At 39.2% G+C, this 288358-nt stretch overlaps 2 protein-coding genes across 5 annotated transcripts; one reads left to right on the top strand and one right to left on the bottom strand.

Moving 5' to 3' along the window:
* Positions 1 to 58931: 58931 nt before the first annotated feature.
* OPRM1 (opioid receptor mu 1) lies at positions 58932 to 146538 on the top strand. Of its 2 annotated transcripts, XR_009553621.1 has the most exons (5): positions 58932 to 59723; positions 113971 to 114323; positions 115083 to 115603; positions 119500 to 119595; positions 145237 to 146538. XR_009553621.1 is itself a non-coding variant. In XM_007516131.3 (4 exons), the coding sequence occupies exons 1-4, from the start codon at positions 59434 to 59436 to the stop codon at positions 145273 to 145275; spliced, it is 1203 nt and encodes a 400-aa protein (XP_007516193.1). In that variant the 5' UTR covers positions 58934 to 59433; the 3' UTR covers positions 145276 to 146538. The 2 variants fall into 2 exon arrangements, 1 of the variants encoding a protein (XP_007516193.1); XM_007516131.3 differs by lacking the exon at positions 119500 to 119595 and having other exon boundaries at positions 58934 to 59723.
* A 31909-nt stretch (positions 146539 to 178447) lies between these two features.
* On the bottom strand, positions 178448 to 283155 carry IPCEF1 (interaction protein for cytohesin exchange factors 1). 3 transcript variants are annotated; one of them, XM_007516153.3, is made up of 10 exons: positions 283096 to 283155; positions 261845 to 261884; positions 260963 to 261132; positions 235507 to 235580; positions 233142 to 233213; positions 225620 to 225678; positions 223860 to 223948; positions 206946 to 207321; positions 186145 to 186338; positions 178448 to 182223 (listed from the first exon to the last, which is right to left on the bottom strand). In XM_007516153.3, exons 1-10 carry the CDS (start codon positions 283117 to 283119, stop codon positions 182017 to 182019), a joined length of 1305 nt encoding a protein of 434 aa, XP_007516215.2. In that variant the 5' UTR covers positions 283120 to 283155; the 3' UTR covers positions 178448 to 182016. The 3 variants fall into 3 exon arrangements, with proteins under 3 accessions (XP_007516215.2, XP_060061287.1, XP_016040880.1); XM_060205304.1 differs by having other exon boundaries at positions 261845 to 261881; positions 283096 to 283142; XM_016185394.2 differs by lacking the exons at positions 261845 to 261884; positions 283096 to 283155 and adding an exon at positions 261528 to 261732.
* Positions 283156 to 288358: the final 5203 nt, after the last annotated feature.

Here is a 288358-nt window from a genome sequence, read left to right as displayed (position 1 = left end):
ATCTAAAGCATTTTATTAAAACTATATCTTTATCTTCAATGTTATGGTCTTTGGGTTAGTGTTTGGCACAGTTTAGGCACTCAATACCCACTTATTGATTAAAGTTAAAATGGATTTGGAGTTCCTTCCCATGATCTCTTATCAAAACACATGTATGATTTTCAAAATATTAGTATTTATGGAATTTATCCTGACAAGTTAGCGCCCTTATTTTCCCCTGATTTTTTTTTAAGGATATTGTGCCTGTGGGACTAGAAATGATACACTTGAAATCCATCAGTAATCAAAGCACAGGTTTCCATAGAAACCAAAAACCAGAATGCTTTCGTTTTTTTTTCTTCTCAAGCAATGATATAACAGCAGATTCAAATTTTCTTAAGACGATAAATACTGTTCAAGTGATTACACGTTCATATTATGTGCCAAAGATGTGATTATTTGAATTCTTTTTGGCTTTTCCTTTTGAAAGTATTTTTGAGTTTGGAATTTCTATTATGAGCTTTTCAATACTCCAATTGTAGGAAAGTATGTTATTGTTGCTACTGTATTTGATGCATGATTTCTTAGTATTCAACTTCCCTTAAATTCCTAATAGATAGGTAGCAAATTCATCTATTAAGCCACAGTCAGGAATAAATAAATAGCATTATAAAATAAGATTCCATTTTTCCACCATAAATCTATACTAAGTAATAAAACATGTGCATGGAAATCAATCAATTCTCTATTTTGTATTTGTCTGTTTTGTTTTGTTGCCCCAGGATTTTCACTACTCTGGCTTGATTCTTTTTCAGATAGAAGAAGACAGAGGGAGAAAGCAAAAGACACCTTAGAACTAAGCCCCCTTTCCTCCCGTGGAATTGGGTAAGGACTGGGTCCTATTCAGTGCAAAGCAGGTACACTATCCAAGCAAGTTGTCTTCTTCCTTCCTTCCTTCTTTATTTTGTCATGAAGGTTGTTACCTGTACTATGAACCCAGTACTCCTGATGACCATTTTCCATCCTTTTTTTCCCCCCCTTGTAATTGAGAGTGAGAGAGGGAGGGAGGGGAGAGAGAAAGAACTGCTTCACTGCTCATGACACTTTCCCTGCAGGTGGGGACAGGAGTTTTTGTGTCTTTGTAACAGGTAACATGTGCGCTATAATACTGTGCCACTCACTGCCTCCTGTCAGATGAGATATCTTACTGGCCCTATTTATCTCTAATTCTGACCAGCACTTCCAGAATTTGTTCTCATTCCTGGTTGGTTCGTGATTGATTTAGGTTTACAACTGACATGCCTCTTTTATAGTCTCAGATATATTTGTGCTTAGAAATCCATACTTCAATTCTCTTACTGCAACTCTTTTAAGGAAAGAAGAAGAAGAAGACTTTCTTTTCTTAGCTACAGTTAGTCATCAAGTTCCACAGTCATTGTTGGATAGTGGGAGCTGAAGAGGGTCTGTGGCTGAGATGAGAAATGGGGTCACTAAAAATCCAGCCAAACTATGTGGTTCTGTTGAGAGACTGCAATGACTCAGAGAACAAACGACCAATTACTAATGGTGATGGGGGCCACACTAGGTTGAGTTGCACACATTACAGTGCACAAGGATCTATGTTCGAGTCCTTGGTCCCTACATGCAGGAGGGAAGCTTTATGAGCGGTGAAACAGGCCTACAGGTGTCTCTCTGTCTCTCTCCCTCTCTGTCTCCCTCTTCACTTTCAATTTCTCTCTGTCTCTAGTAAATCAATAGAAATGTTTTTTTTTTTTTTTTAAAGAGCCTAGCCTACATGTTACTAATGGTAACAATATATATAAATGGACAGTCATCTTCCCTTTTTTTCCATATAATTTTGTGATAGGAATTATGGAATAACTTAAGAAGTCAAGGAAACACTTAACAAAAGACAAGTCTATTTTTATGTCACTGTTATATACCTAACCCTGAAAAATAAATTTTTCATATTTAGCCTAAAAATTACTGGATTAAACAAATACTGAGTATTTTTTCTAGAATGATTTCATGGTGATTATACTGAGTATTTTTTCTAGAATGATTTCATGGTGATTATATACGTTTTCTTAACCTACCCAGTATATTCCTTTACACAAAGCTATGTTGTCTTTCTTTAGTGTAGTTGTTATTCTACATTGAGGGCAAGGTCTTATAGAGGCCCACAGAGAGTTTATGATGTTCCTGATGGAGATGACCAGTGATGGTGGAGAGAGGAATCTGTTAGAGGTCTAGGCCCATCATATCTATGTGGGAATCCCAGGATTCCCTGATTGGGGTTCCAGATAATGGGGTGCCCTGTTAGTGACCAAAAAGGTCATCATTAAATTGTGCCAGTCTCTTGCCTTTATCCAGCTTTTGTGGTCTTTACTTTATCTAACAGGGCTAGGTTTAAAGTAATTGAGGAAAGTGAAATAGGAAGTAGGTGAGGAGGGTATCAAGGTCTATGAGGAAATATTTGATTAAGCACCTTATGATATCTTTTTTAGGTCTTTCTATTTGCTTGCTGCACTTGTTGAGTCACTGTAGACTATTGTGCACTTTTGCTCTAAGGTGTACATTTCCCTCTAGCTTATGCATACATGTACATGTGTGCTCTGTCTCATGAGCCCTGGTCTATATCTAGGTTCTATAACTCTGTCAGGAGGTATATCATGTGAAATGGAACTTAGGAATCCTATGAGCTATAAGTGTTTTTCTAAAGGCACCATTAACTCAGGCGTCTCTACACTGTTGGCCCTTTCAGAATCAATAGCTATACCTCCTGTGAGCTGTGACACTGGTTAAAGTCCACAATTCTTATATTGCAGGAAAATAAAGAGGAACTGCAGCCTTTCGTTCAGCCAAGGATTCAACTTCCACTTGGAGCTTGTGGGAGAGAAACACAGGTTTATTCTCACTAGTAGACCTAGACAGAGTTCATGCTACAGAGTTCTAGGCACAGAACAAAGGCAAGGTATGGCTTTTATAAAGGCTGCAGGCTGAGAGCAAAAATCCTTGTTATAGAAGTCAAACATTATTTAAGTTATTATGAAGTCAAACATACTTTATTAAGTCAAGGGGCTGGAGAGTCCTATATTCCACCTAGAGCTCAAGGACAAAGAACTGTTTACTTGGTTACTGTTATCTCTCCCTGCACATTTATGTCTAGGTGAGGGGTGGTGATGAGGGGCTAGGTTAGCCTCAGGATTTAAAGGCAGGACTTAGAGAAGGCTGAGGTCCTAGAAATACTCAATGGCTTTCTCTTATTGATTTTTCTACCCACTTTTCAGTTACTCTGAAAGAGACCAAACCATGCTGGTCTTATCAATTACTTGGATTCATACGTCCTCACTGAATCTTGAGATCTCATCTCACAGAGATATAGGAGTCGTATGCATCCTGTTTTGTATTCCACCCAGATCATACAGAACTATAATCATTTGAAGAGTGAGTTCCATCCATCTTATTTGCATAGTACACAGTACGCCACGGGCCATTCTCACATTATTGTCTCAGGCTACTCAGAGAACACTCTGACATTCAAATAAGCCCCCAAGTTAAATGACCACTGTTCCTCTGTCTATATATGCCCCTAAACTCTCACATTACCCTTTGCACTCCAAGGGAAGCACCAGTGTGGCTTTATGGATTCTGCTATACACATAATCCTGAAAATAAATGTGTCATATTTAGCCTAAAAATTACTTAATCAAATAAATATCGAATATTTTTCTAGAATGATTCACAGAAGAAGATTTCATAGTGATTACACGTATTTTTTTACCCTACCCCCAATAGATGCCTTTGCACAAAGCTATTGTGTCTTTCTTGCCTTGACCTGAGAGGCATGTGTTCCTTCCTTGTCATTACTACCAAAGACCATTGAAGGCTCATTTGGAACACCTCTTTTTTTTTCTTTATTATCTTTATTTATTATTGGATAGAGACTGTCAGAAATTGAGAGGGAAGGGGAAGACAGAGAGGGAGAGAGACAGAGACACACCTGCAGCCCTGCTTCACTACTCATGAAGCTTCCCCCTACAGGGGGGGGGACAGGTGGGGTTCGAACCTGGGTCCTTATACACTGTAAAACATGTTCTCAACCAGGTGTGCCACCACCCGGTCCCTGAAGCTCCTCTTATTTCCCTGGAATGTCACCTATGATGAATACAACATATTAATGTCCCTGAGGATGATTAATATAGATTCCTCTTACCTGGTTTCTCTATATGTCGTCTGAGAATAGGGGTGTCAGATAGGATTGAATCAATTCTGCAGGACCTTGGCTAAGTTGAAAGAGTACAACTTATCCCAGTGAGCCACTCTCTAGAGGGCGGTTTCTTAAGCTATGATATGCATGGGCATCACTAGATGCTACTACTAAATACAGATCCTGATTCATAAATCAAAACTGGGTTGAAAATTCTGAATGCCTATCCATCTCCTACATGATCCTATTGTGCCCAATACTAGACCACACTTTTTTTTATTATTTATAAAAAGGAAACATTGACAAAACCATACCATACTTTTTAAAGTAGTAATGACAGAGAACTCTGAACCTCTTTCAACACAGATATTTATGCGCCAGTTACCCATATCTGCAGGGAGAGATGAGATAAGAAGGAAAGTTGTTAAAGAAAATTTTTATTGGGGCCAGGGGTTGGTGCACCTGGTTGAGCACACACACTACAGTGTGCAAGCGCCGAGGTTCAATCCTCTGGCCCCCACCTGCAGGGAGACAGCTTCACAAGTGGTGACGCAGTGCTGCAGGTACCTCTCTGTCTCTCTCCCTCTCTATTACCCCTTTCCTTCCTTAATTTCTGGCTGTTTTTAGCCAATAAATAAATATAATAAAAAATTTAAAGAGATTTCACATGTATCCATAAATTAGGGCAAAATATATACCTGAAAGCAAAAGTACACAATAGTCTGTAGTGAGTCAGTATGACGTTCATGATGAAATAGTGTCTACTTAGACTTAGATACCCTCCTCACCCACTTCCTATTATACCTCCCTCACTCACTCCCAAGCTCTCCTTATCAAAGTAAGGACTGCAAAAGCTGAATAAGGACAAGAGACTGGCATACTTTAACGATGACTTTTTAGTCACTATCAGGCCACCCCATCAGCTGGGGCCCTATTAGGGGAGTCCTGAGATTCCCAAACAGACATGATGGGCCTAGACCTCAACTAAATCCCTCTCTCCATTGTTACCGGTCATCTCTATCAGGAACAACACAATAGACCCCTTTGTGGGCCTCCATAGGACCTTGCCCTCAACTTGGATCAACAATGGTAGAGAATGTTCCATCTTTCAAAGGGAGGATGGACAACATACTCTATGCTACACCTGAGGAAGATGGGTCAATATTGGGGCAGCTTGGAATGTTCCTACTCATGACCACAGAATGTGAGCTCAGATCTACAGGGATGCAGAGGTCACAGAGGCTCCTAAGCTAATTATGGGCCCCAGACCAAATCAAATAAGTGGGGTTTATAGTCAACAATATTTATACATCTTCCCATAATTGGGAGCTGTTCTTTTCCCTGATCCAGCTTTCTGGTCCTTTTCCAGCCATGACATCATCTCCCCAGACAGTAACTGCATATCAGATTTCAGGCTCATGGGAAAAACAACAACAACAACAAAAAAACACCAAAAACTAGTAGACCACCCCACCCCACCCCCCGCAACTGTTCATCTGCACTACTCCAGCCTTCAGGTTCATGATTAATCAACAACTTTTTTGGCTTTATATGTTAACTCTCTTTTCAGCCATCAGGTTCTAGATGCTAGCATGATACCAACAAGACTTCCCTGGACAGACAATCTCACCAATCTGTCCTGGAGCTCTGATTCCCCAGAATCCCGCCTCACTAGGGAAAGAGAGAGACAGGCTGGGAGTATGGATCGATCTGTCAACACCCATGTTCAGCAGGGAAGCAATTACAGAAGCCAGACCTCCCACCTTCTGCATCCCACAATGACCTTGGGTCCATACTTCCAGAGGGTTAAAGAATAGGAAAGCTATCAGAGGAGGGGATGGGATACAGAGTTCTGGGAACTGTGGAGTTGTACCTCTCTTATCCTATGGTTTTGTCAATGTTTCCTTTTTATAAATAAATAAAAAAATCAAATAAGGTAAAATAAAATTTAAAAAAGAGATGTGGAATCTCCATTTAAAAAAGTTTATTTATTTATTTTATCTTACTTATTTAAATATTAATTTAGTGATAAGAGAATGTGGGGAGAGAATGCAAAGTGACCAGAATACTGCTCTGCTTTATAATAAGTCGGTGACAGGGAATGAGCCTGTCACCTCTGGCTCTTCAAGCATGTCAGCCCTGTCCTCTAACAGACAGGTTTCTCCCCAGCCTCTTTTGCTTTTATTTTTCCTTAAAAATGTAACTTTAAAAAAAAACTGAAGGCACAGTGACACAGAAGTATAAAATATTTTTACTACTGATATGATTCATTTTTTCCATTGTTGGAGTATCACTTCTCTGGAATTACATTTTCAGATAGAAAAACTGATAAAGAAGGAAAATACCACAGTTTTGAAGCTTCCCCCAATTTGATGAGGTCCTGAGAACTCCCAAGCTCTTCCTGCCAACTAAAGATTTCACTGAATATGAGAAAACTTTCCTGACAGCTTATCTAGCCCAATAAAACGCAAGGATGTCTCAGAAGTCTGAGTGTTTGGTTCTGGATTCCTGGAACCTCAGAGGATGCCTTCTTCTCCCTGTAGGGATTTTCATCTCTGTCTCTTGTCTAATTTCAGTTTCCCTAATGCAAATCATTTTTGTGCTTTCTTTCCTGTCCTCTAGATTCATTATCCTAGATGTGTTGCTGAGGTGAAATGAGGACTTAAGCTCAGACTTGAGTCTGATCTCTTTTCAAGTTTCTGATTCAGGTCGGCCCTGAGTTCCCTGTACACTCAGCGCCATCTCTGGTCATGAGTGGGAATTGCAAACTAAAACTGGAGTCTGAAAATTCATGTTAAGGTAATGCTTGTCAGAATTTGCTGACCAGTCCAGCAGTAACTTGTTACTTTGCCCTCTGGTTTTAGAGTAGATAGCACAAAACTAATGAATTAACAAACTTTACACCTCAAAAGAAAGTGAAAATTCTGAGTACCAGTTAATGTGTTTGAGCTGCAAATCGAAGATTTCTTTTGACTTCTAAATAGCCACAACTGTTTTTATATTTCAGATATATTCATTTTTCAGAGCTTTTTTTTGAATCCTCAGTATTCAAGTAACGACCTCAATTGCTATAATATTCAGAAACATTTTGTCTATTTGCGCAACTTAATTTTGTCTGACACAATATTTTCCCTGCTTTTGGCCCTATCATTCCATTAATTCCTCTCTCTTACCTCTCATATAAAAATTTGTGTGTAAAAGATATGTATTTAATGTGTAAAACATATGTATTTAATTTGCTACATTATATTAAATGACTGTTTTTGTCAATAATAGTCAATGTATGAACAAAACATTATAATAATATTTCCCGGTGTAAGAATACTTTTACAAATGACAACATGTTAGCATAGTAGTAATGAGTATAACTTTTTTCTCCTATAATCATTGCTCTGGTTTTGAATATTCTAGAAGGCGAGAATAAAATCAATAATCATAAGGAAACAAAGTATTTACCTTTTAGTCTTCTTGTGAAGAAAAAGGAGGAAGAGGAAGAGGAAGAAAATGGGAAGGAGAAAGAGGATAAAAAGATGGACAAGAAGGAGAAGCAGCAGCTGCGATTGCCAAGTTCTTGATAAAATAAAGACACATCAGATTCTGAACACCGGAAAATGATTGTGTATATAGAGGACAAGAGAGCAGGAAACATCTGAAAATGTAAATGGTGACAACAATGAACTATAGTCAGTGACTGAGGGACATCTGCTGGGGAGCTGCATAAAAAGAATGACCTCAAGGTCACTTGAGAGGGGAAATAAGCAGAAATTAAACATTTCATTCATCTCTTCCATGCTCCTGGTCTGACTTTTTCAGTCTGATCCAAACCACTGGAGAACAACACTATCTTGCATTTTGTCATTCAAGCAGAGAGCTCCTTGCCTTGTTAATCAAGATTCCCTCTTGATGACTTGCAAAGTAGTTCTAATAATCTTCATTCTCTTTCACTCACACCTTAAGTTTTTACTCTGACATCCACTAACGGTGGTTTTGCTTACAGAGTAAATCTCGCCACACAAAATCCAATTTACCATTTCAGGAATACAAAAGACAAAGTTGCAATAATATCTTTTTTTTTTCCCTCCATACTGAATTACAGTGGTCAGGAGACATTTTACCATATGGGGGAATTTTTTATTCTAAGATGGAAGAGTAGTTTTTCAGTCTGTCTTCAAGTATGAGTGACTCTTGTATAAGAAGAGGTCTGGGAACAAACAGATTTAAAGGAGTGGAATCTATTTATTGATTTATTTACTCATCAATTTCAGAAGACTTCTAAATTTTATTTTGTTCCAGGAACAGTGTGACACTCATGCCACAGGAATAAGAATTGGTATGCATAAATCCTACCTACTTGCAAACATATAGCATAAAAATAAGATGAAAAGTACTGAAAACCATTATGTATACCTCGCAATCATACTTTTCAAAGAATAGACCTGCTATGCTTTGCCTTACCATACACTGACATTTTCTAGTTGTCTCTTGTAAGTACCTGCCCTAGCAGCACATGCTGACTCATAACTGAAAGTACAATGAGATTTCTGTCAGAAAGTGAGTGACAAAGGCCTCAAACCCCATTTTTATTACCGCCTGATATAATTTGCTTATCTTGTTATCTGTATTTTCAGTGCTCTAGTGTATGGGAGAGATAGGTTTTCAATAGAGTGAACTCCATCTTTGCCATTTAAAAAAAAAAAGAATTTTAGCTAGTTCCTTTAGAACTTTGTGCAAAATTTTAAAATATATCTTCTCAGAAATTTTACCTTCATTTCAAGTGGCAAAGGGATTTTTATCTTAGGATGAAGAGAAATAGAAAATAGAATCCAAACTACAAAACAGTTCACTCATTTTGTTATTTTGACTACTAAAAGTCAATTATCTATAGACATGGGAATTAATTTTCTATAGCTGTAAAATGTAGACATATTTACTCGCATAAAATAAATTTCTATATAGATATTTTAATATACATCCAAGAATTCAGTGACTTTAAATTAAAAGAATATAGCTTTCAATGCTTATATCACCTCTTGAAATTTTTAGAAATTTCTGAAGTGCTCTTCCAGAAATATTATTTTTTTAGAGAAAATCCGTTTATCTGTATTATCTGTCTGTAATGTGAGTTGCTTTGTGGAGAGCTAGTGACTAAATATAGCCTTGACATTATTGTACCAAGATTATGATACCTGTATGTGAATTTATAGCATGATCAGTTAAAACATAACTTTTTTTGATAGAAGCAGAGATGTAGGGAGGCAGAAAGAGAGTAAAAGAGATCACAATACTGAAACTTCCTCCATGTGGTGGGGACCAGACTCTATCATACACATGACAAAGCAGCACATGCTCCAGGTAATTCACTTTGTCAGTCCTAAAATAATGCATTCTTTTATAAACTAAAATATAAATTTAAATAATAATATTCAACAACAACATTAAATGTATTAAAAACAGTAATGACGATAATTGGCAAAACAGCTCACTTAGGGCCATACATCCATTCCAGAGTTAAGTCTAACCTCCACTACACTGAAGAAAGTTTTGGTGTTGAGTGATCTGTCTCCCTCTCTCTCTGCCTCTCTCTCTCTTTCTCTCTCCATCTCTCTCCCCCTCCCTCTCTTTCTCTCTCTTTATATCTAAAAAAGTCGACATAGAGCAATGAGGCCTTGGTAATGCCAACAAATTTTACAAAAACAAACCCCAAAACAAAATAAACAACAGCACATTTCAATATTAAAATAGATTTTCAAGTCCATTTCTTTACTCTTAGAATTTGGTTGGAGGTAGATAACTGACAGCCATGTTGGATCAGGTTGAGAATTCATAGCAGTGATCAAAGCAACCCAGTATAGTTGAGTAAGAAGATCAACAGAGAGCTGGAATGCTAGTTCGAGTAAAACAATTCATCTACAAAGTCCTAGTTTTAAATAATCTGGGTGTTGCATACATAGATGATAAATGACAACACAATTTCTAATATGTAGGTATTATATAATTGTAATTAGTGATGTTGGCATAACTAGGTTGTCATTTAGACAAAAGGTACAGCTGGAAGCATTACTCTTACCAACCGATCAGATAAGTTTCATATTTAAATAAAAGGTAAAAAAAAGTTCCAAAGGACCCAAGTTGGGGCTGAGTGTGGCACACTTGGTTGAGCACACAGATTATCATACCCAAGGATCCAGACTCAAGCTCCAGGTCCTCACCTGCAAGGGGAAACTTCACAAGTTGTGAAGGAGGCTTGCAAACATCTCTCTTTTTCTTCCTTTCTGTATCCCTCTCCCTGTAAATTTTTCTCTGTCCTCTTAGGAGGAAGAAAGCAAAGAAAGAAATGAGAAGGAGAGAAACAGAGAGAGAGAGAGAGAGAGAGAGAGAGATAGGGAAAACAAGGAAAGGAAGAATTGATGAAATCAATGAGTGCTATATTCACAGAGCCCAGCAATAATACCAGTGGCAAATGACAACAACAACAAAAATTACACCAAGAATTTTTTCACACACTTTCGTGCAAAATCAGAAAACATAGTCTGTTAGCAAAACTGTAGAAAAAGTAGCAATAGCATATAACCCTAGAGAGAATTCACATTATAGCGATTGTTGTAGAAATTAATTTGGAAAAGCCTAGCAAAACAGCATGATAATTATGTGTTGACTCTGAAATTTCACTTGTTTGAATCTGTGTCACAGAGATAATGGCCAAAATAAGCACACAAACTGAAATAGATGATGGATCACTGGAGTATTTTTAGGACAACTCAGATAAATATCAGAAAGGAGCTTTGAATTACATGACACATCTAAATATATAATTATCAAGTAGCTATAAATACAAATGGAAAATATATGTAATTATCAAAATATAAGAACTCCTAAGTAATGAAGCAAATGGCCTTCATTGTGTATGATAATGAAATTTAGACACAGAAAAACACTGTATCATCTTAAACATATTAGAAATTTACCATCAATGTATCTACTGTAAAGACAGAAAGACAAAAATATTTGGAAAAACACATTGAGCTATCTTTGGAAATCAAACTGTTGGTGATGATGTTGATAATTCAGCTACCACTGTACTTAAATTATGAAGTAAATTTAATATATAGCATCATTATTCAATCACAGTCGATATCATTTAGAATCATCTACATCATTATGAAGTAAGAGGAGAGTGTAGAAATAAGACAAGACAGATATAAGCTGGAAAAGACTATAAGTAATGGTGTTTTCTTATCATCTATTCAAAGAAATCAAATAGCTCATTGAGAAAAGATAAAATAAAGGCCAATTGCAGGTCTGGGCAGAATATAAGCAAAGCTGAAATTGAAGCATTATATTATATCAGATGTAAAATTAGTAAAAAGAAAAAGAAAGTAAAAACAACTATGTGGACTCATAAAAAGAACTCAGGGGTCAACTAATGCAACTAATGGAAGGAGGTTTCACTGACCCAGGGTGGGGCGATGTGAGCACTAGCAAGTGAAAGAAAACCCATCTGGATTGGAAACTACTAACCAGGTGTCAGTCACCATTAGTTACTAAAGTTCCAATAATAATTTAAAAAATAACTGATCACTTTGCATAACCATTATGCTATCTACCCCCGCCCATAAAAGTGACTTCTGAATAGTCATTTAAAAAAAATCAAACAGAGGGGGTCGGAAGGTGGCGCAGTGGGTTAAGCGCACGTGGCAAAGCGCAAGGACCGGTGAAAGGATCCCGGTTCGAGCCCCGGGCATCCCACCTGCAGGGGAGTCGCTTCACAGGCAGTGAAGCAGGTCTGCAGGTGTCTGTCTTTCTCTCCCCCTCTCTGTCTTCCCCTCCTCTCTCCATTTCTCTCTGTCCTATCCAACAAGGAATAGCATCAACAATGGCAATAATATTAACCACAACGAGGCTACAACAACAAGGGCAACAAAAGGGGGAAAAAATGGCCTCCAGGAACAGTGGATTCATGGTGCAGGCACCGAACCCAGCAATAACCCTGGAGGGAAAAAAAAAATCAAACAGAGTAGGTTTAAGGTTTAGATCCAACCATCAAAAGAGACAAAAGAGAAAACAGAAAGATATTAGAAAACACCACAAGGAGGCGGCCGGCAAAATCCTGATAGTGGAAGATGCCCCTGGATAAACAGTATTGATTCATCTACAATCATGTCATGAGTTGCAGCTTAAAGATAGTGGACATAGAACTACTTGCACTGTTAGGAGGATAGAGCAATCCAAATTCAGATACGGAGCCATAAATCATTTTAGTATTAGGACATTTCTAAAAAAAGAGAGAATATGTGAGAAAATTGGAAATCTCTTTCTCCCTCTGGAACTTTCCCTTTCCTCTCAATTACTCTTATCTCTATCAAATTAAAAATAAAGGGGAAAATGGCCACCTAGACAACTTAGGGTATCAAAGGGTTCTTGGTGATTATTTCAGATAAAGTTATTGTAACTTGGTTAAAAAGCATTATCTTTAAAAGGTGCATATTGAAATATTGACAGAAGAAATTATTTTTCTTAGGAAGTGGTAACACCCACCTGAAATCTGACATGGTGGCACAGTGTTTGGAGAGCAAAGATTTATCTAGAATCAGTCAAAGTGAGAACAGGAGAATAAAGCCGCTCAAATTCACTCCACTGCTGAGAACGAAGTTGAGGTGTTTTTATAGGGTGAGGAAATGAGAAGGCAGCCCTTCAGGGAGGAAGAAAGGGAAATAACATCATTTGACTTAATCAAATTCCTTGACTTCAGCTGCAGCCGGGCCCAGCTTGCAGGCAGGCGGTGTGAGTGAAAGATGATGTGAAAATCACAGGGACGAGGCTCTCTACAATGTAAGGAATTGAATTCATCACAGGAGTGGTATGTCTGAAAAGGCCTGACTGTGGTTTAGCAATGAATGTGTGACAACTAGTAGGAGCTTGGCTCCTCTCTCCACCCTGACTCTTACTCTTCCTTACTCTGCTCCTCTCTCTTCTCCTCCCCCAACTCCAGCTCTCCCGCCCCACCCCTTCCATTCTCTCATTCTGTTTGTAATGTGGGCTTGGGGCATTGTGAGTGGTAAGATGTACTCCACCCAGTGAATCTTCTGGGTCCTCTGTATGCTTTTATAAATGTTTTTAATTCTCCTTTTAAAAACCAGTCGAATATTCCTATTGGTCTTGAACCACAAATGGGACTTACAACCCAGGTTAATGGAGTCTTTTTAGAGAGAAGTAAAGGCATAGAATTGTAACTGAACCAAGTTCAGGAAACAGAATGTATTCGACTTAAAGGACAAAGGGAATACAAGGCTGGAATGGTAAGCAGAATTTACCCATTAAAGGATGTTTAGTTATATGAAGAAATGTATACTTTATTATGAGGGGTGCTGGGCAACCATAAAGATTTCTAATGAAGGCCTGACATCATTGGCTCTGGGCTTAGAAAATTCACTTAGCAACTCTGAGGAACATTGATTAAAACAAGGACAGCAAACCGCAAAGTAGGCTGTTAGAGTAATTCAAGAAAAACGCAATGGAGACCAAACTGACAGGACCTGATGACCGTGTCTAAGAGATAAAAGGTAAATAAAGAGCCTAGAACAACTCCAGGTTTGGGATTTTGCTTTAAATGAGGGATGTGATTAAATCAAAATAAAATATAATTAGGATTTCAGTGTTTTTAACACTCTTAGTTTATCTTGAGCAAATGAGATACCTGGATATTACAGCACAAGAACAATGAGTCACACTAACAGCGGCCTTGACGCCAGTGCTCACTTAGAGAGTCAGAAGTCACAGAACAGGGTTCATTGCATCATGTAAACTATTTTCTTTATGATGGTAGACATTGAAATATTGACTCATAGTCTTGCCTTCTTGACAGCTCAGATAAGAATATATGCTTCCAGGAATCGGGTGATAGTGCAGTGGGTTAAGCGCATGTGGCGACAAGCGCAAGGACTGCATAAGGATCCCGGTTCGAGCCCCCAGCTCCCCACCTGCAGGGGAGTCCCTTCACAGGCGGTGAAGCAGGTCTGCAGGTGTCTATCTCTCTCCCTCTCTGGCTTCCCCTCCTCTCTCCATTTCTCTCTGTCCTATCCAACAACGACAACATCAATCACAACAATAATAACTACAACAACAATAAAAAACAAGGGCAACAAAAAGGGAAAATAAATAAATAATTTTTGTTTTAAAAGGATATATGCTTCCTGGGAGTCGGGCAGTAGCGCAGTGGGTTACGCACACTTGGTGGCAAAGCACAAGGACCAGCATAACGATCCCGGTTCGAGCCACTGGCTCCCCACCTGTAACGGAGTCGCTTCACAGGCAGTGAAGCAGGTCTGCAGGTGTCTATCTTTCTCTCCCCCTCTGTTTTTCCCCCTTCTCTCTCCATTTCTCTCTGTCCTGTACAATAATGACAACATCAATAACACCAACAATAATAGTTACTACAACAATGGGAAACAAAAGGGAAAATAAATAAATATTAAAAATATAGGCTTTCTAATCCTTTAGTAAAGACATATAAAATGTAAGTTTCTATAGCTGTTTAAAGGGACATTTCCAATTGATGCATAATCAAGAATAAGAAAGCTATCAGGGGAGGGGATGGAATATGGAATTCTGGTTGTGGGAATTCTGGTGTGGAGTTGTACCCCTCTTATTCAATGGTTTTATCAGTGCTTCCTTTCCATAAATCAATAACTAAAAATAATATACTGAGAAATATAGAAAGTGAATTTCAGCAATCTACTTCAATTCTTGGAGTCACACTCTGTTAAAAAAGTGATTTTTAAAATAGCTGTCTTCTGACATCATTCTGTTGATTCAGAACTAATGATTTAAGTATTAAAAGTATGATCCCAGAAGTTAAAAAAAAAAAAAAAAGCTAAGAGTTAAATGGAATGAATTACTCAAAGGTACTGACAGGCTCCAGAAAAAAAGATGAGAAAAATCAGAGGTTATAGAGGATTTATAAAGGCTGCCATGTAACGTTTATTTTAGAGCAGATGTCTACAGAACTGGGTGGGGACACCCCTGGTAGAGCACACACATTACCATGACAGACCTGACTTTGTGCTCCAGTCCCCCCTGCAGAGATGAGTTTCATGAGCAGTGGAGCACTGTTGCAAGTGTATTTCTTTCTCCCTCTGACTCCCTCTTTATTTCCTTGTCTCTATCACATAGAAGAAAGGAAGAAAGAAAGAAAGAAAGAAAGAAAGAAAGAAAGAAAGAAAGAAAGAAAGAAAGAAAGAGGAAGGAAGGAAGGGAGGAAGGAAGGAAGGAAGGAAGGGAGGAAGGAAGGGAGGGAGGGAGGAAGGAAGGAAGGAAGGGAAAAAGGTGGCTTCTAGGAGTGGTGCAACTGTGTTGGGATGACAACCCAGGAAGCAATTTTTTTTTCTTGAATAGAGACATCCAGATATTCAGAGGAAGGGAGTGATAGACACCTGCAGCTCTGCTTCACCACTCTCGAAGCTTTCCCCCTGCAGGTGGGGACCAGGGGCTTGAACCTGGGTGCTTGCACATTGAAACGTGCGCTCAACCAGGTGCACCGCCAGATGGCCCCTTTTTATACTTTTTTATTGCATAGGACAAAGAAAAATTGAGATATAGGGGAGACCAGGAGGTAGAGAGACACCTGCAGACCTGCTTCACCACTCCTGAAGCTTCTCCTCTACAGGTAGGAAAGCAACTTTTTTAAATAAAGTAATAATAGTAATAAAAAGAGGGTTAGTGAAATAGTTCACTTGGGTAGTGTGCTACTTTGCCATTTGTGTAACCCAGGTTTGAGCCTGACCCCACCTCACTGAAGAAAGCTTTGGTGCTATTCATATCCTCCCTTTTTTCTCTTTCTCTCTCTCTCTCTCTCTCTTTCTCTCGCCCTCTCCCTCTTAGTTGCTGGTGGAAACTCTAAAGGAAGTTCTAAATCTCAAGTCAGTATTTCCTTCTGCTGTAAGAAAATCCTTAAACTCAAAACAGCTATTTTGTCAACTTAATTGAATCTGAGCAAGTAAGGAACTGATCTTTTCAGTAAGTAGTTAACAACCAGTGTGTCAGGGCTCAGGCACAAGACCACAAATAACAAAGTTCCGGAATGTGACACCTACTTCACCAGGGAGTAATTTTTTTTTCCCCCTCCCACTTCTTGGAGGTCATTGCTACTCAGAGTTGTAAGCTCAGTTGAATTTATAAAGATAATTAAACTATTTTTTAAAATCTAGGGGCATATGCTATATATAAATATACAAAACTACACTTTCTCCCCACTGTTATCTATTATATGGAAGGGAATTTTGCAAAAAGCGAAAATCTGAAAATCCCTTCTAGTTTCCTGCTATGGTAAGCAGAAGATAAGTTTTGATAAAACAACCCAATACAGATCTGAGACATTAACCTCCTGGATTTATGACCTGATATCTACAACGGCTCTTGCTTCTAGATAGTTCATCCTTAATGAAAGCATTTGTAAAAGTTATAAACCTGTTGTAATGGTTAAATCTTCTAGAACTTACTTTTTTTCTAACAGCTTATGAATGTTGTCCTCCCACTTTATTTGACGTGTTGACTCTAACAAGTGATTAATGCTAGTAGGACTCTTCACTTTATAATTATATCTGATGCGATGTTGGCATAAGTAATCTCACACATACAATTCTACTTATAGGCAGGAGGAAAAACATTTTCTCTTAATAAGAAAACAAGAAAAACTCTACACTAAACATTTACCACTTCCCCTCATTCCACACCCAGGTTTTCTTTCCTTCAGAATAATGGTATGATCCACTGCTTGGCATTACGCCCACCCCCCTGCTCCATCACTGATGCTGTGGTCTATTTACATAATCACTGTTTTGCCTGTGACCCACCCTGCCTGCAGGGTATTGGTTAATCTCACTGGTTAGAACCTTTGCAACAGCTGCTATGGAAGCTTTGTACCTTTGAGCTCTTTTCTCCACCCCCTCTCCTAGCCATTTCCTTTTCCCACTTGCCACTTCCGGTTAAAGATATATATAAAGGTGTTGTCTCTGATCAATGAAGGCATTGCACTGCATTCCTGCTCCACCACAAGTTCCTGGTAAGCAGCAGCCCAGGTTGGCTCCGGTGAAGTTCTCTCCAACCCAGAGAGCACGTGCCCGGGAAGAAATACCCACGAAGCTAGTCTGACAATCCACTCCAGATGTAATTTTCTTTAATCTAGCTAATTTGGGAGTAAGACTTTAAAAGATCCTTAATTAATGTTAATTTTATTAGCTTTTATATCCTCAGAGAAGGTTACATAAAAAATATTCTCTGCTTCATGGAAGATCTTTGCTGTGATACACAGACACACACATACACATCACTCATAAATGTGATGTAAAATTTTTACAAATACTTGGTTATTTCCCTTTTGCATAAACAAATGCTTGTTGAAGTATGCATATATAAAATATAAAGCATAAGAAAATAATTCTACTAGTGTAATACAATGCCTACTTGTAACATTTTAAGCTTTAATGTACATCTTAAAATCACTGTATGAATTTTCTCCCTTTTTACAGAAGGGACTTTGGAACACTTTTTACTGATAAGATTCTCAGAATGACAAAAAAAAAGAATGCATATTAAAGTCAGCTTGAATACTATCTTCTAGACTCAGAAAAAATTATTCACTAGTATTTTCCATCTGATCAGTGGGATTTTATCCTTCAGTCAGTATAGTAGCCCTTATCATGATACATCAAACAATATATTGGGTTCTATAGTGGTGGGAATATAAAAGTTTAATTTCTGTAACTTTCTATCTGTTTGACATATTTATGTTTGAATTTTCACAATGGATTTCAAGCCTCTAACACACACACACACACACACACACACACACACATACATATATTGAATATTTCTTCATGGCTCATTTTCCTCTTATTTAAGGGCTTAAGCTCTGCATGTCAACTATGTACCAAGCAGCAGTTGCTAGGATATGTCTGTTTCCATAGCAATAAATGAGCCCTTCAGATTCATCTAGACTTCCTCATCCTCCTTGCTACCTCTGTATCCCTTTTCCATATGTAAATCAGGGTCCAGATTTCTAACTGCAACAGACTCATGTAAAGTAACAGTACCCTACATGTTAACAATCTTGTACCTGCGTACAATACAAAACAGCACCATATTGACTTTGTCCTCCCATTAAACTTTGCATTGTTTACCCATGCTGTTTGGACTGTAAAAATTCCTAAAACCTGGGGTTTCACATTAGGTCAAGTTAATGAATATCTGAATTATTTTTCTTAGGAACACCTGAAAGGACTCACCAACTAAGTATAAGCTAAAAATGTGTGGCAAAAAAAAAAAAAGAAAAAAGGAAAAAACACACCTCTTCTGTACATGGATTTGAGCCAGTCTAGTTGGGTTCATGCCTAAATTTCACATACTCTTTTAAGTTGACCCTTTAAAAGTGCTTTTGGGTTTTTTTTTTTTTTAATTTTCCCAGTTCTTGCATGAAGTGTCTTGCGAGTTTCTCTTGAGTATGTAGAGTCCTGTGATTGATACCTCTGCATCTGAAGTTGTCACTAGAGAAGAAATCAGTTCACTTTTATTGCAGTTGTTCAAAAGTCTCAGAAATTGGCTGGTTTAATAATTTTACTCAATTTAGTAACAGGAAGTTAGTAAACAAACAGAGAACTAACAGTATTAACATTGTACTTAGCAATCCAAGACAAGTGCTAAGCACACTAGGAACTTTTCAGTTCCTGGGAGAAGTAGAAAAAGGTTGATGTCTCTACATATAATTATTTGAGTAGACCCTTGAGCACTGATTCTTGTTTGGGGGAACATAAGGATATCACTGATTTCTTTTAATGTAATTTCATATTTTGTGAGAGCATCACATTCAGTTGATATTCTAATGTAGACTCTCTTGTACAAATGCATTCCTGCTTCCATATGCACCCTTCTTTGTAAAGGTGGGAAGGAATAAAAAAATGACATTCTTAATGGAGCAATACATTTGTGAACCCCAAAATAATATATGTCACTTATAGTAGTCTTTTTTTTTTATCAGTGAAGGCAGGGATTTATTTTTATTTATTTTTATTTTTTATTTAAGAAAGTATTAATTAACAAAACCATAGGGTAGGAGGGTACAATTCCACACAATTCCCACCACCAGATCTCCATATCCCACCCCCTCCCCTGATAGCTTTCCCATTCTCTATCCCTCTGGGAGCATGGACCCAGGGTCATTGTGGGTTGCAGAAGGTAGAAAGTCTGGCTTCTGTAATTGCTTCCCCGCTGAACATGGGCGTTGATTGGTCGGTCCATACACCCAGTCTGCCTCTCACTTTCCCTAGTAGGGTGGGTCTCTGGGGAAGCTGAGCTCCAGGACACATTGGTGGGGTCTTTAGTCTAGGGAAGCCTGGCTGGCATCCTGATGACATCTGGAACCTGGTGACTGAAAAGAGAGTTAACATACAAAGCCAAACAAATTGTTGAGCAATCATGGACCCAAAGGTTGGAATAGTGGAGAGGAAGTGTTAGGGGGGTACTCACTGCAAACTCTAGTGTACTTCTGCTTTCAGGTATATATTTTGCAGTAGTTTATGGATACGTGTGAACATATGCTCTCTCTCACAGAAACTGGTGTATATCTAGGTTTTGGGACTTTGTTAGAAAGTGAACCACCTGAGATGAAATTAGAGTATACTATGAAAGGAAAGGTCTCACCCGAGTAATGAAGCTGAAGGGTTGTCATTCCACATGTGAAGTCTCTGGACACAGTCTGCAGTGAAGCATGTTAAGATGGCAATCGTTGTGTTGGTTAGGTTGTGATCGACAGATGCAATATTATTTGATATGGATTGGGAGAGGCATATGGGAAAGTGGGCCCTATCCAATGGTTCCAGGACTGTGGGAAGTAGAGGCTCTATAGTGGAGATGTGAGGTTCCTGCTGTATTAGGGTTCAAAAAGACAATCGATAGTTAATGTTATCATCATATTATTTGGTAATTGGGTTAACTTTGAAAAGTCCTTCTGTTAGGGTTTGCTGTACAGTACCCAGTATCTTGTATATAGCTGTGCTATTGGTTGCTTCTGATCTACTTGGTCTAGGCTTTTGAGAGAGTCTGCATATCAGTTACACAGCCTATTTATTGAAAAGATTCAGTTTGTGTTTTGAAAAACTTTGAGACATACAATTAATTTCCCCCCCTCTCATATTAATTAACTAGTGATTTATATGACTACATTTTACTAGGAGTGTACATAAACACCATTCCCACCACCAAAAGACTGTGACCCATCCCTCCCACCCACTCCCACCCCCCACTGGCCCAGGAAGCTGCATGTCTACCCCTCACCACTGGGTTTTTACTTTGGTGCCCTACTTACAATTTGATCAGGTCCTGCTTTTAGTTTCCCTTTCAGATCTTCTTACTCAACTTCTGTTGATGAGTGGGATCATCCCATACTCATCTTTATCTTTCTGACTTAGCTCACTTAACATAATTCCTTCTAGCTCTGTCCAAGATGGGTCAGAGAAGGTGGGTTCATTGTTCTTGATAGCTGCATAGTATTCCATTGTGTATATATGCCACTGCTTTCTCAGCCACTCATCTGTTGTTGGGCACCTGGGTTGCTTCCAGGTTTTAGCTATTATGAATTGTGCTGCTATGAACATTGGAGTACACACCTCTTTTTTGGTTGGGTGTTATGGAGTCCTTGGGGTATAACCCCAGGAGAGGAATTACAGGATGATATGGAAGGTCCATGTCTAGCCTTCTGAGAGTTTTCCAGGCTGCTCTCCACAGAGGCTGTACCAATTTACATTCCCACCAGCAATGTAAAAGGGTTCCTCTGTCCCCACAACCTCTCCCGCATTTGTTGCTGCTGTCCTTTTTGATGTATGCCATTCTTACAGGAGTGAGGTGGCATCTCAATGTAGTTTTTAAATGTATTAAAAAATTTTACAATGTTTTCCAATGAAAAAATATACTGTTTTTTGTATTTTATTTCCGGCATCATTATTACCTAAAAAGAAAAGAAACTGCACCATTTGAAAAATCTCTCTTTCCCTTTAAAATATCCATTTAGAAATACTAAAGGATATTTTTTCTTTTTTAATATTTATTTATTTATTTATTCCCTTTTGTTGCCCTTGTTTTATTGTTGTAGTGATTATTGTTGTTTTTATTGATGTCATTATTATTGGATAGGACAGAGAGAAATGGAGAGAGGAGGGAAGACAGAGAGGGGGAGAGAAAGAGACACCTGCAGACCTGCTTCACCGCCTGTGAAGTGACTCCCCTGCAGGTGGGGAGCCGGGGGCTCGAACGGGGATACTTGTGCCAGTCCTTGCACTTCGAGCCATGTGTGCTTAACCCGCCACACTAGCGCTACCGCCCGACTCCCATTAAAGGATATTTTTATCCCTTTCATATAATGTTGCTAAGAAAGAATTTGAGACTATGGGTGACATGCTAGCAGTGTTTTTGTAAATTTTATTTTCTTGTCTGTGATTTTTGTCAATGCTAATTTTGTGAAGGGAACTAAAGACAGTTACACTTTAAAAATTCTTATTCCTATTACCTAAGTTATTATTATTTTTCCTGATAAACTACCCAGGGTTACATTAGACAATTTAAAAATAGAATCCTCTCCCAATGAATGGTGAGTTAGACTTTTTTCTAGCTTGTTAACAGAGAAGAGCTTAGGAAGTGGTTTCTTTGCATCTCTCCTCAGAGAAGTGATGAGCTACCACTGTTTACAAACAGCTGGTGACTGCTTTTGCCAGCACTTGGCATCCTGATGCTGCCTCTTGTCATGTCCATTTCTGCTTTGTCCTCATTATTAAAAAACAGCAGAAGATAATTTTCAGTGCTGATTATGTCCCTCACTATGAATTCAATTAAGAAATGAAACCATCTCAAACAAACCTCCATTTTAATAAATCTTTTTTTATCATGTCTCAGAGTTATTTATTTATTTATTTATTTATTTTGTATTTTGAAAATAGAAAAAGGTACAATGATGTGGGAATCTTGAGCTTCAATGATTTTTTCCCAGTGGCTGAGAGATAGCTCACCTGTAAGCTAACCTGTTTATCACGTACAGGACCCAGGCTGAAGCCCTGAACTCCAAAATAATGGGGACAGGGGGAGTTTTGGTGTTATTTTGTCTGTATGTCTTTCTGCCTCTCTCCATTTGGAAAACTCAACTTGATGAGAGTCACACCTCAGAGATGATATTTCCCTAAAGTCAAGGTTAATTCATTCGTTTTGCATGTTTATTAATTGAACAGAAATGTAAACCAAATATACCCCATATTCTGACAAAATATCCATACATTTTACATGGCTATCATTTGTCATCCATGTAAAAATACATAAACATATTTAGCAACGTATACATTCAAGACATGTCAACTGCATAATAGATAAGGCTATCAAAATGTGAGGGAGATCTGGCTGTGACACATCACCTCACTGACCACCAGGGCTAATTGGACTGACCTGGCTGGCTAGGCTAGTGTGCCCTTCCTCCCTCCCTCACTGCTCCCTGTGTGTCCCTCCCAGAGGGACACCTTCCTGGAATAGAGAAGACTGTCCTCAATTGAAGGTTTACGAGTTGCCGTGCTGCCCTGTTAGAACCTCCAAACAAGCTCTCAGTTGAGTCTATCACCATCAACTTTTAAAAGTGAACTAAAAATAACATCAATTATTCCTAAAAGTTGGATTGGAGATAATTTTCCCTTTGCTCTGATTATTTCCTTTTTTTTTTTTTCCTATTTTATAAAGAACATGCAAAAAGTAAAGTTACAGGTGAAGGAGAAGCTGCTTATCAGTAGAGAATGTGTATTGAAGGCATAAGGCTCTAGGTTCAATCCCCAGTAATACGTCAAATGATAGTTGTACTCTATTCTTTCTCTCATTCTCTCTACCTGTCTCTATATTTCCCTCTATCTCTGCCTCACTATATCGCTGTCTCTCTGAAACCATCAGACAGGAGAGGTGAAGACACAGTGATGATCAAAAATAATAAATAAAGTCAGTTGCTATACCTCCATAATATGTCTTAAAATCTGTTAGAACACATAATTTTTAGCTTTCATTACATTTTAATTATTGTCTACCTTCATTATTTAACATATACTTAGAATCATTTCATCAATTTCTCCTCAGTGCTACTGACATTGCTGTTAATATATTATTTTGTTGCTGATGATTGCTGCAGGGGCTTCACTCTGATAACTTTTTCAGATAGAGACACAGACAGAGAGTGTGGGGTTGGGGGATGGCAGACCAGGTTGAGCACACATGTTAATAATATACAAGGACCTAGGTTGGAACTCATCCCCACCTGCAGGGGGAACTCTTCACACGTGGTAAAGCAGGGCTGCAGGTGTCTCTCTCTCTCTCTCTCTCTCTCTCTCTCTCTCTCTCTCTCCCTATCTCCCTCTTCCCTCTCAATTTCTGGCTGTCTCTATTCAATAAGTAAGTACTGAAACTGCCACCAGTGCTATGGGTTGTGGGGTTAAAACCTGGGTCACGAGGACTGTGTGGGTGTTGGTGCACCTGGTGAGTCACACATATGCTCATATGTGACATATACTACTTTGTGTCAGGATCCTGGTTGGAGGAGCGCCATTGGTGCAATCGGTTAGCGTGTGCTACTTATACAGGATCCTGGTTCTAGCCTGTGGTCCTCCCATGCAGAGAAGAAAATTCCCTAGTGGTGAAGCTCTGTTGTGGGTATCTTTCTTTCTTCCTCCTCTGTCCTCCCCTCTAAGTAACTCTGTCCGATCAGATAAAGACGGAAATAAATGGTCATTGGGATCGTGAGCTGGTTGTACTGGCACTGAGCTCCACTGATAACCCTGGCAAAAACAAATAAACAAGCAAACCTGGGTTCAGCACGTGGTAAAGCAGGAACCTTCCTAAGGAAACTATCTTGCTGACCTAATGTTTATTCATTTCATAGTATTTTGAGTACTAGTTATACATAAAAAAGAGAGGCAACATCTTCGACCCTATAGGTTATAAGAGCAAGTCACAGAGAAAACTGGATAAATCTTAACAATTACAATGAAAGGAGATTTTAAAACGACCCAGAACTGATTTACAAATGTGAAGATCTTGTATAGCCAATAAATATCATATGAATTCATCTTTAGAATGTTTAAAAAAATCTCAAGAAGATTAATCAAGCGTTAGTTCTGCAAGGGAACCTTAATACATATGGTTTCATGAATTCAAATGATACATGAAAGATTTCTGTACCAATGCATTAAATTTCCCATTCTATCACTTATCATATGCAGTTCCAACTACCAAACTAGACTGATAATACAAGTAGCACTTGAGACTAGCATGCCAGAATTCCCAGAAGACACAAATTCAATCTCAAATATCACGGTATGTCAGTTTCCAGTGGTTCTCTGGTGCCAAGCTCTCTGACTCTTCCTCTGTCTTATGAAAATAAATAGACCTTTGAAATATCCATAAATAAATTTAAAGAGTAGCCCCAACTCTCTATAGCATAATGAAATTAATTTTAAACAATTTTATTTCTGGGGTTATTGCATTATATGAAATAGTTCTTCTTTTTATTGCCATTATGGGTTATTTTAAAAATAACTTTCTTTCATTCTAAAATTGTTTTTTTTGCTAGTTAAGATGCATCATCTTTAGCTCTCAATGAAATTATGATAATGTTCATTTTGTTAGGATGGTTTCAAAATGCTTCTCCATTAGCTGTGGAATATAAACAGCAATTCACTGCCTATCCTTTCAATCCAGCTGGGAGAAAAAAGAGCATTCTGAGGAATGTCTGTGATAAGGCACATCTATGAATGCATAATTCTAGAGTGCACATATGCTTGCATAGTTAAATATAAAAGACTTCACATCATATAATAGATTCAGGTCCTAGATATTAGATCTGAAACTATATGGTAAATAGGGGAGAAGGGACAGGCAGTTTGTGCACCTTATATAGAGTGCATGTTACAATGAAAGACTGCTTTTGAAGTTTTCCCTATGCAAGTGGGGACTGGGGGACTTGAACCCAGGTCCTTGTTCGTTGTACCATGTGAATTCAACCCATCTCTTTGATCCCATTCTAATTTTTTTTTTTTTATGATAGAAGGATATTGGATCTTATCAAAGGCTTTCTCTGATGTGACAACTTTTATATACCAATTCCCACTGATAAATGTAGAAATGTTTCTGGAATTTCTGTTTTTTCTCATCATCCTATTTACTTATTTCTATTATTATATTATTATTTTCCATTGCTATAGTTTCTGCTATTGTTAACTCTCACAAAGAAAACATTCATTTTTTTTTTTTGTAGACAGATAGTATGTTTTTATACAGATAATTGAAGAGTCACACTAAGTATCGAAGCTATGTCTTGTTGTTATTGTTAGAGGCTGAGACATGCACTGAGAGAGGAGTAGCACAGCACTGAAGCGTCCTTCCATATGGTGAAAGTTAGGTTTGAAACTGGGTCATATATCTGACGAAGCAGCACAGTATTAAAGTGAGCTGTTTCAGAGGCAGAGCCAAGATGGTGATTTGGAGGCAGATGCTGGCTTGAGCTCTGACAACTGCTGGATAGGTGGCTGGAGCTCTATTTGAGTGGCAAAATATCTGACCAATCAGAGCCACCTGCCTGGAAAAGACTACCTGGAGCCACCAGGTTCCAGATGTCAGCATGATGCCCGACCAGACTTCCCTGGACAGACGACCCCACCAGTGTGTCCTGGAGCTCTGATTTCCCAGAGACCCACCCCACTAGGGAAAGAGAGAGGCAGGCTGGGAGTATGGATCGACCTGCCGACGTCCATGTTCAGCAGGGAAGCAATGACAGAAGCCAGACCTTCCACCTTCTGCATCCCACAATGACCTTGGGTCCATACTCCCAGAGGGATAAAGAATAGGAAAGCTATCAGGGGAGGGGATGGGATACAGAGATCTGGTGGTGGGAATTGTGTGGAGCTGTACCCCTCCTATCCTATGGTTTTGTTAATGTCTCCTTTTTTAAGTAATAATTAAAAAGTGAGCTATTTCACCAGCCCAGAAGATACACCATTTTAAATGAAGCCATTATCAGAAAAACATCTCACTCAGATAGTGTCCTGCTTTGTTATGTTTGAAATCCAGATTAAACCTGCCCACCTCCTAGCCCCCACATTGGAGGAAGCTATGATGTCTTTCCCTTTCTCTCCCTCCATCTCTCTGATTCTGTCTTTTTCTTCCTGTCTGAAAAATGTTAGCCCTAAGTGATGAAATCCCAGAGACTGAAAAGGACCCCCCAAAAGTAAGAAATTGGTTCATAATATCAGTGAAATTTCTCTGAAATTCACTTCTGTGCGTGCCACATTTAATCATAGCCACTCTTCAAGCTCTAGTGTATCTCAACACTATAAAAAGAATAGAAATCTTTCTTTTTTATTTTAAATTTTTTGTGTTTATTTATTTCCTTTTTTGTTGCCCTTTTTTTATTATTGTAGTTACTATTATTGTTGTTATTGATGTCATTGTTGTTGGATAGGACAGAGAGAAATGGAGAGAGGAGGGGAAGACAGAGAGGGGGAGAGAAAGACACCTGCAGACCTGCTTCTCCGCCTTTGAAGTGACTCCCTTGCAGGTGGGGAGCTGGGGGCTCGAACTGGGATGCTTGAGCCGGCCCTTGCGCTTTGCACCACCTGTGCTTAACCCGCTGCGCTACTGCCCGACTCCCAGAAATCTTTCTTTTTTAAAAAGTTTTTATTTCTTTATTTATTCCCTTTTGTTGCCCTTGTTGTTTTATTGTTGTAGTTATTATTATTGTTGTTACTGATGTCATCTTTGTTGGATAGGACAGAGAGAAATGGAGAGAGGAGGGGAGATAGAGATGGGGAGAGAAAGACACTTGCAGACCTGCTTCACCACCTGTGAAGCGACTCCTCTGCAGGTGGGGAGCCAGGGGCTTGGACAGAATCCTTACGCCAGTCCTTGAGCTTTGCACCTTGTACACCTCACCCACTGCACTATTCCAAGAATAGAAATCTTTCTATTCAAATTTTTGTATTATATAATTTTGCACAAATAGTTGATGAATACTTTACAGCTAAGGTTACTGCTGTAAAGTATTAGAAGTGTCATTAGAAACTGGATAAATAATCTTACTGTTTGTTTGAAATAGCAAAAGACTGTGAATACCCAACATTATTCTGAGAGAAACAGAAAAAAAATGGCATTGCACTCCCTGGGCCTTACAGATATGCTATAGAACAATGATAATTAAAACACTGTGGCATTAAAACAAAAATGGGAATTCAGATAAATGTAATCAAAGAGTCCAGAAATAAACCCATACACATGTTGAAATCTAATATACAACAAAGCAGCTAGAAGCATTCAATAGGGATAAGAAAGCTTTTATAAATGGTGTTGGGAAAATGGAATTTAAAAAATGGGCTAAAGATGTGAATAGACAGTTCTATAAAGAAGGCATGGTAATCACCCAGACATATAAAAAAATGTTCCACATCACTTATCATTAGTAATGCAGAAATTAAGATCACAGTGAGCCACAGTCTCATACTTGTGGGAATGGACCATATCAGTGATACAAGATATGTCAAGTTTTGATGAGAATGTAGAACAAAAAGAAAGCTGATAAATTTTTGGTGAGAATGCAAACTGGTACAGGCCCTATGAGAAATTATATGGAGAGTTCTTAAACAAATAAAAATGGACTTACCCTAGCTGATAGCTGTCTTCAAATAGAAAGTGGGTCCTGATTTCCAACTATTATTCTAGGGAGAGCAAGTAAACATGGATTATGGCTACCAGAATTGGGTACTGTTTTCGAAGCCAATTGCTTTGAGAACTCATGATCCAGGTAGTGAACTCACATAAGACTAGAGATGATCACACTTATATGATATGATATGTGTCTTCTTTTTTTTTATAAATATTTATTTTATTTGTTTATTCCCTTTTTGTTGCCCTTGTTGTTTTATTGTTGTAGTTATTATTGTTGTTTTCGTTGTTGGATAGGACAGAGAGAAATGGAGAGAGGAGGGGAAGACAGAGAGGAGGAGAGAAAGATAGACACCTGCAGACCTGCTTCACTGCCTGTGAAGCGACTCCCCTGCAGGTGGGGAGCCGGGGTTCGAACCGGGATCCTTATGCCGGTCCTTGTGCTTTGCGCCACCTGCGCTACAGCCCGACTCCCGATATGTGTCTTCTAAAGAAATATTCACCATGTTATTTCCTGATGAAATTCACTTGATTATAATTGACAGTAGTGGGGAACATTTGGCACAGGTGGCGCATAAAACCATTCTATATGGCTTTGCCAAAGCAACTGAAGGTGGCACTCAAAGTTTAATAAATCTAGAAGCATTTTTAATAACTACATTAAGTGCTAATTTTAAGTTGATATTTTTTTTATTTCATTTACTTAATTATCATAAGGCAGAGAGAGAACAAGCGGTAAGAGTGATAGAGCAGGAGAGAGAGAGAGAAAGGGTGAGAGAGATATCTGTAGCATTGCTTCACTGCTTATGAAGATTTACTCCTGCAGTTGGGGAATGGGAGTTTGAACCCTGGTCCTTGCACATGGTAACATAGGCACTTAACCAAGTGTGCTACTGCCCATCCCTCAAGTTGACAATTTTGTATGTTCTGTAAATAACATTATAAATATCCAAAAGGCCCTCAACAGAAAAAAATGTTCCCCATCCCTGCTCTACCAACTTTAGCATTCTATAGTTAGTTCCTTTTTTTTTATCAGAAAAAGCTAAAACTTGAAGAAAGAGGCATTAGAGTATGCTATCTCTCACTGTGTGAAATTGGGAAAATGATTTTCTCCTAATGATTCTACCTAGAAAATGGAAGTTATAATGGAGCAGAAGAAAGATAGAAAGTCGCCTTTTAGGTAATTGATTCCTAGGAGAATGGCTGTGAGGACTGGAAGAGCGGGGTACAGACCAGGTATGGCAAGAAAGTTATCAAAGGGAATGGTGTCAAAACTGGGACATAGAAGCAAGGGAAGTCACACAATTGTGTTTAATAACTTGACCCTGAGATGTACCACTAGATAAAGATAAAATAATGACATTTGAAGAAGGATGGGAGGATTCGTTTCAATTTTTTTCAGACTTCAGACAAAAATTTACCCAGATACTTAGATGTGACTCATATCACTCCTATTCATATGACACAATTTAATATAAGGCTCTCACAAAGAAATGAGAGGTAGCATGTCTCAAATGCCCAGGAAAAAAAAGGTGAATGTGATATTAGTTTTACCCAGCTGTCTAGATATGTTCTCCCCTACGCACCTCCCTTCCTGTGTCTAATATGTATTGTGTATTTCAGTTTGGCTTTATACTACATTCTACCAAAGTACTTCCCAAAAGTACTTTTTTTAAAAAAAATTTATTTATTCCCTTTTGTTGCCCTTGTTTTATTATTGTAGTTATTGATGTCATCATTATTAGATAGCATAGAGAGAAATGGAGAGAAGAGGGGAAGACAAAGAGGGGAAGAGAAAGATTGACACCTCAGACCTGTTTCACCACTTGTGAAGAAACCCCCCTGCAGGTGAGGAGCAGTGGGCTCTAACTGAGATTCTTATACCAGTCCTTGTGCTTTGTGCCACATGCAATTAACCTGCTGCACTACTGCCCGACTCCTCCCAAAGTACTTTTTGTGGTACAAAAAAAATAGTATTCCTATGAAAAGATAGAATAAAAAGTGTGGGATTAGGTCATGCTGGTGACATCTGTAAAATGCTGAATAAAATTAAAAAGTAATTGCATGACATTTTATTTGTAATATTTTAATTATTTGAAAAATAATGTGTGTCCAGGAGGTGGCACAGTGGAAAAAAAGCACTGAACTATCAAGCACAAGGTCCTGAGTTTGATCCCTGGCATCACATATGGCAGAGTGATACTCAGGTTCTCTCTCTTTCTATCTCCAATAAGTAAATAAATAAATCTATTTTAAAATTTAGAAGAGGGGGCTGGCTAATAGAGCACTTGTAAAACACTTACATTATCACCTACAAAAAGCCCTTGGCCCCATGAGCACAGAGGAAGTCATGAGTATTGGAGTAGTTCTGCGTCTTTCCTCTCTATATCTCCTTCTCTATCAATTTTTTACTCTCTCTATTTGTTTGTTTGTTTGTTTTTGCCTCCAGGGTTATTGCTAGGGTTTGGTGCCCGCACTACAAATCCACTGCTCCTGGTGGCCATTTTTTCCCCTATTGTATTGGACGGGACAGAGAAACACTGAGAGGAGATGGGGAAGATAGAGAGGGAGAGAGAAAGATAGACACCTGCAGACCCTGCTTCACTGTTTGTAAAGCAAACCCCCTGCAGGTGGGGAACTGGGGGCTTGAACCGGGATCCTTGCACTTTGTTCTACATCTGTTTGACCCAGTGCGCCACTACCTGACTCGGTCTTTCACTCTATCAAAGAGAAAAGAAATTGGATTGGTACAGTTACATACATCTAAAGTCTTGTCTCCCTCCACACATTTCACACACCACTGAGTTAATTAACTGTAAGGGATCTGAAATTTATATTCCTAACAGAGTGCAAAAACCTGGGTCCTTGATCCAGATGGGCACTAACATGCTCTGCAGCTAGCAACAGTCATGTGATTAGTGTCAGGTACCACTTAGATTGTGTACTCCCTGGAGAGAACTTGAGTTATTACAGCCTGCTTCGGTGAAGTGCTGGGGAAACTTCAGATTAAGGCAAGAACAAATGCAGGTCAGAACTGTTTGGTTAAGCTCCATATTGCCAAGCTCTGATTCTTTTCACAATAATCTGGAGACTGGTAGATAGACTCAAGTAAGAGATCATAATGACACTAACCCAATTCTGGTCATTGTAAGATCAAATGTCTTGTTCATATTAATATAGAAGACTAAGTAGGAAATAAAGGATTTGATCCCAGGGAAGTTGATTCATAGATGATCCTTTTAACTCCATGCTGGAGAGCAATCAATGATTTTTCTTAAGGTGGACATTTTTTAAAGTGGCACATTTGAGAAGAATGGATATGATACATTAGAATTTTAATATATTCAGGGTGTGACCTGCTGATTTCCTGATCAAAAATCTACAGATGTGTGCTAAAAGTTGCCTTTTGAAATTAGTCATCTTTACTCATCAAAATGAATTGAGAAGAGCTCGTTTACCTCCAAATTTAACACATTAGGATGATATGAAAGAAAATGTGGTGACTTTAGTTGTAGCTTGTGTAATACATTGACTTTTTCAGTGCTTTAGCATTCTGTTATTTAAATCAATAAAATTATGTAAAGTAGCAGGATTTTAACTGGCAGAATTGATTTTTGTTAAGTTAGAACTTTAGTTGGTATAATATTTTAATAACAGTAATTCCTTACTGCCATTATAATTTAAAAAAATTACATAGGGGGATATCACAGCTCACTTAGAGTAATGCTGTTCTGAAGATAATTTTACAAGTTTTCAGCTAAATTCAGAATAAACACTCAGTGTGATGCCTTATACCAAAATTTGACCAGCTAATAGGATTATAAATAATTCATAGATGAAGGATAATTGCTTTGATTTTCATAGAAGATATAATTACATTATAAGAGTTGCACTAGAAGATTTGATTCAGTAAAAATAAATATGGTCAAATTTTCAAATATTTAGATCTTCATAATTCAGAAAATCTACATTTTTAAAGTTGAAGCAAAGTTAATAATATTTTCATTTCAAAATCAATTACCCTAAAGCTAAGAAGATATTACAGAAGACAAGAAGACATTATAATTGAGCATTATAATGTGTTACAAATAATGTTACAGTAATATGATTTGGGTCCATTCACTTTACTCATTTATTACATGATTTTCCTTTGCTTTAATAGAACAGAGAGAAATTGAGAGGGAAGGGGAATTAGAGAGGACAAGATAGAGGCACCTGCACCACCGCTTCATAACTCATGAAGTTTCTCCTGCAAGTGAGGATAGGTGCTTGAACCTGGGTCCTTGCACATGGTAATGTGTGTTCTTAACCTGCAGTTGTTTCTCTGCTGGACATGGATGTTGACAGATAGATCCATACTCTCAGCCTGTTTCTATCTTTCCCTATAGCGGGGTAGGGCTCTGGGGAAGTGGGATTCCAGGACTCATTGGTGAGGTCCTCTGCCCAGGGAAGTCAGGTTGGTGTTATGGTAGCATCTGAAACTTAGTGGCAGAAAAAAACATTAAAATATAAATTAGAGAATTAAAAAAAAATCAGAAACCTGAAAGTAAGAATATAGCAGATGAGATCTGAGGTCTTCATTTAGAAGAAGCTAGGAAGTCTATTTTAGGTATACACCAAGGGTCCCATTACTTTATTAATTTTTGCCTGAGCCTGAAATTCTGCAGGTGGGTTAGAAATATTGTCTGAGAGGATTGTGTCAGAGTTGGGAATAGTACTAGAAAGCTGGATCAGGGCAGAGAGTAGCTCCCAAATATGGGACAAGTGTATAAATACCATCAACTGTAAACCCCATAGATCTGACCTAGGGCCATGTCTACTCATATTTAGCACAGGAACCTGTGTAACCTCTTAATCCCTGTAAGTCAGAGCTCATATTCCATGGTCATAGCTAGGAACATTCTAGACTGCACTCATTTCAGGACTAGCCTTACTCGAGTGGCAGAGTATGTTGACACAGTCTCTCCTTACAGAGTGGGGCAATTTGTACTCCTCTTATTCTATATTGAGGGAAATATCCTGTAGAGCCAGAAGAAGACTTATGATGTTGTTCCTGATGGAGATGACCAGTGATGATGGAGAGAGGGATCCATTAGAGGTCTAGGCCCATCACATCTCTGTGGGAATGCCAGGATCATCTATTTGCAACTCTAATACATCTATTACTGCAATATTTTTGAAGTTTTTCAACAAGAGTCAGAAAAATAGCTTGTCTACATTGTAGTATTCCTGGTTTTCTGTGTGTACTACTCAAGCTTGAGCCTAAACTATTCTTGCCTTGCTTTGCTATGAGTTTAAACTCATCCTTGGAATACCCATCAATTCATTTCCAAGAGTTCAATTATTTGTAGTATAAAGTTTCTCTAAAGAAAGGGCTGGGGAAAATTCTGGCTCCTATCACTGTTACTTCAAAAGCTAATTCTCATTTCACAGAATGAAATATTTATTCCCTAGGGGAGTTAAGGAAGCCAAAGACCATACTTAAATCGCCTACCCATTATCACTTTTAAATGCTTTCACTTCTTATTATATTAGGCGATTCAGTGACTCGAAGCCAGGTGTTTTTATCCCCAAGTGAAAAGTCCTACATTTGGTCTAAAATTGCAAATATACTGCAGTGTAGAAAATGACATTCTGAAATTGGCCAAAGGGTTTTATTTAACATCAGAACATTTAAAGTACTTCTGAACTGATACCGCTAGTTTATTATCATAAATACATTCTTTTTTAAAAAATGTATTTATTTTATTTTTGAGAGAGATGCAGAGAGAGAAAGACACAGAGAGAAACATGAGAACACTTCACAGCTTTGGCTTATTGTGGTGCGGGGGATTGAACCTGGGACTTTGGAGCCTCAGGCATTAGAGTCTCTTTGCATAACCATTATGCTATTTACCCCCACACATAAATATATTCTGTGTCAGTATATGTTTTGTTAAATATATAGACTTACTGTTCTAACAAAAAAATTCTTTTTTCATAGTTTTGCTCAGATAGAGATTAACTTATGGGAAAGACATAGACATTGCTTGCCTACATCTTCAGTCCCATTAAAAGATCTATGTGACTTGTTTTCTCTATAATTCTGATATATATGTCAGAATTATAGATAATATATATATTCACTATTATATATATGATATACATATATATATATATATATATTAATGAGTATGCTTTTACTGCTTCTTTCTGAGACTTATAAAAGTCAAAGAAGTACTTCCAACTGTCTACCTTCTGCACCCCAAAAAGAATTTTAGTCCACACTCCCAGAGGGATACAAAATAGGGACGCTCCTAATGGAGGGGATAGGACATAGAACGCTGGTGGTGGGAACTGTATGGAATTGTATCCGTTATCTTACAATTTTATTAATCATTATTAACTCACTAATAAAACTTTAAAAAAATAAAATACAATTTCTATATCCACAAAAAGAGAAGGAACAAAGGATTCCATATCTGCTACATGGAATGACTGTGATGATAGTGCTGTCAATTAGAGTTGAGAGCAACTTAGAAGAAAGTGGATTAATAAGGTCAAATAGGAGTTTAGCTACTAGGGGCCATTGTTAATATGACAATAGACATCAAGTAGAGATGGCATATAAGTGGTCTGATAGGCATCGGGGGACATATTGAACTGAGCTAAATTAACGGAGGCACAAACAAGTAGGTGATTCTATATCCTTGAATCAATGCTGCCATATATGTTACTGAAACTTTCATGATATAAGCGAAGGCAAGAAGTCTGCCTACGTTAAATCTACTAAAATAGTTCTTGCACTGGTATACCCATCATAACCCATCCCCAGAACACATGAGAGTTGGGGAACTGTACTCAACTTGCATACACACAAGTTCAGGGACATTGACTAGGAGCAATTTCAATCATGAAATTTGGGGAAATATCAGGATGTGTAGTGACAGAATGGAGGATCAGACTGAGATCACTGGTCTGTGAAGAAGGCCTCAGAGCTTCAACATGACCCTAGATTTCTAATCCATTTACCATACTCAGATGATTGCTTCACAACTTTAATTTTCCCCTAGCTCCAATACCTACTCCCTGAAACATTTCTTTTTTTAGCAGCAAAAACAGAAACACTCGAACAATAATTCCCTCATCATATTCTACTAAATCCAAGATCAAGCATCTGTTCTAAGTCCATTGTTTTCTTCCTTAATGATGAGTGAACACATTTTTCTTTTTAAATCAGCTTCCACTTACTTGTGGTCTGGATTCTAGACCTTCAAATTACCTGTCCATCTCCTGCATTCACATTTTCTCGATATACTGGATTATTCTGATGGAAAATAGAGTGTATTCTTTCCTGAGAGAGTCTCTTACAACCCCACATTTTTCAGTTTTTGAACATATTTCTCTCCCTTTAGAAGCAAAAAGACACAAAACAATTCATATCCTCAACACATTTATTTTCTGTCTTTTAAAAACATCATTTTGGGCTTCTATCTTCACTACTCCCTGAAACCAATCCCATTCTTTTTTTTTTTTTTTTTCCCTCCAGGGTTATTGCTGGGCTCGGTGCCTGCACCAGGAATCCACCGCTCCTGGAGGCCATTTTTTCCTCCTTTTTGTTGCCCTAGTTGTTGCAGCCTCGTTGTGGTTATTATTGCCATTGTTGACGTTGCTTTGTTGTTGGATAGAACAGAGAGAAATGAAGAGGGGAGGGGAAGACAGAGATAGACACCTGCAGACCTGCTTCCCCGCCGGTGAAGCGACTCCCCTGCAGGTGGGGAGCCGGGGGCTCGAACCGGGATCCTTACGCCGGTCCCTGCGCCGGTCCCTGCGCCGGTCCCTGCGCTTTGCGCCACGTGCGCTTAACCCACTGCGCCACCGACCGACCGACCGCCCCCCCCCCCCCCCAATCCCGTCCTTGATGCTCATATCTGTATCGCACATTCAGCAATCATGGTTAGCCGTCTTTGTGCTCAACTACTCTGAGAAGTTTGGCCTAAATCTTCATATTTTCTTCTTTCAAGCCCCTCTTCTGTCGGATTAAGACATACCACTTTTTTAAAGATTTCTTGCTGACTATTTTTTTTGGTTTCTTTTTTTAGGGGGAAATTCTACACAATTTTTAATTCCTAAGTATAGGAATCTACCATACCTATATCTTGCAAAATCTTCTCTTTGACTACATTTTGTTTTGAAATGCTCACCAAATTACCACCATGTCACCTATACGTTTGTGCCTCCACTAATTTAGCTCAGTTCAATATGTCCCCCGATGCCTATCAGACCACTTATATGCCATCTCTACTTGATGTCTATTGTCATATTAACAATGGCCCCTGGTAGCTAAACTCCTATTTGACCTTATTAATCCACTTTCTTCTAAGTTGTTCTCAACTCTAATTTGTAGCACTATCATCACAGTCATTCCATGTAGCAGATATGGGATCCTCTGTTCTCCTTTTGTGTACATCTCAATGTCAGACAAAGACTGTCATCCCTGTCTTCAACTTATGAAATTTTTATTCAAGGCAATATCATCTCTCACCTGGATAATGAAAAAGCCTCTAGAAGTTGTCACTTCTTTTCTATATCCACAGGATTCAATGTTTGTATGGTCAACTTTGAAAACACAATGACTCGAAAATAGCAATAATCATATTTATTGGTTCTCATTATTCTGTCTGTTGACTGAATTTAACTGAACAATTATTTATTCATTTTACCTCTCTTTCTCCATATAGTCATAGGCTTTATCCTCCACAGTACAGAAACCAGATTGCTTATATGATAATTATTTGTCCTTCAATGAATATGGGACTATCTCACTCATGGGCAGTTGAAAAACAAGAACAGAAGGGAAAACACTAAGCATAACTTGGACTGGAGTTGGTGTATTGCACCAAAGTAAAAGACTGAAGTAGGGGGTGGGGATGGTTTAGGTCCTGGAACATGGTGTCAGAGGAGGACCTAGTGGGGGTTGAATTGTTATGTAGAAAACTGGGAAATTTTATACATGTAGAAATTTAGAAAAGTAAACTATCAGTCTTTTATACTCTAAAGAATTTCTATCACTCAAAATAGACCCAAAGGAAAAAAGCAAAAGGGATCCTTCAATAAGGACTTCATGATATCTTACTCTGGTTACCAATCTAATAATAATCATTGCTACCCTCTAAAAATCCTAAGCATAATATACTAATATGTTCTAAATTATCTGCAATTGTTCCTATGCTTTAATTCATCTTAAGTCCATAGTCTTGAATAGAGTTTAGGAAATAGACACATAGGCAAAGTTACAGTAGCAGGATGTATAGGTAAGAAATTATCATTGTTCTTGGGCATGAGTAGATAGCCTGATGGTTATGCAAAGACATTCTCATGCCTGAAGCTCCAAGGTCCCAGGTTCAATCCCCTGCACCACCATAAACCAGAGCTGAGCAGTGCTCTGGTGGTAATAATAATAATAATAATACATTATGATTGCTTCTTCAGACTTAAATATAATCCTTATGAACACACAAGTTTTTGTTGTTTATGTTATATTTGTTAAGATAGCTCGCCAGGGGGCTAGGCAGTGGTGCACCTGGTTAAATGCACACATTACAGTGCACAAGGACCTAGGTTCAAGCCCCTGGTCCCCACCTGCAAGGGAAAAGCTTCACAAGTGGTGAAGCAGTTCTGAAGGTGTCTCTCTGTCTCTCTCCCTCTCTATCTCTCCTCTCTCAATTTCTCTCTGTCTCTATCCAATAATAAATAAATTAAGTAAAATAAAATAAAGATAGCTCACTAGGATAGTATGTCTGCTTTGTCATGAGTACAGCCTAGGCTTAAGCCTGTTAGTTCTCTTCAAATTTCTGGAGGAAAAAGCATCATGTTTTCAATAATGAACGTTCCTAACAATAGTGCACATGGGATCCTTCTTTATTTTGTAAAAAAAGAATTGAGAGCGGAGGGGAGATAGAGAAAGAGAAAGATAGATACCTGCAGATCTGCTTCACTACCTGTGAAGTTGCCCCCGTGAAGGTAGGGAGCAGGAGTCCAAACCCAGGTCCTTGTTCATGGTGATATGTGAGCTTAACCTGGTGCAGACTGAGACTCTGCTTAAAGTAAATCACTCAGGCAGAAGTTGAAAAACAAGATCAGAAGAGAAAGCACAAGTAGAACCTGAACTGGAATTGGTGTATTGCACCAAAGTAAAAGACTCTGGGGTGGGTGGGGGATTGGGGAGAATACAGGTACAAGAAAAATGACAGAGGACCTAGTGGGGGTTTGTTATGTGGAAAACTGAGAAATGTTATGTATGTACTGTCGAATGTAAAACATTAATTCCCCAATAAAGAAAATTTTTTAAAAAGTAAATCAGATGACATAATACTAAGTCATGTCTCCAGAAATCCTCCTTTCCCCCACAACTCTCATAACAAAGCATAACCCAGCTGCTGACCAACTATAGAAGCCAAAAATATGGTAAAATTAGAAAAATTGGTTCTGGAAACCAATACAATGCGCACATACTTTATACAAAAGATCTATCATAGAAACATATTAGTGAATAGATTGTCAGAAATTTGAAGATATACAAAACTCTCAACTTAATATAGAATGAACTAAGAAAGAAATTCATGACCATAAGGATCACTAAGTAGGAAACTGGAAAATATGACACAGCTACAATGCATGAAGGACACTTTGCATTTCAATCTCAGATAGAGTTCAAGAAGTAGGTATAACCATGTAGAAGAGAGAACATCAGAAATAGAAGATACAATGACAATTTTTTTAACTTTAAAGTAAAAGGGGAATTAAGGCTTAGGAAAAGTGAAGCAACTCTTTGAGTGGTAAAAGACTCCAGTAGAAATCCAAATATCACCATTACTGGCACATCTAAGAGAGAAGAGAGAAAGACAGCAGCAGAAACCATATTCAAACAAATAACAGCAGAATATTTTCCAAATCTGCCATATAGCCAGAATGTCGATTTCAAGAAGCAGAGTGAACTACCGAATTCCTGAATCAAAATAGGCCTACACCAAAACATTTCATCATGAAACAATAAAAAGTTCAGGACTAAGAAACAAATTAGCAAGCTTCCAGAGTAAAGGACGTGACTTATAAAGACATAGTTAGACAGGCATCTGAATCTTCAACAGGAACCTCAGAGGCCAGAAGAGCATGGGATGACATGTTCAAGTGTTAAAAAAAGACTTTTAGTGGTGGTGCACCTGGTTGAGTGCACATGTTACAATGCGCAGGACCCAGGTTTGAGCCCCCGGTCCCCACCTGCAGGGGAAAAGCTTTGAGAGTGGTGAAGCAGGGCTGCAGGTATCTCTCTGTCTCCCTCTCTGCCACCCCCTTCCTTCTCAATTTATGGCTGTCTCTATTCAATAAATAAATAAATAATAAAATTATTTTAAAAAACAACTTCCAGCCACATTTTCTTTACAAGACTATTGTTCAGAGTGAAAGCTGTGTACTATAAAAACAGTACCAGATACACCAAAACTATAGAAGCCTTCAGATTCTTGATCAGTCAACAACTTGTTTGGCTTTATATGTTAGCTCTCTTTTCAGTCACCAGGTTCCAGATACTAGCATGATGCCGACCAGACTTCCCTGGACAGACAACCCCACCAATGCGTCCTGGAGCTCCACTTCCCCAGGACCCCGCCCCACTAGGGAAAGAGAGAGGCAGGCTAGGAGTACAGATTGACTTGTCAACGCCCATGTTCAGCAGGGAAGCAATTACAGAAGCCAGACCTTCCACCTTCTGCATCCCACAATGACCTTGGGTCCATACTCCCAGAGGGTTAAAGAATAGGAAAGCTATCAAGGGAGGGGATGGCATATGGAATTCTGGTGATGGGAATTGTGTGGAGTTGTACCCTTCTTGTCCTATGGTTTTGTCAGTGTTTCCTTTTTATAAAGAAAAAAATTTTAAAAAATGAGTTCAAGAACTCATTGCTACAGTTTTTCTGTCAGCAAATCATCTGCATTTCTCTGAAAGACAACTACCAGTTGGTTTTGCTCACATATGCAATATAAATAATTGAGCATACGTGAAAAAGGAAGAGAAAGAAAGAAAGAAAGAAAGAAAGAAAGAAAGAAAGAAAGGCCAAACTGTCACTAAGACTGTGAAAACTATGGTAATTGTCTTTGTGGGCAGAGGAAGTAGGGAGGGTACAGAACTACGGTAGTGGGTGCATAGACTTATGATATTATAAAACATTTATAACTCACTTTTAATAAAAATTAAAATTTAATACTTTAAAAAGGATAGCATAGAGTAGAACAGTATAGAGTAGAGCAAGATAGGCAATACTAGAATAGAGCAAGGTGCGATTGATTAGACTAGGCTAGCCTAAGTAGAGTAGTTATTACTAATCAGAAAAAGAAAGACAAGGTAAAAAAAATTTTTAAGGTCATTCATTTCTACATGATCCCTGTAATTGAATCAAACCTTTGCAACCAGCCTAATGTTGCTATTTATCTGGTACTTTGCCACCAAGGTGAACTGTGCTTACAAGAAAATTTCCTACTTTCTTTTTTGATGAGGAGAACAGCTTTAATCACCCCCTTTGACTCACATTTAACTGAGTCCACGGCATCTCAAAAGACTCAGGACCTAAAAATTGAGAACTCTTCCCCATCTCTGACATCAGTACTATGTTTCCAGTTCTCTCAGCTAAACAGCAATTTTGAACATGTTTCAAGGATGATAAAATAAAAATCTAATCAAGTTTTTCCCTCTAGCAGTGCCAAAGTAGGGAAGTCATCACCAGCTCCCAAATATTCAAGTCAGAATTCTCACTGATCTTCTCTTTTGATTTCATGAAAACAAATAAGGATGTGCTCTCAAGTTGACACCTGATTTTTTTAACGCAAAAATATATATATATATATATATATAATTTTATGACACTTGGACATACCATGAATATGGAAGCTTCTTAGTAATACAGTGTGATTTTTGATATTGGATTATAAAATGCATGAACACTTGGTCAATTCAAGATATTCCATATTTCCAAATGATCGATACACTACATTACAAAATCATTCAAAGCGCAGGGCAGATCAGTTGTGATATAACATGAGGTGCAAAGTTTACTGATAAAGTTTCAGATTCCTCATGGATTCTAACCTTTAAAAGAATCACAGGTAGTCTAATTTGAATGTACTATCAAAAAAATTACAGCTATCAGAAAGACTGTCAAATGAAGTCAATTACTAAAAAGGTGGTCAAAAATATATTTTAAAATATACAGGGGATCTAGAGTACCTCAGTGAATAGAGTACTTGCCTTTCTTTTCTTTTCTTTTCAAAGAGTGTATATTAACACCACCCCTGCCACTAAAGTTCTATGTCTCTACTCCCACACCCCTACTGTAAAGTTGAAGACCTACCCTCACCCTCCACCCAGAGTTGTTTGTTTGTTTACTTTGGTGCAATACTCCAAACTCAAATTCTGCTTTGCATTTCCTTTTCTGTTCTTCTTTCTGAACTTCTGTTTATGAGTGAGATCATCCCATACTTGTCTTTCTTTCTTATCTCACTTAACATAATTCCTTCTATCTCCTACGAGATGAGTCAAAGAAGGTGGGTTCCTTATTTTTAATAGCTGAGTAGTATTCCATTATGTATATATACTTGCTTTTCTATGTGTGGGATATGTTTGATATCTAGAACAATATGGGAGTCTCACGGATGACACCAAGGGAATTCTTTGGATGGTGGAGTAGTGTTTTGATTTCCCTTTCTCTCTCTCTCTCTCTCTGGGCCTCTCCCTCTACTCTCCTTCCAATTTCATATAATTAAAATCTATACACAATCAGTGTCCCCTGATTGTTCGGAACTGAGTTGTTATTGGTGGGGGGTGATGAATAATTGTAAGAATTCACATTTCTTCTTTCCACCTCAATTGTCACTGGGGCTTCATGCCTGCACAACTCCACTACTTCCAGGTTTATATAGAGGATAAGACAAACAGAGAGAGAGAGAGACTGTAGCACATCATCACCTCATGACAGGAGTAGGGGACTTGGACTCAGGTCCTTAAGCCTATTAATGTGTTCACTCTACTGGGTGAGTTGTTTCCCACTTCCCTTCCTCAATATCTTTAACTTTACACACAACTAAGGGAGGAAGGAGGATTTCTGCAATTCAAGATAAACCAATCTGAACCCACATTTTTTTAACTTAACTGTCATGGTTTATTAATTGTCCTACCAGCTCATAAAAAGCAGAACATGACACTAAGTGGACTTGTTGGATAGGTATTAATTATTTTGGACATCTTTTCCTGTATTGAGAACAATACAAAGAACCACTTTGGGAGTCATTCTGGGAAAAAGAAACTGAATAGTGCTTGGGTTGTGTTTCCCTTTCAGTACTTATTCACTGCTTCATGAACTTAATATTATCCTTGGGCTGGAGATCATTACAGTTTTAATATTGTAAACTCTGGAAACTCATAAACCATGTACCAAACACTAACACTGTAATACTCTTTTATTCTGCTCCATGGAATGTTGGCACATACCTATTTCTCAAAGCAATTTTCCGCTTTGTCAAAGGTAGATGCTCGAAATATTTGTCCTGATCAGTTACTGTATATTAAAGAGAAAAATGAGACAAAACTACTCTCTGCACTAATGAAGTGTCTAATGAGTAATGCAAGTAGCCATTTTTTTAATACAATTGTCAGTAGGTCGGTCATATGAAATAACTTAGCAAGGGATATGCCAGGGGATAATGTGAAAATTTTAATAATGTAGATTTTTTTTTTTTACAGAACTAAGGACCTCATGTATGAGAAGTGACACTGTCGCTGCTGGGGTGATGTTATTTAATTCATATAAGGGGAGATAGAGTGAGAGATACACCATAGCACTGGAGCTTCCCCTGGTGCCATGGTATCTCTATGTGGTTCATGTTATGTTATGTTATGTTGTGTTGTGTTGTGTTGTGTTATGTTGTGTTACATGTTATGTTGTGTTGTGTTGTGTTATGTTATATTGTGTTGTGTTACATGTTATGTTATGTTGTGTTGTGTTGTGTTATGTTATGTTGTGTTGTGTTGTGTTATGTTGTGTTGTGTTATGTTATGTTGTATTGTGTTACATGTTATGTTATGTTGTGTTGTGTTGTGTTGTGTTACGTTATGTTATGTTGTGTTGTGTTATGTTGTGTTGTGTTATGTTATATTGTGTCACATATTATGTTATGTTGTATTGTGTTGTGTTATGTTATGTTATGTTATGTTATGTTATGTTATGTTATGTTATGTTATGTTATGTTATGTTATGTTATGTTATGTTATGTTAGTCTGGGCCCCACACAGCAAAACATACATCCATCCCAACTGATGTGGTATATCTCTGACCTTAAGATACTATTTTCTAAGACAGTGGCATAGCATAGCATAGCATCACTCAATGGATAAAAACAACCAGACATAGAAGTAGAACAAAAGAGAGTGAGTTGAAATTTGTAAAGATTTGTAAAGAGAAACTGTGAGAATAATGAACTTGATATGTTTAAGTGTTGCAAATAAAGTCTATGACTTTATGACTATGACTGCAGCATAGCACAGGACAGAGTAAAGCCAGATGAAATTGGAATACAAGCAGAAACCATAATAAATAAGATCCCAGGTACAACAATCATTGGTGTTTCAGATATGGGAATAGGAGAACTGTATTGGGGGGTGGGGGTGGGGCTATGGACCACTGCTTGTTTCCCCAACATTTAAAACGTCTGTCATGCAGGAGTATGGATCAACTTGCCAAAGCCCAAATTCAGCAGAGAAGCAATTACAGAAGCCAGACCTTCCACCTTCTGCACCCCATAAATATCCTGGGCCCATATTCCCAGAGGGATAAAGAATAGGAAAGCTTTCAGGGAAGGGGATGAGATACAGAGTTCTGGTGTTGGAAATTGTATAGAAATATACTCCTCTTATCCTATGGTCTTATCAATGTTTTCACTTTACAAATAAATATAAAAAAGTTTTTTTTTAAGTCTGTCATGGGGGTCGGTCCGTAGTGTAGTGGGTTAAGCACATGTGGTGCGAAGTGCAAGAACCAGCATAAGGATCCTGGTTCAAGCCCCCAGGTCCATACCTGCAGAGAAGTTGCTTCACAAGCAGTGAAGCAAGTCTACAGGTGTCTCTCTTTCTCTCCCCGTCTCTGTCTTCCCTTCCTCTCTCCATTTCTCTGTCCTATCCAATAACGACGACATCAACAACAACAACAATAAGAACTACAACAGCAATAAAACAACAAGGGCAACCAAAGGGAAAATTTAAAAAAATCTGTCATGTATTATCTCAACAAAGAATCGAGGACAGAGCATGATTTTCAGCAATTTTAAACTTTATTCAGGAAAACTAAAACAGTCACATGTTAGGCTGAGAGAGAGAGAGAGAGAGAGAAAGAAGACCCTCAGAGTTCCTAATCACATGTTGACCTGCACAGAAAGTAGCCATGACTATAGCTCTAGCTTATAACACCCAAGCTCCACCTCCACCTTTCCAAACCACATCTGTCACCTCTCACATTTCCTGGGAAGTACAATTCAGGCACCTATGGTCCTTCAACAGAACCATCTTTATGTTCTTAGCATTTCCTGTAGCATCTATAGGTACAATAGTGTAGAGGGGGGTAAGGCTGGAAACAGACACGAACTAGGAGACTGATGGTGGAATTCAGATGAGATGCTAATGAAACATAGTGGCAGTAGCGGTGGAGATGCAGAATGTGAAGACATAATTGTGTGGTCTTCTGAGGATCTAGGAGAGAATAGGGCAGTGTGAAGCAAAGGTTGCAGAAAGTTTGTTGGAATCAACAAGTTAAAAAATAGTCAACAAGAGAAAAGAAAGGTGAACAGTAAAAAGAAGCCATCTGCCTCAAAGGTGAGACAGAAAGCAGCATGTGAGCAAAGACACAGTCAACTGCTTCTTGCTGGACATGAGAGTACTGGTTATGTAGCTACAATCAAAACTGAGTTTTGTCAATTTCTCTGCTTTATATTTTACTGCCTTCCAGAAACTACTATGATTCCATCCTGACTTCAGTGTGTTTGGGAACTTCACCTATCCAGAGCCCTACCTCACTAGAAAAAGATAGAAACAGACTGGGAGTATGGGTCAACCTGCCAATATCCATGTCCATCAGAGAAGCAGTTACAGAAGCCTGGCCTTATTCCTTCTGCAGCCCATAAAGAATTTTGGTCCATACCCCCAGAAGGATAAAGAATAGGAAAGCTTCCAGTGGAGGGAATGGGACCTGGAACTCTGGTGGTGGGGAATGTATGGAATTATATCCTTGTTAGCTTACAATCATGTTAATCATTATTATCATAATAAATATTAAAATAAAATTATATTTTGTAGGAAACATAGTGAAGGAATGAGTTGGTAGCCAGTCTGGTATCAGGGGCATATTTCTGTCTTATTCAATTGCCTCATTCAACTGCCAGATATAAAAGCTTTATTTTTCGATATTCTGAATGACTAGAAGCTGACGGCTAGTTTTTGTACTTGTAAATGTTTTAAGCCTGGAGGTTTGCACTGGCCCAGCTCTGAACTGTCACTATTCTGTCAGTCTAGAAAAACCCTTATTTAAAATTTTATGCCACAGTAAAGTGGATGACTATTTCTTTAAAAAGAGAGTTTATTTCCAAATGGCTACAAAAGAATAAGGAAGGAGTGGAGGTTAGATTAGACTTCAGTTTCAGACCTTTCGTTTGAACAACTAAACTCACATAATGTTGTTTTCTGAGTGAAAGAAAGGTTTGGAGGTGCCATGAGGAGTTCTGTTTTCTACCATTAAGTTTAGAATTCCCGGGAGCTGTAGAAATTGAGACATAAAGTAGCTAATTGAATAAATAATTCAGGGGAGAATTTTGAAAGGGAAATACAATACTGACAGTCATTAGAATTTTGGTTGTATTTAAAGGCATGGAAGTTGCTGGGATAGCATAGGGGTGCCTCTTCCCAGGCGCATACTCTCTGGGTGGGAGAGAACGTGACCTGAGCTAGCGTAGGCTGCTACTCACTCAGCAATGCGAGAGAGATGACTCAGGAACAGACTCATGGTGGCGAGGCAATTCGATTCTTTATTGATCAGAGAGCCAAGGCTTTTAAAGGGCAGACCCAGAAGTGGCAACTCAGAAACGGAAATGGCTAGGAAAGTGGCAGAGAAAGGCAAAATGGGGCTGGAAAGGTAGGAACTTCCTTAGCAACTGTTGCGAGGGTTTTAACTGGTAGGATTAATAATACCATGCAGGCAGGGAGGGTCTTCAGGGTAGAAAGAAGATAGATCAAAGGAATGGAGTGGGTGGGGATCTTTCAGGAAAAACAATGATTTTGTAGATAATAAGGGAGCAGGCCATAGTATCAGGAATGAGAGGATGGATGTCCCCTCAAGTCAAGCCCTGCCAAGCTCAACCACATCCTCACAATTTCCTGACAGGAAGTGAGTAAGTTCACCTGAGGAAAAGATCTAATCAAGGAACTCAAAAACATAATGGATGTGTAATAGTTAATAATGTCTCAATGTATCCAGACCTCAGGATGCACAGACATCTAGCTAAGCATTATTTCTAGATATTTCTAGGGTTTATTTCCAGAACAACTTCACATCTAATTTGGTAGACTGAGTAAATATATTCCCTCCCAAATATGGACAGGCATCATGTGATCCTTTGAGGGGTAGATAAGACAAAAAAAGGCAGTTGGGAGGAGAAAGGAAGTAGCATTTTATCTATCTATTTATCTATCTATCTATCTATCATTTATATATCTATCATCTTCTATTTGAGCTGAAGTGCTGACATTGCACCTCCAGCTCACAGGTTCTCAGATCTTCAGATCTAAACTGGTATCAACAATTTTAATTCTCTAGCTGTTAATTCTTCAAAATATACCAGTAGTCTTCCTGTATCTGAAGTCTTGTATGAAGTAGACAGTGAAATTTCTCAGCTTCCATGATGTCTTGAGATAATATTAGATAGATAATAAGCAGGTAGAAGATAGATGATGATAGGTAGGTGGTAGATGATTGATAGCTAGCTAGCTAGATGATGTAGATACATTGAGGTGTAAATAGGTTCTACTTTTCTGAATAATTCTAGTTAGTATATTAAATAGCTCCAGCACCTGTATTTCAGGCAGCGATATAGAAGGAGGGTCAGAGATGAAGAAAAAGAAAAGAAAAAAATTTATGTCCTAAAAGGCAAAGTAGGAAAGTGTTTTAAGAAATCTAAGGGGAGGCGGGCGGTAGCACAGCAGGTTAAGCGCAGGTGGCGCCAAATGCAAGGACCGGCGAAAGGATCCCAGTTTGAGCCCAGCTCCCCACCTGCAGGGGAGTCGCTTCACAGGTGGTGAAGCAGGTCTGCAGGTGTCTATCTTTCTCTCCTCTTCTCTGTCCTTCCCCTCCTCTCTCCATTTCTCTCTGTCCTATCCAACAACAATGACATCGATAATAACTACAACAATAAAACAACAAGGGCAACGAAAGGGAATAAATAAATAAATAAATATTTAAAAAAATTTTAAAAGATGTACAATCACAATTTAAAAAAAAAGGAAATCTAAGATAAGTTTATAAAATGGATGGATCAGTTTTGAAAATGAATAATGATCTTGAGAAGATTTTGTGAAGCATTAAAATGAAGGCCAGATTTATGAGAATGAAAAAAGATACAAGCTAAAAAAATAAAAGACAGCCTGAGTGACAAGTTGAAGGAAATCAATTAGAAGGAAATAAGTAAATTGCAATGACAAATCTGAAGATTTAGGACCAAGAAATGGATCTGTAAATGTGTGTGATTTTTGTCTATCATCTATATCAACTATATAATATCATAAACCAGTTACCTATTATCTACTATTATCTATACAATATTTCCAAATATCAAGAAGGGAAGAGTAGATAGAGAGGAGGAGAAACAGAGAGATACCTGCAGACCTGCTTTACCATTTATGAAGCTTTCCCTATGTGCTAAAGTAGGGAGGGGGACCTGAAACCTAGGTCTTTGTTCATTGCATCATGTTGCTCAAACAGGTGGGCAATCACCTGGCCTCTTACTTGTTTTTGTATAGATTTAGTATGCAAGAGGAAAATGGGGCAGAAAGGAGAGAGAAATAGAAAAAGGGTCAAAAAGCTGGGAGTCAGGCGGTAGCACAGCAGGTTAAGCGCACATGGTACTAAGTGCAAGGACCGGCATAAGGATCTCGGTTTGAGCCCTGGCTCCCCGCCTGCAGGGGAGTCACTTCACAGGTGGTGAAGCAGGTCTGCAGGTTTGTCCTTCTCTCCCCCTCTCTTCTGTCTTCCCCTCCTCTCTTCATTTCTCTCTGTCCTATCAACAACGATGACATCAACAACAACAATAACTACAACTACAAAAAAAAAAACAAGGGCAACAAAAGGGAAAATAAATAATTTTTTTTTAAGTTTAAAAAAAAAGGATCAAAAAGCTGGCTCTCCTCTCTTTGTAAGAACCATCTCATACCATAGCATGCATCCATGACGTGAATGAGAAAATATATATATTCATAATCAAACCACCCTAAATCACTTTTGGACTCAGACAGAAGGACATAGTTAATTCAAATTTTAATTTCAAAAATCTAACAAGCCTGCATTTTGTCCATACTTATCTATGAATATATATACATATATACGCATTTATGTTTTTGCTTGTTCCTCCACCATTCATTAATTTTTTAAACGTTTGTTTTAATGAAATAGAAACAAAGAGAGAGATGCAGAGGAAGAGATGCAGAGAGAAAGACCCAAGGGTCTGGCTTATGGTGCTGCCTTGGGTTGAACCTGGGGCCTTGGAGCCTCAGGCACAGAAATCTTTTGCAAAACCACTGTGCTGTCTACCCAGCCCAATTTTCTGTCTTCTAATAAAGAGGAGAATGACAAATTCTTCAGGACTGAAGCTGGGAAGCCTTCCAGGTTCATCTGGAGAATATTCCACAGAGCTTAGGGGAAGAAGGGTCTGTCACAATATTGTAAGCTTGCACTAAGTCTGCATTCCCAACTGTCAACTGGGAAGAGAAGGCAAACAAGAGGGAGAGGGAGCAGCTGGGACAAGCCTTCTTCATTCAGTTTGCAGTAATGACTTTGTGCTAATTGCCCCTTTCTGCAGCAAAAAAGAGCGTTCAGTCAAGTGTATGGGCAGAACCGGGTTGTACTGAGATCGTAGAAAAGCACTCCTGCCTTTTATATAATTGCAGTTCCTTGTTCTTGTATTGTTGTATGCAATAAATGTCATTCTGGACAAGGACCAGCCATTGCATCCCATCAGAATCTTTCCCAGAAACCCAGAGCACACAACTCTGGCATGCTCTCTTACTGCCTCAAAAAAGTAACATTGTGAGATCCCAAAGGAGGTAGAGCTGATTTATGTCTTTGCTTATCCAGCCCCCCCGAACACACACACACACACACACACACACACACACACACACACACACACACTAAATTTGTTTGCTGGGAGAGTGGAAGGTCTGCTTAGTGTTCATGTTTGGAATGTTGCACATTCTGTTTTGCCATGAAAGAACAGACATATGAACAACAGCAAACAAAACAAAACAAAAGAGTCACTAACAGTTTTGAGACTTTGATATCTGAGAATTGAACAATAAGCTATATTTGTGTTTATGTGTGTGTGTGAATTATGGCTTAATATAAATCATTCCTATAGTTGATTCTAGATTTTTATTATGAATTCAGAATTGTGGGCAATATGGGAATATTAGGGCTCTTTACTGTGGGCATTAAATATTTAGTTACATTAGCTAATAACAAATGATATATTTGATTATTCAAAAAGTAAAAATTTTTCAGAAAGTGTTGTTTTTCTCTTTTTCTTTGTCCTACACTATAAATAAACTCAGGGTTAATAGATGTGTGATACCATCATCTAAGTGATCTCTTCAGTCCATTTTATTATTATTGTTATTATTATTTTAACATTTTACTTACTTTACTTTAATAAGAGAGAGATACAGAGAAAGATACAAAGCGAAACACTAGAGCACTGTTCAGCTCTGGCTTATGGTGGTGCTGGGGATTGAATCTGGAATTTCAGAGCCTTAAGGATGAAAGACTTTTGTAGAATCATTATACCATCTCCCCAGCCCAAACCCATTTTTTTTCATTCTTTATTGAAGGATTAGAGGAGAGACAAAGAGAGAAGAGAGATACCATAACACCACTTCACCATCCCTGAAATTCTTCCCAGTATTGTCCATGGTGATCCCATGTGATGCTGGAGTTTGAATGAAGAGCTCAGTGCATAGCAAGCTGTATAATCTTACAGATGACCTGTGTCCTCCTCCCTCTCTTTGATTTTTTTTCCAATATTAGTAAAAACTACCTAATGACACCCTACATGTATGCATGTATACATTTCAACATAGTCAAGTGTACAAAGAATTGACAGTCTAGAAGTAGGCAACCTTACATAATTGTATGTTGCTGTTGTTACTGAGACTCTAGGCTGATTGTTTCAGGAAACTCAGAGACAGAGAGAGATACTGAACCTGTAATGCACAGGGTCCTGTGCATAACAAAGCAGGAGCACTATCTGTGTGAGTTATCTTGCCATCAAAGCTTTTACAATTGTTTCATTTTTTAAATAATTTAGTGAAGGGCTGCTAAGATTCAACTTCCAAGATTTTCCTAATATAAAGTGTGCTGCTATGAACATAGGTGTGCACAGGTGTGTTCTGCGTTAGTGTGTTTATTCCCATAGGACAAAACTCCAGGACAGGAATTTCCAATTCATAAACGAGCTCCATTTCTAGCTTTTGAGAGTTCTTCGGACTACTTTCCATAATAAGAAAATTGTGGTTCGTATTAACAATGGAATACTACTCAGCTATTAAAAATGATGAAGTCATCTTCTTCCCTTCATCTTGGATGGAGCTTGAAGGAATTATATTAAGATATGGAAGTTAAGGCAGAAAGAAAATGATGGACATGGGAACTTTAGAAATTAGAACAGAAAGGAAAAACACAAAGAATAGCTTGGACTGGTTAAAAATACTGCACCAAAGCAAAAGATGATGGAGTAGGAAGAAAGGGAGAAGGTTGAGGTGAGGAGGAATTTTAGTTTCTAGTAAATTATGATGGCTAGGACCTAAAGTGGGAGGTCAGAGTGTTTTGCAGACACCAGTGTGATGGTATATTGTACCAATTTGCCAACGACTGTACTGTAAACCATTTTAATGTCCCAGAAAAAAAGAGAGAAAATAGGGAGTCAGACGATAGCACAGCCAGTTAAGCGTAGGTGTCACAAAGCACAAGGACCAGCGTAAGGATCCCGGTTCAAGTCCCTGCCTCCCCACCTGCAGGGGAGTCGCTTCACAGGTGATGAAGCAGATCTGCAGGTGTCTGTCTTTCTCTCCCCCTCTCTGTCTTCTCCTCCTCTCTCCATTTCTCTCTGTCCTACCCAATAACGATGACATCAATAACAACGACAATAATAACTACAACAATAAGGCAACAAGGGCAACAAAAGGGAATAAATAAATGTTTTTAAAAAAACTTTAAAAAAGAGAGAAATTCAACTTAATTTCTTTTTTTAATATTTATTTATTTTCACTTTTGTTGCCATTGTTGTTGTAGTTATTATTGCTGTTGTTGTTGATGTCATCATTGTTGGGTAGGACAGAGAGAAATGGAGAGAGGAGGGGAAGACAGAGAGAGGAAGATAAAGAGAGACACTGGCAGACCTGCTTCACTACTTGTGAAGCGACTCCCCTGTAGGTGGGGAAGCCAGGGGCTTGAACCGGGATCTTTATGCCAGTCTTGGTCCTTGTGCTTCACACCATGTACGCTTAACCCGCTGCACTACCGCCTGACTCCCTCAACATCATTTCTTATATTATTAGAGTCAAGAAAATATAATCCGGGATGATATATATATATATATATAACCAATTGTGGTACCTTCAATGCTTTGTATGTGTACAGATTCAAGCCCTGGGACCACAGTGGAAGTCTCAGGAGGAAACTATGATGTCTGTTTCTCTCTGTGTCTTTCTCTGTGTCTATCTGAATGAAAAAGTAGTCCATAGTTATGCAAGTGCAAAACCACTGCTCTCCAAAATGAATTTTTAGTATTTAGTTAGTTTTGGCATGGGTGCAGAGAGGAACACATATCAGTGAGGAGCTGGCAATACACAGAAATACAAGGAAACAGATGGTTGAATCAGCAGTCTTAGTGATGGTGATGAAATGTTAAAATAAAAGAATGCATGTTGTCATTATATATCTATACCTTCTCCTGTGTTAGGATATAGTCATGAGGACATCACACAATAGTTTTTTCCTTGTGATCCCAGTGGTGGTGCAATTGATAAAATATTAGAATCACCAAGAAATGAGGTCTTAAGTTGTACTCCCAAGATGGCTTCCTCTCTCAATAATAAATCTTTAATAATGCTTCTCCCTATCACACTTACAAATGCTGCATGTTAGTTTGACAACTTGCTATTTTACCAGATTTTACTGGAGACGGTACCTAGAGATAGTACCTGGAATAGGGACATTCTGTGATTTTAGTTGATAAATTACATCATGTTATATGTGCTAGGAATTCCATGTACATGTTCAATGCCCACAAAAATTCTATAAAAGAGGTACTCTTGAGAATTCAGTGTTGTAGATAAGTAATAGATTAATACCAGGTTAAGTAAGTTATCCATAGTCACACTAATTATTTGTGGTAAAAACTGAATTGTATTAAAATTTAAAAAAAATTGTACCAAAGGATGGATCACCAAAATTTATTATTCTTACCTGAGAAGATGGCTTCTCATGTGAACATGGGTTTTTCATTGATGCAGATAAGAGTGGTATTCTGGTCTCCCTATTGCAAGAAGAAAAGAATCTTAAGAGAAGTGTGTTTGTGTGGAAAGGTGAGAATAATATGGCATCCATTGTATTTTCAGTACACAGGAGTTCTTCAAGTGGAGATATTCATCAAATTAATGCATGAATGACTTCATCATTTTTTGAAAATTTTATTTATAAAAAGGAAATACTGAAAAAAACATAGGATAAGAGGGGTACATGTACTCCACACAATTCCCATCACCAGAACTCCCAGCCATAACCCTAGAGGCAAAAAGAAGAAGGAGGAGGAGGAGGAGGAGCAACAGGAAAGACATTTACGGAATAATCTCACTCCTTTATGGGACGAAAGTAGCACAACAAAGGAAAAGACAGGATGAACTATAAATAAACTCTTGGCATATATCAGCAGATCTGCAGACACCAGTGGGGCAGGTAAAAAGGGGTTGAGGGTACTTTATATCATGATGGAAGGAGACAGCAGTTTTTTATTGAGTGAGGTCAGTGTACCCTTCTAGCTGGGCTAGATAAGAAACTATATACAAGTGACAACACCTGTCTTAAAATGCTTTACATCCCTCCAACAAAACAGAAGAAACAATTAAATTAAAACAATTAAACCCTTCTTTGTTCAAGAGGATATATATTGTGTCTATCAATATCTAGGTCAAAAATCTAGAGCAGTGTGAAATTACTTTGGAAGAGTAGGTTGAGAAGGTTAGTATTGGTAGAATGCTAAACAAACAAAAAAGTAAAAATCAACACTGCAGGGGAATCATAAGGGAAGAAAGAACTATTAAGATAGTTCTAAAAGTTTCCAGAGTGGTGTAATAACCAACAAATAAGTACTGCAGAGATCAGGAAGAAAAATCCTTTGAGAGAAGGCTAAAAACACCATTAAGCTAGCATTATGAAAGTTCCTAATGCTTTAAGAAAGGAAGGCCAAACTTTGAAATGTGAAGGAATAAATGGAGCTGTATGAAAAAAAAGACTGAAGGCAGAGCTTGGGTTAGAGACAAAAATCTGACTAAAGTGCCTTTTTTTTTCTTTCCTTCTCCTCCTCCTTCTCCTCCTCCTTCTCCTCCTCCTTCTCCTCCTCCTTCTCCTCCTCCTTCTCCTCCTCCTTCTCCTCCTCCTCCTTCTCCTCCTCCTCCTTCTCCCCCTCCTTCTCCTCCTTCTCCTCCTCCTCCTCCTTCTCCTCCTCCTCCTCCTTCTTCTCCTCCTCCTCCTCCTTCTCCTCCTCCTCCTTCTCCTCCTCCTCCTTCTCCTCCTCCTCCTTCTCCTCCTCCTTCTCCTCCTTCTTCTCCTCCTCCTCCTCCTTCTCCTCCTCCTTCTCCTCCTCCTCCTCCTTCTCCTCCTCCTCCTCCTTCTCCTCCTTCTTCTCCTCCTCCTCCTTCTCCTCCTCCTTCTCCTCCTCCTCCTCCTCCTCCTTCTCCTCCTCCTTTCCCTCCTCCCCTCCCCCTCCCCTCCTCCTTCCCCTCCCCTCCCCCTCCCCTCCTCTTCCTCCTCCTCCTCCTTCTTCTTTTCCTTCTCCTCCTCCTCCTCCTCTTCCTCCTCCTCCTCCTTTTCCTAATAGTCTGTTGTTATTAACACCAAAGTGAGAGGGCATTTTGTAGTGGTTTAAAAGCAGAATTGAAGTGCCAGAAAAATGCTGTCACCAACATTTTTTTTCTGTGATCTCTGGAGTTTGGAAGTTTGGGGCAGGAATAAATAAGTAAGTGAAACAATAGAAAGAAAACAAAACAACGTGTATGTTAACAAGGTGAGTGGGTGTGTGTATTTGTGTGTGAGACTGAGAGCTATCCTACATAAGATTTTCCCCTTGAAAGGCTTTGGGATGGCATGACCTTTCTACAAATGTCCACTGGATTTTAAGGAAGATGAAGCTGAAAAAAAAGAAAGAAAGAAAAAAATGTTTCTAGTAGTCTGAAATCAATGGTTCTGAAAATGTGGTCTTTGTATCCTGAGGGACCTCTAAGATTCTTTGAAGGGAATCCAGGAAGTTAAAGCAAGTTATTAGCACCTTAGAAGGAACAGGAGGAGATAGAAAAATAATTTTCCCTAAAGGAGAGATATCACAGCACTAGAAGTCACTGAATTCTTCAAAAGCATTCAAGAAATAGGGGAAACATGTTTTTGTGGTTTTTGTTAGTTTTGTTTGTTTCTTGTACTGATAGTGATGGTTCAGTAAAATGATTTTGTAATTTTACTAAATCTTGACCCTCAAGTATGCTCTTTTTTTTTTTTACTTATTTTTCTAATTTATTTAATAATAATAGATAAGACCATAGGATATGAGGGGTACAATTCCACACAACTCCCACCACCAGAGTTCACTGTTCATCACTCCATTGAGAATCTTTCCTATCCCTTGTCCCTCTGGACCCAGGATCATTACGGGATGCAGAAGGCAGAAGGTCTGACTTCTGTAATTGTTTTTTCTTTGGATATGGGCATTGGCAGGTCAATCCATACTCACAGCCTGTCTCTTCCTTTAGCTCGTGGGGCAGGGCTCTAGAGAGGTGGGGTTCCAGGACACATTGTTGAGGTCATCTGTCCAGGGAAGTCAGATTGGCGTCATGGTAGCATCTGCAACTTGGTGGATGAAAAACATTAAGATAGAAAGCAGAACAAATTGCTTAACAATCCGGAACCTATAGGTAATAATATAACAGATGAGAATTAGGGTCTTCATGTTGAAAGGATCTAGGAAATGTATTTTAGGTATATTCCAAGGGGGCCATGACTTTAATAATTTTTGCCTGAGCCCGACAGCCAACATGAAACTGGGCAAAAAGTACTGTTTGGGGAGATTATGTTCGAGTTGGAAATAGAACTAGAAAGCTGGATCAGGGAAGACAGTAATTCCCAAATATATACCTTAAAGTAAAAGTACACAATAGTTAGTGGTGATTCAGTAAGTGCAGTAAGCATGAAGCCCCCAAAAAGGCACCACAAAATACTTAATGAAATAGTTCCTACTTAGACCTAGACACCCTCCTAACCTACTTCTTATTTCATTTCCCTCTATCACTCTAAGGCTAACCTTGTCAGATAAAGGACTACAAAAGCTGGATAAGGGCAATAGACCTGCATACTTTAATAATGACTCCCTTGGTCACTACCAGGTTATCCCATCATCCAGAGTCCTACCAAATGGTATGTAGTGGTAAGATTGCCTCCAGAAAAAAATCACTTATGTGATCACTTTAGTTGTAAATAAAAATGAACCACTTTTCTATGCAATGCTATTTCTTTAATTAAAAAAAATTAATGGGGGGCAGGTGGTGGCTCACCTGGTTGAGTTCATATGTTGCAATACTCAGGGACCAGAGTTCGAGCCCCTGGTCACCACCTGCAGGGGGAAAGCTTCGCAAGTGGTGAAGCAGTGCTGCAGGTATTTCTCTGTCTCTTTCCTTCTCTGCTTCCCCGTTCCTCTCAACTTCTGACTATAAATAAAGAAAATTAAAACATTTTTTTAAAAAATTAATGGGAAGGGAGGGATAAAAGATTATTCATCTTTAGATTACTGACCTTATCGTGTGTGAGGCCCTGCATTTTATCCCTCATCCCTGGTGCTACATAGAAAACCATGGAATTCCATGGTTGGTGGAATCCTACTTTGCTGCGTCTTTCTTCCTTCCTCTCTTTCTTTCTTTCTTTCTTTCTCTCTCTCTTTCTGTCTCTCTTTGTCTTTTATTTATTTTTTTATATTTATTTATCCCTTTTGTTGCCCTTGTTTTATTTTTGTGTTATTATTGTTTTTATTGATGTCGCCATTGTTGGATAGGACAGAGAAAAATGGAGAGAGGAGGAGACAGAGAGGGGGAGAGAAAGATAGTCACCTGCAGATCTGCTTCACCACTTGTGAAGCGACTCCCCTGCAGGTGGGGACCCGGGGGGCTCTAACTCAGATCCTCATGCCTATCCTTGTGCTTTGCGCCATGTGTGCTTAACCCGCTGCAATACCTCCCGACTCCCTGTCTTTTATTTTATTTTTTAAATTCTCTTTATTTATTTTTTGAATCTAGACAGGCAGAATTCCAATTCACTGTCCATGGGTATGTAGGCTGTATCCATACTGTTGTGAATAATGTAGCTACAAAGGCAGGGGTGCATGTTTATACATGTTTGGTCTAGTTCCTTTATCAGATGTGATACACAAATATCTTCTTCCAATTCCTAGGTTGCTTTTTTATGCTTGTAAAATTTTCTTTCAAAAAATGAAGCCTTTTTGTTGAGTATAGTACCATTTACCTTTTTCTTGCTTTAGTTTTCCTTGCTTTTGAGGTTTGAGTTTCCAAATATGCCTTTGGTGTTAAGGTCCTGAAGTATTTCACTAGTAATTTTTCCATGTATTTTATTAATTTTTTTTATTTATTTTCCCTTTTGTTGCCCTTGCTGTTTTTTTAAAATTGTTGTAGAAGTTATTGTTGTTGTTGATGTCATTGTTGTTGGATAGGACAGAGAGAAATGGAGAGAGGATGGGAAGACAGAGAGAGGGACAGACACCTGCAGACTGGCATCACAGCCTGTGAAGCGACTCCCCTGCAGGTGGGGAGCTGGGGGCTCAAACCAGGATCTTTATGCTGGTCCTTGTGCTTCACACCACGTGCACTTAGCCTGTTGCGCTACTGCCTGACTCCCTCTTCCATGTATTTTTATTGAAGATGAAAAAATTGTCTGATGTCTTTAAAGTTTAAATCTAAAATACTTTGAAATTCATGGTAAAGGTGAGACCTTACCAACTGATTAGATTTCATCCTAGTGACGGTAAATGAAGAACTCAAAAGCAATTGTTTTTATGAAAAATATTGTATGATTTAATATCTCTGTTAAATCTTTGTTGATGTTTTGCTTCGTGGGGGCTTCACTGATCCAGGTCAGCTTTTTCCAAGTATAGAGAGACATAGGGAAAAATTGAAAGACACCACAACAACATAGCTTCCTTCTGTGAAGTGGAGCCTGACTGGAACCTGGGTTACACACATGGCAAAGCAAGTACCCTCCCAGGTAAATTATCTCAATTGTCAAATATTGACTAATATAGTTTTTTCATGTAGAAAATTGAGACCAAAACCTAAATACCAAGCCAAAGATATTTCAATTGGACAGATAAAATGTCAGGGATCATAGATATGCAACAAGGTTAGATGGTTAAATTTCATGTGTGTATGTATATATATGTGTGTGTGTGTGTGTATACGTACACATGTGTGTATATAACATAACTAAGCTTGAAATAAACTTATTTATTTACATCTACCTTTTTTCACAAGTGACAGTTGTACCATAGAGTTGAGCACACTCTGATACTATAAATTAAGTGGGGTTAATTTTTTTCTATAATATGTTTTCTGGGAATCCTCAAGGTTGTCAAGAACATTAAACTCATTCTGCATTTTTCCCAATGTGTATCCATCATGTCATTTATTCAGATACCTTGATATTGATGTAAATATAATTTAAAAGGTGGCTTACAGTGATATAAGGAAAATCCTAACTGAAAATTGAGAAGAAGATTGTCCTTAATGAAATTTGAGAGAGAAATAAAAGGAAAGCATTGATTCAATTTGATCATGTTCTGGTAGCAAGCCAGAACTTAAATGCACGTGCATAATATTGGTCCTGTGAACTTCCTATTAGAATTATTATCAAAGAATAACCAAGTACCAGTGTCCCCATGTGGAAATATTGGGTTTTCATTATATTTTTTAAAGATAAAATTATTTCATAAAATAAGAATTTGGATTTTGTTTCAAGTATATATGTTCAAATTGAATCAATGCTTTCCTTTTATTTCTCTGACAGCATTTTGTATTCATAAAAGTGTTTTGTTTTCAAACTTGAAAATTAGCTAGATTATGAGAGATGGATGACTCTGGTGCCTTTCATAGTTCTGCTTGCTATAACAGACTGAGTGGCTTATAAACAACAGAAATGTTTTTCTCATGGTTATTGGAGAATGGAATTTCAAGATCAGACTATCCCTATTGTCCTGTTGTTTTTTTCTGGGATGTTCAGGATTGGAAGAGAATGCAGCATCCCATGTCCTCTCCCCCCCCCCCAAAAAGAACTGTCATAAATGGTGCGGGTGGAAGAGCGGTGGGTTTTAAGTGTTTTCAGAGCGGCTTCAGACTGATGTCTTCGCTATCACAATATGTAGAGGAAATAACACTGGAAGAGTAGAGGGGACTCAATCCCCATCCTTAAGCTTTCCTTGCAGCCAAAAACTAACTATCTACCTTACTTTCCATCTCTTTCCAAACAAACCATTTCCCAGCTCTGTTTGCACAGAGGGATGCTGAGTTGGGAGAAGCGCTGGTTGGATCCTTTTGCGCAAAATCCAAGCCTTCTCTCCCCTCCCTCCCCTGCAGCTGCTGATCCCTCACAGCGCCCCCTCCCCTCCCCTTCAGAGCTTTGGGGCTAGGGACCTGTCTCTGTACTACTTAGGTGGGAGGGGAGGGTCTGCAAACAGAGGATAATGTCAGATGCCGGGCTCTCTCCTTCACCTGAAGCTCCTCCCTGGCTCCTGAATCAGGGCTGGTTTCTGTAAGGAATAGCAGGAACTCTGACAGCAGAAGCTAGAGGAGCCACGGCAGAGGCAGAGGTTGCTTGGAGCCAGAAAAGTCCGGGCACTGGCTTTTCTAGTTACTTCCCAACCTCGTCCCAGCCATGGACAGCAGCAGCGTCCTGGGGAATGCCGGCAACTGCACTGATCCATTGAGCTCTCCCAGTTGCTCCCAGGCACCTAATCCTGGTTCCTGGCTCAACTTCTCCCACTTGGATGGCAATCGGTCGGACCCATGCGGTCCGAACAGCACCGAGCTGGGAGGGAGAGACAGCTCTTGCCCTCCGGCTGGCAATCCTTCCTTGATCACCGCTGTCACCATCATGGCCCTCTACTCCATCGTGTGTGTGGTAGGACTCTTCGGAAACTTCCTGGTCATGTATGTGATTGTCAGGTAAGAGAGGCTCCTGAGCTCTCAAGAGACCACTCAGGGGCTATTTGGGACATAAAGGGATACCTGACAGCCCCCCCCCCCCCATCACTCCACCCCATGCCCAGAATGTTCAGTGGCTGGATGGGGGAAGTAAAAAGGGAAAACTGAGGGGATGCAGGCTGGGGAGGGGGAGTGAGGGTGAGGACACCATGGATAGATCCATTGCTTCTTGGGTGCAAAGCCGACTTTTCTGTTTTCCCTTCAACTGATAAAGAAAGATATCCCAAATTTCAGGAACAGAGAAGTGGCTTTGGTAAAAGACACAAAAGCTCTCCCTCTGAAAACACAAACACAAATAATAAAATAAAATTTTAAAAACCCTGCTCTCTATGAAAACTTGTTTGTACTGCACCATGCTAAGTGCTGTGAGACACAGTCCCTTCAGAAATGTTATGGAAGGAGAATTTTGTGGACATTGGGAGAGGAATTCTAGTCCTTATTGGAAAGCTTCATCTACTTCTCAGCTCTTTCAATTGAGATACACACCTTGGCAACTCTCCTACTCCTGCCCTTTCCTTCTCAATAGTACCCTTACCCAGCTCTCCCTTTCCATCTATGAGGATGCACACAGGAAAGAAGTTTTTCTGATGTTTTCCCTTCAACAAACAGTATTGCCTTTTGGGGTAACAAACATGAAGGTTTGCCTAGACCAATTTGGAATAGCCAGGTATACTTCTGGCAGGGGAATCACATTACCTATTCCTGAATATGTACAGTGTTTCAGGAGAATTGCAGAAGAGGACTGTTTTTCAATACCTCCAAAAGTTAAGACCACTTAGAGAAGAGCAAATGTAGCCTGGTTCTTGATTTGGTGCCTGTTTTATAGGAAGCTACAGTGTTTACTCCAAAAAAAAGTATAATGTCTCTATCTCATTAAGTTATTTTCAAAAGACTCCATGGCCCCCGTTCACCTGGATCTTCTAGATTTATTTGGCAGAGTATTCAAGCCCTCAGTGTCAATAAAGATTGAAGTGCACTGTGTTACTGTAGTATATTCAGCCCCTACATGCTCACTGTTGATAAATATTTTAACACTTAAAAATGGCTTCTGGTTTTCAGTCTTCTTCTTGCTGGGGGTTATGTATACATGGTGAATGAAGCATTTTCATATTTATTTATACTATTTGGTTCACCTATACCTCAAATACTGCAAGGTTCTGTAGCCCTTTAATCTCTCGTCAGTCATTTTTCTCTGTCATGTTTGCATAATCAAGATACAGAAACTTGTTTGTAATTGATTCTTTCTACTCCGGTGTTTGTTTTCTGCAAGTAATAATTGTCAAAGATGAGAACTAATTCCCTGTTCTTTGATGAAAAAGAAGATAGAGTCTCTGAGAAAAGAGCACCATCTATTGATAAGAATGTTAACCACAGATGGAAAATGCAGGAAGGGGATAAATGTTAAAATTTATTTTAAAACACATTTCAGACATGTTAAGCCAATACAAAGATTCATTTCAGAGACAAAGTCCAAGTTTCATTGTGCTGTCATGATGATAAGAAACATAATCAAAAGTCTTCTCATTAAAGTGAAAATGTTTTTCATTTTTCCTAAATTCGTAGAACCATAAGCTAACAGAGCTAAATAAGAATATGGAGATTCTCTGTACTAAGCCAGTAAGAGGAGGGACAGAATAAGCAAATTATTTCTCCAAAAAAATAGGCAGTTTGTTAGTTTAAGAGCACTGAATACAGAATAGCCAACATAATTTCTTATTTGTTAGGGCAACCAACAAATGACGCTTCTGAGAGACTTCAGCTACAGGATTCATGGCTTAGATAACAGTAGTAACATGGAAATAACAAATGATCATTAATTTCATGTCTGGGAGCCTAGAAAATTAATAATAAAAAGAAAATTACTAAAGTATCTGGAAGTGTTTCTATCTGAAATATAATATTTTATTCTCTTTTATTGCTTCTCCACAGCACTTCCCTCCCTTTTTCATTTTTTCTCCAATTTATGCTTTTCTATAAAGACAGAACCAATAGAGCAGCAACTGACTGTGAAACGAGCACACTGGTCTCATTCTAATGTTTATGAAATTGCTGCCTGGCTGAATTTGCTTTAATAGTGTTACCTCTAGTTTCTTGACTTGGTAAGGAACAGAGGCCTTGCATCTGACTGAGAACATGATGGCATGCTTCCCTTCCCTGCACTAGAAGTTCCAACTGAATGCAGGACAACTTGAAAGGTCACCCTAGACGCCCACCTGTGGCATACCAGTCATTTAATCCTGATACTCAATCATAGATCTTTGGGGGAAAAAAGAAAGAAAGAAAGAAAGAAAGAAAGAAAGGAAGGAAGGAAGGAAGGAAGGAAGGAAGGAAGGAAGGAAGGAAGGAAGAAAAAAGGGAAGAAAGAAAGAGGATACTGCTATATCCACTACAGCATTGAGGCAAAATGATCACTTCCTGTCATTATTTCAAATTCGACAAGCAATTCTGATTGGTCAAATGATTATTGGTTTATAACAACATTAAGCTAATATTTGTAAGACTGTCTTATTACATTGAGTGAATCATGAGGTTCAACTGAGCATGGTAACAACAATAATAACAAAACAATGGGCCAACCAGATGCCATAATTAATATTTTTGTGTTCATCATCATCATCCCTTTGCCAATATTATTAAACAGTGTACTGTAAGTAAGATTCTTACACAGTGCTGTTCTAAGCAATATACACAAGGAAAGGAGATATTATCATGTAACCCGTAGATGTTTATTTACAGAGATATAATAAGTATTGATTGCCCCAAGGCTGTTTTTATATTTTAGTGCAAAAAATTGCTTAAATAAGAACAGCACAAAAATCATCACAAAGACTCTAGAAATGATACCTTGCAAAATAAATTTATCATTTGAAATGGAGTAACATTGTATATGTCAAGAATATTTGAGGGGAAAATATAATGAAATAAAGCACATTTTAATGAAAAATAACATAAGTTTATAGTCACTAGGAATGTTTCAATTAATGAATATTTGACCAAAGTATAGAATGGCTCATTACTATAAAATCCAATAGCAAGCCAGATGTGTTTATTTTATGTTTTTTTTCCTCCAAGACACATTTTTCCATGTATCTATTTGTATGACCTATGAAATCAATCCTGTAAAAAAGAAAACTAGAAATTGCTATCTGTGCACTGTGTAAGCAATACTCCCAATTAAAACTCAATAAGTAGTGGTCAACAGTCTTGCCTTCATTATTTAGATTATACCTTAATATGATTAGAAGAATATTCAGTGTGAATTATTTACATAAAAGGGTCACTTAAATATAGGTGTAATGCTGTAGTCATTTCATTCACTAAAAGGGATTTAAATTTTTTTTGAACAAATTTCTTGAACTTACACTTTTACATATTAAATATTTGTTTCACATTTAAACTATAAAATTTTTAGCCACCCATGACTGGAATGTAAACATAGGTATATATTTTTTATTTAATTATGTTTAAAAGAAAACATAAGATAGTAATATTTTATTTATTTTAAAGAATAAATAAATAAAGTGGTGTGGTTTTAAACATTTAAAGCATATACACAACAGAATTTTAGTTTAATATAAATGTTACAAAAGATCTCTAGTAAATTCCCTAAAATAAATGAGATAAGAGATAATTTTTTTTCCTTTTTTTATTTAAGAAAGGATTAATTAACAAAACCATAAGGTAGGAGGGGTACAACTTCACACAATTCCCACCACCCAATCTCCATATCCCAACCCCTCCCTTGATAGCTTTCCCATTCTCTATCCCTCTGGGAGCATGGACCAAGGGTCATTGTGGGTTGCAGAAGGTAGAAGGTCTGGCTTCTGTAATTGCTTCCCCGCTGAACATGGACGTTGACTGGTCGGTCCATACTCCCAGTCTGCCTATCTCTTTCCCTAGTAGGGTGGGTCTCTGGGGAAGCTGAGCTCCAGGACACATTGGTGGGGTCTTCAGTCCAGGGAAGCCTGGCCAGCATCCTGATGACATCTGGAACCTGGTGACTGAGTAATGAAGCTGAAGGGTTGTCATTCCACACATGAAGTCTCTGGACACAGTCTGAAGCGAAGCAAGTTGAGGTGGCAATCATTGCGTTGGTTAGGTTGTGATCGGCAGATGCAATATTATTTGATATGGATTGGGAGAGGCATAAGAGAAAGCGGGCCCTATCCAAGGGTTCCAGGACTGGGGGAAGTAGGGGCTCTATAGTGGAGATGTGAGGTTCCTGCTGTATTAGGGTTCAAAAAGACAATCGATAGTTAATGTTAATATCACATTAATTGGTAATTGGGTTAACTTTGAAAAGTCCTTTTGTTAGGGTTTGCTATACAGTACCCGGTATCTTGTATATAGCTGTGCTATTGGTTGCTTCTGTTCTACTTGGTCTAGGCTTTTGAGAGAGTCTGCATATCAATTACACAGCCTATATATTAAAAAGATTTTTTAAAACAGTTTGTGTTTTAAAAAACTTCGAGACATACAATTAATTTTCCCCCTCTCATATTAATTAACTAGTGATTTATATGACTACATTTTACTAGGAGTGTACATAAACACCATTCCCACCACCAAAAGACTATGACCCATCCCTCCCACCCACTCCCACCCTCCACTGGCCCAGGAAGCTGCATGTCTACCCCTCATCAGAGAGTTTTTACTTTGGTGCCCTACTTACAATTTGGCCAGGTCCTGCTTTTAGTTTCCCTTTCAGATCTTCTTAGTCAACTTCTGTTGATGAGTGGGATCATCCCATACTCATCTTTATCTTTCTGACTTAGCTCAATTAACATAATTCCTTCTAGCTCTGTCCAAGATGGGTCAGAGAAGGTGGGTTCATTGTTCTTGATAGCTGCATAGTATTCCATTGTGTATATATGCCACAGCTTTCTCAGCCACTCATCTGTTGTTGGGCACCTGGGTTGCTTCCAGGTTTTAGCTATTATGAATTGTGCTGCTATGAACATAGGAGTACACACCTCTTTTTGGTTGGGTGTTATGGAGTCCTGGGGTATAACCCCAGGAGAGGAATTACTGGATCATATGGAAGGTCCATGTCTAGCCTCGTGAGAGTTTTCCAGACTGCTCTCCACAGAGGCTGTACCAATTTACATTCCCACCAGCAATGTAAAAGGGTTCCTCTGTCCCCACAACCTTTCCAGTATTTGTTGCTGCTGTCCTTTTTGATGTATGCCATTCTTACAGGAGTGAGGTGGTATCTTAGTGTTGTCTTAATTTGCATTTCTCTGACAATCAGTGACCTAGAGCAGTTTTTCATATGTTTTTTAGCCTTTTGGATCTCCTCTGAGGTGAATGTTTTGTTCATATCCTCTGCCCATTTTTTGGATGGGGTCATTTGCTTTTTTGGTGCTAAGTTTGCTGAGCTCTTTATATATTTTGGTGATTAGTTTCTTGTCTGATATCTGGCATGTGAAGATCTTCTCCCATTCTGTGAGGGGTCTCTCTGTTTGTTTAGTAGTTTCTTTGGCTGTGCAGAAGCTTTTCAATTTGATGTAGTCCCATTGGTTTTTTTCTGCTTTAGTCTTCCTTGCAATTGGGTTTGATTCATCAAAGATGTCCTTGAGGTGTATGTGGGAAACTGCTTTACCAATGTTTTCCTCTAAGTATTTGATTGTTTCTGGTCTGACATCTAGGTCTTTGATCCATTTGGAGTTGATTTTTGTTTCTGGTGAGATAAAGTGGTTCAATTTCATTCTTCTGCATGTTACAACCCAGTTTTCCCAGCACCACTTATTGAAGAGAGCCTCCTTTTTCCATTTAATCCTTTGGGCCTCCTTATCAAAGATTAGATGTCCATAGGTGTGAAGAGATAATTTTTTATTTTGTTTTTTCCCCCTTTTGTTGCCCTTGTTTTATTGTTGTTTTCGTTATTGTTATTGTTGTTATTGATGTCGTCGTCTTCATTGGGTAGGACAAAGAGAAATGGGGAGAGGAGGGGAAGACAGAGAGGGCGACCTGCTTCACCGCCTGTGAAGGGACTCCACTGTAGGTGGGGAGCCGGGGACTCGAACCAGAATCCTTACACTGGTCCTTGCGCTTTGTGCCACATGCGCTTAGCCCACTGCGCTAACACCTGAATCCTGATAGTAGATAATTTTAAAAACTGACTCTCAGTGGGCGGCCGGGCGGTAGCGGTAGCGGTAGCGCATCGGGTTAAGCACACATGACAAAGTTCAAGGATGGGCTTAAGGATCTCAGCTTGGACCCCAGGATCCCCACCTATAGGGGGGTTCACTTCACAAGCAGTGAAGCATGTCTGCAGGTGTCTTTCTTTCCTGTCTTCCCCTCCTCTCTCAATTTCTCTCTGTCCTATCCAACAACAGCAATAACAATAACAACAAAGGCAACAAAATGGAAAAACATGACCTCCAGGAGCAGTGGATTCATAGTGCAGGCACCCAGCCCCAGAAATAACCCTAGAGGCAAAAAAAAAAAAAAAAACAATCCTGCCTCTTGGGGCTGGATGGTAGCACACCTGGTTGAAAGCACATGTTCCCCAAGCACAAGGACCCAGGCTAACACCCCTGGTATCTACCTTTATGGAGGAAGCTTCCCGAGTAATGGAGCAAGTGTTGCAGGTGTCTCTGCTCCTTCCCTCTCTATGTCTTTCTCTCTGAAATAAATATAAATAAAATGTATTTTTAAATTAAATAAGCTGGCTCTGTCATTGATAAATAAATATAAAAAAAATGAAAACGAACTGTGTACTTTGCACTTCACAATGAAGAGTTTTGATTATAGCCTATTGCAATTTGAACTGTAACTACTATTTCACATACAGATGTCAAGAATTCTTGGAAACACCTTCCTCAGAGTGTCCTGAGGGTAGTGAATGACTTAAAAAATCATTTTATTGGGGGAAATGGTGATTGACAATACAGTTGTTAACATATCAGTGCAGTCTCTTACCTTCCTGTGACAGATGTCTTCCCACCACTGGCCCAAGTGCTTCTCTCCCATGATGCACTGGGTCCCTCTTTGTCCCCCTAATCCAGGGCCCTTTATTTTGCTGCAATACACCAGCTGAACATAATTTTTACATCTTCTGTTGTGGTGTCTCTGTCATTTGCATGGAATTATCTTTGAGTTTCATCTTTTATTTTAATAATTATATTAAACTCCTAATGAGAAATGCTGTATACTATGCACTGAATGTATTTATACACAGAATATGCAATATAATGTATATGTTCATTATATAATGTATAATGCATATTATATGCATATAATATTTGCATACAGATATGTATTGTGTGTATAAGTTCCCTTCTTCCCCCATTTTACTCCATCCTCAAGGACAATCAACATTGCAAATACAGTGACTGCCATTCACATACATATTTTTAAAAAATATGTATTTATTATTCCCTTTTGTTGCCCTTGTTGTTTTTTTATTGTTGTTGTTATTGATATCATCGTTGTTGGATAGGACAGAGAGAAATGGAGAGAAGAGGGGAAGACAGAGAGGGGGAGAGAAAGATAGACACCTGCAGACCTGTTTCACCACTTGTGAAGCGACTCCCCTGCAGGTGGAGAGCCGGGGGCTCCAACTGGGATCCACCAGTCCTTGTACTTCATACCACATGCGATTAACCCGCTGCACTAACACCCAACTTTCATGTACTTATATTTTGCCTTAAAAAATTCTGACGCGGGAGTCGGGCTGTAGCGCAGCGGGTTAAGGGCAGGTGGCGCAAAGCACAAGGACCGGCATAAGGATCCCGGTTCGAACCCCGGCTCCCCACCTGCAGGGGAGTCGCTTCACAGGCGGTGAAGCAGGTCTGCAGGTGTCTATCTTTCTCTCCCCCTCTGTCTTCCCCTCCTCTCTCCGTTTCTCTCTGTCCTATCCAACGACGACTACAACAATAAAACAACAAGGGCAACAAAAGGGAATAAATAAAATATTTTTTAAAAAAAATTAAAAAAAATTCTGATGTAAACTGTAATCTTTAATCTCTTCCCTATCAGAACAAGGGGCCAGGAGATTGCTTTTTTGCTAGAGCCTTACGGTAGTGAGACTTTGGATTTGAGCCTTGGCACCACTGGGGACTACATGGATAGCACATGGTGAACTTTGTGGACGGTGGAGAAGTACACTGGTGTCTCTCCTCTCTCTCTGTCTCTTCTTCTCACTCACTCCCTTTCTGTCCAACATAAACAATGAAAAACAAAAACTCAGTGAGAAGCTAATAAATTACTCAGTGTTACTTCTGCAGTCCTTGTACTTTGCGCCACCTGTGCTTAACCCACTTCACATACATATTTAAAACCCTGCCTGTTACCTCACTCGTTAGTGTCTTCACAAACAAAATGCAATCTTTGAAACATGTTCTGCTTTGCTGTTTATATTAGATATGAGTGCTATATTCATAATCTCACTATTGCCCAGATTTGTTTTAGTTTCTGCAGATCACAAACAGAAACTGCATGTCAAACAAAATAGCTTAAATAACTAGGCTCTCTTACCATTACTTCTCTTGAAAACTTTTAACATCTGTTGTTAAGAAAAGCATGTGCCAAAAATGTAAAATGGAATGTACTGTAAGCATTCCATTAAAAATGTTTCCAAACTAAGTATATTTTACTAATAACTACATGGGTGTTCAAATTATTTCTTTCATCAAATAATGCAACAAATAAGTTTGTTCATGAATACAAAATTGGACATCGTTTCTCTACTTCTAAGAGAGATAAAAAATAATTGGTTTTCGACTACTTTAAAAAGTCATTCGAATAATAAATATAGATAATATTTTCTTTGGAATTTTTCATAGCCCATAGAAGTATCTCTGACAAGATGTTGACAGTATTATTTCTGGGCACTTTAGAACAGAGAACATGAATACACTAGTCCTCAGAATCCACAGGTTCAATCCTCAGTATCACCTTAAGACAGATTGATCAATACTTTTGTCCCTCCTCCTCCTCCTCCTTCTCCTCCTTCTTTATCTGCTTTCTTCCTTTTTTCTCTCTTCCTTCATCCCTCTGCCCTTTCCCTCTTTCTCTTCCATTGTAAGAAAATAAATAAAACTTAAAGAAAAATGTCATTTCCCTAGTATTGCATTGTAGGTATTATTTTAAACTGTCCGGATCACAGAAAAAGTCTTATTTAAATAAATAGTGTAGGACAGTGTGACTTTTAAAACTCTATTTAAACTATTAGTCTTATAGTTTCAGACCCATATTACATCCCACCTCTCACCTTTTATTTTAGTGACTTTACTTTAGCATGGCTGCGATATTCCCCCTCAACTATACCTTGGTAACACCTCTCCTTAGTGCACCTGTTTCCATCGCTTGCTTCATGGGAGCTTCTCTGACTCCATGGATGTCCAGAGGAGTCAGCAAGGCACTCACATAAGACGAAGCTGCAACTCTTTGTAACCACTCTTGTTTGAGGCAATGGGAACCTGTGACCAATTAGTCACTTCTACTCCCATCTTTCATCAGATACAAAGTTCTAAGGGCAGGGGTCAGGCGGTAACACAGTGGGTTAAGTGCTTAGGGCGCAAAGCACAAAGATGGGCTCATGTAAGGATCCCAGTTCAAGGCCCCAGCTCCCCACCTGCAGGGAGTCACTTCACAAGCGGTGAAGCAGGTCTGCAGGTGTCTTTCTCTCCCCCTTTTTGTCTTCCCGTCCTCTCTTGATTTCTCTCTGTCCTACCCAACAACAATGACATCAATAACAACAATAATAAGCACAACAACAAGGGTAACAAAAAGGAAAAAAAAAACAACAACAACCTCCAGGAGCAGTGGATTCGTGGTGCAGGCACTGAGCCCCAGCAATAACCGTGGAGGAAAAAAAAAATTCTAAGGAGTTGAGCACAAGGCACAGTCATTCCAAGAATATACTGTCCTCCTTTTTTGTTTCATTATTCTGCATTCTCATTACTCCTGTTATTGTATAGTTAGCTACTATGTATTGGTACAGTAAAATCTGGTTAATAAAACCATTACACAATCATCAAACACAACATAATAATTCAAAAAGTAGCTCTAATTTTTTATAGAATAGCCAAGAATTTATATCTCTTTGTTTGTTCTGAGAAGGTTGAGTTTTTCTGTGTTATCTTCAGGTCTAAGTGCTTTGTACTCAACTATGGTTAGGTCTCATAGCTAAAATTGTGGTCTGGATCCAGAATTTTCAGGTCGTTTGAACCCTAACTCTTCTTTCTCTCTCTTCCTTCTTTTAAGTCTGTCTTCCTTTACATCCTCTTCTTCTCTTATTTATGTGGAGATCACACACTAATGTTTGCATTCATAAATTAATCACAACCTGAATGTTGTTTCCAAAAATGTCAAAAAGATAATGGTCCTAGGGGGTCCGGCTGTAGTTCAGCGGGTTAAGCGCACATGGCATGAAGCAGGTCTGCAGGTGTCTATCTTTGTCTCCCTCTCTCTGTCTTCCCTTCCTCTTTCGATATCTCTCTGTCCTATCCAACAACAATAGCAATAATAATAACAGCAATAACAATAAACAACAAGGACAACAAAAGGGGAAAAAATGGCTTCTGGGAGCAGTGGATTCATAGTGCAGGCACTGAGCCCCAGCAAGGACCCTGGAGGTTAATAATAATAATAATACTATCAAACAGAAACAAATAAAACTTTATAAATTAATAGGGTAAGTAGGATTCTCACACATGTGAAGTGTGTCATGAGATATTCTGATAACAGTAACCATTGTGGTTTTGGTATCTGTTCTAATTGGGCAGGAATATCATCAAATACAGACTTTTAATTAAATCATGTTAGTTTACAAGTTGGCTATATAAGTAGGTGTCCTAAAGTGACTCAAATAATAACCATTCAGATTTACCACATGTTATTACTGTAATTTAATATTTAACTAAGTAAACCATACCATTCCACAGTCTTCAAATATGCTTAATATTCATTACATCTATATATTTTTTATAATTAAAATTTTTGTTATCTTTATTTATGGGATAGAGACAGCCAGAAATTGAGAGGAGAAAGGGAGATAGATAGATAGATAGATAGAGACCTGCTGCACTGTTTCATCATTCGCAAAGCTTTCCCCCTGCAAGTGGGGACCAGAAGCTTGAACCTGGGTCCTTTTGCACTGTAATATGTGCGCTCAACCTGGTGTGCCAACCTCTGTATTTTCTATACTGAACTTGTATTTTATTTTATTTTATTTCGCCTCAAAAGTTATCACTGAGGGCTCGGGCCTGCACTACGAATCCACTGCTATGGCCAGCTTTTTCGATCATTTTGGATAAGACAGAAAGAATTTGAGAGGGGAGGAGAAGAAGGGAGGAAGAGAGACAGAGAGACACCTTCAGACCTACTTTACCACTTGTTAAGTCAACCCCCTGAAGGTGGGGATCCAGGGGCTTAAACTTGGATCCTTGCATTTCATACTCTGTGTGTTTAAAGCGGTGTATCACCACCCAGGCATCCCCCCCTTTCAATTTCTCCATTCTATCATTCCACTATTTTTCCTATCAAGATCTCTCATATTATTCAAGTCCCAACTTAAATACATCCTTCTCACCAAATTCCCCCGAAGTGTTCCTACAACCACCTTCCCTACAACGTGCACCTTATCTAAGATACAGCTGCGGCATCATCTCATGGTCACCCACAAGGCCATTTGATAATCCCCAGGTTTGATCTGCAGCTATCCTACTGTCTTAGCTAAGAAAGTTGGCATTTCAAAGTAAAGCAATAGAACTGTACATCATAAAATGACGAGACATTGAACTTTTTCAACATTTAATATCACCTTAAATTATCCAGACTTAAGTTCTATTTAGACAGTTATCTCAGTCCACTAGATTATATTTGTATATATGGACTTTCTAACTAGGTTCATGAAAATTGGACACAGTGGACTGATAACAGCAAACCATAAGTTCACACACACACACACACACACACACACACACACACAGCCATCAGCTATCTACCATGTACCTATTATATATCATGCATTTATCTACCTATATTTAAGTATACAAGCCTCATAGAAAACAGATGGCTACAAGCTCCCTCCTTCTCCCCCTCCCTACCTGCAGAAGAAGCTTCACAAGCAGTGAAGCAAGTACTGCAAGTTTCTCTCTGTCTCTCTCCCTCTCTATCTCCTCCTCCCCTCTCAATTTCTCTCTGTCCTATCAAATAATATATAAATAAAAAGCGGAAAAATGTCTGCCAGGAGTGGTGGATTTTTTTTTGCAGGCACCAAACTCCAGTGATAACACTGGTGGTAATAGAAAGAAAGAAAGAAAGAAAGAAAGAAAGAAAGAAAGAAAGAAAGAAAGAAAGAAAGAAGGAAGAAAGAGGTGCTTAAAATTAAATACATAAAATAAATTTTAAGAGTGAACAAATGAGCAGTTTAAACAAGTCTCATTTTTCATAGCACTTATATTCTATAAAGTCATGATATTAGAGAACATTTAAACTTCGTTTCTAGAGGGAATTCAAAGTTTGTTTCCTATGAGCCATATTGTAACATTTCCATCATCTAATCAGTGCCTGACTTCCTGTTACATGTGTTTCTAATGAAAGGCACCTGACTTAATATATTATTGATTCACTAACATTGAGCTCACTGCCAACAGCACCATAAATAATATCTTGAAAGAACCTTTTTAACACTTGTTCTTTCTCCATTTGTCAAGACACAGCTATATTACGCTTAGGATCACTAAAGAGCATGCCAGTTCTCCTTGCAAAAAGTGAAGTGACCAAAAAAAAAAAAATGTGGGAAATGAAGTACTAAACAGACCTCAGAAAATGAAACAGCACTATCTAAGAGCAAGACAGGAAGGGCAAAGCCTAATCTACTCTCTTTTTGTAAACTTTATTATTTTACTTGATAGAACAGAGGTAAATTGAGAGAGAAAGGGGATGGAGATGGAAAGACAGAGAGACAGAGATAGACACCTGCAGACCTTTGTGAAACTTTCCTCCTGTATGTGGGGACCAGACTTTAATCTGTGTCCTTGCAGGTATGCCACCACTAGCTCCTATCTTACTTACTCTCAAAAGTTAGGAACTCAGCTTATCATAAAAACTCATTTTCTTTTTTTAATATTTATTTATTTTGTATAGATACAGAGAGAAGTTGAAAGGGAAGGAGACTATAAAGGGAGGGGGGGGGGAGATAGAGAAGTGGGAGGAGGGAGAGAATGAGGCCTGAAACACTGCTTTACCATTAATGAAACTTCCCCCTTGCAGGTGGGAACCAGAGGGGGCTTGAATCTGGGTCCTTACTCACCATAATGTGTGTGCTCAACCAAGTGCACCACCACATGGACCCAGACCAAGTCATTTTCTTTTCTCTTTGAACATATTCACCAATAGCTGAAAAATCCAGAAAAGTCAGTTAGAGTAGCAATTAAGCTATATTGCATAAGCTTGTTTCTAAATACAAAATCTACTAATATAAAGACCAAGTGTATGTCCACATTCTCTTCAAAGAATATATGTAAAACACAATGGAAGAAAAAAAGTCAGCTCACAAGGCTACATATTAAAGATGATGGTGAATTTATAACACAAACACAGAATTTTTGTTTTTAATATCATTTATCATAACCAGAGAAAATAGCTTAAATTACAATGGGTTTTCATATGATGAAATCTATTTATCAATAGCCACCTGGCTACTACACACACACAGTAAATATAAGAGATACACTTTACCATGCATATGGAAATACATTTCTCAAAATTAACTGGGTTCCTTTGTATTTGTTTTAATTAAATTAATTTATTCATGTATTTATAATACAGAGAGAAAGAGGTGTGTGTGTGTGTGTGTGTGTGTGTGTGTGTGTGTGTGTGTGTGTGTGTGTAAGAAAGAGAGAGAGATCAGATCATTCCATGACTCTAGCTTATTTTGTTACTGGAGATTGAATATTGCACCTCTGAGGTTTGAGGCATACAGATCCTTTACCATAACACACTGAGTCGTCACCCTGGGCCTGAGTCCTTTATGTTCCTAAAAATATTAGTTTTTTGAAAGAGTTAAGATTTTATAATATAAACATTTAAATGTCTGAATTATACTTAAAATTTAGGATGATGTCCAGCTGTTGGAAGGCTTATGCTTTAATTTTCAGTAAAAGTCTAAATTGCAGAAAGAAAAGTTTCTGTCTAGTATGGATGATAAAATAGTTCCATTGCATAATGTGCTGTTAAGTTATGTGTACAATCCAGTTTAAAGCCCTACTATAATGGAGGAAGTATTGGTACAGTAGTCTTGGTTTCTCCCTCTCTCTCTCTCTCTCTCTGTGTGTGTGTGTGTGTGTGTGTGTGTGTGTGTGTGTGTGAGTGTGAGTTCCTCCCTGCCTGTCTCTATCTAAAAAAAAATATAAATGAAATATCTATCTAGTAACACAATTGCACTATATTGATGCAATCACAAGTATGCTATTATACACATATTAAGCAAAATCTGGATCAATTTTTTTATTATTATATATTGTTTTCAATTTTTATTTATAAAAAGGAAACACTGACAATTGAAGTTATTTAATGTTTACTAAAGAGGGATCGCAGTCTATGAATCCGCCTCGCCCATCCACAGCACTAATGCACAAATAAAGTATGGATGCCATATGGAACATAAGATACTACTTTATAGCAAAACACTTTCATGAATCTAAGTAAAGCTGGATTTAAGTAATTAAATTTTACAACACTTAAATACATATGAAACTCCTACCATCAAGTGACAGATGATCACTTCTCTCAGACCAGAAGTTTCCTGAGAAGGGAAACACTTCAGACTTAGGAAACACCATAGGCTTTACCACCACATGGTTGTGTCATTGAAATAACAATAATTAATAAATAATAAAAGAAGTCGTGGGCAACATATAGACAAATAGGCAGGAGTTAGGTGACACCTCATATGAAACTAGAGCTGTGAATCCTATAGAAACGTTCACTGCTCAAAGTACTATTTTTTTCTTCATTTGACCGTCCCCTTTACTGTTATATCATTGCTTATTAATGATTTAGTAACGGCTTCCAAATTACAAGGTTACCAGGTTTTAGTTTCACACTGTACCCACCACCAAATTTTCTCCCTACCCCCACCCCATACCCACCATAGTTCTCACCAAGTCTAATAGAGTGGTTACTTTTGTTTTTTCAAGTCTTTGTCTACAATTATCTCTATTCTACAAATGAGTGAAAACCATCAGGTAGTTATTTTTACCTATTTTCTTATTTCATGGATCATAATCAACACTTATTTTTTATATTTTGTGCTGAAAGATGTAATATCCATTATTTTTAACTGCAAAGATGTAATATCCATCATTTTAAACTACAAAGTGATCTGATATCTCTCTCTCTTACACACACACACACACAAACGCACACGCCTCTTCTTTTGCTCTATATTATTTCAGAGTTTTATTGGGAATCAATACATCTGATTCATATAATCTAGATACATAATCATACATATTGCATTCAAATGAAATGGAAAACCATTCTGAGTTTGTGAGTTGTACAAAGAAGCAGTGAGGGCCAACAAAGTAGCTCACCTCAACAGTGACTTGTTTTAGCATCTTTTACTCATTATGTGCCATATGCAAAACACTGGTACTGGACAGATGTGAATCTTTTACTCATTATGTGCCATACATATGCAAAACACTGGTACTGGACAGATGTGAAGTTTAACACAAAACAGAAGAACAGTAGTGGATTATTATGACACAATATTTCCTTTTCTGAAGCTTATGATAGATGTGGGTTAAAGTAGTAATAGTGATCTGCAATGATTATCTCTCACTCCATCACCCATTCTCAAACCCCAGGTCTTCATTTGATGCATATTATCTAAAATATCCATTTGCACCCTCAGTCAGTGACTAGGGATTAAGTGCATAGGAGGGAGAATTTCTGAAAAATATCCTTTTGCTGAATGTGATCATAATTATCTTAAATCAGAGCAATTTTCTAGACTTTAACTGAATTTTCAACTTCAATCATGTGAAGATTTCAGTAAAAAAATGAAAGAATATACTGTGAATTTATAATTTCTCAAAATATATAAAATTTGTTCTCAGAGACACCTCTTCCCAAATAGCATGCACTGCAGCCAACAATTACTGGTAATAAATTTCATTTTTCTCTTTTGTGTGTGTGCATGTGCGTGTGTGTGTGATTAATAGTGGGTTACAAGTTTGTAAACTTACAGTATATGGTTCCACACCACATCCACCACCGAATATCTGTGTTCCTACCCTCCCATCTCCCAAAGTTAACCACAATGGTTCTCATAAGTCTTAAAAACAACTTTATTGCTTCTGCTTTTGTTGTTTTTACAAGTTCATGTGTATCAGTTCTCGAGATTCCACATGAGTGAACCCATCCAGTAGTTGTCTTTCATCTATTTACTTATTTCACTAAGTATATTCTCCTACAGTTCCATCTTTTTTTTCCCAAATGACACAAAATCATCTTTTTTTTGATTGCAGAATAGTATTCCGTGGAATGTATAGTTCATAACTTCTTTATCCAGTCAATTGTTGATGGACATTTAGGCTGCATCCAATCTTTGACTCTTGTGAATAATGAAGCTATGCCCGTAGGGGTGCATATGTCCTTTTACATCACTTGGATAAGTGCCCTAGAGTGATATTGTTGAATCATACCTTAATTTCTTTTTTATTTGTTTAAGGACTCTCCACAGTTTCCAAAGGGGCTGTGCACCAGTTTGCATCCTGACAAGCAGTGTAGTAGAAGTTATTTTTCTCCATGTCCTTGTCAGTACTTGTAAGCCATCCTCACAGATATGGGATGGAATTTCAGTATCGTTTTAATATGCATTTCTCTAATGGTAAGTGAAGTCGAGCATTTATTGATGTGTCTGTGGCTCAGGTGTATCTCCCCTTTAGACAATTGTCTATTTAGTTCACTGACCTGATTTTTTATTGGGTTAGTTTTTACTTATTTGTAGATCTGTACCTATTTTGTATAGATATCTGATATCAGTCACTTATTTGGTGTATGATGTGCAAATATATTCTCCTATTTACTAGGTTGCCTGGTTAACGTTGTGTTGTTTGCTTTCAATATACAGACACTTTTCAGTTTCATGTAGTCTCATTTATTGGGTGGCTTTCTATGTATGGATTCATTTCTGGCCTCTAGATTCCACTCCATTGATCCAAGTGTCCATTTTTATTCCATTACCACACTTCTTTAATTACTATTGCCTCGTCATATAAACTGACGTAAGGAAGCATTATACCTCTGTATTTGTCTTTTTTCCACAGATGTGCTTTGGCTATTCATGGTATTTTGTGGTTCCACAGAAATGTTGGGCAAGTTGCTTAATTTCTTTGAAAAATGCCACTGGGATTTTGGTAGGGATTGCATCAAAACTAGATGTTTTTGGTAGAATGACAGTTTTAACAATGTTTATTCTTCCAGTCCAAGGATGACAATTGTTCTTATATTCCTGTGTGTCCTTCCCTATTTCTTTTAACATTGTCCTATAATTTTCCTTGTAAAGGTCCTTTATGTCCTTCACAAGATTCACCCCTAGGTATCTGATCATTTTAGGTTCTATTGTAAATGGAACCCCTTCACCTGACTCCTTGTTTCTATATAGAAATCCTATAGTAATTTCATCTTGCAATGATTTTCTTAGTGCTCTTGCAAAAACAAGAACATCTTCCTGGATTTTTCCTCTTTGTTCAGTTTACTGGAACTAGATTATTTTTAATAAATTGTTTTCTGTAAGATTTCTCTGACAAAAAAACACACACACATCATTCTTTGTATTTTTATTACAGAAAGCCAGATGCATAAAAGGGGGAATTACAGGGGCCTGGGCAGTGGTGCACCTAGTTGAACACACACATTAACATACCCAAGCTAGTAGGGGTGGAGGGAAGCTTCATAAGCACTGAAGCAGATCTGCAGTTCTCTTCTCCCCCGCCTCTCTCCCACCCTCCCTCTCTTTATCTGTCTCTATCTCTCATTCCCCTCTCAATTTTTCTCTGTCTTATCTAATAAAATGGAAATTAACTGAAGAAAATAAAAGGAAAATATGACCACCATATGTGGTAGATTCCTAGTAACAAAGCCCTTGCAATAACCCTGATGGCATAAAAAATATCTATGAGGAGGGCACTACAGTTAGTCAGGTTATCCTCTGGTGTTAGTAATCTCTTAACGTGTATGTATGCGGATGTGTGTGTTCATGTGTGTGTTTAGGAATTCTCCATTATTTCCTAAAGAATCTTGAAATGTCCTCCATGTTTGATTTCCTAATTTTACTCCAGTGCCCATCTGTCTTTAAATAAAAGCTCCTTTGATCAGTTGCTCTCAGAGTAAACTTTCTGGCATGTACAGGAATTCTTTACACCAGCCAGCTGGTCACCAGGTACAAATGTTCAGAGAAATGTAAGTACTAAAGAGTTTAACTGGATAATACATAATCTAACTGAAAGATTCTACAGTTTCCAGAGTCTGAGTTGAAACTGAATTCAAATTCTAACATTGAACCCAGACAGAATAAAATGAGCAATAAAGGGAGTCGGGCTATAGTGCAGTGGGTTAAGAGCAGGTGGTGCAAAGCACACACCCTGTGTAAGGATCCCCATTCGAACCCCTGGCTCCCCACCTGCAGGGGAGTCGCTTCACAGGTGGTGAAGCAGGTCTGCAGGTGTCTTTCTCTCCCCTTCTCTGTATTCCCCTCCCCTCTCCATTTCTCTCTGTCCTAGCCAACAACAACTACAACAATACTAATAACTACAACAATAAAGCAACAAGGTCAACAAAAGGGAATAAATAAATATAAAAAATGAGCAATAAATTTTGAGTTTATTTCCCATTAACTCATGGTACATCAGCAAATTTACATAAAGTCTTGCAGCACACTTAGTCTCATAGAGAAAGATTTTTCATTCAAATAGTTCTAAATAATTATTGCTTATTAGAATAATTAGGAAAGAATTTTTTTAAATAAAGGGGTCAGGCAGTACACCCAAGAAAGCACACTCATCACCATGTGTAAGGTTCTATAATCAAAGCACTGGCCCCCACCTACAGGAGTATTACAAATCTCTCTCTCTCTCTCTCTCCTGCCCTCTTTAATTATTTTTAATTTTTTTTACTTATTTATTAATTATAGGATAGAGAAAGAGAAATTGGGGGGGTAAAGAGAGGGAGAGAGACAGAGAGAAACACCTGCAACCCTGCTTCACAACTTGTGAAGCTTTCCCCATGCTTGTGGGGACCAGGGGCATGAACCTGGGTCCTTGCGCACTATAATGTGACTGCTTAAGTAGGTGTGCCACCACCTGCCTCACTCTCTAATTCTCTGTATCTCTATCAAATAAAGGAAAGAAAAAGTGGAAAGATTCAAAGTTAGGGATAGAAATAAAGTTGTATTTATTTGTCAGTTTATCCAAGCCATCATTTGTGATGAACAGATGCTTGCAAGATCATAAGAGTGCAGGGTATAATTCTACACAGCACCCATCACCATAAAAAGTTCTGTGCAATGATAATCAAAGCACAATATCTGGAGCATAGTCCTTGATATAGGTGGCTCTAAGTCTGCCCAAGTAATTATTAAATATAGTTCAGAGAGGGGAACTCAAAGCTAGGCCAACCTACTTAATTTACAGAGGAAAAAAAAACAACAACTTACATGCTGTTGACCAAGGAGGCACTTAGGTCCCATGTATTTAAAGATATCTTTGAACATTAATAAGTTCTTTATAGTGCGTTAAATTGCCCCCCAAAAAGTTAGCATTAAGGATGTATTACAAATTATCTTAAAATGACCCATGTGCTCTCTTTATGGTAGGCAGAGCAGAGTAGCTAGAATGGTAAACTCGGAACAAGAAGACTCCTGTTTTCATTCTCTGTGTGCCGTGTCAATTATCATCATCATAGGAGGTCCACGAATCACACTGATTAACCTTTGCTAGTGGCATAATAAGCATACTCAGTCTCGTATAAAAATACACTATCAAAACGATTTCCCATTTGCAGATTTATACTGAAAAACGAATAAAGATAAATTATAAAATCTATACATATTATATTAACATATGCATTGCAGGGGCCAGGTGGTGATAAACCTGGTTAAAGGCATTTTTCTTGCCATGTAAAAAGAACCCAGGTTCAAGTCCCCGGTCCCCATCTGCAGGGGAGAAGCGTCACAAGTGATGAAGCAGTTACAGATGTGTCTTTGTCTCTCTCCCTCTTTATCTCCTCTGACCTTTCAATTTCTCTTTATCCTATCAGGTAAAAGTAAAGAGTGTTTTCTTAAAGGTGCATTGCATACAACTAAAACAAAAATTTGGAAGTCATAAAAAGAAATAATGAGTGCTAGCAAAATAGCTCACCTTGATAAGGTGTTTGATTTGTACGGGTGGAACCAAAAGGTCCCATCCTAAGGGCAATAAGTCCTAAGGAGAAAGATTAGTACTAGTGCTGGATGCTTTCACTAGAATGTATAGTTTAGGAATCAAAACAAAGAAACATACAGAAGGAAACATAAATAAGCCTTTGGTTTACACCTTCAGGTCTAAGATGATGAAGAGCGATGGGAGGAAAAGTGCAAAGGGAAGAAGGAGGGGACCCAGAGCCCAAAGGTGTGAGGAGATTACATTTTAGTGGTGAACAGGGTGTGATAGCATCTATGTGGGGGAGATGTAAACATTATACCTGTGACACGCCAACAGTTATAAACATCTCCTCACAAATACATATTTTTCTGCAATTATATAAAATAAAATATGTTGTTAGGTGACTATTTGAGAAGTTTAGTGCTGCAAAGACAGTAGTAATCTGCAGATGTTATTTTGTCTGCAAAAATAATGATGTGAAAAAAAAAGATAAATCTAGGTAACTGAAACATGGTTCCTTACTGATAATTTATGCCATAATTTCCAATTAACCCAGTGGAGGGAAATATATAAACCATCATTTTCCAGGAGGCAGACAATTACTTTTGTTATAAATGATTTCCGTTTAACTTAAAGCAGCTAAAGCAAAATCCCAAGCCTATATTGTGCCCGTGTGTGATAAGACCTTTATTAACTAACATGTCTATTTGAATCTGGAGAAATTATCAAGAATGGTGGTATTATTAGAACAGTCAATTTGGAAATTTAAAATTTCATCCCTGAGAAATGTCCTGACTTCTGTAATGAGTCTTAATTTTGCTAGTCACAATAAAATTTAACCACACCCCTCCCCCCAAAAATGAAGCTCTCAGAAAGCTGCATTAATGAGAGTTACAGGGAATCTGTTTGCTTGTATGTCCGTCTCATCCTCCTCACACCTTGATAATAGATTTTGCAGAAGTTATAATGCAATGTCTGTCAACTTCTTAAGTCAGTAGAAGGGAACTCTATAAATAAATCAAGATCAGCTAGAGAACAAAGTCCTTGGGACCTAGATTGTCCCTGAGAACTATTCCAAGTACAGAAACTGTGCAGAACATAAAGATCAATGAAAATTTTCTGTTTCTGAGCATTTCCCCCCAAAACACTAGGTTCAATGTCAGCAAGAGAGTGAACATTTTGTGGAGGTGTATTAAATGTTAATTGGAAAACACTACCAGCAATATAATCTCCACATCAGGCTCTGCTTCTGACTGCCAAGAAGAACAGGGGAAATTATTATTGGCATTATAATTTTATACTCACTCAGCCCCCATAGACTCTGAAAGGGAAACCACAAGGGTTGAATGAAATTAAATATGAACATTTTTTATGATGCTAGTGATTCAAGAGGTCCCACCAAAAGCATGCAATACTGATAGAAAAACCTCCAAGTAAATTTTTTTTCTATTAAAAAAAGAAAGTTTGGGGGCCAGGCAGTGGCGTACCTGGTTGAGCGCACATGTCAGAGTTTGCAAGGACCTAGATTCCAGCACCCAGTCCCCATCTGTAGGGGCAAAGGTTTGAGAGTGGTGAAGCAGGGCTGCAGGTGTCTCTCTGTCTCTCACCTTCTCTATCACCCCCTCCCCTCTCGATTTCTGGCTTTCTCTATCCAATAAATTAAAAAAAAATTAAAAAAGAATGTTTTGGGGTCAGACAGCTGCACACCTGTTTATGCACTCACATTACAGTGCTCAAGGACCTGGGTTCAAGCCCCTGCTCCCCACCTGCGGGGAGAAGGCTTCATGAATGGTCAAGTAGGCCTGCCAGTGTCTCTGTCTTTTTCCCTCTCTATCTCCCCTTCTCTCTCAATTTCTCTCCATCTCTATCCAGTAATAAATTAAAAAAATATTTTTAGAAAGTTTATTCAACTACTTGTGAAATAAACAAAACTTGTCTCCATAGAATAAGTTGATATAGGACTCTAGTTTTTTTTTTATGAAGTTGAGCAATTTGATGGTCCTAAAAAGTTTTGAATCTAAACAGAGAAAAATATTAATCAAACTATCATTAAAGATTATATGGGTTCATTTACTGATATACTATGTTTGCTGAACACTAACTACAAACAAAACATTCTCCTAGCAACTGAAGAGCCACAGAGAAAAATTACAATCCAAGTTCTCCTCAAAAGTATAATCTAATGGTGAAGAAAATTAAGTATTTTATATGTTGATAAACTTATCAGCAAGTGGATAAAATTGATAACATGTTATGGAACTATAACAACTGTGTATTCCTTCAACCACACTAAGAGACAAACACAATTTCTATTATGCTAATACAGTCGATCATTGTAGTCAATCATCTTCTATCACCCCAACCCAACGGATGGTCAGGTCTTCATTCCATTTTCCAAATTGTGCTGAAGGCAGCATTCATGTCTCAGAAACAAGAGAAAGGTGACCATGAAGAGCCTGAGTTAATTTTAATGATTCGGTGAAAGAGAATGTTAGTTAATTAACCATAATTCACTAATTTTTTTTCAGAGTGAATATTGTAAGTGTTTTTTAAGTGTAAGGCTACTGTAGTGGAATAGTGAGCTGTCTGATGAAATGAATTCACAAGAAGAAAATGCTCAAGAACCATTACTCAGTCTCATTCATGGGTATCTCACGGTCCTAATACAATGCCCAGAATAGACCTGAATATACTTTCCCATAAGCACAGAAATCAGAAATTTCAAACTGGAAGTCAGAAAAGAATTTTTTGTCTTGCTTTTTTTTTCAAAAAAAAAAATGTTTATTTATAAAAAGGAAACACTGACAAAAACCAATTCCCACCACCAGAATTCCATATCCCATCCCCTCCCTTGATAGTTTTCCTATTCTTTAACCATCTGGGACTCAGGGTCATTATGGGATGCAGAAGGTGGAAGGTCTGGCTTCTGTAATTGCTTCCCCACTGAACGTGGGCATTGACAGGCCGATCCATACTCACAGCCTGTCTCTCTCTTTCCCTGGTGTGGCAGGGCTCTGGGGAAGCAGGGCTCCAGGACACATTAGTGGGGTTGTCTGCCCAGGTAAGTCCAGTTGGTATTATGGTAGCATCTGGAACCTGGTGACTGAAAAGAGAGTTAACATATAAAGCCAAACAAATTGTTGACTAATCATGAACCTAAAAGCTGGAATGGTGCAGATGAACATTTGGGGGTCTCCGTTTTGTAGATAGTAGTTCTATTTTAGCTATATTCCAAAGGGTCCATTACTATATTAGTGAGGTTTTTCGTCGTTGTTTGTTTTTCTGAGCCTGACATCTGATATGCAGGTAGACCAAGTTATTGTCAGGGGAGATGATGTCATGGCTGGAAAAAGGACCAGAAAGCTGGATCAGGGAAGAGAGTAGCTCCCAAATATGAGAAAGGTGTATAAATGTTGTCTATAAACCCCACCAGTTTTCCAGAACTCAATAGTGCTCTGGACTCTTTCTTTCACCTTCTTCTCGCATTTTCTCACATATCAAAAAGAAATAAATATTTCAAAAATTACTGTTCTTTCTGTATAATCTAGGTTATAAGTACTAAAGGAGAAATACATTTTCTGATATGTCACTGTGCCAAACAAATCAAAAGCTGCCAACATGTAAACAAAGGTTTCACATATTCGTAAAAGATATTGGTGCATGAGTCAAAAAGGCAAAACCTATATAAAACACGTAATCCAGGGATGTGGTGGTGCACTCCTTAGTGAGGCAAACACCAGATGTATGGGTTGGCTGGAGCAAGTCAGCAGAAGTGACTTCCAAGTAGAAGTAGCTATTCAAGGAAGTTTTGCCCCAGAGAGCCTAAATCAAGTAAACAGATACCAATAATACAAAAAATTCTCCCTTCTCATTCACTCACAACCTTTTCTTTTTTCTTCAATATGCTTTCATTCACTGAAAATATAGAAACCTAGCCTATTCAGCTCATATGCCAAATTCTTCCCATAGACTCTTCTCCAGTTCAACCCCCATTAGAAGCAGATTGGAGGACATGTATGATATGCTGACAGTATCTGTGAATTAGATTCTGCTTCCTGCAACATGATAAAATGAAAGTTCGCACACAATGGATGAAGAGTCCTTCATGATGAGATTTCTTTTTAAAGATTTTATTTATTTATTTATGAGAAAGATAGGGGAGAGAGAGAAAGAACCAGATATCACTCTGGTACATGTGCTGCCAGGGATTGAACCTCATGCTTGAGATTCTAGTGCCTTAGCCACTGCGCCACCTCCTGGACCATGATGAGATTTTGTTTCCTCAATAAAAATAAGACTTATACCTCCCACAGAAAATAGATGATAGCTAATAATAGCCACTATAGCCCACGGTATAGGACATGTAAGAGTGTAGTTCTTCCCCCAAGGAAATAGAAATAGAGAAATCATAGGACAAGATGGGACTAGAAAAATAGAGGTTTGCTTTAGTAGTGTAGCACACAAGAGGTCACAAGAGGTCACAAGAGGTCACGCGAGGTAACTAAAGATGTTTTCTTACCTGTACTACACATCTGTCCATGTAAATTGTAAGAGCAAAATTTACATTTAAAAGAGCAATGATTAAGACAAAGAAAAATTAATAAATCTGTGTTCACAGAAGTATTATTCACAATAGTCAAAATATGGAATTAATCTAGATGTCTATGGACACATGACTGGATAAAGGAAGTATGGAGGGAGTCAGGCGGTAGCACAGTGAGTTAAGAGCAGTGGCGCAAAGCGCAAGGACCGGAGGAAAAGATCCCAGTTGGAGCCCCTGGCTCCCCACTTGCAGGGGAGTCACTTCACAGGTGATGAAGCCGAACTGAAGGTGTCTATCTTTCTCTCCCCCTCTCTGTCTTCCCCTCCTCTCTCCATTTCTCTCTGTCCTATCCAACATCAATAACAACAATAATAACTACAACAATAAAAAAACAACAAGGGCAACAAAAGGGAATAAATAAATAAATAAATAAATATTTTGTAAAAAAAAAAAAAAGAAAGTATGGAATATATACTAAGTGAAATACTACCCCGTAGTTTAAAAGATGACATTGGGAGCCAGTTGGTGGCTCCCACAGTAGAGTGTATACATTACCATACCCAAGGACCAAGAGTCAATACCCCGCTGCCCCACCTGTAGGGGAAGCTTCAGGAGCAGTAGAGCTGTGCCCCAAGTGTTCTTCCTCTCCCTCTCTCTCCTCCCTGTATTTATCTGTCTCTCACTTTCTATAAAAATACACCATAAATGGTGGAGTTGTGCATAGACTAATTCAACAGATAAACCCAACGGCAAAGCAAAGAATGACTTTGTGTCTTCTATAGGACAAAGTAGATGGAAGTAGATATGAGCATGCTTTGTAAAATAAGTAAAGTAAAAGACAACTACCAGATTGTTTCACTCATATGTGTAATTTTTAAAAAGTGTTATAATAAAAGCCCAGCTGTGTGAAAACACCAATAGTTAAGCAGGCTCACTGAGTACAAAGGCTCCTTCCGAGTACTGACTCTAGAATTTCGACAGTGGGTCTGGTGGCTTGTATACACATGGATGTAACTGTGAAACCATACTCCTAAAAGCGTGAATATTTTAAACCAATGCTGACTTTAAAATAAGGGCCAGATGGTGACACAGATGGAGTTCACATGTCACAATGCATAGGGACCCTGAGTCAAGCCCTCAGTCCTTACCTGTGCGGTGGGGAGAAGCTTCATTATCAGAGAATCAGAGCTAGAGGAGTTCCTTTTCTCTTTCTCCCATCCCCTCAATTTCTCTGTCTCTATCCAAAATAACTAAAACAAAAGCAATTTTAAAACTTTTATTAATTCTTCTATTAAAATATTGTATTATTTTTATTTATGGATAAAGACAGCCAGAAATTGATAAGGAACGGGGTGACCTGCAACACAGCATCACCACTCACAAAGCTTTCCCCCTGCAGGTGGGGAAAAGCTGGGAGCTCGAACCCGGGTCCTAGTGCATTGTCATATGTGTGATCAACCAGTGTCATATGTGTGATGCACCACCATCAGGCTCTAAAATATAAACTTTAAAAATAAATTTTAAAACACAGAAGTTTTACTCCACAGAGCAGGTAAGAAAACTGACAATGAAATTTTGTATGTATTGTCAGCAAAAGGGGGTAGTGAGATTTCTCCAATCAAAGTGCACTTAATAGAAGTTTTTTTTCTTAAAGAGATGTACATGAAACATAAAGCAGGATATAAAGGGGGAAACAAATGTTCATTTATTAGCAGTATGAAGGTAGGGGGAGATAGCTTAGTGTTACGGTTGAGCTACCTAATGCTTCACCTTTGAGCCCCTGTATCAGAATTGGCTTCTCTCTCTCTCTCTCTCTCTCTCTCTCTCTCTCTTCACTCTCATACTTTTAATGAATTTATCAAATGAGCTTTTCAAAATGTATGGATAATGGTAATGAGATATTTCATTAAAGTATTTTAATGTAGGGCCAGGCAGTAGTGAACCGGGTTAAGCGCACAGAGTAGGAAGCACAAGGACCCATGCAAGGATCCTGGTTTGAGTCCCAGTTCCCCACCTGCAGGGTTGTCACTTCACAAATAGTGGAACAGATCTACATGTGTTTCTCTTTCTCTATCCCTCTCTATCATCCCCTATTCTCTCCATTTCTCTCTGTCCTATAAAAAAATATATGGGAAAACTAGCCTCCAGGAGCAATGGATTCAGACTGCAGGCACTGAACCCCAGTGATAACCCAACCCAGGAGACAGAAAAGAAAGAAAGAAAAATGGAAAGAAAGAAAGAAAGAAAGGAAGAAAGAAAGAAAGAAAGAAAGAAAAGGAAAATAAAAGAAAAAATATTTTAATTTAATTACAAGAAAGTCATATTTGAACTTTTCCTGTTAAATTCTAGTTGTAAACAGTAGTGTCTAATGAAACTCCCTCATTGCCAGATGGGTTTAATCAAAGTTGGAAGACAACTCTTTATTCACCTAGTAATTCGTATTCCATTCTATCAATAAAATTTCTGTTTAAAAGCACTAGTGTGAGGGAGTTGGGCGGTAGCGCAGCGGTAAAGTGCACGTGGCGAAGCCAAGGACTGTCATCAGGATCCCGGTTCGAGCCCCTGGCTCCCCCAACGGCAAGGGGGTTGCTTCAGCTTCACAGGCAGTAAAGCAGGTCTGTAGGTGTCTATCTTTCTCTCCCCCTCTCTGTCTTCCCCTCCTCTCTCCATTTCTCTCTGTCCTATCTAACAATGACGGCATCAGTAACAACAATAATAATATCTACAACAATAAAACAAGGGCTTCAAAAGGGAAAATAAACAAAATATAAAAAAATAATAAAGCACTAATGATAATATTTTTCTTTGTCAAATTCCTAGTTTCTGTATGAATTATATCTTTTTTAATATTTATTTATTTTCTTTTTGTTGCCTTGGTTTTTATTGTTGTTGTAGTTATTATTGTTGTTGCTACTGATGTCATCATTGTTGGATAGGGCAGAGATAAATGGAGAGAGGAGGGGAAGACAGGGAGGGGGAGAGAAAGATAGACACCTGCAGACCTGCTTCACCGCCTGTGAAGCGACTCCCCTGCAGGTGGGGAGCCGGGGGCTCCAACCGGGATCTTTACGCCGGTCCTTGTGCTTTGTGCCACCTGCGCTTAACCCACTGCGCTACTGCCTGACTCCCAATATATGATTTTTATTCGCCAATATCTACAGATGCTGATTTCACTACTTTTAGTTTTACTTCTATTGCTCCTAAAGGCTTTTGGACAGCTACTACAGCAGAAATTAATTAAATGCCAAAATATTTATATACCAGCAGGTGCTATGACACATTAGATGGGGTAAACAGGGAATGCTCACCAACAGTGTGAACAAATGGCATTTGAAATTAATTCTTCGTGGATCTTAATTAAATTTCTCTGTTGCAAAGTTGTAAAGTAGTGAGAGAGTGAGCATTCTTAGTTTAACTCCTTATACAGTATCTGGTATGTAATTCTCTCCAGCATAATGTGCTATTATTAAGCACTATTAAGAGTCACATATGCAGAAAGACATGCAGAATAAGCCCAGATTATCCAGCTATTTTCCTACGTAGCAACAAACACCATGGTACTCCAAATGTGCAATCTCACACATTCGTGTCCTTGACGACTAACCTAAACCTCACTTCCCTTTAAAATGGGACAGCGATCATAGGTCAGTATTGCATCAGGGGTTAAGAAGACTCTGGCGAGCCTCTGCTTATATGGATGCTTATGAACCCACTGCCTTGATAAAAGCTGTTCTTTCTCAGCTACAATGATCTCCTATGCTTGGTGTACACTTAGAAAGAGCCTAAACAGTCACAAACAGATTTAGACTAACTTCTCCCTCTGGTACTGATACTCCTGAAAAATTACTCTTAAGGATCCCGGTTTGAGCCCCCTGCTCCCCACCTGCAGGGAAATCGCAGGTCTGCAGGTGTCTCTCTTTCTCGCCCCCTCTCTGTCTTTCCCTCCTCTCTCCATTGCTCTCTGTCCTATCCAACAATGACAACGATAACAACAAGAATAACTACAACAACAAAACAAGAGCAACAAAAGGGAATAAATAAATAAATATAAAAAAAGAAAAATTACTCAACCTCCAAGAACCAGGCTTTTAAAAATATATTTTGTTTATTTATTAATGAGAAAGATAGGAGGAGAGAAAGAACCAGACCTCTTTCTGGTACATGTGCTGCCAGGGATTGAATTCAGGACCTTAGACTTGAGAGTTCAATGTTTTATCACTGTGCCACCTCCCGGACCATCCAGGCTTTTTTTTTTAATCTACAAAAGCAAATTTAAAATTAGCAACTCATTTGTCTATCAGGAAGATCAAGTCAGAGAATCCAAGTACACTACTTACAGCAATTCCTGGCACCAACCAGGAATTCAATGCAAGTTGCCACCTACTGCCACCATCATTTGATAAACTTTAGTGTTAGTTTTAGTGGCAAAATAGTTATCTTTTTACAATTATAGTTACTCAAATTTAACCTTTGACCGAGGTTGGAAAACAGTGTTCAGGTCTATGTCCTATTTCCATGCCAATGTTCTTCTAAACTACAGTGTTGGTTTTTTTTTAAATATTTATTTTATTTATTTATTCCCTTTTGTTGCCTTTGTTGTTTTATTGTTGTAGTTATTATTGTTGTTGTCGTTGTTGGATAGGACAGAGAGAAATGGAGAGAGGAGGGGAAGACAGAGAGGGGGAGAGAAAGATAAGACACCTGCAGACCTGCTTCACCGCCTGTGAAGCGACTCCCCTGCAGGTGGGGAGCCGGGGTTCGAACCGGTATCCTTAGGCCGGTCCTTGTGCTTTGCGCCACCTGCGCTTAACCCGCTGCGCTACAGCCCAAATCCCATAAACTACAGTGTTTTTAAGAATTCAAAGTTGGATTTTGTTAGAAAGTGAACCACTTGGAATGAAATTAGAGAATACTATGAAAGGAAAGGTCTCACCTGAATAATGAGGGTGAAGGGTTGACATTCCCTGCCTGACGTCTCTGGACACAGTCTGAAGTGAAGCATGCTGAGGTGACACTCCTTGCGTTGATTAGGTTGGGATCGGCAGATGCAATATCATTTGGTATGAATTGAGAGAAGCATGCAGTAAAGTGAGCTCTACCCTAGAGGTTCCAGGACTGGGGGAAATATAGGCTCTAAAGAGGAAGCAGGAGGCTCCTGCTATCTTAGGGTTTAAGAAGATGATAGAGAGTTATTATTATAATCACATTATTTAACAGTTGGGTTAACTTTGAAATATCCCTTTGTTAGAATTTTCTGTATCATACACAACATCATCATAATTTATGTCCTTTGACATTATTTGCATAGAGCTGCGATGGAGGAGGGGATTAGCAAATTCCAAGTAATTGTAAACTCAGATTAACTGAATAGTTGTTATGACTCAAGAATCATCAGAAATGTTCCTATCTTGAATGGTAACACTTTGTTCCTTAAACTCTTAACCTTTAGGATATGTAAATATAGAACTTCTTGGGGCAGGGTAGATAGCATAATGGTTATGCAAAGAATATCTCATGCCTGAGGCCACAAAGTCCAGGTCCACTCCCCCACACCATAAACCAGACCTTAGCAGTGTTCTGGTAAAATTAATTAATTAATTAACAAATAAATAAAAGAAAGGGGTTGGGTGGTAGTGCATCTGGTTGAGCACACATGTCACAATGTACAAGGACCTGGGTTCAAGCCCTTAGTCCCCACAGGTGTGTCTCTCTTTCTCTCTATGTCCCCCTACCCTCTTGAGCTCTGTCTGTCTCTATCCAATAAATAAAGACCATAATTTTTAAAAATAATACTAATAAAATAAACCTTCTTGGGGCTGGGTGTTCATGTGCAAGGACCTGGGTTCAAGGCACAGGTCCCCAGCTGCATGGTGGAAGCCTCACAGCTGGTAAAGCAGGCCTGTAGGTGGCCCTCTTTCTTTCTTCCTCTCTATTTCCTTTTTCTTTCTCAATTTCTCTCTGTCTTTATCCAAAAAAAAAAATGGATAAATAAATATTAAAAATAAAAACTATTACTAGGGGATATTAAAAATAAATGCTGTAAATATACACCAGTTGAAGAATCCGGAAGATAACTCAACCTTATAAGCCAGAATTCGCATGTCTAAGAACCCAGAGATTCCAGTTTTCATCCCCACTGCCGTCTTAAGCCAGAGCTGAGAAACGGTCTGTTGTTTCTTACTCTCTCAGCTAAATAAGTATATTCCAGCTGACCAAAGTTGCACAAGTAGGTCGTAGTTTTGATGATTCCTAAAGCAAAAGACTGCATTCTGCTCTCACTTGAAAGATGGGAGTACATAGTAAGTGGGGAAAAGAAACAACTGAAACATGGTGAAGGTCCAGCTAAAGGATCAGTGCATGATGGTGGCCACTGGAGAGAAATGCCTCCCGGAAATAAGGCCATCTGGTATCAACACGAGCCACCACAATCTCCTACTTCTATCTGGAATGGATTCTGCCTGTTCCTGATAGTTGTTGGGTGATCTGATGCCTTTGAAAAATTTCCAGTAGTGAGGACAGCTATTCTAATCACAATACCCTTTAAGTGGTCTGTACCTATCTGTGGATATTACTGGAAAATTCTACATCCTTCCAATTGCTTATTACCGTTAGACTGCTGGTACTGGAACGACTTTCTGAACCAAGCATGTTCCATCGTTAGGGGTTGTCATCTAATACCAGGAATAAACTTCAAACCAAACAAAACTAGACTTCCTCAGCATACTAGAGCCATGCTCCCAGAGGGATGAAAAATAGGAAATCTTCCCATGGAGGGGATGGGATACGGAACTCTGGTGGTGGGAATTGTGTGGAATTGTACCTCTTTTATTCTCCCCTCTATTTCCCCCTTCCCTCTCAATTTCTGACTGTCTCTATCCAATAAATAGATAAATATAATAAAAGATTTAGATAAATAAAATAGGTCCCTCACCTCTCTCATACCTCTGCATGAAATTTCCTTTCTTAACATTTAGATTGCATAATTTTGGAATGCCTCAGACCTTGATAACAAATTGTGATTGTTATATCCTATGGTAAAATAAATAACCTTTCCTCTAGTAAGTTTAGTTTAACCTTGTTTTTATTGTCACTCTAGAAAAAAAATTTCTTTCAGTTTTTCCACTTGATAATGGAACTGTGTAAAGTTTTTGAGATTGCCAAATTTGGGAGACTTTTTTTAATATTAATTCATTTATTCCCTTTTGTTGCCCTTGTTGTTTTATTGTTGTAGTTATTGATGTCACTGTTAGATAGGACAGAGAGAAATGGAGAGAGGAGGGGAGGACAGAGAGGGGGAGAGAAAGATAGACACCTGCAGACCAGCTTCACTGCCTGTGAAGCGATTCCCCCCTGCAGGTGGGGAGCCGAGGGCTCGAACCGGGATCCTCGCACATTGTGTCACCTGCGCTTAACCCACTGCGCTACCGCCTGACTCCCAGGAGACTTAAAAAAAATTTTTTTCTTTCTATAATGGCTATAGTATTTATGAGTAAAATATGTATCCTATGAGTGAGACATGATGCAAAATGTTAGAACACATGAAAGATATGATTTCGCATACAGGCTCTCATGGCTTCCGTACAACTGCAGACTTGTGCTTTAGTATGCAAGAGGTGTAATCAATTCTGCTTCAAGCAAATGAGTTACAGTCCATGAATAATTGCATTTTACTCCGTATAACTGAATGTCTTTGTAGTCAAACGGAGTTATTTTAATAAGATATTGATGAAAATATCAAATACTCCCTTAAAAATAGCTCATGATTTGAAGACAGTTCAGCCTCATTTCTCTTCCACCTACATTCTGATGCATCCTATGTAATACACCCTTCTCTCCTTCTCTGCCATTTTCTTCACTGATTTTTTTTTCCTCCTCAGTCATCAGTCTATTCCACAAGGCAATCTCATCCCCTTGGATGATTAGAATCACTGTACAGGGACGAATGACTTATAAATCAACTCCTCCTACTGAGCAGTCAACATATTCAACTATTTAGTATTTTGTCTTTGTCCCACAACATGATAAACTCAAAATTGAGTTCTTTATCAAAACTGAATCTGATTTTCTGCTCTTACATCTCTTCTAGATAATGATATTACCGTCTCTTTTGTATTCTCAGATTTGGAAATCACATTGCCTCTTTCCTCCTTATTTTTCTATAAATGAATTAAGGATCCTTCCTCTTAATTACATTAATTCTCCATTTATTAAATCTTCCCAAATGGCATTACTATTGTTTTTTTTATTTTATTATTACAGATCTTAGTATTTAAAGTAGTGGTGATAGTGATGGTGGTGGTAATTGTTAAAAGGGGGAGGGGAGCCCACTTTGAGGAATATGACATTTGGGAACTCAATAGCAAGTGAACATTTCCAAAAGATATTTGAGAAGGTAAACACAAAACTTGAAAAAGAGATGATGAAAAAGCACTAGGTTAGGAGTTGGGCGGTAGGGGTTAAACGTACGTGGCGCAAAGCGCAGGGATCTGCGTAAGGATCCCGGTTCAAGCCCCCGGCTCCCCACCTGCAGCGGAGTCCCTTCACAGGCGGTGAAAAGCAGGTCTGTAGGTGTCTGTCTTTCTCTCCCCCTCCCTGTCTTCCCCTCCTCGCTTCATTTCTCTCTGTCCTATCTAAAAGCGATGACATAAATAACAACAGCAATAATAACTACAACAATAAAACAAGGACAACAAAAGGAAAAATAAAAAAATAAACAAAGTCTTATAAAAAAATTTTTTTAAAGAAAAAGAAAAAGCACTAGGTTAAGCCACAGGTTTTCAAAATATGTGATTTTCCCTCAACATTCAACATAATGAAAAATGCTCAGCATGGTTATCTTTCAAAAGAAATTTAGAAAAATCTTTGTGAAACTGAGTGATGGGTAGCCAAATAAAGCACAAGTTACCCAGTTACTCAAGGACCCAGGTTCAGTCCCCTTGATTTCAGCTGAGGGGGTAAACTTCACCAGCAGTAAAGCAGTGCTGAATCTCTCTCCCTCTCCCTCTCTCCCTCTCTTCCTCTCCCTCTCTCTGTCTCTGTCTCCCTCTCTCTGTCTCTGTCTCCCTCTCTCTTTCTCCCTCTCTCCCTCTCTCTTTCTCCCTCTCTCCCTCTCCCTCTCTCTTTCTCCCTCTCCCTCTCTCTCTTTCTCTCTCCCTCCTTCTCCCTCTCTCCCTCTCTTTCCCTCTCTCCCTCTCTCTCCTTCTCCCTCTCTCTTTCTCCCTCTCTCTCTCCCTCTCTCCCTCTTTCTCCTTCTCCCTCTCCCTCTCTCTTTCTCCCTCTCCCTCTTTCTCCCTCTCCCTCTCTCCCTCTTTCTCCTTCTCCCTCTCCCTCTCTCTTTCTCCCTCTCCCTCTTTCTCCCTCTCCCTCTCTCCCTCTCCCTTCTCTCCCTTCTCTCCCTCTCTCTCCTTCTCCCTCTTCCTCTCTCCCTCTCTCTTCCTCTCCCTCTCTCTTCCTCTCTCTTCCTCTCCCTCTCTCCCTTTCTGTTCCTCTCCCTCTCTCCTTCTCTCTCTCCCTCTCCCTCTCTCTCTCCCTCTCCCTCTCTCTGTCTCTATCTCTCTCTGTCTCTGTCTCTTTCTCTCATCTGTCTTACCCTCTATCAAAATAGCCATCAGAAAAGGTATAGTCATGCAGTCACCAAATTCCAGTGATAATCCTACTGACAGAAACAAAGAAAGGAGATAGGGAGGGAGGGAAGGAAGGAAGGAAGGAAGGAAGGAAGGAAGGAAGGAAGGAAGGAAGTTAGGAGAGGAGAGTTTACATGTCTACCTTGTTAGAACCTGATGAGTGAACTAGTATGGCTGAGATGAATACTTTGCATTGCTAGCAGCAGATTCATAAAAATGGAGATGGCCTTGCACGTAACAGAGAAGATACATTTTCATCTCAGATGGAACCTAGATAAGTAGAACAGAGAGAATTTTTATACATCTCTCTACCTCTGATCCTTGCAGCATTAAAACAAAGTGATCAAACAATTTGGTCTTAAAAGCTCCCTTCAGATTTTACTCTCATCATTTCCTGACCTCCTATGAGCATAGTTCTTTTCAATTTGACAACAAATTGATAAGGCAGAAAGAAATATTAGCTCTTCACTTTTATTTCAAAAGCTGCTGCCTTCCTAAAAATTTGTTTCATCTTGTCACACAAAAATGAAAGAAACCAAATCCTCCTTCCTGTATTGACAACAGGCATTTACTAGTGCCTGTTATGCTCGAACTGGGATTAATAATTAATTTAATTCAATTTCTGTCTCATTTGTCTTTTCCATTAATTTCTTCTTTTACATTTTATTATATTGGAAGAGTATATGGGTAAAACCACCACCAGAACTATGTATGAGCACTTATATGTGTGATTACAATATGCAGTACTTTTATTTTCTGTGCTTTTTCAAAACGTACAAGCTCCAATATATGTTTAGGTCTCATCAGCAAAAACAATTGTCTAATCTGCTAGTGATATAAGTGTTTTATTTTATATAAACTGTTTTTTATGCCTTTAAAATTAAAGAAGTATCTATGTACATAAATAGTTCTTGAATTTGGTGATGTACAACTGGTTCCTTTTACATATAAAACTCTCAGATGCTGGGGCCGAGTTGTGGTGCACCTGGTTGAGAGCACACCTTACAATGCACTAGGCCTAGAGTTCAATACCCTGGTCCCCACCTGCAGGGGGAAAGCTTTGCAAGTGGTGAAGCAGTGCTGCAGATATCTGTCTTTTTCTCTCCCTCTCTGTAACCCCTCTTCCCTCTAGATTTCTTGCTGTCTCTGTCCAGTAAATAAATAAACGTGAGCATGAGTGCACATGTTACAATGCACAGGATCGGGTTCTAGACTCCGTCACCACCTGCTGGGTGAAAGCTTTGCAAGTGTTGAAGCGGGTATCTGCCTCTGTCCCTTCCCTCTTGATTTCTGACTCTCTGTATCCAATAAAAACATAATATATATTTTTTAAAGTTCTAATTCTGAAACTCTCAGATTCTTCAATAGAATAAATTCTCTTTTATCTTGCACTCCCAATTCTGAAAACTAAGGTATTTCTAAGTTCTAAACACTAGCCTTTACAAAAATATTAAATATTATTTACTATAAACCTAAACACACTTGTTCTGAAGTAGGTTTTCTAATGCCAGTTTTGAAGCCATTCCATTCAGCGATGAAGACTCTGTGTATTTGCAAACACAATCTGAAGTCACACATAAGGACATTTAATAAAATTATGGGTATTTATATATTGAGATATATAATGTTTCCCATACTTGTGTTAAAGATTATATAAAAAAGGAGGAAAACACGATTTTATGTCGATATCTGATAGGATAAATGTTATTTATGTCCTGAAGTCAATTTTTCATAAATCAGGAAATATGAACATCTAAAATAATTAGAAATAGTTAAGAGAATTTTCTCGGCCACCAGAAAATGTCTTTCTTTTCCATCAGCATGTCTAGAGAAGTGGTACATTGGGGCCAAGTGGCAGCTCACCTAGTTGAATGCACACACTACCATGTATCCGGACACCTGAGTCTCTACAGACAAGGGGGAAGTTTCCTGAGAAGTAGAGTTATACTGCAGGTCTATCTACTATCTCTCGCCCTCTATCTGATAGAGGAAGGGGAGAAAGAAAAGAAGAAGAAAAGAAAGAAAGAAAGGAAGAAAGAGAAAGAAAGGAAGAAAGAGAAAGAAAGGAAGAAAGAGAAAGAAAGAAAGAAAGAAAGAAAGAAAGAAAGAAAGAAAAAAAGAAAGAAAGAGAGGAAAAAACAGCTACTGGAACTGTGGAGTTGTGGCAGTACTGTGTGCTAGCATTAGCCATAGTGGCAGCAACAACAACAACAAAATGGCACATTGAAATGTGATTGTTCTCTCCCCACCCCCTATGCAAGCTTTTAATTCCAAGAAGAGGTTTAAAAACATCTGGGAAAACATGTAAAATAAGATAAATAAATGAGGAAATAGACATTAGGAAACTAAGGGAATGAAATGAGTTTAGCAGGACAGTTAGTACAAATATAAAATTATATTTGATACTAGTGCAGCTAGAAATCTGCACAACTAAAATCAGACTCAACTTTTAGTCTCATTTTCCAAAGACTAAATGAAAAAAAAAAATCCTATTGGCTACTTACCACACTTTTCTATTTACAAAGTCCATCTGCCGCATCGGGAAAGCAGATAGGTGGTAGAGCCAGTGTTTCACAGACAGTGTGGCATGTATCCGGATAAACTATCTCCTGGCTCTGACGTCTGCTTTCCTGATGGTACCTACCACATGGGTGTAATATGGTCAGAACTGGGGGAGCTCCATGAACGATGGAGACTGGCTTTGGTGTCTACTCTCTATTTCTGTCTTTCTCGCCATCTCCCTAAACCCCATAAAATAAATAGTGAAAAAGAATAGGTCAAAGAGGCCACACAGTGGTCATACTGCATGTGTGCTAGGTCCTGGGTTCATTCTATGGCGCACTCAAAAGTGAAAGAAGGAAGGAAGGAAGGATGGAAGGAAGGACAGGAGGGAGGAATAAATAGAACAGATTTCTCCTTTGCTTTGACAAAATAGTTTTTATTATTTTTATACAAAATTATATGTCAGCAGGGGTATAAATCCACATCACTCCTACCACCAGGGTCCTGAATCTTCAGTCTCCCCACTGCAAGCCACTGCAGTTCCCTTAAGGTTGTAGACATGGGCCAACCATCATATCTACAACTATCTGTCCACATTTATATTAAATTGCTCCCCCTTTTCTTCCTGACCCATTCTTCCCTTCCCTTCCAAGCCACTCATGACTACTTTGCTACCTCTGTATGTACCTCTCCTTTTCCTCCTCTTTCTCCAGGTGCTGATGGAGCTGAAATTCACAGCCCTCTTATCTTCTTCCTCCTGTCACTTTTCCCCCACTGGGAAAGGCTGTTTTGAGGATGCAGAAGTTGGGCGCTGGCTGGTCGATCCATACCCCCAGCCTGTCTCTATCATTCCCTAGTGGACCAAAGTCCTGGGGAGGCAAGAAAAGATTTTTTTTTTCATGAGTTGTCCTTACTACAATTAGAGAAGAAAGAAAATACTTTTCTTCTCCGCCTTTTCCTCCTCATCATCATTATAGTGTGGATAGTCAGTAGCACTCAAGTAAAAGGATTCTGAGAATCATCGAATGCTTGTGACAGATAGATAGAACAAACTAGGAGATACCTTTCTGTTCTATTTCTTGTAGACCCCTTCTGCCTTCTTTTTTAGAGGCAAACAAGGAAGCGATAGCTTCCTGTTTGCTTATTATTTCAACTGATTCTTTTGGCTCTGGTATAAATATGAATTTCATCAGAAAACTGGTCTTTGACTACCTTTAACCACTTAGGAATAAATGTATATGAAGCATTTCAGAGTGCTTCAGAGCAAAGTTGGAATTCGAGTTTGAAAAATTAACACATTAATAGAAAGTCTTGTTCTATATTAACACTAAGAGAGTGTTTGCTGTTTCAGAATTCTTTATCTCATGGACATACACACACACACAATATTTGCATGGTTTGCCTGAGATATAATAATGCAATAGATAATAAAAGAACAATTCAAAGAGGTACTCATGTGACCACTTTCTTCATCTAATGTTGTTGAGGTGGTCTGGTGTCGGGCTGCACCGCGGAGAAGAGAGCGGACGTCCAGAGCAAAGGGGTACACAGATCTTTATTATAGGATGGGGGGGAGGTTTGGTTCAGACCACGTGGAGTCAGCCAGCAATGGCCGACCACGGGGGGAGAGCAGGGAGCGAGACCTCAGAGAGGGAGAGCCGAGAGCCCAGAGAGAGCGAGGGGAGGGGTGAGGGGGCTTTTTATTGGGCGACAACCAGGGGTGACGTGTAGGGCCAGGATTGGTTGAAAGGGGGCACTCTAGGATTTAGCGAGGCATAGGAAAACCTGGGGGCGGAGCCAGGATTGGTTGAAAGGGGGCACTCTAGGATTTAGCGGGGCATAGAAAAACCTGGGGGCGGAGACTGCATCAGAATAAGTCCTCAGCAACATCTCCTCCTATCCCTTTATATCTAAATGGACACAGTAAAGAAAAATGGAGCATGCTTAAATGTTTTAGAGGAATGCCATGCTCAGGTGGGAAGATGTAGGACTTTCTGTGGAGGAGGGAAGGCTTAAATGGCTGCCAACCTTGTGAGATTTAAATGTCCTCCTGTGCTCAACCCCTCTTCAGAGAGAGAGACTTACCTGGAGAGACTCATCTCATAGGTTTAAGCGCAGCCTGCTCAACCATCTCTTCACAGTATCTCTACATCTTTTCTATCTTTCTATCTAGTAATTGCATAAGATGTACAAAGTCTATAAAAGACTATCATGGGGCAGAAACCTTTTGGACATAAGCCTAAATGACATAACAAAATAGGAAGGGACACGAAGGGGAGAAGTAAAAGTCAGTGGGGTGTGAAGGGAAGGATTGGTGTGTAAAGGAACATTCCCTGCTTGAGTGGGGAAAAGGGCAAGGGTACATAATGAGGGGGCGGCAGGAGGCATGACCCACCAAACAGAGGGGCTATTTGGCATTGTATAGTCCTCAAGGCAACAGTCTGTAAAGTCTATGAATTACTTAGGATTAGTCTATGAAAAATCAGCAGCGTGAAGGGAAATAAGCTGCTTCAAAATTGTGTAAAATGTATATAGGGTATGTCAGAAAGTCCGATACAAGTCTCAGTCCGAAGTAGATGGCTAGGGGAGGAATTGGCAGGGGATGCAACGCTGCATGAGGGAGGTCAGCCGCTGGAATGTTGCTCTTTTGTAGATAGCTAGCTGGAACTGCCAACACGTAACAAGCAGGTCAGAAGCAGGAACGGTAACCAGGCATGAAGAAAGTTCTGTCCTTGGAATTCGTGTATCAGGTTCTTCAGATCACGTTGAGTGACATCTAGGGTTTCGGGGGGTGTGCCACGGTAGTCGTGCCATCTAGTGAGTGACGTCAGGGTGTGCAGGGGTTCAGATGGTTTTTCTGGGATTCCTGTGAAAGAAACACAAACAATCTGCTTCTCGTGGTTAATTTGAACTGGTAACAAGTTATAGGTTTGTTATAGTTGATACCTCGATGATTATAATTGGTTTAGAATCTCTTTATGATTTATTAAAAGGTCATCTAATGTGACCTCCTGTAGCAGCCTCTACCGCAGGATCTTGAGACCAATTTTAGCTAAAATATGTATTTTAAACAGACTCAAATTGCTTAGAGAGTTAACGCATATTCGTGACAATGATTTTAACGTTTACAGTGCCAGATTGATGCCAGATCTGTTGTGGATTAATTTCCACAAGATAGTTTACAGGGCACCTTTGGGGGCCCTTCAAAGGTGTCCTGTATATAAAATTTATATAGTTTAGTTTTGGGAATGAATAGTCACGTTCAACATTTAGACCTTTACCTAAATAGTAAGTTACCTTAACTATTAATATTTACCTTGTCTGGTAAAAGTGTAGCTGTAGGGTTACACTTCTGACCGTTAAGTTAGTGTTACCAAACTTGAGACATACCCATAAACATTTAGTTATAACAAACTGGAGGAAAAAGAACTTTTGTTATAAAAACACATTATTTAAAAACAATTTTAAATCTGTCATTAGTCACACAGTTTAAGACTAAACACTTACATATATACCAATACTATATATAAAATTCAAAAGAGGGAGAAAGAAAAAAAATTTTTTGGAATGTTTCTGGACGTCTCCAGAAACTTTGGCTGCGTCCAGCATTTTTATATAAGGCCAATAACCTTTTAGAGTACTCCAAGTAGATGGGTCATGCAAAAAAAAAGAAAAAACAATTGTGTCATTTAACACACTCATTCACAAAAACAACTGGCCAGTTATAACATAAGACATACAGGGAAAGGGTAGGAGAGAGGTCTCTGTGAGCCAGATTTGCAGGTTCTGCCATGTCGTATTACGGGTCCTGGGATGTATCCTGCATCTGGTCCTCTTGTAGTATTTCTTGTTCTTCAGGAATAACAGCGCCATCCTGCGGGTATTGTCGGACATGGCGGGCAGGAACCCAGACAGGTTTAGAGAAATTTTGAGGGAAAATGCATGCGAAACCCCTTCCCATGGTCAATAATGGGTCAGGCCCTTTCCAAACTTTATCGAGTGGGTCTATCCATTTCACCTTAATAGATGGGAGGGTAGATGGTGTTTGCCAGTGAAGAATAATAGGGGGTAAGGCTGAGTTATTGTAAATATTAAAGAGACTTAACGTAGTTAAGGCTTTTGCTAGCTGGATATTGGGGGGATATGTTCCTCCTTTATCTTTATTTAGTTGAGCCTTCAGTGTTTGATGGGCCCTTTCGACAATGCCTTGTCCCTGTGGATTGTAGGGAATGCCCGTGGTATGAGTAATATTCCAGAGGGAACAAAAATCTTTAAATTGTTTGCTTGAAAACATAGGTGCATTGTCTGTTTTCAAAAGTAATGGGACCCCCATAACGGCAAAACAAGAGAGCATATGGCTTACAAGCTTTTTAGCACTTTCTCCTGTCTGAGCTGTAGCCCACATAAATTTAGAAAAGGTATCAATTGAGACAAACACATATTTTTGTTTGCCAAAGTTTGGTATGTGGGTGACATCAATTTGCCAAATAGCATTAGCTTTTAAACCTCGGGGGTTAACCCCAAGGGTCTGGATAGCAGGTGTCTTTATGAGATTTGCACAAGAAGAGCATGTAGCAAGGATATGTTTTAACTGTGGTGCAGGAACATCAGGGAATCGAGCTTGAAGGCCTTTAAGATTAACATGGGTTAGAGAGTGAAAATTAGCAGGATCAGAGACAGAGACTGGGAAAGTTCCTGTGGAGGCAAGGCGGTCAACTGCGGCATTCCCTTCGGACAGGGAACCAGGAAGAGGGCTGTGGGAACGAAGGTGTTGAATATACAGTGGTTGGGTTCGAGAACAGAGCATAGAGGCGATTTGAATCAAGAGAGGGGAAAGTGGGTTGTCATCAATTTTCACATACGAACGAGCAAGCCATGGAAGTAAGTTAACAGTATACACACTGTCAGAAAAAAGGTTGAAGGATTCTGGTACAGCTTTTAGTGCAAGAAAAACAGCATAAAGTTCTTTGTACTGAGGGGAATTATCAGGAAGCTCAGTAAAGAGAGGTTTAGGAGATTGTTTGTCTGGGTAATATATAAGGGCAGCAGCTCCCCTTTTTCTGCCATCAGTAAAGATTGTAGGAGCAGAGGGAATGGGATCCCGAGAGAAAAGTTTAGGTGCTAGTAGAGGCAGAAGAGGTAAAGAAGCTATCAATTTATTAGAAGGAAAATGGTTATCTATTTGTCCTGGAAACCCCACGAAGCTTATGGCAAAGCGGGAATGATGGCGTATAAGCCACTCTGTATCTGTGAGAGAAAAGGGCAGAATGATTAAATCCGGTTCTTTCCCTAAGACCTGCACAGACCTATTTCTCCCTTGGCGAACCATGAATGCTAACGCATCTATCTCAGTGAGGAGTCTTGGAGCTCCTCCTACTGGCGTGTGAAGCCATTCGAGAACCCCATGGTCTTGCCACAGTGCCCCTACTACTGTGGGGGTGGAGTAGAAGATTAGAAGGTTTACCGGAGAGCAGGGGGAGAATAGAACAAGGTGCATGTCCTGGAGGGCCTGGTTAACCCTTTCCAGTGCCAAGGAGGCCTCGGGAGTTAACTTACGTTTTGAAGAGGGCTGTTTGTTTCCTTTCAACAGGTCAAACAGTGGTTGGAGGCAGCTTGTGGGCAGATAGAGATACTGCCTAAGCCAATTTAAATTTCCTAGAAAACTTTGTAAAGAAGCAAGAGTAAGGTTAGAAGGGAAGGTAACATTAGGTTTTAAGGGACGAATTTGCGTTAGAGAAATCTCTGAACCTAGGAAGGATATTGGAGGGATTAGCTGTATCTTCTCAGGGGCTACATTAAGGCCGCTTTTCTTTAATGCAGGAATGAGAAAATCACGTAAGGCATAGAGATCTGTATCTGATTTTCCCCATATTAAAATATCATCTGTATAATGAAAAATATTAAGGCCCTTATGAATATATGGGACAAGGGCAGATTTAACAGCCTCCTGACAAATTGTAGGACTATTGGCCATACCCTGGGGCAGCACCACCCATTCAAATCTGTCAGCGGGGCTGGCATTATTAATAGACGGAACAGAGAAGGCAAAACGTTTACAATCTCGCGGATGCAAGGGGATAGAGAAAAAACAATCTTGTATATCAATAGCTATGATTGGAATTCCCGTGGGAACTGCAGAAGCAAGAGGCAAACCCCTTTGGGGGGAGCCCCAGACCTGCATGGTTTTATTTACTGCACGGAGATCTTGAAGGAGGCGCCATTTTCCCGAGCGCTTTTTAATCACAAAGACAGGAGTATTCCATGGGCTTCGAGAATGACGAATGTGTCCCAAGGACAACTGCTCTCGGACGAGCTCTTTTAAAATTTTTAGCTTATCCCTAGGTAAAGGCCACTGTTCCACCCAGACAGGCTCATTAGAAAGCCAGCTTAAGCGGGGTGTTTGGCTACGAACAGTGGCATTTAGTATTGGGGGTGCTGAATAGACCTGGTATCGCGGGAATGAGTTTTACGCTCTGCAGAGGCGTCTGTGGATATCCTAACATTAAGACATTCCAGAAGATCCCTGCCCAGTAAGTTGGTGCTAATATTAGCTACCAAAGGGCGGAAGTGTCCAGTAGAACCTTCTGGGTCTTCCCACATAAGCGAGTCTCGTGTGCAAAATGCTCTTGTCATCCCTCCTATTCCATGTAAACTGGGTCCAGGGATGAGTTCCCAATCTTGGGGAACCTCTTCTTGCCTTAAAATCGTCTTTGCTGCCCCCGTGTCAATCAAAAATTTAAAAGGAATATTGCCAATCTTTACTGTCATAGAAGGGTGACCTTGTTCTAAAACAGGAGTGGTCCACAAAATCTCAGGCCCCGAATTTGTACCATTCAGGGGCGAACCATCTTTATGAAATTGGGACCAACAATCTCTCTTCCAATGAAACCCCTTACGACATTTTGGACAAACAGTACGTGGTCTCTGGCTCCCTGGCTGAAAGCGGGGTTGCTCTGGCTGGAGGCGTGGTTTCCCTGACTGGAGGCGTGGTCGCAACTTATCAGGACATTGGTTACGCCAATGTCCTTGGCGACCGCACTGAAAGCAGGCCCCGTTTTGCTTACGTGGGGCAACTGCATAGACCTGCGTCGTAGCGGGTGTCCCATAATTGCCTGATGTAAGCTCCTGTGTCGCTAGAATCCAATTATCTGGGTGTAGGTGTTTAAGATTAAGGCATACCTGACGGAATTGTGGTGTCATGCCTTCCCAGACAATAGAGCGCAGGAGTAGTGTGCGGACGTCAGGATTATAAACCTTTCTCTCTAAGCTTCTCTTCACCCTTGAGATGAAGCTCGCCAATGACTCATCAGAGCCTTGGTGAAAAGAGTTAATGGGAGCTGATGGATCTACATCAGGTGTGGTCACCCTTTCCCATGCTTGTGTTGCACAGATGCGTACCTGTTCAAAATAACCAGTTGGAAACCTGGCTTCTGCCTGCTGAGCTCCAGATTCATAAGCTCCTGCTCCAAACAAAGCATCAGAATTCCATTCTATCTGTTTGTTACTATTTTCCTGCGATTGCCTAGAGCACTCATCGCGGAAACATGCCTGCCACTGAAGATAGAGAGGGTCTGGGAGTGCAGCACGAGCCAGTTCTTTCCAGTCTTGTGGTGTATTTAAATGCTGGTAAAAGCTTCTCAAAACGGACTTGGTCCATGGAGAGTGCATACCGTCCTCCCTGACTGCTTTCCTGAGCGTTCCAAGTTCTTTCGAGGAATATGGCTGCCACGGCTGAGGGTTTTGTTTAGAAGGGGCCAAGTTTACCGGGAATGTGTGGATTTGGTCCGGTGGCGCAGGAGAGGGAGCTACAGAAGTGGAAAGTTCAGTAGAAACTGCTGTAGTGGCTGCAGGGGAGACTAAACGCATATCTACGGGGACGGAGCTCCCGGGGTGGACTGCACATGGTTTAAAATCCTTAAATGCTGAAAAAATATCCTTTAGCTCTCGTATCTCAGCCACTAGATCTCTTAATGGTGATGTATCAGCAGGGGGCGGGGTCAGGGACGAGGAAGCCTCAGGCGGAGCTGAAACCGCGGCAGCAGGGGCCGGGGGCGGGGTCAGGAAAATGGAAGCTGCAGGCGGAGCTGAAACTGGGACAGCAGGGGCAGGGGCGGGGTTCAGGAACGCAGAAGCTGCAGGCAGAGTTGAAACCGCGGAGGCAGGGGCCGTGGGCGAAGCTGAAACCGGGACGGAAGGGGCAGGGTTCAGGAACGCAGGCGGAGCTGAAACCGGGACGGAAGGGGCGGGGTTCAGGAACGCAGGCGCCTCAGGCGGAGCTGAAACGGAAGCTGAAACCGGGACAGAAGGGGCAGGGTTCAGGAACGCAGGCGGAGCTGAAACCGGGACGGAAGGGGCGGGGTTCAGGAACGCAGGCGCCTCAGGCGGAGCTGAAACGGAAGCTGAAACCGGGACGGAAGGGGCAGGGTTCAGGAACGCAGGCTGAGCTGAAACCTGAACGGCGGAAGGGGGTGGGGTCAGAGGAGGAGCGTCCGAACACGTGTGCGTGTCTGTGGGAACGGAATTCTTGGGTTTAGCCGCTGATCGCTTAGGATGTCTAAGTCTTAAGCACATGTGATTTAACTCTCGTACCTCAGCCTCAAGGTCACTTATCCTTATGGCATACCACGTTTTACATATCTTGAAAGTGGCGACCACAGTTAAAAAAATCCAAGGGGTAGCGAAAATTAAACCTTTTATGACAGCGGGAATCTGTCCCAGGTCAAGAAATAATGACTGGGACACCTCCTCATAAAACGAGAAATTTCCCATAGTGGAGGGAAACGCGGGGCCACAGAAGTGGGCGGATGCCACTTACCTGTGTCTGGGAGGTTTCGGAGACCTCAGGCCGGGCGTGGTGTGGGTACGGAACACGATGGGCGCCAGATGTTGTTGAGGTGGTCTGGTGTCGGGCTGCACCGCGGAGAAGAGAGCGGACGTCCAGAGCAAAGGGGTACACAGATCTTTATTATAGGATGGGGGGGAGGTTTGGTTCAGACCACGTGGAGTCAGCCAGCAATGGCCGACCACGGGGGGAGAGCAGGGAGCGAGACCTCAGAGAGGGAGAGCCGAGAGCCCAGAGAGAGCGAGGGGAGGGGTGAGGGGGCTTTTTATTGGGCGACAACCAGGGGTGACGTGTAGGGCCAGGATTGGTTGAAAGGGGGCACTCTAGGATTTAGCGAGGCATAGGAAAACCTGGGGGCGGAGCCAGGATTGGTTGAAAGGGGGCACTCTAGGATTTAGCGGGGCATAGAAAAACCTGGGGGCGGAGACTGCATCAGAATAAGTCCTCAGCAACAATCTAAATGATAACCCAGAAGTTAGGGCAAGTGTCTTTATTTCATGGAACTAATCCAACTAATCATTGAATTAATAGATAAAGCTCCAGGGAGGTTTTGTGTATTAAAACTGTTGGTTTCTTTATGTAAGGCTAAATGTACATGAGTGTCCTAGCAGATGGGAGAACTGTATTTTTCCTAGCACAAGGCTGAACATATAAAAAGAGCTCATTGATTCCTTACTGAATTAAACATGCCAATTCTTTACTGAAATTAGCAAAAAGGGAGAAAAAGATGAAGACCCCCATTTCATAAGAATATAAAAAAGGCAGAATATCAGTCCCAAAGACTCCTGTACCTCCCAATTGGCTCTATTGTGAGCTTCTAAAAATGGCTGGTAATTGAGCAATAGGAAAGACATGAATTGCAGAAAACTGGCAAGCTGAATTTTAGAAAGTGTTCTTCCTCTTTGAAAGCTCCCTTGTCCAGTTTTATTTCTGGACAGAGACTGAATCAAGTCATTAGATGGCAATAACTAACTCAAAATCCAGATAGAACATCAACGATAACAAAGGTTTAAAAAGTCCACTTGCACTTTTAATTTATTCAGTGTGGCTTCATTTAGCAACAGCTGATCAATATCAATGATGTTTGGATGTGTAGTAATAGTAGGTGGCAAGAGTGAAACTGGGAATGGGGATACAAAGCCTCAGGTTGGACACCACATTGCTGGAGATTGCTCTGACCTCTCTCTCCCATCCCCTTGCCCTTTCTCATACAAGTAAGTCTTACTTAAAAGAATTAATATGGAGCGAAAAATTAGTTTAAGAAGTAATTTTATAATATTAATTCTTTATGACCAGAAAGTGAAGCATACTTATAAATAAGATTTATTTAGAAAACTTGGGAAGTTAAGTGAGCTCCCAAGAGAATGAACTTCATAGTGTCTCTTCCCCAACTCAACACTTGGGAAGCCCTCAGAAATTACTCTGAGGCAAGCATTGATGCCTTGCCCCGAAAAGAACTCAATGTTTAAAAGAAATGACTACGAGCTAATACATGTGATTTCATATTGCAAATCAAATACTCAGTGATGTAGAATATGCTGAGAGAAATACAAAGGAGGAGAGCTGGGAGAGAGCAAAGTCCGTTACAGTATTAACTTCATGCCTGATACCCCAGAGTCTATAGGTTCAATTCCCAGTACCACATTATGGCAAACCTATGCAGAGTTCTGGCTTCTTTCTCTCCCCTATTACTCTCTCACTCTCACTCTTTTTTTATATTAATTAACAGATGAGTCTTAAAAAATCAATGGAAGGGAGAAAGAAAAGAAAGAAGAAAAGAGATAGACTAGAAAAATTTCAATGCTGTAAATTTTTGTTTTTCTTTTTTTAATTTTTATTTATAAAAAGGAAACATTGACAGAAACCATAGGATAAGAGGGGTACAACTTCATACAGTTCCCACCACCAGAACTCCATATCCCATCCCCTCCCTTGATAGCCTTTCTATTCTTTATCCTGCTGAGAGTATGGACCAAGGGACATTATGGGGTACAAAAGGTGGAAGGTCTGGCTTCTGTAATTGCTTCCCCCGCTGAACATGAACATTGACAGGTTGATCCATACTCCCAGCCTGTCTCTCTCTTTCCGTAGTGGGGCAGGGATCTGGAGAATTGGAGCTCCAGGACACATTGGTGGGGTCGTCTGACCAGGGAAGTCCAGTTGGCATCACGGTAGCATCTGGAACCTGGTGGCTGAAAGAAGTGTTAACATATAAAGCCAAACAAATTGCTGACTAGTCAGTGACATAATTTAAAAGGAAAAATGTCATCATATATTTTCCTTTACTGCTCTGGTGAAACTTGAACTGAGTATGCTGTATTTCACCAAAAGGATTCTAGTGGAGGAGAAAAAGGGCTAAGATAGAGAGGTCCTGGGGTGGGGGGCAGGGAGGTAGTGATGCACCTGGTTGAGCACACATGGACCCTGACTGAGCTCAAGGACCTGGGTCTGAGACCCCAGACCCCACCTGCAGCAGGAAAGCTTTGAGAATGGTGAAGCAGTGTTACAGGTGTCTCTCTTCTTCTCTGTCTCCCCATACTCTCTTGATTTCTGGCTGTTTCTATTCAATATATAAAGATAATAATTTAAGAAAACTGAAACACTCAAAAGAGAGAGAGAGAGAGAGAGGTGCTGGGGTCTTGGGCCATGATGTAGAAAAGGCCATGAAGATAAGAGAAACAGTGGCCTGCAGAAGAGAGTTATTACTTATGTGTCAACAACCATACTGTATCTGCTTACCATTAATCTCTAAATAAAGTCCACACAATTAAAATTAAGTTAAAAAGAGCGTATCTTGAGTCAACCCCAAGATGAACAGACTTCATTCAGGGAACACATTAAGACTAGACTCTATTAATCCATATGAGCTGTTCAAAGACAGGCTACATACCCTTCCCTATTTATTTTATCACTAAGTTCATTCTGATACAGTAAGAAATTAGAAGCACAGGGGATTAGGAGAAGAGTCAGGAACTCTCTTCAGACCTACAGTAAATTAAAAAACAAGCAGCTCACCCTTTTGCATGTTTGCTAACCTACTTTGTACACATCCATGATTTTGGTGTGTCTCAGACATTCATTCTCTTCTGCAACAATATTCATAACACCACATCAGGAAATGACAAAATGAAAACCTCTTGCTTGATAGGCTTTGTTATTCCCTTTATTTCTATCCTTTTAACTGGAATGAGATTTCTTTATAACACTAAGTTTCCATTGTGTATTAGTGAGTATCAATATGTCTATACTACATTAGGTTTGCCACTGAAAGTCCAATTCCATCTTTCATCATAACTTGGAATTTTTAACTAACTTATGATAGAACAAAAATAAATCAACAGAGAAAGGAGAAAGAAACAGAGGGAGTGAGAGAGAAAAGAGATGCTTGCAGCATTGCTCCACTGCCCATGAAGCTTCAGATAGGGACCTTGTACATGATACAATATGCACCCTACCAGGTGAAGCACATCCCAGGCCCCTGTCCTCTTCATCATAGCATTCATTCCTTTCTATGACCATAATACGCCTTCAGATTGAAGATTTGGACATAAGCTAGAAACAACTGGAATTCCCAAGCCTATAATCTTACACGATTCTTATTCACATATTTAGGAATTAATGAATACTCTTCTATGTCACTTACTTCAAAATATGAGTAATTGGCATAAGAAAGTTGTATTTATATTAAAGAAAATTCTCAATAAATTGAGAAAAGATAAGTAAATCATTCTTTCAAAATGTCCATGGAAATAAAAACTTGTAGGGATTTCACCTACAAGTGAAATATTCACCTATTTTTTCACAATATAGGACCCTAACATAATTTTGTCTCATAAACATTTCATTCTGGAGGAAGAAATCAAACTTTCAGCTGCTATAATTGCCTAGTGCTAAGATAAGTCTGAAGAAAAGGCTAGGCATACTATGAGTCATAAAACTGACAGCAAAGAATCTATTTAACATAAAACTACTCTGCTAAAGATAAGATGTAAGGTGTGAAGTCTGGCATTTAGGAAGATAAGTGATATGGTTGAACATGTCTCTAGAGCACATATACCTAAAATCAAAATGTAGCCATAAATGAAATGCTTTGAGTTTCTTTTTCCCTATCTGAGTGAGAAATTGGAGATTATTAACATAAAAAGTATTTGGTATAATTTTGTTCTAAAGATGCAAAGATTGTTTTATTTTTTTTTACATGTGAAAGAGGCAGAGAAAACAAAGAAAAACCAGGGCACTGTTCTAGTGCATGTGGTTGTGGTGCCAAAGATTGAACCCAGAATCTCAGGTCTACAAGACTTATCCTCCACCACGTGATTCTTTTTTTCCTAGTCACATTTTAAAGTTTTAAAAGTCATTTTGTTGAGCCAGAGAAATAGCACAGCGGTAGAACACAGCAGTTAGATGACAGAGGCTTCAGGTTTAATCTCAAAAACTATTAGTAGACAGATTTGAACAGTGTTCTAGTAAAAAAAAATTTTAGATCAACAAATAAATCACATTATTAATTTTATTGTCAATTGTTTATTTTGTACCTTGGAAGAACCTGTCATAATTATCTTTTAACACTTTATTTATTAATGTATTTGTTTATTTATTTAATAGAACCAGAAAAAATTGGGAGATAAGAGGAAGATAGAAAGAGAGACACCTTCAAGACTGCTTGTGATGTTTTCTCCTGCAGGTGGTGACTGGGGGCTTGAACCCAGCTCTTGCACATTGCCATAAGTGTACTCAACAAGGTGCGCCATCACCCAGCTCCTAAAATTATCTTTTGATGCTTGCCATATTTAGGAGCATTGTGAAAATCTGATGAGTTTATAGTTTTCCTCAGTCATCTCAATCTTTCAATTTTTCATGATTTGGTGGATTGTTTGAGGCAGTCTTTGGACATTATGCCATTAGTTTGTATGGCAAAAAAAAAAAAAAAGTGAGGGCTACATCATGCCTTGATCTCTTCAAATTAAATGGATTCTTCCACTTTTTCTCTTTTTAAATAATAAATTACTGAGAGAACAAAGAAGGTCAAGAGAACTAGAGCATCACTCTGACACACGTGGTAACAAGAAAGTGAAACCAGGACCTCATGTTTGAGAATCCAATGCTTTATTCACTGCACCACCTCCCAGGACATTATCTTTTCTCTTTAAATTCTTCTAATCTGGTGGTCTAGAACTAGCTCACCAAATGGGTTCTGTTCCTTGCATGTCTGCACCTGTGGTCTGGCTTTGACTCTGGCACTATATCAGAATGGCATGGTACCAGAATGTCATGAAAACTCTGAGACTATGATCTCTCCGTCTCTTCCACCTAAATGAAAATGTTGTCCATGGAACAGTGAAATTGTGCATGTACTAGGTTTGATTCCAGGCACTTCTGCAATTATAGAAAACTAGATCAGACATCAGAATTCTAGAATTTAAGAAACAACTTTGAGGGATGTGTGGTGGAACACCCAGTTGAACACACACATTACTATGCACAAGAACTGGGTTCAAACACCAGCATCCCTCCTGCAGGGTGGGAGCTTTGCAAGTGATGAAGTTCTGGTAGAGGTCTCTCTCTCTCTCTCTCTCCTTTTTTTTTCCATAATAATTTTTAAAAGATAGAGACACACCCTACTAGGGAAAGAGAGAGGCAGACTGGGAGTATGGACCAACCAGTCAATGCCCATGTTCAGCGGGGAAGCAATTACAGAAGCCAGACCTTCTACCTTCTGCAACCCACAACGACCCTGGGTCCATGCTCCCAGAGGGATAGAGAGTGGGAAAGCTATCAGGGGAGGGGGTGGGTTATGGAGATTGGGTGGTGGGAATTGTGTGGAGTTATACCCCTCCTACCTTGTGGTTTTGTTAATTAATCCTTTCTTAAATAAAATTAAATAAAAAATAAAAAACTTTTAAAAGACATTTTTATTATTAATTTTATTATATTTATTGATTTCTTGGGGAGACATAGCCAGAAAGAGAGAGGAGAAGGAGAAATAGATAAAAAGAGACACAGAGAAACACCTACAGACCTCCTTCACTACCCTTCCCCTGCAGGTGGGGTCTGGGGACTTGAACGTGGGTCACTGCACATTGTGAACTGTGCGCTCAATGAGGTGTGCCACCACCCAGTCCCCCAGTGATCACCTTCTATCTCCTCCTCCCCTCTCAATTTGTCTCTGTCCTGTCAAATAACAAAAGGAAAAAACAGCTGTCAGGAGCAGTGGATTCTTTGTGCAGACACCAACCCCCAAGTAATAAACTTGGTGGCAAAAATGAAATATAATAAAATAAAGTAAAATAAGAAAATAAAATAAAATTGATTCTATTGCCCCTTGAAGATTCATGAAATTCTCCTCAATTACAAGTTCAACTTCTTGGTGCTTACTGAAACCAAATCTTCTCTGAACGCTAACTTAAAAGTCTACTCTATTGTGTCTGTATTACTGTCTCCTCCAACCAACAGTCAGCTTGAATTAAATGTCTTCGACTCAGAATTGCAGGTGTCTGAATATCAGCAAACACAACCAGACATTTAAAGGAACTTACTACACAATGTGAACATAAAGTACAAGGAAGACATGACCCATGTTTGGATTTCTCACTTGCTATCAAAACCAAATTCTCCGTGTTGGCTTCTCAAGCACACTCTCTCAGATATAAATTCTCTCGGATATAATTACTTTAAAATAATCTACTCTTGATATTTTACTCCTCCCTTAAAATATCTTTGACTCTAGTTAAGACACAAAACTATTGCTGATATTCAGTATGGTTCCAATCACTTTATGTCATTAAGTCTTGAACTATGGTCATACAATCCACTTCAATGGGCATGGACTGAGAATGGGAAATGAGTTATCACTACCCCCACAGTGAAGCCAAGGCCTGTTTCCTTAATTAGGGTAAATAGGTATGAAACATGATGCATCTTTGAAAATCTGACAATGTATTTGCATTGATCCAATGCAAGATATTCTACTATCATCAGATATAATGTGTTAGTATGATAAATGGGTCTCTTCTGTCTGGTAGGAGACTCTAAAGACAGAAAACACCCCTAGGCACTTAACAAAGAGAAGAAAAACATGTCCTTACAAAGATCTATCTATGCATGGTTGTAATAACTCATTTTCAATATCCAAAATTAAGTTGCAAAGACGAGTGTAGCTCATCTGCTTCTTCACCTTAGAAGACACCTAACTTCAAGACTGGGCCCCACTGAAGTGGAAGAAGTTTGGTATTGTACTATCCCTATCTTGTTCTCTGTCTCTTTTTCTTCCTTTTCAACTGAAAAAAAAAAAAAAGTCAGCCTAGAGCAGTGATGTTCAGGCAACAACAAAAACAAACAAACAAACAAGTTTAGATGCAATTCAATTTTCCTTAACATATGAATGAGAATCAGCGAAATACCAGAGTCGCAGCACATCCTGTCTTGTCTGGATGAGGTCCCAAAAGGTCCAGGTTCAATCCTCAGTAAACTTATATGTCAAAGTGAGCAGTGCTCTCGTCTTATCTCCTTTGTATATATGCATCTCTCATGAAAATAAACAAAATCAATCTTTAAACTATAGATGAATGAATAAATAGATCTTACTCAGTGTCTCAAACTTAACTGATAGCCTCTGTGGCATATTATACATATCACAGGGTCTGACATATTAAAAAAAATACAAGAAGTTACTATGGTTTTTACTATATCTTTTTTAAAAGAATTTATTTATTTATGAGAAAGATAGGCAGAGAGAGAAAGAACCAGACGTTACTCTGGTACATGTGCTGCCAGGGACTGAACTCAGGACCTCATGGTTGAGAATCTAGTGCTTTATCCACTGCACCACCTCCAGGCAGAACCAATGTAAAACTTTCATTTTACAGATAAGTGACAGAGAAGTTAGGCTTTTAGCTCATAGGCATCAAGTATAATTAATCTAGTAACAGAACATGGATTTTCTAGATCTAATCTCAAAAACATTCCATTAGGGGCCAGGGTGGTGATGCACTTAATTTAATGCACATGTTACAATGCTCAAGGATCCAGGTTCAAGCTTCCTGTCCTCACCTGCAGCAGGGAAGCTTTCACAAGCAATGAAGCAGTGCTATAGGCGTCTCTCTCTCTCCTTCCCTCTCTCTCTCTCTTTTCCCCTTTCCTCTCAACTTCTCTGTGTTTTTCTCCAATAAATAATAAATAAAATTTAAGAACAAACTAATACTTTTAAAAATGTTCCATTATAATCTTTGCAATTTTTCATTACTGGAAACATAATATGAATTTTACAACAGTGTCTTGGTCTGACTCTGTCACTCACTGCTCCCCCTTCACCACCCAGATACACCAAAATGAAGACCGCCACCAACATCTACATTTTCAACCTGGCTCTAGCAGATGCCTTAGCGACCAGCACCCTACCCTTCCAAAGTGTCAATTACCTGATGGGAACATGGCCCTTTGGGACAATTCTCTGCAAGCTTGTGATCTCCATAGATTATTATAATATGTTCACCAGTATATTCACCCTCTGCACAATGAGTGTTGATCGCTACATTGCAGTCTGCCATCCGGTCAAGGCCCTGGATTTCCGTACACCCCGCAATGCCAAAATCGTCAATGTGTGTAACTGGATCATCTCTTCAGCCATTGGTCTGCCTGTTATGTTCATGGCAACAACAAAGTACAGGCATGGTAAGTAAGGTGGCAGGCCTGATGGATAGAGAGAGCTCACAGATCACCCACCGTCCATCTAAGATGTATGATGATATCATGAGACAAGTAAAATTGGTGGAGTTCAGTGTCTTAGTTGAGTTTTAATTTTAATGATTCTTCTTTTTGAGAAGAAATGTCTTTGAACATTTTGAAAGAGGACTCTTTCCCTATAATAGTAAACCCATTACACATTTCAAAAAGATTATAATCTGTGGCTTCCCGGTTTCTCTGTTTTCATCAAATTTATGAGGGAAAAGAAACAGAGCTCTTTTTAAGACTAAATGGAGTTTCTAATGAGCATTAAGTGGAAGCTTGTTGACTGCCTATATGACCAAATTATCTTTTTAGAATTCCTATCAGCATGGCAACCTCCCATCAAAAAGTAGAAAGAAAACACCTATTAGTTGCAATCTTCTGGATAATACTTGCATTTTTACATCAATAGAGAGCCCAGAAATGACCTATTCCACAGTGAGAGGTCTATGATTGTTGACTCTGTCGAAGATCAATTTCATTAAGGTTTGATCAAAGACTATATTCTTAGGAAAATACAACCAAAATCAGATCTTCCTGAGAATTAACAGTGACTGAATTTCCTCCCCAGTTTCTTTAAATCTTTCCCTACGTGTTTGCATAGTATAATAACTTTTAAGTTAGCTCTGGTTAGAGCAACATATCGGTAAGCAAAATTGTGATGCACTGCTGCTACTAATTCTTCCTTACGTTATTTTCTTCTAGGTTCCATAGATTGCACGCTAACATTCTCTCACCCAGCCTGGTACTGGGAAAACCTGCTGAAAATCTGTGTTTTCATCTTTGCCTTTATCATGCCTGTCCTCATCATTACAGTGTGTTATGGGCTAATGATCTTACGCCTCAAGAGTGTCCGCATGCTCTCTGGCTCCAAAGAAAAAGACAGGAACCTTCGAAGAATCACCCGAATGGTGCTGGTTGTGGTGGCTGTGTTCATAGTCTGCTGGACTCCCATTCATATCTACGTCATCATTAAAGCCTTGATTACAATCCCAGAAACTACTTTTCAGACTGTTTCCTGGCACTTCTGCATTGCTCTAGGTTATACAAACAGCTGCCTGAACCCTGTCCTCTATGCCTTTCTGGATGAAAACTTCAAACGATGCTTCAGAGAGTTCTGTATCCCCACTTCCTCCACCATTGAGCAGCAGAATTCCACTCGAATTCGCCAAAACACGAGAGACCACCCCTCCACAGCCAATACAGTGGATAGAACTAACCATCAGGTAAGTAGCTTCTAGATTTTGCTATATCTACTGGGGATCACCTAAGAATTGTAGAGCTTCACATCAATTCAAGATTTTAATTTATTGGTAGGATATCAGTCGCTAGGTAGATTGAATGATAGTGTGAAGAGAGAGGAGTGAGGGGGGAAATTATGACTGTTGGATCAGAGAGAAGCTCTATTAAGTAAACTGAGCTCTATATATGTGCCTACTCTTTCACATACAAAAATATGCCAATCAGAAATCCATTCATCTGGTAAGAATTACTTAGTTTTGCAACCTTGTCTTCATTGCAAAATTAATGACTTTTGCACATGGTAGAAATTATTCTGGGTCTTGTCATTTTCTCTCGATAATGATCTATATTTCAGACATATCATTCCAATGTCCCTGTCACTCTACAAAACCAGTCCTATCTTGATTCTGTGGTTAAAAAGAAAAAGTCATCACTTTTCTCATAATAGTGGTGAGTTCTTCATGTCTCCAACAAAACAATGCCAGAGCAAAAAAAATAAAATAAAAAGATAGCCACGCCTATCACTGTTAACTCCTACATTTGCGTGTTTTTGTTTCAGAATTTTACAGCAGATATCAAGCATAGAATTTTTGAGAGCTAAATGAATTTTATTACCATCACTATTATGATATAAAGACTAATTATGGCAAGGAATGATTATTGAAAGATGTATTTCTAGCCACAGCACGACACAGAAGTGTAGAAGAGCCAACATTAAACATACCATTGTAACCACAGGCAACATAAAAAGAAGAAAAGACAAAAATGTGCCAAAAAGGGGAGTCAGGCAGTAGCACTGCAGGTTAAGCGTATGTGGCTCAAAAAGCAAGGACCGGCTTAAGGATCCGGGTTCGAGCCCCCAGCTCCCCATCTGCAGGGGAGTCGCTTCACAGGCGGTGAAGCAGGTATTCAGGTGTCTGTCTTTCTCTCCCACTCACTGTCTTCCCCTCCTCTCTCCATTTCTCTCTGTCCTATCCAACAACAATGACATCAGTAACTATGATAATAACCACAACAACGTTAAATAACAAGGGCAACAAAATGGAAAATAAATAAATTTAAAATTTTTTTAAATGTGCCTACAAGTTAATATTACCTTTCAAAACCACTAGTTTGTCAACTTGGAATTCTTTAAATAAACAAAGGATATTGCTCAATTATTAACATTAAGTAAGTACATTTTCAAATGGAGCCAGAAGCCAAAAATTGTATAACACAGAATGCAAATCTTACCTTCCTACAAGGTAAATTCTTGAGTCAGAGCCTGATAAGTTCCTGGGGTGGGGGGAGGACACTTGTGCTCATGGAAACAGACACTCCCATAAAAATGACCAAAAAGTCATGTCCAGGAATGAGAGAGAAGGTCTTTCTCATACCACTGCTGCTACCTAATCTAGCCCAGACCACCCTTCAATTTTTTTTTTTTTTTGTTGTTGTTGCTACTGCTGGGACCTTGTTCCCCCAGACAGCCTTTTTCAGCAAGAAAGAGGCAGAGACCATTAACACTGAAAATTCCAGCAGTGGGAGCTGGATTAAAACCTGGGTTATTAGTATGACAAAGAAGACACACCATTGAGGTGAACGATTTCACCAGTCCTAGAGTGATACTCCTCTTGGAAACAGAGTTGGCAGTCAGCTGAGGTCAAGAACAAACACCTCATCACAGACCCCTGCAAGCGTCAACCCAGCTTTGACCTAGCACGTTATGATTGGGCCCTCCTCAATCGTTATCGAACAGGCCATGGCCGGTGCACCGCTATGTTCCATCGCTGGGGAGCCAGAGACGACCCGAACTGCCCCTGCGGCTCCAGACAGACTATGACCCACATAGTCAACGACTGCCACCTCTCCAGATTCAAAGGAGGTCTCGAAACTTGACATCAGGCTCAACCTGACGCTGTTGACTGGCTACGGAAGAAGGGCAAACGCTAGAAGAAGAAGAACTGAGCACAGACAAAAACACATTATATCTCAGATGGATTTTCCATATGGGAACATCTGCACCACAGCCATGATATTAAGTGATGCTAATATGAACATGAACTTGCTCCAGCCAGAGAGTATGAAGTAAGAGAAGAATTTCCAGTCAAAAGGAAATCATTTAGTCACATCTTATTCTAATCCCATTTCAGAGATTAAAGCCAGGAAGAAAGGGTTTTCACTTGCTTGTTCTTCTCTGCATTTTTTCTTTTCCTTTCTTTCTTTCTTTTTTTGACCATCAAGACCTTGAAGTGTAGTCTTGTTTTCTTTATATTTTTGTTCACAAGCAGGGCTTCACTGTTCTGGGCTGATATTTTCAGCACACAGAAAGGTAGAGAAGGGGAATGAAACCGTAGCACAGAAGCTTCCTCCAGTGCAGTGGGGGCCAGGTACAAACCTGGGTCAAATATTCAGCAAAGCAGTGCACTATCCATGTGAGCAGTTTTGCCATCCTGTCTCTCTCATTTTTATTTTTTCCTTCTAAATATCTCTCCTACGTAGCTATCAAAATCTTGGGTATGGATTTAAAGAGGGGAAGAATCTAAGTCAATTTTTTTCCAACTTCAGGATAATCTGTGAAAGGATGTCATTTAAAATTCTCCATCTTAAGGGGCCGGGTGGTGGTTCACCTGGTTGAGTGCACAAGTTATAGTGCTTAAGAACACGGGTTCGAGCCCCTGGTCCCCACCTCAGGGGGAAAGCTTTGCAAGTGGTGAAGCCGTGCTGCAGGTGTCTCTCTGTGTCCTCTCTGTGTCTCTCCCTCTCTATCACCCCCTTCCCTCTCAATTTCTGACTGTCTCTATCCAGTAAAAGATAATGCAAAAAGAGAAAATTCTCTATCTTAGACAAAGGTCAAAAGAGTTGGCCCTGTAGTAAAATATTCCCCTTGGAACAAAGCATAGGGCATTAAAAACTGTGAGTTCTTTTTCCTGCTTCTATACCTTCTATATTCAGACCCTTAGGGTGTGACTGTTGAAAATCTGCCCTGGATCTCAACTGGGGCCTCTCCTCTTATTGACTCTCCTCAGTGTCCCTCATTGGCCTGGCTCTTCTGGAAATAGAGCTCCCAGCCCGTCAGAGGAGGGAAGTCATTATTTCTCCAGAGTTCATTTGATTGTCCATAAGCTGCCCTGTTTTTTGTCCTTGACTCCTTCCAAATCCATCATTTTCACATGAGTGTGGTTCCTACACAGTCAGGGATAGGAGAAAGGCAGCTAATTGGGAAGCTCTGGTCTAAGTAACTAAAAGGTTTGCTTTAAAAATACATCCAATTAGGGCTTATCTTCCCTCACTGCCTCTGTGAAGCTGCCTCAATGTCAGATAACAGCAGAAACATATTAGCCTTGTCATTGGCTGCTTTCCCAAACATACCCAGCTGGGAGAACTGGACACAGCAGAGAGGCTGCCAGGAAAGGAGGAAAAGACAGTCTGGCATATTTGAAAAATGAAGATAAATCAAAAAACCCTTCTGCAACCCTCCAGTGACATGCTACCATTAGAATTAAGGCAGTTAGTTTCACTCAAACATCTGGAATGATGTAGAGAAGTCTTTGGTGACAGTTTCCATAATCCATCAACATGACAACATTATTATTTAAAGAGCCAATTTGGAGATGTTGCCTATAGCTTGACATGTCGTCGATGACTTAGCAGATACAAATTCAACATCTGACAAATGGCCTTTTTTGTTTCCTTGTTTGTTTGTTTTTATATTACTAGTCATCCTGTTAGGAAGCCAAGCTAACTAGATGTGCATTCACACTTTAACTGTTCTCTTATTTGGATTGTATACCATTGTAGATGTTTATGTCCTGCCTGTGTATTTGTATTTTCTCCAAGAAAACCATTAGACTCTATATGTCACATTGCAAGCACATTAGTCAAACTTCATATTCTGCAGATCAGAGATCCAATACCAAACCTTCCCAGGGTGTCTGTATTCTGACAGCCGTGTCCCTACAGCGCAAAGTCAAGTGGAGAGTTGGCAGTTTCCAAGGTAATTTGATAACCCATCTGAGAAAATGCTGTATCCCAAAATAAACTTTGAATGCTACTCACGTAACTACAGACAACTCAGTTAGCTTTGGCTGTGTAACAAGTGATTCCAAAGTTCAATGACTTAAAGTAAGTGTGTGTGTGTGTGTGTGTGTGTGTGTGTGTGTGTGTGTGTGTGTGTGTGTGTGTGTGTGTGTGTGTGATATCTTGTAGATGAATTACATGGTCTGGGCAGGGCTGGATGGAGTGGTTCTTTCAACCAAGCCTGAGTTCAGTCAGGCAAAGTGGCCATTGTTCAGCTGGTCTATGATGCCCCCGAGTTGCCAGTGGTTCTCCATATGCCACCATGCCAGCACAAGTTTATTCTCATTATTACCACAGCTCATAGATTGAGGAGTTGGAAAAATGGACTTCACCTATTGCAAGTAGGTGGTACAGTCACACTGCAGAGTGGTGTATACTGGCGAACTCAAGGGAAGGTTTCATTGTCATTCTTTCTGACATCTGCAGGAGGTCCAACATTCATGGGAAATATCTTTGCCTAGGTCCTTCTTGTACCTGCTACCAAGACCTGGCACCATACCTGACACATTAAACAACATTCTGAATGAATGAATGAATGAACCCAGGCTTCATGCTATTTCAGGAGATAAGAAGGGTTGTGTGAACAGCCCCTGTCTTGTATAGTCCCCTGATAACCTAACTTTGGGGTTAAATAAATACACCCACAGAAGGATTTTTTTCATGTCTTCTTCTCCAACCTTGATTTCTCTGATAAAAAGTTATACTTCTGTGATTGGGTGCTGGCATACCTGGTTGAGAATATACAGATCAGTGTGCAAGAAACCAGGTGTACGACTGCATCTGCAGGGAGGAAGCTTCACAAGCAGTGAAACATTGCTGCAGGTGTCTCTTTGTCTCTCCTTCTCTACCTCACCCTTTCCTCTCAATTTATCTCTTTATCCAAAATAAACACATAGATTCATAAATAGTTATAATTTCTCTTAAAGAAATGTTTCCGCTTCTCTCTCTCTCTCTCTCTCCTCTCTCTCTTTTTTATTTTCATTGGGCTTCACTGTTCTGGGTAAAGTTTTCCATATAGCAATAGGAATAGTATCATAAAGAGAAAGACAAAGACACCACAGCACGAAATCTCCCTCCACTGTGATGGAGGCCAGGCTCAAACCTCACCAGCACGGCAAAGCAGACACCCTTTCCAAGTGAGCTCTTTTTCCAACTCTTTGCTTAATTTCTGACTTTATTTTTGACAAACTGTAGATGAAGAAGTCAAGACCAGAATCCAGTACCAGGAAATGGGCATGCTCTGTTTATATAAAAAGACAAAAATCAAGGTATCATATTTTTGTGGGTTCCAATGCTCAGGCTATTACCTCAGCTGTAGTACGTACGGCATGCCTGCTTCATGTAAAATGTGTGGTCTTAGGGACTCCCTGACTTTATTAGCTAAATTCAGGAAAAGGCATTCATTTTCCATCTGATATCAGGGCCATTTAATTTCTCTATGGGCAACCCTGCTTCTGTTCTTCTTTTAATGCAAAGTAAAACTTTATTTTATTTATTTTATTTTATTTATAAAAAGGAAACACTGACAAAAACCATAGGATAAAGGGGTACAACTCCACACAATTCTCATCACCAGAATTCCATATCCCATCCCCTCCCTTGATAGCTTTCCTATTCTTTAACCTTCTGGGAGTATGGACCCAAGGTCATTGTCGGATGCAGAAGGTGGAAGGTCTGGCTTCTATAATTGCTTCCCCACTGAACATAGGCTTTGACAGGTCAATACATACTCCCAGCCTGCCTCTCTCTTTCCCTAGTGGGGCGGGGTTCTGGGAGCTCTAGGACACATGGGTGGGGTTGTCTGTCCAGGGAAGTCTGGTTGGCGTCATGCTAGCATCTGGAACCTGGTGGCTGAAAAAAGAGTTAACCTATAAAGCCAAACAAGTTGTTGACTAATCATGAACCTAAAGGCTGGAATAGTGTACATGAAGAGTTGGGGGGTCTCCATTTTACAGGTAGCTAGTAGGCATATTTTAGTTATATTCCAAAGGTCTGTGGTTATACAAGGTTTTTTTTATTTTTTTCCCCCTGAACCTGAAATCTGATATGCAGGTGGATCCAAGTTACTGTCTGGGGAGATGATGTCATGGCTGCAAAAAGGACCAGAAAGCTGGATCAGGGAAGAGAGTAGCTCCCAAATATGGGAAAGGGGTATAAATATTGTTGACTGTAAACCCCACTGATTAGATGTCATCTGGGGCCCATATTCAGCTTAAGAGCTTATGTGACCTCTGCATCCCTGTAGCTCTGAGCTCACATTCTGTGGTCATGAGTACGGACATTCTGAGCTGCCCCAATATCAGGACCCATTTTCCTCAGGTATGTTAGAGTATGTTGTCCAGCCGCCCTTCAGGGGATGGAACATTCTCTACCATTGTTGATCCAAGTTGAGGGCAAGGTCCTATGGCGGTCCACAAAGGGGTCTATTGTGTTGTTCCTGATAGAGGTGACCGGGAACAGTGGAGAGAGGGATTTATTGGAAGTCTAGGTCTATCATGGCTGTTTGGAAGTCTCAGGACTCCTTGACTTGGGCTCCAGCTGATGTTCTTGTTGGGTGCTACTGTGCTTCAAAATATCCTCTTGGCTCCATCTGTTCAAATCTACCCAGCTCTAATTCAGACTTCTTAGAAGCTGAGCCTTGTGAACCTGCCAGCACTGCTTGGTTCCATGCCAACCACATATTAAGGTATGCTTTCTGGCAAGACACGTAGATGAATTTGGAAAGTAGTATAATAATATTATGTGGGGAAAAAAATAACTCATCATGCTCCTAAAGAGTTTTTATGAACTATGAAGGTAAAAACAACACTGCTCTTTTTTAATTGTAGGAAAGTGTGTAGATTAAAAGTTCTTTCAAGGTCTCTATCCCATCAGTTTCTTACATCAAACCTCAGGGGTAAAAAAAAAAAAAAAAGGAAGAGATGTTAAATAATTATAGAAGAATATACCTCCAGAGAGAGACAGAAGGCAGGCAAATATCAGGTTTCTGCTCTAAATCCAGTCTTTCTCTGTTTTCTCACAAAAAACCACTCTGTGGTCAAATCGTATTATATCATCTCAGATAGACAATCTCATTTTTTATCATGAAGCCTTGAATATGTAACTTCTGTGTAGCTTGAGAAATTCTAGTTCATTAGGTCAACACTGAGTCCAAAAATCTACTTTTTTATTTTCTCTTTTAATAAGAGACATAAAGGGAGAGAGAGAGAGAGAGAGAGAGAAGCAGCACTGAAATTTCCCTCATTGCTATGGGGCCAGATTTGACCCTGGGTCACGTATATATCAAAATATCATGCTAAGTAAGCTGTAGATTGAAATGTCTAATTCATGACAGAGCAAGCATGCACATGTACTTGGGGGCAGTCAAAGCATCACTGAGTCATATGTGGTACTAGGTACCAAATTTGGAGGTAGAAGCTTTCCAGTATTTTAATTTATTTTATGTATTTATCTTAGAGAGACTGAGAGAGAAAGGGAAAGAGAGAGAGAGAGAGAGAGAGAGAGAGAGAGAGGGCGCGCTCTCTGCGGGCAGCACTACTCATGAAGCTTCTTTACTCCACAGAGGTTACTATGAGCTTGAACCTGGGACTTTGTGCTTAGTAACATGTGGGTTCAACCAAATGCACCATAGTCCAGGCCCCAAATCTGGGTTTCTGAGCATGTAAATCTGGTGCTCTACATCTAAGCCACCTCCTGAGATGCAGTCTTCATGGAAAATAAAGCACACTAACCTGAGAAGTTAAAGTTGTAAATAATCCAGCAGTAACATCTAACTGAGCCACTGAACCATTTCCATCGAGCTGGTCACTGTGAATGTTCCTGCCAAACATTTAGTACCAAATGTTTAGTACAATAATATAGTTATCCTTGGACTAGTATTCTAATAAAACAAGTATGTTTTTATAAGACAAGGTAAGATAATAGTAATAAAATTAATTTTCTAGTACCTCCTGCTAACTCCTTCTTAATAGCATGACAAGTCTGTTCCTAAACCTTCTCTTAATAATTTTAGAGTGCTTTCTAAATATTTTGACAAAATTAAAAATCAAGTCTGTGGAGAGAGCTCACTGTTAAAGTACAAGCTTTATATACCTGATGTTCCAACAGACCCAGGTTCAATCTAAATTATCACCATATTCCAAAATGGAGAGGTGCTGTGGCCCCTCTGCAGCTCTAATTTTCTAGCACAGAGTGAAATGTAGAATGGACATGGTGTATTACACCAACGCAGAGCATACTGGGGAGGGAGGAGTGGGGGGGCTTGTACATAATGAAATTGCATGCATATGTCAGTGACTATACTGTAAAGCATTAATCCCCTCAATAAAAAAAAGAAAGAAATCTTGAAATGACATACCAAGAAATGAGATATTCTGCAGTTGTATTAACTAGAAAACTGTATTATCCTTTAGTAAACTAAAAGCAGAAACCTCTTTCTGAAAATCATCCACAACATTTTCAAAAACTGAATCTTGATTTAATTCTGTAAGGCATCTGTGGAAAACTAATTTGAAAAGGAAAAGCATTTCAGTTCCACAACAAAGCTCCAAATGGGAATAACTCACAAAATTATACAGCATGGCCACCTGAATTCTGTGAATGAACCAAATGACCAGTCTTTTCAGTTCTGTGGTTTAGAAGGAAAATAGTTCTGTGGATGCGTTTGTGCATGTGCATATATGACATAGGTGTGCCTCCTTCTGTATGTTAGATGCCAGAGTATATCTTGACATTCTCATTCTGATAGCTGGAAGGCCACAAGGATCTTACAAAGGTTTTATTTTATTATTTATAAAAAGGAAACATTGACTAAACCATAGGATACACACAATTCCCACCACCAGAACTCTGTATCCCATCCCCTCCCCTCCCCTGATAACTTTCCTATTCTTTAACCCTCTGGGAGTATGGACCCATTCTGTAATTGCTTCCCCACTGAACATTGGCATTGACAGGTCGATCCATACTCCCAGCCTGTCTCTCTCTTTCCCTAGTAGGGAAGGACTCTAGGGAAGCGGAGTACCAGGACACATTGGTGGGGTTCTCTGTCCCGGGAAGTCTGGTTGGCATCATGATAGCATCTGGAATCTAGTGGCTGAAGAGAGTTAACATACAAAGCCAAACAAATTGTTGACCAGTCATGGACCTAAGGGTTGGAATAGTGCAGATGAGGGAGGGTGTGTGGTGTTCCTCCATTTTGTGGCTAGCTAGTAGGCATATTTTAGTTAAATTGCAAAGGGTCTGTGGCTATACTATTTTTTTTTTTTTACCTACAGGGTTATTGCTGGGGCTCAGTGCCTGCACCATGAATCCACTGCTCCTGGAGGCCATTTTACCCCCTTTTGTTGCCCTTGTTGTTGTAACCTTGTTGTGGTTATTATTGTTATTGTTGATGTCGTTCATTGTTGGATAGGACAGAAAGAAATGGAGAGAAGAGGGGAACAGGGAGGGGGAGAGAAAGACAGACACCTGGAGACCTGATTCACTGCCTGTGAAACGACTCCCCTGCAGGTGGGGAGCTTTGGGGGGTTCAAACTGGATCCTTAAGCCGGTCCCTACACTTTGCGCCATGTGTGCTTAACCTGCTGCACTACCGCCCGACCCCTTGTTAGCATTCTTTTAAGCATTCAGAGACTTATTTAATATAGTAAATGTTATGGATTTGAAATGGCAAAACGTTTCATAGTGAAAACAAATGCTAGAATCATATATTTGTTTCCTTATTGCAATAAACAGATGAATGATAGATGGATAATCAAATGCATAAAAGATTAGAAACAGGGGTGTGTAGAGAAACACAGTGCCATTTTTGTATGATACAAATATATCATTTACTAGAAATGGAGAATGGAGAAGTCCAGGAAGACAGCATGATGGTTATGAAAAAATGTCATGCCTGAGATTCTGAGGTTTTATGTTTAATCCCCAGCACTACCATAAACCAGCACTAAACAGTGCTTTGGTCTCCCTCTCTGAATATTCCTCACTCTCACACACACACTAGATAAAGTAATTTATAAAAGAGAACAGAGGGGAGCTGGGCAGTAGCCCAGCAGGTTAAGCTCACGTGACACCAAGCATAAAGACCAGCTTAAGGATTCAGGTTCAAGCCCCTGACTCCCCACCTGCAGGGGAGTCGCTTCACAATCGGTGAAACAGGTCTGCAGGTGTCTATCTTTCTCCCCCCCTCTCTGTCTTCCCCTCCTCTCTCCATTTCTCTCTGTCTTATCCAACAAGGTCAACAACAACAATAATAACTACAATAAAAACCAATAAGGGTAACAAAAAGGGAATAAATAAATAGTTTTTTAAATCTTTAAAAATAAAGAGAGAACAGAATGAGGGGTAAAAGATAAAATGGAGGGCAAATGGGAAGAATACAGAAAGATAGGAAGGAAGGGGAGTTTCCTTAGTCCTTTTCTTTCTTTCTTTTTTTTGTCTCTAAAATTACCCACACTCTTCTGCTATTCTGTTTTGTGTTGACATCAGAAACACAGAATTTGTCTAATCATACTCACTTGTTTCCCCTTATTTTTTTAAATTTTTATTTATGAAAAGGAAACACTGACAAGACCATAGGATAAGAGGGGTACAATTCCCACTACCAGAACTCAGTATCTCATCCCCTCCCCTGATAGCTTTCTAGTTCTTTAACCCTTTGGGAGTATGGACCCAAGGTCATTGTGGGATGCAGAAGGTAGAAGGTCTGGCTTCTGTAATTGCTTCCTCACTGAATATGGGCATTGACAGGTCGATCCATATTCCCAGTCTGCCTCTCTCTTTCTCTAGTGGTGTGGGGTTCTGGAAAATCAGGGCTCCAGGACACATTGGTGGGGTAATCTGCCCAGGGAAGTCCATTTGGCATCATGCTAGCATCTGGAACCTGGTGGCTGAACAAAGAGTTAACATATAAAGCCAAACAGGTTGTTGACTCATGAACCTAAGGGATGGAATCTACAGATGAGGATTTGGGGTCTCCATTTTGGAAATAACTAGTAGGTCTATTTTAGGTATATTCCAAAGGGCCCATGACTTTATTAGTTTTTGCCTGAGCCTGAAGTCTGATATGTAGGTGGACTCAGGTTATTGTCTGGAGAGATGATGTCATGGCTACAAAAATGGCTAGAAAGCCAAATCAGGGAAGAGAGTAGCTCCCAAATATGGTAAAGATGTCTAAATATTGTTGACTATAAATCCCACTGATTTGATCTGGGGCCTATATTCAGCATAGGAACCTATGTAACCTCTACATCCCTCTAGGTCTGAACTCGCATTCTGTGCTCACGAATAGGAACATTCCAAGTTGCACCCATTTCAGGACCCATATTCCCCAGATGGTAAATAGAGTGTGTTATCCAACTCCCCTTTGGAAGATGTAACATGCTCTACCATTGTTGATTGATCCACATTGAGGGCAAGGTCCTATGGGGGCCCCCAAAGGGGTCCATTGTGTTGTTCCTAATAGAGATGACCAATGCCAGTGGAGAGAGGGATCTATTCCAGGTCTAGGCTCATTGTGTCTCTGTGGGAATCCCAGGACTCCCCAACTAGGGCCCCAACTGATGGGGTGGTCTGATAGTGACTAAAGGATCATCATTAAAGTATGCCAGTCTCTTGCCTTTATTCAGCTTTCGCAGTCTGTACTTTGATAAGGTTAGCTTTGGAGTGAGTGAGAGAAGTGTAATAGGTGAGGAGGGTATCTAGGTCTAAGTAGAAACTATTCATTTATTGACTCACTGCAGACTAGTGTGCACTTTTGCTTTCAGATGTATATTTTGTCCTAATTTATGGATACATGTGTACATCTGTCCTATCGCATGGGACCTGGTCTATATCTAGGTTTTGAGGCTTTGTTAGGAAGTGAACCAGCCATAATGGAATTAAGGAGTCCTATGAAAAAGAAAGGGCCTCACTGGAGTAATGATGCTGAATGGTTGACATTCCATGCCTGTTGTCTCTGGACACAATCTGAAGTGAAGTATGCAGAGGTGGCACTTATTACATTGAGTAAGTTGGGATCAGCAGATGCAGTATCCGTTGGTATGAACTGAGAGAAGCATCAGGAAAGTGAGCCCCATTTTACCCTTATTTTTTCTACCCACATTAACAAGTCTCCAAATAAGTGAAGAAAATATTATATATAATACATGCTATTATAAACCACATGCTTTATGTAATATATGACATATTTACTACCTTATCTAAAGTCTATCATATGTTATGTGGTATATATATATAATATTTGACAGATTTTCAAAAATAAAATGAATATTATATATGTTCAAAGTTCTCTATATTTTATAGCTAAGTCCCTTAAACCATAGAAATGAATATACTTGCCATGTGATCCAATAAACGTTTTTGTGATGGTAGGGTAAAATGCAAAAAAAAAAAATACAGAAAATTACAATAAGAAATAAGGATATCTTAAGTTAAGAAAAATGCAGTTGTTAACAGATAAACCCTTGACCACAAGAAAATATAGTTAACAGTGTAATCCCTGAACATTGAATGAGATATAGTGACTGTACATTTGATAATTCAATTACCATCCTATATTTTACCACATAGCAAAATGTTCTTACTCTTGTTGTATGCTTTTCTCTGTGATATCACCTAACATGTCCTTATATTCATAAATCCCCAAATATAGTCATGTAGACTCATGTAAAATTAAAAATAATCAGGGGCCAGAGGAAGATGCACCTTGTCGAGAGCACATGTTATTACAACCTTCAAGAACCTGGGTTCAAGACCCTGGTCACCACCTGCAGGGGGAAAGCTTTGTGAATGGTGAAATAGGACTGTCTCTCTCCCTCCCTAACTCCCTCTTCCCTCTCAATTTCTGGCTGCCTTTATCTAATAAATAGACAGTAAAATTTTTAAATAAATCATTTTAAGTAATATGCTTTTTGAAAATGCTGAATTTGAGCTACCCCTTGGAAATAGAAAAGATACATGTTACTTATAGTGCCTTGGAGTACTACAGATAAATACTTGTGAACAGGGAACTTACTCAGTTAAACTCCAATAGTTAAAATTAATTAGTAGTGTGACCAAATGGTGATCCATCTAATAAAGCACACTGATACCCATGTGTGAGGAGGACCTAGGTTCAAGTCCCCAGTCCTCACCCACAGAGAAGAAACAATAGAGTTTACTGCAGCTGTCTCCTATTCTCACTGGCTTTCTCTTCCTCTCTATTTATCTCTGACTCTGACCTCTATGAAAAGGAAAAGTAACATTTGAAAAAAGGGAAAAGATAGAGATAGATAGATACATGGATCCATAGATGGGGAGTGAGAGAAAGAGAGAGAGAGAGAGGTAGTAAAATGATCACTTAGAATGCCAAAGTTGTTACGTAAGTGCCAAACCCCATCCCACCCCCCACCCCCCCAAAAGGGTGAGTAGATGCTACACAGAAAGGGACTTTGTCGGGTTGCATCGCGGGGGAGAGAACTCAACCAGAGTCAACCTGGGCTGCTGCTTACTCAGTGATGCGGGAGAGGAACCAGGAACTCTCATGGCTGATCGGGAATGCAATGCAACTCTCCTTTATTGATCAGATACAATGCCTTTTATAGATCTTTTAACTGGAAGTGGCAAATGGGGAAAGGAAATGGCTAGGAGAGGGGGCGGAGCAAAAAAAGAGCATGAACATAGAAAGCTTCCATAGCAGCTGTTGCGAAGGTTCTAACCAATGGGATTAAACCAATATCCTGCAGGCAGGGCAGGTCTCAGGCAAAACAGTGATTATGTAAATAGACCACAGCATCAAGCAATGCTGGGACCAGGCATAATGACCAACAGGACTTAAAGATAATAATTTAAGTTCCTATGTTTTGAAATACAAGACTTCCCTTTTCTATGAAAGTCTTGAATATTTAAGCATCAATATTTTGCTTATAAACAAGGAATGTTGAGGGGGACCAGGTGGTGACGTGCCCAGTTAAGCACATAGTACTAAGCACAAAGACCCCCACAAAGATCTGAGTTCAACCCCCTTCCTCCCCCCCTACAGGGGAGAGAACCACAAGTAGTGAAGCCGGTCTGCAGGTGTTTCTCTTTCTCTCTCCCTCTCTATCACTCCTCCTCTCTCAGTTTCTCTCTATCCTATTCTGGCATCGAGCCCCAGCGATAACCTTGGAGGCAATAATGATAACAATGGAATTTTGCAAAGTGTTAATATTTTAAGATTTGACATTTAGTTGGACCTTGGGATAGACTGAAACTTTTTTTTTTACAAGCTCTATCAACTTCTTAGAGGGAATGTTGCAGTGAAATTATTAGTATGTGGTCCACGAGAAAATAGCTATTTTTAGACAAATATCCATACATGCTCTTTTTTTTTATTTTGGTCAAGAGTACTTATTAGCATTTCAAAATATTTGAAAAGATATACTACATGTGAATTCATGCTGCATTAGTATAATATTTTTAACACCTCACGCAATTAAGATTTAAGTAATTTCAAAAGGCCCAGTGTAGAGCAATCTCATTTGGACACAGGCCTATTCAAAACCCAGTGCTTCAGTAAAATTAGGAATATCCCACAGTCCAAAACATTCACAGCAACTAAAATTGATAGTCAATCTTATCCTTATTCATTTATACTATATGTTCTAAATCTAACCAAGACACTGAAGCTCCCAGTCTCTGAAAATAGAACAGGTGACATTTAGATCAGGTTTTCACTTATATTTTGAAGTTTTCTGCTTTCCAATTGAAATCTAAAATGGGGAGCTATCTCTTAGCTTTAGAATATTTTTTCATTGATTTAAACTACACACAGCTAAGGATCAGTCCTATTCTTCTTCTTCTAGCGTTTGCCCTTCTTCCGTAGCCAGTTAATGGCTTTGAAAGTGACTGGGATCCATGTGAATTCAGTCAGCTAGGAAGGATCGTCAGTTTCCCCAATGAATGGGTACTCACGGGATGCACCACGGGAAGGTCGACCCAATGCATCCCATCAGTCCTATAATTGGCACAAACTTTCCTTTTGAATGACATATATTCTGAAAACTAGGTGTTTTCAAGTAGTGTGTGAAAAGCCAAACAATGGCAATATTTGTCTTGACAGAACACAAGGCTAAGTTTTAGAGAGCTTGGATTTCATGTAAGGCTGCTAACGTACAGCTGTACAAGCCTGGCACCTCCTGTCAGTGTCTCCTAGAGAATCGCTTCACCAGCAGGACCTCCCTAATCTTTTTTTACTGCCTACAAATCAGAACTGCTTTCTGAGTTTGAATCATTATTCTGTGCAGCTCTAGCTTGTTCCAGTGAATGACAGAACCATCCTTTTGAAGAGAAAAGTGTGTGTGTGTGTGTGTGTGTGTGTGTGTGTGTGTGTGTGTGTGTGTGTGTGTGTGAGAGAGAGAGAGAGAGAGAGAGAGAGAAGGAGAAGAAGAAGGAGGAGGAGGAGGAGAAGAACCTAATATCTTGAATAAGGATCCTCTGAATTACTAGGCTATCCCTTTCTTCTTTATTATTTCCTTTCCTTTCCTTTTCTATCCTTTCCTTTCCTTTTCTTTTTTTCTTTTGCCTCCAGAGTTACCACTAGGGCTCAGTGCCTATACTACAAATCCACTGCTCCTGGTGGCTATTTTTTGTCCATTTTTGTTGTTGGATAGGACAGAGAGAAATTGAGAGAGGAGGAGTAGAGAGGGATAGACACCTGCAGACCTGTTTCACCACTTGTGAAGCAACTCCCCTGCAGATGGGGAGCCGGGATCCTTGGGCCAGTCCTTGTGCTTCATACTGTGTGCATTTAACCTGGTGCGCTGCCGTCCAGCCACCTCCCGTCCACCCCCATCTTTATTCTTTACTAAAGTTTGAGCTCTTATATTCAGGGCACAGGTATATCGGATTCAAACAATGGAACCTGAAAGAAACAATCAAGTGCTTTATCATTTAGGGAATGGAAAGCTTTAATTCTGAATCATCAGCTCCAAAAGGATTGTGTCTGGCTTTGTGTTCTGCTTCTGTGGTTTCTGCGATAAATGAGATTTGGGAGTCTATTGCCAACTAGAACTCTGATCATTTTCAAATATAGTTATACAGTCTTACTGACTTGAACTGTAACTTTGTCTAGCATCACAAATAGGAAATAGGATAACAAGGTACAAGTGAGTAGTTGCAGAAAGCAAAACAAAGTTATTAAATCTGTTTCCTCAACTTATTAACTTCAGCACATTATTATATCACTGGAGGCATCTTTTTTCTCTCCATGGATTGATTATAAAGGAAAAAAGCAATATCTTAAATTACTTTCTGGGGCAGAAAACAGATTTAGATAATTGTTTGGCTAGAGATTAAAAGTACCTAAAATAAGTTTTCTCTGAAACTCACAATATTTTAGAACTTCATTTTTCTTTTTTTTAATTTAGTTTCACTTAAAAAAATAAATAATGTAAAAAACAGTAGCCATTCAGATCACATTAAATTGCCCTATAGACCATTGTGCAGACATTCAGTTGTTGAAATGTCCTAGCAGCAAGTTAAAATAACAAAAACATCAGAAAATAATATGACTGCAATAAAGTTTCTTAAAATTTCTAGGCACAAGAGAGTGAAGAAACTCTTAAATGTATTTCTGAATAAGAAGATTATAAATTTGGGGCCAGGTAGTGGTTCACCTGATTGAGCACACATGTTACAGTGCACAAGGGCCCAGGTTCCAGTCCCAGTTCCACACCTACAGGGGAAAGCTTTGTGAGTGGTGAAGCAGTGCTTCAGGTCTCTTTCTGTCTCTCTCCTTCCCTTTTGATTTCTGACTGTCTCTATCCAATAAATAAGTGAAGATAATAAAAACTTAATAATATCATAAATTTTAAGGTGATATTCTTTTTCTATTAGTACTTCAGTAATGGTTTACAAGATTATAACAAGTCTATAGTTCCATGCCATATTCACAACCAAAGTTCTATAACACCATCAATTGTAACCATCATGTACTCATGAAGTCTTAGAGACAATTTTGCCACTTTTTTCTATGTAAGTTCATGTTTCAATTACCTGTATTCCACATATAAGCAAAAACCATCCTGTAGTTGTCTTCCCCTTCCTTACTTCACTAAGTCCAATCACATCCAGTTCTATTTTGTTCCAAAGAATATATCATCTCTCTCTCTCTCTCTCTCTCTCTCTCTCTCTCTCTCGTAGGGTAACATTGCATTGAAAATATGTCCCATAACTTCTTTTCCAACCACCTGTCATTGTTAACTTCTGGGCAGTTGTGAACAAGACACTGTAAAATTGATCTCTAAAATTATAGTCTTGGCAATTGTAAATAAAGCATCTATAAACAGGGGTTCTCTACCCTTTTTCATTCTATTACCCATCTGTAAGACCTATGACTCTCAAATTTATCTGTCTAATGGAGTCTTGTATTTGGCAAATCATTGCTTCATTCTTCTTAAACCTTTCACCCCCCATCATCTTTAAATTCACAGTGTGTTCTAGTTCTGACAGTCTCTCCTCCATGCTATTATGCTACTTCATAGACTTACATTTGAGTCCAGTATGCATTAAAGTGTCCTTTACAGTTTGTAATTCTGTTTGGATTTTTTGTATGTTTTCTATTGCCTTACTGAGAGATTCATTCAAGTACTGAAAGCATTTCTCTATTTTGAGTTGATATTTTTGAATTGCCCTCATAATGACTTTTCTTTTATTTATTTATTTATTATTGGATAGAGACAGAGAGAAATTGAGATGGGAGGGGGAAGTAAGATGGAGAGAGACAGAGAGACACCTGCAGTCCTGCTTCACCACTTGTGAAACTTTCCCCCTGCAGGTGGGGACCAGGGGCTTGAACCTGGGTCCTTGTGTACTGTAATGTGTGCACTTAACCAGGTATGCCACCACCTGGCCCCCATAATGACTTTTCTAAAATCTTTCTCTGATAAATCTTCCATTCTTGTGAAATTCCTGGAGTATTGCTGGGTCATTTCTAGTGTTCTCCTTCTAGTGTTATGAGGAATTTCCAGACTATTTTCCACAAGCTTTGTACCAATTTATATTCACACTAGTTTTATAGAAGGGTTCTTTATGGGGGGCCAGGTGGTGGTGTGCCTGGTTAAGCGCTCACATTACAGTGCACAAGGACTGGGGTTCCAGCCCATAGTCCCCACCTATAGGGGGAAAGCTTTGCAAGTGGTGAAGCAGGGCTGCAGGTGTCTCTCTGTCTCTCTTCCTCTCTATCTCCCCAATCCTTCTCAATTTCTCTCTGTCTCTATCCAATAATAAATAAGATATCTAAAAAAAATAAAAATAAAAAGAAGGGTTCTTTCCCCCATGTATTTGCCAATATTTATTGTTTCTGTGGTTTCTTTTTAATTTTATTGCCACCAAGGTAATAGCTGGGATTTGGTGTTAGCACTAGGAATCTCCTGCTCCCAGTGGCTACTTTCTCTAGTTCCTTTTTCCTTTCTGTTTTATTTAATAGGACAGAGATAAATTGGGAGGAGAGAGGAAGATACGACACAGAGAAAGATAGATACCTGCAGACTAGTGCTGTCTTTGTGGCCTCGCAAATGATCTGTCTGTGAGAATGTCCCATGTGAACTCAAGAAGAATATACATTCTGCTTTCTTGGGTGAAGAGCTTTGAAGATGTGTAATAGATTTAACAAACCTGTCTCTAGATATAATTATCTTATTTACTTATTAATTCTTCTGCCTGGCTGATCTATGTGCTTGAGAGAATGGGGAGTTAAATTTCCCCACTACTATTGTATTGCTATCAATGTACCTTTTCAGCTTTCTCAGTAACCACTTTACATATTTTACATATTTCTCAGTAACCACTTTACATATTTTGCTGCCTCTTCATTGCCAGCATAGATGTTAATTATTGTGAGCTCCTCTTGGGTGACTGATCCCCTGAGCATTATGTGGTGTCCATCTCTATCTCTTATTTTTTTTAAGTATTTTGAAGTCAAAGGTATCAGATATGAGTATGCCTGACCCTGTTTTCATGATTTGCTCTTTTATTTTAAGTCCATTAGCTTGTATGACAGTTTTCTATATCACGTTTAGCCCATTTTTGTCCTGCTGGGTCAATGATCTGCAGACAGCATGTGGTTGGTTTATTTTTCTTGTTTTAACTTCTTACTCTGTGCCTTTTGGTGGATGAATTCAGATCATCAGCATCTAATGGATAAGAGAATATCTTAAGAGTCTTTGCTAGTTGAGTTCCTCAAGAAAAATAGCAGTTTAATATTCTATTTACAAAATTAGAAAACTGATAATAGATGAAAATATTGTGTCTAGTGTCAAAAGTTAAATATGCTGAAAATATGTTATTTTCAATGACAATATTATTGACAATGATTATTGTCAGGAAGTAAATCCAGACTTTAAAAAAAAATGGCTGGGAAGGCCAGTGATAGCTCAACCTGTTAGAACATTGATACGAATGCCCGAGACCCATGAAACCATAGGCTTAATCCTTGGCACCACTACATGCTAGTGTTGAACATCATGCTGGTCCTCTCTCTTTCTTTCTTACCTCATAGTAGATCAATAAATAAATAGCATAAAGAGAAAGAAAATGGTAGGAAATTATAGTTTTCAAATGATACGTTACAACAGGCAATCAAGTTAATTTGTCACAACTTTACAGTATTCAGAATTAGACAGTGTAATTCAGTGGATCAGAATTTACTACTCCGGACTCAGCACACAGCAGGAGCAAGAGTTCCTTTGCCTTCACCCCCTGTTCCATGGAACAGCACAATGGACTCAGATTGGTGCTACGCCCACAGCAGCTGAGGAGCTGAAATTAATGGTTCAACAGTTTTTGCAACAAACAGTAAACAAACTATTCCTCCTCCCACTGGAGTGAGCAATCATAAAGTGACTGTGGGTTTCTCAGATGGTCAGGCAATGAAGGCTCTTCATTGACTAAGTGACTGTGGAAAGTATTCAGAACTGGAAGCTAAGATTGGCAGGTCCCCTTAGTAGTCAGCAAGAATGTGCAGGGATATTTGATGGACTTTTTCCTCCACTGATTCACCTGACAGTGCAACATTTTCTCTACCAAACTCAGTTTTCATATGATGGGTCTATCCCATTAGCAGTATAGATTAGGTAGATTGGCAAAGGTAAGAACCACATCTGCTTATTTCAATCGGTACTTGATTAGGGTTACCTGAAGTGTTTTCTTCAGCTGGACATCACAGATTTCCAGTCCATTGAAAAAGTCTCTAGACTGCTCAGATTTTTATATGGCATGCATAGGTTAGAGCACCATACTGTCAGTATTAAATTGAGCACAATAAATTCATACACTCATAACAACCAGAATGTAGTCTAACAGATTTAATTTTTTTGTTACCTTTATTTATTTTATTGGATAAAGAAAGCCAGAAACTGAGAGAGAGGGGGAGTGATAGAGACAGAGACACCTGCAGCCCTGCTTCACCACTCATGAAGCTTCCCCCCCTGCAGGTGGGGACTAGGGGCTCAAACCCGGGTCCTTGCGCACTGTAACATGTGCGCTCAACCAGGTGTGCCACCACTCGGCCCCACAGATTTTTTTAAGATGAAATCCTTGTCTACCATTTAGAAACTAACAGATTATGTATGATACATAATGCTAAGCCCCAATTATGTGTGTTTAAAATATATGCCTTGTATTATTTGTGTAAGGATTAAAGGAGGTGATAAATGTACAGCGAGTGAATCAACTTAAATTCTTAATAGTTGATGTCATCATTAGATATTCTATTCATTTTTAACAGACATTTTGGGAATTGGAAGATAGTTTAGCATAAGAGAAAGGGAACCCCCCCAATCTCTCTCTCTCTCTAGTCTCTGTCTCACATAAAAATAAAATAAACCTCTAGCATGCCATTTGAAGTTTTTTTAAATTTTTTATTTATAAAAATAAAGCATTGAATAAACCATAGGATAAGAGGGGTACAGCTTCGCACAATTCCCACCACCAGGACTCTGTATCCCATCCCATCCCCTAATAGCTTTCCTGTTCTTTAACCCTCTGAGATTATGGATCCAGGGTCATTGGGGGATGCAGAAGGTGGAAGGTCTGGCTTCTTTAATTGCTTCCCTGCTGAACATGGGCATTGATAGGTCGATCCATACTCCCAGTCTGTCTCTCTTTCCCTAGTGGGGAAGGGCTCTGGGGAAGCGCAGCGCCAGGAAACATTGGTGGGGCCTTCTGTCCAGGGAAGTTCAGTTGGCATCACACCAACATCTGGAACCTGGTGGTTGACAAGAGAGATAACATACAAAGCCAAACAAATTGTTGACCAATCACGGACCTAAGGGCTGGAATAGTGCAGATGAAGAGCTGGGGCGGGGGGAGTCCTCCATTTTGTAGATAGCTAGTAGGCATATTTTAGTTAAATTCCAAAGGGCCTGTGGCTATCCTAGTTTTGGGGTTTTTTTTTTTTCCTTTTTCTTTTTGCTCCTGAGCCTGAAATCTGACATGCCAGTGGATCCAAGTTATTGTCTGGGGAGTTGAAGTTATTTTCTAATAGCAATGATTACTTTACTAAAGTTGTTTTATCGTGTGACAAGTCTATTTTGTTATTTGTATTTTATAATATATTTAATTGAGCCTGGTAAAAAGTAGGCAAAGATCAATTCATAATCAGAGAGTTTAGTCTGACCTATGAAATTTTTCCTAATTTTATTCCAATCTCATTGACTATGGCAGGTAAAGGATGAATTGCTTACCTGCATCCAGGTGGTGGACTCTGATGCCAGGGAATAGTCCTCACACTGTTCTATGGAAAAGAAAGCCTTGTATCTTTCAGAGAGTATAATTTTCTCTACCTGACAGAAACACCACAGGTGATGTGATTTTAGGTAGTAGTGATACTGCTGAGAATTGCAGGACAACCAAGGAGAGCCAAAATCTGTTCCCAATGTCCAATAGAGATGTCCTGTGATCTTACCATCTTCCCACACAAACATGGACAAGGAGATTGAAAGGGCCAGGTTTGGGCCAGGTGGTGGTACACATGGTTAAGCACACGTGTTGCAACACACAAAGACCCAAGTTTAAAGCCCCTTGTCCACATCTGCAGGGGAGAAGCTTCAGGAGTGGTGAAGTAATGCTACAGGTGTCCCTCCATCTTCCTCTTCTTCCTCTTTCTCTCTCCTCTCAAATTCTCTCTGTCCTATCAAATATATTAGTAAATAATTTTTTAAAAGAAAAAAAAAGAACAGGCTGCTCCATTTCTGGGTTCATTGATAAATTTGAGTAGGATCACTTTCATATTTATTTGGGTAATTAAATAGATACAGTCACACACACATACAAAGTTGAAATCTAGGTAGCCATGTGCAACATAACCCAAATGGGCCCTTGTATCAGGAAAGTATATATATTGGAACTAAAATAAGATTGCATCTTTTTTGTGTGTGGTAGTATGCGTACAGAGGGATTCATATTTTGCATAGAATTTTGATAACAGAAAGCATAATGGAATAACTCAAGGCTTGCTAATCCCAAATGATTTTTTCTAATTCCATGGCACAAAGACCGAGTAATAATCCTAACAGCATCTCAACTTGGCAGTCAGATTTGACCTTATTTATGCGGATGATCCCTTAGTGAAACATGGTTTGGGGGCCAGGCTGTAGGACTAGAGTTCAGAGACCAAAGTGCCTATAATACCTCCCTTCCCCCAGAATCTCCAAGGTCTAAGATGTTTCTCATTCAACAGTAGTGAGTATTGGCACCCGGAAGATGCAGGACTACTTCTTGTAGATTCTGCCTCTTCTTAAAGAAATCTATAGTTCAAAAGCATAACAGAGATGGCTTGCTGCCTAAGTTATGTGGGTAGTACTACCTGCATTGTTATCATTTTCTTAAAGTCCCTGCAAAATTTGGAAGACATTCTGATTAATTTGTATTTCAAATTCAACAAAATGCACCCAGAAATATGCTGCATATATTATAAGCTATAGAGACAAGGAACTCACTGTCTCAGATATTTCCCTCCAGCAGTATAAGTGCCAGACTCCCTTTCTGACAATGAGAAATTGAAGCACAGAGATGAATATTTAATTACCTCTGAGATCCACTTGGAATCCTAACCACATAGTTCTCAAACTTTTTCTTTTAATTTTTTATATTTATTTATTTATTTTCCCTTTTGTTTCCCTTGTTTTTTATTGTTTTTGTAGTTATTACTGCTGTCATTGTTGATGTCGTAGTTGTTGGATAGAACAGAGAGAAATGGAGAGAGGAGGGGAAGACAGAGAGGGCGAGAGAAAGACAGATACCTGCAAACCTGCCTCACCGCCTGTGAAGCGACTCCCCTGCAGGTGGGGAGCCAGAGGCTCGAACGGGATCCTTATGTGGGTCCTTGCGCTTCGTGCCACGTGAGCTTAACCCGCTGTGCTACTGCCCAACTCCCAGTTCTCAAACTTTTGACTTGGATGAACGATACTGTATTGTTTCAGAATTTAGATTCTTCTTAGGAGTCCATAGGAATTAGCCTCTGGTCACACTTTATTATGGGCTTCTCCACATGCTGATATCAATGTAGCAGCACCAGGTCACTTGTAAAGAAAGAAAGAAACTTACTCTATTTGTATCAACTACTGCTGGAAAATAGTAAGATAATTTGGGTATCCATGTGACATCTATGCAACCATATTTCAAAGACTCAGACAAGTGACAGATTTTGATCTTCAGATGCCAGCAGGGTTGAAATGAATATATGTCCAGTGTTTGAGGTAATATGCTAAGTGCCATTGTGAGTGACAGATCCCAACACGGTCATAATGGTTGGAACTATCAGAAGTGCAGAGTTCAGGAAATGCCTGAATTTGGCTGGTGATGTTACTCCTTAAGCCTCCAGATCCTGTTAACTTTTATCATTGAACACACATGGAGCTATTCTATTGGAATATGTATTTCCTATAACTTTTATTGCATTTTAGTCTAAGGTCATAACTGTCTTTCTCTCCTGGAGCTCTAAATACTTCTTCAAAGGAGGAACCATGGAGTTTTCTCTGTACAAACATTTACAGTCTGATATCTGAACTATCTTTCTTTGGTGATCAAGCACCACCTTGGTGCCTGATTATATATATTTTAATAGGATCCTTATATCCTGGGAATCAAATGGCTCTAACTCATCATCACTTCCAACAGAGAGTCTCCCAGTGTGAAAGGTATTCAAAATATTCGACATCTGGGAGTAGAATATCAAACTTGCAAACTTACATAGGTGAAGCTGGTAGATAGAGTGTGAGGACTAGAGATTCAGCCGTTGGTCTCCTCCCACATTGGCAGAGATGGCGAAGCTGTGCTTCAGGTGATTCTCTCTTAGGAAAGAAAAATAGTGGTGATGGCCACCAAGAATGGTGAAGCCATTGTGCAGGCTCTAGGACCCAGGGACCTACTGACCAAAACAAAACAAACAAAAAAACAAGCAAAAAACCCATCCATGACTCTCTGGATGAGGAAACAGTATTGGGCTGTTCTGCTGACCAGATAAACCAAGTTTAGTTAAGCTTCCCTAATCAAGCTTTTAGACACACCTCCACAGGACTTCCTGGAATTGTATTGACCTCAAAAATGTCTCCTTGGGTTGGCCATAATGTTGGTTTGAGAATAAAAATCATCATTAGCGGGAGTCAGGCACAGCGGGTTAAGCGCACATGGCGCCAAGAGCAAGGACCTGCTCGATAAGAATCCCCTCACCTGCAGGGGATTCGTTTCACAGGCGGTGAAGCAGGTCTGCAGGTGTCTATCATTCTCTCCCCTCTGTCTTCCCCTCCTCTCTGTCCTACCCAACAACTACAACAACAATAGTAACTACAACAATAAAAAACAAGGGCAACAAAAGGGAAAATAAATATATATATATATATATTTTTTTCCCTCCAGGGTTATTGCTGGGCTCGGTGCCTGCACCATGAATCCACCACTCCTGGAGGCCATTTTTTACCCCTTTTGTTGCCCTTGTTGTTGTAGCCTCGTTGTGGTTATTATTATTACCATTTTTGATGTTGTTCGTTGTTGGATAGGACAGAGAGAAATGGAGAGAGGAGGGGAAGACAGAGAGGGGGAGAGGAAGATAGACACCTGCAGACCTGCTTCACTGCCTGTGAAGCGACTCCTCTGCAGGTGGGGAGCCGGGGGCTCGAACCGGGATCCTTACACTGGCCCTTGCGCTTTGTGCCACGTGCACTTAACCCACTGAGCCACCGCCTGACCCCAAATAAATATATTTTTCTTAAAAAAGCACCATTAGCAAAGCTCATTTGGGGGACTGATTTTGGCCCAGTTAATTAATTTACACACAGGCATAAAGCATGCTGTCTCAGGTAAGATAGCAAAATGCACCTTCCGAGAGCATGACTCTCATCATTGCTTTATCAATTCCTCATGCATAAGAGTCTGCACCACCTTCCTTTCCAGCTCACTGGGATCCCACATCTTGACACCCACTATCTGGAAAGACTGCTCTTTACATGTTGTTAATTATGATTATTTATTAGTTAATTAATTTATTGCCACCAGGCTCATAGTATTTGCATAATGGGTCCACAGCTCCAAGCAGTCCTTACATTTCATTTTTTGTTATCTTTATTTATTGGATAGAGACAGCCAGAAATGGAAAGGGGGTGATAGAGAGGGAGAGAAAGAAAGACATCTGCAATACTGCTTCACCACTCGAAAAGCTTTCACCCTGCAGGTGGGGACCAGCAGCTCGAACCCAAGTCCCGGAACTTTGCATGTGCACTAAACCAAGTGTGCCACCACCCAATCCCACATTTCATTTTTTATTTCTTCTTTTTTGAATTTTAATTTTGATTATTTCTCAAAGGTTGTTTTGGGGTTCACTGCCTGCATGGTGAATCCACCTCTCTCAGAAACAACCTCCCTTTTATTTTTCCTTCTTCCTCTCTCTTATTTGCCAGAACAAAGAGAATCTGAGAGGGTAGGGGAGATACACAAAAAGAGAAGCAAGCACTTGCAGCACTAATTCACTGCCTATAAACCTCCCTAACCCCCGCCTCCACCTCACTGGTGGGAGCCAGGGACTTGAACCCAAGTCCTTGTACATTAATGTGTGAACTCAACCAGATGTTCCACTGCATGACCTCTGTGGTAATTGTGATTTAAAACCAGATGCCATTCTGCATTCCTCCCTGATCGACTGCCCTTCCACCCCTAGTCCATCAGCCAGCAACTAAGGCACCATTTGCACAGCTTGTCAGATTTCACCCTCACCACCCTGTCTCCATCTATTGGCTCAGGTCATGCTCTTCAGCAGGTAAGACAAGAATGGACCTGCCATCCCCTCTCTATATACCATTTGGACCAGAGCCTCTGCTAGGTCCTCACAAGAACTTTCTTTGTTTCTTCAAACTTTATCCATGAATAATGGGCTTTTTCATCTTCAAAAATAAATTTTCTTCCTTGGCACTCTGTTTATTGTGCCTCTTTGGGAAGAATCTAAACCTCTTAGATAACAAGAAGTAACAAGACACCAGGATGAGGAAGATAGCTCAGTGTTAGCTTGTAGGACACATTCCTAACATACCAGAGGACCCAGGTTCAGTTCCTAGCATTTATCTATATTATAGTTATGTGATTTATGTGATATTATCTCTGTTCCCTTCTCTCTCTCTCTCTGTCTCTCTCTCTCAAATATATCTTGAAAAAATAAAAGAAATAGCAGTGGTGCACCCAGTTAAATGACCATATTACCTTGCAAAAGGAACCAGGTGAAGTATGTCAGCATGTCTCTATATTCTCTTTCCCTCTCTATCTCTCCCTCACCTCTCTATTTCTCTCTGTCTTATCCATTAAAATATAAAATAAAAAATAAAATAATTACTTATAATTTAAAAAGGGAAAAATAGCTGTCAAAAGCAGTGGATCATTAGTGGAAGCACTGAACCACAGTGATAACCCTGGTGGCAATTTAAAAAAAAAAAAGAAAGAAAGAAAAGGATGCTGTGCATGCCGGCAAGCTGTCTTACACAACTCAGGAAGTGCTAAAAGTAGACACTATCTTAGTTTATTACTCACAGCAAAAAGAAAAGCAGAAATGTGAGTACCATACTGCCTCCCCTGCCCCAAACCCCACAGAGTGGGACAATGGGACCAGATGGTGGTTACAGACCAAATGGGCTGTGTCACAGTGAGGAACCTAGAGCTACAATCAGTCTCATGGCGGGGTCCAGCAATTTACAAACCTCCCCCAGGAATACACAGTCACCCAATGATCAAATGTGTGGACCTGCCTGATTCCCTCTATGACTATCTACAGAGTCTGTTCTGGGTCAGAGGACAGGGAAGCACTGTTATTTGGTAAAGTCAGCAGAGATATATCACAGAGAAATTCAGTGAGAATCCAAATGCCTCTGCCAATAGCGATTACATCTTTTCCTCATTCTTCACAGCTGTGCCTTTGAATATTCAGAAAGTATCAGCCTATTTTCAAACTTTTCAGTAAATTCATGTACCATATATGTACGTATGTGCAGAAGGAGGGAGAAGAAAAGAAAGCAAATTGTGTAAAATTTTTACAGTAGCTAAATCTGGGAATAGGACACACAAGAATTCATTAGGTTATTATTTTTTCCACCAGAGGACTATTCAGTCTTTTTGGCAGTCTGAAGGAGTAAATTGGGGATCTCTTGAAAACAAGTTCTCCACACAAACTGCGGTGCTATTATCCTAGCCCACCATTTTTATTCTTGTACTTGACCTAGAACATGGAACTTTCTCACTTAAAACATGGAACTGCTACCCTTACGTTATAAACACTTTCTTCCCTCCCCACCAACATTTATAATGACAGGGAAAGCTATCTGTTAACTATATGTATAATTTTATTTATTTATATTATTATTATTATTATTTTTAACCAGAGCACTGTTCAGTTCTGGTTCATAGTGCAGGGGCTTGAACCTGGGACTTTGGAACGTCAGGCATGAGAGTTTGTTTGCATAACCATTATACTATATCTACCCTCCGCCCTAACTACAAAATATTTTATTTACATATTCCTCCACTTTTATTTGAAAATAGAAAATCCCTCCCCCCTGTTTTATTTATTTTTTTAATTTATCTTTCGTTGTCCTTGTTTTATTGTTGTAGTTATTATTGCCGGATTAGCTTCGTGGGCGGGAGACAGAGACGACCAGGGACTCATGGTTGAGCTGAGAACGCAGTTAAATCTTTATTCACCAGCAGGGACGCAGTCCAACAACCTAATCACAACACAGTTCTGTCCTGTGTCTCTCCTACCTCCCTCCTGAGGTGGAAGAGTCAGGAACAAAGGAAATAGTAGGATAGGGGGCAGGGAGAAGGAAAAAGCACAAACCAGCGAGGACTAAACCAAATGTCCAGAGGCAGGGGGAGCAAGGGCCAAACCAATGTCCCTGAGGCAAGGGGGTGCCTAGCCAACAGTGGACTTGCAAACAGAACACATGCAAGCAACACAAAGCGAACCCAATGTGATGATAAAAACAGAAGGCTTCACAAGCAGAATCCAGAAGCATACCAACAATTATTATTGTTGTCTTCATTGTTGGATAGGACAGAGAGAAATGAAGAGAAGAGGGGAAGACAGAGAGGGAGAAAGACAGACACCTGCAGATCTGCTTCACCGCCTGTGAAGCGACTCCCCTGCAGGTGGGGAGCCAGGGGCTCCAACCCCATCCGTAACTCCAGTCCTTGTGCTTTGCGCCACGTGCGCTTAACCCACTGCGCTACCACTGGACTCACACTTTTTTCTTTTGTTGCATGGATGAACTAATGCTGTTATTGTCTAATCTACCCATTGGTTTTATGATGTAGATAGAAATCACTCAGCTTCATCTTGGTGCTGCAGGTAAAAAAAAAAAAAGTTAATTCTGAGAATTGGATGAAAACAAGTTATTTTTTTTAGACGGACCAGGCGATGGCACACTTGCCAGAGCACCTACATTGCTATGTACCAGGGCCCAGATTTAAGCTCCTGGCCCCCACCAGCTGGGGAAAAGTTTGTAAGCAGTGAAGTATGATGAAGGTGATCTCTCTTTCTCTTTTTCTCTATACCCTATTTCCTTCTCAACTTCTTTTCTTATCAGAAAAAAAGTTAAAAAAAAGAAAAAAAAGAGCTCAAATGTACTATACAAAGAGACACTGCTATTCTTCTGACATTTTGTCGAGACATGATTAATCTGAAGACATGGAGGAAGGAAAAGGTTTAAGACCAGAGAAAATTTGGATTAAAATACATTTGTTCAAGGAAATCATAGTATCTTTTTCTAAACCAGTATATCATTTTTTATTAATTCATGCATGCAAATGTAAAAGCATATTCACAATGATGTAAGAGTCAAGTCAGTGACCCACAAGATTAATTAACATCTGCACCCCTAGAAAAAAAAAACTGAAGAGTTTCAGTTGATGTTGAGAATACAGTTCTGATACATTGAACATGTCCAATATATGTGTATCACAACTACAGCTGAAATGTTCACTGGCTTTACTCTTTCTTCTTCTTCTTCTTCTTCTTCTTCTTCTTCTTCTTCTTCTTCTTCTTCTTCTCCTTCTTTTTTTTTCTCAGCTAGAGAATCTAGAAGCAGAAACTGCTCCTTTGCCCTAATTGGGTCACATGCCACTCAGCCCTTCTCATGTCACTCAGAGCTGAAAACAGCACGTAGAAGAAGGTAACTGCAAACGTGGTCGGAGAAAACATGGCTGGAGACTCTCATTTCCTAAGAAGGCATTTACTTCTCAAAGATCAAACTTATTTCCTCTCTAGCCACTGCAATCTGCATATTAAAGAGACAACCCACCTACATCACGTACTGGGAAGGTAAGGACTCTGCAAAACCAAGGAGCTCAGCATACTTATATATTCACTTCCAATGGGACTAAAATACATCATGGTATGTGAATGGAGTTCAACATGGGTGACCACGTTTCTGTAAGGAATATTTGGTTTCAAGCAAATATTTATGACTGTATCCAACAGGGCAAAAACAGTGATTAGTAAATTCATGATAGCAACACGTAAAGTAAATGCTACCTCTGATCAAAGCACTGTGTATGGAAAGTCCAAGATTTTTTAGTCTTCTGCAAGGGAAAACTTGGCTCTATTTTCACTTCCGTTGTTAACCTTAAAATTATCTTCTGACTAAGACATTGTATTCACCTTCATTCTTGGCTTTGTATTTTTTTTTTTCTATACAATGCCTCACTGGTCTAGCTCCACAATTTAAAGGAAAAGATTAACATGAAAGGAAACTTGAAATACAGTAATGTGACAGTCAAAGAAAAGGTTGATGCTTGTGCTTTACAAGTAGTTTCTGGGTCATAATGGGAGATCTTTTTTTTTTTTTTCATTCTTGGACTTTTTAGTGGTTGACTCTGTAGTTCTGAGTGTACATTCCCCTTGCCCATCCAAGTGTTCACAAAAGTTAATGGCCAATCCATGAGCTTATCATCATCTATGTAGGAAACCAAACACTAAAATGTTATCTCCATTTTCCTACTGTTTCTCCACACAGCACACTCTTTATATGTTATTATATATTTTTTAACTCTGCTCAGAACATTTATCCCTTTTGAATCTGTGAGACAAAATGGCCATTGCTTTGCTGATTGTCAGGACAGTTCAAACTTCAAAAAAAAAAAAAATACATCAATCAGTTGAAACTCATAGCAGTCTCAATCAGAGAAAAATGGATTGATTGAAATGGCTGATCTACTTTTCAATTTTATGGAGTTATTTAGACAAGGATTATTAGCAATTACCCAAAATTACTTTCTTAGAGATTGTACTGGCATAGTATCATCCTCAATAGGATGTTCTTTTCAGTCTTTGCTAAACATTAAGATTTCTCTTGTAAAATGTCGGTCACGGAGGCAGCTTTTAAAAGACAATAATCTCCTTTGGCTTGTTTGCTTGCTAAGAAATACAGTAGAGAATTGAAAAAGAATCACAGAATCTATTTGACCTATGAAGGTAGTCAAGTAAGACAACCCAGGCTTAAAAGTTTAAAATGTTTGCTTAAAAATTTTGAGGAAATATTATTTTCCAACATTGTACATGATTTTAGGAGTATGGATGGATTTGTACTTTAGATAGGTAGTTTTTTAAAATTTATTTATTTATTTATTTATTCCCTTTTGTTGTCCTTGTTGTTTTATGGTTATAGTTATTATTGTTGTTGTTATTGATATCGTTGTTGTTGGATAGGACAGAGAGAAATGGAGAGAGGAGGGGAAGACAGAGAGGGAGAGAGAAAGATAGACACCTGCAGACCTGCTTCACCGCTTGTGAATCGACTCCCCTGCATGTGGAGAGCCAGGGGCTTGAACCAGCATCCTTATGCCGGTCCTTGCGCTTTGTGCCACCTGCACTTAACCCTCTGCGCTACCGCCTGACTCCCAATTTATACTTTAAATCGATGATACAACACCATGCATTCCAACAAAGTAATATTGTTATGTTGTAACCCACGGAACCCTCTTCACCCTTAGCTACTGTCCCTCAATGCTATTCAGTCTGGTAACACAAGTTCTGTTGTCAGATTCAAAGGCTGTTTTTCGTTTTATTTTGCCTATCTGTGCCTTTATAATCCTCATATGTATGAAATCCTTTATTATCCATCTTTCTCCCTCTAACTTACTTTACAGGCTATATGGTTCTCTTTCACTGAACCTTTTTGTCCACACTGACTGAGTGAATCACTTAGGTTGTATTTATCTATGAAGAAGCAAATAGAAAGAAATGTCAGTTTATTTTATAGTGAACATTCCTGAGTCTACAAGTTACCAGTAGACTCAATCTTAATATTTACAGCTGTTCTGAAAGACAGACATATGTGCAGATATCCAAAATAAATGTTTCTGAAAACCAGCCTGTGTGCATCAAAATAATTGGATTTACTGTCTCAAATCTATGAGTCACAGTTATATGGACCCAAGCCTTAAACCCAGGACGCATTGTAATGTCTCCTTCTGATGAAGCCTAACAGTTATCTTAAACAATCTCCATTGCTTGAATACTTTGTTCTAGAATATACATACATTGTTTTCCATTTTTCACATTTTCTGATCAAAGTCATTAAAATCAGGGCCTTAAAAAGAATTAGAATATGAAACAAATGTCTTTGAGTGTGTGTGTGTGTATATATATTAGGGCTTCCACAAGTTAAAAACAATGGATATTTCAGATAAAAAGTAACAAAAAGAATAAGAAAATATTCGTAAGTCACTTGGAAGGAAAATTCTAATTTTAATGGGCTATAGTTGTGTGACTTGTTTCAAGGGACGATGTAGCACTGCTTTCTGTTCATAAGGCCGCTAATCAGCAATTACTCTGTTACCTGTTGGTCAAATCTTAGTTAAAACATTCTAAAGCAAGTAGTTGAGAAGTGTGTTTCACTACTGTTCATTCAAATGCACCCTCTGATAAACTGCCAAGCACTATCTTGCCATGCAGGGCAAATAAAGAGGAAGTAGCCCTGGCTCAATCAGGCCATCTAAGGCTTCTTGTGAAATGTGTTGATAAAGAAATCCAGTGCTCTGCTATGTTCTTCCCTCTTACTTCACCCTCATCCTTGTGACTGGAATGTCTCTGGTTGGACATCAGAGGGACAGAGATTGTAGATGGGAGGTGGAAGCTTTGCTTCTTTTTTCTGACTACTCATTGTGGGATGTCATGACTTCTTTCATTCCAAGTCATCTCTGACCTTTTCTACATCTGTTTCCCTTTTCTGCTTTTTTGCTCTTGTATCTTTCTTTCACTGCCAGTCACATGAAGAAATGCTATCAATATCCAAATAGATATAGGTTGTATTGGAATAAACACTTCTGACTACCATCGGCACAAAATTCTCAGAGGTACCTTTTTGTATAATTAGTGATTTAATAATGATCAACAAGATTGTGGGATCAGAAGGGTACAATTCCATATATTCTTACCACCAGAGTTCTATATACCATCCCCTCCATTGGAAGTTTCCCTATCCTTCCCACTGGGAGTATGGATCAAAGATCTTTATGGGGTGCAGAAGGTGGGAGGTCTGGCTTCTGTAATTTTTTCTCTGCTGGACATGGATGCTGGCAGGTGGATTCATACCCCGAGCCTGTTTCTTTCTTCCCCTAGTGGGGTTGGGCTCTGAGGAGGTGAGGTTCTAGATTGCATTGCAACAGTGTCCTCAAAACAAGCAGGACACTTATTTGTTAATATTTCAATACTGAAATACACAGGTGACAGTTATAAAATAAGCTCTTTTAAAACATCATTTTGTATTGGTAGATGAGTAGTTATTTCTTTAGGTAATAGGGAATATATTGCTAAAAGTGACATTCTCATTTGTAAATATCATGATCACACATTTACTTGTTTAATATCAACTAAAAGATGCTCTCAGAATTCTATTTCCAGCACTATCGAAGTATATGCTTTACTTCTTAGAGTCCAAGAAAATTTTACAGTCAGAAACATACATATAAAGACTAATCAGAAAATGTAACTAAGGCATAAAAAAGAGAATCTCTGTGACCATATTTATTACAAAGCCCCCAGAGCATTTGAGACTCTTACTCAAATCAACTATATTTATGTGTTAAAGGGTTAAAACAAGATTTGTTTGTCTTCGATTAAATGCTTCACATGAAATGCTTAGAAAGAAACAAATCTGAATGCTGAGTCTTTCATAGGGAAAAAAACGTAGTTGATTTATACACACATATTCTCTCTCTACTGACAATTACCAAATTACGATATTCCACAACCAATCCAACTTTAACCATAATACTGAAGAAACCAAAGCTCTGGAGTGTTTTAACCAGAGATATTTCTCTATTGACTACACATGTCTCTACTATGATTTTGCAACATATAATTTAAAACATTATCCTCTTTATAGAAATATTCACCAACAGGAAATAGGAGTCATAGAGATTGTTACTGCCATTGTAGATTCTTGACTAGATTTCAAAGTAATTCTTTTCTCATGGGCCATATTACTTGGACTATGGGATGTGTTGGGAAGAGATATGAGCTATGCTTATTGCCTTGGTCTAACCACTCTGATTTCCCCAGAGTGAGATGCTTCAAGATTCATAGCATAGAATGTCACATCTGGGTCATGCTTAAGATCATTATCATTAGAACCGTAGAGTCTAAAGGGCCAAGTCAACCAAAGGACATCCATTCATGTTAGTTAGAAATCATTTAACCCATGGTCTTTGATGTCCAATGTGATCAAACTGCTAAAAATCCAAGGAAGAAAATATATAAATAAGTTATTCAATAACTAAGCAAAATCAAATGCTGAAACACTGATATTTAACAATGTGTAGAAAGTATTCAAGCTTTTATTACATAAATCCAGGCATTTCTTAGAGGAATAGGCAGATGGAGCAACTTCAGTGTAATTCAAGCACTTTTACAGTATCCTGGGCCCTAAAATTTGGGGATTATGAAAAAGGGTGGGTTAAAAATATATACTATAATTGCAAAGTGCCTTTCAAATGTGCATTTCAGAGCTCAGAAATTATTAAAGCTGAATCTTTGAAATCATCTCTTAACACAAATGTGTGAAGAATTGACTCTAGATTTTGGTGACATATTTGGAGAAAAATAATTTTCTGAAGTACTTCCTATTGCCTATAAGACCCATTTAGCGACATCCTTTTTCAATTTCCTTTGCACTTCGCATAAATTTGTAATAACAACTACATTAAAATCTCCATTCAGGATCGCACTGAAACTTGACAAAGTTACAGAGGAAATGGAGAGTTTGCTGTTTTTCACAATATTAAAACCTACAACTTTTTGGACAGGTAAATGCATCTGACTTTTTCTTGCCATGATCCAGACCTCATACATTGAGGACTGGGGAGATAGCATAGTGATTGTACAAAAATATCTTAATGCCTGAAGTACTGAAGTTCCCACGTTCGACTCCCAACACCACTATAAACCAGAGTTGAGTAATGCTCTGGTAAAAACAAAACTAAAAACAAACAAACAAACAAATAAAAGACCCTCACACTTTGAAATCAGTGGGGATTAATGTGTAAAATAAATTTGGATAAATTGTTTAATTAACCTATTCTTTATTCTCCTACTCTGAAGTTTCTTGTTGATTTTCTTTGTTAGTTGTTAGGTTGAGAGGTTTTTTTTTGGGGGGGGGGGGATGGTCAAGATTTTTTTCACATCTCCCAGAGTATTTGTCAATATATAAATGCATGGTCTTCCACATTCTCAATTGAACGAGTTTTTTCAGAATCAGTGTAGTAGGTCACCATCATCGGAATACAGTGAGAAAATGCAAGCTGTCATTGCTTATGACATCTGACATCATGAAATGGAAACCAACATTGTCCATTTCACAAAATTGCCCCCCTGCTTCTCTCCACCATTTTCCCCTTAGAACCAGTTCAATCCCCAATATCCTCCTGGCTAGCACAAGATACTCATCAGCTGAGAGTTATTCTCCTACATGTCTGCAGGTGGTAAACCTGATTCCCACTGCCTTCTCCTGCCTCTGCAGGAGTCCTTCAGAAACAGAAAAATAACAAGACTTTCCTGTTACATTGTGACTCTGAGACAATTCGTTCCTTTCTGCCCTCAGGCTAACCCAGTGGTCTGACTGTAGGGAAGCTGCTACCTAGTGTTATTGTCTTCACTCAAAAGTATATTTGCTTGATGGAAATGCAAAGACCTTATTTTTCTTGGGAATGGAGAAAACCAACAGACCTCCTACCCAGCTGGGTACTTTCTATGAAAACTACTGCATCTTTAGAAAGTTAGTTCAAACAGCACCAGGTGAGTTTCAGGATTTATAACTCACAACTGTAAACAGCAGAATCTGAGGGTTCTCCATAGGGCCTCATTCTTGCCTTTAAATCACATAACTTCTACACAGATGAGGGGAAATAAAAATTAAGTGGAAGAAATACATTTACATGAATAAATGCCTCCTAATTTTCGGTTTGTTGTAATAAAAATCTGCCCATTTACTGCAGGTGGAAGTAGAATGGAATGGAATTAATCTAATTACACAAACCCTTTTCACTTTTATTATGCAAGTCTTCCTCCCCTAATCAAGAAATGAATCTTCAACCGAATTCCTAAGGCATCCTAGTATACAATTCACAATAATAATCAGTGATCCATTTATTTTAAGAAAAGTTTTCTACAATAAAATTGGGGCAAAATCTAAGATACACCTTAACCCACAAACTAACATTTGCACATAAAAACAGGAGTATCTTTTCTAAAATATTATTTTCTCATAACAAGCCTGAAGCTTCCAGTAGGATCCTGGGAGACTAATTTGGTTCATTTTTTTATTGATCCTGAAGAACTGTTGAAGCCATCATGCTGGTTGTTCTTTAACTGACTAACTTCTCACTTAGAGAGGATAGGGAGCTGAGCAAGAGATACCAGAGGAAAAGGCTATTTTATACTTCATGCAGTGCTGAAGAAGAGAAAAGGAGAATCCGGTAAATGGTAACTGACTAGCATCTGCCATGTTATTTTCAACAAAAGCTTGTCTTTGTTTTAGCAGTGTGCATAGATATCTCTGTAAAAAAAAAAAAAAAAAAAGAAGAAGAAGTAGGAAACTCATGTTTATTGGATCTGTAAAAGTAAGTCAGTATTCTTTATTATATTTAAAGAGAACTGTTTGGGACTAGGAAGCAGTGCTCTCAGTAGAGCACACATGTTGCACAGAGAGGCTTCATGCCCCTTGTCCCCTCCTACAGGAGGAGGACTTTCAAGATGGAGAAGCAGCTCTGTAGGTGTCTTTCTTTCTCTCTCCCTTTCTCTCCCCGTCTTTCCCCTAATTCTTTCTGTCAGTATAAGAAAAAAAATAAATAAAAATAGTAATTTGGAGCAGTGGAGTCACAGCAGAGCCTCAGGGATAACGTTGGTGGCAAGAAAGAAGGAAGGAAGGAAGGAAGGAAGGAAGGAAGGAAGGAAGGAAGGAAGGAAGGAAGGAATGGGAGAGAGAGTGGGAGAGGGGGAGAAAGGAAAATGGAAAGAGAGGGAAAAGAAAAGGAAAAATAAAGAGAATTATTTTGATCTTGACCTATGTCAGAATTTTATAATACAATGTGAAGTCTATGAAACGCTCATGAACATTATATAATATTTGGAGAATCCCACATACAAATATAACTCAAATTTGAGTGCTCACAGTTTGAGGGACTCTGCAATGAATAAACTAAAATATCAATATTACTTTCAGAATGTCTAAGAGATTATTTATGTTGGAGGCTGGGTGGTAGCACACCCAGTTAAGCACGTACATTACCATGTGCTAAGACCTAAGCTCTTGGTCCTCACCTGCAGGAAGGAAGTTTCATAATCAGTGAAGCAGTACTGCAGGTATTTTCTCTCCTCCTCTCCCTCTTCTCCCCTCTCAATGTATCTCTGTCTTTAAAAAAATAAGAAAATATTTATTTATGTCTTATGAGATAGAAAGTTTCATACAAGGGAGAGAGAGCATCATTCTCTGGCATGTGGTACCAGACATCACACTGAGAACTAAGGCATACCAGCCCTGAGCCAAGCCGTTTGTTCAACCTAGATGTTTATTTGATTTCTTAGAAGAACATCTACATGCATTTGGGGAAAGTTTCTACATTTTTCAAAAGCATTTAAATTTTCAAACTCATTACACACACACACACACACATACACACACACACACACATACACACACACACACACACACACACATTACTGATATGGAGCTTTGAAAAATTATATGATAATTGTGATGAAAATGGAAATCAATTAAAATCAACAAAATAAAAGTTATCAATAGGTTAACTTTTTTCAGTTTTTAATAATTAAAATTTACAAGCTCACCTGGATGGTATCCCTGCTTTGCTTCAAACGCTACGCAGATCCAACTGGGTCCTCATCGTTTAAGCCCCCAGTCCCCACCTGCTTTGTGAATGGTGAAGCAGGGCTGTAGGTGTCTCTCTCTTCTCTTCCCTTCTCCTTCCCCCTACCCTCTCAATTTCTGGCTATCTCTATCCAATAAATAAATAAATATCTAAAATTAAAACAAGAAAATATAACATGCATGTTTTTAATTACATTTGAAATTCAGGTAATTAAAAATACTTCATTTAAAGAGATACTCATGATGTTTTGTGGTGAAAATAAAAACATTACAAGGATCATATTAAATAAAATTCTCTGTGGTTTACTTAGTTTGAATACTTTTAAAAGCATGTTAGTCTATAAGCTATTTCTCCCCAACTATAGAAATGAAAGTAGCATCTTTCTTTCTTCCTTCCTTCCTTTCTTTCTTTCTTTCTTTCATTCTTCCTTTCTTTTGTTCTTCCTTTCTTTTTTTCTTCCTTTCTTTCTTTCTCTCTTCCTCTCTTTTTAAATATTTTTATTTAGTTTATCTTAGTGAGAAAGAGTAGATACAGAAGGCAAAATATCAAGAGAAAGAAAGAGACCAGAACACTCTCTGTTCCGGTTTGTGGTGGTGCTGAGGATTGAACCTGGGACTTCAGAGCCTCAGGCTTAAGAGGCTTTTTCATAACCATTATGCTATCTTCCCAGCCTCTTTCTTTCTTTTTTGTTTTCTCATAGCTGAAAGTCAAACCCAATACAATAATTCAACTCTCAACCCATAAATCTCATTCTAGTAGCTTTTACCCAGGGATTAGACAGAATTAGAATTGTTTCTGTTCTTTAAAGTTTGGGAAGTAACAGGAAAAAAAAAAAAAACAGATCCACTGCTCTACATATGAATTTAGTTTCTATGCAACAGTCAAATATATAAAGAGTGTGTATAAATGCCAACTGGTGACATAAAAAGATAGGCAAGAACAGTCCATGTCTTGTAGCCCAGTAAGTGAAAATATAACCTACTTGTTAGAAATATAGGGAGTTGGGCAGTAGCTGCAGTAGGTTAGGTGCACGTGACGCATAGCTCAAGGACCAGCATAAGGATCCTGGTTCGAGCCTTGGCTCCCCACCTGCAGGAGAGTCGCTTCACAAGCGGTGAAACAGGTCTGCAGGTGTCTGTCTTTCTCGCCCCCTCTCTGTCTTCCCCTCCGCTCTCCATTTCTCTCTGTCCTATCCAACAATGACATCAATAACAACAATAATAACTACAACAATAAAACAATAAGGGCAACAAAAGGGAATAAATAAATATTTAAAAACTAAAAAAATAAAAAGAAATATAGTATAAAACCGATAGACTGAACAATTGAGCACAGCATGCTTCCTGTTTATGAGATCTTAAAGATCTCTCTTATAAGAAATCTCCTAGAAATATGTTTACTATAAAAAAATCACAGATAATTTGCCTGAGTATCTTTATTTCACCTAAGTATGTATCCCACCAGGAAAACCAGGAAAAAGAAATTACATGATTTATTATGATAACTTAAAACTCAAAGAACTTCAAAATATCTACAAAGTTAATTTAATTTTGATAGTCAGGTAATTTTATTTGATCTTTTACTTTTTAATTAATTAGGGTAGTATTAAATTTGCTACACTAGCCATCATTATGTTTTCTCACTACTGACAAATAATTATTTCACTCACAGTAAGGAGCTATGAGCTCGTACTTCATGCATTTCCAAGTAGGTCTTGGAAATTAGCTGTAACGTTTCAAAAGAATGACTTGTCCAATCACAAGGGTCTCAAGTATATGTCAAAGTATTAATTCAGACTTCAAACAATGAGCATATGACTAAATTGTTTTTACATGAATCCTGTTTGACTAAGATTGTTGTATATAAAATGTAAACTTTTGTATTGTATTGCTCTTGTAAGACATTACATAAATATTTGGGGGCTGTACTGTGAATTTTTGCATGTAATGTATGGTGACATAAATGATAAATAAAGAAAACCTAATAGTGATAGAAATCTTGATTTTTCTTTTATCTTTCTTATTTGCATCTCATGATGAACCTGTTGTACAAAAACTGCTTCTGGATAAATATTGCAGAGCAGGCATGGAGTCTCAGAATCAAACTAAGATGCTTACTCCAATAATGAACAAGCACTATAAAATTAACTATAGGAGTGGATTTTTCTTCTATGTGAATTATTCTCTTGGAACCAGTGCCTTTAAACTTTAGCCACCGCAGCCCTTCAGATAGAACTGTCAATCATATAGAACAAAGGAAAAAAATCTCAGCTGTAAAGTTCATAGTTGAAAAATAAATGCATCCGTAAGCCCAGTCTACTTCTTAAAAGTGAATTTACTACCTTAAGCAATGAAAGTCTTCATAACACATACACACACAGCAAAAGGGTAGAATTTAGAGCAAGTTCAAAGCTGCTAGGTATGAATTTATGAAAGGAGGAGCAAACTCAACTGAAAAATACTTTGTGGTAAGAACAACCCATTTCAAAATAGCATTGGCCAGTTCTAGATTACATATTAAAGAGCCAGAAACATTGAAGCCCGTATCCTAGGCCCAGTGTACGTAAGTATCTTCTCTGTGAGGCATCATCAGAGACAACTACCTGAAGCACAACTTGCTTCCTCCACTCTCAAAAATCTCTGAAAGGTATTCCTCTAGCTAATAATCCTGTCATATGACACCCAAGGGTTTTCATGCTTTCTGTGAGTGTACCACAATTTATTCATTTACACTTCCATTTATAACCAGTTGGGTGATTTCATAGCTTAGGCTATCGCAAACAAAGCTCGTATGCAATATATCAATTGACCTTTCTATTGAATATATACCTGGAGGTGGAGTCACTTTATAAATGAAGACCGAATGATCTTTATAAAGTAACTTCTAAGTCACACCCCTCAAGCACAGTTTGCTCTGCATTTTTGGTCAAATTTTGATAGTCAGATTTTAATATTTATAGCCATCTTATCATAACCTCATTGGCATTTAGAAAGGCCTATATAAGGTTTTTTTTTTTTTTTTGCCTATTCCTTCTTGAGCTAAGTCATTTTTCATTGAATTATAGTTCTCTCTTAAATTTTTTGTATTATCTTTATTCACTGAATAGAGACATCCAGAAATCAAGAGGAAGGGGGAGGTAGAGAGGGAAAAGGACAGAGAGACACCTGCAGCCTTGCTTTACCACTTGTGAAACTTTCCCCCTATATTTGGGGACCAGGGACTTGAACCTGGGTCCTTGCATATTGTAATATGTGTACTCAGCCAGGTACACCACCACCTGGCCCTGACTTACAGTTCTTCATATTATCAGGACATGTCTTTTGTCAAACTATCTGTTAATCCGCATTTCCCCAGTCTATAGCTTCACAGTTTTACTCTTTTTGTATACCTCCTCAGATTAATAAAGGTCCCAGGTTTTCACACAGTCTAATTTATCAATGATAGTTTTTGTTCTGCCCTAACTAAGATATGTTTGCCTGCTACAAAGTGAAGAAGACACCCCTTATATTTTACTCTAGAAACTTTTATCTTTAATATCCTGTAATCTTATGACAGGAAGTAGAAACATTATTCATTGGTGTTACTATGTAGGCATCCCTTTGACCTACAGCCTGTAATCTTATGACAGGAAGTAGAAACATTATTCATTGGTGTTACTATGTAGGCATCCCTTTGACCTAGAGTTATTTGTTAAAAAGAATCTTTCTTACCCATTACAGATTACCTCTGCTATAATTCAGGGAATTATACATATGTCACTCTGTACTTATTTAATAAGTCTCATTGGCCTTATCAACATAATTTAGATACCATAGCTTCACAAATGAATCTGAATGAACTGATAACATGAAAATACTAACTTTGTTCTTTGACCTGGAGGTTGATTTTACCAAATTCTTGATCATTAATGTTTTCTTATAAATTATAAAATTAGTGGGGGTCGGGCGGTAGCGCAGTAGGTTAAGCGCATGTGGCACAAAGCGCAGAGAGCAGCATAAGGATCCCGATTCGAGCCCCCAGCTCCCCACCTACAGGGGAGTCACTTCACAGGCAGTGAAGCATGTCTGCAGGTGTCTGTCTTTCTCTCCCCCTCTCTGTCTTCCCCTCCTCTCTCCATTTCTCTCTGTCCTATCCAACAATGAACAACATCAACAATGGCAATAATAATAACCACAATGAGGCTACAACAACAAGGACAACAAAAAGGGAGAAAAAATGGCCTCCTGGAGCGGTGGATTCATGGTGCAGGCACCGAGCCCAGAAATAACCCTGGAGGGAAAAATATATATATATAATTAGCTTATTTCGAAGTCACAGAGTTTTGTTTAATGTAAAACATCACCATCCTCCAGCTAAGGCATAGAGCTTCAGGGGTGTACAATAAAGCTTTAATTTCAGCAAAACTTAAATTTAAAAGATCTGAATGTTTCTTAAGGACCATATGTTTTACAGAGTGGAAAGTGGAGGTATTGTACCATCAGAGATGTGTAAGCAGGAAAGATGCATGGTTAACTCTATATTTTTAAGGTCATCAGGAAGCATCAGTCATGCCCAATGGTTATGTTTCTATCCAGGTGTTATAAAATGAGGCATTTCTGTGAAAACTTCTACACAGAAGAGAAGTTATTTCATTCCCAGGACTAGTGAGGAAGCAGACTCTTCATCTGTGGAAGCAAATAGTCAGCAATATCCTCCTTTATGACACCCTTAAGTTCAGTTCAATCCTTAGACCAAGTGTTATTCTCTCTCTGAATCAGCTTACCTGCAGGGAAAACAAGGAGTTCTCTAGAATGACAAGAGGATGAGAAAAGATGTAGAGATTCCAGTACTGGAGTTGTGCAGGGATTACCCATCCTTTACCTTACATCATCCCCCAACCCTTTCCTCTGAATCCCAGGTTAAGGCTAGGAATACACTTACTAAAAGTGCTGGAGAGATAATGCTTCTAAAAGTCATACTTGCAAAATAATGCATACATACACACACACAAACACACACACAATACAGCAACATGGTAAAAGATATTCAGCCCCACCAATATGTCCTGGAGCTCCTATTCTCCAGAGTCTCACCCTACGAGAGAGGCTGGGAGTATGGATCGACCAGTCAACGCCCATGTTCAGCTGGGAAGCAATTACAGAAGCCAGACCTTCCACCTTCTGCATCCCACAATGACCTTGGGTCCGTACTCCCAGAGGGTTAAAGAATAGGAAAGCTATCAGGGGAGGGGATGAGACACGGAGATCCGGTGGTGGGAATTGTGTGGAGTTTACCCTTCTTATCCTATGGTTTTTGTCAATGTTTCCTTTTTATAAAGAAAAAGAAAAAGAAAAAAAGATATTCAGCCATGAGTCAGACTCCTTCCTCTCTAACTCTGACCCAGATAGCAGGAGCAATTGATTAGAGCTGCAAAGAAACAGACAGCTCTCTACCAGAACCTGGCTGGCTGAGTCACTTATTTAAAAATCCAAGTGTGATGGGGTTTATAGTTAATAATATTTATGTACTTTGCCCATATTTGGGAGCTACTCTCTTCACTGATCCAGCTTTCCAGTCCTTTTTCCAACTATGACACCATCTCCCCAGACAATAACTTGGGTCCACCTGAATATAAGATGTCAGATACAGGAAAAAGCTAGTTAAGTCGTGGGCCCTCTGGAATATACCTAAAATAGACCTATGAGATTTTTCCAAACTGAAGACCCCAAATCTTCATCTACAATATACTTGCCTTTAGGTTCTGATTAAGCAACACTTTGTTCTGCTTTCTATCTTAACTCTTTTTTAGCCAGCAGGTTCCCAATGATACCATGATACCAACCTGACTTCTCTAGGCAGATGACCCCACCATGTGTCTTGGGACCTCACTGTCCCAGAGCTCTGCCCCACTAGGGAAAGACAGGGACAGGCTAGAAGTATGGATCGACTTGCCAATGCCCATGTTTAGCAGAGAAGCAATTACAGAAGCCAGACCTTCTACCTTCTGCTCCCCCTAATGATCCTGGGTCCATGCTCCCAGAGGGATAAACAATAGGGAAGCTATCAAGGGAGAAGATGGGATATGGAGCTCTGCATTGTGGGCATTATGTGGAAATGTACCCCTTTTATCCAATAGTCTTGTCAATATTTCCATTTTATCAATAAAAATTCTTTAAAAGTCAGATGTATTTTTTCAGAACAAGAATCAGGAAAAAGAGAAAAAAACTTCAATAGAAGAGGAAACAGGAATTTAGTTAACCCAGTTCTCAAAAACAGATGCTAGGATTGCATGTTGACATGACCTCAGAGCCCATCTTTATCTCCTACTCATTATACAGATCCATGGGAATTCCAGGTCATCTGATGGCCAATTGAGCTTTGGCCTATTTCTTTAGTTCAGATCTACAATTCATAGCTTAATAAGGCTTTGTCATAGAATTGTCTCAATTTTTTTTTTTTACAAAGACAAACAAACTAAACCAGAACAGCTAGAACTTCTAGAGGATAGATATCTTCCCTTGGTAAGTTTATGTACCCAGCCCAAGGACTTGAACCCAGGGAAAAGTCAAATTCTTATTCTCACTCTATCCTATCCCTAATGATAGGCCCTATCACCAGTATAAGAGGAGTGTGTAGACCTTTCCTTTCATAGTATTCTCTAATTCCATCCCAGGTGGATCACTTTCTAACAAAGTCCCAAAACCTAGATATACACCAGGTTCTGTGAGAGAGAGCATATGTTCACACGTATCCATAAACAAGTGCAAAATATATACCTGAAAGCAGAAGTACACTAGAGTTTGCAGTGAGTAACCCCCCAACACTTCCTCTCCACTATTCCAACCTTTGGATCCATGGCTGCTCAACAATTTGTTTGGCTTCGTATGTTAACTCTCTTTTCAGCCACCAGGTGCCAGATGACATCAGGATGCCAGCCAGACTTACCTGGACTGAAGACCCCACCAATGTGTCCTGGAGCTCCGCTTCCCCAGAGACTCACCCTACTAGGGAAAGAGAGAGGCAGACTGGGAGTATGGACCGACCAGTCAACGTCCATGTTCAGCGAGGAAGCAATTACAGAAGCCAGACCTTCCACCTTCTGCAACCCATGACCCTGGGTCCATGCTCCCAGAGGGATAGAGAATGGGAAAGCTATCAGGGGAGGGGGTGGGAAATGGAGATTGGGTGGTGGGAATTGTGTGGAGTTGTACCCCTCCTACCCTATGGTTTTGTTAATTTATCCTTTGTTAAATAAAAAATAAATTAAAGGGAGTCGGGCTGTAGTGCAGCGGGTTAAGCGCAGGTGGCGCAAAGCACAAGGACCGGCGTAAGGATCCCGGTTCAAACCCCGGCTCCCCACCTGCAGGGGAGTGGCTTCACAGGCGGTGAAGCAGGTCTGCAGGTGTCTATCTTTCTCTCCTCCCCTCTGTCTTCCCCTCCCTCTCTCCATTTCTCTCTGTCCTATCCAACAACGACAACAACAATAATAACTACAACAATAAAACAACAAGGGCAACAAAAGGGAATAAATAAATAAAAATTAAAAAATAATAAAAACTATAAATAAATAAATTTAAAAAAAAAAGAGGAGTGTGGACTAAGCCATAGTCTCTAAGCTTTCACGATGACCTGAACCTCATATACAGGCTGCTAGAAAGTCTCCTCCTTGACTGGCAGACCTAAAAGGTTTCCAGGCATTGAGGCAGAGGGAAAACTCTGTTCAAAATGTTCCCAGCACAGTCTGTTATTGGCAGCTGTCCTGAAGCTTTCTCATCTAAACTACGCCCATGTTTTCTTAGAGTAAATAGAAAGCAGCGTGTAAGAGAGAGAGAGGAAATTGGAAGAACTAAATATTTAACATTTTCTAAAGAAACATTACACTACATATTAAATATATATATGTGTGTGTATATGTATATGTATATACATATATATATATATATATCATGATAAAAAGCTTAAGATCTCACCAGACTTTATTTCTTAGTGTTCAATATTTTCACTATTTAGATTTGCATATAGAGGTCCAGGAAATGTTATGTTTTCTTTCTTTCTTTTTTCTATTTAAGACAAATGTTAAGACCAATCATTGGTCACCAGGCAAAAAATAGGATTCTGTTGAGAGTGTAGCCCTAGGCACAAGCAGGACTTCACCGATGTGAACCAACTTCTTCAGAAAGACTGAGAGAGAGAGAGAGAGAGAGAGAGAGAGAAAGGGAGAGAGGAAAAGACGTTACAGCTCTGAAGCTTCCCTTAGTGTAGTGTGGACTGGGCTCAAACTTTTGTCACACACATTGAAAATCAAGCACCCTTTCAAATGAACTGTTTCTGAGGCTTGATCGATCATTAAAAAAAAAGAAAAAAAAAGTATTATGCCCCAGTTCCTTAACTGCAGGAAAGGAGCTTCTAAGCAGTAAAGCAATGTTGCAAATTTCCCTCTCTTTCTCCCCCTCTCTCTCTTTCTCTCTCCATAACTCTCTGCCTCTATATCAGAAGACTAATGGAAGAAATGAAAGAGATAAATTTTTCTTGAGATTCCAAGTCTCAGCAATAACCCTCATGGCAGTAAAAATAATATTTAAAATGTCATGATGGGAGCCTGGCGATAGGGCACTTCACAGTAGGCTGTCAGGTTAAGCATACATGGTATGAAGTAGAAGGACTGGTGGAAGGATACCAGTTTGAGCCCTGGCTCCCATCTGTAGTGGGGGGTCGCTTTGCAAGGAGTGAAGCAGGTCTGTAGGTGTCTATCTTTATTTCCTCCTCTCTGTCTTCCCCTCCTCTCTCCATTTCTCTCTGTCCTATCCAGCAGCAACAACAACAAGGGGAAAAAATGGCCTCTATGAACACTGTATTCATAGTGCAGTCACTGAACCCCAGTGATAACCTTGGAGGCAAAAAAAAAAAAAGTCAGGAATTGGGTCTTAAACAAGGTAAATTATTATTTCAGGTAAGTGTCTAGACACAGGGCCCAGATATCAGGAATTTTATAAACTCCCCATATGATCTTCATGTGTGTGTCTTCTGGGCTAAACACAGGAAAGTAAACATGGATTCTTCCACGGACAGGAAGCAGATAAATTATTGCAGATTCCTTACTCAGAAAGTATATATTGGAATCCAGCAATAATGGTAAGAGAAAGATTAGCTATATACCAGTAGAGAGGTCAGAGAAGGGATCACACTACTCTTTCTTGTAATTTTAAAAATGGGTTCCCTCTGGAACATTTCAAATTTATTGAATTGTTTGCTTACAATAACTTGCCTTCAGGCTGGACAGGGGTGCTCCTGGCTGAACACGTTGCAGTGACCATGGATCAGGGTTCACGTCCCTGGTCCCAACTGCAGGAAGAAATCTTCACAAGCTATGAAGCAAAATTGCAGGAGTTGACTTCCAGAAGCTGAGCTACGGAGCAGCAGCAGCTGTTTCTCTCTTCTCCTCTCCCGGGTCAACTAGGAATACCAAAGGATATCATCTGGGACCACAACAAGACAGGACTAGAATGACTTCAGGAACCCACCAAATTACCAATGAGTCTAAACACATGTGCCTCATGGACAGAGAGGAGCCAGGGAGAGATTAAGTGGCTGGTAACAGTCTGGCAGTTAACCAGTTGAGACACCACCTTCAGTCTGTTTCACCAACAAAAAGACTGCTAAGGGAGGAGATAACTCCCCTAAGACTCACCAAATACAACTGTGAGTCTCCACTGCTCCTGCCCTCAGAATCTGCAGTAGTGGTGGGGAGGCCCTGTGTTGACAGCAGGGGACAGAGAACTAACCAGGAAACTCAGGAGAAGATCTATACCTGAGTGGTCTAGCAGTGGGGCTGTGACAGTCTCTTTGCATAACCACTGGATTATCTCTGCCCCACCCTGCTTTGTCTCTTGGTCAGGAGTTAATGATTGAGTTAAGAAGACTACTTAGAGTTTAAAAGCCCACAGTCTCTCATAGCCTACAGAAGAAAAAAGAACAAAAGAGGATTTTAAGCCACTGAGCTCCAACTCAGGGATTAAAATAATATTGGAACAACTGTCAATTTCCACAACTGTGAACCCTTTAATTACCTTACTTAAATACAAGTCAATACAGGCAAGAATGATCAGTAATTTGAAAAGTACTGAGAGAAGGACCTCATAACATACTATATAAAATGGTTAAACCAACAAGAAGAAATATTGGAGAAATGAACCAGGACAAGAGTCCAGCTAAAAACCCGCCAAAGGGTGAAGCACAAAATAATGAGGTCAACATCCAAACACTAGTTAAGGAAATAATCACAAAAGTGAGTAAAGAGTTTGAAAGAATTGTTATCAGAAATGCAGAGACAACAAGTAAGAATATAAGTCCTGGACCAGATGGTTTTACAAATGAATTCTACAAAACCTTCAAAGAAGAACTAATACCTCTACTTTTAAAAGTCTTCCAGAAGATTGAAAACACTGGAATACTCTCTTCCAGCTTCTGTGAATTCAACATCACTTTGATACCAAAAGCAGACAGGGACACAACAAATAAAGAAAACTACAGACCAATATCTCTGATGAACATAGATGTGAAAATATTGAACAAAATTCTATCCAAATGGATACAGCAGTATATTAAAAAGATTATTCATCATGAAAAAGTGGGATTTATCCCAGGGATGCAAGGTTGGTTTATTATACATAAATCAATCAATGTGATCCACCACATCAATAAATGCAAGACCAAAATCTACATGGTCATATCAACAGATGCAGAGAAAGCCTTTGAAAAAAAAATACAACATCCCTTTATGATCAAAACACTACAAAAAATGGGAATAGATGGAAAATTCCTGAAGACAGTAGAGTCTCTATATAGCAAACCTACAGCCGACATCATACTCAATGGTGAAAAACTGGAAGCGTTTCCCCTCAGATCAGGTACTAGACAGGGCTGCCCACTATCACCATTACTATTCAACATAGTGTTGGAAGTTCTTGCCATAGCAATCAGGCAGGAGCAAGGAATTAAAGGCATACGGATTGGAAGAGAAGAAGTCAAACTCTCCCTATTTGCAGATGACATGATTGTATACATAGAAAACTTAAGGAATCCAGCAAGAAGCTTTTGGAAATTATCAGGCAATACAAAAAGATGTCAGACTACAAAATTAACATTCAAAAGTCAGTGGCATTCCTCTATGCAAACACTAAGTTAGAATAAGTTGAAATCCAGAAATCAATTCCTTTTATTATAGCAACAAAAACAATAAAATATCTAGGAATTAACCTAACCAAAGAAGTGAAAGACTTGTATACTGAAAATTATGAGTCACTACTCAAGGAAATTGAAAAAAACACAAAGAAGTGAAAAGATATTCCATGTTCATGGGTTGGAAGAATTAACATCATCAAAATGAATATACTACCCAGAGCCATATACAAATTTAATGCTATCTCCATGAAGATCCCAACCACATTTTTAGGAGAATAGAACAAATGTTACAAATGTTTATCTGGAACCAGAAAAGACCTAGAATTTCCAAAAAAAATTCTTGAGAAGAAAGAACAGAACTGGAGGCATCACACTCCCAGATCTCAAATTGTACTATAGGGCCACTGGTATCCAAGCTGCTTGGTACTGGAACATGAATAGACACACTGACCAGTGGAATAGAAGTCAAAGCCTGGAAGTAAACCCCCACACCTATGCACATCTAATCTTTGACAAAGGTGCCCAGACTATACAATGGGGAAAGCAGAGTCTCTTCAACAAATGGTGTTGGAAAAAATGGGTTGAAACATGCAGAAGAATGAAACTGAACCACTGTATTTTACCAAATACAAAAGTAAATTCCAAGTGGATCAAGGACTTGGGTGTTAGACCAGAAACCATCAGATATTTAGAAGAAAATATTGGCAGAACTCTTTTCCACATAAATTTATAGACATCTTCAATGAAACAAATCCAATTACAAAGAAGACGTAGGCAAGCATAAACCTATGGGACTACATCAAATTAAAAAGCTTCTGCACAGCTATAGATACCACTACCCAAACCAAGAGACCCCTCACAGAATGGGAGAAGATCTTTACATGCCATACATCAGACAAGAGGCTAATAACCAAAATACATAAGGAGCTTGTCAAACTCAACAACGAGAAAATAAATAACCCCATCCAAAAATGGGGAGAGGACATGGACAGAATATTCACAGAAGAGATCCAAAAGGCCGAGAAACAAATGAACAAATGCTCCAAGTCTTTGTCAGAGAAATGCAAATAAAGACAATAATGAGATACCACTTTACTCCTGTGAGAATGTCATACATGAGAAAAGGTAGCAGCAGCAAATGCTGGAGAGATTGTGGGATCAAAGGAACCCTCCTACACTGTTGGTGGGAATGTAAATTGGTCTAACCTCTGTAGAGAACAGTCTGGAGAACTCTCAGAAGGCTATAAATGGACCTACCCTATGATCCTACAATTCCTCTCCTGGGGATATATCCTAAGGAACCCAACATACCCCTGCAAAAAAAATCTGTGTACAAGTATTTTCTTAGCACAATTTGTAGTAGCCAAAACCTGGAAGCAACCCAGGTGCCCAACCACAGATGAGTGGCTGATCAAGTTTTGGTCTATATACACAATGGAATACTACTCAGCTATAAATAATGGTGACTTCACTGTTTTCAGCCAATCTTGGATGGACCTTGAAAAATTCATGTTAAGTGAAATAAGTCAGGAACATAAGGATGAATTTGGGATGATCTCACTCTTAGGCAGAAGTTGAAAAACAAGATCAGAAAAGAAAACACAAGTAGAACCTGAACTGGAATTGGTGTATTACACCAAAGTAAAAGACTCTGGGGTGGGTATGTGGGGAGAATACAGATCCAAGAAGGATGACAGAGGACCTAGTGGGGTTGTATTGTTATATGCAAAACTGGGAAATATTATGCATGTTCAAACTATTGTATTTACTGTTGAATGTTAAACCATTAATTCCTCAATAAAGAAATAAAAAGAGTTTTAAAAAATTGTAGGAGTCTCTCTTTCTCTCTCCCTCTCTATCTCTCTTTCTTCCTCCCTTCTCAATTTGTCTGTCCTGCCAATAAAAAGAAAAGGGAAAAAAATCTTCTAGGAGTGATGGATTAGTCATCAAGCCCCAACAATAATACCTAGCCTTAAAGCTAGAGAGGTAGCTCCCCTGATATGGTGCCAAGCCTATAGGCCATGTTTCAGCCTTGGAACCATGTGGGTGGTTCTCTGGCACAGCAGGAAGTTCTGATGTTGTGGTGTCTCTCCTTCATGCCAATTCTCTCTCTCAGTGTGTCTAAGTGAAAAAGCAGCCCAGAGAGGCAAAGTCGTACGTATGTGAAAACTCAACTGCAATAAATAAATACATTTCCCTTGTACCTGGAGCAAACTCACAACCAGCAAATTTAGAGTTGAACAGCTGCCAGGGAAAAGGAGAAAAATCAAAAGCAGTGGTTTCATGACATAGTTCATGTTTCTGTTCAAATCCTCAGACTAATAACCTGCTCCTTGGTGAGTCAGAAAGAACGTTTTGAGTGAACAAACCTGGAGACATTCTTTTTCATTGGAATTATCCTTAAGGAAAAAAAAAAGTCACTGTGGTTGCTGCTGGGCTAACATACCCATAAATCTACGGAAGGCTAGTAGATTTTCAGAGAAGCAATTGCAGTAAGAGAACCTTCAGTACCTTGGCAAGTGTGGGTGACCATTTATGTCAGCCCCCTGTGACTGGCTGGCTCTCAATTTAATCAAATGCTTTCAGCTTCTCCCTTGCATGTAAAACAAAGGACAAGCTCAAGCTCGGCAGGTCAAAATGGCTAGAAACAAGGAACATTACCCCACTATGCACACTTTAGTCATCTTTGATGATATGCCTCGGTAAAAGTCACACTCGAGTGGGTTCCAACTGGAGAAAGAAAAGTGTGCAGACTACAGTTAACATCCCTCTGCCCTCAATAGAAAAGCAACTCAGAGGGTCTGAAGCATTGATATGCAAGTCACTCTCAGCCAAATGAGTCATTTCTTCTGCAAGCAATTAGCAATTACCAGCATTTATTCAGGGAGCAGGATTCAGGCAGACAGACTCTGATAGTCCCTCATTATCAGAACAAAAGAGCCACAGCTTTTCTCCTCCCCAGAGGAAGTCAGGTCTGAAAAACCCCAACTTGCCTGCTCACAGGCTCCCAAGACCTGTGACTTATGACATCATCAACCTTAAAAATAATATAAAGGCCATCTAGTGGATTATGACTGTTTAATAGGGAGAGCTGATTGTTTCGCCCATTGGGAGACACTAGTTCCACAGTTAGACCCTTTCAGGGAGGAGTTCCCTTTCTGTAAACTTTACTACACTCCAGTCAAACACTCACAGTTCTCAGGTGGACCGATCAATCATCTGCCACATTCCCATTATAGGTCAATCTTAGACATTGTAGAAATAGCAATGGGCCAAGAATTCACACTGGGTCCCTACACCTACTGTGTGGTAAGAGCTTCCTTATTGGAGCCTAATGTTGGGGTCAGTGCAGGGACAGACACAGGGAGAGCCAGACCTAGAAACCACAGGCACCTGGAACCACAGACATTTTGCTTTACTATATGTGCACACATGTTCCCCATGCCAGTGGGGAAGAAACTAAATGTTACACAGGAAATGGGAGTGGAAACAGGTGTGGGTGTGACTTAGAAAGGAAGGGAAAGCCTTAGAAGTTCATAAAAGCCAACACTGTGGATATAGTCACTCTCTGTCTACCTGGAAGCTTCACCATGTAAGCAAATCACTCTATCCTCATGTACTTAAACTTGTATGTTCTCACTTTTCCCAATAAAGCTTAAAATTCCTGGAAATCATGCTTTTCTCCTCAATTATTTATTAAGAATGAAAAATGTACATACCTGGGGGAACCATCTAGGCTCTATCTCTCTTCAACACACTAAGGCAGACTGGAATCTTTCTTTCTTTCTTTTATTTATTTATAAAAAGGAAACACTGACAATACCATAGGATAAGAGTGGTACAACTCTACGCAATTCCCACCAACAGAATTCCATATCTCATCCCCTCCCTTGATAGCTTTCCTATTCTTTTTTTAATTTATTTTTATTTATTATTTTTAATTTTTTATTTATAAAAATAAAGCATTGACTAAACCATAGGTTAAGAGGGGTGCAACTCCACACAATTCCCACCACCAGATCTCTGTATCCCATCCCCTCCCCTGATATATTTCCTATTCTTTAGCCCTCTGGGACTATGGACCCAAGGTTATTGTGGGAAGCAGAAGGTGGGAGGTCTGGCTTCTGTAATTGCTTCCCTGCTGAGCATGGGCCTTGACAGGTTGATCCATACTCCTAGCCTGTCTCTCTCTTTCCCTAGTGGGGAAGGGCTCTATGGAGGAGGAGCTCCAGGACACATTGGTGGGGTTGTCTATCCAGGGAAGTCTGGTTGGCGTCCTGCTAGCATCTGGAACCTGGTGATTGAAAAGAGAGTTAACATACAAAGCCAAAAAAATTGCTGACCAATCATGGACCTAAAGGCTGGAATGGTGCAGATGAAGAGCTATAGGGGTCTCCGTTTTGTAGATAGCTAGTAGGCATATTTTAGTTTTATTCCAAAGAGCCTGTGGCTATACTAGTTCATTTTTCCTGAGCCTGAAATCTGATATGTAGGTGGATCCTAATTATAGTCTGGGGAGATGATGTCATGGCTGGAAAAAGGACCAGAAAGCTGGATCAGGGAAGAGAGTAGCTCCCAAATATGGGAAAGGGGTATAAATATTGTTGACTGTAAACCCCATCGATTTGATCTGATCTGGGGCTCATATTCAGCTTAGGAGCCTATGTGACCTCTGTATCCCTCTAAATCTAAACTCATATTCTGTGGTCATGAGTAGGAACATTCCAAGCTGCCCAATTTCAGGACCCATCTTCCTCAGGTGTAGCATAGAGCATGTTGTCCACCCTCTCTTCGGAGGATGAAACATTCTCTACTGTTGTTGATCCAAGTTGAGGGCAAGGTCTTATGGGGCCCATAAAGGGGACTATTGTGTTATTCTTGATAGAAATGACTGGTAACAATGGAGAGAGGAATTTATTCGAGGTCTAGGCCCATCATGTCTGTTTGGTAATCTCAGGACTCCCCAACTAGGGCCCCAGCTGACAGGGTGGCCTGATAGTGACTAAAGAGTCATAGTTAAAGTATGCCAGTTTTTTGCCCTTATTCAGCTTTTGCAGTCCTTGCTTTGATAAGAATAGCTTTGTAGTGAATGAGGGAAGTATACTAGGAAGTATTGTATCTAAGTCTAAGTAGACACTATTTCATTATGAACTTTATACTGACTCAGGCAGACTGGAATCTAATCCACCTCCAGATCTTACTGAATGCAAGGTTTGGGTAAAACACTTACCCATATTTAAAATTAGTTTTCTAATTTATCAACAGGGTGAAAACATCACACAGAAAGGAAAAAGAGAGAGAGAAAAAGTACATTACTTTACTTACAATACAGCAGCAGTATGTATTTATCTCATAAGTCACCAAGTTAAAAAAAAAAAAAAAAACAGGAGGGCAACAAAAAGGAAAATAAATTTAAAAAAAAAAACAGGAATTTTCTAATGTTCACTTCTACCTACCTGTTCAGACTCAGTGCTTCATCCCTCAGGTACAACATCAAAAGTCCTGCCCTTATATTGGTTTCCTCCCAATCTGAAGAGTGCTGCTATGAACATAGGTGTGAATAGATCTCTTTGAGCAGTCCTTTGTGCCTAGCTTGGATAGATCCCCAAGACAGAAGTTAACAGATTTTATTGTGAATACAGTTATCTTTAATTTGATAGGACAGAGAGAAATTGAGAGGGGAGAGGAAGAGGAAGAGGTACACACGTGCAGCACTGCTTCACCACTTATAAAGGATCCCTCCTGCAGATGGTCTTTATACATGGTAGCGCATATGCTCAACCAGATGCGTGACCACTTGGCCCTTATAAATCAGTTTTTAATGTTCTGAGGGATCTCCAGACTGCTTTCCAGAGGCTGAACCAATTTACATTCTCATCAACCACGGACAACAATGTCCCTCTTCTATCCTTTTTGTTTCTGTCCTTTTTAAGTCTATGTCATTCTCATAGATTTGAGTTGGTATATATTGCTGTCTTGATTTTCATGTCTCTGATAATCAGTATTTGCCCAATTTTATGGCTCTTGCCATCTAGAAATTATTAGTGTAGAATTTGTTCATGTCCTTTCTCATTTTTAATGGAGTTGCTTTCATTGTTGTTATTGTTGCTTAGTTTTCTGAACTCTCTACATAGTTTGGTTATGAGCTTTTTATCTGATTGTAGTATGCAAAAATATTCCCCACTCAATAGGATGTTTTTTCATCTTGGCAATGGCTGCTTCTGCTGTGTAGATGCTTTTCAATTTGATATAGTACCACTAATTTATGATTACTTTGATTTTCCATGAGGTTGGACTGGATTCTCCAAAAGCATTTCTGAGGCAAATATCTGCACATTTTCTTCTAAGTATTTTATGTTGGTCTAATGTCCAAGTCTACAATTCATCTGGAGTCGACTTTTGTGCAGGATGACAAGTGGTGGTCCTGTTTTGTCCTTAAACATGCTTCTACATAATTTTACAGCACCATTTATTTAATAGACTTTCCTTTCCTATTTGATGCTTGGGGCTCCCTTGTCAAAACTCAGTTGCCCGTATGTGTGTGGGCTTATTTCTGTCCTCTCAGTTCTACCTCATTGTTCTTTTTTTGTTCCAGTACTACAGTTTTGATTTTTCTAACGCTGTATTAGAGATAGAAGGCAGAAAACATAATGTCTCCATTCTTGTTTTTTGTTCTCAAGATATTTTTTATTGTAATTCTGCATCTTTTGTGGTTCCAAATAAACTTGCAGAGCATCTTTCTATCTCTTTGAAAAAGTGCATTAATAGGAATTGCAATGAATCTTTATGTGGGTTTGGGAAGATGACCATATATCATTTTCATTTTTTTTACTCCCACCAGGGTTATCACTGGGACTTGTGCAATGAATCTACCATTCTGATGAAAGATAGCTATTTGAATTATATTAATGCTTCCAACCCAGTCCATGAAAATGGAATTTTTTTTCATTACTTGAGTCTTATTTTCTTGAGTACTGGCTCATAGTTTCATTGTGAAGGACTTTCACCTCCTTTGTTAAATTTGATCCTAATATGTAATTCATTTTGATGTTTTTGATGCTATTATTAATGAAATACAATGCTGAATTTCTTCTTCTAGCTTCTATTTGCATTAAAACAATGCCTCTGACTTCTGTCTATTAATTTTGTGGTCTTTCCCCTTACTATATTATCTAATAATTTCTAAGAATCTCCTACTAGATTATTTTGAATTTTCTATTATAATGTCATCTATGAATAGCAATAATTTTACTATCAAGCTACAAAATAAGACCTTTTTAGTAGCCTTATGTATTTATGCCAGTATGGTAGGTCAGTTTAGTGCATATAGGTCACTTTCTTCTTCTAGCGTTTGCCCTTCTTCCGTAGCCAGTCAACAGCGTCAGGTTGAGCCTGATGTAAAGTTTCGAGACCTCCTTTGAATCTGGAGAGGTGGCAGTCATTGACTATATGGGTCATAGTCTGTCTGTAGCCGCAGGGGCAGTTCGGGTCGTCTCTGGCTCCCCAGCGATGGAACATAGGGACGCACCGGCCATGGCCTGTTCGATAGCGATTGAGGAGGGCCCAATCATAACGTGCTAGGTCAAAGCCAGGTTGATGCTTGCAGGGGTCTGTGATGAGGTGTTTGTTCTTGACCTCAGCTGACTGCCAACTCTGTTTCCAAGAGTCTGGAACAGAGAAGTTCAGTGTAGGCGTAGGGGACCAGATTGGGTGACGAGACGTCAAGCGTTGAACAGGGTGGGCGAAGATATCCGCGTATATTGGCAGGTCCGGTCGAGCATAGATGTGGGAAATGAACTTAGATGATGCCGCATCCCGACGAATATCTGGCGGGGCGATGTTGCTAAGAACTGGCAGCCATGGAACTGGGGTGGAACGGAAGGTTCCAGAAATTATCCTCATGGAGGAATATAATTTGGAATCGACCAAGTGGACATGGGGGCTACGGAACCATCCTTGGGCACAGTATTCTGCAGTGGAATAGCATAATGCCAGAGAGGATGATCTTAGTGTGGAAGCACTCGCGCCCCATGAGGAGCTGGCCAGTCTTGCAATGATGTTATTCCTCGCGCCCACCTTTGCTGAGTATAAAAATGTCTGTAGGTGGTAGTCATAGTTTGAGGTTTATCGAAACTCATATGCTGTCAACTGCTAAGAACTGAATCTACACCTACACAACCTCACATTGTGAGAATGAAAAACATGACTTTCCAGTTGTACCACTTTAAATGATGGTGAGCTATCTCCACCCCTGGTTTCCGTGACCTAATTTAACTTGTTGCAGATAAAGTACCATATACTGGCCAATGTTTTCTTTAAAGGATATTCTATTTTCCATCCTCTTAAGTTATCATTGATCAGCACTGTATCAGCTGTATCTTTAAGAGAATTTGCCATAGTTCTGCCAGACTGGCAGCTTCCAAAGGGTACCAGGGTTATACGCCACTTGCTTCATTTCTGGGTCATATAGTTGCTTATCAAGAAAGATTAGAAAACTGGGAGGTGTCATCCATGTAAAAATTATTGTATTTTACTGTTGACTGTAAACCATTAATTCCCCAATAAAGATTTTTTAAGAATATTAAGTGAAAAAAACTGCCCCTGCGGCTCCAGACAGACTATGACCCACACAGTCAACGACGGCCACCTCTCCAGATTCAAAGGAGGTCTCGAAACTTGACATCAGGCTCAACCTGACGCTGCGGACTGGCTACGGAAGAAGGGCAAACGCTAGAAGAAGAAGAAGAAGTGAAAAAAATATTGTTTTAACTTAGTTTTCTATTAACAAGACATGAAGTCAGTGACCTATGAATAGCAGATACCTACTTCTCATAGTTCTGGATGCTGTAAGTCTGCTAATCAGAGATATTAGCCTGGAAGGATATTGTGAGAGCCCTCTTCTGCATTAGAGACTCCTGACTTCTCTGTTTCTTCACATGGATTAAAGACAACAGTTTTTCTAGCCTCTTCTTGGAAGGGCACTACCACCATTCATGAGGGGTCCACCATTGTGATACAATTGCATCCAAAGGTTCCACCTTTAAAAATCATCACACCCACTCTTGGAAGATGGGTCTGGAAATGAGTGCAACCTAGAATGTTCCTAGCCACCACCACAGAATGCAAGCTCAGATCCACAGGGATGCCGAGGTTACACAGGCTCCTCTTCTGAATATGGGCCCCGGATCAAATCAATGAGGATTTTCAGTTAAAGATATTTGGGAGCTACTCTCTTCCATAATCCAGATTTCTTGTTGAAGGATGGGACCCACTGTCCCAGGAAGTCCAGGCCGTTGTTTTCATGAGGTCCAAGTGGGTTGATCCCCAACTCTACCTTCGTGTGGAGACAAGGACAGGTTCCCCTGACCTCCTAAACTGACGGATGGCTTCTCCAGAATGGGGGCTACCCTCCTGCACATGCCCCTCCTCTCCCCTTAAAACAAAGGCCAAGAATTACTGTTCATTGTGTTTGGCCTAACTTGAAAGCCCTACATACATTCTTGCTCAACTACCCCCCTCTGCCCCTCGCCCTGAGGTGCCTACAATTTACCCCTGGGGAACTATGCATTGTGAAGCTTGTAATCAAGCTTTGTATTGGTAACTCTTCACTTGTGATCACATAGTGTGTAGATCAAAATGTGGCTATGTATTGCATTGCTCTGTGTTTGAATTAACGATGACCTGTACCTTCTACCTGGATAATGAGTACATGTACTTGCTTTCTCTTGCAATAAATGAGTTGCCCCACTGAGGCTCTCCCAAAGCTGACTTCCTTGTCTCTCTGAGCACTTTGCCCTCGGCACATGGAGCTACCCCAAGGCCCCCCCGTGGGGGGCCTTCAGACCCTTGCCTCCACTGGCCACAGGGTTAGGGAACCCAGAGTGGCCAGTCCCAGACTTTCTAGTCATATTTCCAACTCTGACAGCATCTCCCCAGACAACACCTTTGGTCCATCTGCATGTTAGCTGTCAGGCACAGGCAAAAATTAGTAAAGTCATGGGCCTTTTGAAATATACCTAAAACAAACCTACTAGCTTTTTCCAAAAAGGAGATCCCAAATCTCATCTGCTATATTCTTATCTTTAGGTTGCTGATTATTAAACAATTTTGTTCTGCTTTATATCTTAATATTTTTTAGTCACCAAGTTGCAGATGCTACTATGATGCCAACCTGACTTCCCTGGGTAGAGGACCTCACCAATGTGTCCTGGAACCCCACCTCTCCAGATCCCTGTCCTACTAGGGAAAGATAGGGACAGGATGGGAGTATGGATCCACTTGCCAACATCCTTGTCCAGTGGAGAAGCCATTACAGAAGCCAGGCATTCCACCTTTTACACCCCATAATGATTTGGGTCCATACTCCCAGAGGGATAAAGAATAGAAAAGCTTTCAGGGGAGAGGATGAGATATAGAATTCTGGTAGTGGGAACTGTATGGAATTGTACCCCTTTTATCCTATAGTCTTGCTGATATTTCTTATTTTATAAATAAATTAATAACAATAAAAAGAATCATCACACTGAGGATTAAATTTCAGTGTGTTAGTGTTGAATGGAGACAAACATCCATGTAGTGATGATATGTGGGATTCCGTATATATATCAGGAATTATGTGAACCTTTGAATGGAATGTTGACTGAGATATTACTGAAACAAATGAAAGATTAATCTGGTAGTGGCACACCTAGCTGAGCACAGACATCACCATGCTCAAGGATCTGGTTCAAACATCTGATCCCCATCTGTGGGGTTGCTCTGGGAATGAGCTTCATATCTAATGAAACAGCGGTGCTGGTGTCTCTCTGTCGCTGTCTCCTCTCCTCTCAACTTCTCTTTGTTCTGTCAGATAAAAAAGAAAGAAAAAACTGGATAAAAATGGACACTTAAAGTGGTGATTTCTATTGCAGTCACAAAGCCCCAATGATAACTCCAGTGACAATAAAAAAAGGGGGGGAGTTGGGTGGTAGCGCAATGGGTTAAGTGCACATGGCACAAAACGCAAGGACTGGCATAAGGATCCTGGTTCAAGTCTCTGGCTCCCCACCTGCTGGGGAGTCGCTTCACAGGTGGTGAAACAGGTCAGCAGGTGTCAATCTTTCTCTCCCCCTCTGTCTTTTCCTCTCTCCATTTCTGTCTGTCCTATCCAACAATGACATCAACAAAAATAATAACTACAACAACAATAAAAACAACAAGGGCAACAAAAGGGAAAATAAACAATAAAAAAAGATAAGTCTGTATATAGACCCACATCAATTGTAGTTAGGAGGAAATAGTGGCTCTACCAATAGGAAAAATGAAACTTAGTCAACTTGCCAACAATGACTGCTTGATATTTTCAAAGCTTAATACCTAATTAGCATCCTCCCCACACACCAAAAATGTCTTATGAATGACTTCTGGATCACTCTAAAATATCCTTGTTACAAACTCATATCCCATAACTAGAAACTTTACTGTTAGTGTCTACTAGAGCTATATAGCATGCAAAGAATTTATTTTAATAATTATTTCCCAGTTGCTAATGCCACGACATTGGTTCAGAATCTTAGGCATGTGTTTTGTGGTTCTCTCAAACTGGAGATTAATAAACAGTCTACGTGGCTTCTTTCTGCATTGTACATATCTCTTTCGCTTTAACACCTGTTAAATTGTATAGCCCAAGCAACGTAACTGCTGGCATCAGAGCCTATTCCTGTTGTAGAGTCTATTCTTAAGCTGGAAAACAGTGAAACTAGATTTTCTTGTTGCTCAGTAAAAAACAGTCAAACAACCTTTACAAGCACAGGGTATGTTGCCTTGAAAACTAAGACAGTGACTATGTTCCTTCCTTACATGTAGAAATGCGATGTGTGCTAGCATGGCCTTTGCTTTGAACGAAATGTCATGATTTTCCCCATGATATAGAAAAGGAAACACTTCACATTTTCTAAGTCCTTGGGTTTCTATAGCATTTACCTTACTCTTTGGAGTTCATGTGCATATGCCCAAGGGTGTATACCACACCTTACCCATCAAATACTGAACCTCTGCTACACGTGTCATCCTATTGGATAGGATACTCTGTGAAGTAATCAAATAACTCACATCCTTTTGTTTTTTACTATATTATGTTATATAGCAGAAAGATGAACTGCTTGGGGTTAATTAACTAACATTAATTTGACTTGGATGCAATCCATCAATTTGGCCGTAGGTACAACCATAAAAGACTGAAAGAGGAATACATTGCCATTTAGTACATATACTTGTGAAATAAATGTTCATCGTTAATGATGAATGTTCAGAAGAATGCACTTCGTTTACCTGCCTAAAACCTCTGTCTTTGAAGCTCTAGCAAAGGTGCCAGGGCCAATTTAGCACCTACAACTGGGGCTATAACTTTGTAAGAATCCACTATAATCTGCCATGATCCATCGTGCTTTTCCAGAAATTAAATTGGTCAGCTGTAAATGTATAAGCAAGAACCTCTAACTTCAATTATTTTATAGTGGCACATATTTTGCCAAAATCTTTGTGGGAAATGACTTATTTTTTTAATCTTTTATTATTGGATAAAGACAGAGAAATTGAGAGGCATGGGAAGACAAAGAGAGAGGGAAAGAGACAGAGAGACACCTGCAGCCCTGCTTCACCATTCATGAAGCTGTTCCCCTGCAAGTGGGGACCAGGGGTTTGAACCTGGATCCTTGCATATTGTAATGTGTGTGCTTTTTTTTCAAAGATTTTTTAAATATTTATTTATTCCCTTCTGCTGCCCTTGTTGTTTTATTGTTGTAGTTATTATTGTTGTTGTTATTGATGTCGTTGTTGTTGGATAGGACAGAGAGAAATGGAAGGAAGAGGGGAAGACAGAGAGGGAGAGAAAAAGAGAGCCACCTGCAGTCCTGCTTCACCACTTGTGAAGCGACTCCCCTGCAGGTGGGGAGCAGGGAGCTCTAACCAGAATCCTTAACGCCGGTCTCCTTGCACTTCGTGCCACGTGTGCTTAACCTGCTGCACTACCACCCAACTCCCAATGTGTGTGCTTAACCAGGTGCGTGGCACCACCTGGACCCAGAAATTTATTCTTCACTAGGAGTAGGTCTAGAAACTGAACAGTGGATTATGATTTTCTTTTGAGGCAGTTAATGTTAGTTTTCTATATGCTTTCTAAATGTCCATTAGACAGACCTACAGATAGATGATTGGCAGATAACAGAGAGATGATTCACAGATTGATAGACATAGAAGATAGATGAGATTAGTAAGTAGATAAGAAGAGGATGAAGTGCAGTCTAAATTTTTGAATGATGAGAGACAGGAAGGAAAAATGAAGTCTTAGTTTGTGTAGACAGAAAAGAAATTCAAATTCAAATGCATCTTGACTTCCTCTGATGAATGGATCCAAAAACAAAGGTGATGTATTATCTTATATTTCAACCTTTCCTTTGCTTACTTTTTGCATAATAATGTCCTATATGTTATGATACTTGTGTGTCACAGAATGTAACTTATAATCTAGAAGTCATAACTACCCGAATAAAATGTAGATCTCCGGACATGTAAAAAGTTATTAATGTGCCCTTTAAATTCTGTGGCTAAAAGACAATTAAGAAAACTAGAAATAGTTTCATACCAGTACATATATTAACTAAGGGTCATGGGAGAAGAACACATCAGTTAGTAATTGTTGAAATAGCTTCCCCAACATAATACATCTTTTTGTCTAAAGGCAAAACCATCAGATCCAGAATCAATTGTTTTTTTATTACCACCAGAGGGCGCTTATAGCCTTCCTAGAAGAGAAAATCAACCAGGAAGTTCTTTTCTGTTGAAGCACCAGGACTAAAATAAACACCACTAACAAATTTCCTTTTCATTTAATTTTACTAGATATATCTCCTCTCATTTATTTGTTTTCTACAAGTTAACCTCAAGAAATACGAAGCAGAAAGTAATGAGCCATGCCTTCCCCACCAAGTTACTCAGAAAGCAGATGACAGAGAATGAAGTTAAAGGTTATATATCCACATCAATATCTGGCCCCTAAACACATGCAGTGCTAAAAAGTTGCATCCCTATCATGCTAGGAAATGAGTGACAGGGTGATTCAAAGACCTGTTTGTTTGTTTGCTTGTTCATGGGATGTTGGCTATCTCTAGGAGGCATGCTTCCCCCTTGGACTAAAGGTGAATAAAGATCATTACAGAGCTGTTAAATCTCCTCACTGCAAGAGAAACAGAAAAATGTTTTGAAATGTAGAATCCACTTTAATGTTTTCTCTGTGGTTTGTGGGCTGGATAAGAAAGAATCAAGACATGCAGAGAAATCACTTCCTGTCTCACAACCTAGAGAAACATGTCACAGTTGACTTTGAAAGGGGATTCATTGAGATGGAGAACTTGTAGTGCTGGACAGACATACCCCCCCTCATGTACTACAAGTCTAGATGTGGTTATGTTCAGGGATTTTCTACTTAAGTCCTGAGCACTCATGGACCTGAGTCACTCCTCAGAATCTCAGTTTCCATGGCTACGGAACTGCATAGAGATATCTCCCACTGAGCTCCATGAAACTACATTAAATTTATTTCAGGGATGGCACAACCCTCTGGAATAGACCAGAAGTACTCCAATTTTCCCAGTATCCTTTGGACAGCAAAAATGATTGGAGGTCAGTAAAGCCCTGTGCTACCCAAGAGTTACACGTCACGGAAAATGCCAACCGCTCTTTCTTACTTTCCACTGGCCCCTTATTCTCCACTCATTGCCTTTTAGTGGCCACAACTAGGTTACAAACCCACAGAAGCCGACCCCTACTTCCTATCACAACACAACACAGGGGAAAATACCAATGAGCCGACGACTTTCATCTAGACCAACAGAACCCAACTGGGCAGTACACTTCAACTTCCATATGAAGAAGCTCTTTAAAGTTATGGCTTTAACCAACAAAACCAAAACACATCTAGGCAATTTGATTCTGGGGAAGGAAAAAAAAAAAAAAAAAGAGCTGAATGCTTTGATTCAGCCATCCAAGGTGCTAACTGACTTTGATGTTCCAGGCTTACCAAAGAATTTACACTAAAAGGTCATTTCATTATATAGTCATGAAAAGTATTAAAATGTACTTGGGAACACTTCCATTTGGGGGAGGGGAATTGTTGAAGTTTATTTGTGGGTGTTGCTATCCAAGGGGAAAAAAATGAGAGAAGACAAGTTGATATCATATTGCTGGTTTTTTCCATTGTCACTGTTCCTTTTACCAAAAGCTTGCTTACACAATGACTTTTTGGTAGTAGCAGTTAAAAGGGGGGGGGGTGATAACTTAAGAAATCAAAGCACTGGCCTCTCAACTCAAAAGACTCTAGCCTACAAAACTCCTCAATGGTGCTTCTCTTGGGTGCCCACAGACAATTTCATGCAAGTTCTCGCTCCATTCAGTCTGCACTCCAGTCTACATTCTTAGGTCAGGTTCATGTTCAGTCAGAGTGAGATGACTTCTATTACAGAAGCTTCTAGTATACCAACTGCTCATTCTTCTTCTCCTTTTTTTTTTTAATTATGTCTTAGTGCTAAGTTGTTTTTTTTAATTTTTTCCCCAACGTATTAAGTATTCTTAGTAAAGCTGGAGATAATGTTCAACAACTATTTCAGTTTAATTTGCAGGTAAAATTTGGGATTATTTCCACATCCACATTCACAACTACATCAAATCACACTTTTTCTCTACTGTGCTCTGTTGTAATCAGACTGCTCTGTTGACTGTTGGCTTGCTGAGAGACCCCCACACATACCACATGGGTTTTTGGTGAGTCGTGGTTATTTTTATAGTGAGAAATATTGACACAGATTAGTAAGTGAAGACTTTCATGATATTTATGCAATCAGATGCATTTTCTGTAACAGCAAAAACCTCAACTTTCCATTAATCCTTAGACTTAAAATACTACATTAGTTGTGTTTCACTTGGTTAGGGTTTGTGCATATGAATAGGTAAAGCCTGATATTTATTTACTAGAAATAGTGAAGCAAGATTAAAGTCCCTTTCTAGCTTAAGGTAGACTTATCACAGGCAGAGAAATCTAAGCTCCTTGGGTTGTCAGAAGGGGAGAGAGAGAAAATGAGAGAGAGAGAGAGAGAGAGAGAGAGAGCGCTATCAGAAGATGAGAGATTTGTAACACATGCCCACACATTGATGCCACAGGTTTTCCTGAACATTCCCCAAAGATCATAGTGCAACATAATTACTCCAACGATTCAATTATATTCCTATTTTTCTCAAGCAAAAAAAGTAGATATTTTGGTAATATATAGTGAGCAAAACATATATTCATATATCATTTTTAAAGTACTAGTAATTTTAAACTCTTTAAATATACTTAAATAACAAACATATGTACATATATAGCAATTCACAAAAAACATAAAATGACACCAACATACAAAAATAATTGTTTTAACCCTTTTGATATTTGTATTGGTTTTTGTTTTTAAGAGTAAAGATGTTAAAATAATTCAGACAACAGCATCATTTTGTCAATATTGCTGCCAGGGAAATTATCTGTATATGCACATGCTTCAGGTGTGAACATATGGATGGAAGCAGCAAACATTGCTCCTTGCTGAACTTATGATAGTTTCCTCTAAGGAGTTCTAAGTAGTTGGAGAGAGTATGGATGTCCTGGTACAATAAGATACTTTCCTGTAGCTGTTCCTCCACAAAGAAACATTCATCAACACCCGGGTCATGTATACAAATGAGTAGAATAGAGGCCACACCTCCACCTCAGGCTTTCTCCCACAAAGTGCTTACTATGAAGTCTTTCTCAAAATGTGGAAAAGGCGAGGGGTTGGGATGCTACAATTCCACATCTGTCCTTCTCTGGATGATGTGACGGAGAGGATTCAGCTACCCAACCTAGTGGAATATGTAACTTCTTTGCTTAGAAAGCAGAACATTCCCATGGATTATTATTTCTAGTAAAAGGTGATCTCCTGTCCATGGATTGGTTGCCATTTTGACAAGGGTAGAAAATAGCATTTCTCACCTCCTCCCCTAGACCCTGGAAAGTCCACAAGAACAGTTTGTTCAACAGGATTCACTGTCTCCACTCTCTAGAGCTGCATGACACCCTGAAAGCTGCATGCAGCTCAAGGAGTCTGTCCTCATGAAGTGACAATCTGGGGGAGGGAGGGGTTGAGGAAGGTTGATGCTTGAAGAGGAATTGGGCTTCAGTTTTCCTCCATGAGGAAACATGAAAGTTCTTGTAGCATCTTCGAGAAGGGTATAAGGAGAGAGAAATCCTAACTGGTCCTCAAATGGAATTTTCAACATGAGAAGAGGAGGGGTGCTGCTCGTGTCCTTGGGGGGTGCCTTCAGGGGCAGTTGTGGGAGCCTGCTGTTGCTGGTAGATGTCCTGGATGAGAAGGGTGTTCATGACCTTCCACTCCCGGTACTTTCTGGCTGTCAACTTGGGATCATCCAGTAGTTGGTTGATCATGGCCAGGTCATGCTCTTTACACTGTATATATGAAATAAAAAGGAAAAAGAGGTGTAGTGAGGACCTTCATTTCAATAAACCACCTTTTTGCAAATAGGTGCACATATGTGTTGAGCACAAAAGAACCAAACAGCTTTTGCACAATCAATGTAACCTAATAATCGAGCCTATGCCTATTTTAAGAGACAGGAAGGACACCATTTGCATGTGGAAGCTAAAAAGAGGTTCAGAGAGACAGGTTCTCCAGTTTCATCCATTGCTTCATTATGTCAGTGGGGGAAACATCCTGGTCAACATTATGAAAAATGAATTTAGGACCTGGATTCGTTATACAGGATTTCCTTAAAATGTTCCTGAACTTATTGACCTCAAGGAATGGGTACAATCTAACCAAGTGGAAGAACTAGAGATATAAATAAACTTCCCTGTGTTTGCTCTTCCCTAATCTATTCTCTCCACAGGACACAGGAGATCCACCTGTCTCTACAACAGCTATCCCCACCCTACCATCACTTTCCAGAGTCAGTGGTATCTCTACTAGACCAACTAGACCCCACCCACTCCTGAGATACTGCACAAGGTGAATTGCTTCAGGAGTCCCGGGACCAACAAACCAGGGGCCATTTCATACCATACTTGAATAGGAACTTAAGACTCTAAGGGCTGCTGCCTTTACAGGAAACCACATTGCCCCTTTCCTGACTTTTCCTGAATTTTAGGCAGCCAAGCACTGGATTACAAGGGCTTCATGCCAGAAATTTCAGCCACAACTGGTATCTACAATCTAGAGTGATCAACAGTTACAGTGGAAAGTCACTGACTATTAAAGCAACACAATAACTACTGCTCCTACACAAAGAAACTAAAACCTGACCCAGGCTTCAGTGGCAAATTCCAGCTCACTAGTAAGTTTCTGTCAGAGAAACTTGTGGACTGGGGTGTATTGTTCTGTTTTGGGAGTCGCTCACTAGAACTGACCTACCTCTGTAAAGGGACTTTGGTGTATTTTGCAGACAACCATCACACATAGCTAGAGAATTGTACCATTGTGTATACAACTGTTTTGTAGTCCATTCTCCTCCCAGTAAAATGGGAAACATGGGAATCGGGCAGTAGCGCAGCGGGTTAAGCGCATGTGGCACAAAGTGCAAGAACTGGCGTAAGGACCCCAGTTCGAGCCCTCGACTCCCCACCTGCAGGGGAGTCGCTTCACAGACGGTGAAGCAGACCTGCAGGTGTCTATCTTTCTCTCACCCTCTCTGTCCTCCCCTTCTCTCTCCATTTCTCTCTGTCCTATCCAACAACAATAAAACAACAAGGGCAACAAAAGAGAAAATAAATAATAAAAAAAAAATTTAATGGGAAACATCCATTAAAAATAGGAAAAATAAATACTGGCCTTGCAGAAATTTTTTAAAAATTATAAATAATAGTGTGAAAATTAAGTAAGATAGTTTATATGAAATAGTTCTTAACATTTTTACATGAATAGACAAATATATGCTAACTACTCCTTATCTAAGGAGCATATTAATGTACTTTTACTTTCTTTCCCAAAAAGGTCAATTTCAACATCACTCTGGTATTCTGTTCTTTAAGTGAAGCTCCAACTAAACTTTGAGGGAACTGCAAGCAGAAACACCTGAACATCAACCAGACTCCTAACTTATAGAAACAGTGAAATTATGTGTATTTGTAGTGCAAAGGATTCTCCCCACCCCCACCCCACAATACGGAGAACTAGAGTGCAGAGAGAAAAGCTCTATGCTTTTTAGGTTGTCCATTCACTGGTCTAGGTTCCTGTAAAACAGTCTATCAGAAAAGAACACATGGAACTATAAAAATATTGATTCTTTCCAAAAACCTCCTTGTAGCCAGGGAAAGGCAAGTTCTTGGGGAAGACTGGACTCTGACCGCAACTTCACGGGACACTGAGCCCCAGCCATTCTCCTAGAGATGGACATAAGCATCCAGGCTCTCTTAGCTTCCATTTGCTGCTTTGTCCAGTAATGAGGCAACAGATCACTCATTGACAGCCATTTGCATAGTCCAGTTCCTCATCCTTTAGTGCCTTCCTGGTATTCCTCATCTCTCATTCCTATACCAATTGTTATGCCGCTGTGGCATTGTTCAAAATGGTCTCAGCTCTGCTCAGTCATGCCAGACTCACACCAACTACAGCACTTACCACAATTGCCTTCTAGCACTTTTTTGTGTTTCCGCTGTCCAGTGGAGTTCCCTTAGTGGTGCCGGTATACCTTAGGACCTCACACATGGTACCGTTCAGGAAATATTTTTTCACTGAACAATGTAAATCATTCCTATCAAGTATCACAAGATAGCAAATTACCAATGTTCTGCATGTACCCCATTAAACTGAATAACCAGATATGTTCATTAGCTTTGTGCAAATTATGAGATTTAACATTTGCCTTTGAGATCAACACTAGTGATATTTTTCATCACTGACTATTAAATAATTTCTCTTCATCTGTTCTTCACCTCATCTTGGATGGAGCTTGAAGGAAACGTGAACTGAGATAAGCCAGAAAGAGAAGGACGAATATGGGATGATCTCACTCATGGACAGAAGTTGGATAGTAAGAACAGAAAGCAAAACTTGGACTGGAGTTGGTGTATTTCACCAAAGTAAAAGACTCTGGGGTGGGAGGTAATGTTCAGGTCCTGGAATGTGATGGTAGAGGGGGACTTAGACAGGGGATTAGATTGTTATGTGGAAAACTGGGAAATGTTACACATGTACGGACTATTGCATTTTACTGTCATTAAACCATCAATCCTTCCAATAAAGAAAAAACATATATTTATACTTTTGTTTTTACTTTTCAGACTTGTTTTTTGCAACCTTTCATTTAAAGTTGCTTAGATCTTCTTTTTAGTTTACTAACTGGCGTTTCTGACAGACTCACTCAGCTATGTCATTATAACCTTGTCCTTTTGAGTGCTAGTGATTCCTCCTGGAAAGAAGCTCTTGATACAAAAATGATATGAATGGGGCTGGGTGGTGGCACACCAGGTTGAGCGCACATGTTGCAAAAATGATATCAACAAAATAGAATTAAATTGCAAGATCTATCAAGGACTTAAGAATCTATAGATCTTCTGATAATTTGGGATTATTTTATAAAATATCCTAGTCTCTTCCTGTTCCTGCTATATTCTAAATAGAATAGTAGAATACTTTTATTGTGTTCTATTATGTTAGGATGATCCATTTGTTTTAGTCTAAATGGGAAAACAGAACGCTTTTGTTAAGAAGACCCATTTTAGTTATAGGAGACCCTGTAAATAACTTAAGTACAGACTGTACACCGTTCCTCACTCCCACTGTGAAAACATCTGCTTGCCTATTACTGTGAAGTGTCTATTTTCCAATACCCTGCATCCATGGTGTTTCTTGGCTCCAGAACCTACCACAGGCAGCCAGTAAGTCTTTGCTGTATCTAAAACTAGACATATACTCCTGGAAGTAGCACAGAAGAACAGCACCCTTCCATGAAGTAGGCGAAAACCAAGATGCTATTAATATAACGGCTCATCCCAGTTGATTATCTCAGATTCTCAGCAACAGTTCTTGTGTTAGGAAGAGAGAGAGAGAGAGAGAGAGAGAGAGAGAGAGAGAGGGAGAAAAGCAAAATAAAGATGAACCTTGCCTTCTAGAAGCTTCATTTCTGGCATTTCACATCACAGATGTGTAAGCCAACTGTACAAAGCTGGATTGGGTGCGACTTTGGGACTATATGAATGCTTTAAGAATGTCAAGGGTCACCCCCCCACCCGCCACCACCACCATAAAGATTATTTTTGCTCTATTTCTCTCCCCTCCGCCCACACAAATAATGTGTTCAGCATCAGACTCTTGGCAGTATCAGCTCTTCCTCTCCTCACATTCACAGACTTCCCATGTGAATTAGTCTTTACCTTTAAGGTGCTGTTCAAAGTACGGATTTTGTGTAGTTTCTCATTTATGGATGGATTTTTGCACCGCTTCACAAAGGACTTTCTTAACTCTTTTTTGGTTGAAGGTCGTCGGTCCCCAAGAGGAGAGAGACTTGCTTGCTCCAAGGATTTATAGAGTTTCTCCATTTCATCATCTTCAGATGCTTTCGTTTCATCTGTTACAATACAAGCAGTCAGCACAAGCTTAGTCAAAAATCCAGGTGAGAACACTAGAGGTCACGGTGCTATCACAAGGCACTCTGAATATTCAAGCCTCAGACTTCTAGACTCCAGAACTAAGACAGTTCCGTGCTTATTTTCAAGTTTCTCAGTTTGTGGTGCTTTACAATAACAATGGCATGGCACTTCTAATGTCCCCGAGGAAGTATCTGATACAGGCCACTCATAAAACTTCCAGAGGCACCAAAGTAAAAACCCAGTGGTGAGGGGTAGACATGCAGCTTCCAGGGCCAGTGGGGGGTGGGAGTGGGTGGGAGGGATGGGTCACAGTCCTTTGGTGGTGGGAATGGTGTTTATGTACACTGCTAGCAAAATGTAGACATATAAATCTAATTAATTAATATGAGAGGGGGAAATCAGTTGTATGTCTCAAAGTTTCTCAAAAGACAAACTGAATCTTTTTAATATATAGGCTGTGTATTTGATATGCGGACTCTCTCAAAAGCCTAAACCAAGTAGATTAGAAGCATCCAATAGCACAACTATATACAAGATACTGGGTACTGTACAGCAAACCATAACAAAGGGACTTTTCAAAGTTAACCCAATTAACAAATAAAGTGATGATAATAATAACTATTGATTGTCTTTTTGAACCCTAAGACAGCAGGAACCTCACATCTCCACTATAGAGCCCCTACTTCCCCCAGTCCTGGAACCCTTGGATAGGGCCCACTTTCCTGTATGCATCTCCCAATCCAAACCAAATAATATTGCATCCGCCGATCACAACCTAACCAAAGCAACGATTGCCACCTCAATATGCTTCACCTCAGACTGTATCCAGAGACTTCACGTGTGGAATGACAACCCTTCAACTTCATTACTCGGGTGAGACCTTTCCTTTTATAGTACACTCTAATTTCATCTCAGGTAGTTCACTTTCTAACAAAGTCCCATAATCTAGATATACACCAGTTTCTGTGAGAGAGAGCTTATGTGCACATGTATCCATAAACTACTGCAAAATATAACCTGAAAGCAGAAGTACACTAGAGTTTGCAGTGAGTACCTCCCTAACACTTCCTCTCCACTATTTCAAGCTTGGGATCCATGATTGCTCAACAATTTGTTTGGCCTCATATGTTAACTCTCTTTTCAATCACCAGGTCCCAGATGCCACCAGGATGCTGGCTAGGCTTCCCTGGATTGAAGACCCCACCAATGTGTCCTGGAGCTCAGCTTCCCCAGAGACACACCTTACTAGGGAAAGAGAGAGGCAGACTGGGAGTATGGACTGACCAGTCAACGCCCATGTTCAGCGGGGAAGCAATTACAGAAGCCAGACCTTCTACCTTCTGCAACCCACAACGACCCTGGGTCCATGCTCCCAGAGGGATAGAGAATGGGAAAGCTACCATGGGGGGGGGGATTATGGGGATCGGGTGGTGGGAATTGTGTGGAGTTGTACCCCTTCTACCTTATGTTTTTGTTCACTAATCCTTTCTTAAATAAAAAATTTAAAAAAAAAGAAAAGAATACTCTAAAAAAAAAAAAAAAACTTCCAGAGGTTTGGCTTATGGTACCACAATTCAAATAGTCACAGACATTTTTCCTATTTGCACATTTTGTGTCCAATTTTCCACCATCTTATAAGGACATAACTGATAGAAATATTCACCAAACTGACTTCATTAATTGTATCTGTAAGAACTCCATTCCATTGATAAGGGAATTTTCTTCAGAACTAGCCATAAAGACTTCACTATGGGAATTTTAGAGGGTCACAACAGAGACACCCAAAGCCCCAAGAATCATTTCCTTCTTTAACAAAATATATTCACCCATTCCAATATCCAAGACATCTTAGCCCATTCCAACCTCTGCTACAGTTCTAAAATCTAATCCAAATATGATCAAAATCAGATGATTATGAAACTCTCAGATGATTCATGCTACCACCAAATTCCTCTTTAAATGTGTTTCTTTAAAATAAAATAGATTATCAATATCTAAAATATTGGGGCTTGCGAGACTTCTCAATATTAGAGCACAGAATTTGTATGTCTAAAGTTTCAGGTTCAATTCCACAGTCTATGTAAGTCAGGTATTACTAATGCTTGGTTTCTCTCTCTCTCTCTCTCTCTCTCTCTCTCTCTCTCTCTCTCTCTCTCTTTCTCCCTCTCCCTCTCCCTCTCTCTCTTCCTTGTAAAATTAAATAATGCTTAAAATATATAATGATTAGACAAGAAAATCTTACTAAGCTATAACACACTCCAAGCTTGAGAACTGCTGTCCCAGATAGCTATTTAATATCCTTTTTAGAATTGATCTTGAGAGAAAGAAATCTGTCCATGACCTGTTTCTTTGAGCAGGTAATGGGTCACCTGTCACACTGTCACTATCTCCAGACCCTTCTTAACCAGCTTTGCATAGCATCAGCCCAAATGCTTCTAGTGAAGTTAACACTGTCTACAACTCATTAAAGGCAGATGAGTGTGTTTCTTACATCAAGTAGACACAATTCTGAATGACTCTTGCTTAGGAGTCACGAAGATATCTTTTTATTCTAAAAAGATATTGATAGCTTATGTGAATAGGAAGATCCCAACAACCATGTTAAGAATCCTAGTTCATCCACTGGACACAGATATGAAGCTTTATGGTAGCATTAGAGTCAGTGTCCACAGTCAGTATGTTTCCTTTGTTAAAGGACTCTAGGGATGTAGTTTGAAGTCATATGCACTTGTGAAGGTTACAGATGATATAGAAACTCACTCAATGAAAATCTGAAGATTTTCCAGGCACAAGAGGATATTTTCTTACAATCTTCCTGTTTTTACTCCTAGGCAAATAAGCATCCACTTTGAAAAAAAAATCTAAATCTAAGTATATAGCTTTCAATACCACAATATTTTTTAAAATAAGTAATACAAGGGAGTTGGGCGGCAGCACAGCGGGTTAAGTGCAGGTGGCTCAAACCGCAAGGACCCACCCGAGTAAGGATCCCGGTTAGAGCCCTTGGCTCCCCACATGCAGGGGAGTCGCTTTGCAAGTTTTGAAGCAGGTCTGCAGGTGTCTATCTTTCTCTCCCCATCTCTGTCTTCCTCTCCTCTCTCCATTTCTCTCTGTCCTATCTAACAACAAAGACATCATCAACAACAACAATAATAACTACAACAATAAAACAAGGGCAACAAAAGGAGATAAATAAATGAATATTTTTAAATAAGTAATACACACGCACACACATAGCATCAAACTAAACAAGCACAGTATAAAGAAAGTAAACAATTATTTCTCGATGTTCAAGGATAGAACAGTGAAAATAAATAGAATGGCTTCTTTAATTTATTCTGTGCTCACCCAGCAACTCAGCTGAGCTATTAAAGATGATAGTGGAAAACACAATTACTTTTGACTAATACATTAGTTTGTAATGATGTCAGATTAAAATAAGTATGTTAAGATCATGCATCTAGTTCAACAGATATTAAACTGTCAGAAATTAAAAACAACTTTAAAATCCTGGACGACAAAACTTAAAGTATATTTCATGAATAAAACTTTTCAAATAACTTTGCTATTGTTTAACATATAGGTATTATTCTCTTTATGTTAAAGATGTTAGGAATTGTCTTCCTCACACATATACATTCCTTTTCTGACTTGAACTTGGGGGGATCATTACCAGTGATGGTCTGTGTGTATGTGTGTGTGTAACTTGATCTTGATCTAATAAATAATGAAATACTAAACTATAAAAACAAATAGTCAATGCGGACCTTAAAAAATCACTAAAGTTACTTGAGGGATCATGTGAAATGGGATCAAATGTTACTTTAAAAGAAATTCTCCCCATTTGAGTTTATTTAGAAACTGGAAATAACTGAAAGGAGTGTGTGAGTGCAGAGAAGGTTAAATCTACTAAGGAAATGTTGGGAGAAGCAGTGAAGAGTTAGAATACCAGTACATCTTTGCCTCCCAGACATTAGTTTCTCCTCAGAGGAAGCCTGAAGTTGAAAGACCACATCTGAACGCTTCATAACCTGACTCCAGAACTGTCTATAAAAAAAAAAACGCAATAAAATAACCAAGAGAGATGTCGGAAGTCAAGGAAAAAAGCTCTTACTGACTTTTGGGGGCTCTAACCTGAGAATGATTGATCAGACCCCAATACACACACCTGTACTTCATCCTTGTCCATGTCCTCACCTGGGTTTTAAATTGTTTTTTTATTGCTGCTAATGATCATTGCTCATGTCTCCGCTGGGCCATAAAATGAGCATCTAATGTTAGTTGAAGCTGCTAATAAATTAGCTCATGAGACCAAAAGGATGCAAAGGGCCCAAGTGTATTTATATAAACAGCTTGCACCTGATTCTACAGCAAAGAAGAGAGTTCTTCCCATTGTCACACACAGAGTGCCGATGTTGGCTGGTTAACCCCACAGAACTAGTCCTGGGCTTAGCAAGTTACTCTACAAAATACTGGTTGTTTGTTTGTTTGTAATCTCCCTTTCATCTCTGTATGTGAATTGTTTTATTGATTATAGATTTATATTTTAAAACACTAGATTATTTATTTCTCTTCTCTTACCAGCTAGTGAGAGTAACAGGAGAGAAAGACTGACAGAAAAGACCAGTAGGCACACCACCACCCCCCACATCATAAAAATAAAAGTCAAGTGAGTGATTTCTACCTCCCTTGTTTTCTGAAGGAAAATAAAGTTTCTTAAAGCCAGGTATTCCTGAAACAATTGTTGCCCTTTCTCTCAAGTGTGTATTTTATTTAATATTTTCCACAAAAATAACAGAATTTCAGCTATCTGTACCAGAAAAGTTACTAGATGTTAATCTTAATCTACTCTCATAGATACTTTGCCAAGGAAGATAAAAATCACCTTTATTTAGTGGATGAGGAGAAAGACAAATCTTGGACATTAGTAAATAGACGTTTCCAAGCATACACCATTGATGGAATTAAGGATAAAGATTCAGTTCAGGGGGCGAGTGGTAGCGCACTGGGTTAAGTGCACAAAGTATGAAGCACAAGGACCCATCAAGGATCTTGGTTCGAACCCCAGGCTCCAGGGGGGTCACTTTGCAAGCAGTGAAACAGATCTGCAGGTGTCTCTTTTTCTCTCTCCCTTTCTATCTTCCCCTCCCCTCTCAATTTTTCTCTGTCCTATCCAATGAAATTGGAAAAAATGGCCTCCAGGAGCAGTGAATTTGTGGTACAGGCACCGAGACCCAGCAATAACCCTGGAAACAAAAAAAAAAAAAAAAAAGAAAGAAAGAAAAAAAGAAAAAGATTCAGTTCCACACTGTACACAAAGGCATCAATTTTTTACCAGTATTTTAAAACCTTGTTAGGCAGGCATCTAGTGATCTTGTCATAATGCACATTCTAAAAAAGAAAAAAAATCATATTCTGACTCAGTTTGGGATGCTTCTGAGATTAAATTGCAACAGAAGCAGAAAGGCAGGAAATAAAGATGCCACAGCACTGAAGTAGATTCCTTCAGTGTGGCAGGGGTAAGATGAAATTCTTTTGTTGTTGTTGTTGTTGTCATTTGGACTTCACCACTCCACATTTTTTTTAGATAGAAAGAGTGATAGAGAGAGGGATAGGAGTGGGAGAGAGAGAGAGAGAGAGAGAGAACAATAAAGGAAGAAGAGAGAGAGAGAGAGACATAACAGCGCCAAAGCTTCCTCCAATGCAGTCAGTATCAGGCTCAAATCTGAGTCAAACATATGGAAAAACAACACATTAAGTGAGCTAGTTTGCTATCCTATATTCTACTTTTTAATGTATTGTGAGAATACACCCAGAGCTTTATGTTTACCTGGTATCACTACATAGTCTCCAACACAATTTTCCATTTAATGTTTTTAGAAAGTGACGGACTAGGGGAAAGAAGAGAGACCAAAGCATAGCTCCATCATTTAAAGATGACTTCCTTAGGTACTACTCATAGTGACTGAGATTTAATCCAATAGATGATAAGACAGATACTTTACCAGCTGAACCATCTCCTGGGATATAAGTTTCTAAACTTTTTTACAAAAAGTTAAATCCTGCCTGGTGATGGAAGAATGGCTACTCTTAGCACCATAGCTGGAAGAGCAGGTGTCCCACTGTTATTTACCAGGTAACCCCAACCTTATTGATTGGAGGGGAGACTAAAGTTACATCTAAAACGTTGGGACTCACCCAGAAAGAAGCAACTGTGTTTTCTGTGTCATGCTCTAATTTTACTCATTTTTATGTCACCATTGGGGCTTCAGATAAAAAGACAGAGATAGAGAGAGATTGAAAAAGACAGCGATAGAAAGATAAAGATACTACCACACGAAAGCTTCCTTCGGTACAGTCAGAGCTAAGCTCAAACCTGGGTTGTGTCTCAATTTTCAGAAATTAAAAGATCTAGTTACAATGCAAGGAAAATATCTTAGCCACTAACTCTAAAGGATCAATACTTACCAATTCAGAATATCTCGTGACGTCAGACTACTAAACCCATGTTAGTAGTCGAATAATTTGGACTCGAGAAAGGAACCGTGTTTTTTTTTCAAGATTTTCTTCAGAGTGAGAAAAAGCACATAAAACACCTCTGTTGCCCATATAAGTTCTGTGCTCTACCCACAAAACCATCTCCCTGCTCAATGCATTGTTTGTTTCCCTCCAGGGTTATGGCTGGGGCTTGGTACCTGCCCTACAAATCCACTGCTCCTGGAGGCCATTTTTTCCAATTATGTTGCCCTTGTTGTTGTCGTTATTGGTATTGTTGCCATTGATGTTGTTGCTGTTGCATAGGACAGAGAAAAATCGAGAGAGGAGGGGAGACAGAGGGGGGAGAGAAAGACAGACACCTGCAGACCTGCTTCACCGTTTGTGAAGCGACCTGCTACACACAAGAGGGAAGCTGGGGGCTCGAACCAGCATCCTTAGGCAGATCCTTGCGCTTTGCGCCATGTGCACTTAACCCACAGCCCGACCTTTAGATTTTTTTTTTATTATTATTGGCATAAGGCTTTTCCCTAAGGCTCAGTGCCTAAATACTATAAATCCACTGTTCCCAGTGGCAACTTTTTTTCCCTTTTCTTTTTACACTATTTTATTTGCTAAGAGAGAAATAAACAGGAGGGATAGAGAAGGAGAAAGACTCCTGCCAGCCCACCATTCATGAAACATGCCCCTATCGGTGAAGAGTGGGGGCTTGAACTCAGGTCCTTGCTCATGGTAACCTGTGCACTCAACCAGGTGCACCACCAATGGGCCTTCTAATGTTTTTGTTTTTTATGACATCTTTCAGGGATGCATGATCCTACCACTCCCAGTTTGATTATTTGACTAATTTATTATTTCATGTTACTCTGACAGAGACAGACTTCACCACAGCCCTTCACCATCCATGAAGATTCTCCTGGGTGGTACATTACTCCCATGTGAAGCCGAGAACGTGATCCCAGTGCTCTACTAGAGTGAAGCATGTGTTCACAGGATGAACTCTCTCTCATCTCTCTCAGCTCCAGAGGAGTATTGTTGTAATAAGATTTCTTTTTCCAGGAAGAAAAAGATAGCATTTTAAACTAGTGGTTAGGCATTCAATGCTTTCCAAGCCAGTGCCAAAGCTAGAGTTGTTCTCTTCCGTTCCTCTCACAGGTCTCCGCCTAGCATCTGCCTCTGACAGGTCAGACAGGCTCAGTGCGCCCAGGAGTTGGCTGTCGAGAACACCCTCTGCCAATTCTCACTCTCAGTGCTACATTTCCAACTCTGCCTCCCCCCCTTTCTTAATTTAGGTTCTTCCTTGTGTTTTTTAGACTGTAGGTTTTATTTTTATTTATTTATTTATTTATTTATTTTCCCTATTTAGAACACACACAGCTTGACTTCAGGAGCCAGCAGGGGTGTCACCACACATATCATACTTCACATCATAATTTGAAGGAGTAATCTTTTTTTTTCTTTTAAGAAAAACCTAGGGCTAAGGAAACAGCATAATGGTTATGCAAATAGCTTTCCATGTCTGAGGTAGCAAATGTCCAAGGTTCAATCCCCAGCACCACCACAAGCCAGAACTGAGCAGTGCTCTGGTAGAAAGAAAGAAAGGAAGAAAGAAAGAAAGAAAGAAAGAAAGAAAGAAAGAAAGAAAGAAAGAAGAAAGAAATCTAGAGGTTGGGTAGTGGCACAGCTGATTGAGTGCACATGTTACAATGCACAAGGACCCAGATTCAAGGCCCCGACCCCCACCTGCAGGGAGAAAGCTTAATGAGTGGTGAAGCAGGGCTGCAGGTGTCAATCTTTCTCTCTCCTTCTCTATCACCCTTTCCCTCTTGTTTTTTGGCTGTCTCTATCCAAAAAAAGAAAAATACTTTTTAAAAAAAAATTTTTTTAAGTAAAATCTAAATGATATCCCTGGGGAAGATAGTGTTAGTTGCCAAATATAAAGGACTTAGTAAAGGCTTAGAGGAAGAAAAACATAAAATAAAAACAGCATGCGCACACACACAGTATTTCCTGCTTTGTGTGCAAGGTTCTGACTGAGAAACAAACTACAGAGCCATGTAAACATTCTGTGTGGCCTTGAAGAGGTTCACATAACAGAACAAAGGCGACTTAGTAGAACACCTGATGCCGGTGAGCAATGGCATTCTCCCGGCTTTCTCTAATCAGTTATGCTGACAACTCAGCAACGCAGCAAAAGACTTTACTAGAATCATCATGATGGGCAAATAATTGAAATTGTATAACTGGTGTAAATTTCAATATCTAATTTAGTCAGAGAGTTAAACAACTGGCCCACATTATCATCACAGAATTTGGAGAGAAAAAGATTTGTCAGAGATGTTATTGCTGTTGGTGTGAACAGGAAGATTTACTGTGCAAATGATGTCATGTTAATTCCATACCAGCATTATTGCTCTGTCATGAAAACAACCCTATGGAGACAGTATTATTAAGTGTGGTATTAAGAAGAGAAAGTCAAGATAAACAATATTAGAAATTTTTATTGCATTCATAAAGACTCAAACCTAGGTTTTGATACAAACCTCATTGCCTTAGCCAGCACTACATCTTAAATATATTTTATAGGATTCTCTAATTCCATTCCAGGTGGTTCAACTCCTAACAAAGTCCCAAAACCTAGATATAGACCAGGTCCTATGAGATAAGGAATATGTTCACTTGTATCCATAAATTAGGGCAAAACATATACCTGAAAACCAAGGACACAATAGTCTGCAGTGAGTTAGTATGAAGTTCACAAGGAAATAGTATCTGCTTAGACCTACCCTCCTCACCTACTTCCTATTATACTTCCCTCACTCACTCCTAAGCTATCCTTATCGAAGAAAGGACTGCAAAAGCTGAATAAGGGCAAAAGACTGGCATTCTTTAACAATGACTCTAGTCACTATCAGGCCACCCTGTCAGCTGGGGCCCTAGTGGGGGAGTCCTGAGACTCTCAAACAGACATGATGGGCCTAGACCTTGAATAAATCCCTCTCTCCATTGTTACTGGTCATCTCTATCAGGAACAACACAACCCCTTTGTGGGTCCCATAGGACCTTGCCCTCAACTTGGATCAACAACGGTAGAGAATATTCCATCCTCTGAAGGGAGGCTGGACAACATACTCTATGCTACACCTGAGGACGATGGGGGGGGGGGGCAGTCCTGATATTGGGGCAACTTAGAATGTTCCTATTGATGACCACAGAATGTGAGCTCAGATCTACAGGGATGCAGAGGTTACACAGGCTCCTAAGCTGAATATGGGCCCCAGATGACATCAAATCGATGGGGTTTACAGTCAACAATATTTATACCCCTTTCCCATATTTGGGAGCTACTCTCTTCCCTGATCCAGCTTTCTCATCCTTTTCCCAGACATGACACCATCTGCCCAGACAAAAACTAGGATCCACCTGCATATAAGATTTCAGGCAAGGGGAAAAAATAATAAACTAGTATAGCCACAGGTCCTTTGGAATATAACTAAAATATGCCTACTAGGTATATACAGAACGGACACACACACACACGCGCGCGCGCACACACACACACACACACACACACCGACTCTTCATCTGCAGGACTCCAGCCTTTAGGTTCATGATTAGTCAACAACTTGTTTGGCTTTTTATGTTAACTCTCTTTTCAGCCACCAGGTTCCAGATGCTAGCAGGATGCCAACCAGACATCCCTGGACAGAACTGGAGCTCCAATTCCCCAGAACCCCCACCCCACTAGGGAGAGAGAGGCAGGCTGGGAGTATGGATCTACCTGTCAACACCCATGTTCAGCGGGGAAGCAATTACAGAAACCAAACCTTCCACCTTCTGCATCCCACAATGACCCTGGATCCATACTCCCAGAAGGTTAAAGAATAGGAAAGCTATCAGGGGAGGGGATGGGATACAGAGTTCTGTTGGTGGGAACTGTGTGGAGTTGTACCCCTCTTACCCTATGGTTTTATCAGTGTTTCCTTTTTATAAATAATAAATAAATAAATAAATATATATTATACACTTTCTTCTGAGTAAATAGCAGTGAAAAGGATGGAGGGGGTCAGGCAGTGGCACATCTGATTGAGTGCACATGTTACTATGTTCAAGGACCCAGGTTCAAGGCCCTGGTCCCCATCTGCAGAGGAAAAGCTTCACGAGCACTGAAACAGTGTTACAGGTGTCTCTCTCTCTCTCTCTCTGATTTCCTCTCTTACTTTCTCCCATCCCACTTGAAGTTTCTCTGTATGTATCCATTAAATAAATAAAATATATCTTTTAGAAAAGATCAGTGAAAAAATGGTTCAAATCGCATAATCCATAGTCACTAAAATGGACTATGATATGTTGGACTAGATATGTCAAAGCTGAGATCCCTGTTCACACTATTCTTATCTATAAAGAGGAAAGTCCCAATCCAGAGCGTGAGCTTCAGAGGTGCTCAGTTTTTACACCTCAAAGTCCATTCTCACAGAGTCACAAGACACCAGTCCACAGAACAAGAATTCATAAGGTAGTCAGCAACCTAGGATACAAGCAAAATGACAAGATTCTCTGCTTGAATGCTAGTACTGAGCCCTGGGGCTAAGGAGTCAGTCAAAGAAAGTATATAAAGGAGGAGTCAGAGAATCTATCTCTCTATCATCTATCTCTCAGATCTACCTGTACATGAATTTATGCTCTCTATCAAGTTGTCAAGCTATTATTATCTTCTTGTTGATTAAGGCAGTTTAACAGCTTGGAAATTAAGAACTCAAAGTTGAGAGATAGCTTGTTGGGAAAGAGATGGCTATGACAAAAGGGAAAGGAATGACAGACAGAAAGAAATTCTAGGTAGCATAATAGTTACGCAAGAAGACTGTCGTGCCCGAGGCTCTAAAAACCCTGGCTCAGTGCTCTACACCACCATAAACCAGAGCTGATCAGTGTTCTGGTTAAAAAAAAAAAGTTAGAAGCAACCAACAGCACAGCTATATACAAGATACTGGGTACTGTACAGCAAACCCTAACAAAAGGACTTTTCAAAGTTAACCCAATTACCAAATAATGTGATGATAACATTAACTATCGATTGTCTTTTTGAACCCTAAGACAGCAGGAACCTCACATCTCCACTATAGAGCCCCTACTTCCCCCAGTCCTGGAACCCTTGGATAGGGCCCACTTTCCCGTATGCATCTCCCAATCCAAACCAAATAATATTGCATCCGCAGATCACAACCTAACCAATGCAACGATTGCCACCTCAACATGCTTCACCTCAGACTGTGTCCAGAGACTTCACGTGTGGAATGACAACCCTTCAACTTCATTACTCGGGTGAGACCTTTCCTTTTATAGTACACTCTAATTTCATCTCAGGTAGTTCACTTTCTAACAAAGTCCCATAACCTAGATATACACCAGTTTCTGTGAGAGAGAGCTTATGTTCACACGTATCCATAAACTACTGCAAAATATAACCTGAAAGCAGAAGTACACTAGAGTTTGCAGTGAGTACCTCCCTAACACTTCCTCTCCACTATTCCAAGCTTTGGATCCATGATTGCTCAACAATTTGTTTGGCCTCGTATGTTAACTCTCTTTTCAATCACCAGGTTCCAGATGCCATCAGGATGCTGGCCAGGCTTCCCTGGATTGAAGACCCCACCAATGTGTCCTGGAGCTCAGCTTCCCCAGAGACACACCCTACTAGGGAAAGAGAGAGGCAGACTGGGAGTATGGACCGACCAGTCAACGCCCATGTTCAGCGGGGAAGCAATTACAGAAGCCAGACCTTCCACCTTCTGCAACCCACAATGACCCCGGGTCCATGCTCCCAGAGGGATAGAGAATGGGAAAGCTATCAGGGGAGGGGGTGGGATATGGAGATTGGGTGGTGGGAATTGTGTGGAGTTGTACCCCTCCTACCTTATGGTTTTGTTCATTAATCCTTTCTTAAATAAAAAATTTTAAAAAAAGGAAAGAAATAAAAGAAAGTCTATGAGATGAATTATATTGTAAATAAAAAGTACTCCTTGTGTTAGGGTACTGGATCTTCCTGCCTGAGGTCCCAAGTGTGACCCCAGGCACCTGCACATACCAAAACTGAGCAAAACTCAGGTCTCTTTCCTAAAAATAAATATATATATATATATACATATATATATATATATCTTTAAAAATGGAAAGAAAAAGAACACAATGACTACTATTTTCCTTTGTGCTCTTTTAAGTCTGAGAGAAGAATTACTGAATTTTTACTTCTTTCATTTTTTTTTCACATTTTATTTACCTCCCCTACCAGAATCATGTCCTTACATCCTCTTGGGTAACTGATACTTCTGTTGAGGCAACTCAGTCCTCTTCTGCTATACATTGCTTTTGAAGGAAGAACTGACCATAATGGCAAAACTATTTCATTAGGAGGTCTTTAAAGTTGGGTGTAAGACTTTAGCAATGTTTCTTTTGGCAAGGGTTTTCAGTTATAACTTTAGATTGATTCCGTCACCTAAACATCTGATAAGTAGCTTTCATTTCATTATATATATATATATATATATTAGTATATATTAATATATATTCCATTTGTTTTAAAGTGAAATCTTAACTGCATTTGTATTCAGAACTAATATTAATATATATATTAATATATATATTCCATTTGTTTTAAAGTGAAATCTTAACTGCATTTGTATTCAGGACTAATATTTATATATATATATATAGTAATATATATTCCATTTGTTTTAAAATGAAATCTTAACTGCATTTGTATTCAGGACTAATATTAATATATATATAGTAATATATATTCCATTTGTTTTAAAGTGAAATCTTAACTGCATTTGTATTCAGGACTAAGCAACTTTTTTAATGTAGATATAAAACGTCTACTCACATCTCTAAAAAGAAATTATAAACATTGTGATACACATAAAAGGGCATTTTCCCTTTTAAAATATAATTATGGGGTGAGGGAGATAGCATAATTTTTATGCAAAGTCTCTTATGTCTAAGGGTCAAGGATCCCAGTTTCAGTGCTGCACACCACCATAAGTCAGAGCTGAGCAGTGCTCTACTAAAAGAATGGAGTGGGGTGGAGTGGGGTGGGATGGGATGGATTTGTGAAGTGTAATTTGAGTGGTAAAAATAGAGGGAAGATAAAATTTTACCTAAAGTGAAGACCACAAAACCAGTGCACTGCCAATCTTGACCCTGTGACCTGTTGATTCCATTACTCGCATGGTAGCATTTGGACAACAAGTGAGCACAACAGATAGGAGTTGAAGATTTGGATAAAGGAATGGGGCACTTCAAGAGAATTATGAGTAAGGACAGGCAAGCAAGGAGAAGTTAGGCAAGAAAATAAAGGTTTATTTTTGTACCTGTTTTCTTTTAAGATGGAGCTCTGTTTTATCCATATGATCTTTGTCAAGTGTGATCTATAATTACTTTAACAACTCCCTCAGTTGTATCCGACAGAAAATCCTCAGTACTCCTACTTAGTCTTATATATTTACACACAACCATTACATTCTTACTAGCAAACTTTTCTCCCAGGAAATGACAAAAAAAAATCTTACAGAGTTACAATTTTATTTCATATTACAGGAGACTGAATGTGCTGGCAAATGCATGACTCATCTTTGAATCCTCTCTCTTTTTTTCACATTTGGCTCACTCATTTATTCAATTACTATATCAAATTTTCTGAGAATGCTCACTGCCTATTAGGACAATACATTTCTGAAACAACAAACAGACTAACATAGGCAAGAAACCCTTATTTTTGCATTTTCAACATATCCCATATATTTACATTTTCCCCAGGAATCCATAGGTACTTATTGCAGGTCATCATCATTTATTGGTCAATTTCAAGTTACTTAATTGTGCTATTGTCTGTTTTCCTATGGCAAAGTCATCTTTAGAATATGTAACCCATATCATGAAACTTTCCACTTTCATTCTTCCAAAAATCACTTCATCATATTCACACAAAATCCAAACCAACATCTATCAGCTCTTCAATCTTTCCCTACACTTCCTCTGCCCACTCTGCTTCCATTACCCCAGATTTTTTTTTCTGTTTCTTGAACTGAAAAAATTGTACCGGTGACAACACATTTGTACCTTTATTTCTCTGTGTCTAGAGCATTTTGCAAGCTGTTGTTCCTAGACACAGGTTACCTTGTACCATCCAGGTCCCAGACCATACATGATCCCCTCAAGGAGGTCCATCTTGATCATTCATCTAAATCAATTCCTCCTTCCCATTCACTAGCCCCTCCATTATTATATACTCTCACTTTAATCCCCCTAACATAACTTATTCTCTACCAGAGTTTATCCTGTTCTTGCATCAGCCTTCTAATCATCTCCATGCCCTTTCAAAATAGACATAGATACCAGACTGTATGAAAGAGGGTCATTTCTCTTACTTTTACGTAATAAAAAAATCCCAAATGTTCAGAATTTCACTAACAAAATAATAAAGGTGGCACACCTTGTTGAGCACACATGTTTTAATACATAAGGACCAGGTTCAAACCTCCGGTCCCCTTCTGCATGGGGAAAGCTTTTCAAGTGGTGAAGCAGAGCTGCAGGTGTCTCTCTGTCTCTCTCCCTCCCTATCACCCCCCTTCCCCTCTGAATTTCTGGCTGTTTCTATCCAACAAACAAAGATTTAAAAAAAATTTTTCAAGTAGTTTCTGCACATGCATTTTTAAACAGAAATAACTGTCATTGTTTGCAAACGGTACAATAATATTCTAGAAAACCTAACACCATAGACAATAAAATTAGGAGTGCATGCAAGAGTTGAGGGGGAAAGAAAGAATAAGTGAGAAATAGAGTTTTTAGTGCCATGAAAATATTCTGTATGATTCTGTCATGATGATGAGGTGCACAGGACTTTCTCCAGCTTTTGAGTCACCATGTCCCTAAGAGGAACTCTCATAGCTGTTGTCACTAAGAAACCGAGATTCCATTTTATAATGGCTTGAACTGCTTAACTTCTTGGAATCCCCATGCAGAAGATCAGAACAAGTATCTATCTATTCAAGTTGCCATTAAAGTACTAGAACAAAATTTGTTTGTTTAAGGAAGAAACTAAGAGATAAATTGCTCTAAAATGCTACTATTTTCAAGTGACTGCAATGCAACACTACAGTAGACAAAGTATGATTTATAGTAAAAAAAAGAGAGAGAGAGAAGAAACATGGGTTCTGTACAGATGTGTCACTGCCCTGCCTCCAGAGTCAAAAAAAATATTCAGAACTTACACATATTTACTAAGAAAAAATATGAAAAGTGCATTAGTTAATTTAAGTCTGCAGAGGGTCAAACAAATAAGGCTTCATTAATTCATAAAAATAGAGCAGAAATTTCATTAACTGGAAGATATAATAGCACATCATCAGTAAGCTAAACATTTTTAAAAATATTTTTTATTTATTCCCTTTTTGTTGCCCTTGTTTTATTGTTGTAGTTATTATTGTTATCTGTCTTCGTTGTTGGATAGGACAGAGAGAAATGGAGAGGGGAGGGGAAGACAGAGAGGGGGAGAGAAAGACAGACACCTGCAGACCTGCTTCACCACTTGTGAAGCAACTCCCCTGCAGGTGAGGAGCCGGGGGCTCGAACTTGGGTCCTTATGCAGGTCCTTGCATTTTGTGCCACATGTGCTTAACCCACTGCACTATCGCTGGACTCCCAGTTAAACATTTTTTATGGTAAATACAAATCCTCAGGCAGAGTCTAATCACCCAACTAAGTAAAAGATAGGGGGCATAAATATTAGAGGACAAATTATCATGGTCAACCACCTGAAGATGGGATCCCATATCAATAAAATTAGAGACAGATAATTAAAAAAAAAACTTCCAACTGAAAAGTAGGGTATGACCAGGGTAATGGCTCAACAGATAGAGTGCATTCCTTACATGCAGGAGGATGCAGGTTCAGTGTGATACCACACATGATGCAGCTACATAACTCTAGCTCGCTCTCTCTCTCTCTCTTTCTCTCTCTCTCTCTCTCTCTCACACACACACACACACACACACACACGGTAAATAAATGAATATTTTTAAATAAAATCAAAATACAATGACTATTATAAAATGTTGCTGAGAGGGTCAGGTGTGGTGAACCTGGCTGAGGATGAACATTACTGTGTGCAAGGAACTGGGTTCAAGCCCTTGCTCTCTACCTGCAGGGGAAGCTTCATGAGTGGTGAAGCACTCTTGCAAGTGTCTCTCTCTCTCTCTATCCCCCAATTCCCTCTCCCTAACTTCTCCCTGTATCTATCCAAAATACATAAATTAATTAAAATTTTAAAAACTATTTGGGAGCAAACATAAGTTTAAAAATAAATATTGGTGAGGCTATGAAGCAAGAGAAATTTTCGTGTATTACTGATGGGGATACGAATTGCACAGCCATTTTTGAGAGAGAATTAGTCACTCCTCAAAAAACTGAACACAGTCTTATCTGAGAGTTAGGTAATAGAACCCCTCAAATCTCACTTTTGTTTCCAAGTTTGACAGTCAACCCACTATTTTCAGATTCTCCTCATTCTCTCCCACCTCACATTACTTTTATTTATTTGTTTATTCATTTGTTTGTTGTAAAGAAATGAGGAGAAATTGAGAGGGAAATGGAAGATAGAGAGGAAAAGGAAGAGAAACACCTGCTTCACATCTCAGGAAGCTTTGCCCCTACAGGTAGGTCCTTGAGCATTGTAACACATAGGCTTTACCAGGTATGCCCTGCCTGTTTCCCCCTATTTCACATTTTAAAGTCAGTATGATTTTTCTAAGATGCAGTTTCATACAGTCACCATGATTATAAATGGTCATCAGTTATCAACTGAAATGAGCTTATTAGTCCAGTATTCAACATCATCCATATTTCCTTCCCACCCAACCCCACTTGTTTCTAGATCCCTTCTCTGCACAGACTCTTCCATTTAGATCTTTGCACTCTTATCTACCCCTCAAGGATTTTGTCTGTCTTTTGTGGTACTTATTGTACACTGCTTCCTTTTGCTTCATGTGCGTCTTCGTTTTATGCTCTCATTAAACCATAAGACACTTCAGACCACAACGCATTTACGGAATGTGCATTTGTGAAGTCATCTTCACGCTTTCAGCATACTGAAAGGAGAAACGAACAATGTGGGTCTTTATACTATCGGCATAAATTAAGGACAAAATAACCTCTCACCCTAGGAAGGGACTGAGTAGAGTAAAAACTGGGCTAAGATGAGCATCCCACTCACCCTTTTCCCACTGTGCTTTGTGGGGAAACCAGTGAGGAACCAGGAAAGTTCTGGGACACTAGCACTCCTAATGTAGAACTCAATAAGAAGCAATTAACACCCTGCATAGTATAGCAGCTCCCACCACAGGGGAGAAATGCCTAAAAGGGTATTTAGTTTTGTATGAGCTCTTAGAAACCAAAATTTAATTGCATACCAACCACAAAATATTGCTCTCGTTGTCTAAATAACAAGAAGCCTATAATACAGACTGTCTGCTTATTTCAGGTGCAGTTATTAACCATTAAGAATCTTTTCTAGGATAAAAAAAATCTCTCAACAAACACAACTTGAGACTGTAGCTTAAAATAAAATCAAAACTACAGTTAACAGTCACAACAACAACAATAAAAAAAATCTAGTCCTGTCATAGAAACACTTTGAACAATATTTAAGACATTGGAATTTCAGGGGAATTTTTATTGGCAACTAAAAATCATGTTTTTAAAGGCACACATAATGAAACTCCATTTCCTCCCAAACACATACATACAAATATAAAAAATACACTGTATACAATCTGATTACTTACAAACAAGTCATTATAAACACCAGCAAAGGCTGGGTTGCTGTTTCCATAGCAATGACTTTTTATGTGGTTTAACTCTTCTGGGAATTCAACCAAATCCTCAGAAGCAGGAAAAAAAAAAATCAAGGAGCAAAAAAAAAAAAGTTGTAACATATGGTCACTGTCAACAAATCAATAAGGGGAAAATCCGAAGGGAAGACCATTGTGGCTCAGTTATTTGATGAAGCCTACAACCCTTTCTGGTTATTCCACATTCAAGGCACGGTTTATTAAATACTAAGCTTCTTCCTGCTTCAATCTAAAGAACTTGTGGTTCCCTGCCAAACGCTACAGCACTTGCATTCCCAGAATGGCATTTAGACATGCCACACTGCAGCTTCTCAAAATTCTCAGGTTAGTCCTCCCAAAGGAAAAGGAAATACCAATCTCTTAGGAAAGAAAGCGAATGGAATTTGAAGGGGTTCATGGCTTACAAAAGATGTGGTTGTTGGTACTTGTGTAAAACTTCTCAGTTTTCTGCAAAAACATTCTCACCCCCAACCTAAGTACTCTTCTGTAGTTATGCGCTAGGACCTGAAAGCCCTCCCACCCCTTTCACTTCCCTCCAGAGTCCTTCATTTTGGTGTAATACACCAAACCCAGTTCAACTTCTACTTCCAATTTATGTCTTCGTAAACTTTACTAGGAGAGCAGTTTCAAGTGCTGGGAACACTGTGAGAACCAGGTTGAGTATGGTGAGGCTTTTCCCACTGAAAGATGGGGAACTGAGGAAACGAATCTCCCTGTCAGACTCTCTCTTGCTGATGTTGAGCTTGGGAGAGGTACAGACCTCAGATTTTTGCCTCCCTGTCAACTTACTCCCTGTCTCTAGAGACCCTGCATTTTTCTGCCTCCAGGGTCTTTGTATTCCTTAAAACATTAAGCCAGTTCCCTTGTTTCACCCTGCATTCCTTGACACAATGGCCCACTCTCTTATTATCTACATATCAATGTTCTGCTTTGTCTAACAAATGACTTAAGGTCTTCTCTCTATTTCTCCACCCATTCTGCTCATTTGAAATATTCTTTTTTCCCATCCTCAAGACCTTCCCTTTCTGCAGGGTATTATTAATCCTACCAGTTAAACCCCTCGCAACAGTTACGAAGGAAGTTCCTACCTTTACCAGCCCCTCTTACCTTTCTCCACCCCTTTCCTAACCATGTATGGTATTGTCAAGCCACTTCGGTTTCTAACTTGCAACTTCCATTTTCTGACCTTTAAGAGCTTGGGCGTGGGAATAAATAAGATTTGAACCGCCTCGCCACCACAAGCACGGTTCCTGGGTTGTCTCTCTTCCTTCACCAGCCCGACATTCAAGAACAGATTAGCCAGGACCCAGACTTAGTCTAAGGTCCCTGAGAGGACTGGTTGCTCCAAGTTGATTTGGAATCATGGAGGTGATATTCAGAACCCCAGAATATGAAATCTGATTCAACCACAAACTAAGAGCACATGACAAAGTTAAGTTTTCACTGCCATTTGTGGGAAACAGTCATAATTCTGAAATTGCATTGCCTTATAGTTCTAAATCATTTGGTTAGGAAGTAGGGAATGATCTGAAAGTTAGAGTTTCAAACTCCTCTAGACAAGCCACCTCTTGGGCTAAAGGAAAATCTTTTCTTATAGCCCAGGTTCAAGTACATTAGGATGCACTGGAGAAAAATCTGGTCTCAGTCTCTGTCTCTGTCTCTGTCTCTGTCTCTCTCTCTCTCTCTCTCTATATATATATATATATATATCCAGGAGAGATCACCTGGTAGAGTGTACATACTATTATGTGCAAGGAACTGGGTGCAGACCCCCAGTCTGCACCTACAGAGGGGAAGCTTTACAAGCAATGGAGCAATGCTGCAGGTATCCTGCCTTTTCTATCCCTCTTTCATCTCTCCTATCATCCCCTTCTCTGTTCCTGTTTCTTACCCTTAATAAAAAGTGACTTACAGGAACAGTGGAACTATACATGCACTGAAGTCCAGTGATAACCCTAGTGGCAAAAAAGAAAAAAAAAGTAGCCATGAGTATTAAAACTTCACATGCGTAAGACCTTGACTCCTCAAAGAGAAAAAGTGCAGCCTTTGGACTAAGCCCCATTTGTTTAATCACTGGATTTAGAATTATCATGATGTTAAACTCATTTTCTAAGTCCACATTAGAGTTCCATACACACACATAAGTACCTCTTTTAACAACAAGCATATAAGTTTGAGTCTTACCTTTTCCTGTCATCTTCGAAGCAGTTGGTTTGTCTGGGATAGTAAGATGGTCAAGGTTGCTACTAAAGGAAGAAGTGTCATCACTAGACAAAGAGTTCAAAAACCCACTTTCTGAAGCAGCAAGACTGCTTTCCAGGACCTTGTAGCTGTTTGCTTCAGAGGGCACAGGTGAATGAACCTGCACGGCAAATGTTAAAGATTGTCCCACATCCTCGGAGGCAGGTGAACTATTAACTATGTCAATCCAAGACTGTCTCTCCTTAGGGAAGGTGGAGGACAGGTTGCTGCAGGAGGTCTTGTTGGCATATTCCAGGGAAGAGGAAGAGCAGGATGCTTCATTCAGTCTGGGTGAGGACGAGCCTACCTGCTGAGCAGCCTATTAATGACAAATAAAACAGATCAAAAAGTAAGCCAATGAAGATCAAACCAGCCTAGCCTGCTGCACTTTTTTTTATATAAAATAGAAATATTGACAAGACTACATGATAAGAGGGGTACCTTTCCACACAATGTCCATGCCCAGAGCTCCATATGCAATACCCTTTCTTGATAGCTTTTCTATCCTTTTTTAATGAAGGAACCCCAGTGTTTCAGAAAGGGGCTAATTATAAAAGTCCCAAACAATCAAGAAATTCACTTTTCAGCAGTGTAACATTAAAATATCTTACTAAGATGCACTCATCACACACATCTTCTTAAGGATTGTATTTTTACACAGACCAGAAAACTTCCCAGTCCAGAATATATCAAGAAGCTCAGAAATAAAATGCCTTAAATAATACAGAACACTTAACCATTCAGATCAAAGAGCTGCTATTCACTGAGTAAAACCTTAGTTGTCTGGAGAAAGTAAGATATATCACCCTAAACTGTCCAGATATATGCAATGAGTTGTTTACACATCAGAAAGATCTACAGATACATTTGTACATGAACCCTATTTCATGGGTCCTGGTCTGCATCTAGGATTCCCACACAGACGTGATGAGCCTAGACCTCTAACAGATCCCTCCTAAAGGTATTGCAGAATCCATTTGTAAAACCATCTGGGCTTGGACTTTCATTGTTGGAGATATTTTTTTATTACACTTCATTATATTTGGCTGTAATTTGTCTTTTCATGTTTCTTCCTGGTTTAGTCTTTGGAGGGTATCTCTTCCAGACTTCCTAGTTTGGTGGCATATAATTGTTCATAGAAGCTTCACATGAGACACTGGATTGCTGTGGTGTCTATTGTGATCTGTTCCCTTTTGTTTATGATATGACTTATTTGGGTCTTCTACTTGTCTTTAGGAAGTCTGGCCAGTGGGTTGTGAGTTTTTGATTTCCAGGTTCACTTCCATGACACGGGCAAAATAACTTTGTCAACTTTTGATATTATAATAGTGGACTGCCTTATTCATTTGTTTTCTGGTGAGTTACTTGAGCACAAGCTACTTTTTTTTTTTTTTCCTCTAGGTTTATCGCTAGGGCTCGGTGCCTCCACTACAAATCCACTGCACCTGGAGGCTATTTTTTCCCTTTTGTTCCCTTTGTTGTTTATCATTGTTGTTATTGCTGTCATTGTTGAATAGGACAGAGAGAAATATAGAGAGGTGAAGAAGACAAAGACATGGAGAGAAAGATAGACATCTGCAGACCAGTTTCACTGACTGCAAAGCGAACACCTATAGGTAGGGGACAGTGGTTCGAACTGTTATCCTTATACCAGTCCTGGCACTTTGGAACATGTTAACCAGCGATATTACTTTAGAGTCCCGATTTGTTATCATTTTTATCTACATTTCTTGTGTCTGTATTTGAAATAGTTGGTTACCAGTTGAGATGAACAAAGAACTGTGGAGTCCAATATGTGCAGTAAATAGCCCAGTTCTATTTTTTTGAAGCTCACACAGAAATTTTCTGTAGAGTAACTATGGACGATTTACCCTAAGTCCTCGATATAGAGGTCACTGATGATAATGACCATAACCCTAGCCCTAACCCTAACACAATACTCACAAGAATAGTCTACTAATTTCTCACAATATTACTTATTAATTTGAGATATTAATCTCAAATAATGCCAATTATGCTATCTGGTATTATTCATTTCAGGGCATTTCAGATTGAAGTATTTTCTTCTTTTAATCTTAAATATGTCTGTTATAATTAAAGGACTATGTGACTGAATTTTTAAAATCACTATTACTTTTTCTATTTAAATTGTTCTTACAGGAAAATATTTACAAGACAGTAGTTGCCACATAAGTACAATTTCTTGTCTTCTTCATAAACACTATAGCTTAATTTCCATTGTCTGTATAAGATATTTTTATTTATTAAGGCATCTTAGCTCAAATGCTAATTATCTTTAAAATTACTTTTCTTTGAATTGTTTTAAGAACAACTTTGACTAGGAGAATAATAGTTTAAAATGGTAACTCTAGCTTGTAATTAGGAAGAAGTGAGTCAGAATATAAATCTTAAGCAACACTAGTCAAAGTATATGAACAGAAAACACAGGAATAACTTAAGACTAAGGCTAATAAAAATTGAATAAAAAAGGGACATCTTCAGTCCTCACCTGCAATAAAATACTGTAAAATATATAATAAATAAAACATATATAAAGTATATTACAAATAAAATATTTTAAAGAAAAAAAGAAGTACACAGTTTTAATTTAATTTGTTGACTACATTCATAAAACAAACCCATTATTACCCCTAAACTTAGAAAGTGTTTGTATTTCCATATTATGCTAGTGAAGATATTACTTACAAAATCCAAAGACCATGTATAGTATGCCCCTACTCCTTCATTGGCCTTCAACATGACCTTAAACAATGAAGTGGAAGAGACTCAGTTCTTACTCTAATACTCCAAGTGGCCTTAGAGAATTTACTGAATTTCCTGGTCCTACTCTTTTATCTCACCCCTGTCCAACCCCGTTAATCCTTCAAATAACGGATTGTGTCTGCATCACAAACAGATCATATAATTGTCCTGTTAAAAACCTTTTAATAACTGTCCATCACAAGCAGAAAAAATAGCCACACTCTTCATGGACTTTCACAGTAATTAGAGCATGTTAGATACACAAAAGTAGTTACAAACTGACAACTGACTCAGAACTACCAAAAGGAACAAATGGAATAACATGAAAGAATACTCTTATTAAAATGTTAGCTTAAGTAGGGGCTGGGTAGTGATGCACCAGACTGAACGTATGTGTCACAGTGCACAAGGACCCTGGTTCAAGCTCTCAGTCCCTATCTGTAGGGAGAAAGCTTCATGACTAGTTAAGCAGGGCTCCAGGTGCCTCTCTTTATCTTCTTCTTCCCTCTCAATGTATCACTGTCTCAATCAAAAGAATAAATAAACTAAAGCGTTTTAAAATGTTAGCTTAATCTTCAAAATGTTACTTATAATGGTCATGTGTACTTCTCAGGAACGTCCTAGTTTGTCAAAATAACACAAGATTTTGAAGAGAGTGAAGGGAAGTCAACTTTCTTAAAGGTGAGTGGACAACCTAGACAGATGTAATGTAGAGATCTTCTCATTTGTGAGGGGGAGTTATATGTAGATCAGCAAATCTAGGGAGGGTGGATGGAGCCAGAGTAAACAGTGATTTATCCATCTATTGTTCTCATTATATAAACACTTAATTCCAGTTATGTTCTAGGAAAAGTCATAAATATTGTTAATAAAGACAAAAATTTGGACCCCTGCATCTCACTAAGATTCAGCCATTAGGTGTCATGAGACAGTCACAGAATAGCATACACTTAGCTGTCATGAGATCTTAGGTTTGAGTCTTGGTACCACATGAGAACAACCAAAAAGGGCACCCAGAAAAGACGCATGGGTGGTAAAACCATGTCTCTTGTCTTCTCTTCACCTCTCTTCTCCTTTCCTCTTCTCTCCTTCTCTCACTTCTGCTATGTGAGTGTGTGTGTGTGTATGAGTTAGAGTCACACATTTGTGATACTACCATCTCTGGGCCAATTTTTTTATTTTTATTTGTATTGAGGATAGAGGACAAAAGAACAAAAAAGATAGACAAAAAGAAAAGATACTATAACACTGCTCTATTATTCATGAAATTTCCCCAAGTTTCATAATGTTCCTATGTGGTGGTACATCTCAAGGCAAAGGCCCTTGCACAAGTAAGTACATTCAGTGTGTGAAATCTATTTGTTAACTCTCTCCCAGCAATATATACATTTTAAAAGAGCTTGAAAAAAATGTTTTACAAAGGACTGTATAGTTCAGTGATGGCTAGCCTATGTCACACTGAAAAAAAAAACCATGATTCATACTCTAAGTAGAAGTTACCACAATGTTTTAAAAGTTCATCGACTTAAATAAAAAACTTAAACGTTATTTTAATCATATGTCTTGCAAGTCTGTTTTTTTTTTTCCAGAAACAAGAAAAACTAAAATCAAAATCTGTCCAGGAAATATTCAAGCAAGAGGAACACATTTTATTTCCATGGAAAATGAAATCTAATTGTCCAATATTTATCTATTTCTACTATGTTATTTTATGGGGAAAAAAGTGTTACCCTTAGTTACCTTCAAAAATAGTCAATTTAGAATGTTTAAGAAATACGATTCAATTGAAGACTCAGAAAACTCAAAAAAAAATCTTCCTCCTATTTCAACAACTCAACTTTCTGCTCTCATAAGTAACCTTTGGTTTACATGTTTTAAAACACTGCCTGAGAGTCTACTCCTTAATTAGGACTGTCTTTGTATAAAGCACCTCAAGCAAGAACTTTTATTTCAGCCACAGTTTAGTTGCTTTTACTTTTATCAAGTGGAACTCTAGAGATCTGACAATGTTTTTAGTAATCTATCACATATATTTGCCATTATAAGATGGAAACGCATAGTATTTTAGAACTAAGATAATCATAAAAAGTTATATGGGGCATGCCAACGCAAGCGCTCACTTAGATAGTTTACTGTTTTGCCATGGGCATTACCCTGGTTCAAGCCCAGCTGCCACCATACTGAAGGAAGCTTTGGCGTGATGGTTTCTTTGATGATCTCTCTCTGCTTTTTTACCTCTTTAATTCTGTCTTTAAAACATGGCTTATGTGAGTGCATTGTGAGAGGAAGTAAGAATTTTATATAGAAAAATCAAGCTTGTATACTACAGTTTACACTAGGATAATAAGAGGGGGAAGGATAGACAGAGGGAAACAGAATGACACAAAGAAGAAATAGAGAAATTAAACAAAATTCATGCTTTTCTATTAATTCAATATGAAACATCTAGAAGACCAACTCTGTCTGAAATTGATGACTTCTTTAGGAGTGACAAATGGTAACCCAACAAGACAGCTGATAAAAGTTGGTAGAGACATTCTTTAAGATCTGGAAAAACCATTAGCTTAAGTAATGATAGAAAAAAAAAAGTAATCATTTTCTAAATTCAGAAGCAGGTTTGCAAAGCAGAGAAAGACAATATGGAAGAAAAACTGTGAATATATTAACGAAGCAGACACTGTAATTCTAGGTCAAAAATCAGTCTACAATCTTCAACAGTCACATGTTAATTATACTTATATCTTGGGGTCAGGCGGTGGCGCAGTGGGTTAAGTGCATGTGGCGCAAAGCACAAGGACCGGCATAAGGATCCCGGTTCAAGCCCCGGGCTCCCCACCTGCAGGGGAGTCGCTTCACAGGCGGTGAAGCAGGTCTGCAGGTGTCTATCTTTCTCTCCCCCTCTCTGTCTTCCCCTCCTCTCTCCATTTCTCTCTGTCCTATCCAACAACGAATAGCGTCAACAATGGCAATAATAATAACCACAACGAGGCTACAACAACAAGGGCAACAAAAGGGGAATAAAATGGCCTCCAGGAGCGGTGGATTCATGGTGCAGGCACCGAGCCCAGCAATAACCCTGGAGGGAAAAAAAAAATTCTACTTATGTCTTGATTAAATTTGACTGATATTGTTGCTCGTAGATGTTCATAAAGTATCCATGCAACAATTACTTATTTCTGGTCTTCAGAGCTAGCCAGATAAATTAGAAAAATGACCAAAATTCTCAATTAACGGTGATGACAGACCACCAATGGTGGTTGCTATTTAAACGATATTTAGCATCTTAAATGCAGGAAATGACAAAGTAAAAGATGAACATTTTATCTTGTAAAATAGAAAATTCAGGCAGAAGTCTGGTAGGTGGAAAAGTTGCAGTATCCTACCAGAACTTAAAATTAAATGGGATAGACTTCTTAAAAAAAAAAAAAAAAAAAAAAAAACATATATTATAACGCCAGACAGACTGTTTTCCAACTCTAGTTTCTTTAAGAAATGCCTGACCCAGGTCATTACACCTCTCTGAACCTTATTTTCCCCCTCTATAAAGTGAGGATATAATACTGACTTCCCCGTGATCTCATGTGAGGAAAAAAATAAATATAAAATCAAAATCAAAAGCTCTAACCACAGTGGAAGTAATAAATTTGATGCACTGAAATAAAAAAAATGTGTGTTTCTTATAAAAACACAACAAACAGTTAAAAATAAAAGCTATGAATTGACAAAGGAGATCTTCCTTGCTTCTTTGTTTCTTTCTTTTTCTGCCTGTCACTAGTACTATTACTGGGGCTTGGTACATACAATGAATCCACCACTTCCAGTGGCCATTTCTTTCCAATTTTTCTTTCTGTTTTGTTTAGATAGGACAGATAGAAATTAAGAGGATGGGAGTCACATGGTGGTGCAGCAGGTTAAGCACACGTGGTGCAAATCGCAGGCGTAAAGATCCCGGTTCGAGTCCTCGGCTCCCCACCTGCAGGCGAGTTGCTTCACAGACGGTGAAAAGCAGGTCTGCAGGTGTCTGTCTTTCTCTCCCCCTCTTTGTCTTGCCCTCCTCTCTCCATTTCTCTCTGTTCTATCCAACAGCTACAACATCAATAACCACAACAATGTTAAACAACAAGGGCAACAAAAGGGAAAAATAAATAATAAATAAATTTAAGAAAAAGAAATTAAGAGGAGGGGGAGAGCGAGAGGGATAGAGGAAGGTATGACATCTGCAGGCACTTCATGGTTCACGAAGCATCCACTCTGCATGTCCTTGTGCATGGTCATGTGTGCACTTAAACAGGTGCGCCACTGCCCAGCCCCTGACAGGAGATTTTGTTTACTTTTAAAAGACCAAAGACTAATGGATAGAGTGATGATAAAGTCTATAAACTAGATGGAATCAGATGGAGTGAAATAAGTCAGAAGGTGTTGGGACATCAACGTAATTAGCATAAGGCTGATGTCAGCCTGATGAGCATACAAGGAACTCATGCAAACCCACAAGGAATTGTGAGTGTGTGGAAAGTTGTTTAAGCAAGTGTCTGGGGAAGTTGTTCTCAGTTTCTGCTAGTTGTTCCTGTAAATGCTCTGTTCCTGGCCCCCCTTGCCTTTTCTTCTTCCTGGGATGCAACTTCTGCTTCTTCAGGACCTGAACATGTGTAGCTGAGCTCTCGTAAACTAGCTTATGGACTCATGGCCCCTGCCCTTCATGACTAGCCAATTTTTGCCCATTTTGCTTTACCTAAGTAACCTGAAGTATAATAAACCTCCAGTTTGTTTAAATCCCAGACAAAGCCATGTAAAGTTGCTTTTATTTTTTTACCTACTGTAAGAAGGAGAAGGACAAATAAATATTGGATGAAGCAAACAAATCAAGAGATAATACAGCATGAAACTTTGATGAACTGTGGTCTGTCACAGCAGAACCATCTGGATTCACAGGGCAAAAGATGGACAGAATGGATGTGAGGGTGAAAGGAAGGCTGTGGATTCAATACTCTATGGTGGAGAAGGATAACAGTTTAGAAGAAGAATAACAGTTTGGTAGAAGGTAGAAGAAGGTAGATAACAGTTTGTGGAGAAGGATAACAGTTTGGTAGAAGGATAACAGTTTGATAGAAGGTATGAATACTTATCTGAACTATATCCCTGAGAAAACAACAGTGCTGTGACTCAACATTTTCTTAGTAAAGTCATTAGTAAATCTTGTAGGTCAATAAGAATAACAATAATATGGGGGGGAGCCGGAAGATGGCGGACTGAGAAGCTGCTAGTGGCTTGAGCTCTGATCACATCTTTTGGAAACGATAGGATTTTCTGCCTTTAGTAGGCCAGTCAATAAGGGGTCCTAGCAGTGACACCAAGGAGGTGACTATAACTTAATTTGGGTTAAGAATTAGAGTAGAGGTGGCGCGGACTAGCGGGCGGGCTGCTCCAGACTTCCCAGGCAGCGGCGGGAAAGGCGGGTGAGCCGGGCACTGTCCTCAGCCCGGGAAGGTGGCTCCTCCGCCGGTTGCAGAGCACTGCTGGGCGGCCAGCAGAGGACCGGGAGGGAGCACTATAGCTCGGGGGCTTCCTTTTGGGAGTCTCCTGGGACCACCACGACCCTGAGGGCGGATCCGAGGACATCCTTGAGTACAGCTCTCATTGGATCAAAAGGACTTGGAGCTAGTTTTCATTTTTGAGAAATCCTTTAAAAAAGCTTTGCGGGGGGTTCCCAGAAGATGGCAGACTGAGAAGTTGCTAGTGGCTGAGCTCTGATCACATCTCCTGGAAACAGTAGGATTTTCTGCCTTTAGCAAGCCAGCCAATAAGGGGTCCTAGCGGTGACACCAAGGAGGTGACTATAACTTAATTTGGGTTAAAAATTAGAGTAGGGAAAAAAGGGGGAAAAAATTTTTTTTTCTTCCTTTTAATTTTCAAGCATACCTCCCTCCTGCCCCCCCCCATAACCAGCCCCTGGGGACCAGCTCCTAGCAGGGGAGGGGAGCTCCTTTTCTTTACCAAATTCCTGCCCCATCAGGGAGTATCATTAATTCTAAGTCTATACCCTTCTGAAACCTCTGGCCTTTTTTCTCTTTCTAAGTAGCCAACCCCCCCACCTCACCCTGCATAGCTAATTAAATAATTAAAAATAAATACAAAAAAAATTTTCCTTCACTGCCTTTTTATGACTATTCTTTTTCTTATCTTTTTCTTTTTTCTCTCTCTCTTTTTTTTTCTTTTTCTCATTCTTGTCATCCCTTCTTCCTTAATCCTACAGCTTCCAAAGTCACAGCCCCCAGCCCCGACACCACAGTGTGCTTTTTTGAATTCACTGATACACATTTGGGAATTTCCTTTCACTGCTCTTTAATTACAGCTCTTTTTTTATCTTTTCCCTTTTCTCTCTCTCGTCTCTCTCTCTCTCTCTCTCTCTCTCTTTTTTTAATCTTGTCATACACTTCTTCCTTCTTCTTTGCCTTTCTGAATTTGTGAATTATTTTGGGGAAGAAATCTGACTCAGAGTGGACTCTCAATGTGTGTATCTCTGCTCTACTTCCCTTTCCCCTCTTGTTACCCCTAGAATATACAGTGGATAGTAGATTTGCATAACTGTCTATTCTTGCTATCCTTTCTTTCTTTTCTCTTCACTGGGATTTGGTTACTATTTTTTCACGGATTGGAGAAATTGTTTGGCTAACTGGTAACGACTAAACTACTTCAATACTTGCTTCAGTTGCTACTGTAATTCCTGAGGTTGGTGAGTGCAATTGTCATAGAGGTATTTAGTACAGTGTTACTTGTACTCAAGACACAACAACTGAGGAACAACAGAGCATAAAAAAAAAAAAGGAAACACATAAATCAAAAAAATGGGTAGGTAAAAACAAATAAAACTGCTACTCCAATGAATGAAGACAAGAGCCCAGAAGAAACTACAAATCAGCCAGAAGTAACCATAGATAAGAAAAGTATGCAAGCAATAATAAACTTATTAATCACAGAAATGAAAACAACATTGGAGGAAAGGAATGGCAGTATTAGGGAAACAACAGTTGAGACCCCCAAGAAAAATACTGATTATCTTGAGGCAATTAGAGAACTGAAATAGCTGTAATAAAGAAAGAAGCTGAGGCAAGGGAAATCAGACTAACAGAAAACAGAATTAGTCAGACAGAGGATGAGTTAGACAAAACGAAGAAAGAGGTGAAAGAGCTTAAAAAGAGATTGAGAGACACTGAAAACAACAACAGAGACATATGGGATGATCTCAAAAGAAGTAACATTCGTATAATTGACCTGCCAGAGGAAGAAAGAGAGGAAGGGGAAGCAAACATTCTAGAGGAAATAATACAAGAAAACTTCCCAGACCTGAATAACAGAAAGGACATCAAGATTCAAGAGGCTCAGAGAGTACAAAACAGAATCAACCCAGACCTGAAGACACCAAGACACATCATAGTCACAATGAGAAGAAGTAAGAATAAAGAAAGGATAAAGAAAGGATCCTAAAGGCTGCAAGAGAGAAACAAAAAGTCACATACAAGGGAAAACCCATAAGATTATCTGCAGACTTCTCCACTCAAACTCTAAATGCCAGAAGGAAGTGGCAAGATATCTATCGAGCCCTGAATGAAAAAGGGTTTCAACCAAGGATAATATATCCTGCTAGACTTTCATTCAAACTAGATGGAGGGATCAAAACCTTCTTAGATAAACAACAGTTAAAGGAGGCAACCATCAACAAGCAGGCCCTGAAAGAGGTTCTGAAAGACCTCTTATAAACAAGAACATCGCTATAATACTTGCAATATATCAGAGGAAACAAATTTTTTAGAACAATGGCACTACAATACATTAAATCCATAATATCAATAAATGTCAATGGCTTAAACTCACCTATCAAAAGACACAGGGTGGGGGGATGGATCAGAAAACATAACCCAACCATATGCTGCTTGTAAGAATCCCATCTGTCACAACAAGATAAACACAGACTTAAAGTGAAAGGATGGAAAACTATCATACAGGCTAACGGACCACAAAAAAGGGCAGGAACAGCCATTCTCATCTCAGACACGATAGATTTTAAATTAAATAAAGTAATAGGCAAGGACATTACATAATGATTAGAGGATCAATCAGCCAAGAAGAATTAACAATTATTAACATCTATGCACCCAACAAGGGACCATCTAAATACATTAAGCACCTACTGAAAGAATTTCAAAAATACATCAATAGTAATACAATAATACTGGGAGACTTCAATACCCCACTCTCACACTTAGACAGATCAACAAAGCAGAGAACCAATAAAGATACAAGAGAATTGAATGAAGAGATTGACAGAATAGACCTCTTGGACATTTTCAGACTCCTCTACCCCCAAAAAATTGGAATACACCTTCTTTTCAAATCCACATAACACATATTCAAGGATAGACCACATGTTAGGCCACAAAGACAGCATCAATAAGTTCAAGAGCATTGAAATTATCCCAAGTATCTTCTCAGACCACAGTGGAGTAAAACTAACATTTAACAACAAACAGAAAATTATTAAAAGTCACAGAATTTGGAAACTAAACAACATACTCCTTAAGAACCACTGGGTCAGAGACTAACTCAAGCAGGAAATTCAAATGTTCCTGGAAACTAATGAAAATGAAGACACAACCTATCAAAATATTTGGGACACAGCTAAAACAGTACCGAGAGGGAAACTTATAGCCATACAATCACATATTAAACACCAAGAAGAAGCTCAAATGAACGACCTTACTGTACACCTCAAGGACTTAGAGGAAGAGGAACAAAGGAACCCTAAAGCAACCAGAAGGACAGAAATCACTAAAGTTCGAGCAGAAATAAACAACATTGAAAATAAAAGAACCATACAAAAGATCAATGAAGCCAAATGTTGGTTCTTTGAAAGACTAAACATAATTGACAAACCCCTAGGCAGACTCACCAAACAAAAAAGAGAGAAGACTCAAATTAATAGAATTGTAAACGATGGAGGAGATATCACAACTGACACCACAGAAATCCAGAGAATCCTGTGAAACTTCTATAAAGAATTATATGCCACCAAGCTAGAGAATCTGGAAGAAATGTAACAATTCCTAGTAACATATGCACTTCCAAAACTGAACCAAGAAGAACTACAAAATCTAAATGCACCAATCACAGACAAAGAAATTAAAACAGTTATTAAGAATCTTCCCAACAACAAAAGTCCTGGACAAGACGGCTTCACAAACGAATTCTACAAAACTTTCAGGAAACAGTTAGTACCCATACTTCTTAAGCTTTTCCATAAGATTGAAGAAACAGGAATACTCCCTTCCACCTTCTATGAAGCCAACATCACCCTGATACCAAAAGCTGATAGGGACAGAACAAAAAAGGAAAACTACAGACCAATATCTCTGATGAACATAGATGCCAAAATATTAAACAAGATCTTGGCCAACCGGATACAGCAACATATCAAAAAGATTGTTCATCATGACCAAGTGGGATTCATCCCAGGAATGCAAGGTTGATTCAATGTCCATAAGTCATCAATGTCATTCACCACATCAATAAAAGCAAAGCCAAAAACCACATGATTATCTCAATAGATGCAGAGAAAGCCTTTGACAAAATCCAACACCCATTCATGCTCAAAACTCTACAAAAAATGGGAATAGATGGGAAATTCCTCAAGATAGTGGAGTCTATATATAGCAAACCTACAGCCGACATAATACTCAGTGGACAGAAGTTGAAAGCATTCCCCCTCAGATCGGGGACTAGACAGGGCTGTCCACTGTCACCGTTACTCTTCAACATAGTATTGGAAGTTCTTGCCATAGCAATCAGGCAAGAGAAAGAAATCAAAGGAATACAGATTGGAAGGGAGGAAGTCAAGCTCTCACTATTGGCAGATGATATGATAGTATACATAGAAAGACCTAAAGAATCCAGCAGAAAATTACTGGAAGTTATTAGGCAATATAGCAAGGTATCAGGCTACAAAATCAATGTACAAAAATCAGTGGCATTTCTTTACGCAAACACTAAATCTGAAGAAGACATCCAGAAATCACTCCCATTTACTGTTTCAGCAAAATCAATCAAATACCTAGGAATAAAGTTGACCAAAGAAGTGAAAGACTTGTATGCTGAAAACTATGAGTCGCTACTCAAGGAAATAGAAACTGATAGCAAGAAATGGAAAGATATCCCATGCTCATGGATTGGAAGAATAAATATCATCAAAATGAATATTCTCCCCAGAGCCATATACAAATTTAATGCAATACCCATCAAAGTTCCACCAAGCTTCTTTAAGAGAATAGAACAAACACTACAATCATTTATCTGGAACCTGAAAACACCTAGAATTGCCAAAACCATCTTGAGGAAAAGAAACAGAAATTGAGGCACACTCCCAGACCTTAAACTATATTATAAAGCCATCATCATCAAAACAGCATGGTACTCGAACAAAAATAGGCACACAGACCAGTGGAAAAGAATTGTAAGCCCAGAAATAAATCCCAACACCTATGGGCATCTAATCTTTGATAAGGGGGCCCAAAGGATTAAATGAAAAAAGGAGGCTCTCTTCAATAAATGGTGCTGGGAAAACTGGGTTGTAACATGCAGAAGAATGAAATTGAACCACTTTATCTCACCAGAAACAAAAATCAACTCCAAATGGATCAAAGACCTAGATGTCAGACCAGAAACAATCAAATACTTAGAGGAAAACATTGGTAAAACACTTACCCACCTATACCTCAAGGACATCTTTGATGAATCAAACCCAGTTGCAAGGAATACTAAAGCAGAAACAAACCAATGGGACTACATCAAATTGAAAAGCTTCTGTACATCCAAAGAAACTATTAAACAAACAGAGTGACCCCTCACAGAATGGGAGAAGATCTTCACATGCCATACATCAGACAAGAAACTAATCACCAAAATATATAAAGAGCTCAGCAAACTTAGCACCAAAAAAGCAAATGACCCCATCCAAAAATGGGCAGAGGATATGAACAAAACATTCACTACAGAGGAGATCCAAAAGGCTAACAAACATATGAAAAACTGCTCTAGGTCACTGATTGTCAGAGAAATGCAAATTAAGACAACACTAAGATACCACCTCACTCCTGTAAGAATGGCATACATCAAAAAGGACAGCAGCAACAAATGCTGGAGAGGTTGTGGGGAAAGAGGAACCCTTTTACATTGCTGGTGGGAATGTAAATTGGTCCAGCCTCTGTGGAGAGCAGTCTGGAAAACTCTCAGAAGGCTAGACATGGACTTCCATATGATCCAGTAATTCCTCTCCTGGGGTTATACCCCAAGGACTCCATAACACCCAACCAAAAAGAGGTATGTACTCCTATGTTCATAGCAGCACAATTCATATTAGCTAAAACCTGGAAGCAACCCAGGTGCCCAACAACAGATGAGTGGCTGAGAAAGCTGTGGTATATATACACAATGGAATACTATGCAGCTATCAAGAACAATGAACCCACCTTCTCTGACCCATCTTGGACAGAGCTAGAAGGAATTATGTTAAGTGAGCTAAGTCAGAAAGATAAAGATGAGTATGGGATGATCCAACTCATCAACAGAAGTTGAGTAAGAAGATCTGAAAGGGAAACTAAAAGCAGGACCTGATCAAATTATAAGTAGGGCACCAAAGTAAAAACCCTGTGGTGAGGGGTAGACATGCAGCTTCCTGGGCCAGTGGGGGGTGGGAGTGGGTGGGAGGGATGGGTCACAGTCTTTTGGTGGTGGGAATGGTGTTTATGTACACTCCTAGCAAAATGTAGACATATAAATCAGTAGTTGATTAATATGAGAAGGGGAAAATCAATTGTATGTCACAAAGTTTTTCAAAAGACAAACTGAATCTTTTTAATATATAGGCTGTGTATTTGATATGTGGGCTCTCTCAAAAGCCTAGACCAAGTAGATTAGAAGCATCCAATAGCACAGCTATATACAAGATACTGGATACTGTACAGCAAACCATAACAAAAGGACTTTTCAAAGTTAACCCAATTACCAAATAATGTGATGATAACTTTAACTATCGATTGTCTTTTTGAACCCTAAGACAGCAGGAACCTCACATCTCCACTATAGAGCCCCTACTTCCCCCAGTCCTGGAACCCTTGGATAGGGCCCACTTTCCCGTATGCCTCTCCCAATCCATACCAAATAATATTGCATCCGCCGATCACAACCTAACCAACGCAACGATTGCCACCTCAACCTGCTTCACCTCAGACTGTGTCCAGAGACTTCACATGTGGAATGACAACCCTTCAGCTTCATTACTCGGGTGAGACCTTTCCTTTTATAGTACACTCTAATTTCATCTCAGGTGGTTCACTTTCTAACAAAGTCCCATAACCTAGATATACACCAGTTTCTGTGAGAGAGAGCTTATCCATAAACTACTGCAAAATATATACCTGAAAGCAGAAGTACACTAGAGTTTGCAGTGAGTACCTCCCTAACACTTCCTCTCCACTATTCCAAGCTTTGGGTCCATGATTGCTCAACAATTTGTTTGGCTTCGTATGTTAACTCTCTTTTCAATCACCAGGTTCCAGATGCCACCAGGATGCTGGCCAGGCTTCCCTGGATTGAAGACCCCACCAATGTGTCCTGGAGCTCAGCTTCCCCAGAGACACACCCTACTAGGGAAAGAGAGAGGCAGACTGGGAGTATGGACCAACCAGTCAACGCCCATGTTCAGCAGGGAAGCAATTACAGAAGCCAGACCTTCTACCTTCTGCAACCCACAATGACCCTGGGTCCATGCTCCCAGAGGGATAGAGAATGGGAAAGCTATCAGGGGAGGAGGTGGGTTATGGAGATTGGGTGGTGGGAATTGTGTGGAGTTGTACCCCTCCTATCTTATGGTTTTGTTAATTAATCCTTTCTTAAATAAAAAAAAGAATAACAATAATATAATTAAAATGTAAAAAAAAACACTCAACGAAAGGTACTTCAGGAAGTGGGAATATCCAATAAACATTAGTATTTGGTGACACACAAATGAAATAACATCTCTTTTCAGGATCATATTAGTAGATTACATGGTTACATATTGAAAGTATCTCTATATTTTCTATCACACAAAAGCTATAAAAACATGAATCTGGGGAGTCGGGCTGTAGTGCAGCGGGCTAAGCACAGGTGGCACAAAGCACAAAGACCGGCATAAGGATCCCGGTTCGAACCCCGGCTCCCCACCTGCAGGGGAGTCACTTCACAGGCGGTGAAGCAGGTCTGCAGGTGTCTATCTTTCTCTCCTCCTCTCTGTCTTCCCCTCCCTCTCTCCATTTCTCTCTGTCCTATCCAACAATGACAACAACAATAATAACTACAACAATAAAACAACAAGGGCAACAAAAGGGAATAAATAAATAAAATAAATATTACAAAAAACATGAATTTCCTAAATTTTATTGCTTGACCTCTCATTAAAGCCATCCCATAGATAATAGCAATGGTCATCCAAATATCATCGAACTTTCCATGGTCTTAACATCCATCAATAACCTTAACTTACACTGGATACTTCCAAAGCTTCAATATCAACTTGAATTTCTCTCCACGATATATTACAGAATCATCCTCACATACAGATTTTAATGGTTCCATTCAATATGAATTTCTACTCTCTCTTTTACTGTGTTGCTTTCATATTATTGTGGTCTCCCCATTTACATTTGTTTTATTTTATGTTGTCATGGTACATGCACCTTGAGAAGGCATTTTCAATTCTTTGTGAAAACAAGTAGGGTCTAAATAAATGTTACATAACAAGCTTTACAGGCTGTGGTCTGTCACCTACAAATCCTTTACATTTCTGAAAACTTGCTGAGAATAATCTATGAGTATATCACAAACAAATATTCTTGTGTGTGTCATAATAGTTGCTATGGAGAACACTCTAAATCAACATCCTATGAATTCATTTGTCTTTTGACCTGTCCTAAAAATGTCTCCAGTAAAGTAGTTTCTGCCCGGTTGAAAGGACTATTGTCCATTCATTTGTTCCATAGCCAGCACTAATTATGTGATACTTACTGAAGAAGACAGAGTCTCTGAAGAGTAAAGAGGGGGTGGTGTGTCTGCAGCTATTTCAGGATCTTCCTGTTCACTTTCACTGTAGCATTCTGTAATAAAAATAAAATAAAAATGAAATTGCTTAATGTCTCAATGTTGTTACCACATATTCCATAATGCATGAACAGAGGTTTTTCTCCATCTGGATATCACAGTTCTAATCCAATTCAGGAAGTACAGATTTACTGAGCCACCTGCCACAAGAAGGTTGTATAAGAGAGGGAAACAAACTGACATGTCATTTCTGCCCTCCAGTATACTCAAAATGCAGGAAGAGGGCTAACGATTGGTCTGGAAAAACAAAACAATTCTTCAAAAGAGGTGTGAGTCATTTAACAAGGGAGCATAGAATCTTTAGTGCTTAATGTTCATCATCAAAATCATAATGAACTGAAATTGGCAGGATAAGGAAACATCCACAGTGCTACAGAGAAATGAGTGTATCTGATCAAGCAAACAGTGGAGTCAAGTCTGTGGATGTTGTTTTCGATGGGTTATGTTGTTTTCGCCGGGCTGGCTTCACGGGCGGGTAACAGACGACCAGGGACTCATAGTTGAGCTGTAGGCAGTATCTCTTTATTCATGCAGGACGCAGCACAATCTAAGACGAGCTAAGCTAAACTCAAGGTAAAGTACTCTAAAACTCACAATGCTGTCTTTATATATACTTGCCAAGTAGGGTGGAAACAGGGTGTGACATAGAGAGGGTGGAGAGAAAAGTGACTGGTGACAATCAGAGTGTGACAAGGAGAGGATCAGGGTGTGACAAGGAGGGGGGGGTGGAGCAAAAACATATCATGAAACAGTGGGGATTGAACCAATGCCCTGGAGGGAGGTGCTTGTTAACAGCGGTTATATAAATAGAATGAAGTGGTTATGTAAATAGAATAGTGTTAAGCAGGGGGGATTTAAACCAAATGAAACAGAAGGGGTCTCATGCATACCAACATGTGGAGACACTTACAAAAATGTACTGAAAATAAAGCTGATATATTTTCTGAGCTTATATCACTAAACATCTTACACATCTGGATTAAAAGGTGTTTTTTTTTTTTTATATTGCCACCAGGATTATACCAAGGCAAATCCACCACTCCCAGAGGTGATTGGGTTTCTGTATGTTTTTTTCCCCTTTCCATTATTTGTATAGGACATACAGAAATTGAAAGACAGGGAAAGAGAGACAGAGAGAAAGACTAGAGCACTGCTCAGCTCTGATGTATGGTGGTTCTGAGGATTGAACCACAGAGCCTCAGGCATGGAAGTCTTTTGTATAACCATTATACCATCTACCCAGCCCTATTATTTCTTTTCACAAATAAATGCCTATTGTATTTGAACTAAGCCTATAAATTGTGAGGAGAGGAAATGGTGGGATGAAAGTTATCTGTCTAGATCATGACAAGATCATGTCTATGAGTAAGAATTCAGTAAATGTAACATTTGCACTAGCAATTGCTGGAGATGTCAGTGAATCCTACAGCGGCTGATGTGTAGGTGATGTGTGAAAAGCACTTTAAGTCACATGGAGAGAAAACCCAATTTCATGTTGGTGAGGCTGTGCAACTGTCTGTCTCTTCATATTTTCAGAATATTTTAAATGCCAACATCAGTTTCATTAGGACAAGATTACAGATAGAACTCAACAGTACTTGGGCATCTTATTTTCATTTTACTCTAGTATTCATGCTGAAATCTCAGAAACTTAAAATTGAACATACCTTCATCTTTTGTAGTGGGTGCCTGATGAATTACAGCCAATCCAAGTTTGTTTAACCACCTACAATTCAAAGGGAAAGTAGATGTTTGAGCAGAGAGACTGAATAACACTCTGCCTGTTCACTTTTCCCCAGACCATGAACAAAAGTCTTGTGTTAGACTTTATAAGAAAATTAAGTCATGATTCTGAAAATAGTCTAAACATCTCCAAAAACAGCATAAATGTGTGACCCTTAACCCTACAACTTCTGAATCCATGGTACTTTCTTACTTTGACATCCTCCATAAGATGATTACAAAGAGGGGACTGTTAGGGGAGTCGGGCGGTGACGCAGTGGGTTAAGCTCATGTGGCGCAAAGCACAAGGACCGGCATAAGGACCCTGGTTCGAGCCCCCGGCTCCCCACCTTCAGGGGAGTCGCCTCACAGGTTGTGAAGAGGTCTGCAGATGTCTTTCTCTCCCTGTCTCTGTCTTCCCCTTCTCTCTCCATTTCTCTCTGTCCTATCCAACAACAAACAACATCAACAATGGAAATAATAATAACCATAATGAGGCTACAACAATAAGGGCAACAAAAGGAGGAAAAAATGGCCTCCAAAAGCGGTGGATTCATGGTGCAGGCACCGAGCCCAGCAATAACCCTGGAGGAAAAAAAAAAAAAGAGAGAGGACAGTCAATGTCACGTCTCGCAAAGCCCATAGATCACCATGTGCAAAACCCAGGTTCAGTGTCCAGGTTTGCGACTGTAGGGGTGAAGCTTCACAAGCAGTGGAATAGTACTGCATGTGTCTCTCTCACTTACACTTTCTCTGCCTTCTCTCGATCTCTATTTCTTTCTGTCTCGGAAAGAAAAAAAAGTCAGTGAGAGTCATGGAGTTATTGTGTAGACACTGATCTCCAGCAATAATCTTGGTGGCCATACCAGTTGATAATGCATCTGCTGATCCCAACCCAATCAGTGCAACCAGTACCACCTCGGCATATTTCACTTTGGACTGCATCCAGAGATGTCCGGCATGGAATGTCAACCCACCAGCTTCACTACTCTGGTGAGACCTTTTCTAGCTCACTGGTCTCCTTAAATTCATTTCTGGTGGTACACTTCTTAACAAACCTCAAAACCTAGATATAGACCAGAGTCCAATAGGGCATATGTACATATATCCAGCAGTTAGGGGAAGACATATACCTTAAAACAAAAATGCACAGTATTTTAGAGTGAGTCAATAAATGTAACAAGCAAACAAAAAGACCTAAACATACACCATAAAGAAACTAATGAAATAGTTTCTACTTAGACACAGATACACTCCTCACCTACTTTCTAATGTATTCCCTCAATCATTCCAAAGCTAAACACGTCAGACAAAACAAGGACTACAAAAGCTGATTAAGGGCAAGAGACTGGCACACTTTAGTGATGACTCTTTAATCACTACCAGGTCACCCCATCACCTGGGGCCCTAGTCAGGGAGTCCCAGGATTCCCACAAGACATGATAGACCTAGACCTCTAACAGATCCCTCTCACCACTGTCACTAGTCATCTCCATCAAGAACAACATAATGGACCGCTCTGTGGGCCCCTGACCACCTGGCCCTCAATTTGGTTCAACAATGTTAAGGAATGTTCCATTCTCCGAAGGGACGTTGGATAGCATACTCTGCCTATCACCCTAAGATGATGGGTTCTGAAATTGGCACAGCCTGGAATGTTCCTAAAACATGACCACAGAATGTAAGCTCTGACCTAAAAGGATGCAGAGGTTACATAGGCTTCTGTGCTGACTATAGGCCCCAGATCAAATGGATGGAGTTTACAGTTAACAATATTTATATATTTTTCCCATATTTGGGAGCTATTATCTTCCCTGATCCAGTTTTCTAGTCCTTTTTCCAACTATGACACCATCCCCTGAACAATAACTTAGGTCACCTGCATATTTGATGTCAGGCACAGGCAAAAACTAGTTGGGTCATGGGTCCCTTGGAAAATAGCTAAAATAGACCTACTAGCTTTTCCCAAAACGGAGACCCCAAATCTTCATCCACAATATTCAAGTCTTTAGGTTCAGGATTAGTCAACAATCTGCTTTGCTTTCTATCATAACTCTTTTTCAGTCACTAGGTTCCAGATGCTACCACGATGCCAACTGAACTTCCCAGGGCAGATGACCCCACCAATGTGTCCTAGAGCCCTGCTTTTCCAGGCCCCTGCCCCACCAGGGAAAGAGAGAGACAGCTGGAAGTATGGAGTGACCTGTTAATGCCCATGTTCAGTGGGGAAGCAATTACAGAAGCCAGACCTTCCACCTTCTGCTCCCCATAATGACCAGGGGCCCATACTCTCAGAGGGTTAAAGAATAGGAAAGCTACCAGGGGAGGGAACGAGATACGGAGTTATGGTGGTGAGAATTGTGTGGAGTTGTACCCCTCTTATCCTATGGTCTTGTCAGTCTTTCCATTTTATAAATAATTTAAAAAAAAAATTTAAATAATCCTGGTGGCCAAATATATATATGAAGATGACTCAGCCAGTTGGTAAATGTGGGTAATTATGTTAAGTATTCTAAGCATATAATCAAAGATATCTGTAATGTATCTTCATATTTTTTAGAGACTAGACCTTTTCAAAAGAGATCCTGATGCCAGTCTGTGTGCTTTCTGCCATATGCGCTTAACCCTCTGCACCACCGCCTTGCTCCCTAAGAATCCCTCTCAGTCTTTATACAAAGTATGTATCCCTTCAATTATCATGCTTCATTGTAATATATATTTAAGGATATTATTTCATTGTTTTTCTTTCTAGAACCCACTCACTGGCTTAAAGTTCCTCCTCTGCTAAGAACTTTGTTTTGAATCATCAAGGCAATTAGGAAAAAAAAAAACCTTCTATTTGTCGCTAAATAGATGGATACACACACACAAATATATTTACATAAAAAAGTTGACAGCTGTTTCCTAGGAGTTTGTTGTATGTTGACTTGATGCGAATGTACATGTCAGAGGAGTGTGAGTGCTGAGAACCTGATATACAAAACGAAAGCAATCTCCCCGCAACCTCAGTCTGAGAGAGTCAGTCACCACTGGTCTTGTTTAGAAACCAACTCTTTCATTATCCTCAATTATCTAGCCCTTCACTTTTAAATTGAGGATCCCTGCAGAACACACAGAATTTCTATTAAACGTAATTACCTTTCCCTTCATTGTCCCTGAGAGAAATGTCACCACTGGAAAGAAAAAGATGCACTTACCCAAGGAGGTAAGTGTCTAAAACAGGACCATCACTCCAAATGCCAGCCCCACCTTCCTCAACATCTCTGCATCACCCTAAGTACCAGATGCATTAGTAATGTCAGCAAGTCATGGCAGTAAAAAAGGAAACTCTTCAGGTGTTATCACAGAACAAAACTCTCTAGATAGCATCTTCATAAATCAAGGAGGAAGATGTGGTGTATGTACACACTGGAAAATTGCTCGGGCTTTAGAAAGGAGGAAATTTTGCTATTTGTTGCAATATGGATGGAGCCGGAGGGAACTATGCTAAGTGAAATAAGCCAGAAGGAGAAAGAAGAAGCTGGATAATCTCACTCACAGGTGGGACCTTGAAGAAACAAAGGGAACTGACAGGGTGAAATATACATAAACCCTTGATCTACATTAGCAGATCTGAGGTTGCTGAGTGGGGAGAGAACAGGAGATTAGAAGACAGAAGTAAACCCAGTGCCTGTTAGTGGAGGAAGATGATATTTTTCTGGTGGGAGAGATGTGCGAATGCATATTTAGGGAGATGTGAAATTGTACCCCTGAGACAAGAGACTTGCAAAAACATTTTTCTCAGCAAAAGAGAGAGAGAGAGGGAAAAAAAAAGGAATAAAAATAGATAAATATAATATGCATAACCTTGCAAAAGAAAAAAATGGCTTGGAAGCTCAAAAAGACCCTGTGTTGTTGGCTATTAGGAAAATCATCTTTGGGGCCAGGTGGTGGCATACCTGGTTGAGCACACACATTATAAACCAGGCTTCAAGCCCATGGTTCCCACTTGCAGGGGGAAAGCTTCACAAGTGGTAAAACAGGGCTGCAGGTGTCTCTCTTGTCTCTCTCCCTCTCTGCCTCCCCCTTACTCTCAATTTCTGGCTATCTCTATCCAGTAAATAAAAGAAAATTTTTAAAAAGATGGGAGTCAGGCAGTAGCGCAGTGGGTTAAGTGCATGTGGTGCAAAGGGCAAGGACTAGCATAAGATCCCAGTTCGAGCCCCCAGCTCCCCACCTGCAGGGGAGTCGCTTCACAAGTGGTGAAGCAGGTCTGCGGGTGTCTATCTTTCTCTCCCTCTCTGTCTTCCCCTCCTCTCTCCATTTCTCTCTGGCCTGTCCAACAACAATGACAGCAATAACAACAATAACTACAGCAATGATAACACAACAAGGGCAACAAAAGAGAATAAATAAATAATAAAAAAAAGATAAATCATCTTCAGGTCAATAAAATATAATGATGTAATTGTAATATAAGGGATTGGGGTCTATTACAGCACAGATAAAATGTGTCATGTACATGTACGTAGCCAGACAAACTATTTTCAGGTATAAAGGTCACTTAGCAGTGAAAACTTACGGGGTCAGGGAATCTTGAGTTCAAATTTTAATTTGCATCTTGCTAGTAAGCTAAAAAGATAACAAAATGCCAACATAGTTTCAGGTTAAAAAAATGGATTTTACAACAGAGAGAAAATAAGATCTTAACTTTAATGTTGAAAGACTGTAATATAACAGGCAACAAGAGGATAAATATATCACACAGTAGCTAGTTCTCAGGCAATTCTACTTGCCGTTAGATAGGTATCTGCAAAGAGACAGCATGAAAATGAAAGATAAACTGATTTGAAATATAAGCAAAAACTAGAAAGGTGGATAGGAAGACAGTTAAATTGCTCTGATCTGCTATTACAAGAACAAGCCTGCCTGAAATGGAACAGATGTCATTGACCTTTATGAGTCTCAGTTTTACTGGTTTAAACATACACTTTACTGCATGAGGGATGAAATTCAGTAGCTAACAAAACACACAGCAGTGACTAGAGCATGGCAAAATTCAGTCTCGATCGCCCCATCTCAGAGGTAACAGATGGACTTTGAAAGAGTCAGCCACAGGATGGGTAGGAAGGATATAGACAGGAAGGAAGCTGAAGATTCAAAAGCTTAAACTAGGATGCTCATGGTAATGTGTGCACTCTACCAGATGCGCCACTGGCTGGCACCTAAATTGAACATTTCTTTTTTATTTTCTTTCTTTCTTTCTTTCTTTCTTTCTTTCTTTCTTTCTTTCTTTCTTTCTTTATTTATTTATTTGATAAGAGAAGCAAAGAGGAGAGAGGAAGAGAGACAGGCAGACACCTGCTGCACTGCTTCACCACTCACAAAGCTTTCCTCCAATCAGGACTGGGGACTCGAATTTTGGGTCTTTGTGTGTTATAGCATGCACACTCCAACAGGTGTGCCACCATCCAGCCTAATTGAGTGTTTTCTAATGTCTCAGTCTCCTCAATATACACAACCTGATTTAAGTCACAACCACTGTGCTCACACTGCGACCTAAACTACAGGAAATACATCAAGGCAGGTAGATTTCTATGCACATATCCCATATATTTAAAAGCATATATAAACAACTCTATACCACCAAACTATAGAACCTGAAGAAATGGAAAAGTCCTAGAAACATACAACCTTCCAAAACTGAAATAAAAGAAACTAGAAAATATTAACAGTCTAATCACAACCAAAGAAATTTAAACAGTGACAAGAACCTTCCCAAAAATAAAAGTCCAGGCTCAGATGATTTTAAAAATGAATGATACAAAACATTCAAAGAAGAGTTAAGACCTATACTTCTTAAGACCTTCTAAAATACTGAAGACACAGGAATACTCCTTTCAACCTTCTATGAAGACAGTATCATCCTGATACCAAAAGCAGACACAGAACAAAATAGTAGGCTACATACTAATATCTCTGATGAACATAGAGGCTAAGATATTGAACAAAATTCTAGCCAGCCAGATACAGCAATACATTTAAAAGATTGCACGTCGTAGCCAAGTGGGATTCACCCCAGGGATGCAAGGCTGGTTCAACATATGCAAATCAATAAATGTGATCTGTTACATTAATAAAAGAAACATCAAAAACCACATGATTATTTCAACAGATACAAAGAAACCCTTTCATAAAAGCCAACATCTTATCATGATTGAAACAGTGCAAAAAGGGGGCAAGCAGCAGCTCACCTGATTAAGCGCTCACATTACAGTAGGCAAGGACCCAGGTTCAAGGCCCTGGTCCCCACCTGCAAGAGGAAAGCTTTGTGAGTGGTGAAGCAAGGCTATAGGTGTCTCTCTATCTCTTTCCCTCTCTGTCTCCCCTACCCCTTTCAATTTCTCTCTGTTTCTAATAAATAACTAAATAAATTTAAATATATATATATATTTAAGAACTACAAAAATGGTAATAGATGGAAAATTCTCCAATCTAGTGGACTCCATATACAGAAAGCCTACAGCAAACATAATACACAGTGGTGAAAAACTTAAAAGCATTCCCACTCAGATCAGGTACTAGAAAGGACTGCCCATTGTCATTGCTACTACTCAATCGGGATATCTAATTTTTGACAAGGGGGTCAAAACTCTACTCAGCTAGTAAGAATGATGAATTCACCTTCTTCACCTCATCTTGGATGGGCCTTAAAGGAATCAATGTTTAAGTGAAATAAACCAGAAAGAGAAAGATGGATATGGGATAATCTCACACATGGACAGAAGTTGAGATGTAAGAACAGAAGGGGAAACGTAAAGTAGAACGTGGACTCGGTTTGGTGTGTTGCACAAAGTAAAGGACTCTAGAAGTGGGAGTGGAGGGCTTGCAGGTCCTGGTACATGATGTTGGAGGAGGGCCTAGTCTGAGGGTGAGTGTTTTACAAAATAATTGAGAATTTTTTAATACATGTATCAAAAGCTATATTTACTCTGAACCATTAATCCCCCCAATAATTTTTTAATTTATGTTAGTGAACAGGAAATTTTCAAATATTCAGTATAGAATATAGAAAGGTGATAAATATTTAGATGCTTATGATAAACATATGTGGCACATACTAAATGCTTGTCATGTAGAATCTTAAAAAAATACTGTGAGATTGAATATGCAATCCTTTCAAACCTGTTAACATTTACGTATGACTTCTATCTATTTATTCCCCAACCTTGTGGTTCTCTCAGACAACTCTTATCACTTCTGTTTAAAAGAGTCATCTTCATATGTATTGGCTGGCTTGCCAAAATGCATCTGAATACTAGCAAAGAGAGAATACTACATTGCCAAATAGATTAAGCCTCAATATAGCATAAATAAATAAATAAATAAATGACATGAACAGAAAGAACATATGCTTACAATTTCAACAACTGTCCAAAGCAAGACTAACGCCGTTAAAAATTGTGTTTAGCAATTTCCTCTACTTACACATTCATTTCCTGTACATTGTCAGCCGCAAAATAAAAGGTCTTGATCTGTGGATGGCTGACCTTAAAGGCACTGGAAGTGAAGAAAAGCATAGTCACACACAGTCACAGAAAAATATGTGTTTGTAGTTATCAATGAGGTTAAAAATGAATCATCCAAAACATGAATAAGTGCATCTGCTCTTTCTGTAAATGCATAACATTTAATGATATTAAGTAAGATGTGTCTGATTTTACACAGAGAGCAGATGGCAAGTTTCTCCTATGAGGCATCTACTCATAGTCTGCCTTGACTGATCAATAATTTCTATTTAAGACATATGCTCTTATTGATCAATGATTTCTTTTTAAGACATATCCTCTTATTGTCATTGCTAACTGCTTTCTCTAGAGAGACAAAAAAATATGTAAAATTTTTCATGGTAGAAGTATCACCTCAAAAATACTTATATTAGCTTTTTTTTCAGATAAAGTGTTCAAATTCAATCAAATGTATGCAGAAAGTTTATTTATAAGAAAAGAATCGGATATAGGATCTCCCACAAAAACATCAAAGATGTTATCCAAGTTACACTCTGTAATTAAAGAAAAAAGATAAGGTCAATCTTTTGTTTTTATTGTCTTCTTCGTGTGGAAAATATTAAAGATGACTTGACCATTATGACCAGAAATCCTGCAGTTATAGGCTAGGTATTTTGTACTCAGTTTCGTCAAAGCCACAAGAATCAACCCAACCGTCACATATCACTGGGCGTGTGTATATATATCAGACAGACACTAAAAGCTAACACCAACTCTTTTCTTTTTTGTTTTATTTATTTATTCCTTTTTGTTGCCCTTATTGTTTTATTGTTGTAGTTATTATTGTTGTTGATATTGATGTCATTGTTTTTGGATAGAACAGCGTGAAATGGAGAGAGGAGGGGAAGACAGAGGGAGAAGAGAAAGATAGACATCTGCAGACCTGCTTCACTGCCTGTGAAGTGGCTCCCTTGAAGGTGGAGAGCTGGGGGCTCGAACCGGGATCCTTACACCGGTCCTTGCACTTTGCGCCACCTGCGCTTAACTTGCTGTGCTACCACCTGGCTCCCCAACAATTCTTTTCTTAGAGAGAAAAAGAGAATCAATTGCTACAGCTAATCAGAGTCCAATAGTGAAGTTGGTCTTTACCAATAAGACTGGAAAATATATCAAAAGTATAATTAAAATTATGAAGTATATTATAAATAAAAAGAAAAGAAAAAGAATAGGAAAGCTTTCAAGGGGGAATGGGATATGGAGTTCTGGTGGTGGGAATTGTGTAGATTATACCCCTCTTATCCTATGGTCTTATCAGTATCTCCATTTCACAAGTAAAAAAAGAAAGAAAAGGAAAACTGAAAAAAATTATGAAGCAGTGAAAAAGAAACTTGCAAAATGCAGATGGAAGATTTCATGAAGATAGTGTGGACTGGACATCAAGATATGTGGATTGGCAAGACAGGACACTCCCACCTGTTCTCTTCTGAGTAAAACCTGCAGTTGGGGGGGGGGGGTGTTGTGGTGCACCTGGTTGAGGGCACATGTTACAATACGCAAGGACTCGGGTTTTAGGCCCAGGTCCTCACCTGCAGGGAAGAAGCTTTTCAAGTGGTTAAGCAGTGTTTCTTTCTCCTTTTCTCTCTCTGCCTCTCTCTCTCTCTCTCTCTCTCTCTCTCTCTCTCTCTCTCTCCCTCTCTCTCTCTCTCTCGCTACTACCTCCTTCCCTTTAGATTTCTGGCTGTCTCTATCCAATAAATAAATAAAGATAATTTTAAAAATTCAAAACAAAAAAAAAAACAGCACTTAAGCTGATGACTTCTTTTACCCTTTTTGGCTCTCAATCCTTTTGGATTTAAGTTATACAGAAACATGGTCTGTAGTCTTAAGACACTTCAGAGAATTTGATTTCAAAAGTGCTACTGACAGGTCCTTGAACTAAGTAGAAGAGAAAGAAGCTGGTGTTACTTTCATGTCTGCATATTTGGGGAATGTGGTGGTGGGGGGGGGGGTTGTTGCTTAATTAGCCAGAAAGTTGACATCTGACCTCCCTGACAATCCTGGATGGTAACTTGTTTCTCATTCCATCAAAGACACAGCTGTCAACAATATACTATGCCAGGGCTCTACGGGGCTTTAAAAATCCATCTGCTCCGTAAAAGAAATTCCAGAAGACAAGAGGCTAAGGGCTTCTTTTAATATGTATGGTACTAATTCATAACATTGAAACTACTCAGACATTTTGAGAGGCCCCTGAACTCATTTCCAGATTATCACCTCGCTCAAGAAATATTATGAAGGCATACCGTGCTAGCTTTGATTTTTGTGGAACATGAAAGACAACTTACTGCTTTTTCTTGCATTCTGATGCTCTTTCCACAGTGAAGTCAGGCAGATTGACAAACCCATCAGCTTTCTCTGCCTGAAACAAGTAAATACCACAAATGTGAATAAATAAACAAATTCTGGCAGTTAGTGTGTTGAAATCACACACACTGAATGAAGACAGTGGAGGTGAAGGGAAGGATAACAAAAGTATACTTTCCTGAATCCAAATTGGACTTATTTTGGATGCACAGCTTATGAAAAATTAATATTCTCCTAGTATCTCATCCAGAATATTTCCTGGAGATGCAACATAACACAGTTCATGGATGACCAACATATGGTACACACAGGACCAGCCCCACCCTCTTGTCTTGCAGGAAAACATTGCTAACCCATCGGAGTCCTACTTCCTGTTGAGCCCGTAGTCTTCCATCATTATTCTTATCATACTGGTCCAAGAAAGACACGAGCAAAGAAGACAGAACCTAATGTGTATTATCTTTTAACTTTAATTAAGTAATCTGATTAAAGACAAAGAGAAGTTGAGAAGGAAGAGAGGGATACAGATGGAGAAAGAGAGACACCTGCAACACTGCTTCAGCACCCATAAAGCTTACTTCCTGCAAATGGGGAACAGCAATATAAACCTGGGTCCCTTCATATCACAATAGGTCTATTCTACTAACTGTGCCACTCCTTAGCCCCTAATTAATATTCTACAATATGCCAGGACTGATTCAGGAGTTAGTTATACATCTAGGTTCATATCATGGCGGTAGTACCTACTGGTTGTTTTAAGTCCTATGTGAGCTCAGATAAATATAACACTTAACAGGCATTCAGCAAGCATTTATTCTCTCTCCCATATCTGTACACAGTACCTTTGGAAATAAATCACATCCATATTTTAGAAGACCTCAGTTCCACATTTGGTTCCTAAGAGTTCATTGTAAAAAGAATTCCAAAGAGGTGATACATAAAGTTTACTTCAACAGAAAAAAAATATTTAAAATGTAATCACTAGTCCACCTAAGAATGCAGTAGCAACCTCTCCTTTACCAATGAAATTTAACTGAGGTGTTAAAGGCTGAAATGCCTTTACATATCCCAAATCTCCCTCTGTCTACACTACTATCCCAGAGTAGGGAAATACAGGCCACAAGCTTAAATATATGAGTCAGTGGTGATTGGGAAATGAGTGAACAATTATTTTGAAAACACCATACCAATTTTTAAAATCAGCTGGCTATTAAAGTAGAGCCGAAAACCCTCTTAAAAGGTCTGAGTTCCATGCTTTGGGTTCCTGAATTCTTTCAACAAAGAGGTGCAGAAGAAATGATGCTTTCAAATGGAGTTTTTCTTTAATTTTTATGTATTTTTAATTTAATTTAATTTATAAAAAGGAAAGACTGACAAAATTATAGGATTAGAGGGGTACAACTCCACACAATTCCCACCACCAGAACTCTTACTCCAGCCTTTAGGTTCATGATTAGTCAACAATTTGTTTGGCTTTATATGTTAACTCTCTTTTCAATCTCCAGGTTCCAGATACTAGCATGATGCCAACCAGACTTCCCTGGACAGAGGACCCCACCAATGTGTCCTGGAGCTCCGATTCCCCAGAACCCCACCCCACTAGGGAAAGAGAGAGGCAGGCTGGGAGTATGGATCAACCCGTTAACGCCCATGTTCAGCAGGGAAGCAATTACAGAAGCCAGACCTTCCACCTTCTGCATCCCACAATGACCCTGGGTCCATGCTCCCAGAGGGATAAAGAATAGGAAAGCCAAGAGGGGAGGGATGGGAAACAGAGTTCCCTTTTCTTTTCACCCACTGGAATGCAACTTGTGCTCTTTTCTTTGAAAAGTTTTGAAAAAAAACTATGACATCAACTCTATAGCCATTCCATATTCTCTTATATGAATCAGTTTATCCAAACTCTTTAACTGAAATGCCTTCTTACAAGACTGAAAAATCATTTCAAATGGGAACTTCCTTCTTTCAAAAGAAATTACAGCCCCCTACTTTCTGCCTACAAGGGGGAACGCTTCATGGGCTGTAAAGCTGATCTAAAGGTCTCGGTTTCGGTCTCTCTCTCTCTCTCTCTACCTACCTTCTCTCTCTCTCTCTATCTCTATGTCAATCTCTATCTCTCTCTCCCCATATAGCCCTCCCTTCTCAATTTCTCTGTCATATCAAATAAAATTGAAAGAGGAAAAAAAAAAAAAAGGAAAAAATGGCCACCAGGAGTGTTGGATTCCTGGTGCCAGCACAAGCCCTAGTTATAATGGTAATTAAAAAAAATTTTTTAAAAGCTAAGCAGAGGGGGTCGGGTGGTGGCGCAGTGGGTTAAGCGCATGTGGCGCAAAGCGCAGGGACCGGTGTAAGGATCCCGGTTCGAGCCCTGCCTCCCCACCTGTAGGGGAGTCGCTTCACAGGCGGTGAAGCAGGTCTGCAGGTGTCTATCTTTCTCTCCCCCTCTCTGTCGTCCCCTCCTCTTTCCATTTCTCTCTGTCCTATCCAACAACAAACAACATCAACAATGACAATAATAATAACCACAACGAGGCTACAACAACAAGGGCAACAAAAAGGGGAAAAAATGGCCTCCAGGAGCGGTGGATTCATGGTGCAGGCACTGAGCCCAGCAATAACCCTGGAGGGGAAAAAAAAAAAGCTAAGCAGTGTTTTGGTCTCTCTTTTTATTTTTTAATTTTTTATATTTATTTATTTTCCCTTTTGTTTCCCTTGTTGTTTTTTGTTGTTGTAGTAGTTCTTTTTTAATATTTATTTATTCATTTTCCCTTTGTTTTTGCCCTTGTTGTTTTATTGTTGTAGTTATTATTGTTGTTGTTATTGATGTCTTCATTGTTGGATAGGACAGAGAGAAATGGAGAGAGGAGGGGAAGACAGAGAGGGGGAGAGAAAGACAAACATCTGCAGACCTGCTTCACCTCTTGTGAAGCGACTCCCCTGCAGGTGGGGAGCCGGGGGCTTGAACCGGAATCCTCTCGCTGGTCCTTGTGCTTTGCGCCACCTGCACTTAACCATTGTGCTACCACCCGACTCCCTTTATATATATATATATTTTATTTGTAAAATGAAAATATCAACAAGACCATAGGATAAGATGGGTAAAATTCTGGTTTATCTCTTTTTTTCATTTTTTATTATCTTCATTAATTTATTAGATAGAGGCAGCCAGATATCAAGAGAGGAGTGATAGAGAGGGGAAGAGACACAGAGACACCTGCAACACTGCTTCACCACTCGCAAAGCTTTCCCCCTGCAGGTGGGAACCGGGGAGGGGGTTCAAACCAGGGTCATTGAACATTATAACATGTGCATTCAACCAGGTGTGCCACCACCTGGTCCCTCTCTTCCTATCTTTACTTCTAGCATTAAAATAAAACAAGCAGCATATATATATATATATATATATATATATATATATATATATCCTCCAGTAATGTGGTTCTAGAAAAAATATAACGTTCCCATGTTTCTCTTTATCCCCATTCCTTTCTGTTCCATGGAAGCTGCCGTTGGCATAAACCATGATGATATTCAGGTTGTCAAATCCCAACCATTCCTTTGAGCTCTCATTGACCTGAACACTAGTAACTTATATTAACACCCTCTCCCTCACTTGAAACGCTCACCTTTTAATATATTTTATAGGGGATTAATGTTTTACAGTAAATACAGTTGCTGGTACATGTGAAAAAGTTCTCAATTTTCTGCAAAACACTATCACACTCAGCCTAGGTCTTCCTCCACCTGTTTTACTGGGAACATCAGTGCTCCTCCCATGCTGTCTGTCATGGGGTCTTATATCTGTCTGATTCTGTGAAAGACAAAATCTACAGGATGAAGCATGGACAAGGTGTAGTCTGTTGCAGCAAAGACAAGAATAGGTAGGGGTTGGGGGAGGTGGGGAAGTGGTCATTGGACCTAAAATGGTAGTGGGAGTGGTGTGCAGATATCACAGAAAGATAAAAAATTGTATCCGGGAGTCGGGCGGTGACGCAGTGGGTTAAGAGCACGTGGCGCAAAGCGCAGGGACCGGCGTCAGGATCCCGGTTCGAGCCCCCGGCTCCCCACCTGCAGGGGAGTCGCTTCACAGGCGGTGAAGCAGGTCTGCAGGTGTCTATCTTTCTCTCCCCTCTCTCTCTGTCTTCCCCTCCTCTCTCCATTTCTCTCTGTCCTATCCAACAACAAAGCAACGTCAACAATGGCAATAATGACCGCAAAGAGGCTGCAACAACTAGGGCAACAAAAAGGGGAAAAATGGCCTCCAGGAGCGGTGGATTCATGGTGCAGGCACCGAGCCCAGCAATAACCCTGTAGGAAAAAAAAAATTGTACCCATGCAATAACAACTATTTAGTAAATCCTTCTTTCTCTAATAAAACAATTATAAAATTGACAGTGTCCACAGATTTCTGAGTGCATACTCAATCCCCTGCTATGTCAGTACACCCTGTGAGGAACCAGATACTCAGTGCTTTACACATCACCACTGCACACATCTATCCAGTATCAACACCTCGACCTGGGACACAACCCTGGAAAGTTTGCCCCTGACACAGTACTGTCAAGAGAATTGTGTGTTCTTTGTAGGGACTTAACCTTTATGCTCTCCTGCCCTCTCCCCCAATTCACATGTGAAGTTCCTGATCCCAAAAATGAAAGTATCTGTAGATAAGAAGTAATTAAATGTAGATGAGATCATGAGTTGAAGCCCAAGTGATATATGTTCTTAGAAGAAGGGGTCAGATCCCTTTTTCTCTTCTCCACATGAGGATACAAGACAGTGATCATCTGCAGAGTTGAAGTAAGGTGGTTTTGCTGTTATGTCACTCCATATATAGTAGACTGTGATAAAAGTCTAAAATGTGAGTGAAAAGTTCAAAACCAAACTCATTATCTTACTCCATAAAATATTTGATTCCTATTATCCTATGCTTCTACAGGAGAGGCATTCATTTTTACCAAAAAAAGGAGGAGAAAGAGAGAGACACACAGAGAGAAAGAATGAAGGCATACAGATGTGGTATCATTTCTTACCAAGTCGTCTATAATAAAAAGGTGATATGAGAGAAATCTCTGACTCTTCTATTTCCTTTTGAACATCTATGGAATTTATCACTAAATTTTTATCATTACTGCCTACATTTGGAAACCTTTAGTCCATTAATTAAATAATGTCAAAGTTTCCTTCAGATTTCTATTAATTGTCACATGAATCTCCTAAACCATTTGTCCTCTAGCCTCTAATTCTACCTTTTTATTCAATTTAGTGTACGAATCTTAGTTATAGAAAAAATCTTTACATCATGAGCATTCTTCAAGTTACTGCTTTCATTGGAATTATGTATGATTCTAATTGTCTTTCGCTGAAGACTTAGTGCATTAGCAGAGTGTAAATGTCTTTCATGGTAGCTGGGCAGTGGCATACCCAGTTAAAAGCACATAGTACTACTATGCAGCTATCAAGAACAATGAACCCACCTTCTCTGACCCATCTTGGACAGAGCTAGAAGGAATTATGTTAAGTGAACTAAGTCAGAAAGATAAAGATGAGTATGGGATGATCCCACTCATCAACAGAAGTTGACTAAGAAGACCTGAAAGGGAAACTAAAAGCAGGACCTGATCAAATTGTAAGTAGGGTACCAAAGTAAAAACCCAGTGGTGAGGGGTAGACATGCAGCTTCCTGGGCCAGTGGGGGGTGGGAATGGGTGGGAGTGATGGGTCACAGTCTTTTGGTGATGGGAATGGTGTTTATGTACACTCCTAGCAAAATGTAGACATATAAATCAGTAGTTAATCAATATGAGAGGGGGGGAAATCAATTGTATGTCTCAAAGTTTTTCAAAACACAAACTGAATCTTTCTAATATATAGGCTGTGTATTTGATATGTGGACTCTCTCAAAAGCCTAGACCAAGTAAATCAGAAGCATCCAATAGCACAGCTATATACAAGATACTGGATACTGTACAGCAAACTATAACCATGACTTTTCAAAGTTAACCCAATTACCAAATAATGTGATGATAACATTAACTATCGATTGTCTTTTTGAACCCTAAGACAGCAGGAACCTCACATCTCCACTATAGAGCCCCTACTTCCCCCAGTCCTGGAACCCTTGGATAGGGCCCACTTTCCCGTATGCCTCTCCCAATCCACACCAAATAATATTGCATCCGCCGATCACAACCTAACCAACGCAACGATTGCCACCTCAACCTGCTTCACCTCAGACTGTGTCCAGAGACTTCACATGTGGAATGACAACCCTTCAGCTTCATTACTCGGGTGAGACCTTTCCTTTTATAGTACACTCTAATTTCATCTCAGGTGGTTCGCTTTCTAACAAAGTCCCATAACCTAGATATACACCAGTTTCTGTGAGAGAGAGCTTATGTTCACACGTATCCATAAACTACTGCAAAATATATACCTGAAAGCAGAAGTACACTAGAGTTTGCAGTGAGTACCTCCCTAACACTTCCTCTCCACTATTCCAAGCTTTGGGCCCATGATTGCTCAACAATTTGTTTGGCCTCGTATGTTAACTCTCTTTTCAATCACCAGGTTCCAGATGCCACCAGGATGCTGGCCAGGCTTCCCTGGACTGAAGACCCCACCAATGTGTCCTGGAGCTCAGCTTCCCCAGAGACACACCCTACTAGGGAAAGAGAGAGGCAGACTGGGAGTATGGACCAACCAGTCAACGCCCATGTTCAGCGGGGAAGCAATTACAGAAGCCAGACCTTCTACCTTCTGCAACCCACAATGACCCTGGGTCCATGCTCCCAGAGGGCTAGAGAATGGGAAAGCTATCAGGGGAGGGGTTGGGATATGGAGATTGGGTGGTGGGAATTGTGTGGAGTTGTACCCCTCCTACCCTATGGTTTTGTTAATTAATCCTTTCTTAAATAAATAAATAAATAATACAAAATTTTTAAAAAAGCACATAGTACTAAGCACAAAGACCCATGCAAGGATCCAGGTTCAAGACCACGGATCCCCTCTTACAGAGGGGGAGGCTTCACAGCCAGCGAAGCAGGTCTGCAAGTATCTGTCTTTCTCTCTCCCTCTCTATTTCCCCCTCCTTTTTCAATTTCTCTCTGCCCTATCCAATAAAGTAAATATGGGAAAATATGGCCAGCAGGAATGGATTCATAATGGTGGCACGCAGCCCCAGTGATAACCATGGAAGAAAAAAATATTTCATGATCAATTCCTGCTTATTTTCACCATTTAATCCCCTCCAATAATCTTAACTGTTAACAATCAAAAGTGTTTTAAAAGGAAAAAGCACTAACTCCATGGAGGTGAAATTAAATTTGAAGCCCAATTTATGGCACTCCCAACCTCTAAACAAGTATTGTTTTAAGTATTGTTTTAAGTACAAGGAGTTCATCTCAACTTATAACAATACAGTAATTTAACAACAATTGGTCAACAATTTGTTTGGCTTTGTATGTTAACTCTCTTTTCAGCCACCAGGTTCCAGATGCTAGCAGGATGCAACCACACTTCCCTGGACAGACAACCCCACCAATGTGCCTTGGAGCTCCGCTTCCCCAGAACCCTTCCCCACTAGGAAAAGAGAGACAGGCTGGGATTATGGATCGACCAGTCAACACCCGTGTTCAGCAGGGAAGCAATTACAGAAGCCAGACCTTCAACCTTCTGTATCCCACAATGATTTTGGGTCCATACTCCCAGAGGGTAAAAGAATAGGAAAGCTATCAAGGGAAGGGATGGGATACGGAGTTCTGGTGGTGGGAATTTTGCGAAGTTGTAGCCCTCTTTTCCTATGGTTTTGTCAATGTTTCCTTTTTATAAATAAAAAATTAAAAAAAAACAAATTAAAATTTTAAAAACCTTGCTGTCTTGTTATAAGTATCAAACCACCATTTAGTCTTTGTGAAAACTTGTCTTAGCAGGCCTTGCCTTGAATTCTGAAGAAAAACAACACTTTTAGCTTTGCAGTATGGTGTGTTACAATCTCAGAGGTTTCTTCCTTACAAATCAACCATTGGTTTTTCTCCAAAACTGATTTTGTGTGTCTCCGAGGAATCTGAACTTTATTACACAAAGCTGAACACACATTTTTTTTTTCATCTAAGTGGTTGGTGTTATATCTTCATTTATTCAACAAATATTTATTGACTATGTTCTTTGTGGTGAGTGCTGTGCTAAATGTTTGGAATGTAACAGGGAACCAAATAAACAGCAACTACTACCCTCAAGGGGGGAAAATAGACAATAGCCAAACATACAAACACATCATTTAGATAGTTCATAGTAGGCAATAATTCATAGGGTGAAAACTAACACTGATCAGGAGTAATGGTCATTTAGAATATAAACAAGGCTGGTTGCCTTCACTGTGATATGGTTAGTATATTTGCGTTCTCATTCTCCTACATCCAGCTCTGAGATTCAACTTTGGTGTTACCTCCAAAACGTTTCTCCTGCTCCTTAGAGCCTGGAATTGTTACTCTGCCTACTATACTAGATGTACTGCACTTCTGCAAAAAGAAGTGTACTTCTCTTACATATTTATCTATCTGCCTAAATGTCTGTATCTTCAACCAATAATAAGCCTTTTGAGGAAAACAATTTGATCTATAATTATATCATTAATACCTTCTACAAAGTAGATATTCAATACACGTGGGAGAAATAAATTGGTTGCATGAATCATTGAGCAATAGGAACATAATCTTATCCTTTGGGGGGGAGAACATATTAAAATGCAGTGCACAAGTCACTCTGGAAAAAAATAGTTTGGCAGTTCCTAAAAAGTATAAACATATAATTATCATACAACCCAACAATTCCAATCTTAAGTATTCACACAGGAGAAATGAAAGGATATGCCCACGCAAACATTTGCATGTAAATATTTGAAGCATTATTCATAATAGCCATGCACTGGAAAATTTCTAAATATTCATCAACTGAGAAATAGTGTGGTATAACTATGCAACATCTTACTGTTTAGTCTGCTACCAACATGAACTACAACATGCATGAACCTTGAAAACATGAGGCTAGGTACAAGTCAAACTCAAGATAGCACATCACTAAAACGACTTCTTCATATGAAATGTCTAGACAAGGCAAATCTATGGAGACAGAAAACAGAACAGTGGTTTAGACACAAAGTTCACTAGGAATTGGTGGAAGGAATGGAGATTACCCTTATATAGATCTTAAGAGTTTCACTGATACAAAATGATTTAAAGTTCATTTACTGCATCATTCAGTAAGTGTATCAAATGTTATAAATTTCTGTGGGATAAACTTCATATCGTATATTTTTTTCAATGAAGTTTTTATGCAAACTCATGAAATGTGGCTTGGGAGGTAGTACATTGGAAAAGCACTGAACAGTAAAGAAGTCCTTAGTTCAGTCTCCCACACAGAGTGGTGGTTTGAAGTCTCTCTTTCTCTCTCTCTCTCTCTCTCTCTCTCTCTCTCTCCTAAAAAAGTCAAATAAAAAAAACTTGTGCAATATAGAATGTTCCATCCTCTGAAGAAAGGCTGGACAACATACTCTATCTTCCACCTGAGGAAGATGGGTCCTGAAACTGGGACAGCTTGGAAAGTCCCTACTCATGACCACAGAATGCAAGCTCAGAGCTACAGGGATGCAGAGGTCACATAGTCTCCTACGCTGAATATGGGCCCCAGTTTAAATCGATGGGGTTTACAGCCAACAATATTTATACCCCTTTCCGATATTTGGGAGCTACTCTCTTCCCTGATCCAGCTTTCTCAGATGTCAGGCTCAGAAAAAAAAAAAATAGAAAAGAAAAGAAAAACTAGTATAGTCATGGGCCCTTTGTAATATAACTAAAATATTCCTACTAGCTATCTACAAAACAGAGACAACCCCCCCCCCCAACTCTTCATCTGCAGGACTCCAGCCTTTAGGTTCATGATTAGTCAACAACTTGTTTGGCTTTATATGTTAGCTCTCTTTTCAGCCACCAGGTTCCAGATGCTAGCAGGATGCTAACCAGACTTCCCTAGACAGACAACCCCACCAATGTGTCCTGGAGCTCTGATTCCCCAGAACCCCGCCCCACTAGGGAAAGAGCGAGGCAGGCTGGGAGTATGGATCCACCTGCCAACATCCATGTTCATCAGGGAAGCAATTACAGAAGCCAGACCTTCCACCTTCTGCATCCCACAATGACCTTGGGTCCATACTCCCAGAGGGATAAAGAATAGGAAAGCTATCAAGGGATGGGATGGGATATGGAGTTCTGGTGGTGAGAATTGTGTGGAGATGTACCCCTCTTATCCAGTGGTTTTTGTCAGTGTTTCCTTTTTATAAATAAAAAAAACAGTTGTGGGAAAAGTTTGAAATTGTTGTTTTTATGTGAATGAGAATCCTAATATATAGCTATTATGAGATGGTGAAACTTGAGGTCTTCAAGAATATCAGTTTTTAACTCAATGAGATTTGGTCAAATAAACTTATTTAGTTCCACACGCAACGGTTTAAGCTTGACTACACCTTCAATTTTGGACTACAGAAATTTTTATAAAAATATTTTACATTAAATTAGCCACATTTCCAACATGCTTTTTAAGTTAATTAAAACAATCTGAAATTTTAATATCTAACTGAAAAATAAGTGTTCTTTGCCATCTATAACATTAGCATTTTTAGACTAGAAATACCTTATAAAATAGAAAGAATGTATGTCTTAAGTATCAACATATGTCAGAAAAATAAAAATAGTTCGAGCCCTGGCTCCCCACCTGCAGGGGAGTCGCTTCACAAGTGGTGAAGCAGGTCTGCAGATGTCTATCTTTCTCTCCCCCTCTGTCTTCCTCTCCTCTCTCCATTTCATGTCTGTCTTTCTCTCCCCCTCTCTGTCTTCCTCTCCTCTCTCCATTTCTCTCCGTCCTATCCCAAAAAAAGTTAAAAAAATGAAAGATAAAAATAACATATATATATATTCCAGAGGCTAAGTAGGTAAAAGAACACCAAACTAGAAACAAGTGAAGTATACTTTAGGAAATTACTGTGTATTCTGTGGTTAAAAACACTATTATTTTTAATGTCAATGGAACTATTTTTCTTGATTTTCAAGAAAACCTGAATTTCACAGAAACAACTTAGAATCAATCTAAGAGAGAGATCATCCCATATTCATTATTCTCTTTCTGGCTTATCTCACTTAACATGATTCCTTTAAACTCCATCGAAGTTGAGGTAAAGTGGTGACTTCACCATTCTTCATAGCTGAGTAGTGTTTCACTGTGGATATAGACCACAACTTGCTCAGCCACTCATCTGTTGTTGGACAGGTAGGTTGCTTTCAGGTTTTGACTACTACAAAAAAAAAAATGCTCCTATGAACACAGGTCTCTTTTTAGATGGGTGTCTTTGATTCCTAAGGATCCATCCCCAAGAGAGAAAATACCGGGTTGACGACATCTAGGTTATGGAAGATGGTCTAAGGACATTCAGTCATGATATTGTCATCATTATTTTAGATAGGCTTAGAATTTACTTTACACACACACATACACACACACTCTCTCTCTTTCTCTCTCTCCCACACACACACACACACACACACACACACACACACAGACTCTCTCTCTCTCTCTCTCTCTCTCTCTCTCTCACACACACACACACACACACACACCATACATTGAATGAAATATAAATATTTCCTCCTTCAATCCAAATGATAAATCTATGCTTTCTAGTCTGTTCTGATAAGCAACTCATCTCCCTCTTCCTTCCAGAACAGGGGAAATGAAAATTGCACAAAGCGCAATCTCTATCCTGCTAGTATTACTTATGCCTGCAGGCAAAGAACTGAGCTTGTTAGCACTGGGCTGTGACATGCACTGCAAAACAGACAAGAAAAGACGATTTTTTTTTGTTTGGGTTGGAATTTTTTTTTTTCTCTCTAGACATCAGAAGTAGCCCTGGCAGCCTGAATGCTTAAAGTCAGCTTTAGAAAAATTATCTTGAGAAGGAGCTGACAATAGCTAATTTACTGAATACTAAGTAGATGCCATCAAGGTATCACCAGTTCTGCTCTTCGAGGAAACTTATACATAACTAAGTGCCCAGATATACAATCCTGACCTGTTTTTATCCTGAAGACCAAACTAGATGGACACTAGAAAACAGGAACGTTGTATAAAAATATTCACTTGCTAGAGCTCAACAATTGGACATTTCCTGAACTTTAGAACATCTTCCATTTCTACCAGGAGTTGAAATAAGAGAAATGAATGTGCAGTCAGAGGATGGCCCAGAAGAAAGAACCCTTTAGGGGTCGGTGGTGCAGCCTACTGAGTGCCTGTATCAGCATGCTCAAGGTACAGGCTTAAGCCCCTGGTCCCCACCTGCAGAGCAAGGGAAGGTTCCCAAATGGTGAAGCAGTGTTGCAGGTGTGTGTGTGTGTGTGTGTGTGTGTGTGTGTGTGTGTGTGTGTGTGTGTGTGTGTGTGTGTGTGTGTCTGCTTCCCTAGCTTCCCTCATTCTCATTCACTCTCTGTCCTATCAAATTAGAGGAGCACAGAACTTGGGTGGTGGGAGTGCTGTGGAAGTATACACCTCTTATCTTATAATCTTGTAAATCACTATTAAATCACTAATAATATACACATATATATAAAGAAAATATCAGTGGTAGAAAAAATTGTTGAATACTGTCTCTTTCACAGTTTCAAGCCATATATTCACATTTCTATTTAACAGATGAAGAATTGGAGGCCCAGAGAAGATGGGAGGCTTTAAGTTAAAAAGATGTCACTGTGTCTGGGTAAAACTTTCTTTGTAATTCTGAACCCAGAGGTATCTTAGAGTAGAGCATATCTCCTTAAAGTCTTTTCTGAAGATATGCATCACGTACAGGTATCCCAAAATCTGACAAGGACTGACAGGGACAAGGGGAAAAGTACGTTGTGGTACATTGTTGGTGAAAAAGAAAACTGATCCAACAGTATGGAGAATCCTTAAACAAATCAAAATGGAAATATCTTATGACCCAGCAATACAATTCTTCTCTAAAGGACATGAAAGCATGAGTTTGGAAGGACATAAGGACTTTATATTCGTAGCTGCACTATTCGTAATTGTCAATAAATGAAAGCAACCCAATTGTTCACTGACAGATGGTTGAATAAAGAAATTATAGGGCCACCTTCTGCACCCCATAATGACCCTGTGTGCATGCTCACAGAGGGATAAAGAATAGGAAAGCTTTCAAGGGAGAGAATAGGAAACTCTGGCGGTGGAAATTGTGTGGAATTGTGGAATTGTACCCTTTTATTCTGTGGTCTTGTCGATACTTTTTTATTTTAAAAATAAATTAATAACAAAAAAGTTATCAATAATGTAAAAAAGAAATTACAGGGCATATATTCAGTGAAATGCTTTTCAGTGAAAATTTAAAAAATGAGATGACAGTCATTCAGGAAAAAAACAGAAGAAACTAGAGGGAATTGTTCTAAGTGATTAAGTGAAGAAGTGAAAGACTGGTTTCATTCATATGTGGAGTACAGATAAAAAAAAGCAAACCAACTTGCAAAAGACAAGTAAACAAACTGTCTATTTTACCTAAACTGTGTATTGAATTTTGTGTTCAAAAAGAAAAAAAAAACTATGGCAATTATCAGGTGAAGGGAGACCATAGAAATTTGGTAGTGGGTGTAGTGACTTACAAACATCTGTTTTGATTTGAAACTATACCATTGAAATCTTATAATTTTGTAAACCACTGTCACATCACTAATAATAAATATTACCAAAAATATTTGTCAGTTGGGGATCAGGCAGTTGCCCGGAGGGTTAAGCACACACGGTGCTAAGCGCAAAGACAGGGGTAAGGATCCCGGTACAAGCTCCCCACCTGCAGAGGGTCACCTCACAAGTGGTGAAGCAGGTCTGCAAGTGTCTTTCATTTACCCTCTCTGTCTTCCCTCCTCTCTCCATTTCTCCCTGTCTAACCAACAACAATACATCAGTAACAGCAATAATAATAACCACAACAACTATAAGACAACAAAAGCAACAAAAGGGGTGGGGAGCCTCCAGGAGCAATGGATTCGTGGTGCAGGCACTGAGCCCCAGCAATAACCCTGGAGGCAAATATATATGTTATTTATCTGTAGAAGCAGCTGGGCCTTTGCAAGAACTTGACTCCAGGTCAGGTGAGACAGCAAAAGACCTTCATGCCTGAGCCTCTGAAATTCCAGATTCAGTCCCCAGCACTACCACAAGCCAGAGCTGAGCAGTGCTCTGGTCTTTCTCTCTACATATTTCTCCGTATCTTTCTCTTGTGTTAAAGTAAAATAAATAAAATATGTTTTAAAAGAAGAATTTGCCCCTCCAGAGGGTTGATAAATCTTCAGATAGTGACTTCTGAGGAAAATCCTCATACCTAACCAAAAGTTCATGTTGGCTCACAGACTGCTTCTCATTCTATTGCTTGGGAAACGTATCCACAATCTTAACACTAAATCATGTATGACCTGAAATCACCTAGGTTAAGAACTACTATGAAGGATCCCTCTCAGAGGTAGATAGCATAATGGTTATGCAAAGAGAATCTCACACCTGAGGCTCCAAAGTCCCAGGTTCAATCCACTGCATTACCATAAGCCAGAGTTGAGCAGTGCTCTGGTAAAAAGAATAAATAAATAAATTTATTTTTAAAATAAGAATCCACCATAGAGGAAAAAATGGACAAATATAGACAGATAGTTGTAGAAAGAATAGTTAACCTTAAGAGGACGTCTGTAGCTTACAATGGAAGGATTGGGGATTCAGAAATCTAGTGGTGGGAACGGTGGGGGGAGTTGTACCCCTGTTATCTTGTAATTTTCTAAATTTTATGGATCCATAAAAAATCGTCATGTGTTTACATGTAGCTCTCATTGTCATTAGAAACGATGTTGTGAGTGAAAGAGTGTGAGTGTATGGGTGTACATTGATTATATATCACCTGTTGAGAACTGAAGTTGTGACGTCATTTTATTTTGGGGAAGCAAAGTAAAACATGTTTGGAAAAATATATACCGAACTTCTCACAATTCGGGTGGTAGGATATTTAATTTATTTGAATAGATGTTAATAGAGCTGGGAAGACAACATAATGGTTATGCCAAAAGACATTCAGACCTAAGGCACCAAAGGCCCAAGTTCAATCACCAGCACCCTAATAAACCAGAGCTAAACAGTGCTCTGGCTTCAACAGATGACTGGCTAGAGAAGTCATGAGATATACATTTTATGGAACAGGACTCTGCAATGAAGAAAAAAAAATGCATCGTGTACTTTAGGACAAAATAGATGGAACTGGAGGTGATAATCCTCAGCAAAATAAGCAAAGAGATGAGAGGCAACTGCCAGATGTTTTCACCCATCTGTGTAATCTAGAGAATTGATTCACATGAACTTGCAAAAAAAAAAAAAAAAAAAAGCTGAAGCAAGAAAACTGTAAGACTGATAAGAACTATGGTGGTTCTTTTTTGAGAGGGTGCAAATACAGAACTTTGGTAGTGGGTCTGGTGTGTAATTAGACATTTTAATCTGACAATCTTGTGACATACTATTAATAGCAAATACATTTTTAAATAAAATAGAAAACATATAAATGTTATAATTCATGTCTTCCTGTCTGTGTGCCTCCCTGTCTTCATAATCTATCTTCATGTTCTGTTTACTTATAGTTTTAAATTTTTCTCTATGAATACATACCATTAAGTCTTTCACTAGTTTAATTTTACAAGAAACAAGTAGTGAATCCTATCAGCAAGAACAACAAAGATAAAGTCAAACATAACTTGTAGTGACTCTGTATAGGATGGTATATAATGTTCCCAAAGAAAAGAAGATGAAGTTCTATCCCCTGACTGGGTTTCTATCTGGGTCAGAAGTCAGAAGACAGTCTGTTGGTCATTACGCCAGGTCCCCCACATTGCTTGATGCTGTGGTCTATTTCCATAATCACTGTTTTGCCTGAGACCCGCCCTGCCTGCAGGGTATTGGTTTAATCCCCACTGGTTAGAACCTTTGCAACAGCTACTATGGAAGCTTTTTACATTCGAGCTCTTTTTTTTTTCTCCACCCCTTCTCCTAGCCATTTCCTTTTCCCACTTGCCACTTTCAGTTAAAGAGATAATATAAAAAGCGTTGTCTCTGATCAATAAAGGCATTACATTGCATTCCCACTCAGCCACGAGTTCCTGGTCTCGTCTCTCCCCTGCAACGCAACCTGACAACAGGAGCTCTGATGTAGCTGAACTCCTATGCAATTCCAAGTCAGCACTGCTCAATAATCTCAACGGTCCCTGAGAACTAGATAAGAGAAACGAAGGATTCGATAGTCCTGATCTTCACAGTCGATTTTGAAAAGCTTGAGGAGTAGCTAAAGAAGGCTGATATTAGAAATATAAGCAATTGTTTCCATGTTATATGAATTTTTCAACAAGTGTTACCAAGTTCAGCTTGCCCCAACAACCCCCAGACCTAATCATAAAGCTGTGGTGGTGAACATTTACTACATTTTAAATTTATTTTTATAAGCAATTAATATTGACTCACAAGATCATCAGTTAATGGGGATAGAAGTCCACACCACTCCCACCACCAAAGTTCTGTGTTCCTGTCTCCCTCCATCAGTAACTGCTACAGTTCACCCAAGGTAGCAGATATGGGTTGACTTAAACACACTTTTTTTTTTCAAGTTTGGTATTTCAACTCTCTATATTCCATATATGAGTGAAATAATCCAGTAGTTGGCTATCACGTCCTTAATTCACTATGTACAATCACTGCCAGGGGAAACATTGTTATATAAACACATTCTGGAGCATACAATGGGTAGCATCTCAGAAAATAAATAAATAATCCAAACATCTTTTTTTTTTGCCTCCAGAGTTATCACTGGGGTTCAGTATCTGCACTACAAACCCACTGCTCCTGGAGGCCACTTTTTTGTTTACTTTTTTGGGGGGATAGGACAGAGAGAAGTTGAGAGGGGAGGGAAGACAGAGAGGAGGAGAGAAAGACAGACACCTGCAGACCTGCTTCACCGCCTGTGAAGCGACTCCCCTGCAGGTGGGGAGCTGGGGGCTCAAACAGGGATCCTTACACCGTTCCTTGTGCTTCACTCCATGTGCGCCTAACCAGCTACGCTACCACCCAACTCCCCTCCACATATATGTTCTTAGCTAGGCAGTAAAGCAGAATTCAAAAGCTCCTCAATTATTGTTCTGTTCAGGATCTCAAGTAGTTCATAAACAATCTTCCTTTTCCCCTTTCACTCTATCAGTTGTCATCTTCAGTTCAGTTCCTCACTTGCAGCTGTCAAAGTATTACACTTTGACCTATATAGGTTAGCCCACATTTTGCTTTCTCGTCCTGATTTAAATACAATCTCATATAATCCATTTGGATTATATTCACTGGAATATTTTTAATCATAGAAAATTTGTACAAGAAGCATTGGAAAATCAGTTGATGGCTTGAACAAAGAGTATAGAGTTTAAATGAATTGGAAGCTCAGAATTCATAAAGCATTTCATGATAGTAGAACTCTGGAAACGTCAAGTGTTCAGTAAAGCTTTGGTTAACTTATTTGATAACTAATCAATAATCAATTAGTTGGCACAGGAAAAAAATGCCAAATGACCGACCTCACTCATAAGTGGAACTTAAGAAATGAAATCTAAGGAACGGAAGTCCCAGAGTGAAACAGACTTGCTGTGGTCTAGTACATGGCAGTGAAAGACTTCAAAGGTGGGAGGTGAGAAAGTGGTGAGAATATGAGGAGGACCCAGTTCACAATGGTGAAGGAAGACTGCATTTTGTAATGGGACTAGTGCACAGATGCCTAATAAGGGGAGATAATAAATGGTAGTTATGTGGCAGCAGTTGTTCTGCAAGCCATTATTTCTCGCAAGGAAATCATTGAAAAGGGGCTGGGCTGTAGCGCAGCAGTTAAGCGCACATGGCGCGAAGTGCAAGGACCAGCTTAAGGATCCCGGTTCTAGCCCCAGGCTCCCCACCTGCAGTGGGGAGGGGGTTGCTTCACAAATGGTGAAGCAGGTCTGCAGGTGTTTTTCTCTTCCCCTTCTCTACCTTCCCCTCCTCTCTCTATTTCTCTGTCCAGTCCAACCACAATAACAACAAGGGTAACAAAAATGGAAAATAACAGCCACCAGGAGCAGTAGATTCTTAGTGCAGGCACTCAGCCCCAGTGATAACCCTGGAGGGAAGATAATAATAATAATAATAATAATAATAATAATAATAATAATAATAATAATAATAATAATATGATTGAAAAAATAATACTGTTGTTTACTGGTTCTAGGCTCAAGGGCTAGTCTAAACAGGGAGGTAAAAAAATATGCTCTCAGGTACTTACATTATAGTGGATTTATAAAAAAGAAAACATAATAAACTCAGGTTGATTTATGCATGAATTCCCCTGGAACATTTTTTTTTCTGATATATGGTAAACTCACTCAGATCTTTTTTTTTTTTCTAAAAGCTGTGCTAATGGGCAATTACTCATGAAAAATACATAAGAGCTAAATGTCTCTTTCACCAAGGGAGAACTGAATCATTTTTTATTAATTTATGCTGAAAGAAAGTTACTCGTTATTTGTTAAGAATTTCAAAACAGTAGTCTCATGAAAAGAAAAATTCTTGATATCATGTTCTACAAAGGAAATTCTTCAAATCTAAAGTCTGTTTGAGTCAGATGGTTGGACTTAAGGTCTGAATTGGATCCCAGGCACTGTATATAGCTAGAGTTTCTCTTTTCTCTCTCTCTCTCTTTTACTCTCTCTCTCTCTTTCTCTCTCTCAATCTCTCTCCTTCCAATTAAATAAATACATCTTTTTCTAAAAGCTTAAATCTTTGTTATACATATTCCTATAACATTGATTACAGAAAAAAAAAATAACTTTCCAAATCTTAGAGCCTCCCAAATTCACACGAACAACACGTGTAGCTATAGATAGAAAACATACGATCATACGATGTGGCCACAGATACTTGTACTCTCAGGCATGTGGGACCATCCAGATGGTGAAGAAAAAGGTCAATCACATTTGAACAGGCAAATCAGATTTTAAAGAACTGAGAATTCTGTATATCTTTCAAGTCAGATATTACCCTGCGTGTCTCATCAGTTCATCAAAAATCCTTATTAAATCCAGAGTTGTCTGAGTCACCTTCCATACATAGGGCCAGGAGTATCAGGGTTTCCTAGAACTATTGATAGAATAACACAGATGACATAAATAAATGATTGATTCTCTACTAAAGAACTGAAAGCCATTTTTTACAAAGACTATGCAAATCTAAAGTAATTGCAAAAATTAAATAATGAGTCCAAACAGAATTCTGTCTTTTCATCCATAAAGTCACCTTTTCTCAATTTCTATATTATTTCTTGAATCCAAGACTTGGAATGATTCTGATTTCAGCCTTCAATGTTTCTGTCTTGTATTCAAATGATAAATGGGGCTGTCCTTACTTAAATATCAAATGTCCTAAGTGTCCGGTTGCCAGTATAGTCCAGGACTTTAAGCCTCAGTGTCTGTGTTCGTTCACCATCTCTTAGCTAACCTTCTGTAAACTTCTTCGTTCACCAATACATGTTGTCAAGTATTCCTGGAGCAATGGTTTTCCGATGTGAATCTCACTAGGTCATCTTTTGACTCGAGAACATGCTGTAACTTCCTGTTGCCTACTGAATATAATTCACATGCCTAACAACAGGTTCAAAGTCCCCATTCAGTAAATCTGACCTGTTTCTATAGGAAGGTTAGATAGACCCAGGGAAGAGCCTTGCTATTGGGAGATAGTTTTTTGTTTGTTTGTTTGTTTGTTTGTTTGTTTGTTTGTTTTTACTAGAGCACTGCTCAGCTCTAGTTTATGGTGGTACTGGGGATTGAACCTGGAACTTCAGGCACGAGAGTCTCTTTGCATAACCATTATGCTATCTACTACCCCAACCCTTGGTAGATAGTTTTTAATCCCAGCTCTGTCATTCATCCTTGTGTGACTTTAGGCAAGTTGCACAGATTCCTCAAGATTCACTAAACTCCCTTGAAAAATGGTAGTAATAAAATCTGTCTGGCTGGGTGATTATGCAAATTATATGTAGTGCCTAATACAGTGGTTTGACACAGCGTATTATGTTTTCATCCTTTGTGTTCATAATAGTCTATAGAATAAAGTGCTCAGCCCCCTAGACCCTAAAACATATCCCTAAAAAACAAATCCCATCCAAGGCTGACCTTAAGAGAATCTTTTTCCCCAGAGGCTTTATATACTCACTGCAACCCACAAGAATTGTGGTTTTGATGGTGATGAAAATAATGTTTAGCTATTAAGTAAAGCTAGCCACTTTGAAGGAGGAGATCTTGCAGCTCTGGAAAATAATAAAACACACATCTTCCTAGCTAGAAAGTAAAGAAAACCTTTCAGGGATAAGAATCACTGTGACAGAACTTCCTCACATTTGACTCCAAACATTTTTCTTGCTTATGGAATTTAGAAAACTCATCAAGATTGCTCAAAGTCAGAGTCATCTTCCTTATTATACAGTTCACCGAAATTATTTCTACGTCTTCAAAAAAATAGTGCTGGGGAGTCGGGCAGTAGCGCAGCAGGTTAAGTGCACTGGCTTAAGGATCCTGGTTCCAGCCCCCAGCTCCCCACCTGCAGGGGTGTCTCTTCACAGGTAGTGAAGCAGGTCTGCAGGTGTCTATCTTTCTCTCCCCCCTCTGTCTTCCCCTCCTCTGTCCATTTCTCTCTGTCCTATCCAACAAGACGACACCAATAACAACTACAACAATAAAACAACAAAGGCAACAAAAGGGAATAAATAAATACTTAAAAAAAAAACAGTGCTGTAAGGATGTGTGTGTCGGTGGGTGGGTAGGTTAATGTATGTAGAGGGTGAAAGGTGATGAACTATTCATTCTGTGAGCCACTTAGAAGTACATGTTTATATCCATGTCCTGTAAATAATAATAAACAGTCATGGAAAACAGCAAGTCTGACAAACATATATCAAAAGTGGAGTGACTAAAATAATAAGAAAAGTGTAGGTGCTAGGGGAAGAGAGAGGCTGGGTAAAATTTGGTCAGATACATGCTCATTTAGAGGAAGAAGCACTATTTAAGAACCATCTGACTTATGAGAAGTAGAAAGTTAGCTGGAATGAGAAGAAAGATGTTAGGGCATGGAATCAGAGCTTTTTGAAGGAATAAATATCATATGAAAAGATGTGAAAGGTGATACAAGGCATTGGACTGTAATAAGGAGTTGGAAAACATTCTGTAGATGAAGTCTGAATAGGATGGAGAGGGAAGGGAGAGAGGTAATTACGAAGGTGAAGGAATCTCTCAGAGCCAGGAACTGGAGATGTATTATGACTTATGAGCAAGCCTCCCCCCCAAAAAAAAAAAATGTGTCTATTTTTCAATTCAATGTTTCAAAACATTCTAGATATTTAAGGCTGCTAAGTTTAAACCTATATGTCAGGTTAAATAAGCACCCTTGTGCTGAATCATAATCTACATATATGATGAAGGATGTGTAAAGATGGCAGATGAGTGTCTAGACTTAACCTTTCTCAAGGAAACTGAGTGATGCTATTTGTGGTAGCGAAGTGTAATGAAAGAATGTATGGGGACCAGGCACTGGCACACGTGGTCAAGTGTTCATGTTACAGTGCACAAGGATCCAAGTTCAAGCCCCCAGTCCCCACCTGCAGGAAGAAAACTTCACAAGTGGTAAAGCAGGGCTACAGGTATCTCTCTGTCTCTCTCCCTCTCTATCTCACCCTTACTTAAATTTCTCTCTTCCTCTATCCAATAATAAATAAAAAATTAACTTTTTAAGAGAATGTATTATACTGGGGTCAACTCCTGGGCAATGATAACCAAAATACATAAATAAATACCCTAGAGAGGAGGAGAGGGTGATGTAGTCTCTTTTGGAAGAATCAAAAAACAACAGAAATAAGCAGAGATTCCCCTGAGCTCAACTGTAATTTCACAAGAGAATTGCCCTAGATTTTTTTTTTTCTAGAGCTGTTCACTCAGAACCTTGATGAAGGTAGAAAGTAGGGTGATTATCTCAAGTCAATTATCCTGTTTCCCACATGGGGTCAGGTTGGCATGTCAGAACCATCCTGGACTGCAAAGTCCAGGATGCACAAAAGTGATATATTTTTTCCCATATACTATTTGTGTAACTTGGGACAATTTAATTCATCCACTCTGAATTTCCATCTCCCTGAACTCCAAATGTCATACTTGTGGCTCAAAATCGAGTACAGCCTGCAAGAATGAGGTCCTAGTTTGATCTCAAGTTCAACACATGCCAGAGTAAGGGTCTGGTTCTCTCACTCTAAAATTAATATCTAAATTGTTTTAATGTGACAAATATTGATTCTGAGGGTACTTTTGAGGTTTAAAGCTAGAGCATTCAGAAAAGGATTCGAAGTATTCCTTGGCAGGTATCAGGCATTCAATGAGAGGCCTCTCACTATGATGTCTTTGGCTCTATTACCACTCAGCATCCAACCATATAAGAATGAATAAGTAATAAAGAAGGTGGGATAAGAAGTTTGTTCATTAAGCTTAGGTGTGTTGGGAGCTATTTTATTGATTCTGAATTTCTTTAAGTAGCTGAAAGTAAATAAATTGTCCTCAGTGTGAGGGGGATGTCTTTAACTCTTATTTCACAGTTGGCATTCACAAGGATAAGAAGAAGATGACTACTAATTAAACATTCATAGTGTTTTCCCACCTAGGAAACATATAATTAAGGTGTCAAAGGATGCATGTGTATGTACATGTATGTGTATGTGTGGAGGTAGACTATTCTATAAGACAGTCGTAGAATTAGGGAGTTGAACAAGTTCTTCAGTTACACATCATTAGCTTACTAGTGACACTATTCTCCTGTGCTCAGCTAGCAGTCAATTCATGCTGCTAAAGATGAGTGGGCTCAATGGCATGATGTTTTCGACTTGAGTGTTGTTTTATGTATTTGCATGAAAGAAAGTCAGATCAAGGCTTTCTGAATGTCTGAGACTCTTTTTCTCCTCTTTCTAATCTAGTCTCAGGAACAGACTGCTCCCTCTGGAAACATGAGATTCTCAGCTTCTAAGACTGGTATTTCGTTGTTCCTCGAAAAGAAACAAAACCAAATGAGTGGATAGCATCAAATAAGTCAAGCACTTAAGTTGTATAGTTTGAGAGGCTTCCTTTGAATTCAGTGAAGACAGGGATTTGCTTCTGTAAGCAAATAATACATTTGCTGCATATTTGATTGTAAACAAAACTAAATGTGCTATCTATGTCTGTCTGAGTTTTATTATTTCCAATAGATATGCTATGTCTAATTGGTTCTCATTCCTGCCAACATCCCCTGGACATTGCTGAAGAGCTATTAAAAGGTAAATTGTCTAATTTTAATACAAGATTCTGATCACCATCATATAGTACACCTATTCAAAAGCAAGAGTTTAAAGTAACAGAAAAACAGAGGACAGAATTTACAATAACCTTCATTCTCCTTTAAAAAAAGGAAACTATTATCATTTTAGGAAAAATTCAATAGGACAGAAGAGGACACTTCAGCCGCTGATGGTATTTCTTTGGGTCTGTAGTAGTCAAGAGAGTAGAAGAATATAGCTAGAAGAGATGAAAAAAGACTACACAGGCTGCACAGTGATTCTTTCTTGAGAACCTTTCAGATTTTTTAAACTTGTTAAAACTCACCAAAGGCTTGAATAATTTTATAGAACTTAAAAGAAAAATATGCAAAGGAGGAAAGAAATAATATTGGAGTCATCGGTGGGGTAAGGGAATAAACACATATTTTTTTTTTTAAAAAGTATTTATTCTGGAATACCCGAGGTGAACTGGGTTCATTTTTACCACATCTTTCTAGGACTTATATTTAAAAGAATATGGAAAGGAAGGACCGGTGTAAGGAATCCCAGTTCCAGCCCCCAGCTCCCCACCTGCAAGGGAGTCACTTCACAGGCGGTGAAGCAGATCTGCAGGTGTCTATCTTTCTCTCCCCCTCTCTGTCTTCCCCTCCTCTCTCCATTTCTCTCTGTCCTATCCAACAACAATGACATCAATAATAACTACAACAATAAAACAACAAGGGCTAAATAAATAAATATTTAAAAATAAGAGAATATGGAAAATAACATTCTGTGCTATTGACTGATGAAGATAAATTTCTCAACTATACATTTTGATCACAAAATATACACAACACTTATGTTTATAAAGGAATATGCTTTAAAACTTCCCTCACTTTTGTAAGGAGCATATGAAAATATACATTTTTAAATGTAGCTTATTTGAATATAAGAGAGAGAGAGACCAGAGCAATGCTCAGCTCTGGTTTATGTTGATATGGGGGACTGAGCCTAGGACTATCACGCTCAGGCATGAAAGCCTTTTTGTAAAGCCATTATGTTCTCTTCCTCACTTATAAGTCACTTTTTAAATGGTATCATATAGAATTTGCCTGGCTTATGGCCAAATTCTTAAGTAATTTTCCCTTAGTAGATTAAAAGTCATTCATTGAGGATTTTCATTAGATTCCAAAGAGAAACTCAGGTGTTCCTGAGACCAGCAATGATCTGGGCTTAATGGACAAAGTTGTGAGGTGAAAACAGTCATCCAACAGTCAACACTGCCATTTCCTCAGTGTTTTAAGTCCTGTAAGAGAAGCACACCTTCATCGCAACAGAAAACTAACCTATGAAACGAACCTCAAAAGTGCACTGCCTGTCCAAGCATATATTTGGCTACTTTGCTATCAGGTGTTTGTCCAAGCATCACTAGTTTAACACTATCACAAACTAGGTCAAATAACAAGAGACAACAGCAGCCAAAACAACACTGGCACACAAGATAATAATTCCACAGTAACCCCACCTAATAAAGATAGTCAGAAAAAAAAAAAGGATACATTGATAGTTAAAGAAGAGAAATGGAAAGAGCTTCCCTGAGCTGAATTATTTTATAGCCCTTGTTGGTCTTAACACTGAGTTCCTCCTAGTGGGTGCCTTAACAACATAAAAGTGCCTAGATCAAGTGCTGTCCATGGAAGTCGAGTCACTTAGAATCTCATGTTGAACACTAACCTTCATTGAATCCTAAAGCCTCCTTCCACAAGGACATAAATTCGGACACCCTCCTCCATGCAAGTAATGATTAGTCAAGCAGAGTGCTTTTCCCCTCTACAAATTACAATAGGGTAACCTACATATCTGCTGGACCTGAAACCGTTTCTGCGAGTAATCTGTTTATTCTGTTCCCAGCTTTTCCAGTGGGTTTGCTTGAATCCACTCCTAGCTAAAGAAGTTGAGGAAGAAAACAACATAAGACAACTCACCATTTGGTTACTGTACCAGTACAGGGAGGAACCCTTGAGCACCGCCCAGAACTTTTTCCATTTGTTGCTCAGGAAAGTTCCCTTTTCCTTTTTCTTGTACAGCCACCCTTGACAATCAGCATGGCCCAGGTCTTTGCATGATATCCTCCTCCGACTCATGGTGAAAAAACCTGCAACCGTTATATGAAAAGTAGGTGGAGGATTTTCTTTATCCAGATCATGGAATGAACCTTCATTGCTGATGGTTCCGTTTCTTAGAATTGGAGTTGATTATGTTTTTTATTTTACAACATGTATTCCACAAATAAAGATAGAAACAATTAATACAAAGAGATATCTACTTCATTTTTAAATATTCACTGGGTGCTTAAATGGTACAAGACATATGCCCAAAGAAGCAGGGAGACCTCTACCATGCAAGTGTTAGTCAAAGATTATTAAGCAGCCAGAATAAGTTGCAAAGAATAAAATCTTGAAGCTGGAAGGCACCAGATTGCACCAGCACAGCTCTTCTCAACAATAATAACAGTAGTTATGCAATAGAAGGAAAAGGGTTAATGCCCACCTAAAAACGCTGCCACTTCGAGATTCAGTGTCAGTTTTTCTTAGCTCTATTGACATACCACGAGGGATTAATCGAAAGGAGCAGCATGCCAGCGTTTCTTAAAATCCATGCCCAAATCAACAGAAATCTCATCTGACATCCACCTCCTGATATAAGCAGACAGAAATCTGATACCAGAGAAAGCCACACTCCATGCTCTCTCTCTCTCTCTCTCTCTCTTTGTCACACACACACACACACACACACACACACACACACACACACACACACACACACACACAGAAATCGGGGTAAAGAAACAAAAGAGATCTAATTACCTTGAGTTTTCTTTCTGGGCTTCTGACGCAAAGGAACCTGCTGAAAATGCAGGAAGGAAAGAAAAGAGGAAATTTCTGATTGTGTGGTAACATTTGTAAAGAGAGAAGGAAGGAGGAGGTGGCAGTGTTTATGAGCAGGATGGAATCTAAAAAAAAACTCTCCAAGCAGAGCTAACCGGGAACTACTAGCTGAGGCACAAAATGTGCTAATTAGAATCAATAGATTTTGAGCCGAACCTGAAAAAAAAATATGTAACACAGCATTTATCACGATCATTTCCTGTTTCCAAACCCTCTCCCCGCAGTTCTCTCACTACCACTTTAGTTATGACAAGACCATGTTCATGAAAGTTCTGCAAAATAATCTAATATTTCTTCCTTTTCAAAATTCTTCTGCCAGCCAAGAACAAAAGATTTCTGCTTCTCTTCTTGCAATTTATAGGTGATCATAATTATTGAAATAAGCCTGGAAGGTAATGGTTCACAGTTTCAAAAATATCACAGGTTCATTGAACTGTCAAGTGCACAGTTCTGCAATTCCATAGGGTCAGCCTCAAAACCATGTGAACTAAATAACCATGAAAAAAGAAAGAAAGGTAGGAAGGAAGGAAGGAAGGAAGGAAGGAAGGAAGGAAGGAAGGAAGGAAAAAAGAAGGAAGGAAGGAAAGAAGGAAAGAAAGAAAGAAGGAAAAAATGAAGGAAGAAATTCCACAACCTATTTTTGGGGAGATCTAAGGACCTCATAACCCTCCTTTATCAGGAGTTCTTATGCACAGGTCAAACCTAAAATTCTTGGAATTTTTTTTTAATATTTGTGAATCTTTTTATATGTTATAGAAGATAAACTATTAGTTAGCTTTTATACCAGTGCTTAAAATACTCAAGTCAGATATAAGACGCTGCACCTGAGGTTTCATTTTTTTCCACAATGCTTTAAACAAACCATGTAAAAACAGACTATTGCCAAAAACAAAAAAGCACTTCTAAATGGTCCACTAGAGGGCTGATGATAGAGCTCACTTGGATATTGTGCTGCTTTGGCATGTACATGACCCAGGATCGATCTTGACCTCAGCCACATTAGGGATGCTCATATACTGTAGTTTTTGATACCTCTGTATCTCTGTCTATCAAGGAAGAAAGAGAGAGACAGAAGGGAGGGAGGGGAGGGAGGGAGAAAGAAAGGGAGAGAGAAAAAGAGAGAGAGAGGAAGAAAGAAAGAAAGAAAGAAAGAAAGAAAGAAAGAAAGAAAGAAAGAAAGAAAGAGGAGAGAGAGAAAATGGTATATCAGAGGTGGAGATGCAGTCATGTGTATGGAAAGAGACACTGTATATATAAAAGAAGTTTTGTTATTTTTCCTCTTTAATATCTAAGATGGACTTGCTCAGGTCCAATGATTCAATTTTTGAAGTTATCAAGTAAGAAATTTGCTATTTATTACAGCATTTTGTGTTCTTCTAGGTGCACTCGGCAAATATTTGCATATGTAACTACTGATCTAATAGGTACTGTGTATGACTTACACATATGTTTGGAAAAAAAGAATATGACTTAGCGGGACTAGAATGGGATTTTGTTTGTTTGCCCAGCACCACTCAGCCCTGGCTATTGGTTGTGCCAGGGACCTAGGAACCTCTTATGTGTAAATCTTATGTAGTAGAGTTTCACAAATTTCCCAGCCTTAGAATGGGTTTATATTTTCTTATTTATTTGGGATAGATACAAAGAGAAATTGGGTGGGAAGGAGGAGATGGAAAGGGAAAGAGACACCTGCAGCCCTGTTTCACTGCTTATGAAGCTTCTCACTGTAGGTGGGACTAGAAGCTTGAAGCTGGGTGCTGAAATACTATAATGTGTGTACTCAAAGAGGTGCGCTCAGGCAGCCTCAGGATGGGATTATTATTCCTAGAAACGTACCTGTCAAAATCAGTAGCTATGTTACCCAGGGGAAAAAAATCACATTGCCTCTCTGAACCCAATTATTCTTTAGAAAATTCAGTTTACTTATCACACCTTTAGTTACATAAATCTCAAAAAAAAAAAAAAAATTAACACTGTATGTGAAAATGCCCTTAAAACTTAGAGCATTACTCTGTATAATTGTATTCAATATAAAGTGACATAATTATAGACGTAAACATTTCATACTTAACTGACAAAAGTTAAGATTAGCCAGACTTGTAATTTCCCTCAGCAAGCATGATGATATTAGAGTGTTTAAATTTACAGCCCTGGGGAATATATCGCCTGGAAAATCTTGCACTGACAATTTATTTTATGTGCTGGGATAAAATTTTAGTCAGAGGAATTAATCACCCATATGAATAAAGAACATAATAAAGGAAATAATTGTCCTGAATTCATGCTGTGCTCACATACGACTAAAATTTAGGTATATTATCATAATAAGGGTCTAGCCTCAGTCACACTGCAGAAAATATTCCCCACATTGACCTGCTGCTGTGTGGTCTAAAATTCCCACCACTCCATCAAATGATCTCCTGGGTCTTTTTTTGTTATACAAATTATCCAAGAACAGTAATAAGCCAATTAACACAATAATTTGGCCCAAATATGTATATTGTTTTGAATAGCTAAAACCTAACAAAGAGGTAGGACCAGAGACAAAGAACAAAACAAGCACATTTAGACTGTAGAAATTGTCTGAGAGAAATCTAGGCTTCTACAGACTTCAGAAAGCAGATAAAATAAACTGAGAATCATGGAAATAAAGAGAAACGGTCATGGTGGAAGTGACATGCAGAAGATTTGGACCCCCGAAAAAAGAAGGAGAGTGCATTAGCTCATTGGAAACAGAGTGATTTGAAAAGGCAGACACACAGTTCAAGAAGTGGCACCATGGCAGAACACTGGTTATATAAGTACAAGGTTCTGAATTCAATCTCCAGAACTGAAAGTGCTCACTTTTTTTTCTTCCTCTCTTGTCCTCTTTCCCTCTCCTTCTTTTAAAATAAACAAAATGAATCTTAATAAAAGGAAGGAGAACTTGCAATGAATGGATGGCCTAACAGACAGCATACCTAGGGAATTTAAATAGAGATGAAAACTGCCATTTTGAGATCATTCAAATGGGATGCTTAGAGAAATCAAACAAACAGATGAAGCGAATAAAGCAAATAAATATCTAAGACCAATCTGTGGTTGTCAGAAAGGATGAAGAAATGTTGCATGGCCAAGTATCAAATATGACTCATTTGGAAAGCGGTCAACTTAATATGACACATGCTATCGTATATAGTCCATATTGATATTCAGCGATGCACACTTAATGCTAAAATGCAAAAGTGCCTCAGTAAAAATATTATGATAAATAAAAGGAGATAGTGATAGCTAAAATTTGAAATCAAGGAGTGGGAGATGGAAGAAGGGAGAGAATACAGAGAAAAGATAGCTCTAAGATCTATGAAAAGAGGCAACGAACAGTTCATATCTCCTAAGTCAAAATCAGTGAATCTCCTCCACTCAGCTCTTGTATCTTCCTGATGGGACAGGATGTCTCTGCGGCTACACAGTCCAACCTTACAGGTGATTCGAGAAACATTCCTAAGTCAAAACCATGGACTTCCAATTTTTTCTCCAAGCCAGCTCTTAATGTATGTCTGCTGCTGAATTCTCATGGTTAGTCTGGACAGGAGTGAGGGTTCTGTGTAGTAGGACAATACTACAGAGAGAGTACTCAACACTTCAAAAAAACGAAGTATAATATTTCGACCCGTAAATCAATGTGTTTTCTGATTATCAGTGGCAGACCTCCTAATTCTCACCTGAATTGGGAGCCAACCCTTAGAAAACTCATATATCCTCATTGGTCAACTAGCCTCAATTTACTACACTTATATTCTTTTTATTTATTCCCTTTTTGTTGCCCTTGTTTTATTGTTGTAGTTATTATTATTGCTGTCGGATAGGACAGAGAGAAATGGAGAGAGGAGGTGAAGACAGAGAAGGAGAGAAAAAGATAGATACCTGCAGACCTGTTTCACTGCCTGTCAAGCGACTCCCCTGCAGGTGGGGAGCCAGGGCTCGAACCTGGATCCTTATGCCGGTCCTTGCTCTTTGTGCCACGTGCATTTAACCCACTGCGCTACCGCCTGACTCCCTTACATTCATATTTTTAAGGAGGAGCAAAAAATATTAGTTATTGAGTCAGCTTTCCTCTGGTAGAGCATGTCATAAAGCAAAACATAAAATCGATATATCTGCTCAAAGTAATTTTCCAAAGACACAGACTTCACAGGACTGAAATAACAAGTTTTAGAGAGTTTCAGTTTTGTTTGATATGTATGAGCTTAAAACTCAGTTGGTTTAATGAGAAAAATGAAAACAGTCTTGAGAACTTTTAAAGATTTGGAGAAGCATTTCACTCCTCACAACAGGAAGCAGAAGCCACGAGCTATTCCGTTTCAAAATTATCTTACATGTGGTTTGTTTGTTGTTTTTTTTTTTCACTAGGCGAGTGAAAAAAAAAAACAACCTGCCTAGCATTTGATGAGACTGTTTTTTCAATAAGGGAATTGTAACTTGTTATCATAACAAATACCCAGAGCCTAATAAGACAATTTTCTCATAACAAATACATCATGTTTAATAAGATTATTTTCTCACCACTGAGATGGTATAGGTGAAACTGAGAATTTACTCTAAAAATGGATATTTCTCTAATTAGTACTAAAATTTGAAAGAAAAAAAAAAGGTTCTTATTTTAAATATAGATGTTTCCTTTTATTAAATAAACCTACCCTTGCTTTTTTGATGCTTAAAAATATGTAGTCACAATCACTCAAGAACGTATAGAAACTATTATAAAATATACGAAGGAAATATAAAAGAAACTATTATAAAATATACGAAGGGTCGTACTTTGATGTTGAATGATGACACAGTAGTTATCCACAGATGACGGAGTAGTTATTATATTGACTTTTGGGCTAAATAGCTTATATAGTAAGTTGCTGTATCTTGCCCACATAATTGAATCCAGGGTGCATTAAAATGATGAGTGAGGTGGTCCGGGAGATGGCACTGTGATAAAGCTTTGGACTCTCAAGCATGAGGTCCTGAGTTCAATCCCCCCCGGCAGCACATGTGCCAGAGTGATGTCTGGTTCTTTCTCTCTCCTCCTATCTTTCTCATTAATAAATAAATAAAGTCTTTAAAAAATTTTTTTAATGATGAGTGAGATGGCTTTATATTACATTACACTTCATGAGGATATGGTCTTGGTAGCAAAATTATTCTGTGAGAGGCCAGAAAGGCATCTCACTTGGGAGTGAGCCTGCTTTGTTATATGCACACACAGGGTCAAACCCTAGCACACTGAAGTCATGGCATACTAGGGGAAGCTACCATGCTTGCTCTACATCAACCCTCTATCTGACTGTTCATCTGTCTATCTATCTATCTATCTATCTTATCATCTATCTTTCTCTGTCTCTCTTTTTCTACCTGTAAAAAAAGTTAGCCTGGAGCAGTGAAACTCCAGCAGTGGGAAAAATGAATGATAATAATAATCAAAAAACTGGACCTGATTTGAGCATTTACCTGGTTTCTGTGGCATGAATGTTCACATCACTGTTAATTTCAAGCTGTCAATAATTTAATAACCAAGCCACAACAGTTGTGGGATATTTTTATTCCAAACCAACTCTAACACACCCCATTCGTCTTTGTCTTTGCCCAAAATTAATCTTGATTTTTAGAAGAGGGAGTTTAATACCTTTGTTTATTAAAATCTTAACCTGTGAAAATACATTTTAAAAAACGTGTTTTTTTAGAAGACACATCACCTGAAATATACTTGATAATTTGAAAGGAAAATCCAGAATAGTGAATAACAGAGAAAGGTTAAATACGGCAACAATATAGAAACAGGAATTGAAAATGATGACATTTAAGATATACATCAAAGTTATTCTCATATAAAGTTTACCATGTGCTAGGCACTGCTCTGCATCTTTCCAAAAATTCAAATTGAATTCTCACAATATTTATTATAATAGCACCTAAGTCATAAATGTTAAGAATAGGAGTACTAGCATATTCCCAAAAAAAAAAAAAGGAACTTAGAAACGGGGCACTAAGGGAGTCGGGCTGTAGCACAGCAGGTTAAGCGCAGGTGGCGCAAAGCACAAGGACCAGCATGAGGATCCCGGTTCGAGCCCTGACTCCCCACTTGCAGGGGAGTCGCTTCACAGGCGGTGAAGCAGGTCTGCGGGTGTCTATCTTTCTCTCCCCCTCTCTGTCTTCCCCACCTCTCTCCATTTCTGTCCTAGCCAACAACTACGACAACAATAATAACTACAACAATAAAACAACAAGGGCAGCAAAAGGGAATAAATAAATAAAGTAAATATAAAAAAATAAAAAAAGAAACGGGGCACTGACACACTTAGTTAAATGTATGTATTACAATGCTCAAGAATCTTGGTTCAAGACTCCAGTCCCTACCTGCAGGAGAAAAGCTTCATGAAACAGTGCTATGGATGTCTCTTTCTCTCTCCTCCTTCCCTCTCAATTTCTCTATCCAATAAAAAATAAATCTTAAAAATAAAAGAAGTTAAGGTAACTGTAAGTGTTGGTATGCATGAGACCCCTTCTGTTTCATTTGGTTTAAATCTCCCCTGCTTAACACTATTCTATTTACATAACCACTTCATTCTATTTACATAACCGCTGTTAACAAGCACCACCCTCCCTCCAGGGCATTAGTGGTTCAGTGATAGAACCACTTGCCTGCTCCACCCCCTCTCCTTGTCACACCCTGATCCTCTCCTTGTCACACTCTGATTTTCACTAGTCACTTTTCTCTCCACCCTCTCTATGTCACATCCTGTTTCCACCCTACTTGGCAAGTATATATAAAGACAGCATTGTGAGTTTTAGGGTACCTTTAGTTTAGCTTAGCTTAGCTCAGCTTAGATTGTGCTGCGTCCTACATGAATAAAGAGATACTGCCTACAGCTCAACCATGAGTCCCTGGTCGTCTATTACCTGCCCGTGAAGCCAGCCCAGCGAAAACGACAACATGTAAGAATCAGTATTTTTCTCAAAGTTATAAAGGACAAAAGCAAACTGACATTTCCCTTCCTCTTCAAAGCTTTATCTATCTATCTACCTATCTATTTATGAAAGAGAATAGGAGTATCACTCTGGCAAATGTAATACCATGGGTTGAACTCTGGACCTCATGCTTGAGAGTCCATTGCCCTAGTCACTGCTCCAGTTTCAAGGTGAATTTCAAGAATAAAACACAGGAAGTAGAAGACTATATACAGCTTCCCCATATTTGGGAGCTACTCTCTTCCCTGATCCATCTTTCTGGTCCTTTTTCCAGCCATGACATCATCTCCCCAGAAAATAACTTGGATTCACCTGCATATTAGATTTCAGGCTCAGGGGAAAAAAAAAGTATAGCCACAGGCCCTCTGGAATATAACTAAAATATGCCTACTAGCTATCTACAAAACAGACACACACACACACACACTCTTCATCTGCACTACTCCAGCCTTTAGGTTCATGATTAGCCAACAATTTGTTTGGCTTTATATGTTAACTCTCTTTTCAGCCACCAGGTTCCAGATGCCAACCAGACTTCCCTGGACAGACAACCCCACCAATGTGCCCTGGAGCTCAGATTCCTCAGAACCCCGCCCCACTAGGGAAAGAGAGAGGCAGACTGGGAGTATGGATCGACCTGTCAACACCCATGTTCAGCTGGGAAGCAATTTCAGAAGCCAGACCTTCCACCTCCTGCATCCCACAATGACCTTGGGTCCATACTCCCAGAGGGTTAAAGAATAGGAAAGCTATCAAGGGGAGGGGATGGGATACAGAGTTATGGTGGTGGGAACTGTGTGGAGTTGTACAACCCTCTTATCCTATAGTTTTGACAGTGTTTCCTTTTTATAAATAAAATTAAATAAAATAAAAAAGATAATTCATTTTGCTGATGTTTTATAAAGGGATAGGAGAGAGAAGCAAAAACTAGAAGAGAATTTGGAGGGGCCGGGTGGTGGTGCACACGGTTGAGTGCACACATTAAAATGCACATGTCCCAGCTTCGAGCCCCTGGTCCCCACCTGCAAGGGGAAAGCTTTGTGAGTGGTGAAGCAGGGCTACAGGTGTCTCTCTGTCTCTCTCCCTCTCTATCACCCCCTTCCCTCTTGATTTCTGGTTGTCTCTATCCAATAAATAAAGAAAGATAACATAAAGAAGAGAAGCTGGAAAAATGTTATTTTCTACAAAAAAAAAGTAAGTAGAAGCAATAAAAGGAGAATTACAGGTGCCAGGTGGCGATGCACCTGGTTGAACACACACATAACCATCATCAAGGACCCAGGTTTGAGCTCCTACTTCCCAACTGCAGGGATTCGAGAAGCTTTGTGAATTGTGACAAAGGTCTGCAGGTGTCCATCTTTCTCTCTCACCTCTTTAGCTTGCCATCCACTCTTGATTTCTCTCTGTTTTATTTTTTTAAAAAAATGGCCACCAGGAATTTTCAATGTAGGCACTGAGGTCGAGCAATAACTCTGGTGGGGAAAGAGAAGAAGGAGGAGGATGAGAAGAGGAAGAGGAGGAAGAGAAAGAAGAAGGAAGAGGATGAGAAGAGGAGAAGATGAGGAGGAGGAAGAGAAAGAAGGAGGAGGAGTTGAAGAAGAAGTAGAAGAAGAAGAAGCAGGAGGAGAAGGAGGAGGAGAAGGAATAGAAGAAGAAGGGGCAATGAGGAGGAAGAGGAGAACTAGGAAGAAGAAGGAAGAAGAAAGGTAGCTAAGGAGTATAAGTGTAGCCAAAAAGATAAAAGAGGATCGGGAATTAATGGGATAGAAATGGACACAACATTGTAATAATTTACAATTGTTAAATTCTCATTCTCTTCCAAAACCCTTCATTGAAAAGAGATTTGATATTAATAAGAAAACAAAGTGCAAAAAAAAAAAAAGATTGTCACTAGAATCTTGCAACCCAGTATTAAACGATTAATTTAAACAAACAAAAAAACAGATTGTCACATTCTCTCAAAACCATACTCCACAGTTGTTGTTGTTTTTTTCTGCAAAGAGATTAAAAATATCATTTATTAGGGGGTTGGGTAATAGCACAGAGGTTAAACACACATGGCATGAAGTGCAAGGACCGGCGTAAGGATCCTGGTTCGAGCCCCTGACTCCCCACCTGCAAGGGGTCGCTTCACATGCAGTGAAGCAGGTCTGCAGGTGTCTGTCTTTCTCTTCCCCTCTCTGTCTTCCGCTCCTCTCTCAATTTCTCTCTGTCCTATCCAATGACAATGACATCAGTAACAACAATAAGAACCACAATAACATTAAACAACAATGGCAACAAAAGGGAAAAAAAATAGCCTCCAGGAGCAGTGGATTAGTGAGCCCCAGCGATAACCCTGGAGGCAAATATATATATCAATTTGTATTTGTTGCATTACTCCAGAGTTTCTGGTCTCTACTACAGGTACATACTTAGTCACAGACACTGATCTGGATATTGATATTGGAACATAATTTAATATGTTATGAAAAGAAGTGATAGTTATATTCTGATCCCGTGAGTACATGGCCTCTTCAATATTTTTCTTTCTTACTATTTCACATTATTTTAATGGACCTAGTGTGTAAATACAGTTACCTCACCTTATGCACATCTTCCTTTTTTCATTTGTTCTCATTCATCCCAGCTTACACTTAGCTAAATGTTAGCTACTCATGCAGTCTTAATAGTTCTAAGGAATACTTAAAAATAAGATAGTGCTCTGCAGATACCTATCATGAGGAGATGAGAAATTGTACCCACTTGTCAACTGTACTATAAGCAATTATCCCTCTAATAAAATTCTTGTAAAAATAAAAATAAATATGAATACAGATACTTAATTTTCTGTGTTGTGTTTTAGGACTTTTTTCCTATGTTGCCATATGTAGTGTTACTCCATTTTCTGTATCGCAATAGTGTGCAGGGAATGAAACATGCCCCAATTTGTCCCTTTACCTATAAATGGAGAGTTGAGCTTCGGGCAGTACTACAATAGTGTTACAATTAACAAGACTGTGTAATTTCCCATTGTGCGTAGGAGCTTGTATTTCTCCTGGCTAGTGCTCTATCTGAGAATGCATAGGTGCAGTTTTAAGTTTCTAGTTATTCCAAAGTTGCTTTCACATTGTCTTATTTCCAACCCTCTATAATAGTTCATAGAACATAAAACAATCTACTGTTTAGTTCTTTACATGCAATGTATTATCCTCTTGAGGTTTAGGGAGGTAGTTACATTGGTAGAGCAATAGACTTTCATTGTCTATTTAGAAGTCCCAAGTTCAGTTCCCCGTACCAACATAGGCCAGAGTTGAGCAGTGCTCTGGTCAGACTTAAACAGCATCCTTCTTTAATTGTCTTCAGATTTACATTATTCTTCTTTATTTTTAATTCCTAAAGATAATGTTTGCCTCACTTATTTTTACGGTTTAATTGACTTGCAGAGAAATGGGGGCCAATTTTACCACTACTTGACCACTTTTTCAGCCAAGTAGAGACAAGCAGAGATAGAAAGAGAACTACAGAGGAAGGGAGACACCACAGTAACTGCCCTTCCCCCTCTCAGCTAAAGCACTATCATGTGGTACTGGGACTCAAACCAGGGCTTTAAGCAAGTCATGCACTCTACCCAGTGAGTTGGCTTTCTGACCTTATTATATTTGGAACTGGAAATTCAGCTCTAAACTCTGCTTTACCATTGTTTTTTTTCTTCCATTCCCAATCCTTTGCACATCTGATGAGACAGTCTAAAGTGAACCTGCAGGTTTCCTAGCATGTGACAAATGTTTTCCTACTTTTTTTCCGTCTAAACTTGCTAATTTTGGTTCAGAAAACACGATATTTATATCAACTTCTTGAAGTGTGTTAGCCTTCCTGATATGATTTACCATATCATCAGATTTTGTGCACAGTCCATTCTACCTCTCCCTGTTGTAAATCTTCTTGAATAACTGTGTGGAAGTCACTTCAAGTCAGTTGCAGTGTCAGAATCATGAAGAATCTCAGTTATCCAGCCACTGCTCTACCTGTTTTTAATCTTGGTTTTGAGGCTTTGTAATTAGTCTCTCCCTCCCAGGTATTACAGTGGTTGGTCGTGTAAGCTAAGGCAGTGGTTTGGCAACAGTGTTCTCTTCAATACCTGTCAAAAGCGAAGGAGCACTCACTAAGCATTATCCTCAAAAAGTGAGGAGAGCTCATCTCACATTTAGTGGAACATTTTTCACCACCTTAGCTTGGGGCAGGAGGCCAGCCACTTCCTGCCTCTAGAGGGAGCTCTTCAGTCATGTCCAAAGCCTCAGTCATTCTGGCTTTACTTCATTTCTAATGCACATAAATAGCTGACATCTTAGGCATGGGAAATAACACATCTGTTACACCATGCACCTTAACATGCAAAGGACTCTAGATTTCCACCCTGGCACCACATGGGAGCACCATGGATCATATCAGGAAAGCTCCAGGGATGGTGAAATGATGCCAGCATCTTTTTCTTTTTTAATTTCTTTATTGTGGAATTAATGTTTTACATTCAACAGTAAATACATTTTTTTGCCCTCAGGGTTACCGCTGGAGCTCAGTGCCTACACTACAAATCCACTGTTCTTGGTGGCCATTTTTCCCCATTGTTGTTGTTGTTGTTGTTGGATAGGACAGAGAGAAATCAAGAGAGGAGGGGAAGATAGAGCTGGGGAGAGAAAAACAGATAACCTGCAGACCTGTATCATTGCTTGTGAAGCAACCCCCTGCAGGTGGGGAGCCAGGACTTGAACCGAGAACCTTGTGCTTTGTACTGTGTGTGCACTTAACCCGGTACACTACAACCCTGCCCCCCCCCACCTCTCTTTTATCTCTCTCTGAATAAAAAAGCAGGTGGGGGACAAGCAATGGAACTGTTGAGTGCACATGTTACCATGCACAAGAATCTAGGTTCAAGTCCCCAAACCCCACCTGTAAGGAGAAAAGCTTCATGAGTGAAGAAGCAGTGCTGCAAATGTCTCTCTATTACTCTCTTCCCCTCTCTCCCCCCTCTCAATTTCTCTTTATCCTAGGAAATAAAATAAATAGTTAAATTTAAAAAATGAAAGAAGGAATTGAAACTGGACGGCCTCTCAGTGATACTGCTATGAGCAGTACCCTGACTTCATTCCTTCAATACTTTATAGAATAGTCCATCTTGGTCTGGGAGATAGCATAGCCATAACTCATAGGATTTACATGCCAGGCATTCTAGGTTTTATCCGCAGCACTGCCAACAGCCAAATATAAGTGGTATTCTGGACAACAGGAAAAGATTCTATCTTAAACTCACAACTCACATGATAATCACAATGGTGTCAATATGCCATCAAATGTCTGTCCATTTTCTCCCTTGTCTCCCTAAATATGTTTCTATTCTGCAGAAATCACAGGTACAAGAACATTAAAACTTTGTGAACATTTTATTTCCTCCCTCTATTTTTCATGGGATTAACGCTTACTCCTCCTTTCAGACCCAGGCCACTTACTCCATGAAGTCTTCTCTGACTCTAGAGGATAGTTAATTCCTGTAATAACCTTGCATTCCTCCAGTGTAACTTCTGTAGTCACTGTAATCATCGATTTGTTTTATCCTCCAAGCGCTGTCATGGCAAGTACTACTTTTGTCTTCATCTTAACTAATGAGGAAGTACCTTTTGATGTGGTTTAAGTACTTCCCTTCAGATGATGCAAAATTAATAGATCCAAGATTAAGAGCCCAGTGAGTTGTATTCCAATCAGCCTGTGTTTAACCATGTTGCTGAGCTCTGCCTGCCTTCTGTAGGTGTTCAATGAAGCCTCTGAAGCAAATATGGCTTCCGTGTTTATATTGCTCTGTGGTACTTGCATTGTGGTGACATTACCCACCCAAAGGCCATAACAAAAACCTGTTCACTCATCACATAGAGGCCCTTTAGCTTATACCACACATTCATTTATTCAGCCACCAAGTTGCTTCTTGTTTATCAAATCTGTCCTTACCACTTCTTTAGCTGAGTGACCAGATGTCTGCTTAGATTCAAGGATTGACCAAGACTTCAAGATACATCTGATGTTCTTAAGCATATAAGAACTTCAACATCTAGCACTTAGCCCAGTGTCCAACACAATGGACACTCCATAAATAGTAACTGAAAGACTGTGTCTTGGATCAGTTTTTAATTCCTATGATGCCTAGGATAGTAGATCTTCAACAAATACCTAAAAAGCCACTACTAGTTAACTAATCAGATTTTTTTTTAAAGTTTAATAAAGCAAGAGTTATCCTGAAAAAGTGAGATCCTGAGTGTGACCCTCAGAATTACATGTGGTAGAGTGATTGGTTCTCTAGTTCCCATTCTCTCTCTCTCTCTCTCGTTAGCAAATAAGTATTTTTAATAATAATAATAAAGCAATTCCTCTAGTGCTGGGGAAACAGCTCAATGTTAGAGCACAGGATATGCCTGAGTGAGGCCCCAAAAATGCCACTGTCAATTTCTAGTACCTTCCATGTGCCAGAACTGAGTGATGTTTTAGCTTCCTTCTTTCACTCCCTATCTCACATATACATATACATATACATATACCTATCTACAGAACAGAGGCCCCCAAATCTTCATCTGCACTATTCCAGCATTTAGGTTCATGATTGGTTAACAACTTGTTTAGCTTTATATATTAACTCTTCTTTCAGTCACCAGGTTCCAGATGCTAACATGATTCCAACTGGACTTCCCTGAGCAGAGGACCCCACTAGTGTGTCCTGGAGCCCCACTTCCCCAGAGCCCTGACCCTCTAGGGAAAGAGAGAGGCAGGCTGGGAGTATTGATGAACCTGTCAATGCCCATGTTCAGTGGGGAAGCAATTACAGAAGCCAGTCCTTCCACTTTCTGTACCCCATAATGATCCTATTCCCAGAGGGATAAAGAATAGGAAAGCTATCAGGGGAAGGGAGGGGATATGGAGTTCTGATGGTGGGAATTGTGTGGAGTTGTACCCCTCTTATCCTATGTTTTTTTTCAGTGTTTTCTTTATATATATGTATGTACACACACATATAGATAGATAGATAGATAGATATACAGATATAACTATATAGATATATAATAAAACATAAATATATGGAGAGGAAGAAGAGGAAAAATGAAAAGAAATTATGCATGGAAATGATGAATACAGAATTCTCTTAGGAAGCAATCACAACAAGTATCAGTTTAACAGTCCAGACAAGTACAGATAACCCAAGCACAAGGCAGGAAATAAATATCCCTCCCCACCCCTATTGGTTGTTCTCTTCAGATGAAAAGTGGGCAAAGTAACTGTGATTCATACACAGAAGCTCTTGTTTCAGGGAAATGTTTTCCACTTGACATTTAATTTCAGGCAATATTTGATGAAGGTTCTTGATTTCAAAGAATCCTTAAAAAAAAAACTGCTAAAATTTTTTAACTCAAATCATTTCTTCCCTACTAGACTGATCTCTGAAAACATGAAAATATAGGAGCTTTAGGTAAAACAATTCTTTGCATGGTCAAAAAGGGAATATGGTAAATTCCCTCTGAGTCTTGTCTTCTTTAAGTGGACACTGCTTTGCTTTTCTTAGTCAAAATATTGTCAGCTCACATCCAAAGCCACTGATAGAACTTTTTTCATTGGGTCTGTGTGATTCACATGTTTTAGTCATTATCTATCTTATTTAATTTTTTGAAAACCTAATCATGTAAGAACGTTCATTAATGTTTTGTTACCACTTAGTGTTTGTTGCTCAGAAAACTTTTAAGTATCAAGGATTCTTAAAGACATTTGGGGCTTGTGCTGAGTCTAATTACTATGTGGGAGACTTTCCAACAAGCTATGCCCCCGATCCTAGAGGTGATACGGCAATATTAGCAACACAACCTTTCAGACCACTGCTTGGCAAAGGATATCTTTTGCTTATTTAACAACCAGTTCCTTCACAGTTCTTCAGGGACAAAAGGAGAGATTCAATGCCAGGCAAGTACTGACTCATCTTCTGCCGGTCCCAGTTCGGGCACCAGTTGCCCGGCTAGCTTCACAAGTGGGAGAGAGACAACCAGAGACTCATGGCTGAGCTGGGAATGCAGTTCAATCTTTATTGACGAGCCGGGATGCAGTTCAACAATCTAATCTCTATATTCATTAGAAAATACTGTCCTTTATATCTCCTGAGGCGTATGTGTCAGGAAGAGAAAGTACGTAGGATAGGGGATGGGGAGAAGGAAAAAGCACTTGAACCAGTGGGGATTAAACCAATGCAGGGAAAACAATGATATAAATTTATGTAAACAGACCACAGCATCAAGCAGAAGGGGTCTTAGAAGCAGACCAACAATCTTCCAATCAAAGAGAGAAGAGAGAGATACATGAAGTCAATGAAATTTTCAAAGAAATGGGGTGTCAGGGAAAGTACCCCATAAGATTAGATCATACGAGGCCCTCATATAGGGGTACAAGTACAATCCAGCAAGCACTGACCAGAGAGGGAAGACAGGAATACTCAGTGTGACAACTACATCATGCAGGGATTCAAAAGTTGCATTTGGAAGTATGAACTTCAAGGATGGAGAGACAGCTCAATTTGTTAAAGCAAAGAATCTGTATGTATGCTGGAGACATACACCACCACCACCACCACCACCACCACCCTCAGAGGCCCTTCGTTCAATCCCTGCCACCATGATCTGATCTCTTTCCCTCTTTCATAAAAAATAAATAAATCTTTAAAGCAAATGTAAGGCATTCTTTTAAAAGGATGGGAGGCGGGGTTAGTGTTTGTTCAAAATCAGTAGTAAACCATTCAACCAAATGTAAACAGGTAAAAAGCACAATCAAATTCACATTTTGTGGGGGTTGGTGGTGGTGCACTGGGTTAAGCGCACATAGTGCAAAGTGCAAGGACCACGCAAGGATCCAGGTTGGAGCCCCTGGCTCCCCACCTGCAGGGAGGTCGTTTCACAAGTGGTGACACAGGTCTGCAGGTCTCTATCTTTCTCTCCTATTCTCTGTTTTCCTCTCCTTTCTCGATTTCTCTCTATTCTATCCAAGAGCATAAGCAGCAGCAACAACAAAAAAAAAAGGGGGGGGGATAGCCTCCAGAAGCAATGGATTTGTGGTGCACTGAGTCACAGCAATAACCCTGAAGGAAAAATCTTTTTCACATTTTTATGAAAATTCACTAGAAATGTAGTTCAAAAGTGGAGTGTGTACCTCACACGCATAAAGCTTTTGGTTCAACCTCTGGCACACATAAAAACAAGAAAGACAAAAACAAGTCCAGAATATCATTTTTTAAATGATGGAGTGATAGTCTCCTCATCTTCAACCTCCTCCCCCTCCTCCTCTTCCTCCTGCTTTTCCTCCTCTTCATCATCCTCCTCTATCTCTGTGTCTATGTGTGTGTCACTCTCATTTTGAATGAGAAAGGAAATCAAGGTACACTGATTGTTGAGTATCAAGAAAAACTGAAAAGATGAAGGTGCAGAGGAAAAACATCTCTTGAGCCAAGAAGCAAAGAGAATATGGATCTATGAAGAAGGTGAAAGATTCCACAGATAAAATCAACAGAACGTAGTAAGTTAATGCTTTGTGTTCTTCAGGAAGTTTTAGTTTTGAAAAGTCTGCTCTTTCTCTCAGAGAAGAAAAAAAAAGGAGACTATCAGACTTTCTTAAACTCTGTTTAAGAAAGAAAGAACAGTACAGTTTGACCACCATCAGACTTCAAATAATTAGACTCTAGATCCTTGTGCATGTTTTAAATACTTATTTATTATTGGATATAGACAGAGAGGAATAAAGATAGGAGGAGAGACAGAGGAGAGAGACAGATAGACACCTACAGTCCTGCTTCTCCACTCGTGAAGCTTCTCCCCTGTAAGTAGGGAGCAGGGGCTTGAACCTGGGTCTTTGTGGGCTGTAAATGTGTGCATTTAACCAGCTGTACCACTACCTGGCCCCTGACCCTTGTGTGTTTTTACTAGTATAATTTTCCAGCCTAGTCTCAATGACAGTTATCAGATCACGGTCAAGAAAAGGACCCCAGGAGTATCAGCCTTGCCCCTCATCCCCAGAAGGATCCCCTTGTCTTCTATCTTCTTATTCCAGCACCGAGCACAGCTCTCAGCTCATGTTCAGTCCATGTTACTTGGGTGGGAATGAAGTGTAATTCCAAGATGTGATTAGGTCAAATGTGTCAAGTCTATTGAAACGACCTGGTATAAAAATAGGTCTCTTGTGCTACATTTTACTTAGAAGAGCAAATGACAGCGGAAAATTCAACTAATTTTCTGAATGGAAAAATAAAATAGGGTGACTGCTGAAAGCAACTGGAAGACATGTCTAAGAGTGACATTAAGCAGTACCATTAAACCCTGAGGACTGGGAGATAAAAATAACAGGTAAAGAGGTGCAGGAGAAGAGCTGTGCTGATGGAGTCTAGGAAGATGGCTCGTGAAATGAGAAACAGCTATAAATAACCAGAGCTCCTACTCACAAGAGCAGATGCCCGAATCCAAGGAGAAGCCAGTTATGTATTATCACAATAACAGTTCAAAAATGGGAATTGTATGTTATAGTCCTATAGTAGTGACATTGGCGAGATTTGTTTCAGTATATGGATATGGGTAGCTTTATAGATGTAGACAGTTTCACGTGTTTGAAGGCACAATCATATATCCAGTGCCTACCAGATACAATAACTGATATATGAGAGCCAGGAGAGATGTGATTACTAAATGAATGTTTCCATGAAATGAATAGATGAAGTCAAATTGTCTAGGTTCTTTCTAATTACTTTGTTAATAGGCATTCCTTCTTTTGCCACCAGGATTATCTCTGGGGCCCAGAGTCTGCATGACTCTGCTGTTCTCAGCAATCATTTTGTTTCATTTCTCTAGATGGAAAGAGAGAGAGAGGAGAGAGAGAGAGATAGGAAAGAGAGAGAGAGAGAGAGAAAGAGAGAGAGAACTAGAGTTACCTGCAGCACTGCTCAGCCACTAATGATGTTTTCCCCATGCAGGCGCTCCCATATGGAAGGCCAGGACTCGAACCTGGGTCCTTATGAATGATATGTGTGCACTTTACTGGGTTAACCCCCTGCCACCACCCGCCTCACTTCTTCTTAAATATAAATGATGAATTCCTTCCCCCTGGATGACTGTTTTCTTTAAGGGAAAAGATAAAGCAATATAAGAATTAAAGTATATTATATTTCTCACTTTCCAGACTACTATTTTTTGTTGTTGTATTTAATTCATGACAGTGCTTATAATTACATTTTTCTTTTTTTTTTCCCTAGAGTTAGACAGACAGAGGGAAAGTGAAAGAGACCACAGCACTGAGGCTTCCTTCAGTGTGGCGGACGTAGGGCTCAATCCTGAGTCACATACACAGCAAAGCACAGCACTGAGGCTTCCTTCAGTGTGGTGGATGTAGGGCTCAATCCTGAGTCGCACACATGGCAAAGCAGCTCATTATCCAAGCGAGCTATTAGCTCCACATGCATACTTTTCCCTTTTTGAAATTTTAATAAACTCTGAGAACTTGAACTTTGACTTCCATGGTTTGATTTTTACAGACCTCTGCTATCCATGCATTCACCCTTGACCCAGGGTCCTCCTGTAACATCCTATATAATTGTTTTCATATTAAATCAATAAAGTAAGGTGTCAGGCTACAAAATTAACATTCAGAAGTCAGTGGAATTCCTCTATGCAAACACTAAGTTAGAAGAAACTGAAATCCAGAAATCAATTCCTTTTACTATAGCAACAAAAACAATAAAATATCTAGGAGTAAACCTAACCAAAGAAGTGAAAGACTTGTATAATGAAAATTATGTGTCACTACTCAAGGAAATTGAAAAAGACACTGAGAAGTGGAAAGATATTCCATGTTCATGGATTAGGAGAATTGACATCATCAGAATTAATATACTACCCAGAGCCACATACAAATTTAATGCTATCCCCATATAGATCCCAACCACAATTTTTAGGAGAATAGAACAAATGCTACAAATGTTTATCTGGAACCAGAAAAGACCTAGAATTGCCAAAACAATCTTGATAAGAAAGAATAGAACTGGAGGCATCTCACTCCCAGATCTCAAATTGTGTTATAGGGCCATTGTCATCAAAACTGCTTGGTACTGGAACAAGAATAGACATACTTGAGAGCCCAGAAGTGAGCCCCCACACCTATGGACATCTAATCTTTGACAAAGTTGCCCAGACTATTACATGGGGAAAGCAGAGTCTCTTCAACAAATGGTGTTGGAAAAAATGGCTTGAAACATGCAGAAGAATGAAACCGAACCAGTGTATTTCACCAAATACAAAAGTAAATTTCAAGTGGACCAAGGACTTGGATGTTAGACCACAAACTATCAGATACTTAGAGGAAAATATTGACAAAACTCTTTTCCACATAAATTTTAATGACATCTTCAATTAAAGGAATCCAATTACAAAGAAGACTAAGACATGCATAAACCCCTGGGACTACATAAAATTAAAAAGCTTCCGCACAGCTAAAGAAACTACTACCCAAACCAAGAGACCCCTCACAGAATGGGAGAAGATATTTACATGCCATACATCAGACAAGAGGCTAATACCAGAATATATAAAGAACTTGCAAATCTCAACAACAAGACAACAAATAACCCCATCCAAAAATGGGGGGAGGACATGGACAGGATATTCACCACAGAAGAGATCCAAAAGGCCAAGAAACACATGAAAAAATGCTCCATGTCTCTCTGATTGTCAGAGAAACGCAAATAAAGAGAACAATGAGATACCACTTCACTCCTGTCATACATCAGAATGTTATACAACAGAATGTCATATATCAGAAAAGGGAACAGCAGTAAATGCTGGAGAGGTTGTGGGGTCTTAGGAACCCTCCTGCACTGCTGGTAGGAATGTAAATTGGTCCAACCTCTGTGGAGAACTCTCAGAAGGCTATAAATGGACCTACCCTATGACCCTGCAATTATTCTCCTGGGGATATATCCTAAGGAACCCAACACACTCACCCAAAAAGATCTGTGTACACATATGTTCTTGGCAGCACAATTTGTAATAGCCAAAACCTGGAAGCAACCCAGTTGTCCAACAACAGATGAGTGGTTGAGCAAGTTGTGATATATATATATATATATACTACTCAGCTATAAATAATAACTTCACCGTTTTCAGCCAATCTTGGATGAACCTTGAAAAATTCATGTTAAGTGAAATAAGTCAGAAACAGAAGTATGAATATGGGATGATCTCACTCTCAGGCAGAAGTTGAAAATCAAGATCAGTAAAGAAAACACAAGTAGAACCTGAACTGGAATTGGCGTATTGCACCAAAGTAAAAGTCTCTGGGGTGGATGGTTGGGGAGAGTACAGGTCCAAGAAGGATGACAGAGGACCTAGTGGGGGTTGTATTGTTATGTGGAAAACTAGGAAATGTTATGCATGTACAAACTATTGTATTTACTGTTGAATGTAAAAAATTAATTCCCCAATAAAGAAATCAAAAAAATAAAGAAATTATTTGTTCTCTATTTGGACATAAGTCTATGCTACCATCTCTCATTTCTGATTCTGCTTTGCTGCTTCTCCAAAAATTCTGTCCTATATATCCACTGTAATGTCATTAGATTTATAAGAAAAAAAAAAGTATGCCACAAGTCACTCAGTACCCTATATCCTCATCTGTTAAAAATGTCGTTATTAATGTCATCTTCTTACTTTTCCCTGCATGTTTCCTTATCTAGTAAAGACAGCATAGTTTCTTACCTTTCTTAATTCATACAGGCAAAGTTATTATTCAATTTTAAATAATAAATTCAGTGTGAAATTTATAGAATTACCCCCACACAAATTTCTTGAGAGAGAGCATCAGTTAACTTAAGACACAAGATTGATTGGTGTATAGTATACTAAAATCGTGGTAATATTTCTTAAGCTTTAAAAGTAAGCCACCAGGCAGCTTAAAGGTTTGGTAGTTGGCTTAAGCCTAACAAAATGATTATGTGATTGCACTGCATCTAAAGGAATGGAGGATGCTGAATAGCTAATCAAACAGAAAATCAACTTGCCTGCTTACTATTATTGTTACATTATTATTATTACATCAAACTAGCGATTTTTAAGGTGCAGGTTGTTTCAAAGAGTACTTACCAAAACATTGCTGTCAGTAGCCATGTGCGGTGTGAGATCAGCAGAAAACAGGCTAAAAGAGAAAATTGAGTTTTCAGGTAAGTGTAGGAGTCAAATGTTAGTAAAAGCAGTCACTTTTCTGAAGGAGGAAAGTCAATGCTATTTGATTGATGACATACTGTTCAAAAATTATTTTTATTGCAGGGGACCAGGTGGTGGTACACCTGGTGAAATGCACTCATTACAGTGCACAAGAACCAGGGTTCAAGCCCCTGCTGCCCACCTGCAGGGGGCAAATCTTCACAAGTGTTGGAGTAGGACTGCAAATTCCATCTTTCACAATCCGATAATAAATAATAAATATTTTTAATTATTTTATTGACGAACTTAATAACCCCACTGTTTAAAATCGTATATACATTTTGACAGAATTCTTTCAGTCGACCAACAAGACACCTTACATAATTGATATTTTATTATATGTAGAGACGTATTTGAAATTTGAAAATATTTTCTCCTTCATGACAATCAGTAAAATGTAAGATGTGGAATTATTTGATCCATTCCTGTGACTCTGGCAACATAAACTCAACAATTTCAAAAATATAACTTAATTCCTATGCCTCAGAAGTTCCAAGTTTAATATTAGAGATATGCCTCTTTTGATGTGTTGCACTTTGTAGTGGATTACCTGAAAAACAGAACAGTCTGTGGTTTCAAGGAAAGTAGATGAAAACAGGAAAAAAAAACTCCTATTTTCAGAATTTGACAAGCACGAAACACTCACAAGCCACTGAAACTCTCCCCAAAACAAAGAGCCTTTCAACTTCTTCTCAATGGCCCACAAGTAGAAACTCACATTTTATTTGACTTTATATCTTATTCCAGTGGTTCCCAATTTTTTGCAGAGTGGGTATCCATTTTTAGTGTTGAAAATGACACACATGTACACACACAAACACACACATATAATAGATATAAACAAGATTTATTGGTAAATTGTTACAGAAAATCACAGTAAAAAGACTGACATGTTTATTTAATTTTAACTTGCCCATTTGAAAGAATTAAAACATAACTAAAAATTCACTTTCAAGGTAGACACAGCCGGAAATGGGGAGGTAGAGGAGGAGAGACAAAGAGATCTGCAGCGCTATTTCACCACTTGTAAAGCTATCCCCCCCTTGCAGGTGAGAAAACTAGTAATTTTTCACTTAAAAGAAACTTCTTTATCCTCTACAGGACCTTGCCCTCAATGTGGAGCAACAGTAGAAACTGCCCCACCTGGGGCAGTGTGGAGGCTGGGTCAACATCCTCTGCCACTCGAGGAAGACGGGTCCTGAAATGAGTGCAGCCCAGAATGTTCCTAGCTGTGACCATGGACTGTGAATTCACATTGACAGGGGTGCAGAGGTTACACAGATTCCTGTGCTAAATATGAATAGACATGGGCCCTGTGTCAGATCAATAGGGTTTACAGTTAAAAGTATCTACATACTTTTTCTATATTTGGGAGCTTCTTTCTGTCCTGATCCAGTTTTCTGGTCCTATTCTCAACTCTGACACCATCTTCCCAGACAATCTTTTAGCCCACTTGCATGTTGCCTGTCAGGCTCAGGCAAAAATTAGTAAAGTCATGGGCCTCTTGGAATATATCTTAAATAGACTTCCTAGCTTCTTCCAACATGAAAACCCTGAATTTGCTATATCTTTACTTTTAGTTTCCTGATTACTAAACAATTTGTTCTGCTTTATATCTTTTTATTATCTTTATTTTATTGTATACAGACAGTCATAAATCTAGAGGGAAGGGAGAGATAGAGGCAGGCTTGGGGTATGGATCAGCATACCAATGCCCACGCCCAGTGAAGAAGCAAATTACAGAAGCCAGAACTCCCCCAGTTAGTTCATTTCCCCACTCACCAAACTACTAATTTTAACCTCATTAGTCAGTGCAAATAAATGTATATAATCCATTCTTAATCTCCAAGATTGGCTATAAAGAATTAAGTGACAAATCAAGTTTGACAAATATTTTTTAAGATTTATTATTTAGGGCTGGTTAGTGGTGCACCAGGTTGAGTGCACACATTATCATGCTCAAAAACCCAGGTTTAAGCCTCTGGGAAAGATCGTGATCACCAGCACCAGCAGTGAAGAGACCTGCAGATCTCTCTCTCTCTCTCTCCCTCTCCCTCTCTCTCTCTCTCCCTCCCTCCCTTCCTCCCTTTCTCCTTCTCCTCCTCCTCCTCCTCCTCCTTCTTGCCCCTAGGGTTATCATTGGGACTCTGTGCAAGCACTATATATAAATCCATTGCTCATGGTGGCCATTTTTTTTTTCTATTGTATTTGCTAAAACAGAGAGAAATTGAAAGAGGAGAGGAGGGTAGAGAGGAAGAGAGACAGACAGACACCTGCAGACCTGGAGCAGTGGATTCATAATGCAGGCACCAAGCCCCAGCAATAACCCTAGAGGAAAAAGAAAGAAAAGAAAAGAAGGGTGGGGATATAGCATAATGGTTATGCAAAGAGACTTTCATGCCTGAGGCTCTTAAGTCCCAGGTTCAACCTCCATAACTCCATAAGGCAGAGCTAAGCAGTGCTCTGGTAAAAGAAAAGAAAGAAAGAAAAGAAAGAAATATTGACTATGTTGATGCTGACTTCCCTCAGTCAAAGAGGAAATGAGGGAAATGAACATGAGATCAAGTGTGAGGTGAAAAGTGAGGGTTCTAGAGGCCTTTGTCAAAGCTATACTTTAGCATTTAGCTAGGGATAGGAAGCTTATTTCTCATAGTTGACATATAAAATCTAAACTTTCACCTAAATGCATCACTGATAATTTAGGATGGGAGAATCATCTGAACAATATCTAAGTTCAACTCTCATTTTTCCTCATTCACACAGAGCATGCAGTCATAATTCAGAGGAACTGGGAAGTGAAATGGTAGTCATGGAAACACAAGTAAATACTTTTGTTTATTGTCTGGACAAGGAGAACAAGCTCTCCTAATCTCCTAAATTACAGGGCATTTGTTATCTATATATTGCAAAATTAAATATGTACCTCCATGAATTTTAAAACAAAAATAATTACAAATCACACAAAACAAATTATATAAGAAATGATGCTAAAGTATGTTTTTAAAGTAATAACCTTCCACCTTCTACATCCCACAATGACCTTGGGTCCATACTCCCAGAGGGATAAAGAATAGGAAAGCTATCAGGGGAGGGGATGGGACACGGAGATCTGGTGGTGGGAATTGTGTGGAGTTTTACCCTTCTTATCCTACAGTTTTGTTAATGTCTCCTTTTTTAAATAAATAAAAAATATTTTTAAAAATTAAAAAAATGTAGTAACTTTTTTCATATGTGCACACCTTTCTGAGAATATCCATTTAAGCAAGGTGACCCCCAAATGAAAGAGTTCAAGGAAGAAGTAGATACTAGATGTTCCTTGATTGAGGAATTTCTATAATTTCTAAGAATCTGTGTAGTTTTAATTTTCAGTTCTCTGGGAGTCGGGCTGTAGTGCAGCGGGTTAAGCGCAGGTGGCGCAAAGCACAAGGACTGGCATAAGGATCCCGGTTCGAACCCCGGCTCCCCACCTGTAGGGGAGTCACTTCACAAGTGGTGAAGCAGGTCTGCAGGTGTCTGTCTTTCTCTCCTCCTCTCTGTCTTCCCCTCCTCTCTCCATTTCTCTCTGTCCTATCCAACAATGACAACAACAATAATAACTACAACAATAAAACAACAAGGGCAACAAAAGGGAATAAATAAATAAAATAAATATTAAAAAAAATTTTTTTTTAAATTTCAGTTCTCTAATGATAAGCTAAGCAGAGCAGTTGTTTATACATCTATGAATTATGTGCATCTCTTTCGAAAAGTTTTCTGTTTTGTGATCCACTTTTTAATTGGCTATTTTTTCTTTTGTTGAACTATACATTCTTTTTCTTTTTTTATTATTTTAATTTTATTTATTTATTCATTTATTGGATAGAGACTGAGAGAAATTAAAATGGAAGGAGGAGATAGAGAGGGAGAGAGAAAGAGAGACACCTGCAGCACATTTTTTACCACCTGTGAAGCCTCCCCCAAGGGCTAGAACCCAGGTCCTTGAACACTGTAATGTGTGCGCCCTCACTCAGCTCCTCATAGGTGCTTTAGACATGCTTGACATCAATCACTTGTTGTATGTGTGATGTGCAAATAACCTGTCTCAAATTCTCAGTTCACTAGTTATCAATGGGTAGTTTGTTTTCAGTTTGTAGAAGCATTTAAGTTTGATTTAAGTAGTCCCATTTATTTCATCTTGTTTCCATTTCACACTCACTATTGACCACAAACCCCCCATGGAGTTGAGTCTCCAAATATGTTTGTGATGTTAAAGTCCACCAAAGTTTTCTACTATATTTCTGGACTAATATCCGGGTCTTTGATCAGACTTTGGCACATGATGCTAAGTGGTAATCTGGTTTTACTATTCTACAGGTCACTTTCCAGTTTTCCCAGCATCATTTGTTGAAGAGACCTTCTGGTCTTCATTGAATGGTTTTCACACCTTTGTCATATATTTATAATAATAATGGCTTTATAATGGCCATTATAAATTTATAATGTAATATATAATGGCTTTATAAGTATGGGCTCATGTCTAAGGTTTTGAATATGTTCCATTTATCCAAGTGTTCATATCATTCTAGTGTCACTCCGTTTTAACTATCTCTTTGTAGTATCAACAAGAATTATAATTGTTACCCATTTTAAATGTTACCTGTCACAGCTTTGCAAAATATCTTACCTAGTTGTCACCCACTTTGCCAAATATATGATACAGAATCAATTCCAGACCCATCATACTAAAGAGAGTTTTGGTGCTGGAATTTTGTTCCCCATTTCTCCATCTCTCTCTCTCTCTCTCTAAAAAAGTCAACCTGAAGCACTGAAGCCCTGACAAAAAGAGAGAAAAGGAGGGAGGGAAAAAAATAAAGAAAGGAAATCTTTCATATCAGGACCTGGCAGTGACACACCAGGTAGAATACACATATTATCTTGCTTGAGGATCCAGGTTCAATCCAACAGTTCCCACTTGTGCTTCACAAGTGGTGAAGCAGTGCTGCAAGTGCCTCTCCTTTTCCCTCTCTAACTCTTTCTCTCTGTCTCTATCAGAAAAAGAAAAAGAAAGAAAGAAAAATGGCCACAAGGACTGGTGGTTGTTGTCTAGACACTGAACACCAGCAATAATCCTAATGGCAGGAAGGAAGAAAGAAAGAAAAAATAA

The sequence above is a fragment of the Erinaceus europaeus genome, chromosome 13, assembly GCF_950295315.1.
Source record: "Erinaceus europaeus chromosome 13, mEriEur2.1, whole genome shotgun sequence".
Lineage (NCBI taxonomy): Eukaryota > Metazoa > Chordata > Mammalia > Eulipotyphla > Erinaceidae > Erinaceus > Erinaceus europaeus.
Note: the sequence above shows the minus strand (reverse complement) of the source record. Positions and strands in the feature narration are given on the sequence as shown.

Coding starts and splice junctions, on each gene's coding strand:
- OPRM1 (XM_007516131.3), top strand. CDS start 59,434: ATGGACAGCAGCAGCGTCCTGGGGAATGCCGGCAACTGCACTGATCCA. Junction 59,724..113,970: donor GTCATGTATGTGATTGTCAG/GTAAGAGAGGCT, acceptor TTCACCACCCAG/ATACACCAAAATGAAGACCG. Junction 115,604..145,236: donor TGGATAGAACTAACCATCAG/GTAAGTAGCTTC, acceptor TTTTTTTCTCAG/CTAGAGAATCTAGAAGCAGA.
- IPCEF1 (XM_007516153.3), bottom strand. CDS start 283,119: ATGGCTACTGACAGCAATGTTTTG. Junction 235,581..260,962: donor ACTGGTACAGTAACCAAATG/GTGAGTTGTCTT, acceptor TACTTGTTTCAG/GCAGAGAAAGCTGATGGGTT. Junction 223,949..225,619: donor ACCCACTACAAAAGATGAAG/GTATGTTCAATT, acceptor TTTTTATTACAG/AATGCTACAGTGAAAGTGAA.